This window comes from Geotrypetes seraphini, chromosome 14, assembly GCF_902459505.1.
Source record: "Geotrypetes seraphini chromosome 14, aGeoSer1.1, whole genome shotgun sequence".
Lineage (NCBI taxonomy): Eukaryota > Metazoa > Chordata > Amphibia > Gymnophiona > Dermophiidae > Geotrypetes > Geotrypetes seraphini.
The window spans coordinates 2,888,384-3,119,083 of record NC_047097.1 but is presented as its reverse complement, the minus strand read 5'-3'; the positions used below and the strand labels follow the sequence as shown (position 1 = coordinate 3,119,083).

At 43.8% G+C, this 230,700-nt stretch overlaps 3 protein-coding genes across 5 annotated transcripts; all 3 read right to left on the bottom strand.

Moving 5' to 3' along the window:
• Positions 1 to 9,423: 9,423 nt before the first annotated feature.
• On the bottom strand, positions 9,424 to 50,838 carry APH1B (aph-1 homolog B, gamma-secretase subunit). Of its 3 annotated transcripts, XR_004536979.1 has the most exons (7): positions 50,625 to 50,838; positions 49,825 to 49,989; positions 46,480 to 46,553; positions 41,271 to 41,393; positions 18,659 to 18,786; positions 14,753 to 15,386; positions 9,424 to 12,661 (listed from the first exon to the last, which is right to left on the bottom strand). XR_004536979.1 is itself a non-coding variant. In XM_033920545.1 (6 exons), exons 1-6 carry the CDS (start codon positions 50,735 to 50,737, stop codon positions 15,228 to 15,230), a joined length of 762 nt encoding a protein of 253 aa, XP_033776436.1. In that variant the 5' UTR covers positions 50,738 to 50,838; the 3' UTR covers positions 13,818 to 15,227. The 3 variants fall into 3 exon arrangements, 2 of the variants coding, with proteins under 2 accessions (XP_033776436.1, XP_033776437.1); XM_033920545.1 differs by lacking the exon at positions 9,424 to 12,661 and having other exon boundaries at positions 13,818 to 15,386; XM_033920546.1 differs by lacking the exons at positions 9,424 to 12,661; positions 50,625 to 50,838 and adding an exon at positions 50,478 to 50,614 and having other exon boundaries at positions 13,818 to 15,386.
• A 16,611-nt stretch (positions 50,839 to 67,449) lies between these two features.
• Positions 67,450 to 155,101, bottom strand: RAB8B (RAB8B, member RAS oncogene family). Its single transcript, XM_033920898.1, has 8 exons — positions 154,943 to 155,101; positions 117,831 to 117,891; positions 106,805 to 106,865; positions 92,206 to 92,283; positions 84,214 to 84,303; positions 79,899 to 79,964; positions 69,752 to 69,802; positions 67,450 to 69,054 (listed from the first exon to the last, which is right to left on the bottom strand). Exons 1-8 carry the CDS (start codon positions 155,064 to 155,066, stop codon positions 68,962 to 68,964), a joined length of 624 nt encoding a protein of 207 aa, XP_033776789.1. The 5' UTR covers positions 155,067 to 155,101; the 3' UTR covers positions 67,450 to 68,961.
• Positions 155,102 to 178,062: 22,961 nt separating this feature from the next.
• Positions 178,063 to 228,872, bottom strand: LACTB (lactamase beta). Its single transcript, XM_033920928.1, has 6 exons — positions 228,340 to 228,872; positions 216,076 to 216,142; positions 214,555 to 214,745; positions 207,744 to 208,098; positions 205,799 to 205,964; positions 178,063 to 180,232 (listed from the first exon to the last, which is right to left on the bottom strand). Exons 1-6 carry the CDS (start codon positions 228,592 to 228,594, stop codon positions 179,701 to 179,703), a joined length of 1,566 nt encoding a protein of 521 aa, XP_033776819.1. The 5' UTR covers positions 228,595 to 228,872; the 3' UTR covers positions 178,063 to 179,700.
• Between the last annotated feature and the right edge of the window lie 1,828 nt (positions 228,873 to 230,700).

The window sequence follows — 230,700 nt, the reverse complement described above, 5'->3', positions numbered from 1 at the left end:
AGGATAGGTAAAATTGACAACTGCTCAGTTAGGTTACAATACAGCCTATGAAGTAGGTGGACATCTTGCATGGTGAAATGTGAACAATTCTGTTCTGAATAAAAGCACAGTTCATGGTGCTGTGTCTTGTTTGAAAACTATGTTCGATTCTTCCAAATTAGAGAATGACATGGTAACAAAATTCCTATCACCATAACCACGGGAAACAATCCCTTGTCAATCTCAATCTCAGGCTTTCTACACCAGCATTCTTCAATGCAAGGCTTAAGGGTCAGTGGCTGTGCCCATTCATACTCTGGTTCTTATCTTAGCCAAGTATAAGATAATGAAGCCATTGTGACATCACAGATAAGTCTGGCTCTTATTGGTGAAATGAGGCATTATGACATCACAATATCTGCTCTGGCTACCAGAGGCTGTCATTCTTTAGTCTCTCTCTCAACCTCAGTCCTTCTACAACAGTATTCTTTAATACAAGGCTTGAGGGTCAGTGGTTGTGCCCATTCATTCTCTGATTCTTCCCTCTCTCCTTAAAGAATGACATGGAGATAATTTCCCATAGGGATGAGAATGGTGATGAGTTTTGTTAATTAAACATTATTTCCTACTGCTGGACTAGTCTTATGATACGAGATGTGAGATTTTGCAGCTCTTGTCTCAAGACTTGTTTCACTGCAGCAGGATATGTCTTATTAATGCATTTACTACTGCCTTGGATAAGGTTGCCAACTTGACAGTGAGAAACCCTTCCTTATTTATTACATTTAATTTTACATCAAATATTGCACTTTGAACTAAGGAAATACAGGATTCTGTTAAATAAGAAAGAAAAAAAAAAATTGGTTTACACAATATAGTCCACGTAATAAGAGAAGAGGGAGACCAATCACAGCCAAGGGAAGTTGGAATTACATAAAAAAATGTACATCTATAAAGAAATGCAGAGATCAAACTGTTAATCTACAAATGACTAGACTTGTAAGCATTATTATCAGGGGTCCTTGAAACAGCTTTGCCTTCCAAAAAGAATTGTAATTGATCTGGCTCATAGAACACACATCTTATTTTGATAAAGAATACAACATTTATATGGAAAATGCAGTTGAAAGGTAGCTTCCAAATGCAAAACAGACTGATGTAAAGTCAAAAATTTCTTACATCTGGATTGCATCCATTTAGAAACATCAGGAAATATTGCAATTTTGAGTCAATTTTCAGATCTATAAAATAATCATAGCATCACCTCTTTGTCCTGTATAAACACAAATGTTACTAGTAAAGTGGTTCTAACTATAATCTCCAAGTGAGATGATTCTAGAATCCCAGTAAGATCCAACCCACCAGGTTCTTCCGCCAGTACTTCTTCACTTTTGAATAAGCTAACATAATACAGTTTCTGAATATTTCAAAACAGAGGTCAAGAACAACTAAAATAAATCCTTAGATTTATGTAGTTGCGCGGGGACAGAAATCAAACCTGTCCCCGCCCATCCTCAGTAGAATCAAACCTGTCCTCATCCGTTCCCGCTAGGAGTCAAACCTGTTCCTGCTGGAATCAAATCCGTCCCTGCCCATCGCCCCTGGAATCAAATCCGTCCCTATAAACTTAAGAAGTAGTTATTTCATTTAATTATGCTACTGAATTAAAGGCTCTGATAGAGACCCATTTACAAATAAGCAAAGACACTTTATTAATTTGGAAATATTAATTGGGAAGAATACATACTTTGTAAACGGGTTTCTATCAGAGCTTCTAATGTAAATATAAAATATAAATAGCTGATGAGGACCTCCAAGCAGTCAGCTGAGGACTTCCTCTGCAGTTGGCCGGGGGTCCCTTTTGCCAAGCTTGGCAGGCAGCAGTAGCGTCCAAGTCACAGATGCTTGCACCTCAGTGACTCATGGATGCTGCTAGCGACTGCTGCATTTGGTGGAGGGGAGTTCTGGCCGTCTCCAGAGGAGGTCCTCTGCTGGCAGTGCTTGGGGATCCTACCAGCCACAGCAAGGGTCAGCAAGAACTTCAACACTGTAGAAATAAAACCAGAAATGCATGCCTTTTCTTTTGAACACAATACAAAGACATCTGCTATATACATTTCCCAAAGCTAATATATTTTAGTCAATAAATTCCATTTTTTACCTTTGTTCTCTGGCAACTTATTTTTCCATCAAGTTGGTCCCAGTTTCTTTTTCCGCTTTCCCGTCTTCTGTAAATTCTTCTGTTGCTGTCCATTGGTTCCTCCTACCATGGTCTAGCATTTATCCCTCTCTCATCCCTGGACCATGTGCAGCATTTTTCACCCCTGCCCACCAGCCCCATGCCCAACATTTCTCCTTCTATCACCCCTCTCCAGCACCATGCTAAATCTCTCCCTCCATTCCCTTCACTACTATGTCCAACATTCCTCCCTCTTGCATCCCTTTCAATCTGTCCTACTGTTCTCTTTCCACATTTCTCCTTCTCATCTTTTTCTTCCCTATCATCTGTACCTCACTCTCTCCCTATGACCAAAAATTATCCTTTCTTCCATTCCCCGTGCACACCATCTCTCTTTCCCTCTCACTGACACACTCATGCCCAATTCTTCCTTTCACATTGTCTATGACTTCAGACCCATCAGTTGACTCAATTCCATTCTGCACTTGTATAGTCCTGCACCTTGATACGCACACTAACAAAAAGAATTCTTAAATGCTGATTTCCCCTTAAAAAACTAGATAACAGTACACTATGATATGCATATGGTCAGAAGTCAATAAAACACACACAGAAAATACCTTTGTCCCTGCTAGTTTTCACGTTTTTGTTACACGCAGCATGTGATTTTACAAAAATAAATAAATAAAAATCACTGGCTATGTACCTATTGTATACCAAATGGAATGAAAAGGAAAATAAATGGAAACTCAAATAAAAACTATGCCAGTATGTATTACCATAAAATTGCATAAAAATAAAATTAGAGTTGGCAAAACGCCACTTTGGGTTCAATAGAAACTAAGGCCAGCCTGGAACAAAGACCTAAATATGAGCAGGAAGAGCTAAGTAATGAGGTTTGTCTCTCTGAGGGACAATGGCCAGGCTGCCAAGACTAGGAGGGCACTACAGAGGGAGCTGTGGAAGACATTGCAAACCGTAAGAAAACGCTGCAAAAATGTTAGATTGAACTGTAAAGCTAAAAACCAAAAGGTAACAATAAATATTAAAAATCATTTAAAAAAGCGTTTAGAACAGGAGCAGCTAGGCTAAAAACAAAAATAGGAGCAGAGACCGCCTGATCTCCTATGGAGATTTGTACTAGAGAATGACACGGTGGTTGTTACCGGTAACGGGGACAAGGCCATTCAACGCCCCGTGGAGCGATGAATGGTCTTGTCTCCGCAGTGAAGCCAGCACAGATCGCGCAGTCCAGCATCCCCACCCGATCACTGCATCCCACGTTCTGCCATCTCCCTCCCTCCACCTCACCTTAGGTGCTGAGTCCGACTTTAATTCTTCTTCTCCCAGCCGCACGTTTTCAATAAGCCGTGCGTGTGCGGCTGCTTGAATTGTTGAATCTTCTCTGATGCAACTGGAAACAGGAAGTTGGGTCAGAGAAGATTCAACAGCTCAAGCAGTTGTGCGCATGGCTTATCGAAATCGTGTGGTTGGGAGAAGAAGAATTAAAGTCGGACTCAGCACCTAATGTGAGGTGGAGAGAGGGGAGATGGCAGGATGCGGCGATCGGGCGGGAGGGGGCTTCTGGACCGCACGATCCATGATCCTTCCTTCACACTAGGAAGGAGGAAATGGACAGTAGTCATGGGCACAGTGGTCGTGGGGACGGGGTGAGGACAGTAGTTACAGGGATGGGGCGGGGACATAAGAACATAAGAAATGCCTTCACCAGATCAGACCCTAGGTCCATCTAGTCCGGCGACCCGAACTCGCGGAGGCCAATCTAGGCCAATCTAGAGCAGTGTTTCTCAACTCAGTCTTGAAGTACCCCCTTGCCAGTCAGGTTTTCGGTGTCAGGTCAAAAGCGCGCCGGGACAAAGGCACGCCCAGACAATTGAGCGCAGCGCGGAGGTGCGCGCCGCACTAAATTACTGTCGCGCCGCGTTGTGGGGGTGTTGTGGGGGGTGTGGGGGGTTGTAACCCCCCACATTTTACTGAAAACTTCACTTTTTCCCTGTTTTTAGGGAAAAAGTTAAGTTTACAGTAAAATGTTGAGGGTTACAACCCCCCAAACCCCCCATAACGCCGGCGCGATGTCTATTAAGTAAACTGGGGGGCTCCCCAACTAAACCCTGCTGAAGACCTTGTTTACCCGTATCCCTCAATGTGATTTGCAAGAAGGTGTGCATCCAACTTGCCCTTGAATCCCGGAATGGTGGTTTCCGTTACAACTTCCTCTGGGAGGGCATTCCAAGCGTCCACCACTCGTTGTGTGAAACAGAATTTCCTGATATTTGTCCTGGACCTATTGCCCCTCAGTTTCAGTACATGACCTCTTATTCGAGTCACATTTGACAATGTGAATAATGATGTTTCTTGCTCTATTTTGTCAAATCCTTTTAGTATTTTGAAAGTCTCTATCATATCCCCTCGCAGACTTCTCTTCTCGAGGGTGAACAAGCCCAGTTTTCCAAGGCGCTCTTTGTAGCTCAAATTCTTGATACCTTTTACTAGCTTCGTGGCTCGCCTCTGCACCCTCTCCAGCAGGGTTATATCCTTCTTTAGGTAGGGAGACCAGTGTTGGATACAGTATTCCAAGTGTTGTCTGACCATTGCTCTGTAAAGCGGCATTATGACGTCCGCCGATCTACTCGTGATTCCCTTCTTTATCATGCCCAACATCCTGTTTGCTTTCTTTGCCGCCGCTGCGCATTGAGCCAACGGCTTCAGGGTCTTGTCTATCAGTACCCCCAGATCCCTTTCTTGTTCGCTCTTGCCCAATGTTACACCTAACATTTTATATTCATGTTCCTTGTTTTTCTTACCCAGGTGAATCACTTTGCATTTTTCTATATTAAACTTCATCTGCCACTTTTCCGTTCATTTCTCTAGCTGGTTCAAATCTCTCTGGAGTTCTTCTCTGTCCTTTTGTGACCCAACTGCCCTACATAGTTTTGTGTTGTCTGCAAACTTGATTAAATTACTTGTTGTTTCTTCTTCTACGTTATTTATGAAGATATTGAACAAGATTGGCCCAAGAACCGACCCCTGGGGCACACTGCTTGTCACCTTCTCCCAGTCCGAGAACTTCCCATTTATGCCCACCCTCTGCAATCTGTTTTCCAGCCATTCGCCTATCCATCTTAGTATATCCCCTTCTATTCCATGGCTTTGTAGTTTCTTCAGAAGCCTTGCGTGTGGAACCTTGTCGAACGCTTTCTGGAAGTCCAAGTATATTATATCCACCGGTTCACTGTTATCGATTTGTTTGTTCACCTCCTCAAAAAACTGAAGTAAATTCGTCAAACATGACTTCCCCTTCCTGAAGCCGTGTTGACTAGCTCTCATTAGGTCGTGATTTTCCAGGTGTTGCACTATGCTATCCTTTATTAGTGGTCGTGGGGACGGGGCGGTGACAGGGATGGTGGTCGCGGGGATGGGGGACAAATTTTTTCCCCATGTCATTCTCTAATTTGTCCATAAAAAAGAGAAAGAAAGTTTGAAAGACAAATCCAGGCTAAGAAACAGAACGGGCCATCTAAAGAAAGCTAAAAAACCCCGCCTCCAATGCTGAAAAGCAAAAATCCAGAGAAAGTACAATAAACTTGAAAGGACAAAGTCTAAAGGAAAGCCCAATAAAAATGCATTTAAATGATTGTGTACTAGATATGGGAGTCTGAATATTTAACGCACTTCTGTATGGGGCAGCGGGCCCTGCACGTGGCTGACGCAAAGTCTTCCCTCCAACATAAGCTCTGATGTCAGGGAAGACTTTCGGGTCGGCTGGGAGCGCTGCAAGCTGCAGGATGGCAGAAAAAGAAGATGAGCCACTCAGCTCAAGCTGCCTCCAACCCCATAGGATCCCCAAGATTACGAGGGGGTCCCCACGGGATCCCCGTGACCCAAAGGGGGAACCTGCGAGATCCCTGTCGTCCCCATGCAACTCTCTAGTCTGGAGGCTGGGAAATTAAGAAACCTCAAATTGAGGCATTTTCCAGATTTTCTATCTTCCTTATTAACACATTTTTGTCCTCTAAATGTTGATTAGATAGAACTTTCACATCAGAAACCATTTTTTCAATACATTCCTTTCTAACATAATGTCAAACTTTTTCCTCCAAATTTCTAATCTGTTTAGAAGAATTTGTAGTAGAGAAAACAAACAGGGAGCATACCTGATGTAAACTCTCAATGGCATCCCATATGCTTCCATGTTCACAAAGGCTGGCTTCACTAGCAGTTTAAGAGGTGCCAAAGATGAGAAATTTGCTGTAAATAAACCTGCACCAAGCTCTTCCGTTCCCCTGCCACCACCAACAATGCTTGTGAACTGGCTCCTCCACCAAAGGAGGTCCCATACAAGGTGCTCAGATTGAATCTCTTCCGGGGTTGAAGGTGAAGCCAGCAGAACCATCAGCAAAACATCACCCGATGCCTCCTCCTGTAGTGTCGGCGATCCCTGGACCATTCTGGGAGGTGGAGGGGTAACTGGTCCCACTGGGCTGAATGAAACTTTGTTGTCCAAGTCGAGTGTCTTCCCACCCCAGACAGCAGATCTGCCCAGATTAACAGGTACAGCATAGGTGGTAATTGCTGTTTGTTGCGGCAAGGAGGCTACAGGGGGAGCAGGAGGAATTTTCCTCTTTGCTTAGGCATTCTTTCCAAAGATATTTAATAAAGAAACTTATTTTATGTTAGGAATCCGGGAGCCTCCTCCAACGCATCTTACTCTGCCATCTTGGTCCCCTCCTTTGTCCTGCCCCAAGTACTTGCCACATCTACTGTTGCACCCTTCACCCATCCCACCCCTCTATAATTGTCCACCACATTTTCTAAGATTTTTTCCACAAACACATTTTGAACTTTAAACAAACTAAAATTCAAATTAAAAGTTTTCATATCCCCTCAGTAAGGCCAACACATAATACCTGAACTTGAATACTTGAACATTGGAACAAGCTTCCGATACAGGTGATCGAGGCCAAAAGCGTTCCAGATTTTAAGGGTAAATGGGATGCCCATATGGGATCCCTGAGAGGGTGAAGTTACGGATGGGTCAGTTAGAGCGGGGGCTCTAGAGCAGACTTAGGGGGTGGGTCTGTGGAGTGGGTAGACTTGATAGGCTATGGCCCTTATCTGCCGTCATTTTCTATGTTTCTACCTCCACTGAAAAACACTATGCATAAACATGTGCATGAACACGCTCAGAACCTTACTGTAGCACCTGGGGAGTTCAAGATGGAGGTGGAGCGTTCTTGAGGTCATGATTGCTTGGCATCTGAAACCCTAAGCTATGGGGAAGCTATGGGGAAGAGGAGAAGGGCACTGCCCAAATGCGCCCACTGGCTTTAGGCTCTGCCTCAAATCTGATACAGACAACATTGTTTGCTGTTAGTATTCCTCTTCCAAAGATGGTGGTAACTACTTCAGGGGTCCCCTGAATTCTTCGGGAGATCTTAGTGCATAAGAGCCGCAGGCTTCCCCAAGACCTGAAAGCAGAGCACTGATCATAAAGGATCTGGATTCTTCTCTCCAACAAACTGCAGGTACTTTCTGAAAATTCTGGCCAGATAAGGGCAAAAGTTGAAGTCCAGGTTGGGGGGACTATCTAAGCAAAATGAACAACTGGTTAAAATGGAATCTTAAACTGATGAAATTAATAGAGTGGAACTGGCTGCAGTTAAGTCATGCTACATACAACTGAACATTTGGAAAGTCAATCGCACCGGAATAACTTAAGATTTATAAACTTCCCTAAATCAACATAGATATCCCAAAAATATTTGTGAAACGTTTTGTAGTTTTCCCAACAAGAATACACTAATTATTAAGGCACAATATTTATCTGTTGGAACTAGAGCTCAAAATTCAACTCCAGGGCAGGGTATGGAAGAACTGAATATAAGCGTTTCTGGAAAGCTCCATTGAAATTATTACTGCTAGAACCACCATGATAGTAACCTTTGCTCTGGAACTGGTTTTGAGATTTTTTTTTAGGCATTTTCAGGAGCAATTTTATGAATTATATGAATAATATGAATTATATGAATAATTCCTGATCTATCTCAAATGACCCCAAAACACCATAATAATTTTTCTGGGGTTACAACCAGAGGGTCTAGGTTGCTGTTTTTCACATACTCACTGAAGATTCACAGTTTTAGAGCTACATTTGCAGCATGGACTCTACAGAGCAGGAGACTACTAGCTTGATCATAGTAGAATTGAATTTAGGAGACTAGCCAATTAGCTAGGAATGCTTTGCCACCAAAGTACCAACTTTGCTGTAGTCAAAGCAGATTAACAGCTGCATAGATTTCCTGATGGGAATCTGTCCTTTAAGACCTCATTTACAGTTCAGTCCAGGATATGCAGTGCTCAAGTATGTCATGCAATCTCTTCAAGTATATGGAAAGGCATTATTGCTTCCAGTAGGAATTTAAGGTGTTGTAATGGAAATTGCATGTATGGCTCACACACAGGCTTGGTATTCACTAATGCTTTGATTTTAAGTCTGGGGACACTGGAGCTTGAACTGATAAGACACTAGAAGAGGGGGGAACCAGTTTTGTGATGCCAGCGATGATCTATAACAATCACTGTACTCTCCAAAACTTCAAGAGTTTTTACTATTAGAGGTATTGGTGAATGGGTGCATTCTATGTCCTTGAGAGCCACCCAGTTGGGTTTTCAAGATTTCCACAATGAATATGCATGAGATTGATTTGCATACAATGGAAGCAGTCCATGCAAATTAATCTCCCGCATAATCATTGGGTTGTGGCCCTCGAGGACCGCGATTGCCCACCCCCTAATGCATCCTATGTGATGCAAGTTGGAGATAGGAATCGCTAGCAGTACAGAGTCAGCTTGTATTTGTGAAGCTCCCCATAAAACATTGCAGCTCAATATGCAATTCCAATAATAGAAGGCATGATTGCAAGCAACATCTTCAATGGACGAGAATTAGATAAAAACAACTCCTTCATCAGGGTCAGAAGAATCAGTTCCAGCCAAAAGTCATCTGCTGCAGAGTAATCCCTTTGCCGGATGTTTATCTCAGGAAGGCACAGAACATGAACTGCATCTGTGGCAAAGCACAGATTAATGTCTCCACTGTTTGCTAGAACAGCTAGCGGGTTCAGCATAGTTACCACGCAAGGGCCAGTGACCACACGTGGGCATGATGAGCATAAAAATGATTAAATAATCTCATCTAGACAGAAAAGATTTGCAGGGTACAAAAAAAAGTATTACAAGGCCTGTTCATTTTAATAAATACTGCTTTGCTTTTAATAGTAATAACGTTCATACAGCATTACATTTTAAATCACAATCTGCTTCAGGTAAGTATTAATATAATCACTTTTAACAAAAAGTTTACAAAGTTTACAGTTGATATTAAGACTGAAAATCAGTCTTACTATCCATTTAGCTACCTGCCATTTTGGTCTTTATCCCCAAACAATAACAGTCAGATTACAATGCCAGTCCAAGAAATAACAATAGGCATCTATAACACACAAAACAATTGCAAATTAACAAATGACTGAAAAATGTTATTCTTTCAGGGTAATATCTCCAGTTGGGTTAATTTTGCACAGAGTATGGCAGAATGAACCTCACACCTGTGCCAGGGCATGTTCAGTCTGTGTGGTGCAATGTTCACAGTTCATTCTGCAAATCTACTGCTCTTTTACAAGGTAGACTTTTCTTCATTGTCCACCAGAGAAATTTACATCAGTAGAAAGAATGATCAAGGTGCAGTCAAAAAACTCTGTGTCAGTCTCTGATTGCTACTTTTCATACAGCTTCAGGGGGTTCGATATGCACCAGGACTGAGTTTAAATAAGAGCAGGTGGAATACACTACTTTACAAGCAAGAAGACATTAAACCATGCCTGACTCCCAACCACAGCGAGACTGGAAATTGTCAGAATCTGACTAGGATAGCAACACCCAATGCGCACAATGTTTAGCAGGTGCTGCTTGGTGAGAACACTATACATTAACGGCTACTTTTTCTACAACTGAAGTACTAGCAACGGTTACTTCATTGAAAGCATGTTAGCGAATCATGACATGTCACCTGAATTAAACTTATGGTACATAAAACATTTGACATGACAGCATAAAATGGAAAGTAACATGTTCACTTACAAGGATCTTATTACTTTATTTTCTAAACCTTCTCTTGAACACAACTGCTTAGGCAATTCTGATCCCTCTGCACCCAAGGGTAGAAGAGGATCCTGCAAGGTTGAACTCTGTAGTGTTGTTCAAGGTCACCATGAGTCGTCTCTGTGTCAACAGTCATTCTCTTTTCCCTTCCACTAAGCCAGGGTTTCCTAATGCTTTCTAGAGAACCCCACAGCCATTTGGGTTTTCAGGGTTTCCATATTGAATATGGCAGTATATGCTACTTTATCCCATGCACATTCATTGTGCATAGCCTGAAACCCAACTGGCTGTAGTGTCCTCAAGATAGGTTTGAGAATATCTGCCCAAGTGCTCATCAGGTAAGACATGAGATCTTAGCCTCCACAGAGAAGATAGCAAAGTGACAAAGAGTTAACAATCAACATGGCTTTTTGTATTTCTTGTTTTGCAGAAATCATGGTTAAATTGAAGCTGTGGATATTTATGCCTACAAGCAAATGTAAATGTTTTACACTTAGGTTACACACATTTTATAAACGTACAACTATATATATATATATTTTAAATTTCATTGCTTTTGGGACCGAGCATGGGGCAACACTCCACCTTCATTAACTCCTGGCGCCTCAATGTAAAAATTTGGGCAGCCTTGGTCAAACTGTTTATTTCAATGACTCTCTTAGAGCAGGGGTAAGCAATTCCGGTCCTCGAGAGCCACAGGCAGGTCAGGTTTTCAGGATATCCACAATGAATATGTACGAGATGGATCTGCATGCACTGCCTTCTTCAGATGCAAATCTATCTCATGCATATTTATTGTAAATATTCTGAAAACCTGACCTGCCTTTGGCTCTTGAGGACCGGAATTGCCTACCCCTGTCTTAGAGGAACAGAAACTGACATATAGTACAAATAGTACATATAGTACAAAGTTAAACACGTCATTTTTCTGCTGATTTTAACAGACTGAAAATAAATGTGAACTTGGCAGATACAAAACTGAAGACAATTCCAACAGTGGAGCACCAGGAAAACAAATGGGATAATATTGAAATTTCAATAAGAACTCAACACAGATTGAGGATGTTTGTCACAATTATCTGATTTTATAAGTGTAACTTTTAGTACAGTATATTGTGTGACTAAGTACATTTCCTTAAAATGCCAGTCTTACCAGAGCTTTCTATGGGATAGGGCAGGGAGATGCTGTGGTTTTTTTCTTTAGATAGGTTAAGAATGGGGTTTTAGAGACATGCATTTTGCCATAGGATACCCTAAACAGCTTATAACAAAGGAGACGCAGCGTCCTCAATAACTATGTTGCAATACAGCAGTGCTGCCCAAGTCCAGTCCTCGAGATCTACTGGCAGGCCAGGTTTTCAGGATATCCACAATCAACATGCATGAGAGATTTGCATACCAAGAAGGCAGTGCAGGCAAATCTTTCTCGTGCATATTCATTGTGGATATCCTGAAAACCTGGCCTGCCAGTAGATCTCGAGGACCGGACTTGGGCACCCCTGCAATATATTATAGCTCTTTTTATTCATGGAAGTTTTTATCATTAGCATACATTGAAAACCTTGGATTCCTGATGAAGGGGTTTTGCCGAAACACAGCCTGTGTTGAGTCTTTATTGAAATTTCCATAATAATGAGTTTTATTATCATTATTCCACTTGTCTGCCTGATCCTTCCCAAGGAATAGAGGCAAACACACCTTGGTTATCTGTAGTTTAGATTATCTTATGGCAAAATGCTTTTCTTTAAAACCCCATTCTTAACTGAACTTAACTGAGGGGGATCCCCCCCCCACAGCATCAACTTGCTCTATCAATTATATAGAAAGCTCTGGTAAGACTGGCATTTTAAACAAATGTACTTAGTCACACAATATACTGTACACATGTAAAATCAGATAGATAATTGTGGCAAACACCCTCAACCTGTCAGTCGCTGTCGGGATAATAAATAGGTGTTCTATGAGGTAATATATCAGACCTTATATTTAAAACTAGTATTGTACATGCATCAACAACTTTTAGATAGAGCACATTGTAATCCACAATTGTAGAGCAGAACAAGGAAACTCCCTTTCTGTACCTCACCTTGCACATCTCCTTTGAATGAATACAAGCATTTCAAATGAATCTGCAAGCTGTTGTGATGGAATTGAGCGTATGGCTCAAATGAGGGCATGGAATTCACCAATGCCTTGATTTTCAGTCTAAGTGGGGCTTGAACTGATAAGACACTTGAGGAGGAGGAACCAGTTTTGTCGAGGTCAGTGGCATTATCTTTCCAACTTCCTAAGTGCCGTATTTTTCGCTCCATAAGATGCACCCTAGATTTAGAGGAGGACAAGAAAAAAAATATTCTGAACCAAATTCTCTGAAGGATCTGCACCTAACCCCACACTCCATGAAGGCTCTGCACCCTGTCTCCCCTCCGTGCCAGGCTCTGCACCCTGTCTCCCCTCCCTGCCTGTCCCCTCTCTGATGGTCTAGTGGTAGGCCAGGACAGGGCGGGAAGGGACAGAGCAGGCAGGCCCCCCCCTTTATTCCCCCTGTACCTTATTTTAGTTCCTCCGGTGGTCCTGTCCTTCCCTCTGGCTGACTCCCGAACTAGCTGCAGCAGCATCAGAGCAGCACAAAAGGCAGACGCGAGTTTTTCATGCACCTGCCTTGTTCTGCGCCGCTCCATGAATGGCTGCCATCAGTTCTTGCGAGTCCCGCAAGAACTGACGGCAGCCATTCGTGGAGCAGTACGGGACAAGGCAGGCGCGGTAAAAACTCAAGTCTGCCTTTTGCGCCGCTCTGACGCTGCTGCAGCCAGTTCGGGAGTCAGTCGGAGGGAAGGGCAGGACCGCCGGAGGAACCGGGGGGGGGGGGAGTGAGTCTTACGGAGCGGAAAATATGATAATTTTATTCCAGATGAATGTTTATAAATACATTGCTTAGTTCATTTATCCCTGTTTTTGTGCTGGGTGAAACAACAAGACTTAACACTAACAGTGGCGATCATACAGGGTCAGAGTCATCTTAGTACTTCTGGGAGATGAGAACGACTGCTCACAGCAAGACATAAGGGCCTTCATTTTCAGATATGTATAGAAAGTTCAGTCTGTATGCTAAAAAAAATAATACTATGTCTCTGCTCCCCTCCCCTCAAGTATACAGCAGATTGCACATTTACATTTCCAACAATAAAGTATAATGATGGATAAGTAACAAAAGATAAGTGATGGGTAACAGACAGAAAGGAGGTAGATATCCGCACTATTTTTCAGCAAAATAGAAGATTTTAATTTAGAGATGCTATGCTACATGGTCCAATATTGTCTCTCTCAAATATTATCTTTTTAAAACATCTACTGACACCAAAGAAATGTATAACAGCTGGCTTGCTAGTTAGTATGCACGCATGCTGAGTTCTGCAGCTCTTTAGCTAGTAAGTAAGCAAATTCTGTAGAACCTAACAATGTAAAAAGTCCATTTATCTACATCAGATTTACTGGGCTTATAGCTTTTCTATTACACAGTAAACACTTTGGGGGCCTCCAGTCTTAAGCTCAGGCACAAATACAGTAGTTATAAGAGGTTTCATTCCAGTTATGTACATCATTAACCTCATGTAAAAAGTAGGGAAATCCTATACTGAACAGTACTGAATACACTGGGTCTGAACAGAGACTTCACTAGGAAGCTGACCTATCCTGCCACATTCACATGCTAGTATAAACATCTCTCCTAACTGGCATATTCAAGCCATGAAACACAAAATGACTTTGAGGCACATTCATGCACAATATGGCAGAAATCCCTCTAGTCATACACTTTGTTTTATTCAGGCACAGGCAAGCTGAAAAATAAAACTGGCAAGAACTTCTAAACCAGGTTGACCTACTGCCCTGTAGTTCTGTCCCGCAGAGGAAATGTAATTGTTCTTCAAAATCTCTTTAAAATGTTTCCTTAGTATGAAGATAGTCCAGGCTGTTCCCAGAACTGTGGTTCGGTCATTCATTCAGGGAAGACCTATACAAACAACCAGGAGATGCTCACTTCGCATACATTGCAATCGCTGAAAGGCCACTACTGGAGGTCAGATTGGTGAGCTACAGAAAGAAAGTTTTCTCACAAATAGATCAGGCTGAGCTAGGTCCACGCCAAAAATCTCTCAGGAACTACTGAGCAGCAGCAGCATCCAGCTCCAGGTTAAAGGGTCATTCCCAAAGTGTTTCTCATTAAAACATAAGATCCGTAGTATATCTAGGAATGTATGTATATCTACAATGCTGCTGCAATCCTGAGTGGTTAGTTCTATAGGATACAAATATATTTTATTGCCCAAAGTTCTTAAATCCTCTCTCATAAAGCTACAATTTCACAGACCAGAAGCTGAAAAGTAACATTTTGTTCAACGAAAAGAATCTTACTTGGGGCTGAAAGCTTCACAGCAGGATTGGTGGTACTTCATTATTGCATCCGGAAGTAAAGCTCACGCTTTGAGCAAGACATTTTACTTAGCATCAAATGGGTATGTTAATAGCCAAGCAAGCTTCGAGTGCAGCCCTTAAACTTCAGGTTTAATCCTACAGTGAAATGGGATACAAACATCTGTACAGTTCTTCTGAAGTGGAGTGCTTATAGTTCTTCTGAAATACAGCCATAGGTCAAAAAAAAAAATAATCTTTAAAAAGTAGTTTATACACAAGAACAATTCAGAGCTCTGAAGTATTCCAAAGAGTTTCATAACCGCATACTTCAAACTGCTGGCTCAGTGAAAGTTAACCCATGCAAGAAACAAAGTGTATATGTTATATACACGTTAATTAAAAAAAATAAGCAAATAAGCTAATGAAAGTACAAAAAGGCACATTGTGCTCTCTCAAGAGTACTGGGTTATATTGGCTACTGGCTGGTGAGGAGGAAGTCCTGATCTAGGCATGTCAGGCACAACTTAAGATTCCGAAAAGAGCCACCTGCCGTGAAGAAAGCCCAGACAGCCATGAGCAGGAGAATGGCGTAACATGGCAACAGACTTCTTTCATATTGGGGATTCAAAAACGTCTGGCAAAAAAAAAAAAAAAAGGTCAGGATTTCAGATGAGTATTTACAAAGCTGATAACACTCACAACAAATTGTGCAACTGGTGAAAAAGAAATGCTGTCGGACCCAAGGTCATAGAGCAGGGGTGAGACAAGCCTACGACTTCACTTTTACCATACAGCCATTGTTATGTCCTTTTGATCAATGAAACACTTCCCTTCTTGTGCTTTAAACTGATGCCTCTGCTACATATAGCAATAATCTACAGTATAGACAGAGTAAATTTATTTTTATTTATTTATTCAATTTTCTATACCCTCCCAAGGGAGCTCAGAACGGTTTACATCAATTTATTCAGGTACTGAAGCATTTTTCCTGTCTGTCCCGGTGGGCTCACAATCTACCTAATGTACCTGGGGCAATGGGGGGATTAAGTGATTTGCCCAGGTCACAAGGGGCAGTGTGGATTTGAACCCACAACCCCAGGGTGCTGAGGCTGTAGCTTTAACCACTGCGCCACACACTCCCCTGGGCATTATACATGCTGTGAGGGTAATTGTACAACAGGCACCTGTGTGTCAAGGCCAAGGAAGAGCCTATTCCAAGTCTATGCCATATACACATTCATTTCTTTAAAGCAGCAGAAATCTTGGCTAAACTGAAGTTGCAGATGCTTAGGGGGAAATTCTGTATAGGACGCCGGTCTCAACAGCCACCTAAGAAGTGACTGAGAATTGCAGACTGGCATTCTGTACAGAATCACATCTGCCTTAATGGGCAGACACCTAACCACCCCGATTCTCTATCTGGTGCCCATGTCACAGGTGCCAGTTAGAGAATCGTACCTGACCTCTTGCCATCAGCTGATCATGGCAATCAAATATCCTTGCTGTGATCAGCTGAGCAACCGCGACAGGGAAACCCCGAATCTCCCTTCGGCTGGCAGGAGGGATGCCCACTCCCTCCCGCCACCACCTCTGAACCCCCCGCAAATGTCCGCGGAGGGAGGGATGCCCACTCCTTCCCAATGCCATCCACGAACATCTCTCCCCCGCAAAAGGAGGGTTGCCCACTCCTTCCTGCTGCCCTCCGAATCCTCCCGACAAATCACCTGACAGGAGGGATGCCCACTCCCTCTCCCTCCTGCTACCACCCCTCTGGAACTTCTCCCCCACACCCAGAGAAACCCCCCCTCCAAAGCTCCCACTACCTATAGACCCACCCTGGTGCCTCCCCTCCCTTAGGTATCTGGTCAATCAGTATTAGGCCACTCTCAGTGCATCTCAGGATACACTGATAAGGAGGCCTAAGACTCTGGTTGGCCTAAATGCCTAAGGACCCTCCTACAGGAGAGACCTTAGGCATCTGGGCCAATCGGAGCCTTAGGCCCCTCCTTGGTGCATCCCAGAATACACCAGGAAGGCCCATGTTGGAGTGGTAAGCCTACTGGCCGAAGGGTGTATACATCCCTCTGGCTGGACTTTCACCTTAAAAGGAATGGGGTGGGGGGGTCTACTGGCTAGGGGGGTGCCGAGAGAGTGGGCATTTCTCCTGCTTTGGGATTTTTTGAGGGGTTCGGGGGTGGCAAAAGGAAGGAGTGGGCATTCCTGCTGCTGCAGATATTTGTGGGGAATTCGGGAGTGGCAGCAGGAGGGAGTGGGCATCCCTCCTGCTAAGTTTGCAGGAGGAGGGGGGTGTTCCTGCCATGGCTGCTCAGCTGATTGAGGCAGGGAGATTTCCTTGCCGCGACCAGCTCAGTGGCCGCATCTATTTCAAATACAGGCCAGCATTTTGCAGGCCTACAATTCAGGTGTCTATCATGGTCCTAGGGAGATGCCTAGGGCTGCTTAAGCTTTTCCAAGGCTGCTTAAGCCTTCCCAAGCTTTTCCAGGTGAAACCACACCCACTCCCAGCCTTGGGTGAGCTTAAGCATCCCGATGGGTCTCACTGCACCTGCGACACCTACAGTATAGGCGGCCTGCCTTGGAGGGTTATTTTTTTAGAAAATGTGTGTCCCGATTGTGACAGCGTTAGTCACTACAATTCTTTGGCGTTTTTAAATGAACACCCTGTTTTTTGATACCTTTGTGAAGGATCCCTGATGAAGGCAATTTATTTGCCAAAACATGGACAGTGTCGGATCCCTTTGGACTGTACCACATTCGATTGGCTTCAACCAAATCATCAGTTCCACTGTGTGTTTGTTTGTTGCTGGAGAATGTGGTGAAATGAGTTAGCTTGGCAGGGTTTATAAAAGGCTTGGATAATTTCCTAAAAGAGAAGTCCATAGCCCATTATTGAGATGGCTTGAGGAAATCCACTGCTTATTCCTAGGATAAGCAGCATAGAATCTGTTTTGCTACTTGGGATCTAGCTAGGTACTTGGAACCTGGGTTGGCCACTGTTGGAAACAGGATACTGGGCTTGATGAATGATGGATCTGTACCAGTATGGCAATTCTTATGTTATGTCCTTTGTTTTTTTTATGGAACCCCTTGGTTTTCATTCTTGACTGTTCCTATTACACAGAAGTATGCACCTTCTTAGCCTTCTTTGGCATGGGCTGGCAGAGTAGATGCTACAGTGCTCATAGGAATTCTGTGAGCGGTGGAGCATTTGCCATGCTGGCCTACGCTGGAGACCTCTAGCGCAACTTGATAAAAGGAGCCGATAGTGATGACTGGATGTTTACTTCTAGAGATGGCAACTATGTATAGTTTGGTGGTGTTACTGCACATTCCCTTCCTTCCAATGTGTACTTTTACATATGTAACACCTGAAGTCATTTTATAAGAGGCCTTTGTGTGTGAAAAATCCTTTATAAATGGCAATTTAGAGTCAAAGGGGGCAAGTCTATAAAGTGGCACACCTAATATGTTATGGAACAGCAATGTAGAGCCACTTTGGCACACAGAAACTTAGGCATGACTGCTTATGCCAGGCCACTGGCAGGCATAAGCTGGCATGACTAAGTGCACTCTGCAATGCACACATATGACACTATTCTATAAGGGTGCATGCATTTCTAGGCGGAATGTTTATGACATGCCAATGCTCTGTCCACTAGTGCAGCCTCTTGCATTTGTGTGTCATGTGACTAGCACGTCAACTGTACAGAATAGCTTGTGATGTCATTCACATGCGTATTTTATAAATTAGTGCCTATATTTAGGCACCTTTTATAAAATGCCATGTCTAAGGCTGGCAAAGGCTATATTTTTAAAGTTCTGTTCCATCAAACAGAAGCATGACCAACAAAGTCTGGCTAACCCTTGTGTTCTAAATAAACTTACCAGGCCTGATACCAGCAGATGGCTTATGATGACCAAAACCAGTGCCCACCATTTCTTCTTCTCACAAGCATCGAAGAACACAACGCCCCAGAAGATGTGCAGCAGAATCATAGCCAAAGTCATGAATGCTGAAAAAGTGAAAAATTAATTAACACTGATTACATCGGAGGACCTTATCCGATTAACAAGTTTTACTTATGAAAAAGATTTTTTTTTAATCTGAAAAAGAGAAAAAAAGAGTATGTTGGCTATATCTTCTTAATATGCTCTGGGGTCTAGCGCCTTCCTATCTGCTACCACACTTCATATTTCACAACCCCATATGACCAACCAGAAACCGAAACATATTTATCTACCTAAAAATCACAGGCTGCAAATACAAATCCTTGGACAGGACTTTCAAGTTCCAAGCAGGCAGACAGCAGTCCTGGCTGGACAACTACATAAACAGAGCCAGTCTGACTTACGGCGCATTCCAAAAATCAATCAAAACCATTCTGTTTGACAAATTCATCTCCTAAACAGAAGCCTCTAAATGATATATTCTCCCTCTCTCTACCTCGATGTAATTTCACTCTTTTTGCTGTTCCTTTACCTATTTCTTATGTAACCCTCTCTTCTTACATCCTGTATTTCACCGATTGTCCAGCCTTCTTCGAACGTGAACTGCCTAGAAGTCTTTCGACTATGGCAGTTATTATTAATATTATTATAAAATTGCAAGACATGTTGAGAGAGCTCAGTCTAGCCATATTCAGAAGCAAAAGACTAATACAGAACAAAAGCCTCAAGTCTCAGAAAGAATGATCAAGCTTAACCATTGGACCAGGCGAGTCTATAGCCCAGGGTGCAGACACTTAAGGGTGCCAAAATACCCAGCCTCTGACCTCACTTGGTCTACAGGTTAAGCCTTTTCTCCCCTTCTTTATTGACCCCTACTCCCCACAGGTCCAGCACTGCTCCCTCACTTGCAGTCCTGTAAAGTTTATGTCAATCGCCAGTAGCAGCAGTAACATGACAGCTTTAGACTCTGGGTCTTCCTCTCTGCCATGTCCCACAAACAGGAAATTGCATCAGAAGAGGTAGGACATGGCAGAGGGAAAGACCCAGGGGCTGGATGAAGGCAGTTTGACATGCTGCTGCTGCCTCCGGTAGCCAACATAAACTTTATATGACTGTGAGGAAGAGAGAGAGGTGAGGAAATAGTGCTGGACAGAGAATGAGAGATTAGACTTAGGGGAGGGGGAGCTTGCCAGTTTTGCAAGTTGGTTCAAGGTGCCACTGTCCCTTGAGCCATGCCTGACAGTGATCCTCGCGCCTCAGAATCCCAACGAGGCAGTCTTATCTTCTAGTGATCAGAATTTGCACATGAACAGTGTTGTGTAAAGTATTGCAAAAAAAAAATAAAGAAAGAAAATCTTATTTCAAAGCCCTCACTGAATACTTGCTCATGTGTATATTTCTAGTAGGTCAGCAAATAGTGAAAAAAGAAAGTTTTGACCGCAACTTCACAAACCAGAGTCAAGCAATGATATACTTCTGGAATCAAATCTAGAATTAGCAAAAATAGAGCGCCTGTGGCTGGAACCACTACACTTTACACACATGGCAATTAAAAGAAATACTTTAACCAAGAGAGATTATTGTGCTGTATGTATATGAAACTTGGGTAAAACAATGATCAAATACTCCAAGAATGTTTCATTTTATGTTTAAGAGCCCGGTATTTTATTAACAGTCCCGAAGAAAACTGGATTCTATATAGCTTGTAGGATTTTACTAGACAAAAGATTGTGTTTCTCCAGAATAGTAACGACTAAGGCTATTCCACATAATGGACTGTTCTATATAATGGAACTTGTAGATAAAAGGCACTTTCTGATTAAAGAAAGCAACTTGAATAATGGGAATTTTCCTGGACAGAAGATCATGACATTAACCAACTTTTAGATTAAGTTTTCAAGATTGTGATTTTTTTTCTTCTGGAGAATGAATTAACTGCTCTTCACATAAAAAGGAGGGACTTTTGTGCTCTAGTTTAAGAACATAAGAATTGCTGTACTGGGACAGACCGAAGGTCCATCAGGCCTAGTATCCTATTTTCAACAGTGGCTAACCCAGATCTCAAGTACCTAGCTAGATCTGAAGTAGTAAAACAGATTTTATGCTGCTTATCTTAGGAATAAGCAATGGATTTCTCCTAGCCATATCAATAATGGCCTATGGACTCTTTTAGGAAATTATCCAAACCTTTTTTAAACCCTGCTAAACTGATTTCACCACATTCTCTGTCAATGAATGAATTCCAGAGTTTAATTTCTTATTTTATAAAAATTATTAAAAAAATTAATATCCTGCTACATTCACAATTCTGTGTGAAGAAATATTTTCTCTGGTTTGTTTTAAATCTACCACTTAGTATCTTCATTGCATGCCCCCTAATCCTAGTGTTTTTTGAAAGAGTAACCAAGCATGTATAAGGTTGCAGTTTATTAACAAGTACCTGGGTTTTGGCCAGGCACTAGTGACCTGGATTGGCCACCCTGAGAACGGGCTACTGGGCTTGATGGACCATTGGTCTGACCCAGTAAGGCTATTCTTATGTTCTTATGAATATGCATAAACCCAGGCCTTTGTACCGTTGCCCAGACTCTGAAGGCTCTCAACCGGCTGGCCGGAGAATCTATAAAGAAGTCTGGAAGGGAGGCACAAAACTTGATTTTGTAACCTTCTCAAACTTCTAGGACCCACTGGAGCCTTCTGTATGCCGCATTACTGATGATGTCATCAGTACACAGAAGGCCCCAGTGAAAAAGCCATGAAGCAGCCTGTGAGTGCTGCTGGCCTGATGCTCCTCTGCCGGAAGGTATTCGGCGGGGATCGGTTGGGAGGGAAGGATGGAAGGTCAGAGGGGGTTCGGCGGTTCTGCTGCACAGCAGGGCCGGGCTGGTGCTCAAGGGTTCTGCTGCACGAGGGATGGGATGTGAGGGAGGGAAGGCTAGAAGCTGGGCAAAGGGTTCTGCTGCACGAGGGATGGGATATGAGGGAGGGAAGAATGGAAGCTGGGCAAGGGTTCTGCTGCACAGGGGGATAGGAGGGATGGAGGGATACAAAGATGCTACAGAGGGAAGGCACAAGGGGATGGGTGAGAGGGGAGGAAAGATGTTGCACATGTGGGGGAAAGGAAAGAGGAAGAATTGGGGTAAAAGAGAGGAAGGGAGAGATGATCATATACATGAAAAAAATAAGCCCTACCCGAAAATAAGACCTAGTGCCTTTTTTGGGCCCCAAATGAATATAAGACACTGTCTTATTTTCGGGGAAACACGGTACTTATTGATTGAATAATTCCAGTCATGTTAACCTTCTTTCGGGACATTTCCAAGTGCACAGGCAAACAGTGAAAATTAATGTGCATTGCTGCAAAATGAACTTAAACCTGCAATTCTCAAGCAAAATAAGAATGCTGTCCAAAACAGGTCTTGCTGCACCATGACAATGCACGTCCTCATTCAACAGCAGCGACACAAGAGACTGTGCAACAGCACGGGTTTGAACATCTTCTGCATCCTCCTTTCAGCCCAGATCTGGCACCTAGCGATTATCACATCTTCAGTCCACTGAAGGAGACGCTGCGAGGTTGCAGATTCATATCTGACGATGATGTAAAGGAAGTGGAGCTCACCAGGCTTTGGGAACAGCCAAAAAATTTCTCTGCAGGAATGCAGAAGCTAGTTGAATGATACAACAAATGCGTCACCTTGCAAGGGGACTATATGGAAAAGTAATATATTCAATTGCTCAGTTACTTCTATTAAAGCTGTTAAATGTATTTTGACTTTATTTTTTGGATTTACTCTCGTATATTCCTACCAGCACAAGCTGAGGCAGGGGGTCAGAGTCCTTCAGGCTCTGGCTTCTTAGTCTAGAATAAGAGGCGCATGCCATGATGGAAGCCGCAGTTGCAGCGTTAACCCTTAACGCCAAAACCTCAAACTGCCTCCAGAGGAACCATATCCGCTCTGTGGGCTGCAGATCTTTTAAAACCACCACTCCCTCGCTGGGTAGGGAAGTGTGTTTGGTCACCTGGACTACCAGGGAGTCCATCTTTGGCAGAGCAATCATTTGCTGAAATTCTTGATCCATAGGATACAGTTTAGCCATGGTTTTAGCCACTCTTAGGTATCCTTAAGAGGTCTCCCAGGGTTCTGAAATTATGGCCCTCATGTCCTGATGTCATGGAAAAGATGTGGGCTGAACCTGGACCCTGCTCAAAAGAGAACACTGGGAAGACGGGGTTTGTGGAGGGTCTTGGTAATGATCTCCATTATGGTATGCAGAGCTGCTGTCCTGAGGTTCTAAAAAAATATTTTGTTCCCTAGTGGCCTGCAGAGGGGCCTGAAGCTCCTGCCCCTCCTTTCCCATGCCGCACAACATGTGGTACAATGGTGTGTTTCAGCCACTCATCCAGCGCATATAAGGCATGATATAGGGGTATTAGGGTCTTAGGACTCCATCCCTACCAATTCTGAGGCAAAACGAGGTGTTTTAAGAGAGTTTTAGAACTTAGAAAAAAAATCTGAAAATCCAATATGGCCACTATGGCTGCGTTTTGGTGCCAATAAACAGTTTTAAAACGCTTCAGGGCTGACCAAAAATAACTAAAAGTAGGATTTTAGAAGGGGGAACAAAAGCTCTAGCTGCAGGAACAGTAAACACACAGTATTGAAGACCCTCTCCGATTTTCCCCATAGGCTGTCAGAGCTTGTACTCATAGCCCATGTGAGGGAAAAGGTGCTACAACCTGCTTCAACTCCCTGAAAGAGTAGCTTGATTTGGAATGATTATCTGCCGCTATCTACTAGTCAGCTATCATGCTGAGATCTTCAGGCTGCCAGTCAGACCTCAGTTGGAATGAACTTCACTCCCCACCCCCTCACTGGTTTGTGACGAAAGCCAAAAAAAAAAAGGGGGGAGGCGAAACTGCAGTCAACACCATGAACATCTCAAAGGACGCTATTGATGCCTAACAGCCTGCACTCAAGCTCCTGACCAAGTCAAGGAAGTGAGAAAATGCTGAGGGCTCAGATCCCCAAGCTTCACAAATATTTAGCAGGCTGGATGAACAGGTCCTCGAAGGATGACCTGCCAGCTGCAGACAGTCTGCTCCTCTCCAAGCAGGCACAACTATGCAAAAAAACACAAACCTCCAAAAAAGATCACAAAAAATAAAATAACAAAGGGAACAGAGCAGTTCAGATTAACATCTTCATTATTGTCTGCAAAAGGAAGAACTGAAGGGGGCAGCAGAAACTGGGGAGAATGAAGAGGAGCTGAAAAGCTGTGATTGACATTCTCTGTAGTATACTTACGAGCATGCATGGATAACCCTATGGTTCAGCATACCATTCCTATTGCGCTGGAATAGTATTTATCGTAAGCTGAAATTATTCTATGGCATACTGCCTTTCCTGATATCTCTTGGAAATGTGTGTATATTTTGTACACTCAGTTTTTTTCTTTTTGACATACTGCCCTATATAAATTTAGAATAAAACTAACTAAAGCTAAAAAATAAGCTTATTGACCAAGACAAACAGTTATACTCTTCTCTGGACCCTTCTGCAGCATTCGACTTACAAGACCACAATTGTCATCTTGCCACAGACACACAAAACCCTACAGGGTACACTCGTAAGACACTCATTCAGATCCCTTTGTTTTAACCACAGGCGTTCACCAAGGAACTGTATTTGCTCCAACTCTCTTCAACCTATTTATATCCTCCTTACTTACCCTAAATTCAGCCACTAGGTCTTACTCCTTTTGTCTATGCTTGCTAGTTTCAGACAAAACTACCCCAAGAGATTTCAAATAGAGAATGACATGGGAAAATATCTGTCCTGTCTACACCCCGTCCCCGCGGGCTCTGTTTTTTAAAGTATAAAAACGAACAATATGCTGTACAACTGTCATTTTATAAATCACAAATACAGAAAAAGGATCAATAAAACCCATCTCCCCTCACACTGTCCCCTCCACTATCAGGAAACTTGAATATCACATAGAAAATTAATCCTAACAGAATACCTCAGTCACACACACAGAACAGAAATGCCAAATACATAACTGACCAAAAATGATAAATATAAATTAAACCAAAATCCCAAGAAGCCACACCTTTCGTATAGTACAACATCTAAGAATTAAAAAGATTCATTTCCTCCTATACTGTGCAAAATATAAAGAACACACATGCCAGGGATGGTGTTAGGCTAAAGAGTGCAACTATGGCAACTGCCTCCTGGCTAGAGAAAGCCATAAGCCTCCTGGAAGCTGAAGATGGAATAGGCTAGTAAATAGGTGCCCTCCCAAATTTCTGACCTGGGCCCTACCTATATCTAACACCAGCACCGTCAGGATAAAAATATTTCAGTTCTTATATATTGTAATCACAAAATAGAAAATAAAATTATTTTTCTACCTTTTGTTGTCTGTTCATTATTCAAATCATGTTGGACTTAGGCTCTGGTTTCTGTTTGTTTTCTGTTAACTCGCTTGCCAGGGTCTCCTGCCCATTTGACATTTTCTTCTTTCTCCATGCTCACCTTCCATCTTCTATCTCTGTTCTTCCCTTCCCTTTCCTTTCCCCGAAGGTCTGGCATCATTCCTTTTTTGTCTCCATCCCTGCAGTCCAGCATTTCTCTAATGACCACTCCCCCTCCTGTGATCCTCCGCAAACCCCCCCCCCCACGTAATTCTCCTCCATGGGATCTGATAAGGCAGTACTCTTGTGCTCTGCCCTAAGAGCACTTGTGCTCTTGCCCTGCCCTAAGCAGGGCAATGAAGCAGTAGCAGAGGGAAAGCTTCCAGCTGCAGAAGGCAGCGTACTTACTTCACACACGCTGCTGGCGGACCAAAGAATGAAAGAGTGGCTGCAGTGATGGATCCCACCATCCCCAGATCCACCATCTCTCCATTTCTCAACTACCCTTTCATCCAGCATCTCTCCCTCCTTCCCCCACCACCCCAGGGTATAGTTTTACAGTTACAGTTATTTTATTTGATATACAGTACTGCCATTATTAACAAAAAAAAAAAAATCAAATCAGAGCGGTTAACAATAGATAGAAATCAAAGGGAAATAATTTAAAAAACAATAAAATAAACACAACAGGGAAATGTACGCTGTACAATTAACAATATTAGACACAAAATGACAAATCATGGGCAGGAAAGGTTTACAATATCAAGAGGTAAGAACAGATAAGGTAAGAACAGGAGGGTAGGGAAAATTGTGAAAAGAAAGCAAAGGAAGAACTAAACTGAAGTGTTAAGAACTAGGGTTGAATGTCAGTTTGAAACAGTAGGCTTTCAAGTGTGATTTAAATGATTAAGAGATTTTTCTGTGCGCAGATATAGCGGAAGGGAGTTCCAAAGCTTTGGAGCCATTACAGAGAAACTAGAATCTCTGTAAATATCTAGAAAAAGCTGCCTAACTGATGGAATGGTCTATCATCTCTCCCTTTCTCTTTCCAACATGCCCTCCTATCCAGTATCTCTTTCCCCCTTCCTGCACACCACCCCTTGAGTCCAACTTTTCTCCCTTTCTTTTCCTTTCCCCCCTCCATTCTATTGTCCACCATCTTTCTCCCTCTCCTGTTTTCAGACCCATTATTTCTTCCCCTTCACCTCCCCCCTTCAATCCGACATATGCCCCTCCCTTTGGACCCCCCTTATTTCCTGTGTTCTTCTAATAGCTACTACATCAGGGAGCTTCCCAAAGACCAGCATGCTTCCCCCTTCTCTCCACCATCATCTGGCATCCCCCAGTCTCACTTTATAAACTAATTGCTGCCTGTGGAGGATCGCTGGTATACTTTCCCTCTGCCGTGGTCTGCCCCAGACCAAAACAGGACGTTAGGTCAGAGGAGGGGTGGGACCGCAGCAGAGGGAAAGTGCACCAGCAATCCTCCACAGGCCGCAATTAGTTTTTAAAGTGAGACCGGGAGGCGAATCGGGCAGCACCAGCTCACTGGTCCGGCTTCCTCCCTGCCACAAACCTTGCAGAATGAGCCAAACCCAGGCTCGCTCATTGATGCTCGTGGCCTTCCCTCTGCCGGGCTCCTCCTTATGACGCAACTTCCTTTCTATGCGAAAAAAGGAAGTTGCGTCATAAAGAGGAGCCTTGCAGAGGGAAGGCCACGAGCACCAGCAGCTCTGAGTAAAGATTGGCTCGCTCTGCAAGGTGTGTGCCAGCGGAAGGGAGGGAAGCCAGCTAGAGATGCTGGACATATGAGCAAGGGGGGGCTTGGTTTTAGTCATTGGACCCATGAGTGGAGGGCCTGGAGCCGCCGGACTCGCGATGGTGGGATATCGAGGAACTGTGGTGGGTGGGGTTCCCCATGGGAAGAAAGCTTTTTACCGCTCGGCGGAACAGTGAAAAGGATTGTCCACATGCCAGCAGTGAACAGATATAGATGTTACTCGTTCTTGCGGTTTTACTACAGTCACCATGTCATTCTCTAATTTCAAACACAAAACACAGAATTTTTTTCTTCCTGGCTACAAGAGCATCATTTGAAATGTAACCCACAGAAAAACAGGTCTCCTATTAGGCCATCCTAATTTGTTCCTCCTCTGCCCCTATACTTATAGTGGGCATTCCAGTTGTTTTCACATCATGTATAAAAATCCTAGGAGTGATAATAGGACACTATGCCTTACCAAAAGTTTCATTTTTCCAACTCAAAATGATCTACTACATTCATCGTCTTCTTATGAAACTTGTCCTCTGAATTCTCACCCACTCTCTTAAAATTGCATAACATAATGCCCTCCTACATGACACTCACATCAATAATATTCAAATGGTTCAAAATGCCACTGTAAAACTAATTATTAAATCATGGAAATATTACCATGTTACCTCCCCCCTCTGGTTCCTATATCCTATCAAAATCTCCTATAGAATCTTTAACCTTCAGTATACCAACTTGGCACGCTACTCTACCTATCCAAACTACCGATTCCTTATATGCTGTTCACAACATATAATATTCCATCATTCCCCATATCTGCTTTGATTCCATCTGACATAGGATCTTTAGTTGTGACATTAATAAACTTATATAGACAAAAAAAGGACAGGAAATTTCCAAAGCAGCATCACAGTTAAAAGTCTATAACTGACTAAAATCTAAATTTGTACAGTTTGTAAAGGGTTTAAAAAATATTGTCTAAGCACAAAATAACATTTCAAATAAAACTGGTTTTTAATAAATATGAAGTAATGTAAACTAGTATGAAATACATGAACATTCTGCTACAGAATCTACACATAGATACTGTACAGAACAGAATTTAATAAAGTGAGCACCACCTACTGAAGGAATCAGAAAGTGCAAGATAAAAATATGGCAAAATTATTAAATAACTGTTGTCACTTTGAATAAGATGCTTAAAGATAAGTCTATCCAGAGTTTAGTTGAAAATCAGCAGGAAATCAGCACAGAAAGGATAATTCTCTAAGGAATTGCGTATATTTATGAGACCTATATACACACATAAAAACCCGTACTCCAGTCATTCATGTAGATAAATTGATTTATTTATTTAATTCGTTTTCTATCCCGTCCTCCCTAAAGAACTCAGAACGGATTACATAATATACAGTTAACAGGTTACAATTTACCAGTTATAATACATGCCCGTATTCTAGTCATTCACGCAAGTATGTGAACATAAACATGCATAAATGACAATAAATTGGTTATGCACCATGCTCCTGATAGAGTGTATATTGGTAGAGTTTGAGACAGGGCACACACTTACTTATGTGAATTATAGAATACTATACTCTGATATACGTATATCCCCCAGTCTAGACACAAACATTTACACCAGCTCTATGGTGGGCATTAAGGGGAAAATTCTGAAGATGGCTGTAAGGATGAGCCCCCACCCAAAAAGCACAGTTACTTACCGTAACAGTTGTTATCCAGGGATAGCTGGCAGATATTCTCAACATGTGGGTGACGTCATCCACGGAGCCCCGTAGCGGACAGCCTCGCAAGCAGACTTGCTTGAAGAACTTTGAAAAAGTTTGTGAGTGCTGCACCGCGCATACGCGAGTGCCTTCCCGCCGAATGTAGGTCATGCATCTCCTCTGAGGTACCTCAGTTCAGATAGCTAGCTAAGAAGCCAACCAGGGGAGGTAGGTGAGTTGTGAGAAATCTGCCTGCTGTCCCTGGATAACAAATGTTACGGTAAGTAACTATACTTTATTCCTGGACAAGCAGAAAGCACATTCTCAACATGTGGGTCACTTCCAAGCTAAACAAAATGGGATGGTGGGAGAGTTGGCAAATTAGGAGAATAAATGTTACAAAATTGCCTGGCCAGAGAAGTATCCAGACAATAATGAGAGGTGAATGTATGAACTGAGGACCAAGTGGCAGCCTTGCAGATTTCCTCAATAAGAGTTGATCTGAGGAAAGCTACAGACACCGCCATAGCTCTAACTTTATGGCCCGTGACTCAACCCTATAGAGGGAGACCAGTCTGAGCATAGCAGAAAGAGATGCAAGCAGCCATCCAGTTGGAGATGGTTCGCTTGGAAACAGAATGCCCCAACCTATTTGGATCGAAGGAAATAAAAAGTTGAGGAGCAGTTCTGTGAGGTTGAGTGCGTTGCAAGTAGAAAGCCAAAGCACGTTTACAGTCCAGAGTATGAAGAGCTGTTTCTCCAGGATAAGAATGAGGCTTTGGAAAAACACTGGAAGAACAATGGATTGATTGAGATGAAAATCTGAAACCACTTTAGGTAAGAATTTAGGATGAATACAGAGGACCACTTTGTCATGATGGAATAATGTGAAAGGTGGACCTGCGACTAGAGCTTGTAGCTCACTGACTCGTCTAGCAGAGGTGAGCGCAATGAGAAAAACCACTTTCCAAGTGAGATATTTAAGGTGAGCCAAATCTATTGGTTAGAAAGGAGGCTTCATTAATTGAGCAAGAACAACATTGAGAAACCAAACTACTGGAGGCGGCTTGAGAGGTGGTTTGACATTGAAAAGTCCTTTCATAAACCACAAGATGAGTAGACAGTGGTTTCTCTTCAATAGGCTGATGAAAAGCAGCAATAGTACTGAGGAGGACTCTAATGGATGTGGATTTGAGGCCATATTGAGATAAGTAATATAGTAACATAGTAGATGACGGCAGACAAAGACCCAAAAGGTCCATCCAGTCTGCCCAACCTGATTCAATTTAAATTTTTTCTTCTTAGCTATTTCTGGGCAAGAATCCAAAGCTCTACTCGGTACTGTGCTTAGGTTCCAACTGCCGAAATCTCCGTTAAAACCTACTCCAGCCCATCTAAAACCTACTCCAGCCATTGAAGCCCTCTCAAGCCCATCCTCCCCCAAACGGCCATATGCAGACACAGACCGTGGCCTTAGTTGAATATTTAATATTATTTTCTGATTCTAGATCCTCTGTGTTCATCCCACGCTTCTTTGAACTCAGTCAGTGTTTTCCTCTCCACCACCTCTCTCGGGAGCGCATTCCAGGCATCCACCACCCTCTACATAAAGTAGAATTTCCTAACATTGCTCTTGAATCTACCACCCCTCAACCTCAAATTATGTCCTCCGGTTTTACTATTTTCCTTTCTCTGAAAAAGATTTTGTTCTACATTAATACCCTTCAAGTATTTGAACATCTGAATATATCTCCCCTGTCCCTCCTTTCCTCTAGGGCATACATATTCAGGGCTTCCAGTCTCTCCTCATATGTCTTCTGGCGCAAGCTTCCTATCATTTTTGTCACCCTCCTCTGGACCGCTTCAAGTCTTCTTACGTCCTTCCCCAGATACGATCTCCAAAACTGAACACAATACTCCAAGTGGGGCCTCACCAATGACCTGTACAGAGGCATCAATACCTTCTTCCTTTTACTGGCTATGCCTCTCTTTATACAGCCCAGCATCCTACTGGCAGCAGCCACTGCCTTGTTACACTGTTTTTTCGCCTTTACATCTTTGGACACTATCACCCCAAGGTCCCTCTCCCCGTCCGTGTATATCAGCTTCTCACCTCCCAGCATATACGGTTCATTACTCTGCATTTCTTTGCATTGAATTTTAGTTGCCAGGCATTAGACCATTCCTCTAACTTTTGCAAACCCTTTTTCATATTTTTCACTCCCTCTTCAGTGTCTACTCTGTTACAAATCTTGGTTACATCTACAAAAAGGCACACTTTTCCTTCTAACCCTTCAGCAATGTCACTCACAAACATATTGAACAGGATCAGCCCCAGCACCGAACCCCGAGGGACTCCACTACTCACCCTTCTCTTCCTCCGAGCGACTTCCATTAACCACCACCCTCTGGCGTCTGTCCAACAGCCAGTTTCTAACCCAGTTCACCACTTTGGGTCCTAACTTCAACCCTTCAAGTTTGTTCAACAGCCTCCTAAGGCTCTGCTGAAATCTAAGTAAATTACATCTAGCATATGTCCTCGATCCAGCTCTCTGGTCACTGAATCAAAAAATTAAATCAGGTTCGTTTGGCACGATTTACCTTTTGTAAAGCCATGTTGCCTCAGATCCTGTAACTCATTAGATTCAAGGAAGTACACTATTCTTTCTTTCAGCAACTCTTCCATTATTTTTCCAACAACCGAAGTGAAGCTCACCGGCCTGTAGTTTCCTGCTTCATCCCTGTGCCCGTTTTGTGAATAGGGACCACATCCACTCTCCTCCTATCCCCAGGAACCACTCCCGTCTCCAGAGATTTATTGAACAAGTCTTTAATAGGACTCGCCAGAACCTCTCTGAGCTCCCTTAGTATCCTGGGATGGATCCTGTATGGTCCCATCGCTTTGCCCACCTTCAGTTTTCAAGATGCTCATAAACACTCTCCTCCGTGAATGGCGCAGATTCTACTCCATTTTCTTGTGCAACTTTGCCAGACAATCTCGGTCCTTCTCCAGGATTTTCTACTGTGAACACAGAACAGAAGTGTTTGTTTAGCACATTTGCTTTTTCCTCATCACTCTCCACATATCGGTTCCCAGCATCTTTTAGTTTAGCAGGTAATCCAGTGCAGCAGGTAATCCAAAACCAAAGACAAGGAGGTAGATTGCGGCTCCTTGTGATGAATAGTACACCGAGCAAAGAATCTAGTCCATTTATGGGTGTAACACTGCCTAGTGGACGGCTTCCTGGAAGCCTCTAGAATGTCTGTACAGATTGAGAGAACTGTATAGTGGCAATTGGGCAATCCTTAGATTGAGAGGTACCAAGCTGTTATGTGTAGAGACTGCAGGTTGGGATCAAGCAGAGACCCTTAACTCTGTGTAAGCAGAGGGAAATACTGGTAGAAGTATAGGATCCCTGGTGCTGTTGAAGTTTAAGGGAGTACCATGGTTGTCTGGGCCACCGAGGAGCTATCAGAATCATGGTGGCATGCTTTGACAAGAGTCTTGAGAGTCAGAGGGAATGGAGGGAACGCATAGAGAAACTGATTCATCCAGTCCAGAAGAAAAGCATCTTAGAAACATAGAAAGATGACGGCAGAAAAGGGCTACAGCCCATCAAGTCTGCCCACTCTTCTGACCCACCCCATCAAGTCTGAGTGCTAATGACCCAGTTCCTTAGCTCGACCCCCGTAGGGATCCCACTGGATGTCCCATTTATTTTTAAAGTCGAGCACGCTGGTGGCCTTGACCACCTGCACCGGAAGTTTGTTCCAGTGATCCACCACCCTTTCTGTGAAGAAATACTTCCTGGTGTCACCATTAAATTTCCCTCCTCTGAGTTTGAGCGGGTGCCCCCTTGTGACCGAGGGTCCCCTGGGGAAGAATATATCGCTTTCCGCCTCGACGCGACCTGTGATGTACTTAAATGTCTCAATCATATCTCCCCTTTCTCTACGCTCCTCAAGAGTGTAGAGCTGCAGTTTGTCCAGTCTTTCCTCGTATGGGAGACTCTTGAGTCCGGAGACCATTCTAGTGGCCATTCGCTGGACCGATTCAGCTCGAAGCACATCTTTTTGGTAGTGCGGTCTCCAAAATTGCACACAGTATTCCAGGTGAGGTCTCACCATGGTTCTGTAGAGCAGCATTATGACTTCAGGTTTGCGGCTGATGAAGCCTCTATTGATACATCCCAACATTTGCCTTGCCTTGGATGAGGCCTGCTCCACTTGTTTGGCAGCCTTCATGTCTGCACTGACGATTACTCCCAAGTCCCGTTCTTCTGAAGTCCTAGCTAGTGTTTCTCCATTCAAGGAGTATGTTCTGCATGGATTTCCGCAGCCGAGATGCATGACCTTACATTTCTTAGCGTTGAAGCCCAGCTGCCATGTCGAGGACCAGTTTTCCAACGTGATCAGATCCTGCGTCATACTATCCTTAAGATAGCTTTCACTTACTATATTACACAGTTTGGCGTCGTCAGCGAACAGTGTTACTTTACACTGAAGCCCTTGGGTCAAGTCCCTTATGAATATGTTGAAAAGGGATGGTCCCAGGATTGAGCCCTGCGGTACTCCGCTAGTCACCTCCGATGTCTCAGAGAGGGTGCCGTTGACCACCACCCTCTGAAGTCTTCCACTCAGCCAATCACTGATCCATGCAGTTAGCTTCTCGCCTAAACCCATAAATTTAATCTTGTTTAATAGTCTGCGGTGTGGGACACTGTCAAACGCCTTGCTGAAATCCAAGTATACTATGTCCAGAGACTCTCCCAGGTCTAGCTTTCCCGTCACCCAATCAAAGACGCTGATAAGATTGGATTGGCATGACCTACCCCTAGTGAATCCATGTTGACGGGGATCCCTTAGGTCTCCCTCATTCAAAATCGTGTCTAATTTACCTTTAAGTAGAGTTTCCATGAGTTTACACACAATTGATGTGAGACTCACTGGTCGGTAATTCGCAGTCTCTGCTCTGCATCCCTTTTTGTGCAGAGGAATGACGTTAGCTGTTTTCCAGTCCAGGGGGACTTTCCCCGTACTTAGGGAGAGATTGAAGAGCATGGCTAACGGTTTCGCTAGAACATCGCATAGCTCTCTGAGCACTCGTGGGTGCAAATTGTCCGGTCCCATGGCTTTGTTCACCTTGAGTCTTGACAGTTCTCTGTAAACATCAGCAGTTGTGAATTCAAAATTCTGAAATGGATCTTCCATGTTTTGCTTTGTTTCCAGCCGTGGCCCGTGCCCTGGTGCCTCGCAGGTAAAGACAGAGCAGAAGTAATCATTCAGCAGTTTAGCTTTATCGGAATCTGTTTCCACAAAATTCCCCTCTGGCGTTCTAAGGCGTATTATCCCATTTGTGTTCTTCTTCCTGTCGCTAATGTACCTGAAGAAGGATTTGTCCCCTTTCTTAATGTTCTTCGCTAGAGTTTCTTCCATTCGAAGTTTGGCCTCCCTGACTGCTGTTTTGACCGCTGCGGACTTTGTCTTGTATTCAATGTTCGCTTCTTTCTCCCCGGTGCGTTTGTATGAGAGAAATGCTCTTTTCTTCTCCTTGACGCGGTACGAGAACCATTTGGGTCTCTTGTTTCTTTGTTGTTTATTTACCGATTTAATGTAGCGGATAGTTGCCTCCTGAAGGGTCGATTTCAAGGTTGACCACATAGCTTCCACATTATCGGTTACTTCTTGAACCTGTAGTGTCTGATGAATGAAATCTCCCATGCGTGTGAAGTCAGTGCCCCGGAAATTGAGTACCCTTGTTCTTGTTTGAGATCTGGGGAAGCCTTTCCTAAGGTTAAACCATACCATGTTATGGTCACTGGTGGCTAACGTTTCTCCCATCGAGACCTCCGAGACGCTTTCTCCGTTCGTAAGTACCAGGTCCAGGATGGCCTGGGCCCTAGTAGGCTCTAGCACCATTTGTTTGAGCTGTACTCCCTTCATGGACGCTAATATCCTCCTGCTATCACAATTTGTCGCTGAGAGTGTGTTCCTTGAGGTGGTGAGAAGAGTATATCCTGGAGCAGAACTGAGGCAGTTTGTTGTTGTGGGGAGATGCAAAGAGGTCTATCTGAGGAGTTCCCCATTGAGCAAAAATGTAATGTAGAGGTGAGCAATTGAGTGTCCATTCGTGAGGTTGTAGAAGATGACTCAATTTGTCCGCCAGACAGTTTTGCTGCCCTTGGATGTAGACAGCTCTCAGGAAGGTGTTGTGAAGGATTGCCCAATTCCAAAGCTTTAGAGCTTCTTAGCAAAGAGTGAGAGATCCTGTTCCTCCCTGCTTGTTCACATAATACATAGCGACCTGATTATCCTTTCAAATGAGGACTACCGTGTCATGGAGAAGATGCTGAAAAGCTTTGAGAGCATAGAAGATCGCTCTGAGTTCCAACAGATTTATATTACATCGACGATCTATGCTGGACCAGTGATCTTGAGTACTGAGACCTAGGTCCACCCCCTAAGCATATGTCAAGGAATCTGTCGTGAGAATCTTCTGATGAGGGGGGCGTGTGAAATAGCAAACCTCTGGAAAGATTGGAAGAGAGCATCCACAAGTGGAGAGACTGTCTCAACGAAGGAGTCACTGTAATGTGTTGAGAGAGTGGGTTGCAAGCTTGCTGCCATTGAGATGCCAGGGTCCACTGAGGAATTCTGAGGTCAAGTCTGGCAAAAGGAGTCACGTGAATTGTAGAGGCTATGTGATCGAGAAGAACCATCATGTGTCTTGCCAAGATTGACGTGAGGGAAGACACTCATTGACAAAGGTGAATGAGAGCATAAGAACATAAGAACATAAGAAGCGCCATCTCCGGATCAGACCTTCGGTCCATCAAGTCCGGCGATCCGCACACGCGGAGGCCCTGCTAGGTATACACCTGGCTTATTTTATAGCCAACCATATCTTTATATGCCTCTCTCAAGGAGATATGCATCTAGTTTGCTTTTGAAGCCTAGGACTGTCGATTCAATGACTCAATGACGGGGTTGAGGCAGGAATGCTCTGAGTTAAACAGTGTCCAGGATGGCTCCAATAAACTGCAGTTTGTGAGGGATGTAACTGGGACTTTGGAAAATTGATTTTGAACCCAAGACTTTGGAGAAATGCTATAGTCCGTTGGATCACTACAATAACCTCCTGTTGCGACGAGGCTTTGATGAGCCAGTCGTTCAGATATGGAAAGACTTGAAGACCCTGCATCCGCAGGGCTGCAGCCACACCACCAGGCATTTTGTGAAGACTGGGAGATGATGCGAGGCTGAAAGGGAGGACTCGGTACTGAAGATGAAGATTCCCCACCCAAAACCTGAAGAATATGTGAGAGGCTGGATGAATTGGAGCATGACCAATCTCCTTGATCCATCAGGGGATACAGTGTTGGAAGAGAGAGCAGCCGAAACTTTTCTTTGACAAGAAATTTGTCAAGAGCTCTGAGGTCCAGGATAGGTCGTAAGTCCCCCGTCTTCTTTGGGACCAGAAAATAATGGGAATAAAATCCCGAGTCCCGTTGGGTCAAGGGAACCTCCTTGATGGCATGGAGGCGAAGAAGAGCTTGAGCCTCCTGAAGAAGGGAAGTTATGACATGTTGGAAGGAAACTCTTGGGGAGGGAGATCTGGTGGAATTTGAAGAAATTGGAGCGAGTAACCCTCTCTGATGATGGTGAGAACCCAGAGGTCTGATGTAATCTGCTCCCACTGTTTGTAAAAGCGATGGAGATGACCTTCTATGGGAAGGACAGAAGACTGATGGATAAAGATGGACATTATGCTCAAATTTAGATTGTCAAAAAGACTGTGCAGGCTTAGCTATAGCAGGAGGCTGGGGTTTTTGTTGACGCTGCTGCTATAGCTGTTTCCTGGGTGGAGGCCTAGAGTAAGCCGGAGTAGATTTCTGTGGATGACGACTTGGAGGTGGCCTATAAGACTTAGAAGCTGGAGGCTTAGGTTGAATCAAAGAGGCAAAGGATGGCTCATGCTCTGACAGACGCTTGGTGGCAGCCCCAATGGAGTCGAACAGCTCATTACCTTGACATGGTATATTGGCTAGACAATCTTGAAGGTTAGGATCCATGTCCACAATGCATAGCCAAGCCAGAAGTCGCATTGCCACAAAAAAAGCAGTAACTCAAGATGACATTTCAAATGCATCATAAGTCGCTTGAAGCATAAAAAGATGTATTTGTGATAGAGTATGGTGGAGCTGTTGAAACTCAGGCAACCGCTGCTCAGGTAAGTCGGAGAAGTAGGGCATGGTCTTTATGCAGTACTTCAGGTAAGATGTGAACATGAAGTTGTAATTCAAAATCCTGTTTGCCATCATGGAATTCTGATACAGACGGCGTCCAAATTTATCCATTGTTCGTCCTACTCTGCCCGGAGAGACTGCAGCATAGACTTTGGTGGGATTGAATTTTTTGAGAGATGACTCTACCACCAAAGATTGATGAGATAATTGCGGCTTCTCAAACCCTTTACAAGGAACCGTACGTAACGATATTCCATTTTTGAAGGTATAGCTGGAATGGAATAAGGAGTCTCAAGATTTTTTAGGAAAGTTTGCTTCAAAACAGGATTCATGGGAAGTCTCATGGTGTCCTTCGGCGGATGGGGCAATTCCATCTCAGCCAAATATTCAGGAGTATACTTAGACTCAGATTGAAGATCAATTTGAAGAGCCTTACTCATGTCAAATATGAATTCTGAAAAAGATGTGGATTTCGAAGATGAAGAGCCCTCAAGAGGAGAAATGGAACGAGACCGAGGCGTTGCTGAATAAGGAGAAGCCTCCCTAGAGAACTGGGAAGGGACGTCTGTATCCAACGTAAGAGTCACAGAAGAAGCTCTGTGGTGATATAGGTGGAGTCAGAGAGTGCTTACATTTGAGATGTTTCGATGGAGAGGTCCCAGGAGTATGAGGAACTGAATGTCTCGACTCGTGCCTCGTAGAAACAGGCGAACGAGGATCCCTCGTAGCATGCCTCGATGAAGGAGTCCGGGACCTGGAAGAGCCTTGAGATGGAGAAGCACGAGGACTTGAAAGCTTCGGAGTTGAGACCTATGCCTGGTTTTTGAAGGGGTCTCGATGGGCCTCAAAGAACGAGGCAGAGAAGACTCCTTATCCTTCCTCGAAGATAAGTGCCTCGATGACGAGGAATGCTTCGAATGAGACTTGATCGAGGCTTCTCTACCACCTCTCAAGCAGGTTGAGTAGCCTGAGACCCAGACCTGGAAGGACGAGGCGAGGAGTTGTATTAAGAACATAAGAAACGCCCTCACCGGATCAGACCGAGGTCCATCTAGTCCGGCGATCCGCACACGCGGCGGCCCATTTAGGTACTCCTTTTTGGAGACCCGGATTTACCGTATCCCTCAATATGATATGCAAGAAGGTGTGCATCCAACTTGCGTTTGAATCCCAGAACAGTAGTCTCCTCCACAACCTCCTCCGGGAGTGCATTCCAAGCACCCACCACGCGCTGTGTGAAACAGAATTTCCTGACATTTGTCTTAAACCTACTGCCACTCAGTTTCAGTCTATGTCCTCTTGTCCGTGTCACATCAGAATATTTCAGTAATGCTTCTTTTTGGTCTATTTTATCAAATCCTTTTAATATTTTAAAAGTCTCTATCAAATCCCCTCTCAGTCTTCTCTTCTCAAGAGTAAACAGCCCCAGCTTCCTGAGTCGATCTTTGTAGGTCAAATTTTCCATTCCTTTGATAGGTTTCGTGGCTCGCCTCTGCACTTTTTCCAGCAGAGTTATATCCTTTTTAAGGTATGGAGACCAGTGTTGGACACAGTATTCTAAGTGCGGTCGGACCATTGTTCTATAAAGTGGCATTATGACCTCTTCCGTTACAATTTACATGTTACAATTCACATGTTACATGTTACAATTCCAAAAGCGCACCCTCATCAGTGTTAAATTAAGGCATAACTCAGCCAAGAAAGGGCTCTGATTTTGTTTTCTGTCTAATGAGGAGACTCTTTATCTCTCTGCCCTTGAGCCAGCATATGCAATGAGAAAAGGGCATCCTTTCAAAAATCTCACTATTTCCAATAGAGGGAAAAGCTAAACAAGAACAGTATCTGCCTTTGGGCTGAATTCTCAATAAAAAATAGATCTCATGCATATTCATTGGGGAAATCCTGAAAACCTGACTGGAATACGGCTCTCGAGGACCAGAGTTCCCTACCCCTGCGCTAAGCTAACTTTGATCTGAAAGATTGTGAACCCTTTCCCCTCAAAATTAAATGGATAACGAAATCGAGGTATATGTGAGATGGAGAACTTAAGGGCAAAAAGTAAAGGAAATGATATGGACATGTTTTATGGCTAACAGTTAAGTTATTGAAGTTACTAGATCTAATTCAATGGTCTCAAACCCTTTGCAGGGCCACATTTTGGATTTGTAGGTGCTTGGAAGGCCACAAAAAGAAAAAAATAGTTAATGTCTTTTCTGCGGCCCTCAGTTAAAGTTTAACATTTTTCCTTTCTCAAAACTGACACATTTCAATCACTATATTGAAAATAAATTTATTTTCTCTAACTTTGTTGTCTGGTGACTATTTTTCTGTGCTTTTAACTATGTTTCCAGGGCCTTCTTGTCTATTGACTGGTTTTCTCTCCGTTTTCACTTTTTGCCTTGCATTCATCTTTGGCATTAACCTAACATTCAATTTTTCCATTTTCTGCTTTCTTTTCAAAATCTACTTTTCCATATCTTACCTTCCCTCCTTATTTCCATGGTCTGACATTTCTCTCCTTCCCTCCCAATGTAACATTTCTCTTACTCCTTTCTGCCCCCTGCAGTCCATCTCCCTTCCCTTCCTCCTTTCTGGCACCCCTCCCAGTCCCAATATAAACGACTGGGTTAGGTCAAAAAAGCCTAGTTCCAAAAAACAGAATCACAAATAAACAGATAGAGGAACCAGTTCAAAAAATACTTTCCACTTTCAACGGTGCTCAGAATCCAAGATGGAATGTAAGAACTCAGAGTGGGGGATTAACCCCTACCAGAACTCTTGTGGTATCTATCATTGCACCATGACTGCTGTGAAAAGTTGTTTTGAAACATTGAAAAATAAGTGATACTTTGTAACTTGCACACTTTCAAATTGCTTATAATGTATGAATGATTCAAAGGTTAAGTAACTTAGCTGAAGATTGCTGCTAGCGTTAGTTTGGCTGGGTCCTGACGCGTTTCGCCTTACTGGCTTCCTCAGAGAACCCGCATACAATCTTGCATATTGTTATTTATCCTGGTTTGAAATCAGTGAAATTTTCTTTTCACAGCAGTCATGGTGCAATGATAGATACCACAAGAGTTCTGGTAGGGGTAAATCCCCCACTCTGAGTTCTTACATTCCATCTTGGATTCTGAGCACCGTTGAAAGTGGAAAGAATTTTTTGAACTGACCCCTCCCAGTCCAACATTTCTCCCTCCTTTCCACCAGTCCAACATTTTTTTCTCTCTTCCTCCTGCATGCTTCTCCTCTGGTCCTCCTTCCTTCCCTCAACCAACATCTCTCTCCCCCTCCCTCCATGAGCCAACTTTTCACTCTCTGCCCTCTCCCCCTTCTCCATTGTAACATTTCTCCTTCCCTCCTTTCTGTACTCATCCATCTCATCCTCTCCATGAGTTCAACACTTTCTGCCTCCTGCAAGCTTTCTCTCTCTGCCTGCCTAGCATCATCGAAGTGGGCCGGCATAGCAAAGGCCCCGTGGCTGCCTGATGAAACCGCGGGTAAAGCTAAACTAAAGATAGCGGCAGCTGTGTGACTAAGTTAAAATCACACTGAGCTGCCGCTGCTGTTCCGGGGGTGAGAATAAGAGTCCTGGCAGCATATCGCCGGCAGAAGGCAGGAAGTCAGCTGATGACGGTGCCGGCGATCGGTGGCAGAAGGCAGCTGACGCTGGCACAGATCAGCGGCAGAAGGTGCTTCTGAGATTGTGTAGACTACGGGATGCAAAATAGTACCTGGAGGGCTGCAAGCGACCCGTGGGCTGCGAGTTTGAGACCGCTGATCTAATTGGTCTTTTCATTATCTTTTAAGTTAATGGACAAGTTTAATAATACATTTAGTGTGTGTTGGGAGGGGGGAACTTTATAGTTTAAGGGAGAGGGAGGGGTATATTATTATTGAATTCAAACAAAAAGCGGTTCCCATTAAGGGCTTTTTTTTTGTTTTTTTGGGGGGAGGGCATAGTTTAACAGACTATGGGCCCCTTTTACAAAGCCATGGAAGCGATTCCCACTGCTTTATAAATGGGGCCATATGTCTTTTGCTTGTCTTATAGTCTGTTTAGGATAGAAGGCAACGTCATTCATATATAATCAATCTAGTTATGGTTATTTGCTTATGTAACATTCTGCACTTTACTTCTGAAATTGTTTGATGTGACTTATTCATTAGAGAAACCTCCAAACTTTTTTTTTAAGGTAAAATAGATAAACACAATACTTTTGTAATTTCCAAGCAGCTTAGGAGATTCATCAACCTATTAAATGCCAGCAGCTGAAGATCACATTGGCCCAAACCAGTCTGCTTAGCTGAGATCAGCCTGATTTCAACCTTTGATACATTCCAGCTTTTCAACAGATTGCAGATTTAGGGCACATACCAGATGCCAGGAAAAACTGAGGAGAATCACCATGTATCCCTATGGTCCCTGGTCCCAGGGAATCCGATAAAATATTAACCAGAGAGAACACTCCACTCATGATCCCAAACCCCAGACCAGACACTGCAAATAAAAATAAAAGACAACTCAGCATGATTATGTTAGCAAGCATTGCATCAGCCAAAGAGTGTATCTTGATATAGAGAACATGCAGAAGAGTAAGAAAGAACTTTTAATAAGGTTTTACTCATTTATAATCCTCACTTCTTCTACATAGTGGTCTCTAGCATGCAGCATGAAGACCTCCATTGTGGCCCTCAAACGGTTAGCTTAAATGTTCCTCGAGTCTTGCAAATTTGTTAAGTTCAATTTTGCCCACTCAGATAGTGCATTTTCAGAAAAAAGGATTGCTGTAGACTGAGCATGGATGAAGGTCAACATAGGCCAGATGTAGGACCTATTATACCTGCATTATATGTAGGTGGAGGAATGATCTAGGGGAAACAGCAGCTGCAGCTGTGTAAACCACACAGAAAAGGTGGTATACACTTATCTCTCCGTATTCGCTGTGATAGGGAATTAACAGAACCACAAATACAGAAAAACCACGAATAACTTTTTCATATGCTATTCGCTGTTTTCTATTAAAAACCATCGTGAATATGGTGAAACCGCAAATAACATGGTGGGGGACCTGGCCTGTTCCTGAAGGAGAGACAAAACATGGTGAAGAAAGTACTGGGAATCAGTTATTTTCTCTGTAAACGCTTGGAATTAGCAATTTCTCTATGAAAGCTTATGTAATTTGGGGGGAGGAGTCAGCAAGCTAAAAACCATGAATAATCTAAACCGCGAATATGGAGGGAGAAGTGTGGCAAATCCCATCCCCTTTACATATGGCTGTAGAAAAAGTCAAAGGTCAAGTCAGATTCATAGGTTTGACAGCGTTTACCATATCAAAGTTTTGCTAAAATGCAGAAGAATGCATGATGAAAGCAGAACTTTCAATAATGTATTTATCTAGTACAGGCTTATCACTAGACAGAATGTCAGCAGCAGTTTCCTCCATGAATTCCTCTTTACAATTGGGCCAAGAACATTTGCTACAGCAGGAAGCAAAAGCTCAGGCTCAATTGGGGGAGATGTGGTGTAAGAAGTTGGTGTGTGATAGTTGCAAAGGCCGACAATTGTGACAATGGAGTTACTTTTGGACATCATTTAGATACTAAGGGGAGAAGGGATAGTGCTAAGTCAAGTGGGTTATTTTACAAGTTATGTTATTTTAGCATAAGGTTTCATTACATAACTTCCCCTCTAGTTGACCCTTTATTGAATATATGAGGGGGTGCTGAAAAGTTCTCAGCCCAACCAACTTCCTAAATTCTGAGCGTTATTTTGCCACTGTAGCTGAAAAGTGTGTTATTTTATTTTGGAAAGTGCCAGTTTGCAGAATCGTAATGCTATGTTTTCAAATATTTCAAATCATTGATTGAACTATGTCAACGAAAAGTGTGGAATTTTCAAGTATGGAACTCCAAGTCTTCATGAAGTTCCTATTCCTGCAGAAGAAAATTCCAAAGGAAATCCATGAATGTATGATGCAAACATTGAGTGACAATTACCCTTCACAGTGAAGAAGTGGTGTGCAAACTTTCAGTGTGTAGATTTGGAGACCGAAGATGCAGTAAGGTCTAGTAGGTCTCAAACAGTGTCAACTCCTGAAATTGTTGACCATGTCCATGACCTGATTTTGGAAGATTGGTGAATATTGGCTAAAACAATTGCCGAGACAATATCCAGGGAGCTTGTTGGGTGTATAATTCATGAGCAGCTGTGTATGCAGAAGCTGTCAGCCAAGTGGGTGCCCAAATATTTCAAATGGACACTTCCCAAGTTCATTTTGCAGCATTTTCAGTGAGATGGTGCCAATTTTTTTGGAATGACACCACTATGATCCTGAGACAAAACAATAGTCCATGCAATGGTGGCACTCAGGTTCTCCAAGGCCAAGGAAATTCAAGACCCAAAAGTCAGCAGGAAAGGTCATGGCCACAATGTTTTGAGATCAGGAAGGTGTTGTAATGACTATCTTCCAAGGGGCCAAACAGTTCATGTAACTCGCTGTGCCGATTAAAGGAGGGAAAAAAGGAAAGGGAAGTGGTGGAAAGGAGTTTTCTTTTTGCAAGAAAATGCACCTGCTCACAAGGCTGGCAAACGATGGATGTTTTGATGCAGCTAAGGTTTCAGTGCATAGAACATCCTAGAGAATGACATGGGGAAAACATTTATCCCCGCAAACTTAGTCCTTGTCCCATCCCCATGAGCTCGGTCCCCGTCTCCGCAAATCATGTGAGTCCATCCGCACAAACCTCGAATCGTTTTATACTGAACTTACTTTATTAAAGTATAAAAAAAAACAATATTCTGTACAATTGTCATTTTATAAATCACAGTTCTGTCTGTCGAACTAAAGGAAGAGATCTTCAGCTGGCAGGGCTTTGCTTATAAACGTTTATCAACACAGCTACAATACTACTTTATTTTAAAGCAAAAAAAGAAATAGAAATTTTTTTCTACCTTTGTTGTCTGGTTTCTGCTTTTCTCATCTTCTATTCATTCTCTTCCTTCCATCCACTGTCTGCCTCTTCAATATGGCATGTGCTCTATTTCTATGCCTCTACCAGAAACAGTCTGCCTCTCCCTCCCCCTCATTGGTCTGGTACCTATCTTCTTCCTTCCGCTCCCCCCATGATCTGGCATCACTGCCTTCTTCCCTTTCATCTCTCACTCCCTCCCCAGGTGGTTTTTAGCATCTCTCTTGCTTTCCTCCCTTCAGATCTGGTATCTGTCTACTCCCCCTCCTCCAATGATCTAGTATCACTCTCCTCTCCCTTTTCCTTTCATTTCTTTTCTGCTCTTCCTTCTCAATTTGTTTTCTACCTCTTGTCTACTTTATTACTTTCCAGTTCTCAATTTCTCTTTTATTGTGTCCACCTACAGCTTATCACCTCTTTCCCTCACCCCTTCCAGTATCTCACTAACTCTATCCTCTTCCTCCAATCCAGCATGTGCCCTTTTTTCTTTATCCTATCCTTCCATCTAGTATGTGCACTCTCTCTCTCCTCTTCCTTCCAAAGTCTGCTCCCCTCTCCCATCCAGTGTCTGTTCCCCTCTCTCTCTCTCCCCTCCCCATCCAGTGTTTGCTCCTCTTTCTCTCTTCCCCACTTCTTTCTAGTGTCTGACCAACTCTCCACTTTCACCGTCTGCTCTACTTTCTTTTCTCCCCACTTCCCTTCAGCATCTGCTCTCCTCTCTCTCCCCTCACTTCATCATCTGTCCCCATCTCTCCTCCCCCCTCTCTCTCTCCACTTTCCTTCAGTGCCACTCAAATTCTTCCCCTCATCGGGTCATCTCCCTCCCTTCCCGGACACTTTTCAGAGTTTTCTCTTTCTATGGTGTTCGGACATGGCAATTGTTCTCACAAGTCCCACGCGACTGCCCTGAAACTTCTCCTTTGACGCACCTTCCTGTTTCCTTCTGGGTGACTCATGTCAGAGGAGAAGCTATAGGGCAATCGCACAGGACCTGTTAGAACAGTTGCCGCATCCGTATATCTCAGAAGAGAAAACTCTGAAAAGCGCCTGCGAAGGTGACAGGAAGGTGGCCGACAAAGGGAAGAGATGCCCAGACCACAGGGCCCCCTGGAGCTGTGTATCCCAGGGCAGCTGTCCAGTATGCACTCCCCTAACATCGGCTCTGCCAGTCAGCCCCTTCGTGGCTCCCAGGGCGGGCCTACCAGCCTCTTCAAAACTTCCTGCAGACATGGCTGCTCTGACCAGAACCTTCTTGCCAACGAGCCCCTCCTTCCGATGTAACTACATGGGAAGGAGGAACTCGGTGGCAAGAAGGTTCTTGTTGGAGCAGCCCTGCCTGCAGGAAGTTTCGAAGAGGCTAGTAGGCCCGCCCCGGGAGCTGCGACACAGCACAGGAGAGTAGCAGGAGAGTAGCAAATTGTTTTGGGGTTTTTTTGCCACCAGCGATCGGGAGGGAGCGAGTGTTGCGATCGTGAGAGGGAACTGCTGGACATGCAATCACAAGAAGGGCTGGGAAAGGTGGGTGGGAAGGGAGGCAACGTGGTAAATACTTTACTGCAGGGACAAGGCCATTCACCGCTACACAGGGCAGTGAACGATCTTTTCCCAGATGGGAACTAGTCTTTTTCCTCCCTGTTCCTGAAGGCTAGCTGCGGGTAACACTCACCGTGTCATGCTCTAGACTATCTTCCTTACACACCAGATCTTGCTCCATTTGATTATTTTCTGTTTTCAAACCTTAAAAAGAGTTTGAAAGGGTGACCATTTTTGAGTGATTCCGTTGATTGCAGTAGCAGAGCAGTATTTCAGTGATCAGACATCAGAGTATTTTTGCAAGTATTATAAAAACTTCAGATACGATGTGCCAAGTGTGTTGAACTTAGGGGTGAATATGTGGAATAACTTGTCATTTTAATGTCTCCATGCCATTCCCTTCTTGGTTGGGCTGAGAGCTTTTCAGCACCCCCTCATAGATATTTAAATGTCTCTATCATATCTTCCACTTTTCCTCCAAAGTATACATATTGAGATCTTTAAGTCTGTCCCCATTTACCTTATGATGAAGACCACCAACCATTTTAGGAGAAACATTTCAGAACTAAAATTCTTAAAGTATATACAGTATCTACACACAGTGGCCATTTAATTATTTATTCAATTTTCTATACCATTCTGAGCTTCCTTGGGAGAATGGTTTATATGAATTTATTCAGGTACTCAAGCATTTTTCCTTGTCTGTCCCGGTGGGCTCACAATCTATCTAATATACCTGGGTCAATGGGGGGATTAAGTGACTTGCCCAGGGTCACCTAAGGGTGAGGTTGTAGTTTTAACCACTGCGTCACACTCTCCCCTTAGAAGTAATACACTGTGGTTTCTGTGTCAGTGCTCTTATCTTTGATCTAAAATGTAGCGTGATGTGCAAGACTAGTCCTTCCAAGAATCACAAAGATGAAGCTATCAAGAAAGTGATCACATTGTGGTGGACTACCATGGTGAAAAGTTTTAGACAGCCCTAATAAAAACGTAGACTTCCTATTTCTGGCATAGCATACTGAAGCACCGATGCTCAGTGATGTGGTCTAGTGCAGAAGTAACCTGACTGCATGACTCACCATAGGACAGTTGTCCAATAGAGATGGGCATAGTCTCCTCCTGGCTTATAGTCATTAAGCCTTTATTAGCTTTCCTGAAATACAATCAAATAAATCATGGTGATTATTTTTTTACTGATATACAAAAACTATTCAATTACTAATCTACAAAATTGATCATTCAGAAAGATTTTGAAAGTGTCACAATGCCTTATAGCATTAGTATTAATGGGAATGGAAGGTTACCTCATTTAAAATTTGCTATTTTGATTTACCTAGACAGAAAATTAATATGCTACCTTACTTACAGTGGAAAATATTCAAACATTAGTTAACTTATAATAACAGAAGTGAGTGCAAGATCTTTAAAAATCTGTGTGTAGCACATTTAGCAAAGGCATTTGGTCTGAAAAGCAGAGTGGTCATGCAATTTGTAGAAGACAGAAACTAGCGGAACTAGAGAGAGACTGAAATAAGAATAGTGCAGGACTTCAGAGAGGAAAGAGGACAAAAATAGAAAAGACTGCTCAACCTGTAAGCCCAGAGCCTGGAACCACAGGAAGCGAAAGAGGCAAAAAAGGGGAAGATTGCTTAGACTAGGGGAACTGGAGACAGGCATCACTTAGAGAAATAAAGATGATTATCTGGAGAATTTTCAACAAGCGTCAGCTAGTGTTTTACTCAATTGTTATTCTTTTAAAATAACATTAAGGAAAGGTACAAAGAGTGATAGAAACATGATGGCAGATAAAGGCCAAATGGCCCATCCAGTCTGCTTATCCACAGCATCCATTATCTCTTCCACTCTCTAAGAGATCCAATGTTTATATACAATGCTTTCTTAAATTCAGACACAGACACCTCCACACATCTACCACCCTTTCTGTACAAAAGTATTCACTTAGATTACTCCTGAGCTTATCATCTCTTAACTTCACCCTATGCCCTCATTCCATAGCTTCCTTTCAAATGAAAGAGACTGGACTCATGCGCATTTATACTACGTAAGTATTTAACCATCTCTATCATATCTCCCCTCTCATGCCTTTCCTCCAAAGTATACATATTGAGATCTTTAAGTCTGTCCCCATATGCCTTATGATGAAGACCATACACCATTAGCCTTCCTCTGGACCGACTCCACCAAAGTAAACAGCTTCCTGATTGCTGAGTTCTCACTAGCCCCAAGGACATAAGCTGCCATTAGCATTGTTGAAACAATTTTTCTAGACTTCATTGGCTCCCGTGCAACTCTTTTGAGAGTAGACTGCTTGCATAGTAAGTAGCAGCCAATGTGGCGGAGGTGGCAGAGAATGGAAGAATGATAGAACAGCCAGAGTCAGAAGGAGCTGGTATAGCAGACTATGGAGAAGAGAGAGCCTTGACAAGTTGAGTGGATTTAAAATTATGGATGGATGGCCTTCAATCTTCTCACGAGAGTTTAAGGGTGAGCTCTGAATGGATATGTTTGCCCTCCATAAAAAGATTGATGATATGAAGCAGCGCCTTAATGACTTTGAAGAATGAGTCATTAATGAGGATCAAAAACTGATAGATTTGGGTTGGTTCATGTCAACTATACAAGTGGTCCCCACCTTACCATCTTCAATTTTAATGAAACTTGGCAAGTAGTTACCCTAACTTATGGCACTAAGCCATGCAAAGTTTCATCCCCTAAAACCAGAAATTCATGTACCGTGTTTCCCCGAAAATAAGACACTGTCTCGTATTAATTTTGGGTCCATAAAATGCACTAGGGCTTATTTTCGAGGGATGTCTTATTTTTATCATGTATAATGATCCATCTCTCCCTTCCTCTACACCACCCCAATTCTTCCTCTTTCCTTTCTCTCCCCCGCATGTGCAGCATCTTTCTATCCCTCCCTCTCATCCCCCCATTCAGCAAAACCCTTGCACAGCATCTTTCTATCTCTCCCTCCCATCCTCCGTGCAGAACCTTTGCACAGCTTCTATCCCTCCCTCCCATCCCCATGCAGCAGAACCTTTGCACAGCTTCTATCCCTCCCTCCTATCCCCCCTGCGCAGAAGAACTCTGCTGACCCTCCCATCGCGAGACCGACATACCTCCCTCCAAACAGCAGCGTCGGCAGCACTCTAAACAGGCTGCTTTGTGGCCTTCTCTGTGCTGCGTCACTGATGACATCATCCTCTGATTCAACTTCCTGTTTCTGGTTGCATCAGAGGAGAAGTTTCAGGCAGTCACATGCGACTTGTTTAAAGACTAGTGCTGCTTGGAGACAAAAAAATTAAAATCGCCAGCGAAGGTAAGGGGAAGGGAGGGAGATGTCTGGATCGCGGCGATCCTAATGAGGGAAGGAGCTGCTGGACTGCGCAATCGCAAGGGGTGGTAAATATTTTGCATGCGTTCCCTCACTTAACTATGGGGACAAGGCCATTCACCACTCCACGGGGCGGTGAATAGCCTTGTCCTTGTACCTACGGCGACCAGGTTTTTTTCCTCCCCATTTTGGCGGGCTAGCTGCGGGTAACAGTCACCGTATCATTCTCCAAGTCCAACTCTAACAGTGGTAACAATTACTCTTTTACATATTCTCTTAGACTTCCGTTGCTAGCATCAGGATTGGTGCAGTTGTCCAGGTTTTTCTGCATCTGAGTAAGTGGAAACAATGTTTCAGCCACTGGGCCAAGGCCACAGCACAATGGCTGAAGTGTTAGTTACACTTAGATGCAGGAAGACCCAAATAGCCACAACAATCATACTCTTTTACAGGCTGTGCTTATACACAGGCTGTGTGAGATGGCAGAAAAATAAACTCCACTATCTACACAACAAAAACAGCTCAAGCACAATTAATATGACCCTGCAGATCAAATGAAAATGGTCACTACTCTGCTACATGCACTGAACTAGCCTGAGCTGTGGCTCACAACTATTCAGCAATACCTCAAAGTCTTCTGGCTGCCTGGACATCTCCACTCACTACTGCTGAAAACAGAAGGTGATGGAGAAAAATAGAGCTATGAATGAGGGGGTGCTGAATGTTCTCAGTCAAAACAACCAACTTCCTAAATTCTGCATGTTATTTTGTCACAGTAGCTGAAAAGAGTGTTATTTCATTAAGTGCCAATTTGCAGAAATTCTATGTTTTGACATTGTTCCAGATTATTGATTGAACCATAATCTCATTCTCTTCTTCATTGGGTGAGAACTTTTCAGCACCCCTCATAAAAGAGATAAGATCTACCAAAAGTTTTTGGTTCTCTCTCCACTTAGAAGTGGAATGACTAAATCTCAGTTATTAGATATGGAAGTTCAAACTGTAAGTTGTGTAAATAAATAAACCTTTTTATGGTAAGTTTAACAACCAAAATATTCCAACTTACTTTAGAAGTCTGTAATAAGCAAATCGAAAAGTTTCTTGAAGCAAGACAGAAAACATCACTCCAAAAATGAGAAACCTCTTCTGTGTGTTGACATCAGTCCAGATGTGTACTGCGATAAACCAGACCAAGGAAGACAGCAACAGAGACACTAGCCAGAAGAAAGCTCTGAAAAGCACAATGCAGACCACATACAAAGGAATAATATGAGTTAATCTGAGAGAGAAAAAGGTGTCCAGCACCTAAGAGGAAAAATACATTGTATCACAGGATAACCTACAGCCCACCATTGAATTTTACATGGTCCATGACACCATGGCAAGTACACAAAGAAAACATCATTAACCAGATTTTTTTTTTGCACATTTTAAATATTGTATTTAACGAATATTTCGTCACATTTTCTAGCGGTTTGTTTCCAGCAATTTTAGCTACATTTTTATATTTATTCCTGAAGGTCTTTTGAATTCTTTGTAGCTCTGGTTCCAACACTACCTAACGTTGTGACATTTTTTTGTGGCCCTCTCTGTAAAAAAAGAAAAAAAGTCGCCAATCCCTGGTCTACATTACGACTTATAACTGTTGACTTATAACTCTACTTTAAAGTCAAATGGGAGAAAGCACAGAAAATAGCTGACATCACGGGGGCAGGGCACCTGGAAGTCCATTGACAGATAGGGGAGCCAAGTCCCAGAGATGTTGCTAGGAGGGGAGCGAGGGAGCAGCAAAGATAACGGAGCCTCATCCCACGGAAACTACCAGGGCTGACAAAGACACCTGCAGACAGGGGCGTCTTCGCTCACCCAACTATGAGGAAAATGATCTTAAGCGCATCTGTAGCGATGGTGAAGATATAGAGGGACAGCGCCGGACCGAAGGCGATGAAGGTGCAGCCAAAAAACACCACGGCCGTCATGGCGGCCACCTCGAGAGACTGGGCAGTAGGGCCTGAGCCACCTCAGCATCCGCAACCAAAATCAGAACAAGTTCCACTGCCCTCCGCGCCCACCCCCCCCCCCAGCGACAAACCGGAAGGAATAACGCTCCTGCACCTTTCCCTTCCTGTGTCGCGTAAATTGGACGGGGGCTGTGCAAAGAGTAGACGATCCTGCTACTGGGCTACCTGTCCGAGCTCTCACTGCCCTCTGCTGGACCGTGGGATCGCCGCAGCAGTGTTGCCCGTCAATGGGGCTAGGTTTGAAGGCTAAGGGCAGGGAAAATTTTGGCGTTGGTGGATTTTTGACGGTATTCATTATTCAACCACTGGGTGCGTTCCAAGCCTCATTCTGGGGCTTTTCACCGCCTACTATTTTTCTACCCTGTGGTTCAGAATGCTGTGGTTGGTGATCGCTCTTCCTTTAACAATGTAATGATTATAGCTAGCCACCCGGAAACGGAAGTTGGAAACAAGAGAACAAGGTGTAAGAATAAACTGATTCTCTTGTCCCATTCCCTCAGTCTTCCTGTTATCTTTCCTTTCCTCTGCTACATCCATTTCTTCTGGCTTTCTTCTTCTAGTCGCCATAAGGATAGCAGGTAACTTACCACCTTGGCAACTCTCCCCTTAATTTCCTTAGTCCCCTTCTCATTAGTCTATGGCAAGGGTGCCCACACTTTTTTGGCTTGCGAGCTACTTTTAAAATGACCAAGTCAAAATGATCTATCAACAATAAAATTTAGAAAACACAAAGCATCACAGTATGCAGAGAAAATGTTAATTATCGTTTATATTCTGGGTTTTGTTCAGAGGTCAAGACAGATGACTTAAAAATAAGCAATTTCACTTCTGTAACAACTCTACAAAAATAGACAAATATACCCCCTTCCCTTTTACTAAACTGCGATAGCGGTTTTTAGCGCAGGGAGTGGTACTGAATGCCCCTTGCAGCTCCCAATGCGCATAGGTTTCCTGCACTAAAAACCACTATCACGGTTTAGTAAAAGGGGGCCATAGTGCAAATATAGACAGCAGATATAAATGCTCATAACGGACACATTTTGATCACTAAATTGAAAAATAAAATCATTTTTCCTATCTTTTTGTCTGGTGATTTCACGAGTCTCTGGTTGCACTTCCTTCTGTAAAGCCAATATTTCTTTCTTTCTCTCTCCCCTGCCCCCTTTCTTTCTCTCTCCTCCTGCCCCCCCCCCCCAAACCATCGTGCCAATTTCTCCACTTCCCTGATTCTTTCCCTACACCCCTCCCCCAAGCCACCACGCCAATTTCTCTTTACTGCTTCGCAGGGCCCACATGACTTCACCTCCAATGTCAATTCTAACACTGGGGAGGAAGTGCCAGGCAAGCAAGGCAGCATTTGGCTGTCCCAGAATTGACGTCGGAGGTGAAGTCTTGTGAGTCCAGCGCTTGTACACGCCAGGCCTGGCTCAGGGAAGCAGGAGGGAGAAAAAGATCACAAAGGCAACATTTTCAACTTGCGTTGGCTTTGCGATCTACTGGTCGATTGCAATCTATGGGCCCAAGTGCCGACCACTTAGTGACCCGATTTCCCTCCGACCCGATTCACTAACCTCTGTCCCCATCATCCTTCAATCTGCGCATGCAAATGAGGGGGAATGGCATTTAAATGTAGGTAGGCAGCGATTCACTTAAAAAAAAAAAAGCAACACCAATTGGGCTCGGCAAACAAGCGATTGCTGGGGACCAGTCATTCAGTGGTTTCCGACTGCATAGCCTGCTCTCTGCTCCAACTCAAGCAGCAATTCTCCTGCACCCTGCTGTGCCCCGAATCTCCTCTGTTCTGCCCCCCTGCTGTGCCCTGAATCTCCTGCTCTCTGCCCTGAAACCGCTATTCTCCTGCACCCTGCTTCAAATCTCTTGTTCTCTGCCCCGAATCTCCTGCCCTTCCTTGCTGTGCAAGCCCATGGTTTTAGCCCACGGGTTAAAACCACAGGCTCACAAAAAAAGTTTAAAAAAATAAAAATTTAGTGCTGCCAGGCACGGAGGGTCTGCACATGCATTGGGATCGCTATAGAGCGAGCCAGGCAGGCGGTTGGGGGCGTGATTCCGATCACCCTCATTTGCATGAGGGCGATTCATGACTCAGCCCCCCGGACACGGATCCAATCCATGCCCTTAGTGAATCTAGCCCTATATCCTTTTAACCCTCATTTACGCTCCACTGCCTCTCACCTCACCCTTTTAGTCCCAGCTCCATCCCTCTCTCCTTCCTTACCTTTCCACCAAGACTATTTTTCTATCCCTTCCCCATATTCTACCCACATCCAGCTCTTCTTTCTTTACTCTTTCTCCAGTAACACACATCCCAGGCTCAATACTTTAAAAAAATGAAATAAGGAGACTAGTGGAGAGCAATCTGAAACAGTGAGCACAAACCAGCTTTTAATTCTTTATTTTCTTGCCTTGACTAGTGACATTGTAGTTCTACCTTCTCATATATTATTTAATTATTAGTTTTATATGTAAACTGCATAGATGTTATGCCATTTAAGTATATCAAATAAACTTGGTCTCTTTTCACCCCTGTCCCCTGCCCAGAGCCACGTTTCTCAATCTGTTCCCAGCTCATCATCTGCCTCTCTCTCTCCCTCTATTCCCCATGGTAGCATCTCTCTCTCTACCCCCTAGCAATGAGTGCTTCTCTTTCTCTCCTTCAACCCCCCATATTGTCCGTCCCCCCCCCACCAAGGTGCTTTTCTCTAGCTGTGTCCCTCTCTCTTTCCACCTCCAACACCTACCTATGCCCAGGCTGCTACATTGAATATTAGGGTAGCAGCAATGAGGTGAGGCTGCTGCTATGACCTGCCCACAAAGCCATTTCCCAGCAAGTCCCACCTAAGGGAAAACAGCACATTGCTGCAGAGAAGTGGCTTCCAGGGCAAGCACATAGCAGCAAGCTCTTCTCATTGCTGCTGCCAACATCTACCCAAAGATTCAATGCAGGTGGAGGAATCGGGAGAGCTGGCTAAACCCGGATAGGCTCCCCCATTTTTAAAAAACCAGCAGGGCAGCCAGACAGTCCTTTATATATCTATAAAAAAAAAAAAAAAAAGGAGGACATGTCTAGGTTTTCCCAGACATCTGGTAGCCCTGGCCCCTCTGCATCTACTCTGATCGGTTCTCGAGCATTAGGGCACTATAACTGCAACAAAAATCTCTCATCCCCCCCCCCCCCCAACAAAAATAAAAATGTATTTAAAGGAGGAAAAACCCTCACTGTTCTTGTCATTAAATAAAACACAGATTAATGTGGTGGGAGTGTGTGGTACAGTGGTTAAAACTACAGCCTCAGCAGCCTGGGGTTGTAGGTTCAAACCCACGCTGCTCCTTGTAACCTTGGGCAAGTCACTTAATCCCACCCATTGGCCCAGGTACATTAGATGGAACCCTGCATAATATAGCTATAGTTCGGGTTCCTCTGTCCCACCTGCATTACTTTACACTTGCTCACATTAAACATCATCTGCCATTTTGATGCCTAATCTCCTAAGGTCCTCTTGCAATTTTCACAATCCTCTTGCGATTTTAACTGAGCCATCAGCAAATTTAATTATCTCTCTATTTATTCCCATCTCTAGATCACTGAAAAGTTAAAAAGCATTACTGCCATAGGATCGCAAACAGACTAGGATGCAAAGTTATACAAGGCCAGTGGGCCAGAGAACAAAGCTAAGGTGGGAGGAAAAGGTATATATTGCTTAGGTCAGGGGTGTCCAATGTCGGTCCTCGAGGGCCGCAATCCAGTCGGGTTTTCAGGATTTCCCCAATGAATATGCATTGAAAGCAGTGCATGCAAATAGATCTCATGCATATTCATTGGGGAAATCCTGAAAACCCGACTGGACTGCGGCCCTCGAGGACCGACATTGGACACCCCTGGCTTAGGTAGATCCTGTGTGTATACTTATGGATACTATCAATTATTTTTGCAGATGTGCTAATGCAAAAACTTAGGATACATTTGGTACCGAGATGGCACTGTTTTGCATGCATAGCACACATACCAGGGCATAATAAAGACCCTTTCACAGACACTGTGTGTATATTTATGTAAGCAAACATGACTAAAATCTTATAAGGATAATTAACAAAAGATCAGGAAATTATATAAAGAGAGGAAAAAAGGGAATAGTAAGAAAATCATAGGAATAATAATAATATATAATTGTGTTAAGGAGAACTTAGGGAAATATTTAAAAGTATCACAGTGCTCTCTCTTTTCGTTTGTTTAGCTTAAAGCAAATTTCAAGTTCCCGCACTTTCTTCTGTATTTTTTGTTTAAACTGCTATGCCCAGGAGACTGACATTAGCTTCTAGGCTTCTCATAATGAATATATACCTTGTTTTCCCGAAAATAATACCTACCGAAAATAAGCCCTAGCATGATTTTCAGGGTAAATCTTAATGTAAGCCCTACCTCAAAAAAATAAGCTCTAGTTGCCGGCGGCAGCAGCAGTGCTTCTTTCCCCCTCCCCCCGATGGTGGTGCTGCTGGTTGCGCTGTTTCCTTTGCTCCCGGCACTGTGTGTGAGCGAGCAACAACTGGACCGAACTTCCGGAGGCACTGGAGCTGCATGACCAGGACCCCACCTGTTGGCAGCGGCTCGAAGAGGTGGCGAACAGCAGCGCAGCGCTGAGCCACTGGTGCGCTTCGCTCGGCCGCTCCGTCTCTGCCAGGACGCTGTTCCAGGAGCTGAACCACCCGCTCAACAACATCTTGGCACCACAGGTGAGGGAGACAGGCTGGGTGGCGCTGGCTCCCCTAGCTCCCTCTGCCCCCCCCCCCCCATATAGCAGTACTCCCTCCCTCTCCCACTCTTTATCCGATAGCATTGCTCCCCCTCGGCTCCCACACTCTTCAAAGTGCTGCTTCCCTTCCTCTCACCTCCCCCACCCGTCATCTGGCAACATTGCTCCCCACCCCATCTCCCTGCTCCTTTTCCTCCCAGCACCCCCATCCCTCTTCTGGCAACACTGCTTCCAACCTTCCCCCCTTGATCCCATCACCCCTCATCTGGCAATGATGTCTTTCTGCCCTCCCGTCTCCCACACTCTTCAAAGTGCTGCTCCCTTTTCTCCCAGCTCTCCAACCCTCATCCTGCAACACTCCTCCCCCATCTCTCATCTGGTAGGAGGGGAGTGTGTGGAAGGGATAAAAAGATACTGCACAATGGATGGGGAAAAAAGGAGGGATAGAAGCTGCAAGGGTTCTGCTGTACAGGGGGGAAGGAGGGATAGAAAGATACTACACAAGGGGATGGGTGAGAGGGGAGGAAAGATGCTGCAGTTGTGGGGGGGGGGAGAAAGAAAATAGGAAGAATTGGGGTGGAGGAGAGGAAGGGAGAGATGATCATTGTATATGGAAAAAAATAAGCCTCACCGAAAATAAGACCTAGTGCCTTTTTTGGGCCCAAAATTAATATAAAAGTGTTATTTTGGGGGAAACACTGTATGATCTTGCATTCCATTACTGGCAGAGTGGAGAGGAAGTCTGTATGTTAAAAATCTGTTTTATGTGCGTTAATTTTATTGAATATGTGAAATATGAATGTATCAATGGTTTGGGATCCCAAAGAAGAATGAATGATTAAATGTATGATTATGTGTGTGATATTCTACTAAAAACTTATAGATATTTTATGAGGTTTAAACCTTTAGCAAGTCTAGGGGAGGTTGCTGTGGAAATTATCCGGTCCTTGACTGGACAGGAGGCTCAAGATGGGAGGCAGGTCAACTATTTGACCCCCGCCTGGCTTTTGGAGAAGAGAAGTTAGTTTGTGTCTGTAATAAACTGACAGCTTTCCAGAGAAAATCTTCATAGAGAGAGAGAGAGAGAGCTCTTTTGATTCATTCTTCCAAGATTGTAGAAGGACAAGATAAAATATATCCTTTCTTTTTAAAACAAGTTTTGCATTTCTTTGATAAATTGTCAGCTTAAGTGGTGCTAAAATAATTTTTAAGCCAGAATAGTTTCAGGATTGTTGCACAGGCTGTCCTACTCCCCTATCTGGACTATTGCAATTCTCTATATTCCGGTATCAAAGAGAAGGAATTCAAACGATTATAACTGCTTCAGAACACTGTAGCCAGACTAATCTTTCAAGTAAACCAATGCTGTTGTAAGAACTATGCTGGTTAACAATGAAATAAAGAGCACCATTTAAGACTTCTTGTATGGTCTACAAGGCCATATATGGAGAAAACTCTCAGGGACTAATATTTGATATTAAGACAACATATTCCTTCAACAATTCAAGAACACCACAGCAGCATAAACTGACCTTTCCATCTCCTCTACAAATTCGTTGGAAGAAACTATTCACCTTTGAATTCCAAAAACCCAAGGCCTGGAATAGCATGCCACAATGTGGTGGTAGGATCCCTTCACACTACCAGTTCAGGAAAGCACTAAAAATGTCTCTTTTTACCCAGTGACACCCAAAACATTTTTATTACCTATTCATTCTTAACCGAAAATGCAAAGTAACTTCTGATATCTTATAAGCCTCATAGAATCCCAGTTGAAATTTGCAGGGCCTTAGGCATCTGAGCCAATCAGGGCCTTAGGCTCCTCCCTGTGCATCCCAGAAGGCACCAGGAAGGGGAAGCCCCACCATTTTGGAGCAGGCAGGAGAGACTGGGCATCCCTCCTGCTGTCATCTTCATTCAGAGGTATGGGGATGGATCGGGTGGTGTATGGGAGCTGGAGGCTGAGGTAGGAGAGAGTAGGCATCCTTCAGGGAGGGGGATCAGTTCAGTGTGTGTGTGTGTGTGTGTGAGGTTCACCGGTAGCAGGAGGGAGTGGGCTTTCCTCATGATTTTTTTATTTTTAAGGATTGGGGGGGGGGCAGTTTGGTGGTAGGGTTCATGGGCGGCAGGAGTGAGTGGGCATCCATCCTGCCTCTATTTTTCTTCTGAGAGTCGTCGGGCGGGGGTGGGGGAGAAGGGAGACAACTTACCTTTTTTTATGGGGCAGATATTGTGCTTGTGTAACACATGCACAACATTTATGCCATTAAACACAAAATAAAACGAAAACCCAACCCTGAACAGCTGAGTAGCAGGAGACTGCTTTGGGGCTTCCCTGCCGCTCAGTTGTTTGGGCATCCTCCAGTCAGACTCTATGCATGTGTGAGAGCCAGTTTTTAAATGAGCGATACAGCTGTCCTCCGCAAACTCATTTGCATGGGAAGCTGTTTGATCGATCGCCGTTTAGAAATTGGCTCCCCCCCAACAAAAACAAAAACGGCCTATAACGACTTTTTAGTGCATTTAGCTCTGTTTTTGCATTAGCACATCTGCAAAGCTGCTATTTGATATCATCTATAAGTACACACACAGCATCAACCTTATTTACATGCCATCAGCTGTTTGTATACACAGCTACAATGATGTTAGTATAGTTTAGTACAGTGGTCCGCAACCCTGTCCTGGAGGACCACCAGGCCAGTCGGGTTTTCAGGATAGCCCTAATGAATATGCATGGAGCAAATTTGCATGCCTGTTACTTCCATTATATTTCTCATATATATTCATTAGGGCTTGCCTGAAAACCCGATTGGCCTGGTGGTCCTCCAGGACAGGGTTGGGGACCACTGGTTTAGTACACTTCCCTTCTATTTTGAAAATACTTATTTTTCATTTTGACTAGAATTAACACAATTTATAGTGCAACTGGAAACTCAAATTGTACCTTTTAGAAAACACACTTTCACTATGGCTCAAATTCTGAATATATTTTGTCAGAATATATCAGACTGGATGATCCTAACAGAAAAGATCCAGCTTATAAAGATGTTCATCACAGCAGCATCTTCTAGCAGTCCCCTCAGTTCAGCAATTATTTCGATACTACACGCAAGACTATTTATTCAGTGGTTGCACCTACTTTGTGGAATGCTCTTCCTTTGGGTCTGAGACAGGAGAATCCCTAGTAAGTTTAAATCAAGTCTCAAAACTTTTCTTTTTAAAGATGTTTATGAGATTTATAACTAGGACTAAACATATGAGACTTAAGACAATGGGCATATTTCGGATAATTCCCCTCTCCCTTTTGTTTTTCCCATCCTCCCTCCTTTTATTTTTATGAAATGTATCTCATTCATTTCCCTTTTGTAGGTATTACTTATTTGATGTATTTTTTGTTGTCTTTTCCCGTTAGTAATATTTTAATTTTTTTTATTAAATTGTGTACAATGTTCACCGCTTTGGTATTTAAAGTGGTATATCAAGCTTAAATAAATTTGAAACAGTAGATAAGTCATCTTGCAAGCAGCTTCATAAAGCAAAAGGTCCCTGCATTTCTCATCACTCCACACTACTAGTTGACAATAAAACATAAAATACAGGACTAAAAACTGTAGGAATGATGCTGCACACACAAGGCTCAGAGTGGGATGAGGCGACCTAAATGGATGGTCTCTCTCCCTTTTATTGAGAATCATAGTTCCATTAATGACTTAGCTAATGCTCTACAAGGTTATAATGCATTTACAGTGAGGATTAGACCAAGGCAATACATTGTTTATATATTTCATACAGGCCTAGATCCACACACAAGGCCTAGGTCAGTGTGCCGACCTGGCCTGTGTTCAGAACCGCCTGTGTGCTGACCCTGCCTTTGTTCTGATGCCCTGGATCAGACCTTATCAGATCTCCATCCCTACAAAAAACAAACTTAGAATACTTTTATTATGTAATGTTTATTTCAGACGCATACTGTAAAAAAAGTTTACATGGAATTATTATTTTATTTTTACACAAAGTACACAATGAATATGTTACACATTAACCACATGACTAGTAAACTTTATCCAAAGAAGCTTCTTTTGTTAAGCTTCTGGAGACAAAATAAAATGTGCTTAACACACATACACAGTAGAATTACTGTGAAAAAGCTTAAGCATTTAGCATTATATATTGCATGAAAATAAATTGTGGTCCCCAGTAAAAATGTAATTTGCAGAAAAACCACAGTAAGGCCATAGGAAAGCACTGCAATCATTTAACAGATGTATTCAGTGAAAACCAAGGATAAGAAAAAATGGTAAGTTCTGCCAGTAGGGGTCCTATATAAGAAGTGCAAAATATGAGCAAATCCAGAGAAAGTACAACCTCTGTTAAGTACAGTGAAGTGGAATTCAACTGAGCAGATAGCATATTCAGGGTTGGAAGACAACACACAAGTCAAAAAGCAACAGTCTGGTTAAATGTGACTACCCAAAAATGGAAGAACATTGAAAGATAAAACTTTTCATAGTTCTAAATAGTCTTAGCACTTTCATTCTCTAAAAATGCTTTTTGTAAGCTCAAGGTATTTGTTTGTAGAACGGACCAGAGAAAAGAAAAACATTCTGGGTTATACTAAAAACAATAAAGACTGAGCACACTGATCAACTTTAATTTGTATATTGACAACCCCCCCCAAAAAACAAACAAACAAACCCAAGAACATACAAAAAGTGTTTTTGTAATATCTTTCAAATCAGTCGCAGCCAAGCTAGCTAAGATTTCCCTGGTTAGGTTTTGTGGCAGTGAGGAGCTTTCGGTTAATGAAAGTCCCAAAATGTCAGCAAAGCAGGTAAACTATTCTCACGTTTCATCTGCTGATTACAGGATAATGGAGGAGATGATATACTATTGTCTCAAATTAGAAAATATTTGGAAAGCATGTTAAGGGCATAAATTCTACTACTGTAAGGAAAAACAGTGAAACATAGCACTAACTTTGTGTCAATAACATACTTTAATTCTTTTTCTGAGAGTTAGGGAACTACAGCAGAGATTACACCATACAAATCTTTCAATAGGCATTAAAAAGTCTACTTCCTCTGCAGAATATAGACTAGACAGATTCTGTCCCAGCACTGTAAAACTGATATCCTGTTTTTCTGATTATTGTATAATTGAAAGGAAAACAAAACAAATTAATCACTTACAAGAAAAACCTGTAGCCCTTCATCAAAAATCTTTATATAGGCAGAACATACCATTTATTCTAATCATCCAGCCTACAGAAAGATGCATATTATCAAGTTTCAAGAAAAACAAACATAAATTAAGTGATTTAAATGCTGCCAAGATATATCACATTTAAATCTCCAGTAACCAGACTGCAAGATAAAATCTATGCTTAGCATTTGGAAAAGTTAACAAGCGAATGACAAAATGGAGCTACCAAACCACATAATACTGCTGCAAATTTTGAACTTAAGCTATGTGTAAGACCACAAATTATACATAAAACTAGAATTTCTTAGAAAGAAATATTCGGTCACTAAATCCTTTTATAAAATCCTTTTTTATATAAATATAGCAAAGACTGCTACTAAGCAAAGTGATATACTTGGTGCATAATTTCATCATGCATCAAGTTTCCTATGGTCTTACCTGAAGTTGTATATATATTTACACAATTTAGCATAGCTAAAATGTAAGAAAATATCAAATACATTTGTTTCTATAATACAAGTACACCAGTTTGCTGCTGCTTCAAGAAGCACTTGGAATCATTTACTTACAGGCCCTTTCCAACAGAAGTTTGTGAAGACTGATTGACTAAACACATAAAGTGGAAACAAAAGCATTTTTTTCTAAAATGCTTTGCTAACACAGGTCACATTTTGGTTTGCAAACAACCCCTGAGATCAAATCAAAGCACTGTGATCAAGTATTAGAGGTAAAATTACTGCAAAAACAACATTCATAACACTCACCTTAAAAAAAAGCATTTTGTTACTACAGAAAGCACTAATGCTTTGCTTTTGCCCAGAACACATTAGGGAGAGGTAATCGTGCTGATTAGGTGAGGGGTGAAGGAAAGCTCAAATCTTACATGGCTAGGCTTTACTTTTCTCAAGTTTTAACGCTTAGCAAAATCTGAAGTGCTCTCTCAAGTAATTTTCCAAAATAGTGACCAAGATACTGTAGGTAATGTCATTCCACTTATATATTTATCCAGTATATTACTCAGAATCAACTTTTTCTGTGCTTTAACAATTATCTGCATTTAAGTGTTACATTGCTCTGTTTAATGCAAAAATTGGTTAATCTTGTTCCATTAAACAAAATTTTTTTTAAATCTATCACAATTATATAGTTTTTTTTAAAGGGCTTAGAACAGCAGAATCTGAGCTGTCCCCCACCTCAATTAAGGTTGGACAACTTTATATATGCAGAGTGTAAAGGGCCCCAAAGTCACACTACATGCTTGCACTTTTACAAAAAATTAGAAAGATTATGTTCTTACCGCAATAATCTTCATTTTTGTGGATGTCGTAGTCCTGAACCATCGAGTTATACATCTGAACCCGCAAGTTGCTTGCAGAATGCTGTCAATTATTTTTGAACTCCACCTCCTTTCCAGGCAGCTGCTCCTGCCCCTTCAGTTTATACAAAAGCAATCAAGGAGCTCTCTAATGATAGATAACTGGAAGGACAGAAACAGGGAAAAATCTCTAACACTATAATTCTGCTCTGCTCTGTAACAAAACATATCTATTATAACATTCAAGTAACTGATCAAACCGATACCAAAACCATGTGCAACCAGCACTATTTTACAGAACTCATATACAGAACTGAGGCCTTAGATCCTGACCTCCCTTTCTTAGCATAACTGGTCAGAACAAAAAGATGATCTAATACACGAAACTCATTGGAAAATTTCAAGGTACTGGAGAAGCACTCAAAATCCAGCAAATGCAATGCTTTATCCTTTTTCTTATACCCTGTAGGGTGAAAAGTGGGCAAACAGACTTCCTGACTGACAGAAGGGTAAGGACAGAACCGTGCGTAAGGAAAGTCATGCTTCCTTAATCTTAAGGAACGACTCCCTACAGGACAGAACTTGTAACTCGGAGACTCGTCTTGCTGACATAATCGCCACCAGAAACACTGTCTTGACTGTAAGACCCAGAAGGGAAACCTCCTATAATGGCTCATATAGAGCTCTACTGGGACCATGCAATAAGAGCCCAGGAAGGGAATGGGAGACACCCCAAAGGGCGCAACCGAAGAACCCCTTTAACCAGGCTAAAATCTGGATGAGAGGCCAGAGAGCTTCGTTCCCCCAAAGCTTGGAAAGAGGAAAGGCCTGCTATCTGAACTTTCAGGGATCTAACCAACAGACCCTTTTGAAGTCCCTCTTGCAAAAAGTCCAGGTCTACCAAAAATTGGAGCTCGTAAGGGCTGAATATCATCTACAGCATACCAGTACATAGGCTGCCACCGTTGATGCCTTCTTAGAAGTAGAGTGGCGATGACTACGTCCAAGTAACCTTTGCTCATCAGGCAGCCTGCTCAAGAGCCTTTTGTAAGCCTAAAGTGTTCCAGATTCTCTATAGGGTGAGAAGATCCACTTAGACCGGCAGTATTGAGGCCTTCATTCCTCTGGAAGCGAACTAGGTCAGTATACTACAGTCTGCGGGGCCAAATCAGGCACCACTAGGACTACCAGCCTCAGATGACTCATAATCCTGCGAATGACTTGACCTAGCATGGGTCATGGGAGAAACACGTACAAGAGCCCATTCTCCGGCCATGGTTCCCCACGCTTGTGTGCTCGTATCTTCAGCTGTAAAAGTGAACCGCCTTTGTGTTTTCTGCCGAGGCCATCAGTTCCATCTGTGGATGTCCCCACCACCGAACAATGGAGTTGAACACCTGGGGGGACAGTGACCATTCCCCCAGATTGAGCGTCTGTCGACTAAGAAAGTTAGTCTGCACATTTTCCACTCCCACTATTTTCTTTACTCTCAGCTTATTCTTTGAGGCTGGAGAGGGGCGAGAGCCAGAGGCTTGCTGTCTCCCGCACCTGCTAAACCTCTGCCATGACCCCTGAAAGGACCTCTGCATCACTTGGCCTCTTACGCATAAGGATGGAATCTTTGAGAGCCTCAAGAATTCTCATGTTCCAGATCCCAAGCCGTACGGGGTCTGCTGTCTGGCTGGCAAGGCCTTAGGGCGACAGTCCATAACACTGGCCATCAGGTCATCCAGACCCTTGCCAAATAGCATCTGCCTCTGAAAGAGAAGTATGCTCCATGTAGCTTTAAAAGTTGAATCTCCTGACCACCGTCTGATCCAGAGCATCCATCAGGTGGAAATACCATAGGCTGATACTTTGCTCATGACTGATGTCATACAGAGCATCTGCTATATAGTTCACCCCAGATAGGACAATTTGGTGGTTTTAATCTGTCTCGAGTCCTAGCCTTGGAAGAAGTCAGGTGTTGCAAGTACGTGCCACAAAGGAAGCTGTGGCTGCCGCCTTAATCCCTAGGGCCAAAGCTTCAAATTCTCAAAGACCACGTCCACTTTACGGTCCTGAGTATCCTTTATATCTTAATATCACATCTCCTTCACTAGGCAAGGAGGTTTGTTTGGTGATCTGCGCCACATGACCTGCGCCACCAGTGAATCCACCTTCAGCTGAACAAACAGTTGTTTGAAATCTGGAGCCATAGGGTAAGCCTTGGACATAGTCTTAACCACTTGCAGGGACCCTTCTGGAGACTCACAGTGGTCTGTGACCAGCTTTCTGATTGCCAGATGGGAGGAAAAAAACATGGACAGAGTAATTGAGCCACTCATAATTGAATACTGCGATGAGGGGGCTGGAGGAACTTCTAATTTCAATTCTCGCAGCTAGGTAGAAATAAAGCCAGAATGCACAAAGGCTTTAAACAGCTGCTTCTTGACTGCTATTCTCATACAGAGAACCAGAGTCTGCCAGAGCTGGGATAATGGAATGGAATTTAACTCTCTATTCTCCCAGCCTAAGTCAGACTGAACATCCTGGTCCAACTGTGTCCTCGTCTGGTCATGGCACATGACAAAGGGCAATCTCCTGCACCACAACCTGTGTCATGCTTAACACAGATACCTTGGACCCTCAGCAGTTCAAATGGGCATTCCGCATAAGGCTCACAAAATGCAGGATGAAACCTGGTACTGGGGGTCTCAAGAACCCCAGAGGAAATTTCTTCAGGTCATCCTGTGCTCTGCGGCAACCACATGTCTGTGCTTAGCCAATGCACCTTCAGAGGGCTCCGGATAGGGTCTCTTCCCTTGGGATCACACCCCTGTGAATCCCCAGCCCTGGAGGACTCAGAGGAGGCCGAGCTCAAGGCCCACCCCTCTCTAAACATAGACATAAGACACTCCTTGGCTGGCCATTCAGCACACACCTGGTATGATATAGGGGTCGGAAAGCCTGAGAGGGCTCCATCCCTATCGAGTTTAAGTAAAATAGAGAGGTTTTGAGGCAGATAGAGACTTTAGAAAAGATCATTTAAATCAAAGATGGCTGCTGCCAGCAAAATAGCACCAAAAAGGGCCTGTGGGGACTCCCCTGAAGTATAAAAAATGCAAGGCAAGGGGTTTTAGTGGTGGGGAATTTTAGCTTTAGCTGCAGAAACCTTCAAATTTCATTTTTGAGACACCCAACCTGATTTTCCCCATTGGCTATAATAGCCTTACTTACTGTGCCATGTGCCAGCCCGCTTCAGCTTAAGAGTATAGCTGGAACAAATGGAGAAGAACTTTGCCTCACAAATTCACAGGACAAACTTGGTTTTCAGGCTGTCAATTGGAGCGATGTTGGACTGAACCTCAACTCCTGGAAATCCTAACACCTCGAAGGGGAGAAGACCATGCAGCCAGCCCACTATTAATCCTGGCCAAAGCCAGGAAGGAGCCAAACAACCTGCGCTCAAGCTCCTGAGAAATTAGGGATGCGAGCAGCTATGCAGAGGACAACCCCCTGAGCTCAAAACAATACAAAAGCAGGCTAGCTAGTTAGGTATCCCCAAGGGCTGATCCTGTTAGCATTAGACTTCTGCAGCGCAAGTCTGCATTCTTCTCCCAGGAAGAGGTCCCAAAAAATGAAAACTTTGGACATCAAGCCTCCAGCTAGTCACTGAAAAAAAACCCCTGAAAATAATTTAAAAAAGCAGAGCAGAGCAGAACACCACTTCTGAGCAACTTCTAGCAGAAAAGAAAACTGAGGGGGCAGGTGAAGTTCAAAGATGATTGACAGCATTCTGCAAGCAACCTGCAGATTCAGGGGCATAACCCTATTGTTCAGGATTACTAGACACATTGAACTAGAACTGTTTTTGTCAGAGTGGCAGTGCTATGTGCTGTCATGTGGAAGCTTAATATTTGATTCTCTAATCTAGTTTCTGCATAAGGACTGTCAGCGAGGACAAAATGGGCAATCTTCACAGTTACACTGCAGTGACACATATCAGTCAGACCCAGGGTGACATGGTGAACACAAACCAGTTTTAGGAAGGAGCCAAGGCTTGTGGTCCATGGACAAAAAGTTTGTCACTGCATCGTTTGGGCTAGACAGAGTGGGTTAAAATTTGGGGAGAACACACGACAGTATGAAGGCTCCTGGTAGCAGCTCAGTAGGGTATGGCTGTGATTGCGCTGGAAGCCTAAAGCAGCACGAAGTTCCAGGCAGATAAAAAAAAGTTTCCTATTTTGAAGCAGTTTCAGCCATTCCAGCTTCTACTCAGTGGGTAACCACCTCTTAGCTATAGTTTTGCAGGTTTTGCCTACCTAAGGGGCTCATTATCAAAGCACTTGATACACAAAGTATCAAGCGTTGAAAATGAGTCTCTATAAGTAAAAACAGATGAAAAACACTATATGATGCAAGTCTTAAAATATTCTTTTCAAAAACAAATACTGTGTTTCCCCGAAAATGTCTTTATCTTAATTTTGGGTCCAAAAAATTCACTAGGGCTTATTTTCAGTCTAGGTCTTATTTTTTCATGTACAATGATCAGCTCTCCCTTCCTCTCCTTCACCCCAATTCTTCCTCTTTCCTTTTCCCCACATGTGCAGCATCTTTCCTCCCCCTCTCACCCATCCTCTTGTTACTTCCCTCTGCAGCATCTTTCTATCCCTCCCATCTTCCTGTGCAGCAGAACCCTTGCACAGCATCTTTCTATCCCTCCCTCCCATCCCCCCCTGCACAGTCAAACCCCCGCTGACCTTCTTATGTTTCAATCTCTCCCTCTCATCCATACCCTGCCGACCCTCCTCCCTCCTAACAGCAGCGTCGGCAGCATTCTAAACAGGCTGCAGGCTGCTTCATGGCCTTCTCCCGCCGGGGCCTTCCCTGTGCCGCGTTGCTGATGACATCAGTGATGCGGCAGAGGGAATCACCGGCGGGAGAAGACCATGACACAGCCTGTTTAGAATGCTGCGATGCTGCTGTTAGGAAGGAGGTATGTTAGTCTCTGCAGTGGGAGGGAGAGATGGAAAGATGGGAGGGTCAACGGGGGTTTGGCTGTGCGGCGGTGAGGGGGGAAGCACTGCTGCTGGCGAATCCAGGTATATTCGGGTTAGGCTTCTGGGGTAGATATAACTAGGGCTTATTTTCGGGGTAGGTCTTATTTTCAAGGAAATATAGTAGCAAAAGAAAAAATTGGCCATAAGAATGGCCAACCCAAGATGTCAGAAAGATAGACTTTGTTGCTGGCTTTTTTACACATTCAATTATGTGACAGAAGATAGATGAACTTGTTTGATGTTAAACAATTTGCATAAATAATTTTATCAGCAGTAATAGGATTATTGCAAACATAATCAAGCCATTTCTAGTGGAACCAGTTAAGGAGAGGACTCTTAGAATAAGATATACTAATTTAATGTCAGTTTAATACCACTGTCCTGTTCACAGCCAAAATACTTGACAACTTTGTAGTCAGGATTCCACTAAGTCTGGTACATCAAACTAACATCTACACTGAATTTATTGCTTTTCTATGATGTACCTATTTTAACTATGTACAGGACAAAAAAAAGTATAGTAATGGTAATGCTTAGCTAAAGTAATTTCAACCAAGTAGGCTAGTAAAAGCAGAGTACCAGTTTTAAGTAAAACTATTCAACAACCAGAATTACAGAATTCTAAATCATTTCATTAATATTGCTATAGAAGCGAAGTTGATGATCAAGTCCTTGTGCATTGCTTTGCTTTTGGAAAAAGATACTTTGTTAAGAACCATTATCCCCAGAAAGACTTGAAATAATAGTGACAACAGAACATGTTTAATTCTTAGCACATGAGAAAAAGGTGTTTAAGGAAAGATCATCATGTGATCATCTGAAGTTAAGGGGCCAACTTTACTGCGAAAAGGAAAAGCTCTTAGAAATGAGCAACAAAAGTGGAAAGGATAAGTTTAAACATAATTTTGTGGTCTTAGGACACCACTGAAGTGACAGCACCCCTAGGACCATTTAAAAAAAATAGTTGGGGCTGAAAATTCTATTAATAAGTAAAATTCAAAACAATTCAACCAAACTCTTTAAAAACAAGAATAAATTAACTAGAAATGTACAAATCTACCATGGTAGCTCATGTGGTACAATGAGATTAGGTATCAAAATAGAGATTGGAGACAGAAAAGGTAGCAGAAAGATGGAGAACAAATAGAAGAGGTCAGGGAGCAATAGAGAAGAGTGGAGAGGGGTATGGGAGGGAGAGAGGAACTGCAGGGGATACAGAGCTGGTCATACAATCTACTTTTTGATTCACCAGCCACAACTATCACTACACGTAAATAAACATGTTTGGTTGTTTAAATACAAAGACACACCCGCACCCACCCACCACCATCCTTAATACTGAAACAAATAGCACCACGCCTGTTATTCCCTATATGAGCAGACAAATATACTGGAAGGTGCACAAGGGCTGCTTTTCCTTTATATCACTATTTTACTTATTAATCTTTGTAAATATGTAAAATGAAATGCACAGATTTGTAAACGAGACACTACTTCATGTTTAAAAGGCAAAATTAAAAAATGTGCAAATGCAAAAAGTAAGGTTGTGCCGTAATAATAAAAGGCTAAAACTGATGTGCAAAGTTTAAAGAAATTAGCAGCTTCTGCAGCAGGTAAAACAAAATAATCAAGGAAAAAAAGTTAACTTCTGCATTATTCTCCACTTCATTGCTTCTATGCTTTGTGAAAAGGAGCCAATCTACTGTGGATTTATTCGATTTAAGTCCAGACCCAGGGAGCTCTCAGCAGCAGCTGGATGATCTCGATTCTCTGAAGCTTTGCAAATGGTGTGCTTTCAGAGAAGCCAAAAAGTTTTTTTCCCAAGGTTTGCTGCAGTCTATTACTAGGAGTTCATCAAAGCAGCGTGCAGCGAAAAAAGCTACTCTTCTTTGAGCGATTTTCAGTAATTTTCACTGGCCCTCCTGCTCCTGATGAACTGCTGTCATTCTTAAAAGAGAAAAAAAAAATTTAGGAGAAAGACAAGCTAAAAAACTGTTTACTGAGACACAAGCAAAACACTCATCAGATTTTTCAGAATGTAAACTAAATTCTTCACCAAGCTTGACTTGTCACACACTGGAGAGAATATCTTCAAACTGAACTGTGCATCTGTAGATTCTCTTACCTCAAGTTCTGTGCTCAGATGCACTGTATATTGGCAGGAGTGTGAGCGTGTGGTGCAATGGTTAGAGCAACAGCCTTGGCACCCTGATGTTGTGGGTTCCAATTCCGCACTGACCCTGGGCAAGTCACTTAATCCCCATTACCCCAGGTCAGGGGTAGGCAATTCCGGTCCTCGAGAGCCGGAGCCAGGTCAGGTTTTCAGGATATCCACAATAAATATTCATGAGATAGATTTGTATCTCAAGGAGGCAGTGCATGCAAATCCATCTCATACATATTCATTGTGGATATCCTGAAAACCTGACCTGGCTCCGGCTCTCGGGGACCGGAATTGCCTACCCCTGCCCTAGGTACATTAGTTAGAGTAGAAGCCCACTGGGACAGTTAGGGGAAAATGTTTGAATATCTGAATTTGTAATCTACATAGAATTTGTAGGACATGCGGAATATAAAAATTATTATTAAAAAAAAAAAAAAAAATTTTTAAAAAAATATATATATATATAATGAAGAGACAAACCATTTTTCTGTTGAGTTTTGCCATTATATCTCGTCCAAGAGTAAAAAATGCCTACAATAAAAAAAGAAAATGTTCAAATTTAGAAACATAGAAAGTGATGGAATATATAGACCATATGGCCTATCCTGTTTACCTATCACCTACTATTCCCTTAAGACAGTGTTTCTCAACATGGTATGAGTACTCTTAGGGGTACACGAGCAGCTTGTTGGGGGTATGTGACACTGGCCGCCGCCGAGGATATTGCCTGCCTGCCGAAGCTGCTACCGGAGATCCCTCCTTCCTGCCTTCTACCCTCTGTCGAAGCTGCTGCCGGGCATCCCTCTCTCCCCCCCCGCCCCTCTCCACCGAAGCTAACCCAGAGGGCTTCCCTCTGATGTCAAAGCTCAGAGAAAAGCCTTCTGGGGAGGGGGGTTCCCAGTTACCTCCTTCTGCCTTCAGCAGCACTCAATGCAGGGACATGCAGGCAGCGGTTCACACACTGCAGGTAGCTGACCTGGAAACCTTCTCTCCAATGTCAGAGTGAAGGCTTGTGGGCCATTCACTTGCGGCATGTGAATTGCTGCCTGAGCATCCCTGCAACGAATGCTGCTGAAGGCAGAAGGAGTGAGTGCAGCTCAAGCAAGAGAGAGAGGGGATATGATCTGGGACAAAGGAAGAAAGGGGGGAGAAGGGAAGGAGGGTGTTGGGACATAGGAGGAGCATGATTTTGGGAGAAAGGCTGGAAGGCAGGGGGGTCACGAACTTGGAACACAGAAGGAAGGGAGGGGTCACTAACTTGGGACATAGGAGGGAGGGAATAGAAAGGGAGAATTGTTGGGCACGAGTGTGTGAGTGAGAGGGAAAGAGATGGTACACATGGGGAAAGAAAGAAAGGAAAATCGGCATAGAGGAGTAAGATAGAGCTGCATGGGGAATAGAAGGATGAGAGGGGAAAATGTTGGCTATGCAGGTGGAGAGGGAACAGAGGGACAGTTTGAAGGGGATGCAAGGGAGAGGAATGTTGGACATAGTGATGGCGGGAGAGATGTGACATTGTGCTGGATGGGGGTGATAGGAGAAATGGGCATGGGACTGGTGGGCAGAGGTAAAAAAATGCTGCACACGATCCAGGGGATGAGGGGGGAGAAATGTTGGATGTGGCAGTAGAGGGAGTGGGAGAGATGCCTGGATCTCTCAAGATAGATGAACAGTGAAAGAGAGAGAGGGAGACATGTTGCCAATAGGGGTGGAGGTGACAAACGTGAATAGGGATGGAGATGTAGGAGTAATAGACCCTGATCGATTTTCAGAGTGTTGTGTTCGTGAGGAGCTAGCTAAAATAAAGGTAGACACAGCGATGGGGCCCAATGGTGTACATCCAAGAATGCTGAAGGAACTTAGGGAAGTTCTAGTAGCTCCGCTGACTGACCTTTTCAATGAGCCTCTAGAGTCTGGAGGACTGGAGAAGGGTGGATGTGGTCCCTCTCCACAAAGGTGGAAGGAAGAAGTAGGGAATCACAGGCCAGTAAGTCTGACTTCTGTGGTAAGCAAATTAATGGAACACTTTTAAAACAGAATGGTCAAGTTTCTGGAATCCTGTGGATTACAGGACTGGAGGCAACATGGATTCACTAAAGCAGCGATGGCGAACCTGTGGCACGCGAAGGCCTTGCAGCTGGCACGCGGGAAGGTCCGCAATAGAGAGCTGCACGGGTCGCGGGGATCCCGTAGGGACACCTCCGAGGGTCGCGGGGTTTCTGCAGGGCTGGATGCACTAAGTCGCGCGGCTTTTCTCCCTACCTGCTCTGCTTGCAGCACAGAGCCGAACTGAAGTCTTCCCGACGTCAGCGCTGACGTCGGTAAACAAAGCCCTCCCTCCCTCCGACGTCTGCGCTGACGTTGGGAAGACTTCCGTTCGGCTCTGTGCTGCAGGCAGGGTAGGTAAGGAGGAGTAGCCTCGCGGCTCGAGTAGCTACCAAGGGAGGGGGGCGGTCCGCCCCGTCCCGTGTGCAGCACAGCCGGCCAGGTCCCCTTACTTTTGTGGAGCTAACCCGACCGACCGACAACAGCCCTGGTCCGACAAACCTCCCTGCCCTTAACCGCGAATCTAAATTACCTTCTTACAGCAGCTGTAAGAAGGAAATTTAGATTTGCGGTTAAGGGCAGGGAGGTTTGTCAGACCGGGGCTGTTGTCGGTCGCGGAAGCGCCACAAAAGTAAGGGGACCTGGCCGGCTGTGCTGCACCCGGGGCGGGAGAGAAGGAGGGGGGAGAAGGACGCTGAAAGCACTGGGGAAGACAAAGGGGTGAAGAAGGACGCTGAAAGGCCATGGGGAAGACGGGGTGGGGGGGAAGGACACTGAAAGCATTTGTGGAAGACAGAAGGGGGAGAAGGACGCTGAAAGCACATGGGGAAGACAAAGGGGTGGAGAAGGACGCTGAAAGGACATGGGGAAGATGGGGGTGGGGGGGTGGAGGATGCTGAAAGGCCATGGGGAAGACAGAGGGGGGAGAAGGATGCTGACAGGACATGGGGAAGATGGGGGGGGAGAAGGACGCTGAAAGGAAATGGGGAAGAGAGAGTGGGGAGAAGACGCTGGCAGGGAAGAAGACAGAGATGCCAGACTATGGGGGGAGCGGAGGGAAGAAGATGGGTGCCAGACCAATTTGGAAGGGGGGAGAAAGGGAGAGGCACAGTAACAGAGCAAATGGAAGACGCAGAAGGAAGAGAGACAGTGGATGGAAGGAACTGAATGAGAACATGAGAAAAGCAGAAACCAGGCAACAAAGGTAGGAAAAGAATTCTATTTCTTTTTTTCTTTTTTTTTTTGCTTCAGGATAAAGTAGTATATTAGTTGTGTTGATAAAAATTTATAAACAAAAGAGGCTCTGGTAGAAACCCGTTTACAAAGTGTGTATTCTTCCCAATTAATATTTCCAAATTAATAAAGTCTTTTTGCTTATTTGTAAATGGGTTTCTACCAGAGCCTTTAATTCAGTAGCATAATTAAATGAAATAACTATTTCTGAAGTTTATAGGGACGGGCGGGGACGGAGAGGATTCCTCACGGGGACGGAGGACATTCCTCGCGGGGACGGGTGGGGACGGAGGGATTCCTCACAGGGACGGGTGAGACTTTGGCAGGGACGGGTGGGATTTCTATCCCCGCGCAACTCTCTAGTCCGCAATTAAGATATGCGGCGTGGCGGGAGGCGAGTGTGCTGGTGTCTGCTTTGCAGCTCACCTGGCAACAGGGCCGGACTGGCCATTGGGAGGACCGGGCATTGTCCCGGTGGGCCGCGGCCCATCCTCCTGTGCTGGCTGCAGTCCTGTGAGTGGATGTTTAGCCTGCCTGTCTTCCCCTTAGTATCCTATGAGCCAGGCAGTGTGTGAGGGGGAAGTGGAGGGAGGAAGAGAAGCTTCACACTGAGTCTGTCACAGGAACTCAGTGAGGCTGTAGTGTGACTCCACATGTGACATCTGTAATCAGGAACAGTTCCTAGTGCTCCCATGCTAGAGAGGTGAGGATATGGGGGGAAGTTAATGTGTCTAATAATGTGCTCCTCTGTAAAAACCTCTGTATCTTCCATGGGGGACATGCTAAATTCGAGGAAATAAAAAAGCTGCTTATGATGATTGCATAGAGAAGTTCAGTAAGCTGAGAGGAGGGCTGGGCTCTCTGTGAACAACCAACACACTAATCCTCTGCGCTGTACCTTATGGAAAACTCAATATAGCAAAAAACAGTAAAGTGTATATGTGGCCCTTCACAGTGCTTTTGTAAACATCATAATAAAATAACAAAGGCTCCAATAATGAAAAATAAAAGTCCTTTTCCCATACACTCAGGTTGCACAAGTCCGGTTTTCACCCGGACAGTATATTTTTTGACCAAAACGGATGTCTACAATTAGTAAAATTCCCCAATCACATATTTTTTTATGGGGACGGATTTGTATACAGCACTTCATTAGATTTTTTTTATTATACAAATTTTATCTTTTTATAGACTTGAAGTCTTGAACAAAGAAAATGAATACAGCAAAAAAAGCAAAAACAGATAGTGGAAGACCATTCCAAGAGGCCTGGACAGAGTACATATGGAGTGATTGAACGCAGTGGGAAAGCATTGTGTATTATGTGTAATGAAAGTGTTGTGTCTTGCACATCAAGTGTCAAACGTCACTTTGAGACCAACCATAACAGTGTTGCTGTACTTGGTTTAGCTCAAAGAAAAGAGTTCCTTGTAGGAAAATTAAAGAAATATCACTCCCAGTCTCTTAGTTTTAGCAACTATCTTTCAAAAACTTATCATCTTACAGTTGCCAGCTTTCAAATTTCACTGTGCATAGCAAAACATGGTAAGCCCCTCTCTGATGGAGATTTTATCAAAAAGGCAATTTTGGCTGGGAGTAATTCACTCTTCCATGATTTCCAAAACAAGGATAAAATTGTGCAGCGCATCTCTGAGATGCCGCTAAGCAGAAATACTGCAAAAGACAGGGTTCTGCGAATGGCTGCTGATGTTAGTCTGTAAAGAACAATCTCAACTCAATGTACGTTGTAAATAGTTAAAGCAGGGGTTCATTCACTCAAAACATCACAAAAACAGGACAGTTGACAAAATCATAAATAAACGGAGAAAAATAAACCTCAATTGATGTTAGTCAACAGCTTACTTGCGACTTACAAAAAGCACCCTTCTACTCCATGTGCTTGGATGAAAGTACAGATATTACTAACCATGCAAGACTAGCGCTCATTTTGCGTTATGCTACTGGTGACATCATGAGAGAAGAGCTGGTAAAACTGCTGTCTTTGCCTGGAAGAACACAAGGGATAGATATCCACAATGCTGTGATGGAGGCTTTTTCATCACTAGACATAAGTCCAGAAAAAGTAGTTTCAGTTACTAGCGATGGAGCACCTAGCATGGTGGGGACAACATCAGGATTCATTCATTTCTTTGCTAAGGAAGCAAAACATCCACTGATTCAATTTCACTGTATAATACATCAAGAGGCTCTCTGCGCCAAAGAAAGCAGCAAAAAACTTGATGATGTCCTCAAAGATGTAACAAAAATGGTGAACTTCATCATGGCGCGTGCTCTTAATTTTCGACAATTTCAAGCCCTTCTTGATGAGGTTCAGGCACAATATAACACTTTACTGATGTACAATAATGTCCGGTGGCTGAGCAGAGGACGAGTGTTAGAGAGATTTGTGGCCTGCTTGGAAGAAGTTAGGCTATTTATGAACGAAAAGGGGGAAGACTATCCTCAACTCACCAACATGGCCTGGCTTACCAACCTCATGTTCTTTACAGATTTTACTAACCACTTTAATGTACTAAACAAAAAATTACAAGGCATGGGAAAAACAGCAGAAAGCATATTTAGTGACATCAAAGCTTTTGAGAGAAAATTGCATGTTTTTGAAAAAGACCTTGAGAGTGGACAGCTAAAATATTTTCCCAACCTAAAAATACATTTGAATAATTCTACATTTGTGGACAGTCATAAAAAACACCAGGAAATCCACAAAGCATATTCCACCATTGTAGCCGAAGCAAAGGAGAATTTTAGTAAAAGATTTTCTCAGTTCCGTAAGATGGAGACAACCCTTTCATTTATAACTTCTCCAGAAAAGTCCACATTTGAAGATCTTGATCTTTCCTGCTTACAGTGGTTGGATATTCAAAATTTGGAAATGGAGCTACTGGAATTTCAAGAAAGCTCTATCTGGAAAAGTAAATTCAATGACCTGCGTGCGGCTCTTGAACGTATTGAGTGTGAAAGGGTGACAAATGAAATCACTGCTAGCAGTTCTGAAAATGAAATCCTAAAAGCGTGGAATTCTCTGCCAGACAATTTTAAGTCCATGAAAGCACTTGGGATTGCTCTTCTTACTTTGTTTGGGTTATCCTATGCTTGTGAGCAGCTGTTTTCGGCTTTGAATCATATAAAATCTGATGCTAGAAACAGATTAACGGATGACATGAGTGCTGCATGTGTTGCTCTGAAATTAACGCACTATGAGCCAAGGATTGACAAGTTATCAGCATGCATGCAACAACAAAAATCACATTAATTTTTTTCAGAGCATGCCCAATGCATATGTTTACATGAAGCAGTGTTTTCAGTTTGCAGTTAAGACACTTTCTAAGTTATTTAAATATTATTTAAAGATGTTATTTAAAAAAGGGACTTTACATGGCCCTGTTGTATTCCAATCTGGAATTTCCAATAAAAACGGTTGGTTTAATTGAAAGCTCTTTTGTTTTCTTTACATCATATTATTAGAAATGTAATGATTTAATTATTTTCTAATTTGATTGTAAATTTTACAAAAAAACATGTATAGACTCTTTGGGAATGCACACCGAGTCTTGACACAGTTAACAGTTTTAAGAAGTTTATCTTTTTTTTTACTCAGGATACATTTGACATGTTATGTGAATAATACATTTAAAATATTTTGTGTAACTGAATCAAATTCTTCCTAAATTCATTAAATTGAATGAAATCATTAAAACATTATAAATTGCCAATAAACTGAAATGAAAACCAAAGGATTGTGAATCAAATTGATTCTCTGACAATACAAAGATTCCAACCTTTAAAAATGATGTTACATAGTTCAGGCAACTTTATAAAGAGTTTTTAGATACTAAAATCTTGTTATTAAGGTTTAATTGACATGCTGGCACTTTGAGGAAATTCTTTGGTTTTGTGCGGCAGTTTGGGCACTCGGGCTCAAAAAGGTTAGCCATCACTGCACTAGAGGTAGGTCTTGTCAGACAAATCTGATTAATTTCTTTGACTGGGTGACCAGAGAATTGAATAGAGGATGTGCGCTAGATGTGATGTATTTAGATTTTAGCAAAGCTTTTGACAGTGTTCCACACAGACGTCTAATAAATAAACTGAGTGTCCTTGGGATAGGCCCCAAAGTAACGAGCTGGGTCAAGAACTGGTTGAGTGAAAGGCGACAGAGGGTAGTGATCAGTGGAGATCGCTCTGAGGAAAGGAATGTTACTAGTGGTATGCCTCAAGGTTCTGTTCTTAGGCCTGTTCTTTTTAACATTTTTATAAATGATATTGCTGAAAGGTTGACATAGAAACATGATGGCAGATAAAGGCTTTGACACGCAGCTCCTGATTGGATAAGGCCTGACTTAGTGCAGGAAGAGGCAGTCAGAGCATACCACGAGTGATTTCCTGTACTCGCGGCGCTTCGGCTGCTCTCCTGCTGCCCTCTTCAGGCTCCCCCCAAAAAAACCCGTATTTGCGGTTTTTTGAGATTCGCGGGGGTTCCTAGAACGGAACCCCCGTGAATATTGGGGGAGTACTGTAATGTAAATACTCATGAGTCAAGTCTCTTTCATTTGAAAGGAAGCTCTGCAATGAGAGAGCATAGGATGAAGTTAAGAAGTGTGCTGTGTTTTTATAAATTTGTGGTTATCATTATGTATTAATAAGATTATATTGTGTGCATATGAAAACATTGCTGAAAACAAAGGCTAATCCTAAATATGTGGAAACGAATGCTATGAATTTTATATGTGCTGGAGTAAAGTTGTGCAATAGCCTTGTTGGACAAATTAAAAAAAATGTTGACAGGAACTCATTCAGGAAAATGTTAAAAAACACAACTATTTGTAGATGCATTTTTGTGAATAATTGATCTTATGTAAGGATTGAATCTGTTTGGTTTTGTTCTTACTTTGTTCTGATTTGTTTTAATATTTTATGAATGTAACTTTCTGTAAACCGTCTTGGAAAAAAACGTTATAGAAATTTTAAAAATAAATAAATAAATGGATGGATGGAAGGAAGAAATTGCATTACAATTAGTACTATTATTGTGGGGGTGGGGTCAGGGGTGGAGCTTGGGCAGGGGTACTCAGTTGATATTTGTTAGACTTAGGGGGTACTTAGCTTGAAGAAGTTGAGAAACATTGCCTTAAGAGATCCCACATGCCTGTCCCACACTGAGTTCAGATAGAGAAACATAATAAAAGCACAAAAATCAGAAAAAATGACCTAAATTCCTGTCTTCAAATACATATTATTAAGTAATCATTGTGTGCTCTTGGCAAAATCAATTACTGTCCTTCTGTCTAACCTTGTTATAAGCAACTTTGTTCATGTGATCTGCCATGTTAGACTACCACCATTTATAATGAAGAAAATTTAATAAAATTACTACTACTACCGTGTATCCCAGAAAATAAGACCTACTCTGAAAATAAGCCCTAGCATGATTTTCGGGGCAGGTCTTAATATAAGCCCTATCCCCGAAAATTAGCACTAGTCACCGGCAGCAGCGCTTCCCCCCGCCCCCACCTCCCCTCCCCTGTGCACCCCTTCACCCCGCTGACCCTTCCATCTCTCCCCAGCCAACCGCGAGACCAAAATACCTTGTAACAAATGGCAACGTCAGCAGCAATCTAGACAGGCTGCTTCGGGGCCTTCTCTTGTTGGGGCGTTCCGTGTGCCGCATTGCTGATGACATCATCAGTGATGCAGCAGAGGAACGCCCGGGCAGGAGAAAGTCATGAAGCAGCCTGTCTAGATAGATGCCAACATTGCCATTTGTTACAAGGTATTTTGGTCTCGGGGGAGAGATTGAAGGTTCGGATGGGGTGATGGGAAGGCGGGATAGAAACTGCAAGGGTTCTGCTGCACAAGGGATGGGAGGGAGGGATAGAAAGATACTTCACAAGGGGATGGATGAGGGGAGGAAAGATGCTGCACATGTGGGGGAGAGAAAGGAAATAGGAAAAATTGGGGTGGAGGAGAGGAAGGGAGAAAATGATCATTGTACATGAAAAAAAGACCTACCTGAAAAGAAAATCTAGTTCCTTTTCTGGGCCCCAAATTAATATAAGACAGTATCTTATTTTTGAGGAAACACAGTACTTACAATATAAAAATAGATAGCCATCACCATTTATATTACTGTAACATTATGGTAGTTGTAATTGCAATCTTTCTTCACAAAATTTCATATACTGCAGCTTTTTTTTTTCCAGTTGATGTTGTAAACCTCATAAAATGGGTTGTATACAGAATATATAAAAGACTGAGGCCTCATACAGTATATCTGTTCTCTATGCTTAAGAGCACAGTCTAGTGAACATGCTCAAAAACCCCAAAAACTCCCAATGCAATAAACTAAAGGCAAACAAATTACAGAAGCAACAACAACAACAAAAAAAGTAGGGGTCTGAAATGTTTTTCAACCAACAGAAGAAATGTGTTCAAACTGAAGCTTGAGAAAACAAATGTATTACAGCGGCATTCAAAGCATATGATGACAGAAAACAGCAGACGCTACTATGGTAACAGCGGTTTGCTGCATCACAAGTAACTTTCTATCAGTGTGTGAGCAAAGACTGACACAGAAAGGTGATATATCAAATCTCACCCAGTACATTGAAAGTCATTTTAAAAAAGACTAGTATGCTGGACTCCGCAACCATCACCTGCAAACCAGGGCACTTCAGGCTGAGGCACCTGGCAAAGTTACACACTAAGGGGTATGCACTGCCATTCATGAAGGGACAAGGACATTGCTGGATGCTTACTGGACCAGGTACATAAGTACATACGAATAGCCTTACTGGGTCAGACCAATGGTCCATTAAGCCCAGTATCCCGTTCTTATGGTGGCCAATCCAGGTAAATATAATGGATCTCATCAGGAGAGTGGTGTATTATAGCTGAATTAAAGGCTCTCTGTTCTAGGATCTGCCTGTACCAGGGGCAACCTGGATGAAATAGTGGCAATTGAGCTCACTTGGGCTCAAGGCCTCCAAGTTGAAACATTGCACGTCACCTCAGTGACCCCAAACTGAAGTAAAGATCATCTACTAAAGGGAAGTAAAACACCCAAAATTCAATGCATGTTTTCCATACGTGGCAATTGACCTTTTAGCAAAATGGTTTTAATGTGGATTTTGCCATACTAAAATCCTTACACATTGGGAATAAGGTTAGTACAGGAAAATAAAAAGTAAACCACTATGCTAAAGGATAGCGCTGCTTATTCCATCAAGGCTATATGCAAAGAGGCCAAAAGTGATTTGATGACCTATTTTAGAGAACATCAAGACTGTAGAGCCCTATTAAACAAGGTACCAAAATAAAAAGTTAACTTACTTCTTCCACATTTATGCTTGATTTTGCGCTGGTTTCCAAGAATTTAATGCCATAATCAATTGCTAGCTAGAAAAGAAAGAACACTTAAAGGATTTTCATTAGAATGATGCTTTAGATTACTGACAAGTCACACAGTGCAAGATACTACTACTTTAGGCAGCAATTATAGAAAAATTATTCTGGTGAGTCTATGACTGCCAATGTTTCTTCATCCATGGCAAAACACTGGCAAAGAGCTCTTCCCATTATGTGCACTTACTGCTATTGTTTATGATATACACCATATCACTAATTCTCACTGAGACCCAAGATGGCAAATCTAAAATTCTTCTTAAAATTTTTTTTTTATATATGACTGAAACTATTAAAAAGTACTTGTTAGGATTAAATTTTGTGTGTATATTATATAAATTTTGGGATAACAGGGGAATAGTAAGATAGATGTCAATTATATAAAATGGAAGACAGGGTAAGTTTGTATTCCTAAGATGGCTGCAAAAGGAGGGGAGTCTTGGGCAACTGGGCCAATTAGGGCTTTAGGCTCTTTCCTGGAGCCATTTTGAAGAGGCCTGCTGGCTGGAAAGAATAAGAAGCTTCCCTCCTGCTGCTGTTCTAAACAAACAAAAAAAAAAGTACGAGGGGAGAGACAGCCCATTATACCACCAGGCTTGAGGTTGTTGGGGTGGGGGAGCTTGTGGTCAGGGGAGGGTCCCCAACCCTGCGGCAACAGGAAGTACACATCCCTCCTGCTGATCTTCCGCATGGGGTGGGGGATGGCAATGACGATAGGGGGCACTAAGCGACCAGACATTTTTGGGCTACTTTTATGAGTAATCGGGATAGTAGAGATCTGAGAGCTGCTTTATTTTCCTGTCAGTGCCTGAGCCAATCAGCACTCAGGCACTGACAGGAAAGAAAGACTACAACAGCTCAGTCCCTGCCGATAAATATCGGCCCCGATTCCTCATAAATGGAGGGGTGTTCCTTTTTGATAATCACCCAGTAGAGGTGATTTTTATATTAATGACTGTTATACTACAGTTTTAATATTAAATTACCTCATTGTGCTACAATTGCATAATATAATTGGAGGCTGCTAGAAAGCATGGAAAAGACCGCGATAGGCCATTTTAATACCCAGGAGGTAAAATATGTGCATTTAACGATGGTTTAATACCATTGTTAAATGCACGATGACTTCAGAGAATCGAATCTTGAGCCCCAATACAAACACCGTCAATGCCTATATCAAATCCAAGTGGGGTCCGACTACTCAGAAAGAAGACTAAATGCTGCTGTGAAGGAGCATTCCATGAACACATCAGCCTGGAACAAAGGGATTGTCCCAACTACTTTCCTAAGGGAGGAATAGAACTGCTTGAATATTAAACACTAGCCTCTGAAATAACCCATGCCAGGAGGGGAGATAAAGAGCAAAGGCTTACAATAACTATTCCTTGGGTAATTTCTTAATAGAAAAAAAAACAAACCCCCACCACCTTTGGACTCTGTACTTCTAGGATTTTTCTAGACGGCAAATTCTCTCTTAGAAAAGTAAAACTGCACAATGTGGTAGAGATTGTAAAGAATGTTGATCTATAGGGAGTAGCAGTTTCCAAACCTGTCCTGGGGAAACCCCCAGCCAGTCAGGTTTTCAAGATATCCATGATGAATAGTCATGAAAGATTTGCATGCAGTGGAGGAGACAACCTGAAAACCTGACAAGCTAGGGGCTCCCCCAGGACAGGTATGGAAACCCTGAGCAGCATAGCCAAGCGCACTGTGCCCTGTTTTGAATTAGCTTGAACCAGGACATATGGGAACTCCTAGCATCACTTTCTCCAGAGTCACCAACTGTAGATCCACCTGGGACCTGCAAGTCTCCAAGTAGGGAGGTTTAAGACCTCCCTCCTCTGCATACTGTTCCCTGTGGGGAAAGCTCAACATGGCCTCATCAAGAAGACCCTGGATCCAGTGGACTGAAGTCACAAAACCATTGCATATTATATGCCCAAGGAGAGAGACTAAGGTTACCTAAGTAGAAGCTTAAAACTTTCTATTATATTTAGTCTGGGGAGGGGAGTAATTTCTGAAAGCGATGCCTCTCTGCGAAGCATGGTGCTAATCACCATAAGATCTCCCTTCCCCGAGGTGATTCAACATTTTCTCTCTTTTCCCTGTTTTGGCCACCTTAAGGCTGGAATAAGAATCTTACAACTGCTCATCAAAGAACTGCCAGGAAAATAAAGGCTAATCTGATCCTCTCTCCTGAACAGCCTCCCTGCCGAGGTACAATTCTCTTTTGGAAGTGGCAGTCTCCTCCTATTGACCAGCTGACTCTCTAAAATTGGCACCCCCCACATGTTGACAGGCAGCAACATGAATTAGTTTGAAGTTCTGCCCAAATATACAGTGTATATATATATAATTCCTTCTCAGGCTGTATCATGCATCACAAGATGAATCTGGCACTAAAGACACCCTGAGAAGCTTCACTTGTGTAGAGGGAAATCTTATTCTACAAGCTGTTTCTGTCATTTCTTTCCTGGCTGGAGAGGGGGAAGAGAGGAGCTGACATGTATGCAAGGTTGCTGGTATAACAACTTGAAACGAGCTGTGCAGGCTTTGTTGCCCCTAAAGATAGATGTGTAGCTCCCAAAGAACTTTGTGTATTGGAGGGGAACAGGGATGTAGAAACATCCTGTATGATTGTCTAGTTTTGGTACAAAGCAGCAAGGGAAATGGTTGCTTGATCCCATCAAGAATGGAAGCACTAAGAAGGTCCTGTTCCATGTTAACTAGTGCTATCTTCCACTATAAAAAGCAGGGCTTGATCTGGGGAATACATTCAAATCATCTTTTGGCAAACTACCAATAGTATGTGGCTTACACATACTCCCCCCTTCCCCTAGTGCTCATCTCCTCACAAGCCAAGGTAAGCAACTCTTTCTATGAAGACAAAGGTAAATGTTTTACACAAATGGGACTTCATAGGTAAGCAGAATCTTACTTTCTGATTCCAATTCCCCCTTACAACAGTATAAATAATTTGCTTTACACAATTGTCAGTCAAAATACTGAATTTGGGTGACCTACTGGCTTGCATGAATTATTTTGTTTTACTTATTTTGGCATGAGAAGAATGGATAATTTAGACACAATTTGGATAATCTGCAATTTGTTTGAGGAAGTATAGATATCCACAACAAAAATACCATTTTTTTGGACCATAAGACGCACTGGCCCATAAGACACACCCACCTGTAGAGGAGGAAAAACCAAGAAAAAAAATTTGGTTCAGAATTTTTTTCTTCTTGATTTTTCCTCCTCTACACATAGGTGCGTCTGGTGGTCTGGTGCTGGGAAGCCCAAAGCCGCCCGCAGCCCCCCAAAGCCCGAAGCCACTCACAGCCCCCCCCCCCCCGATACCTTTTTTAGTGGTGGTGGTCCAGTGCGGTCTCCTGGACGACTGCCTTGGACTTCAGAAGAGCGACGCACAATGCAGGAGCGCAACCTTTGTGCTTCCTGCCTGGTCCCATGCCGCTCTGTGATTGGCTGCAGTCAGTAACTGGCTGCAGCCAATCACAGAGCGGCGCGACCAGGCAGGAAGCGCAAAGGTCACTACCACGACCACTAAAAAGGTACCGAGTTGGGGTGGGTGGGAAAAATGCATCTTATGGTCCGAAATATACATTAAGTACTTTTTTGTATTTCAGTATTTTTATGCTGACAGTTGTGAAAGAGATAAGCTGTAATGTGATAGTGTAATGTATTAATGAGATGCTATAATAGTGTTTGACATTTTAAAAAGTATTTGAAAGAAGAAATACAAGCAAAATACAATATAAAGATGAGAGATAGTTAGCAACTTAACACTGAAACTGCTGAAGTTTCAAGTCAGAAGCTCAAGACAAAATATATATAATGAAATAAGCACCACATTAGATGAATTACTATCAAATTGTATTGGACTGTGTATATTGTTATCTGTTTAAGATTTAGGCAGAATATAAAAGTTTTTAAAATAAAAATAAATTGTAGATGATCTGGTTATGAAGAGATTGCACACAGCACTGTTACAACTAGCATAACCAAGCTCTATTTGCAATCCTCATTATGAATGCTAAACATGTGGATAAAGCAGCTCTAATTTAAAATTCAGCTAGAACAAAAGGCATTAGTTAACCTATAAACTGAACTTGCTTACAGCTTTCATGGATCAGAAGAAATATCCCACATCTAATTTTCCTAAATAAGGCTGAAACAAAAGTTAAATAATTGACTTATTCCTTTTTAGTGATTATGCCAAGGTTACCTTCTCGCCTTTTTCTTTTGATACTTGTCGTTTTTCATTCATATCACATTTGTTTCCTAAGATCATTCTTTCTACATCAGAGGAGGCATGCTGAAACAAACAAACAAAACATTCAGGTTAACAAAAAGAGATTAGATTCTTACTTTGCCAATCTCTTTTCTAGCACATAGGCGTGTCATTCTGGACGGATGGGTAATCTCTCCATGCTCGTGAGCCATGCAGAAGGAATCTATTCCAGTTTTTAAACACTTCCTCCATCACCAGAGGGCTCTTCTGCCTCCTTCAGTTTGTACCAAAGCAGGTGATATCCCTATACAGAAACACCTGCAAAGGAGGGGTATGGGGAAACTTCCTGAATTACAACTCTGTTCTGTTCTGAAAATATAAACAGACATGTTAAACATTGCAATTGAATAACTGAATCATCAAAATAATCAACCAATCAAACATTTATGGAGCTCAAACATTCCTCCAATGTGTTATAGTAATAGATTATTTTTCATATCCTCAAGGTCTGACTGATATCTAAAATTTCATTTTGGACTTGAACTTTCTTGAGACAGTAGGCAGGCGCAGGGGATAACTGACAGGGCAGAGTTCCAGAATGACACACCTATCTACTAGAAAAGATATTAGCAAGGTAAGAACCTAATCACTTTTTCTAGTGCAATAGGTGTGTCATTATAGGTGGATGGGACATACAAAAGCAGTCCCAGAAATCTAGGGTGGAACCCTTGCACCAGATCGTAACACTGAGGACCCAAAGAGGAGTCATCCCTTGCCGCCAACATCCACTCTGTAAAACTTGGAAAATGTATGTAGAGTGGACCAGATCACTGCCCTGCAAATCTCAAGGGAAACCGCCCAAGCTTTGGCCCATGAAACAACTATGCTCCTAGTTGCTGCTGGTCCGGGGATAGGGAGAGAAGACGAGGAAGGCAGGAGTCTTGAGAGATACACAACGACAGCAGGAAGTCGCTAGACATGCAACACTGGCGCCGTACTGCGTATTGAGAACCTCTGGCCCTACAGGACATGCCTCTCGCTGCGAGAGGCATGTCTTGTAGGCAAGTCAGCTGGCTGGTGCCTCTCTTCCTCCTTAGTGTGCTGGGGAACACTTAGAATCTCAGTTTGCGATATACTGAGTTAGAGGCTGCAAGAGGTGGGGTTTCAGGCAGCAAGAGAGAGGAGGGAACTGCAGAGGTTGGTTTGTAGTCACTCCTGAATACTTGACTAAGAGGCATTACAAGCACCAGTCAGAGGCTGCAAGAGGTGGGGTTACAGGCAACAAGAGATTGGAGGGGGCTGCAGAGGTTGGTTTGTTGTCACTTTGGCTATAGGAGGATCATTCAGAACAGAGGCCAAGTTTTGTTCCCGGTACTAATTAATCTGAAAATGTATAAAAGTCATGTGCTAAAACAACTTACTTTGAAATGAAACAAACAATGAAGACAATTTCTATCCAGTCTATCACATGCACCTCCTCCCCCCCAGCCCCATACAAAATAAAACTTAAAATCTCTCATCACAAAATCTCAATTAGTCAGGGGGGGGAGGTGCTTTGCTAATTTTCCTGCCAAATTTATGAGCTCTTTGCAGATCTAGATAGATGGGAGGGTGGGATAGATAGAGACATTAAAGAAGGTTCTTAAAAAAAACAAACAACAAAACTTTTGCATCTTTATGACTCTGTTATTACCCATCCCAAAGGAAATTCTTTATAACCTCAAAAAGAAAGGAAGTATAGCAGGTCCCAATTTTGATCTCTACTAATCAGGTTACCCAGCTTCATATCTTAGCTGATTGGCTTGTTGCTTCACCAAAGATCTGGTTATATATTGAGCAAGAGTGGCTGAATTCTACCCCATTCTGGGCAATCCCTTAGCTTTCCAAGCACCATCTTCATAGTCTAGCAAGGAAGGCCCCCCCTTGAGATATGTTGTGTTCTTTTAACCTGGTCCTGAATATGTAAGCAGCTTTTCTCAGATTTTTTTTTTTTTTTACACAACAGCCATCCAGTATTCTCCTGGCTTTATTCCAGGTATGACTGATACTATATATAATTATTGGACAGCCCAGGGGCTTTGTATATTAGGTCAAGTCTGGGAGGAGAGTGAATTGTTTTCCTATGATGATTTACAGGATGAATATGGTCTTCTCCCCTCTCATACTTTTCAATATGGACAAATACAGGATTACCATAGGGGAGCTTAGTTTAGGTGAAACACTACTGGGGGAGCTTAGTTTAGGTGAAACACTACTGTAACGAGCACTATGGGGAGAGAGAAGTAGGGGATGTATCTCCAGGTTGTACATATCTTTGATAACGACTATAAACCCTATTTTGTATCACACTAAAACCAACAATCCAGCAATGTCCTTTGAACTGAAGCAACAAGGAAAGACTTCTTCAGCACTTGCTTAGGGACTCCGTAGCCAATAATATGATAAAAAATTGATATAAAATTATTTATCGATTGAATAATCTCCAAGCATTTCATGTAGATAATGGCCAATGTTGGAAGCAATATGGAGCTCTTGGTGGTATGTACCACATTTGTGGCTATACCATAAGGCACAATCTTTCTGGACATCAGTGTTAACTTAGCTATAATAAATCACGCAAATGCAATACTCTGAAACAAGAAATGTGTTTGTTTCATTTTAAACCTTTTGGTGTGAAGCCTGAGATGCATAAACTAACTATACATTTTTTGTAGCTGCAAAACTGGCACTGGCATCCCAGATCACAAAAAAGGTTAAGTCTGTGCGGTCCTTCCTGTACACAGGCACCCCTGCATGTAGCTTCTAGTCAGAAGTGAGCTAAATTGTGTTCAGCTGATTTAACTTGCTGTCTACTGAGAATCCCCCTTACAAAAACTCTCTGTCGAGTGAAAACTATACTGTTGAGTATATAAGTAAGTTACTTTATGTACTGAAGGCAGTTTATTTCCCTTACTGCATTTTTGGCTAAAATATCTGGATTTAACAGGTGAAAGTAAATTGTATAAGGATTTTCCTTTTCACTTATTGTTTGGTTGTCATTATTTTATTATGTATGTTTTTATGTAACCCGCTTAGAACTGTAGATATAGTAGGGGATATATGTATGAATGTATGTAAATAAATAAAATTATAGATGAGTGCTCCAGATCACTTAATCCTTCATTGCCTCAGGTACAAAAACAGATTTCTGTCCCTAGAGGGCTTCCAACCATACCTGAATGTACACCACTTTGATAGCTTTCAGGCGGTATATCCGATTACTGGTTTCATATAGGGTACTGTTCAGAATGTTAACATAAAGCATTATATTCTAAGTCACCTGATTATTTGCATGCCAAGAAAATTTCTTACACACACCTTCTAGATCTCTTTACAGGATACCAGACTGATCGTCCCTTTGGTCAAAAGGGCCAAATGGGAATTGACTAGGGCTAAAGCTTTTTACTATACTGCTCCCTCTTTTGGCATCAACTCCCTAAGTATCTATGTTTAGAAGAAAATGAAGTCTGAAGTCCCTCTTAAAGACTTATTTCTTCAAGCAGGCATTCGGAGAGGCATCTCTCCATAATACACACATATGCGTAAACTGAAGTAGAGAGTGGGTAACCAGAGACATGGACACAGTGGATGCCTGGAATGCGCTCCCGAGAGAGGTGGTGGAGAGGAAAACGGTGACTGAGTTCAAAGAAGCGTGGGATGAACACAGAGGATCTGGAATCAGAAAATAATATTAAATATTGAACTAAGGCCAGTACTGGGCAGACTTGCACGGTCTGTGTCTGTATATGGCCGTTTGGGTGAGGATGGGCTGGAGAGGGCTTCAATGGCTGGGAGGGTTTAGATGGGCTGGAGTAGGTTTTAACTGAGATTCTGGCAGTTGGAACCCAAGCACAGTACCGGTAAAGCTTTGGATTCTTGCCCAGAAATAGCTAAGAAGAAAAAATTTAAAAAATTTAAATTGAATCAAGTTGGGCAGACTGGATGGACCATTCGGGTCTTTATCTGCCGTCATCTACTATATTACTATCCTTGGATCACAATGCAATATCTCAGTATGTTTGAACTGTATAAATAGGGCTGCCCTATCTTTTTGGAGCTCTTTTCATTTTGTTTTTATGTATTGTAACTGTTTGGATCTATCGCTAGCTTGAGTAGACTATTAATTTTTAACAATCATAAATAAAAACACAGTGCTACAAAAATGCAAGAAAATCAAACTAAATTATTTAACAGTAAAACAGAAAGGAAGCCAAGAAAATAGATTATTGCTAAAGTATTGCAATCATTGAAAGTAAAATAAAGCATAAATAAGCATTTGTGATTTAAAACTTTTGGAGGATGACTGAGCTGTATCTTTTTCTGCAGTTGGCTCATAATATAAGAACAAACTTTCACAGCTGTTCAGCACCATGTCTGGACAGCTCATGTGATGTCAGGCAGGCACATCAAAGTTTTGTAGCATCTTTCCAAAATGTGTTAACACACGGACAGTAAATTTTATAATAGGGCACCTAAGAGGCCAAGTAGGCACCTACTATGGTTTCATTTTATAAAGGCATACACTGTGGAAACTGCACCTTGAATGTAGGTGGGCATTTAAAGGGTCATAAATGTAAGGTTTTTTTGGTCTGTACCTAAAGTTTGCAAGCACACAAATTGATTAAAGCATTTTATAATCAACATATGCACTTGCAAATTCTATCTATGCTCTACACAGACTGAGCTCTCAACTATACACCTTCTAGACAAGGCATGTACATTTAAGCCGGTTGGTATACAGTTAAAAGACCTTTTATAAAAATATGTGGCCACGTGTGAAAAGACTTTACTGTATATAAATTACCCATTAAAGACAATGCAAAAAAAAAAAAAAAGAAATTTCTCTTAAGAAAAGCAGTTGTGTACAAATATCCTTGTTAAGGAAACAAAATAAAGAGCCTCAAGGAAAGTGAATAAAAGTAAAATACATGAATATAGTACAAAAACAAAATACCATAAAACTAAGGCCACCTTTTATGACATTGCGATAGCAGTTTCTAGCAAGGGGGGCCACGCTGAATGGCCTGTGCTGCTCCTGACACACATTGAGTTCCTATGAGCTTCGGGAGCAGTGTGGGCCATTCAGCGCGGCTCCCTGCGCTAGAAACTGCTATTGCAGTTTCGTAAAAGAGGGGGGTAAGTGTCAGATACAGTCACTATACTGCTAATCACTGATTAGTGGGTTTGCCAGTTACTGAAGTAATGGGCCAGTTGAACTATGTACTAATGCCAATAAACAAACTTCCATATTAGTGTTATAACTAAAGCTAGACAGTTCTTCCAAATATTTATAAAAAAAGAAAGAAAAATAGGAGAATTTAGATGCCAATCGAAACTGGTAGTTTTGGTTCCAGCCAAAACCAAAAATTTGCATCTGCAATTCTGATTTTGGATAGTATTGAAAGTTGTGCTTGTTCCCTCACGCCCTACTTGACTGAGAAAAGATTACTGTGGGCTGCCTACCCCCAGCAGGCATTTTCCAGGCCTTTCTTAACAAGCCATGGGGGTCTAGTGGCCCTTATGAGGGGCAGGAAAGAACTTCATCCTTTCCTATTTGTTGTTCTGCCCGTTGCTGCCACTGCCACTTTGGTCTTGGCAGCCATATTGAAATTAGCACCAGCAGACCACTTAATATGACTGCCAAGACCAAAGTGACAATAGCAGCAGCAGTGGCAGTGGCAATGCGCAGAGCAGCAGACACAGGAAAGGGTAGGGTTCTTTCCTGCCCCAAAAAGCCCACTAAACCCCCAGGGCTCATTATGAAAGGCCTGGAGAGGCCCACTGAAACTGGGATTGGGGGGGGGAAGTGTTAGTTTCAGCTGAAAATGCCCTATCATTTTCAGCCAAAATCCAAACCCAGATTTGGATTGGTTTTAGTGCCAAAACCAAAACTGAAACTCAGTCAGCCTACATAAGAATAGCCTTACTGGGTCAGACCAATGGTCCATCAAGCCTAGTAGCCCGTTCTCACAGTGGCCAATCTAGGTCACTAGCACCTGGCCAAAACCCAAGGAGCAGCAATATTCCATACTACCAATCCAGGGCAAGCAGTGGCTTTCTCCCTGCCTTTGTCAATAACAGACTATGGACTTTTCCTCCAGGAACTTGTCCAAACCTTTCTTAAAACCAGCTATGCTATCCTCTCTTACAACAGCCTCTGGCAATGCATTCCAGAGCTTAACTTTCCTATTGATTGTAAAATAATTTCCCTGTAACTTCATCGAGTATCCCCTAGTCTTTGTAATTCTTGACGGAGTGAAAATCGATTGACTTGTACCCATTCTACTTCACTCAGGATTTTGTAGACTTCAATCATATCTCCCCCTCAGCCGCCTCTTTTCCAAGCTGAACAGCCCTAGCCGTCTTAGTCTTTCCTCATCTCCTTTATCATCTTGGTCGCTCTTCTTTGAACCTTTTCTAGCACCACTATATCTTTCTTAAGATAAGGAGACCAGAATTGAACGTAATACTCCAGATGAGGTCGCACCATGGAGCGATACAGGGGTATTATAATATTCTTAGTCATGTTAACCATCCCTTTTTTAATAATTCCTAGCATCCTGTTTGCTTTTTTGGCCGCTGCCACACATTGGGCAGAAGGTTTCATTGTATTGTCTATGATGATACCCAGATCCTTTTCTTGGGCGTTAACCCCCAAGGTGGACTCTAGCATCCAGTAACTGTGATTCAGGTTATTCTTCCCAATGTGCATCACTTTGCATTTGTCCACATTAAATTTCATCTGCCATTTGTACGCCCAGTCTTCCAATTTCCTAAGGTCCGCCTGCAATTTTTCACAATCCACATGCGTTTTAACAACTTTGAACAGTTTAGTGTCATCTGCAAATTTAATCACCTCACTCGTCGTTCCAATTTCCAGATCATTTATAAATAAGTTAAATAGCACCAGTCTCCAGTATAGACCCCTGTAGCACTCTATTGTTTACTCTCCTCCATTGAGAAAAATGACCATTTAACCCTACCCTCTGTTTTCTGTCTGATAACCAATTTCTAATCCAGAACTGAATTTTGTCACCTATTCTCTCATGAAGAACTTTATCAAGTTTTCTGAAAATCTAGATACACTATATCAACCGACTTACCATTATCCACATGTTTATTCACACCTTCAAAGAAGTCAAGCAAATTGGTGAGGCAAGATCTCCCTCGGCTGAACCCATGCTGACTCCGTCTCATTAAATCATGTCTGTCTAGATGTTCCACAATTTTAGTTTTTATAATTGTTTCTATCATTTTGCCCAGTACTGAAGTGAGCCTTACCGGTCTGTAATTTCCCAGATCACCCCTGGAGCCCTTTTTAAAAATCAGCGTAACATTGGCCACCCTCTAATCTTCGGGTACTACAGACGATTTTAGCGACAAGTTACAGATCACCAACAGCAGGTCAGCAATTTCATGTTTGAGTTTTTAGTATCTTGGGATGTATACCATCCGGTCCAGGCGATTTATCACTTTTTTTAAACTTGTCAATTTGGCTTAGAACATCTTCCAGATTCACTGAGATTTTTCAGTTCCTCCGCATCATCACCCTTGAAAACCATTTCCGATTCAGGTAGATCTTTTACATCTTCTTCCATAAAGACCGAAGCAAAGAATTCATTCAGTTTTTTGGCTATGGCCTTATCCTCCCTGAGCACCCCTTTTGCTCCTTGATCATCCAACAGTCTCACAGATTCCCTCACAGGTTTTCTGCTTCTGATGTACCTAAAAAATGATGAGTTTTTGCCTCTTTTGCAAGTTTCTCTTCATATTCTTTCTTAGCTTTCTTTATCAATGCCTTAGCTAAATTGCCAGTAAAAATCTATAAATATATAGATTAAAAATAATGCTATGAGGGACAAATGGTCATGAAAGTTAGGATGAATCAATACTGTTCTTATTTTTATCTAAAGCTATTTGAAATATGAATTACATTAAGTTACTCACTTCTTCAATGTTTCTTATCCAGTTTTTGATGTTGTCAAATGACTTTTCATTTGTGATGTCATACACCAACATGATTCCCTAGAAATGTGAAAAGCCAAAATTGTTTATTGAATTTCTAAGTTTGCGATACTTACAGTGTTCCATTATTTGACTTTAAAAGAATTTAAGAAAGCATCTCTTTATGTCTATATTGCAATATCATATCATTACCCCTCATTTCCACTTTACTTCCAACCATTTGAACCAAGTATAGAACTACTGATGAAGTACAGAACTAGAGACTTAAGACCAAGTTCAAATTGCTCCCAAAAGTTACTATAGGTACATGCTAGTGGAATAGCTATCTACTGGTTAGGGTTCTCCATGAACATTAGGATACAAGTCTTCATGGCAATGGGTCATTGTCAGATACAGAACACTAGGTTTCTAAACTTCTGAGCAGGTTCAACATGCATGCATGTCACTACCTGCAGCTGTAGTGTCAACTGTTTCAATCTCACATAGCTTACGACAGAATACAATTCCATTGGGTGGTAGGAGGGTATGAGAGGATTTGTACCCTGGTGTCTATGGATAACACCTGCTATGGTTAAGTAGCTTTATATTCTACTTGTCTTTGGAGAAAACCAAAATCTTCACAACATAGGGTTCCCTAGCTACATGGGGAGGGGGGGATTTTTTTTTTTTTAAATCACTGGTAACAAACATGATCTATAGCTTATTTAAAGGCAGGCTGGAACTGAAAAAGTCTAGCAAAATGGAGTTAGCTTCAACACAAAAATATTTTTACCCTTTTCTTATGAAACTCTTATTCTGCGTTCCTCTAATCCTAATATTATCATTCCTAATAATCAAAAGAAACTTTAACATTCTCCTCGCTACTGCCACTCATCTTATAATCTGTAATTGGAAGGATAATACTAAGCTTAATTTTAGTGCATGGTGGAGTTGTGTGCTCTATATGAAAATATTATCACTTTAAAATCTTGTAAAATAATACACTTTCATAAAACTTGGGATCCCTTTGATAATTTTAGTAACCACTTTTGAGATTTTTGCCCTTTTCTACAGTTTGCAGCTTGACCGCATATTTAAGTAACTATCTATATAACATATATTGCTTGTAAACATGTTTATGTGTTTCTATTGTTAACTTTAAAAATGTAATAAATCTTTTTTTTTAATGCACACTGAAAAATCCTCCAGGATTTTGGGAGTCAACTTAGCTTGAGTTTTAAAGCCTTGTTATCTAACAATTTAGCCTGGAATGCCTCTTTTAGACTACAGAAGCTAAGCAGGATCAGACCCTACTTCTTCCAGCATTACTACAGGATACTAGTACAATCAACTATTCTATCCTTACTGGACTACTGTTAATGCAACTGGGAATCTCAGTGAAACTAATGAAAATATTTCAGCTGGTACAGAACACTGCAGTAAGACTGATATTACATCACATCATTGCTCATAGTGTTACACTGGCTCCTGATAGAAAAAATTGGCTTGTATTCAAGCTATGCTGTTTAGCATTTAAGACCCTATATGGAGATGACTCCGACACTTTCCCCAGATTTATCAAACTATTAGGTAGATTTGCTGAACACTGCAATCCTGACCACTTGACCCTATCATTTCTATCTCTAAAAGGTATAAGACATAAAAGGTCCCATTGCAAATCCTTTTAACTATCAAATTGCAAAAGCTTGAACTCACTTCCTTAGGTTACCTCTGTATATACTAACATGGCTTTTCAGAAGTCTCTGAGCACAATTAGGATTTCACTTTGAAGATCTACTTTGTATGATAATGTCACTTGTAACTCTGTAAAATATGCCATTTGTAACTTATCTATGATAATTATTTCTAATCCACTACAGTATGTTCAAAAGTATGTTTGTTAAGTTCTATGAAGCATAAATGCTATTTGTAACCTACCTAGAATTCCATTTTGCAAGGATTTGGCAAGATATAAGACTGCATATAACAAATAAATTCTGGAGGAATATCTGGTTAAACTTAATATCATGTTGGAGTCCTGCTTTAAGTAATAATGAAATGTGAATGTATAGACAGAAGTCTGTAATTTCTTCCTTAGAGGCTGACCACAACTAGACTACCAATGCTGCATAGCTCTAATATAATGAGCAATCTGCCATTTAGTTAGGCGTGTGCACTTGCCAATAGCAGCTCCCATCTTTTGGTCAGCAGAAACAACAACAACAACCTCCCCCCCAGGATACACTTTCTATAGTCTTTAGTGCACTCCAGACATGTCAATTCAATGTTTACAGTATGCTTTCACCTTTGTGGGCATGATACCCCCCCAAAATCTGGTAAGACACTAGACTGATTAAAATGGAATGCCAATACTGTGGTTAAGTGCACAAAATCACTCTGTTGTAAAATCTTATATAAGGGCCTGGTGCTTCTTCACCTTTCCAGGTGTGGTATTTCAGCTCATTGTTAAAAAGACTCAAAAGGAGCTTTCTTCAGCTGGGTTCAACAATGTTGAGGTCCCATAACATGGCAGGCAACTTGAAGCAACCCACACAAAATTGAACAACTAAAATGCTGTAAAGAGAATGCTTTATCGTCTACAATATGATGTGTGTCAATTGCACTAAGGTGTACTCTGGTGGAGCTGGTCTTTAAAACCTGACTCAAAAATTCAGAAGTTATTCAAACATTTTTTATATGGAACAGAAAACAAGGTCTCAGGTCTTTTCTATACATTGAACTGCAAACCTCTTCCAATTAAAAATTATCTTCCAGTGGAAACTGTCCTGGGAGACAAAAGGACCTCAGATGCTGGTAAGTTCAGGTATGCTAAAAAAGTCACCCTTTGTTGAGAAAGCTAGGTATTCAGTGGTGGGATGTAACAGCATTTCCTGATGCTGCATGATCAGTGTTTGAAAATTTTCAGTCTCATGGGTCTTCTTATGGAAAGTTCTAGAAGAGGGAATGAAATCTGGGTCAATAAGGGGCTATAAGATTCATGGTTCCTCAGTCTTGTCAGAGTTTCAAGAAAGTTATTAGTATTATAGGAAGATAGGCATATAGAAGAACTCCTCAATCTAGGAGAAAAGCAATTGAAGCTAATTTGCCATGTGTGTATTTTAGAGGGAAACTGTTAGTACCTTCCTGTTATAAGGTGTGGCAGAAAGGTTTAAATCAAGAATGCTCATCTGAAAAATCTTCAGGGCTACTCATGTAGCTGCAGAATCCGATTCAGTCTGCCAGGCAGTTGTCCTTACCTAGCAGACACATGGCTCTAAAGAGTCAACCCATGAGAAATGGCCCAGTTCTACATTCCAACAGCCTTCTAACACAAGCACAACTGAATTGATCTTACAGCAGTGGTTCCCAACCCTGCCTTGGAGGACCACCAGACCAGTCAGGCTTTCAGGATAGCCCTAATAAATATGCATGGAGCAGATTTGCATGCCTGGCACCTCCATTATATGCAGATCTCTCTCATGCATATTCATTAGGGCTATCCTGAAAACCCAATTGGCCCAGTAGTCCTGGTAGTCCTCCAGGACAGGGTTGGGAACCACTGCTCTAAAGGCTCTCAGTTTCCTAGAGCTATTGGGTAAAGATTATGGACCTCCCAGGAGAAAGTGTGTAACCTATCTGCATAAGCTACTCAGCTGAGTCTAAATGCATGTTATTAATGCAAGTTGAACTGGAGAAATTTGGAAGGAACTCTTTTTCCAGTTTGGATTGAACTGTCCATTAGGAACCCGAGAGGGCTGGTGACAAACATCTCAGAGATCCTCTGGCGTTTTTCCACTGAGTTTGTCTCAAACTGAGAGGTGCCAAGGAGGTACATGCCATATGGCCTAACAGTTTCTTTACTTCATACCTACTGGCTTTGTTGTGGAATGAGGGTAGTTGCTTCAGTTGTGTCTATCAGGGCTCCAATGAATTCCAATTGTTGCGATATGTTTAGGTGAAACTTAATGTAGTTTTATAATGAATTCTAGCACCTGATGGTTGTGTGCATCGATTTCTGCACTCCTTCCTGTGTTCTGCTCTTTATCAGCCAACTGAACAGACAGGGAAACGCAGAGTCCCAGTCTATGTAGATATGCTGGTAAGACCATGTGGCATTTTGTTAATATGCAAGATGAGTGAAGTCAAAAAGACAGCACCAAAGTAGTGTTTCCCTATGACAAATCAAAATTTCTCCTGTGACTGGGTGTATGCATCTTCTAATTCCAGAGAACATAGCCAGTCTTTGAATTTTTGGTATTTTTTTTTCAGGACCTTTAGGGTCTATGATAGGACAAAATCTCTTCATTTCTTGTGATCAGGAAATACCTGGAATAAAAGCTCTGCCCTCTCCTCCTCTGGCGAGATGGATTCTCTTGCATTGGCTTCTAAGAAGGAAGAGTTCCTTCATAAGTATTTCTGGGTGCTTAGCATTTGACCTCAATATTCTCTGTGGGCAAGTTAGAGACTAATCGAATAATGAATGATTTTTAAATAAATGGATGATTTTTAAAACACAATGATCTGAGGTTATAAGAAGTCAGCATTTTATAATGAAGTTGACCTTCCATCCTACCAGTAGGTTGCCTGGGATGGACATAGGAAATCTGTCTATGCAATTTTGGAAGCAGTCAAACCTTATCCTTGATTTTGGCTGCAGAGATGACTGGGTCTTTTGAGTTCTCTACTGTATATGGAGCGTGTGAGAATCTTGTCATCTGAGATAAGGAGGAACGAGGATACCTACCCTTTAAAGTAGCAGGATCTCTTTTGGCATCCACCAATACCTCCAAGGAGTAGGCTGGGTTAGAGGTAGGCTCAGAAAGGGACCTAATTTGCTTAAAATTAGTATAGTAACTTACACCTTCTCTCCATGGCACCGTATGCCAGCAAGCTTTTTCTGCAATTTATATTTCAAGCCTAAAGCCTAGAGCCAGAGGAGTCTCCAGGCACCAATATCAATTGCAGAAGCTCTCAATTCTGTATTAAAAATATATGTCACATAGACTATGTACTTACTAACCATGCTCCTTTCCTTTGATTGCTAGCAAGGGGAGTTCAGCCCTCTTCCTATAAAACTGTCATCAAACTCTGCCACAATGTAATAGAAGTGATGCCCATAAACAGCTGGTAAAATGCAATGTGGGATATTAACATAGCATTCTAAGTAAGTTCCTCCTAAGTTTGCACTTCCCTCTTTTAGAGCACCAAGGAGGGAATTTTGGAACTTTTGGCTCTTTTGGAGAGTAGATTTAACCATGGGATGGTGAGGAATCTGCTGCTTCTGAAATCTGGGAGCCTTCTGGGCTCTGTACATGAAGACAGCCTTCTTAGAAGGAATAGAGAGGGAGGTTTTCCATGTTCTCATCTGCACACCATTCAGGATTCTGTGAATGAGCACAGTGTCTTTAAATTAAATGGGATAGATGCCTTAACTTAAATACAGCACAGCACAGCCCACCCTCTCCGACACCCAGCATTCTCTCCCCCTTACCTTGATTTAGATGGCTGACCAGAGAGATGCCTACTCTCTCTGGCCAGCTGGCCCGCCTCTTCAAAATGGGCCTTCTCTTCCCCGGTGCATCCTGGGATGCAACAGGGAGGGGCCTGAGGCTCCGATTGGCCCATAGAAGGGGCCTTAAACAACCTGGGCCTTAGGCTCCTCACTGATACATCTGGGGAGAGGCCTGAGGCTCCGATTGGCCCAGGTTGTTTAAGGCCCTCCCATGGGCATCCGGGCCTCAGGTCCCTCTTCGTTGTATCCCAGGATGCACCGGGGAGGGGAAGGCCCATTTTGAAGAAGGCCAGCTTCTTCGGTCACCCGTCTAAATCAAAGTAAGGGGGAAGAGTGTGCTTGGCATTGTAGGCAGGTGGGATGTTGTGTGGCAGTGGAAGAGAATGGGCATCTCTCCCCCTGTTGGGAGGGGGGAGGGTTTTGCTTGGCAGCAAGAGAGAGTGGGCATCTGTCTTGCTGCGGTGGGGTGGGGGTGTTGCTTGGTAGCGGGAGAGTAGGCATCTGTGCTGCTGTGGTGGTGGTGATGGGGGGGGGGTTCACTTGGCAGCAGGAGAGTAGGCATCTCTCCCGCTGCAGGGAGGAGTGTGCTGGTTGGCAGTGGGAGAGACTGAACCTCTGTCCTGCTGTTGTTGCGTTTTTATTTTTGTTTGTTTTTCTTTTTGCGTTTATTCTGCACATGTGCCCATCGCTATTACCAGTGAGTCTTCACTACTCTCTACCAACCTCATTTGCATGAGCACTTTTTGGAGAATGACTTGCTTTTTTTTGAATCGCTACCAGAATGGCTGTGATAGCAGCCTGTTACTTTTTTTTTTTAATAGATTTTATTAATATTATGATATAAATTAACAAACTTACCAATTAACTGTACAAATCATGGTAATATATACATATGATTATGTAATAACATACATGAAGTAATACATAGTAGAGTCAGTACACACATTATCAGTGGGAGAAATATTTGTGAACATGAAGGAGTACACTCAACGAGCATCATGTTAACCCAACAAAAAGTAATCATATGTATTAAGCAATATGTTCTAAATTACTGTATGTCAATGGTCCACAACACAGTAATTTTGGACAAGGCTCCAGATTTTAAGAAATGCGCCAGTGGATTGATGTTTTCCTGCACCTTCAAATTTGGTACTAATACATATAGTGTTTCACCAGATCGTGAATTTTAATTTGGATAAATTCTTCCAGGAATGCAATATGTTCTTAATAGCCAAAAATAATAATATATTGAGGAGGTTGCGCAAGGCGTTGTTGACCAAAGACAATAATTTTAAGATGTAACGGTTTGTGGATCTTCAATATAGATGTGATGATATGCCAAACCTTATCCCAGTAAACTGTGAAATGAATGCATTGAAATATCTTGTGGGGTAGTGTTCCCACTGATAACCCACAGGACCAACATAAATTAGAAAATTTGTATGAGAATTTGCTAAGCTTATATGGGGTCCAGTGAGCTTGATGTAGGAAGAAGTATATTGACTTAAGAACTGAAGCTGATCTAATTGACTTAAAAGCTCTTGACCACACATCTTGCCATAGATATTACTGCAGGTGGTGAGCTAAGTCAGTATACCAAGCACCCATCTCATACTGCCCTCCCAAAAGCAATGTTACTTACCGTAACAGTTGTTATCCAGGGACAGCAGGCAGCTATTCTCACTAGTGGGTGATGTCATCCGACAGAGCCCCGATACGGACGTCTCACAAGCATGTCTTGCTTGAAGAAACTCAGAAGTTTCGAGATGCCCGCACCGCGCATGCGCCAGTGCCTTCCCGCCCGATGCTCCGGGCGTGTCTCCTCAGTTCAGGTAGCTAGCAGAGAAGCCAACCCAGGGGAGGTGGGTGGGACGTGAGAATAGCTGCCTGCTGTCCCTGGATAACAACTGTTACGGTAAGTAACATTGCTTTATCCCAGGACAAGCAGGCAGGTATTCTCACTAGTGGGTGACCTCCAAGCTAACCTCAATGGGATGGAGGGAGAGTTGGCAACTTAGGAGAACAAATTTTGCAACACAGTTTGGCCAAACTGTCCATCCCGTCTGGAGAAAGTATCCAGACAATAATGAGAGGTGAATGTATGAACCGAGGCAGCCTTACAAATCTCCTCAATCGGTGTCGATCTGAGGAAGGCTACAGAGGCTGCCTTTGCTCTGACCCTATGGGCTGTGACCTTACTGGGAAGGGGTAATCCAGCCTGGGCATAGCAGAAAGAGATACAAGCCGCCATCCAATTGGAGATGGTGCGCTTCGATACAGGTCGTCCCAACTTGTTTGGATCAAAGGAGACGAAAAGTTGAGGAGCAGTTCTGTGTGGTTTGGTGCGATCCAAGTAGAAAGCCAAAGCACGTTTACAGTCCAGAGTGTGCAGAGCTGATTCTCCAGGATGAGAATGAGGCTTTGGAAAAAACACTGGAAGCACGATGGAGTGGTTGAGATGAAATTCAGAGACCACCTTAGGTAGGAATTTCGGATGAGTGCGGAGGACCACCTTGTCATGATGGAAAACTGTGAAAGGTGGGTCCGCCACCAAGGCCTGAAGCTCACTGACCCTGCGAGCAGATGTGAGGGCCACCAGAAAAAACACTTTCCAAGTGAGAAACTTTCGGGAAGCCTTGCTCAGAGGCTCAAAAGGAGGTTTCATAAGCTGAGAAAGGACAACATTTAGATCCCAAACCACTGGAGGCGGTTTGAGAGGAGGATTAACATGAAAAAGTCCTTTCATAAATCTGGAAACCACAGGATGAGAAGAGAGAGGTTTCCCTTGTAGAGGCTGATGAAAAGCCGCAATAGCACTCAGGTGGACTCGTATAGATGTTGACTTGAGACCAGACTGAGACAGGTGTAGAAGATAGTCCAATACAGCGGAAAGAGAGGCTCGTTGAGGCTCCTTAGAATTGGAAACACACCAAGAAGAAAATCTAGACCACTTCTGGGAGTAGCATTGACGAGTAGCAGGCTTCCTAGAAGTTTCCAAGACCTCCCTCACCGCCTGGGAAAACTGGTGAGGGGTTACGTTGAGAGGAACCAAGCTGTCAGGTGGAGAGACTGCAGGTTGGGATGAAGCAGTGAACCTTGATGTTGAGTAAGCAACGAAGGAAACACTGGAAGAAGGACTGGCTCCCTGCTGCTGAGTTGAAGTAGAAGGGAGAACCAAGGTTGTCTGGGCCACCGAGGAGCAATCAGAATCATGGTGGCATGGTCCGATCTCAACTTGACCAGAGTCTTTTGAATGAGAGGGAATGGGGGGAACGCATACAGGAAGCAATTCCCCCAATCCAGTAGAAAGGCATCTGCCTCGAGACGATGAGGAGTGTAGATCCTGGAGCAAAAAAGAGGCAGCTTGAAGTTGTGGGGAGCCGCAAAGAGGTCTATCTGAGGCGTCCCCCACTGAGCAAAGATCTGATGAAGGGGCCTGGAATGGAAGGTCCACTCGTGAGGCTGGAGAAGCCGACTCAGCTTGTCCACCAAGACATTGTCCTTCCCCTGAATGTAGACAGCTTTGAGGAAGGTGTTGTGGTGAATCACCCAATCCCAGACTCTGAGAGCCTCCTGGCAGAGGGAGGCTGAGCCCGTGCCCCCTTGCTTGTTTACATAATACATGGCGACCTGATTGTCGGTGCGAATGAGGACCACCATGTCGTGCAGTAGATGTTGAAAAGTTTGAAGAGCATTGAAGATGGCTCTGAGCTCCAGAAGATTGATTTGATGGAGTCGGTCCGCACAGGTCCAGAATCCCTGAGTGCGGAGCCCATCCAGATGCGCTCCCCAGGCATAGGTCGAGGAATCGGTTGTGAGAACCTTCTGGTGGGGAGGAGACTGAAACAGCAAACCTCTGGATAGATTCGAAGAGGTCATCCACCAGAGCAGAGACTGCCGAAGAGCAGGAGTGACTGTGATGTGTCGAGACAACGGATCCGACACCTGAGCCCACTGAGAAGCCAGGGTCCACTGAGGAATCCTGAGGTGGAGTCTGGCAAATGGTGTCACATGAACTGTAGAGGCCATGTGGCCCAGGAGGACCATCATGTGTCTCGCCGAGATGGTCTGGCGAGAAGACACAGACTGGCAGAGATGAAGAAGAGCATCCATGCGCTGAGAAGGAAGGAATGCTCTGAGACGAATGGTATCCAGGACGGCCCCGATGAAGGGCAGAGACTGGGTCGGCTGTAGATGAGACTTGGGGAAGTTGATCTCGAATCCCAAACTCTGTAGAAACAGAACCGTGGACAGGGTCGCCGAGAGGACCCCCGAGGCCGAGGGAGCCTTGATCAGCCAGTCGTCGAGGTAGGGGAATACCTGAAGACCCTGGTTCCTGAGTGCTGCGGCCACCACCACCAGACATTTCGTGAAGACTCTGGGAGACGAAGACAGGCCGAATGGAAGCACTCGGTACTGCAGATGGAGATGTCCCACCCGAAATCTGAGGAACTTGCGAGAGGCCGGATGAATTGGGATATGAGTGTAGGCCTCCTTGAGATCCAGAGAGCATAACCAGTCGTTCTGCTCGAGGAGGGGGTAGAGAGAAGCAAGTGTCAGCATGCGAAACCTCTCTTTGACAAGGAATTTGTTGAGGACCCTGAGGTCCAGAATGGGTCGCAGGTCGCCAGTCTTCTTCGGGACAAGGAAGTACCGGGAGTAAAATCCCTGGTTCAGTTGGTCCGTTGGAACCGGCTCCACGGCACGAAGCCGCAGCAAAGCCTGAGCCTCCTGAAGAAGAAGGGCGGTCTGAGTCAAGTTGGAAGGATACTCTCTTGGAGGGTGGTCCGGAGGGACCCGACGGAAATGAAGAGAGTATCCCTCCCTGATGATAGTAAGGACCCAGAGGTCGGTTGTTATGGCCTCCCAGCGATGATAAAAATGGTGGAGGCGCCCTCTGATGGGAAAAACAGGGAGAGGCAGAACGAGGTTGGTTATGCCCTCGACGAGACAGTCAAAAAGGCTGTGTGGTCTTAGGGACAGCAGGCGACTGAGACTTAGGCTGACCCTTCTGGGGAGGCTGACGCTTCGCCGGTTGTCTCGCAGGAGGAGTTTGCCTCGGCTGATAACGCCTCTGATAAATCAACGGTGGACGAGAAGGTCGAGACTGCTGAGGCTTGGGCTTCGGCCGAAGGATAGATTGGAAGGACTTTTCGTGGTCAGACAACTTCTTCGTGACAGTCTCGATGGATTCGTCAAAAAGATCCGCCCCAGCACACGGGACGTTTGCCAGGCGGTCCTGAAGATTCGGGTCCATATCAATGGTCCGCAACCAGGCCAACCGGCGCATTGCCACCGAGCAAGCCGCCGCTCGGGCAGAGAGCTCGAACGCATCATAGGCAGATTGCATCAACTGAAGTAGGAGTTGGGACAACGAAGCAACCACTTCCTCAAACTCAAACCTGGTCTGGGACTCGATGTATGGAGTGAACTTTCGAAGCACAGGTAGAAAAAATTCCAAGTAGGTTGCAAAGTGGAAGTTGTAATTCAGGACTCTAGACGCCATCATCGAATTCTGATAGATGCGTCGCCCAAACTTATCCATGGTTCTGCCTTCGCGGCCCGGAGGTACGGAAGCGTAGACCTGGCCAGGGTGAGACCGCTTGAGCGAGGATTCGACCAGGAGGGATTGGTGCGAAAGCTGAGGACCCTCGAAGCCTTTATGATGTACCGTGCGGTACCGCGAATCCAATTTGCCAGGGACCGCAGGGATAGAGTAAGGAGACTCGAAGCAGCACATGAAGGTCTGGTCGAGGAGCTTATGCAGGGGAAGCCGCAAGGACTCCGCCGGAGGCCGAGGCAAGTGCATGGTATCGAGATACTCTTTGGAATATCGAGACCCCGCATCTAGAGTAATGTCCAAGTCATCCGCCATCTGTCTGAGGAACGATGAAAAGGACAGTTGGTCCGCCGTCGCCAGTCCGCGAGACGGACTAGAAGAAGACGAAGCCTCAGGCTCCAAAGAGGCCTATGAGCAACAGGACAAGTAGAAAACTTCGGGGTCCTCGAACTCCGGGCCCGGAGGAGGAGACCCAGTCGAAGCAGCATACCCCAATCGAGGCAATTTCTTCTGAGGCGAGACGGTTGAGTGTCGAGAGGAATGCTTCGAAGAATGCCTGGACCGATGCCCCTCTCGATGCCTGGAAGGGGATCGAGTCCTTCTGTGCGAGACTGGATCAGACGCTTCCAAGGAGCAGATCGGACTCGATGCCGTCGATCGCAAAGGTGGAAGAGTCGGTGCTTCCCTGGACGTCGCCCAGGCTTGATAGGGAGTTCGGAAGAACTCGTCCTGCTTCTTGCTATGCCCCGGACTGGATGGCCCCGAAGGTGGACGCCACACTGAATCATGGGGCGGAGTAATCGGTTCCAAGGGAGGCAGGTCACTAAACGAGGGTTTCCTCGAGGGAATGGGCTCCAAAGGAGGCATATCACTAAGAGAAGCCCTCCTCGAGGGAATCGTTTCCAAAGGAGGCATAGCACTCTCGGAGGACCTCCTCGAGGACCCAGACACCACTCGCCGCTCCTCCTCGCCGAGCAACGAGGTCGTGCGGCGGGGAGGAGGAGGAGGGGCGGTCCGCCCCTCGAAGCCGAAGCTGGGAGGTCACCCTGGATGGTGGCAATCAGACGAGGCCCCATGGTTTGCATGAGCTCAACGAACAATATGATAGTTTCCATCCTAAGCATTTGAGGAATAACATACCTACAGGACAATTCCTGCGTCTTAGGAGATTATGTTCTACGGTAGAAGAGTATGTGTACAAGGCAGAGGAAGTGAGGCATAGATTTTTATCTAAAGGATACCCGCCATCCGTCCTTAAGAAGGCCTACAAGAGAGGTTTATATGCCAATCGGACTCTGTTGCTGGAATCACAAATCAAACCTGAACCTCGGTCTCTTGTATGTGTCATACCATATTCTATTCACGCTTTTCAAATCAAGAAAATCATAAAACATCATTGGCCCATCATGCAATACCATGACGCTTTCTCCGATGTCCCCAGGTTTGCGTTTTCTAAACCTATGAATCTCAAACAAAAACTCACGCATTCCCAGTTTGTCAGTCATCGTCCTCCACAAACTTCACAGGGTCACCACTCCCCATGCGGCTGTTGCAAGGTATGTCAATACAGCGTCACCATTCAACAGATGTCTCTTGCACCCCATTTTAAGTACACACAACAGAACACGAACTGTAACTCTTGTGGTGTAGTATATGCTATTTCATGTCCTTGCCACCTCATTTATGTAGGATGCACCACTCGCAAGTTGAAACTTCGTATTGGGGAGCATATGAGCCGCATTCGGACTGGGGTTCAGGAAGCCCCTTTGGTCCAGCATTGGCAGCAAGTCAACCATTCTTTGAATGATCTCACATTCACAGTGCTAGATTACATATCTAGCCCCAGAGGTGGTGACACTGCTCGTTTGTTATGGAGGAGAGAACAAAAATGGATATTTAATTTGCATTCCCTTCATCCTGATGGCCTCAATAATGAGATTGAATGGGCAGCTTTTCTCTGACTCTTTTTGGTAGCCCTCTATGATACATTTTTTGTTTTTCTGCAGTATCCACCTTGAAGTTCCGTTCTGTACTCTGCAAATGAATGGATGACGTCATCACGTTCACGCACGGGTGTTCCCCTCCCCCCTCTGTTTTATAAGTCAGAGCGGGTGCGGGCGTTCTCCGTTGCAAGGAACTTTTCAATTTTTGAACCGGTCTGTATCCATATTGTGTCTCCTGTCTAAATTGCCAGCTTCTAACACTTTAGTTTTTTGCACAGTTACAGTTGCTTTTTGAGTTTCAGTGCCTGTATCTTGTGTTTCTTACATTTGTTCTCCTTTGTTGTTGCATTGCAGCTTACAGTTGAAGTTTTCACAATTAGTGATTTTTGATAAAAACTATCTACTTTCGGTTGGCGGGGTCTCCTGAAGCAGTCGCCGAAACGGGGCCACGTCGGGACCCTGGAAAGTTGCTTTTTGCATACAAGCTAAGTACATTCTTTAGCTATGTTTGAATGCAACCACTATCATTGTGCAATTTAAAAATTCTTGCGAATCACCTTATCCAAGTATTGACAATTTTTTTAAATTTTGCACATCCTCAAGAGTTGGACTCGTTTGCTAAAACTATGCTATGATTTGAAAATATAACTCTTGTTTCAAGAGAGGGTCATTTCCTTCTCTTTAGAGTTACAAGCCTCTGAGCAGAGTTATAATGTTTATGAGCCCTTCTCTTGTAGGTTTAATTGACTTGAGTCAGTCTCTTAATTACACTTCAGCCATTTTCTGACTCTTAATTGCTACATTGTCCCTGTGTATTGGAAACAGTGTTGTACAATTGGCTTTCTCAAATTCATCAAGGTCCGTGCAAATTATCTTAGCTCTAAAATATTGGCTGATGGGGAGACTATACTTGAGGCGGTAGGGATGGAAGCTCACAAAATGTAATAGTGTATTCCGAGCCACCGGCTTTCTAAACAGGACCATCTTAATTTGAATATAAGACACAAAGGACTCGAGATACAATTGGGAAAAATATTTAGTACATATGACTTCTTGGCTAAAAGCAGGCAAGATGGTGCTTGAGTAGCCACAAGAGAACTTGCTACTTGCATTATGTATAAATTAAATTCAAAAGTTAATAGCTTACAAAATACTAAGAAAAAAAGACAAAATTGCTGTTGCTGACACATAAAAAATGGATATAGTATACTAGCTATAAGCGAGAAAAAAATTCACTGGAGGAGCATCTCACCACCTCACCCCTTCTCAGCCTAACATTAGCACCCTTCTCCACTCCAGGCACACCTTTGTTTCCTAATCCTTTTACTTCCCTCTGAAAACACTTGTACAGTATTTTCTTTGTCATGCACAGTTTTTAAGAGTGTGTATGTGTATTAACAACCCATACTGTTCTCTAGTGGACATAAGCAAAACTGCACAGACAGAATTGAAAGCTAAGAGTATTCTTCATATGGTCTGTATATACACAGAAATAGCTTCCATTAAACTTCAGCTAATATGATTGCTTTTCGGAACAAACTCAAAGCTATACCTTACCACATATTAAAAATGTGGGCAAACACCTACCATAGCTCCTCGATAATAAGCAGTTGTGATTGTTCGAAACCGTTCCTGGCCTGCTGTGTCCCTAAAAATTGAATTAAAATTGTAAGAGTTCATAACTTTAATTTAAGATACAAGGAATATTAAATAAGTGCAAACATTCTTACAGCACTTGGACATGCTAATAATAGTTTTCCAGTATATTTAGAAGACAGCCATAGGTGCCATTAGAAATACCAAACTATATTTAAAAAAAAAAAATTACTCCTCCCTGATCACAAAGAACATGCTCAATACTGGAGATATTCTAGCACCCACAGAGCTGGATCCTAGTAATATACCAAAGACATTCATTCAAGATCAATACTCAGCGAAATATTTAAAAACCTTCTAGTGTACTACTAGATATCCTTAAATATGGGTAGTATGCCAGTTTACAAATGTTTATTTCTCTGTGGAAAAAAAGGTAGTTGTAGACGTTAAAAAGAAAAATTAAAGGGGCATCCAGCTACTAAAACATAAAAGTTATGCTTTGGAGGGAGGGGAGAAAAGCAGCTGTGGAGTGGTGCTTGCTGGCTGGTAGGGGGCTATATAAAGCGGCAATGGTATGGATAGTGTGCAAGACGTGTTTATGGAGTATAATGTGTTTTTTTCCCTACAAAAATGCCGGCTTTTCATATGGTTCTGGGTAAACTAGTTAGAAGTACATTGGTACCTAGTTAGAAGTACATTGCACCAGTTTGCGAGTGTTTTGCAAGATGAGCAAAACATTCGCAAACTTGGTGTCTCGTAAACCGAGCTTGCCTCGCTGTACGAGCACCCCCCCTGTGATCCGGCATCCCCCCCGCTCGCATTGCCCCCCTCCACTGAGAGCGAGACCAGAAGGCTTTGAGCATGCGCAAATGCTCAAAGCCAGTCCAGCCCAACCCAGACCAGAAGAAGGATGATCTCCGACGCACCGCCCAGCCGCGCCAGAAGAGGGAGGATCTTTGGGCGCCAGCACTGGTGCCAAGTCGGGTAACGGGTGTCATTGACTGCTCGGGAGGGGGGAAAGTAGGATCACGGTGGAGGGGGGGGGGCAATGCGAGCGGTGGGGGGGGGGAGAAGCTGGATCGCGGGGAGGGGTTTGGAACAGCGTCGGATTCCTCAAGGGGGGGGGAGAATGGAGCAGTGCAGGTAGCCTCGTGGGGGGGGAGGAGGTGGAACCAATCAAAGCAGTTTCCCTTACTTCCTATGGGGAAACTTGCTTTGATATACGAGCAATTTGGTTTACGAGCATGCTTCTGGAACGAATTATGCTTGTAAACCAAGGTTCCACTGTACATATGAAAGTTAAGGCCACGCCCACTAGAAGTGTACAAAAAAGTTGGTGAATAAAAATCTGAATACGGATGTAGCCAAGGCCAGAAAAACACACTACAGATTAATATTAAGGAAAAGCATAATAATATTATTCTCTGTATGTACTTTGCTATTAAGCCAGACCATAGAGGAAATCAGGTAATGCGTAACATACTTCTAGAGGTATTAAGAACTCCATCTTGAGTTAGTGACTCCATTTTGTGTCAGTGACTTTCTGTCTCTGTCTGTTCTTTGTTCTATCTGAGTCTTCCCGCCTTGAGCCTCGTGGCTCTAATTAATACCAGATCTCTCAGTCTGGCTTGTGGAACATATAGGGTTTCATATTTTTGAATACAGATAGTTATATGTATTAAATATGAATGAAATATGTTATGTGGATTTATGGATGGATGGGGCCCTGAATGTGTGTGATATGTGGCATGAATGATATGTGATGGAATGATTTGTACTTAATTTTATATATTTTAAATCTGAAGAAACTTTAAGGAGAAATCCTAAGAGGCAACATCTGGAAAGAGTTAGAGCCAGAAACACTATACCAGTCTTTGAGAGACTCAGAGCAGGAAGGGTCAGCAGGTTTGACCTCCAGCATAGGAGGGAGGGGGAGTAGGCCTCCTCCTTCTTCTGGTGCTGACAGGGACATGAATTTATCAGCAGATGCTGAAGAGAAATGCAGGCTGACTAACACTGACGAACTGTCTGATTTAAGTTTTGAGAATGACAAAAAGGGTATTTGGTATGTTATAATGGTTTTAGGCATATTTAGAAAGTTAAGGTAAACAAAAATATGATTTGTGAAACTTTATTTCGATGTCAAAAGGAAGTTCTTTGTTTAAACCTACGGACACTCTCTATTAGCCAATTGGCTGACAAATGTGATGTCAGACTAGACAGAAAATATATATTGGTGAACAGCTATTATAGGTTGGGAATTCTTTGTCAGAAATGCCAGTGTTTGGCGCCTGTAAAGACTCCTACCGATAACGCAAATAATCTTTTGATGAATGTTATGGAAATAAATAAAAATACATTTTATTTGTGAAACCTTTTGCGTCATGTGCCATCATTCATATACACTTTACCCACCTATGAGCAAACCTGGCTGCTCAGCAGCACATGGAGGTAGAGAATCTAGTTTTCCAGCAACATCACTGGTTTGTAAGCTAGGTCCCCCTGAACTTTCCAGTATTCTACTGCCAAAGTAGTGTAAGATCCTTGGTACCACCCAAGCTCCCATCTACCTATGCAGCATAAAGAACTGAAGAAAATAAGTGATACACTAGTTGAATCCCAAATAGCCAAAGTCTTTCCAAGCAGGTCTCAGACTAGTATGGCAGGACTTAAGGAATTAACAGGAAGTAATAAAATATCTCCTTCCTTACAGTCTTTGCCACACCAGTAAGAACAACTAGATTTATTCAAGCAGAATCTCACAGGGAGGGTGAATACAAAGCCCCATGAATCACTGCTCTGTCAAAGGCTGCCTGCTCTCTGGCTAGTACATCAACTCTGTAGTACTTTGCAAAAAGGAGTGAAGCAAGGACCAAGTCGCTACCATGCAAATATCCTCAGCCAATCCTACAGGCAGGCCTCTGCCCAAATGGAATGAAGTTCAGGCTCCTCAGCACCCATTTGTTTTAGAAAATATAAGCAGCCTCCGATAGTTGCTTTGATCTGCTAAGAAATGAAAGCTTTAGAACTGCTACACTCCTGCTTGGCCCATGGAAGAGTATAAAACAAGTGGTCCAACAGCCAAAAGGAATTAATTCCTGTAAATGGTGGAGCAAGGCTCTCTGCACATTCATTGTGTGTAGTTTGCTGGAGTGCCCATTAGAGTCACATTAAAAGATGAAGAGGAAAATCTCCTTGTTAACACGAAATGAAGAAATTACCTTGGGCAAACAAACAAAAAAAGAAATGGCACTATACAGATGGAGACTAAATCCTCCAAAAAGGAAGGAAATGAGTTGCATCAGGATAAAGCCTGTAGCTCAGAGACCCTGCACATAGGGTTTCTAGTTGCTATTGTGTCTAAGTATGGTCCTTTATGAAGACCACCTGAAATGATTCAAAGGATGGCCCTGACAAAACATTAAGGATAAGATTCAGGTTCCACAAAGGCAACAGGAGTCTGACAGGAGAATGTAAAGACATGTCGCTTCATCACAGCGATATCGTCCTGTGTTGCTATAGAGGTCAACAACTCTAAAGCAGGCAAGTGCTGCCAGCTGGATTATCAAAGGAGCTTAGAGCTAAAAGCTTTACTCAAAGCCCCTCTGGAAGAACTCAAACATCTGGGACCTGTGCTTTTCAGGGTAAAATGTGCACACCAATGTTCAAAAGGTTCTCCAGACACACACAGGCTAGTAAAGTTGAGGATTTCCAGGCCCCGAGTAGGGTGTAGATGAGAGGGTAAGAGACCTCACCCTCATGAGTCACTTCCTCAAAAAAGCCAAGCTCTAAGCCAGAAGAGATTTAGATTTGTCATCTCCCTCACCCCCCTCACCCCCACCTCAGGAGGCTCTGGACCCTTGGGAGAGGAACCTAACAGAGTGGTCTTACTAGGTCAGATCAAGGATCCATCTAGTCCAGTATCTTATTTCCAACAGTAGCCAGTCTAGATCTTAAGTACTTGATAAAGTCCCAAAACATTGTAAGATTTACATGCTTCTTAATTCCAGGAATAAGCAGTAAAACAACCAAGATGAGATCTGCATAACAAGGCCTCAGAGGCCAATCCTAAGCAATGAGAACTAGAAAATGTCTGTATGTAATATGTAAAACAGCAGAAAGGTAGTATATCAAGAACCGCATAAACATACATAAATTACAAACAAAAGGGTGGCAAGACACCCTGCACAGAACTCTCCCAATAGGTGGCTAGGGAAGAAAATGTATAGCAGTGCTGGCTGGTGTACTCCTACACCAGACAGTGCCAATGCCAGCCAAGCCAACCTCTCCCACAACTGAAAGACTGGTCCATTTTATTGTTGTGCCTAGAAACCAACAGGGTGAACACCAAGCGGGCCTCCAGTAATTAGAAAGCTGAAAACAACTTGGCTCCCAATCGCCCACATCCAGAGTAAGCCAGCTGAGAAAATTCACCTAAACATTGACATAACACAATGTGGACTATTGGGAGTGTCGACAGATGTCTCTCTGCTCAAAATCAGATGGCTATCACAGCCTCTAGCACCTCTGTAGCATTGTCAATGTCACACAAGCTACCCTTTCTTGGGCAAGTGAGAGGAACTTCAGAAACACCAAGTGAATGTTCCTTGTTTTCAGAAAATTGATAGACCAGGCAGCTTCCTGGGTAGTCTAGAGCCCCTGTGCCACCTGAGACCCACAATGTGCCCCCACAACTTAAGAGACTGGTATTGGTGGTTACCACAATCCAGTCTAGAGGGTTTAGGAGATTTCTTTAAGATGGGATGAGTGGCCTGACTAGGATAGGTAGCAGGTCTTTGAAGTCCTGTGATCTCAGCAACCATTATGACAACATCACCATTTGCAGAAGGTCTCATGTGCACTTGTGTCCATGGGACCACCTCCAGCATTGCTGCCATTAAATCCAGCAGCTAGATGTAATCCCAGGTCTATGGTGCCTGCATCACACACCTGCGCATCTGAGCCTGCACCTTGAGCAAAATGTTCCTGTCGAAGAGGGCTCCCAGATACTACAGGTGCTGGAAAAGGATCAGGTGGTTCTTTGGCAAATTCACCACCCAACCCTGGGATTCCATCAGCTGAACTACTTGCTATGTGGCTGCTTGGGATTCCACTTTAAAGACCACTCTGATCAGTCAGGTGCAGCTTAGCCACCACTAATCATCTTGGAGATTGTGCATGGTATTGGTCTCTAAGCTGAAAAGCAGAGCTCGAAACTGAAGTGCTGCCCTAGAACACCCTGATAGTGTTATAGTAACATAGTAGATGATGGCAGATAAAGACCTGAATGGTCCATCCAGTCTGCCCAACCTGATTCAATTAAAAAAAATTTTTTTTTTTTTTCTTCTTCTTAGCTATTTCTGGGCAAGAATCCAAAGCTTTACCCGGTACTATGCTTGGGTTCCAACTGCTGAAATCTCTGTTAAGACTTATTCCAGCCCATCTACACCCTCCCAGCCATTGAAGCCCTCCCCTGCCCATCCTCCACCAAACGGCCATACACAGACACAGACCGTGCAAGTCTGCCCAGTAACTGGCCTAGTTCAATATTTAATATTATTTTCTGATTCTAAATCTTCTGTGTTCATCCCACGCTACTTTGAACTCAGTCACAGTTTTACTCTCCACCACCTCTCTCGGGAGCGCATTCCAGGCATCCACCACCCTCTCCGTAAAAGTAGAATTTCCTAACATTGCCCCTGAATCTACCACCCCTCAACCTCAAATTATGTCCTCTGGTTTTACCATTTTTCTTTCTCTGGAAAAGATTTTGTTCTACGTTAATACCCTTTAAGTATTTGAACGTCTGAATCATATCTCCCCTGTCTCTCCTTTCCTCTAGGGTATACATATTCAGGGCTTCCAGTCTCTCCTCATACGTCTTCTGGCGCAAGCCTCCTATCATTTTCGTTGCCCTCCTCTGGACCGCCTCAAGTCTTCTTACGTCTTTCGCCAGATACGGTCTCCAAAACTGAACACAATACTCCAAGTGGGGCCTCACCAATGACCTGTACAGGGGCATCAACACCTTCTTCCTTCTACTGACTACGCCTCTCTTTATACAGCCCAGAATCCTTCTGGCAGCAGCCACTGCCTTGTCACACTGTTTTTTCGCCTTTAGATCTTCGGACACTATCACCCCAAGGTCCCTCTCCCCGTCCGTGCATATCAGCTTCTCTCCTCCCAGCATATACGGTTCCTTCCTATTATTAATCCCCAAATGCATTACTCTGCATTTCTTTGCATTGAATTTTAGTTGCCAGGCATTAGACCATTCCTCTAACTTTTGCAGATCCTTTTTCATATTCTCCACTCCCTCTTCGGTGTCTACTCTGTTACAAATCTTGGTATCATCTGCAAAAAGGCACACTTTTCCTTCTAACCCTTCAGCAATGTCACTTACATACATATTGAACAGGATTGGCCCCAGCACTGAACCCTGAGGGACACCACTAGTCACCTTTCCTTCCTCCGAGCGACTTCCATTAACCACCACCCTCTGGCGTCTGTCCGACAGCCAGTTTCTGACCCAGTTCACCACTTTGGGTCCTAATTTCAGCCCTTCAAGTTTGTTCAACAGCCTCCTATGAGGAACTGTATCAAAGTCTTTGCTGAAATCCAAGTAAATTACATCTAGCATATGTCCTCGATCCAGCTCTCTGGTCACCCAATCAAAAAATTCAATCAGGTTCGTTTGGCACGATTTACCTTTTGTAAAGCCATGTTGCCTCGGATCCTGTAACCCATTAGATTCAAGGAAATACACTATCCTTTCTTTCAGCAACACTTCCATTATTTTTCCAACAACTGAAGTGAGGCTCACCAGCCTGTAGTTTCCTGCTTCATCCCTGTGACCACTTTTATGAATAGGGACCACATCCGCTCTCCTCCAATCCCCAGGAATCACTCCCGTCTCCAGAGATTTGTTGAACAAGTCTTTAATAGGACTCGCCAGAACCTCTCTGAGCTCCCTTAGTATCCTGGGATGGATCCCGTCTGGTCCCATCGCTTTGTCCACCTTCAGTTTTTCAAGTTGCTCATAAACACCCTCCTCCGTGAACGGCGCAGAATCTATTCCATTTTCTCGTGTAACTTTGCCAGACAATCTCGGTCCTTCTCCAGGATTTTCTTCTGTGAACACAGAACAGAAGTATTTGTTTAGCACATTTGCTTTCTCCTCATCACTCTCCACATTCCTTCCACAAAATCTAATGGACATGAGAAACTTGCCTGGGCAATCAGAGGTGCTGATGGAGTTTAGAGTCTCCATTCTTAATCTGGGAACATTGACCTCTTTGAGGTCAAGAAAGGGCTTGAAGGCCCCATCTTTCTTTGATACCATGAAATGGATAAAATAATGACCACTTCCCTGTTCTACAGGCAGGACTGGTTCCATCACTTTCAAGAGGAGCAGATGCTGAAGTGTGTCCACCACGTCTTGGTGCCTTATGGTCAACCCATAAAAGGAAATCATGAAGACATTGGGAGCCATTAACATCTAGCATTTATTCTTAACTGATCACTTCCAAAACCCACCATCTATGGTGATGCGGGCCCACTCATGGTGAAAAAGAAAAAGGCTGCCTTCCACCTAAAACAATGAGGAGCCTGACCATTCTTGTACCAACTGCCACATCAGAGGAACCTGACCTACCCAACTTTCTAGGCCCACAAAAAGGGCCTACCAGACTCAGATGCATCTTGTGTGTGCCTAGACAAGCAAAATCACCCAAGATCTTTAGCATGAGCCTTGCCTGCCCCTGAATGGGCTTCTGGTGCTCTTCAGAGGAGCCTGAAAGATATGCTGCCCCCCCCGGGGTCCCTGACTACCTTTCCTCAAGGTCCTCAAACCCTGCCCCCCAAAAAAAACAAACAAAAAAAACCAACCCAACACCGCTCTCTAAAGAGAAGCCTATTCAAATACAGCTTTGAAGCCGTATCTGCCACCCAGTGTTTTTATCACAACCACTTCCTGCTTACCACCACTGAAGCAACCAAGCAGAAGCAGATCCAGACCAAGTCATAAAGATCCAGACCAAGCCAAAAAAGTAGTTCATTACTATCCATGCAACCTCAGGGGACTCCGAACTGCTGCAACCAGTTTAAATCCTTGGCCATGTAACAACCACCTTCCCACAAACACATTAAGACACCTGCACCCCAATAGATGCTGAGGCAGCCTGCTTTAGCAGCTGCTCCACCTTTTCATATAATATCTTCCTTGAAAGCTGACTTCCTTCCACAGGGACAGTGGTCACCAAGACATTTATCTTGGGAACTCTCCAAGCTGCTGAGAGGCAGGGGATATAGCCTCTCCAGGGCTCTTGCAATCTTCAAGGTTCCTTCAGGGTAATCCTACTCTGCCAACATCATGCAGGGGAGAGTCCTGTAGAACAGGAAGACCTTGGAGATCTGCCTTGAGCTACCCAACCCTCCAGATTCCTGCAGACCTATGAACAACTGGACTCCTGCAAGTTCTTCGAGCTCCACTGGGTACAGGCTTTCAGTTTCTCTTTTCTTTTTTTAAAGCTTTATTTCTCTGTCAGATAAGGAAATAATACCACACTAAGCCAGATTTTAAAACCCCCCAAATATGAACCAGTACTGTAGGAAGTCCCGGGGAACACTAATGGAGTGACAGGGAGGACAAGGGAGGATGGAGACTTAGTCCTTCACTAGCACAGACCCCTTGGTGATGGCTTGTGGCTCTGGAGAACAGGCTCTGTGCTTGACTGGATCAATGGACCAAGGACATGAGCAAGGCCATTTAGGCTCAACCACAAACCACTGGTCTCAGCTAGTGAACCAGGGAGCTAGGCTTAGACCTGCTGTACTAGCCAGAATGATCTTACCATCTGCTACAGGTAACAAAATATTCAAAAGTTCCAGGGATCACCAGCCTACATATCAGAGACGTCACTGAACATCTCAGGGATTGATGTTCAAAGTCACATGCAGATAGGCCCACAATGCAATAGTAATGCAAAAAAATTGTGCAGTGAAGCTTGAAGCCATCACATTAAAAATTTTATACACCATTAAATTGCACTATTAAAAGCAGAAAGTAGGGTAGGAATGTGCCAGACACATATGCATAAAATGTTTTGCACTAAGCATAGCTTTGGGGCAAATGTCCAGACAAAAATAGAAGTCTTGGCTCACAAATATTACTAGCACATGGAATTTTTGAAAGGCACAGAAGAGGATGTGTGCTTTTACTTTTGGTTTTGCTCAAACACACACATTTGTTCCTTCCTATCTTTTCTCTAAGACTTGTTGGAAACCTTCCATTTGTAAAAGACAAAAGCGGCAGTTCAGTGTGTGGAAAAATTGACAAGAAAACCAAGGCCCTGATGTACCCAACTACTGGGAGCACATACATGTGGTTAGCACCAGGTGTACGAACATGTTGTGCACCAATTGCTCGGAAGGCTCAAGTGAAGGTGCTAACATGCATATTACAGATTGTCACAAATTGTATTGAAATGTATTTAAATGGGATGTTAAGGAGGCCAGTTAGCACTCCTTTGTAATGCACAGATGGAAGTGATATAATGCAAAGAAGAAAATGATGGGCCTTGAACACCAAAATGTTTTTGCTAGGTAAGGTGCAGCATTGAAAGTTCTGAGCTGCTCTCAAAACATCTGTACTTAAGCCCTCTGAGCAATTGGCACACGAAAACAGTGTGTGCGCTCATCTGATGTTAACCACATGTTTGTTCCCAGCTACTGCAAACACATCAGGGCCTCGGTTCTCTATCTCCATTTGCTAGTACGAAGGAAAACACAACCCAATTGCACTGACTGGTGTGACAATAAGAATTTACCACGATTTTAACTCAAGAAGCACACACTATTTATAAAATAACAAGCATTAGAAACATAGAAACATAGAAAGTGACGGCAGAAAAAGGCCGAGGCCCATCGAGTCTGCCCACACCGCTGACCCACCCCCCCTATTTAATCACTCTCTGATGACCTTTCCCTCCTAGAGATCCGACATGAGTATCCCATCTGTTCTTAAAATCCGGCACGCTGCTGGCCTCGATCACCTGCACTGGGAGCTTGTTCCAGCTGTCAACCACTCTTTCGGTGAAGAAGTATTTCCTGGTGTCGCCATGAAACTTCCCGCCCTTTATTTTCAGCGGGTGTCCTCTTGTGGCGGAGGGTCCTTTAAGAAGGAAAATATCATCTTCTCCCTCGATACGACCAGTGACATACTTAAACGTCTCAATCATGTCTCCTCTCTCCCTGCGTTCTTCGAGAGAGTATAGCTGCAATTCGTTCAGTCTTTCTTCGTATGATAGATCTTTAAGCCCCGAGACCATCCTGGTGGCCATCCGCTGTACCGACTCGACTCTCAGTACATCTTTACGGTAATGTGGCCTCCAGAATTGTACGCAGTACTCCAGATGAGGCCTCACCTCATTGAAGGTCAAAAACACACTTTGGGACCTCCTGTCCTGGAAAACTTATGTTGCAATAAAACTTTTATCTATTCTTCTGGAAAAGACACTACAGTTATTTCTTAGAGCACAGACTTGTAAATAAGAAAGGAAGAGTAAAATTATTTCAGGGTTTTTTTTGTTGTTTTTTTAAAAAAATTTTGCTAAGACTGCTGGCATACTGTTTATGGAAAAAAAAATAACAGTCCCTGGAAATTAGAAAATTTTTGCCCCAATACAAACTTCAGTTTGAAAATGTTATCTTTGATTTTGTATGTTTGCATATCCACAATAACTACATCAGCGAATAAAAGGCTCAGGGCCTCTTTTATGAAGCCGTACTAGCCAAGTGCCGCGTGGCAAAAGCTCCAAAGCCCTTTAAATCCCTATGGACTTTGGGGCATTTACTATAGCAGCCTGCGCTATTGGGGCTTGATAAGAGGCTTTCAAAGTATCTTGGTGATATGTGCAGTAATGTTTATTGCAAAACAAAATATAACTTTGGCCTACAGATCTTTCATGCCACAGAAGAGTTTGGTTTCATCTTTTATTTAGACAAAAACAAACCTTACCATATCTGAAGTTTGATTTTCTTTCCATCAAGTTCTATAGTTCTAATTTTGAAGTCAATGCCTGACCAAAAAGAAAAAAAAAAGTGCATTAAATAAGCATGCCTGTTACAATTAATCTAAGACACAGTTAATGTAATAATGTACAGTAACAAAATCAGAAACATTGCTTGACATAATGTGTTCTCATTACAAAAAAAATAGTAAACTTCTAGATCCATTACATCTGGCAATAAATTTCTCTTTTGGAAACCAGAAAAATCCTCACTGCTTCAAATACACACATAGGTCCACATTCGGTATAGAAAATGGACTTCATGTTCTTCCTGAAACGAGAGCCATCTTGTCAAATGGGTGCACAGCTAAAATTCTAAAGCGTCAGCTTCTGGCATTCAGATTTTATTAGAATAACCAACATTCTAAGTCCAGGCTATTGGGGGTTTCCATCATTGTCTCCTAAACTGTCTTGTAATTAATGGATATATTTCTTTATTAATATACCAATACTTGGATCCATATTTTTAAGTTTGTGGCCTAAATAATCTAAACTATTTCTTTTCCCTACATTACTGTATTAAGTGATGTTAGGTTTATTAATTTCCTTTGATTAATGGTGTAAATCAAGTACTCAAGTATTGAAGTGTACTCAAGTATTGAAGTGCTTGTTTAATAATTTGAAAATTGAATAAATAAATAAGTACAAAAAAAAGAATAACCAACATTCTTACTGTTTGCCATAGTGATATTATATGCTTATAAGAATAATTCTCCATCAATAATAATAATAACAACTATTTTTATATACCACAAACAGTTCAGAGTGGTTTACAGAGGAAGAGACTGTATACTAGTACTGCCCGATTCGAATCGGTTCACCGATTCTAATCAGGTGAATCGATTCGAATCGGTTCGTTTCTGTTAAAAAAAAAAAAAAAATGCACTCACCGATTCAGCCCCGATTGAAGTTCATTCTTTTTTTCATCGCCGGCCACCAGACTCGTTCCCATCTAATGTAACTTCCGGTTTTGTGAAAGGACATGGGAGCGTTGAGGGGGGAGCGAGCAGACCTCGTGCAGCAGACCTCAAAAGCTAACGGTATTTTTTGCTGGCTCTCTCTCCGCATTTCTCCTCTCTTCCCCGCGATTCCACATCGAGTAAGTAAATGAACCGGCAGGGGTGGCTGAGAATCGGCAGGGGGGCTGGTGAGTCTTGGCTGGGGATGGAAGCTGGGAATCGGCAGGGAGGGCTGGTGAGTATTGGGGACTGGGGATGGAAGCTGGGAATCGGCAAGGAGGCTGGTGAGTCTGGGGGGCTGGGGATGGAAGCTGGGAATTTTTGATATGATATTGCCTTGGTTAAATAAAATGTTTTAAACTTAAAAAGCTGTGTCATAACAGTGAATCAAATCGAAAAATCGATTCAACAGGGTGAATCGAATCGAAATATTTTTCTCTGAATTGGGCAGCACTACTGTATACAGACAATGATATCACAAAAAAAAAAAACTTTCAAAATTAAATTAGCATAAGATTAATCAAATTTTTCCTGGAAGTGTTTTAGAAGTTCATCAAGGCAGAAATGAAGTCAGAGGAATTTATCAAAGAGATAAGTTTTGATTGACTTCCTAAAAGTTTGTTAAGAAAGTGGGTTTGAGATAAAGTTGATTAAACATTTATTCCATTTGGCCTGCTTGGAATGATAATGTTCTATCGAGGAATCTCTTATAGATACAGCCCTTCAAGGATGGAAAAGCGAACAAGTAGGCACTACATATACAAGTTGTGCCTGCAAATTCGAAATGATGAAGATATAGTCCACTCTTTAAAAATGATATATTTTATAAAGAGATATTAATTTAGGGAAAGCCTTGCCAGTTTCAAAGCTTAACTCTGTATAATATATATAATAAAGAACAGAAACTTAGGGAATTTTATTTTTACCACAGAGCAGATTTATTTATAAGATCAGGCAGGTAAAACTGTAGATGCAGTTACAAATTTAGGGTTCTTACATAAGGAACAATGTGCCACAAGACAAAACATTGCTAAAGAAGCAGAATGAGTAATTTAGCTGGATTAGAAAGTTACTCACTATGATACAGGCCTTTGCTGATAGATTCAGTTGCAGATGAGAGCTCCTGGCAGAGCTGGGCACATGGCCTGTTGATTATCCGGTAGAGAGAGCACGTGTTTCCAATGATGGTCCAAAAAAGAGAGAATATGGGTGAATCTTCATGCTTTATGGATTCTGAGGAATTGAAGTATGGTAGGCAGGAATCTAAAAGCAGTGTCCAATCCTTGAGGCTGACATAGTATTGTCCAATCCCAGAGCAGAATTTCAATTCAAAACTTTTTTTTCCTGTTTCCGATTGTATGAGGTTATCTGATTGATTATTAATTGTGACTTGGATTGGCCTCCATGAAGACGGGATACTGAGTTGGATCCAGTGGTCTGATCCAGTAAGGCTATTCTTATGTTATCTGGCTTTGTCCAGGGCAGTGGATAATTGAATTATGATGGTGTCTTCGCTAAGTTAAAGACAAGCATTGTTTTAAAACTGCAAGCGAATAGCTATCCCTCCAGTCTTGAGTGGCTTAGGATCTGCTATGTATAGGGCCCAATTAGATTTTAATAGTGTCCCAATACTTACCCTCTGTTTTACTAAGGTGCGCTAATCGAATTAGCGCACGATAAACACTAACATGTCCATAGACTAACATTAGCATTAGCTTGCACTAATCAGTTAGTGCACTTTAGTAAAACAGGGACTAAGTATTGTTCTTGCAGACTGGGGTAGTTCACACTGTTGCTTGATTGAATATAGTGTGAGGAAATAACGGGGCACATACCCTGCCATTCTTTGTTCTCCACTTACAGCAGATGGCAGTTTCTTATTCAAATCAGAAATACACTTATTTCAAGCAATAATTTCTATAATTGCTACATCTTGCCAAAATTAATCATATTTTGGCTGAGGCAATAATTTGTACTTTAAAACCAGCATAATTAATCATATCATGCTACAGTGAAGGGGGAAGGGGATTTCCCCCAAAAGGCCTCAGGCCAGGACCATTTTTCCTTCTCTTTGAAGAACGGATAGCAAGCATTACCTAGTCCATTAGCATCAGAATTGGACACTGACCAGACATTCTTCTAGAAAAAGTAAAATAAGCTACTCTCAGTTAAGTGGAATTCACTGAACCCTTGAGGGCCACAAACAGGTTATATCTTCAGGGTACACCTAATATGCATGAGAGATCTGTATACAATAGAAGTAATATGAATGCATTTCTCCCCACATATTTACTATATGAGGGGTACCCAGAAAATACAATCTGTGTGTGCTTCAGGGACTGGAAGTAAATACTACAGCTCTAAGATACAGTTAGCAATAGGACTCGGATGACCGACTCCTTGTTTTGGACAATGACTAGCTTTCTAGTGTGTCAGGAATTGGCTTATGGTGGCTTTTCTGGTTGAATGAAGGGTGGAGGTGGAGAGGTTATTGCTGTCTGGCTTACTGGTAAGCAGCAGCTGCAGTTTACTGGATACTTTGCAGGGAAGGCCAGATGGTGCTTTTGTAGTTTGAAATCTCAGCAGCCTTTGAAATGGTTGATCATGATATTTTGATGTGTAAACTAGCTAGATTAGGAATCACTAAATGTATTTCAATGGTTTAATAATTTCTAAGAAGCATTAGAATAATTAAGAATGATGAATCATCTTTAAAAATTTCTTATACACAGCAAATCTACCGTATTTTTCGCTCCATAAAACGCACCCACCTCTAGAAGAGGAAAAACCAAGAACAAAAATTCTGAACCAAATGGTGTGCCCTATACCCTGTCCCCCCTCTGGTGGTCTAGTGATAGGCCGGGACAGGGTCCAGAGCACATCTAGTGGTAGGCACGTCTAATGGTAGGCAGCCTGAACCCAGCCCCAAACCAGCCAGCCAGCCCCAAGCCAGCCCCCCCAAGTACCTTTTTAAATTCTGCCCAGCAACTTCAGCCGGCTTCTCTCCCTCCCTGCCTTCTCTCTTTCGGGCTTCTCAATTCCCAGCCTTGACGGGTAATTTCTTCCAGGCATAGTGGGCAGCTGGATGAAAGGAAGGAAGCCTGGAATTGGCCATGGAGAAGGATAAAGCTAAGAGCAGCTAATGTGAGGAAGAGGGTTCAACGGGAGGTAGTGAAGCAAATGGTTGCCAATTTGAGGGTGATTCTACATAGAGGAGCAGCCGCTTATCGTGTACTAGAGCCAGTGCAAATGGCACGGCCTAGACGGGCTCCAGGCGAACGCGTGCAGCCTTTCTGAATGCGAGATCAGCACGTGTCTCAAGCCTCCTGGTCCTGGCGGTGTGGGGCGAAAGTGTGTCAGCGGAAGGGTGTGCAGCAATGGATGTTGAGCAGCAGCGGTGGCATCGCTTCCTGCTCTGCCGCTTGTTTTCCTGGGCTGTGAGGGAAGGAGCGGAAGTGGATCAGAGAGATGGCCTTCGCACGTAAGCAGAACCGAGGGCCCATGGGATGACGGCTGTCTCCCGCCTTTGTGTACCGGACTCCTCCTCCTGGGGCTTGGCTCTTCAGCCCCGTGCGAAGACTTCCTCTCCCTAGTCAAAGGTGGGGATCCGTGCTGCTGATCTCTGCGAAAAGGGAGGACGACGTCGAGGGGGGACGACTATGGACGGGCGGGTTTAAAAAGGTGGTGTGGCGGGGTAACAAAAATTGCACCTTCGCTTCATAAGACACACCGAGATTTCCACCCACTTTTGGGTGGGAAAAAAGTGTGTCTTATGGAGCAAAAAATATCTAAAGTTTTAATTCAGAAAAATGCCTGAGAAAACAGATGTGCTTTAAAAAGTTTTCCAAATAAACTCAAAGACCTCAATCTTTCTCAATTCCTTTGGGAGTTCCATAACTAATGTAATTTAATCTAAGATTTCTGAGTTGCACTACTAGGTTCAAGGCTAGCTACACACACAATTTTAGCCTCAAAAAAATCTTCTGAATAACCTACCGTTATTTGAGATGCAGTTTCATTGACAGTGAATAATCAAGAAGTACTCCCAAATATTTCAGTTCTCCTAAAATGGGAATTTCAGTATTCGCATAAGAGTGAAAAAGTCACAAGAAAGGGCAATAATGCCCAGAGCCAAAGTTGAACGGTGCAACCAGGAGAAGAAGAAATAGGTGCTCCCGCCAGAACGACCTCTCCTTGCCCCAGCACCACCCAACATGGCGAATTTTGCTAAGTAAGGTGGCCAATGGGAGCCAACAGAGGTGCTGCCATACTGTGGAGGCGGGGGGACGGGACCATGAACTAAGCAGCCTTACCATGTATGCAGCGGAGTGTGTTAATTGTTTTCTCTGTAAAACGCCAGTCTCCTGCCAGATGGTGCTTGCCAAAAACAATTGCCATCAAGCAAACTGCACTGCCTGATCATGAACACACAAGACCGGTGTCAGGTCAAAAGCGCGCCGGGACAAAGGCGCGCGCAGACAATTGAGCACAGCGCGGAGGCGCACGCCACACAAAATTACTGTTTTTACGGCTCCGACGGGGGGGGGGGGGGCGTGGGGGGAACCCCCCCACTTTACTTAATAGAGATCGCGCTGCGTTGTGGGGGGTGTGGGGGGGTTGTAACCCCCCACATTTTACTGAAAACTTCACTTTTTCCCTGTTTTTAGGGAAAAAATGAAGTTTACAGTAAAATGTGGAGGGTTACAACCCCCCACAACGCAGGCGCGATCTCTATTAAGTAAACTGGGGGGGCTCCCCCCAAAAAAATCCACGTCGGAGCCCCTAAAAACTGTAATTTTCTTCGGCGCGCGCCTCCGTCTTGCGCTCAGTTGTCGGCACGCGCCTTTGTCTTTTGCCAACTACACCCACCAGCTATACTCTGCAAGCCACCCAGAAAGCCTATCCCCATGTTCACTGAATCAGCAAAGCCAAAACAGGAGCTGGACCGAGCCATGCTAGCAGGCCATGCTGAGCAGCAGATGAAACCAGGAGCAGGACAGAAGCCATTCATTTACCTGCAGAGATAGAGAATATTGTCATGCCAGTGTTTGCATATATGCCAGAGTTCAACTTTGTGCTCTCTAATTCCAAAAAGTTAATAGACAAAGAGGCCTCCAAGCAGGGATCAACATCCCTGCGACACTCAAATTTTGACTTAAAAGTTATCTTAATAACAACATTCTGAATCAACTGAAGTCTGATTAGATTTCTTAAGTAATCCTAAATATCAAAAGACACAATAATCCAAACAAGATTATACACTAGAATGTGCAATCCTTTGCAAAATTTTCCTTAGATAATAGGAAATATTTACTACCCATGTTACTTGAGAATTTGTTTCCAGGTTAGAATCATTAGTAGCCCCAAAACTACATATTGATGTTTTTAAATGAAAAGAAAAAAAAACAAAAAAAAAAAACCTCTCTCTGGAACTTTTAGATAGTGTGAGCCCACCAGGATAGATAGGGAAAAATACTTGAGTACCTCACATCAATGTAAACCACTTAGGCTAAAAGTGGTATATAAATACTAAAATAAACAAAAATACAAATCTTTTGTTCCCAACCCATAGCAACAGTCTTTTCAATATTTAAGTTTCAAGCATAAAATCACTCATCCACTGCAAATCCTTAAAGGACATATATTCATACAATCATAGGCCTATTTATTTTAAAAATATATATCTCACACCATCTATAATTCTAGGTGACTTAGAAAATATTCACAATAAAATTGATAAACCAATACAAAAAAATAGCAAATAAACAAACATACATAAAGTAAAATCAAGCGACTTGAAATCATTCAAAAGTTTGCTAGGAAAAAAAAGGTCTTTTAACCGTTTCCTGAAGGACAGTACCAGTTGAGTTTATCACAGTTGCTATGGTAAGGAATTCCACAATTCTGGAGTTGCAACCATAAATACTGACACTATGGGCTCCTTTTACGAAGCCGCATTAGCGGTTTAATGCGTGTAATAGAGCATGCTAATTTGCCGGCCGCACTAGCTGCTACCGCCTCCTCTTGAACAGGCGGTAGTTTTTTGGCTACCGCAGGGTTTAGCGCGCGCTAAAAATGTGCATGCGATAAAGCCACTAATGTGGCTTCGTAAAAGGAGCCCTATATTCCTTTAGTCTTATCAGTCTAAATGATCTGATCTGTTAACTATTAATACTCTTCTACATTAGTTAGAAGTCAGAATGAATTATTGCAATTTGCTGTATAATGGAATTTTTAAATCCACACTGAGGAAATTACATCCAGAATACTGCTATTCAGCTCCTGCATGGTGCCCAGCTATCATCATATGTTAGAGCACTTTCTCTAAAATAGCACTGGCTGCTATGGACCCATGCTTAAAAGATTTGCAGTAGAGGAAACTCTACCTCAAATTTGGCACTGAAAAATCAGTGTGGCATGCTCAGAATAATGAGCATGCAAATCCATGCTGCATTAAAATTGTGGCAGCAATTTACTACTTATTATTCTGCTCTGTTTTCCTGTCAGTGTCCGAGTATTGATTGGTCTAGGAAAGTTGGCATTTTAAAAAAACAAAACAAAAAGCCATCACACCACTTTGTACTCCCACCCTCAAATAATGACCCCGATTCCCAAATCCCTAGCATTGGCCAAGTGGGACTCCCCCAGGCAGGCACAGACCCCACCCCCCAAGACCACACCAAGAGGTAGGTCTAACCTCAACACTTCCAACCCCCAAGGCAGGCCCAGGGACAGACACCTCTTATTTGGTAGATCCCAGAATGCACCATGTGCCATTGTTGATGACTATGCCCTGAGTTTATTAAGGTATGTCAGGGCCACAGGACCAGCAGAGTTAGGGATTTCGGGGAAGCTGGTGTGTGTGGTTGGGTTGGTTGGAGAGAAGGGGTTTCAGTCACCCCTTCTCTCACCAACCCTTTTGCTGCTACCCATGACCTGGCATTATTTTTGCCTGTGCTAAAAATGCACCCGACAGCAAATTATTTTTTTTTAGCATGTCACAGGATATTTAATTACATTTAATACACCCACACTGAAACCATAAACATTGGGAAGCATACTAAAACAGGTGCTAATTGCTTTCAGCACCAGCATTAGGGTACCAGTGAGTTAAAGAAATAAATGTAAGATTGTTTACAAAACTTTAAAATTAAGAAAAAACAGGCTCATCTGTACCACTGGTTGACTCCTTAATCCTATCACTGTACTTTATCTAAATTCAGCTAAAGATAAACTGCTGAGGATTACTCTACCAGCCAAGGCAAGTAGGAAGAGACTGCTTATGCCCTTAAGTTGTTCCAAATATCTGTATTCAATTCAGTCCTTATTATTCAGATAGTAAATTAAATACAAATAACTTGGGGCTCTACTGTGCTAAATCTTATTGAAATAAACACTTTCTCTCTGATTTCACGTTGCTCCTTTTATTACTGGTTATGTTAAAGCTCAATGACCATTATTCATATTTGGCCAAATAGTACAAATATCCTATTTGGTACAGTTCTACTTACTATATTTTAGTTCTGTTAGTACTATTCACCTTGAATCATCCTTTAAGGGCTCTCAAAGTGTATTCTTTGAAGAAGCATTCAAGCAGGCTGATTGTGGTCCTAAAGTCCATGAAATACCTGGTGTGCAGTCTATCTTATTTTCTTGTTTACTATAGTATTGTCAACAAATTTGATATTAAACAAAATGTGGTATATTAAGTAACCAAATTAGATTTGTAGGGTCCACTCTACATACATTTTCCAAGTTTTACAGAGTGGATATAACGGCAAGAAAGGATTCCACTTTTGGGTCCTGTTATGGTCCGGCACAGTGGGTCCCGCCCCAGAGTCTGGGACTGCTTTTGTACTTCCCCCTTGTCCAGAATGACACACCTATTGCACTAGAAAAAAGAGAAATTAGTTTTTTACCTTGCAAATATCTTTTTTTAGTAGTGTGTCATTCCGGAGCCCTACTCTGCCATTTGTGTCCTGTGCCTGATTACTGTATCAATCAAAAAATTTGTATCCAACCTGACATTTGGATGCCAGTCAGACCTTAAAGGTATGCAGAATAGACTTTTCTATATTATTCTGGGGTATTATTTGAGCTCCATAAAGGTTTGCCATGTTTGTTTTCATGTTTTAATTGTTCAGTTGTAGCGTTTAACATGTCCATTATGTTTTCAGAGCAGAATTGTTCTTCGGGGAGTTCCCCACAGCCCCCTCTAGAAACACCTGTGAAGGAGGGAAACTGGAACAAACTGAATGGAGCAGCAGAGCCCTCTGGTGAAGCAGGAGCGATTTAAAAGCTGGAGTAGATTTCTTCTGAATGACTCGCGAGCACTGGGATATTACAAGCTCATCCAGAAAGACACATCTATCTACGAGAAGATATTAGCACGATAAGAACCTAATCTCTTTTTATTACAAGTACCAGGTAAGGATACCATTTCATTCACAGATGGAAGAGAGAAAGTGAAAGTTCCTTAGATGTAACAAGGTTCTACAATGTCCTGCTCCTGCAAAGCCGTTGCAGAACAATATGTTACTGTCAGCATAAATACACTATTTGTCTCTGGCCTAGTTCTCCAGGTTACCAATATAGCCTCTAGCAGTTGTGTCAAAATCCAAAGTTGCAAGGCTCCAAGCTGAACCTTGCCTACCTAACAATGCAGTTGGATGTCACTACTTTCCTCCAGGCCTCCTTAACTTAGCTGTGCCCTAGGCTTTTATACTTCCTGGACCACAACCTCACGGCTCCTCCCCTTCTGTGGGACTATGGGTATACTTTAAGGGGAAGTGGCAGCATCTTATAAACTCCCTCACACTGACATTCTAATTATTAAACTTAAAGGGAGAAATTCTGTAAATGGCATCTAAATAAAAGGCTGACACACACTAGGCGCTTGTATCATAGGTTCCTATCACACTTAGGCACCTATTACAGAATCACACATTATAGGCACCTAACTTAAAACTTAGGCACCTGTAATGTAGGCCAGGATTTTAAAGGCCTACATTATAGACACCTAAGTCCTTTACAAAATTGCACCTAAGTTATTCTCCACCTCTAAACATGCCTACTTTGGAGTTAGGCATTGCTAAGCACCATGCTATAGGTGTCTTATCTTTTCTAGAATTGTGCCCAAGATAGGAGCCTAAATGCCCCTTTTTTTCAGTTATGAGCTTGTTAAAGCTCATAATTGAAGCCAATTTACTAATTAAATTAAGCACCTAACTTTATGCGCCTCATAGAATTTGGTCCAAAATGCTCAGATAAAAGGGTAGAAAACATTGTAAATCTTCCTTATCCTATAGTAACTTTTTGTCTTCAATATTCTTCAACTTTCTCCAAACTTGCTCTTTTTATCATTTTAAATTCTTTCCAATCCGATGGAAGTTGGAAAAAACTGTACAAAAGGGGTCAAGAATGCCTGTCAAACAACTCTGAAAATTTAACAGCATGGGATGAAATTTGGCATTCAAGAAAAGAACAGTAAAGATAGCTCTGCTTGAAATGGGCCAAATCAGACTAGGGCAGTGGTACCTAAACCTGATCCTGGAGGTACCCCAGCCAGTCAGATTTTCAGCATATCCACAATGAATATTCATGAGAGAGATTTGCATGCAGTGGAAATACATGCAAATATCTTTCATGAATATTCATTGTGGATATCCTGAAAACCTGGCCAGTGGGGTTAAAAAAAAAAAATTATGGTAATGATATTTGATATACTGCCTTTCTATGGTACAGTCAAAGCAGTTTACAATTATCATATGCAGGCACTCTGTCCCTAGTAGGTTCACAATCTGGGCCAATGGAGTGTTAAATGACTTGCCTAGCGTCACAAGAAGCTACAGCAGGAATCAAACCCAGTTCTCCGAGTTCTTAGCCCCCTGCACTAACTTCCTTCTCAGCAGAGAGATGGCCAATGTATTTCTATACAAGATCCAGACTCTTCAGCAAAAAAATTTTTCAAACAGTGAAACAGCAGGCAATTTGCTCCTTTTTCTCTGCTCTTCCAATCCCCCCAACTGCCCTTACCTTTACATATCTGTTCCAACAACCTGCCCCCACCTTCCTCACACAAAAAAAAGTCCCTCTTAACCCCATGAACTGCACCACACACTACCCACACCCCTAGCTACCCTACAAATACATGCAGAGAATACAGGACACACAGAACAGAGATACACACTCTCATACCACACTCAGAGGTATTACAGATAGGGAATTATTTGTTTTAACATACTACATCTTAAGTTATTCAGACATATTTTCTATGTTTCTACTGTGAAAGTTTGATTGAATTATCTTGCTCTCTTACTGGTTATGTATATGGACAGCTAAATATAAGTTGCTGTGGGCAGGACTAGTTAAGACATGGAAAAATTATGCACGTAAGTTACTTCCAGTCCAAATGTTTAGCAGGGCCTTGTCAGATGTACAAGAGGTCAGAATTGGTAATCTGACTTTCAGAATTCTACTGATGTTTACTTTCATGGCCAGAAGCTAGAACGATAACCAACATATACAGACATTTTTCATATTTTAAAACCTCTTTCTGCATTTTTTCAATCCTCTCTAGGGTGAGTGAACCTGCTTGCCTACTTCCAGGTAAGTAGCATCAGATATTATGGGTAGGATTCAGCCAATGGGAAAACTAGTGGCAGAGCACTAGAGGGCAGTTCTAGTCATGGAAAGGGTAGTGGTAAGCACTTTGCTGTAGAAATGACATTTCTATTTCTAGTGGGAGATAGAGAAATGAAACTGCTTCCCTAAAGAGAAAAGCAGTTCCAACAGCTGCAGTAGACTGGAATAAGAACTGGGATGACATTAAAGTAGTATTCACCTGAGTACAAGGTGTGATAAAAAAATACGGTGAATGCTGCCGCCAAGTGTCATCCAATAGAAAGGCAGGGATCTTTAGTATGGGAAGCAGTGCATCAAATCTTAGTGTGACAACTTGAAACTTGTTCGGTACAGTCAATTTGTTCAGAGCTACGGTTGAGAGAAAGTGTGTTTTAAAGTGTGTCGTAAATCATGGATCACAAACATGAAATTTTGTTTCAAAACTACAAAAAGTGCTACAGAAACACACAAATGTTAAAATTAGTTTATGATGATGCTGCAGTGACCACGAAGATGGCTTACAAGTAGTCTGAGCAATTTTATAATGATTATGAATCGGTTGAAGACGAGGAGAGATCGGGACATCCTTCAACATCAAAAACCCAAGAGACTATTGAAAGAGTCATACAGGCAATTAACTATTTAGGAAAATTTCTGAGGATCTGAACATTTCTTATGATTCTGTTGAATCTGAGGCGAGTGAGTGCGACTTCAGAAATGGGCAAATGGTTTCATCCTCCATCATGACAATGCTCCATGCCACACATCACTTCTGGGACAGCAATTTATGTCAAATAAAAACCTTACTGTGTATCCTCATCCACCGTATTCACTGGATCTGGCATCGTGCAACTTCTGGCTCTTTCCCAAAGTCATGACCATTAGAGAATGACACGGTGGCGGATTACCCGCGGCCACCGCATTTTAGCCGCGGGTCACCCGCCGAAAACGGGGAAGAAAACTAGCAGTCGCTGCGGCGACGGGGACAAGGCCATTCACCGCCCGCGGGGCGGTGAATGGTCTTGTCCCCGCAGTGAGGCATGAAGGATCGCGCGGTCCCCGCAGCTCACACCCGCCTGCCCAATCGATTCTAGTGCTTAGCCAGCTCTCTCCCTTCTCCTCACCTTAGTTTGTAGATTTTCTTTTTCGGCGACCCGCACGCTATCAGAGAGCCGCGCACCCGCTGCTCAGTTTCGATCTTCTGCTCTGACGCAACCGGAAACAGGAAGTTGCAGCAGAGCAGAAGATTGAACACTGAGCAGCCGCGCGTGCGCGGCTCTTTGGGAAAGCGTGCAGGTCGCCGAAAAAGAAAACCTATAAACTAAGGTGAGGAGAAGGGAGAGAGCTGGCTAAACACTAGGATCAATTGGGCAGGCAGGTAGTGGCTGCGGGGACCGTGCGATCGCTAGTGTTCCCGGCTCAAATTGGAAGGAGGGAGTGAAAGGAAAAAGGATTCTGGGCCAAGGGGATGAAGTCGGAAAGAAAAACCCACAGCAGGAAAGAAAGGGAAGGACTGGCAGGTGAGCCAGATGCTAGAAGCAGGGGGGGGGGGGGAAGAAAGAGGGAAAAAAGCTAGATGGGGTTGAAAAGAAGAGACACACTGGTATGGAAGAGGAAGATAGGGGAAATCTGGACACAGGAAGGTATCAGAAAGAAGGGAAATTATGTGCATGGGGCATAGGGACAGAGACATAAAGGGGACATGCCATGGGGATGGTATATGGACACAGGGGGGGCAATGACAGATACATAGGGGAGATATTAGAAATGGAGAAAATAGGAGCACAGAAGCGAGATGGTTTGTGGGGATGGGACAGGGACCGAGCTTGCAGGCTCCAGTGGCTTGCACAAATTACATTGTAACGTGCCATGAAAATAAGAGGAAGGAAGGTAGATAGGCCACGCGAGAGGAGCTGAAGGGTAGTAGAAAGGAACAGATGGTAAAGGAGGGAGGGAAGGGTGGTGGTGGAAAGGAATAGAACAGACATTGAAGGAGGGTGGAGAGGAACAGACCCCCAAGGGAAATGTGTAAGACAGAGTGGGAAGAAGACAGATGCCAGACTATGCGGGAGCGGAGGGAAGAAGATGGGTGCTAGACCAATTGGGGGGAGGGGGGGTTAAGGGAGAGGCACAGTAACAGCAAATGGAAGACGCAGAGAGAAGACACACAGTGGATGGAAGGAATTGAATGAGAAGATGTGGAAAGCAGAAACCAGACAACAAAGGTAGAAAAAAAAATTATATTTATTTATTTATTTTTTGCTTTAGGATAAAATAGTATATTAGTTGTGTTGATAAAAATTTATAAACAAAGCCCTGCCAGCTGAACATCTCTTTCTCTAGTTCAGCAGCAGGAACTTTGATTTATAAGAAAGGAATAAGCTAAATATTACAGTACTAAGGCTTATATGGATGCAGCGGGGACGGTGACGGGGCGGTGAATGGGATGGCAGTGGCGGTGACGGAGCGGTGAAAGGGATGGCGGTGACGGTGACGGGGCGGTGAAGGGAACGGCGGTGACGGGGCGGTGCAGAGGATGGTGGGCCGGTGACGGGGACAGATTTTTTCCCCGTGTCATTCTCTAATGACCATGAAAGAAATGTTTTGAATTGATTCAGGACATTGAGGCAGCCACGACAGCGCTACTAAAGACACTCACAAAAGAGGACTTCCAAAACTGCTTCAGAAAGTAGCAAGAATGATGGGATTAGTGTGTTTGAAGCGAGGGGAGTATAATAATTTTTTAAAATTTAAACATTCACCATATTTTTGATCACACCTCGTACATAACGATAAAATAAATGTACTCCCATCATACTAGAATCTAAGTTTTGCATGTCTCTCTCAGAAGGCAGTCATTTGTTTTCAATATTTAAAAACCTGTTGCTCCAAACTCTTTAAATGTTTACTTTGTAATCTATCCATGTGTCCTACCCTAGTGGCATGCCATGCAAAGTATAACCACAGATAATTAGATTAATGTGTTGACAGTTGGATTCAGAATGGACTTTCCCTAGAACTATTATACTATACAAGCGGTGAAAGGTCTTGTCCCCATTCCTGTGGTAAAACCTGTTGCAAATGTCTCCATTCTTGTGGATTTACTGCGGTGACCACAGTTTACTGCGGTAAATGGTCCCTGTGCCAATCTCTACCATGGAGTCAGTAAATGTCACTAACATTAGTAAATCTGATCAACTTTTGTATAACTTCTTAAATTCCTCAAGAACACAAATCTTATCAGAAATTTAAATCAAGTTTCCAAGTTAACTTTCCCTTTGTTATATTGCCCATTGGTACAATCACCCGAGTAGTTCACAATCCAAATATTTTCCCTACCTGTCCAAGCACTCAACAACCCCCCCCAAAAAAAAAATTAATAATAATAAATCCTGTATGCATATTACTGCAGTTATGAACAGATAAACCTCACTGAAGGGTGGGTACACAGAATGATGACAATTGCCAACCCACTGCTCACAATTTTTCAGCCCATCTTAAGTCTCATTTTCACAAGCAGTCCGAATGGTGGTGTTTGAGAATTTTAAGGAGGTTTCTTGTTTGCAGAGGCTACAGCAGGCATATCATCATCATCACAAAATGAATTGCACTAGTCATGTCCTTTGTTACTAAAGTTCATTAGCAGGAAGTGGTTTGCAGCAGCCTAGTTAGACTATTCTCGCTTACCCTGCCATTTCCTGCTCTTTAGCTAAATACATAAAAAACATTTGCATCATGAACAGGACTTACTGTTTCACAGACCGATTTACTTGAACTACCTCAATCACCATTCATATGCAAAGCACTTTGAACAACCCATCTTAAATTTAAAATTCTAAAGGATTTGGGCTGGCCTAATAGCTCAAGTGTAAGAGCTGCGAGAGGTGGCACAAGAGACTCAAATTAAAAATCTCCTTTCTAAGAGGACCAACCAGAACAGGATAGGATGTGAGGTACACAATATGCTGGCTCCTGAGAGAAGAAAGATGCTGTGTGCTATGAAGGTGCTGTGTGCTATGTGTGTTCGTGCCTAACAAACTTTCTGTACTTCTTTGAGGGAATAAGCAGTCGGGTGGACAATGGGGAACCCATAGACATCATTTACCTCGATTTTCAAAAGGCTTTCGACAAGGTGCCACATGAAAGGCTGCTTAAGAAGCTGTGGAACCACGGGGTGGGAGGGGATGTGCACAGATGGATCAAGCACTGGTTGTCGGGTAGACTGCAGAGGGTCGGAGTAAAGGGTCAATATTCTGACTGGCGGGGAGTCACAAGCGGTGTGCCACAGGGGTCGGTGCTGGGGCCATTACTCTTTAACATATTTATCAATGACCTGGAAAAGGAGGCAAAGTGCGAGGTTATAAAATTTGCAGACGATACCAAACTGTGCGGCAGAGTTAAGACCAGGGAGGAGTGTGAGGACCTACAAAGGGACCTGGACAAGCTGGAAGACTGGGCAAACAAATGGCAAATGCGCTTTAACGTGGACAAATGCAAGGTCATGCATATAGGGAAAAAGAACCCGTTGTTCAACTACAAATTGGGGGGGGGGTATTGTTGGGAGACAGCAGACTTGAAAGAGACTTGGGTGTGCTGGTGGATGCATCACTGAAGCCATCTGCACAGTGCGCAGCAGCCTCGAAAAAAGCCAACAGGATGCTGGGCATCATAAAGAAGGGCATAACAACCAGAACACGGGAAGTCATCATGCCATTGTATCGAGCGATGGTGCGTCCACATCTGGAATACTGCGTTCAGTATTGGTCGCCGCACCTCAAGAAGGACATGGCGGTACTTGAGAGAGTCCAAAGGAGAGCAACGAAAATGGTAAAAGGGCTGGAACATTGCCCATACGCCGAGAGGTTGGATAGGCTGGGGCTCTTCTCTCTGGAGAAGAGGAGGCTCAGGGGAGATATGATAGAGACCTTCAAGATCATGAGGGGCATAGAGAGGGTGGATAGGGACAGATTCTTCAGACTGAAAGGGACAGCGAATACGAGGGGGCATTCGGAGAAACTGAAGGGAGATAGGTTCAAAACAAATGCAAGGAAGTTTTTTTTCACCCAAAGGGTCGTGGACACTTGGAATGCGCTACCGGAGGAAGTGATCAGGCAGAGTACAGTACAGGGATTCAAACAGGGATTGGACGGATTCCTGAGGGATAAAGGGATCGTGGGATACTGAGGGAGGAGCTGGGATGTAACACAAGTATAGAAAGCTAACCAAGTAATGAGTATAGAAACCAAACCAGGTCGTGCATGTGCAAGACCGGAAGGTTAGGACTTCGATAGGAAGACAGGACTTAAATGAGAAACCAAGGTGGCAAGGGAGCCTCTTCTGGTGATACAGACAGGTCGTGACCAGTTTGGGCCGCCGCGGGAGCGGACTGCTGGGCAGGATGGACCTATGGTCTGACCCGGCAGAGGCACTGCTTATGTTCTTATGTTCTTAAGGGGTGATACTAAGGAGACATCCCCTCCAGTTTCAAAGGTCTATGTGACATCCTAAGGGAAGCACAGGTGAGACAAATCCCTCCCCCCACACACACAATCTTAGGCACTGAAAACAATGAGGATTTACATAAGTTGCATAACTGTGTAAAATATTATTGTTATCGTTTTCATCAATTGTTAGAATTCATTTCATTTTTGCTGCAGTTTGAAGGAATAATTTTTCATTTTTTTATTGCAACATGTATTAGTTGAAGCCTAATGTTACCATTCATATTACACCTGACTTGTGGCAGAATTCTCAGAACCTACCGTGCCCTTAACGATGGTCACTAAACCAGGTCCAGTTGCTTTAGCATGCCAATATTTTACTGGCCAGTTATCAGAACAGCTCACCATGATCTTATCCGAAAATTAAAAATAAAAAAAAAGACCCCTGATTCCTCTCCCTCTCCAATACCTCTTGCACTTTAAGCAGAAGGATGGCAGGAGGGATGCCCACTCCCTCCTGCTGTCAGGGTCCTCCGCTCTCCCAGTGACCCCCGTACTGCCCATACCTGAAGACAAAGGCTGGCAGGAAGGATGCCTACTCCCTCCGGCCAGAAGGACCACCTTTTCAAATTGGCAGGCTTTCCCCTTCCTGGTGCATCCTGGGATGCACCAGGGAGGGGCCTAAGGCTCTGATTAGCCCAGGTGCCTATGGCCCCTCCTATGGGACAGACTACAACTAATTAAAATAAATGTCCAACAGCATCAACCTCCCTGGACTGATGCACTCCTGCCTGTGGCCAGCACTCCTCAGACCCCTGTGGGTACCACTGGGCTAAGGTGGCTGTTCTTTCTTTTTTTTTTTCTTTCAAAAAGTCCTAAATTAGGTTTGTTCTCTTGCCTGCACCCCCCCTCCCCCCCAAACACTGAAATAAAGCTGGGAAATGCAGATCTTTCTGAGGAGAGGGAGGAAGAACCCAACAACCCAGAGCCACAGGTCACCTCTGGGAAGGGAGAAGGAGACCCATAGCCCCACAGGCAAGGATTCCATGGGGACCAAGCCTGACTGCCATCTAGAAGGCACCCATAAATTCTAGCTACAGAAATCTAGTTCTGCACTTGACTGGACCCGACCAAAGCCGATAGACTAACCATAGCGATAGACTAATGGACCTATGCAACTGGAGCTAGGTCTAGGACTAGCAACACCCTTACCATCTGCTGGTGATAGAAATACTGAAAAATTCCAGCAGAGCACCAGCCTATATCCTAATGATGTCACTGGAAGTTTCAGCTACCTCCATCTGCTGGTAAAAAAGGGAGCATAATATCACTTGTTCAGACAGCATAGGTGGGCCACTAAGGAGTCCTTTTACTAATCTACAGTAAGCATTAGTGTTGCTTACCATACATTAAAGAGGCTTACCACAGAAAATTTGCCTTCTTGAACATGTACCCCATGAGCTAATAAAATTCTTCCTATTTTTCTTGAAGGGGGTCTGTTTGAGGGTGGAGAGTGGGCGTGAGTGATAATCAGTGCATGAGGCATTGCTGCACACTAATTGATTAGCGCAGCTCTTACCACCTACAAATAGGTGATGATAGGGGCTCACCTAGATGCTTTTTTTAAATGGCCATACGACAATGGCAAAATTAGCACATGGCCATTAATTCGGAAAATGGGAAATATGCAATTTTCCAGCCACTGCACAAGTAGCCTCACCCGTGCAGGAAAGGCATGTTTAAGCAGCATGCTAAGGCCACTTTTGCCACGGCTTTAATAAAAGGATCCCTAAAGCAGCAAAGTTTAGCTATACCTCTAGATGCAGAGCTCTTGCATTACCAGTGGATGAGCAGCATCTGAGAACCAGGGAAGTCTGGTTCAAATCCCACTGTATATATGACCTTGAGCATAGTCACTTAACCCTACACTGCCTCAGGTACAAACTGAAATTACGAGCCCTCCAGGGATAGAAACATACATACTTTACCTGAATATAATGCACCTTAAACTATAACTGGAAAAAACATATGCGAGCTAAATCCAAATCAATAATGATCTAATGCAGGGGTGTCCAAAAGGTCAATTGCAAAGTCAATGCGAGTAAATTGCAGAGCCTTTGCGTTCTGTTCTTCCTGCTTCCCTGACGCCAGACCAGGCATGTACAAGCGCCAGGCCCACAGCCTCCCCCCCCCCCTCCCACGTCAATTCTGATGTTGGAGAGGAAGTTCCGGGCCAGCCAATCGCTGCCTGGCTGGCCTGGAACTTCCTCTTCAATGTCAGAATTGATGTTAGGGGGGGGGGGGAGGAAGGCTATAGGCCTGGTGCTTGTACACGCCCGGTCTCCGGGAAGCAGAGAGAAATTGGCGGTGGTGGCTTCGGGGGGGGGGGGGGGGGGACACAGACAGACAGACAGAAAGAAAGGGGGGCAAGGAGAGAGAAAAAGAAAGGAAGGAGGGAAATTTGGGGTTGGATAGTATTGCCTTATACTGAAGAGTACCAGTATGACTATATGTTTTGGGGGTAGAGATTTAGCTATTTGGTGTATTGGTTATATTGTTTTGTGCTGTATTTGCCATTGTGAAAATTCAATAAAACTTGTTAAAATTAAAAAAAAAGAAAGGGGAGGGGAGCAAGAAAAAGTTGGACTCATGGAGGGACAGAGAAAGATGTTGGATGGGGAATAGAATGAGGTCTGGAGGAGAGGAAACATGCAGGAGGCAGAAAGAAATAAAAATAAATACAGTCAACCCCGGTTTACGAGTACCGCGGTTTACGAGTGTTTTGCAAGACGAGCAAAACATTTTGTAAAATCTGCGACTCGTAAACTGAGCTTGACTCGCTATACGAGCATGTCCCAAAGTAAGGGTGTCCAACCTGCTGCCCCGTGCGGCCCGCTCGAGGGCAATGCTTTGCTCCCTCTGTCGCCCCTGGATGATTACCTTCTTACCGGCTCCCTCCTCCTTTCTGTGGTGTTCACTCGGGGCTGCGGGTGGCAGCTCCTGCATGCCTCCTGTGGCTGGCCCGGAGACGTTCCCTCTGACGTTGCGATGTCAGAGGGAGGGCTTCCGGGTCAGCCGTGGGGGGCATGCAGGAGCTGCCGCCCGCAGCCCCGAGCGAACACCACAGCAAGGAGGAAGGAGCCGGCAAGAAGGCAATCATCCAGGGGTGACAGAAGGAGGGCTTCCGGGTTGGCCGCAGGGGGCACGTGGGAACTGCTACCCGCGGCTTTAAACGAGCACTGTAGCAAGAAGGAGGAGAAAGCCGGCACGAAGGTAAGCACCCACGGCACAAAATGAACGAAAAAGAAGGTTGGTTGGTTCGGCTGTAGAAAGAGCCCCAGTTCTATCATGTTTATGTCGGTCACTGGCAGCCGTAGCAACAAATCATCTGAGTCTCCATTATATCCTATGAGGAACTTTGCTTTCATAAATGAGCGTTTTGGATTACGAGCTTGCTCCTGGAACGGATTATGCTCGTAAACCAAGGTACCACTGTATTGGATTTACAGTCAGAAGGAAGTGCAACCAGAGACTCATGAAATCACCAAACAGTAAAGGCAGGAAAAATTTAAATTTAGTGATCAACATGTGTCCAAATTTATATCTGTTATCTATATTTTGCACTATGGCCCCCTTTTACTAAACCGCGATAGCGTTTTTTAGCGCAGGGAGCCTATGAGTGTCAGGAGCAGCATGGGGCATTCAGCGCAGCTCCCTGTGCTAAACCGCGATAGTGTTTTTTTGCGCAGCTCCATGTGCTAAAAAACACTATCGCAGTTTAGTAAAAGGGGAGGGGGTATATTTGTCTATTTTTGTATAGTTGTTACCGAGGTGACATTGCATATTTTAAAGTCATCTGCCTTGACCTCTTTGAAACCCCCCCCCTCCCGAATAGAAATGATAATTAACATTTTCTCTGCATACAGTGTGCTTTGTGTTTTATAAAATTTTATTGCTGGTAGATCATTTTGACTTAGTCATTTTAAAAGTAGCTCGCAAGCCAAGAAAGTGTGAGCACCCCTGGTCTAATTCAATTTGTTGACCCATTTTAAATTATCTGCGTCTCTACCCACAATGTAGCTTGCTAGCGTTTTATCACATTCATCTGTGTTGTTACTACAGATTAACAAAGTGCATTAAAGCAATTGCAACATTAATATTTGTTTCATAAGCAATTTCCTTTTAATACACTGGCCTTTAGATTACCTTTTAACAATCCTTCCTCTAAAAGGGTACAATTTAACCAGTACACATCTCAAAATTAACTATCTGTATCAGAGGAAAGCAGAGTTTCTCACGAGTATAAATGTAAAAAACACACATGAAAACAAAATGAACTGTTGGATTTCAGAAAATGACTAAGGGCTCCTTTTACAAAGCCGCACTAGCAGTTTTAACGCATGCACCGGACTAGCGCACCCTATACAGTGCGCTAGCCGGAAATCTACCGCCTGCTCCAAAGGAGGCGGTAGGGGCTAGTGCATACGGCAATTTAGCGCGTGCTATTCCGCGCGTTAAGGCCCTAGCGCGGCTTTGTAAAAGGAGCCCCAAGTCTCAGCCCATCCTGCAAAGAAACAAGTTAATATTTCTGATCTATATTTCAAAACAGAATATCCCAAGCTTTTTTTAATCTTTCAGTATTACAGCAAGATTTTAGCATTTTTATCCCTAAGGAAAGGGAAACTGATTTAAGGCAAGGAGGTTCTCACTGAAGAACCTTGGGCAGCACAATTATAAATTTTCATGGATGAAAATAGGATGTGTTTCTGCATACTTAGTCAAAGCGATTATTTCTTATCACCATGGAAATGGAATCCCACAATTCCCAGTACTTCAGCCAGTCAACCATTTATTTTCTTTCAACTAGACAGAAGACAAAATAGAGCACAAGTGAAGATTTATGAAGTATAGGAAACTCTCTCAGTGCCAGGACTTGAATTAATGTCATGCCAGATATTTTCTGGAAACTATTTGAAAGGAAATATTGCCGTCTCTTAAAATATCATATGCAAAACTTGCAGCTCTCCTTTCCTGGACTCATTTGCTCTAATCATACCAGAATCTGCTGAATCCGACACTCTCAATATGAATAATTAGCAAATCTAAATTGATGCTATAACAATTTGACAGGCTGGGTACAGAAATCTGGTTTGAATACTTCTAAGGGAACTTTAGCTGATTATATAGTATGGTTATGATCTAAAAAAAAAAAAAAAAAAAAGTTCTGTTTAGGAAGAATTAGTACTATCAGATTGTCTGTACTTCTATGCATTCATTCAACTTAAAAAAATGTACCATCATTTGATTTCTGAAAACCATTACATTCATATGCAAAAGAAAAATAAAAGATATAGTAGAATCAGTTTATAAACCTTAAAGGTACCTAAAGGGGAAGGATGTTTAGGCTTCCCAAATTTCAAATATGTGCTATATTGAGATCTTTATTTTAAATCAAAGAAATACAAAGTCTAAAGTTCACTGGGTTAGACTAGAAGCATACCATGTCTTCCCAATTCCTGTAGATGCATTCATTTTCTCTGAAACATGAGAGGCATAGGCCTAGATTCACTAAACTCACCGATCTTGATCATTGTTGGGTGACTGATTCACAACTGATTCTGCATGCAAATGATCCGATCGCTGTAGAGTGATCGAGACACATGCACAGATCATCCTTGTTGGTTGTAGATGCAATTTGCACATGCACTTGCTCTTCGCAAAAGCAAACTCAAAATAAAGGGGGAGGGGTTGCTGCAGTTTACATGCTGGTCCTATAAGTAGACATTGTATAAGGAATGATTTCAATTTTTGTGCAGCCATATTATGGAATAGAACATGCTTTAAATCCGCGGGTTAAAACCATGGACTTGCACTGCGCTTTTTGCAGAATATATAAAAAGGGAATTCGTATGCATATGTATAGATATTTTACAGTTTTATTTTTTATTTTGATGGTTGTTTTATATGGGGTTGTAACATTGATACTAAGGCTTCAGGGCGGAAGAGAGCAGGAGAGTCAGCAAGGACAGTAAGTGACTGGTCCTCAGCAGTCGCTTCATTTCGGATCAGCAAATCCAATCGGTGTTTCTTCTTCTGCTTAGTGAATCGATAGCATCCTACTTATGCATGCCATTTCCCTTCATTTGCATGGGTGGATCGGATCGGGTAGGAGATTTGATCGAGCAGCAGTTTAGTGAATTGGGTAGGGAAACAACTGCAAAACAGGTTTTGCGATCGTAGGGACAGTATCGGAAGCTTTAGTGAATCTAGCTCATAGTATATTGAAACCGCACCTTTGTCTTAATTTGGAATCTAGTTTGCAAAACAGCAGGGTATCTCCACACTTTAAATACAGAAACACGACAGTAGATAAAGGCCAAATGTCCCATCCAGTCTGCCCATCCACAGCATCCATTATCTCTTCCTCTCCCTAAGAGATCCCATGTTCATTACCACACTTTCTTAAATTCAGACACAGACTATCTACCACCCTTTCTATAAAAATGTATTTCTTAGTTTACTCCTGAGCCTATTACCTTTTTACCTCATTCTAAGCCCTCTCACTCTGGAGTTTCCTTTCAATTCAAAGACTCACCTCATTCATATTTATACCACATAGGTAAACATCTCTTATCATATCTCCCCTCTCCTGCCTTACCTCCAAGTATACATATTGAGATCTTTAAGTCTGTCCCTGTATGCCTTATGACGTAGACCTACCATCTATTTTAGTTGCCTTCCTATGGACCGATTCCATCCTGTTTATATCTTTTTGAAAGTGTTGTTTCCAGAACTGCACTCAATATTCTAAATGAGGTCTCGCTAGAGTATTATACAAACAAAAAATACCTTCTTTTTCATTAATACCTCCTTTTTCCTACTGGTCATTCCTCTCCCTATGCACCCAAGCATCCTTCTAGCCTTTGCCATTTCAACCTGTTTGGCTACCTTAAGATCATCACATACTATCACACCCAAGCCCCGCTCATCTTTCATGCACAAAAGTTCTTCACCCCCTAAACTGTTCTGTTCCCTTGGGTTTTGCAGCCCAAATGCATGACCTTGCATTTCTTAGCATTAGAGAATGACACGGGGACAAATTGTTCCCCATCCTCACAGGAACTCAATTTTCTCATCCAATCCATGCAAGTTTTGTCACTGTCCCTGTCCCATTCCTGTAAGCTCTGCCTTCCACACAAGCCTCGAACACTTGTGATTTTAAAGGGACAGGAAAAGAACTCACAGGGATGGGACAGGAAGAAAAAGGGATTGAGGGGTATAGATAGGTATAGACCATTGCTCAGGCAATGGGCCTGATGGGCCGCCGCGGGAGCGGACTGCTGAGCAGGATGGACCTAGGGTCTGCCTCAGCGGAGGCAACTTCTTATGTTCTTATAAGTTCCCACTGGGACAGAGAAAAATTTGTCCCCATGTCATTCTCTATATTAAATCTTAGCCATCACATTTCAGACCATTCCTCAGGCTTCAGTAGGTCCTTTCTCATGCTTTCCACACCATCAGAGGTGTCTACTTTATTGCAGATTTTGGTATCACATACAAAGTGACAATGCAGCAGGAACTTGCAGCAGCCATTTTTTATCGTGGCTCTGTACAGAACAGGAGCGTAGGAAGATTACTTTTAAAGCCTGGTGGTCTAGTAGTGAAGCAGGGCAGGAGCAAGGTGTGGAGAGATCTGGGAGGTGACAGGGAGGTGGGATGGTTTACAGACTCGCAAATAATCAAACTTGCGAATCCCAAACCCACAAATATGGACAAGGGAGTGTACACCACATCTAGCGCACTCCCTCTGTCCAATTCTCTGGTTACTCAAACAAAGAAATTGACTAGATTTATATGACAAGACCTGCTGCTAGTGAATTCATGTTGCCTTGGGTCCTGTAATCCACTGGATTCCAGAAACTGCACTATTCTCTGTTTTAAAAGCATTTTCATTAATTTACTTACCACAGAAGTCAGACTTACTGGCTTGTAGTTCCCTACTTCTTTACTTTCACTTTTTTGGAGAGGGACCACATCCACCCTTCTCCAATCTTCCAGTACCATTCCTGACTCTAGAGAAGCATTAAAAAGTTAGCCAGGAGAGTCACCAAAATATCCCTAAGTTCCCTTGGAAGTACACCATCATTTTATCCACCTTTAATTTAGTAAGCTCTTCACAAATACATTCCTCTGAAAATCGATCAGGGTCTACCATACCTCCAGCTCTATTCACATTTGTCTTCTGCAGTCCCACTCCCGGATCTTCAGCCGTGAACACAGAACAGAAATATTTGATAAGCAATTCAGCCTTTTCTTTATCAGTTTCTAGTTAGAACCTAACGGATGTAGCGGTATATAAGAAATAAATTACATTACATTTCTACATATTCCTTCCCTTCACTTTTGAGTCTCACAATGCCACTTTTGTACTTCTTCCTATCATTGATATATCTAAAAAATGTTTTGTCTCCCCGTTTTATCATGTCAGCTATTTTTTCTTCCATTTGTATCTTTGCTTTCCTGACTTCGACCAGATATTTTTTCCTGTCTTCCTCTTTCTGTGATCTTTTGTATTTTATGAAAGCTAACCTCTTATTCCTTACCTTCTCAGCTACTACTTTTGAGAACCAAAGAGGCCTTCTTTTCCTCTTGCTTGTCTCACTAAAAGATTTGTCGCTCTTACAATAACTCCTTTCAGTTTTGCCCACTGCATTTCTACTCCTTCCAGACATTCCCATCCAGACAACAATTCCTTCGTAATCCCCTATCCGAACAAAGTTAGTTTAAAAAAAAATCTAGAACCTTTACTTTTGAATGAGTCCTCTCTATACCCATCTTAATATTAAACCGTAGCATACAGTGATCACCGGATGCCAGATGATCACCCACTGTAACATCAGAACACTTTCCCTGTTTATAATTTAATAGGCACCGATATTCAAAAATTAAAATTTCCATCCTATATAGGACATAAGTGGACTATAGTTAGCTGTTAGACCTGTTATAGCCAGGGCACAGAGACATTCTTCCCTACCATTATTATGGAAAGGCTCAATAAGGCCTGGATAATTTATAGATAGAAAAATTAACATTTCATTTGAACTAAATAAAGCAAAATCTGATGAGGGTTGGAATCTCTTTCTACTTTAGATAATATCTAACAATTGCTTTAGATTTGATATGTGCCTTCTTTCCTCTTAGATATGATCTCATTTTCTGTTCTATTTACTTTAATGACCACATAATGTTTTTGACTTGGAGAGATGTACTTGTTAAAACTGAATAAAAAAAGGGATTTGAAAACAAACAAAAAATATTGACCAGAATCAGTTCCAGGACAAAAAATATGGGAATAAGTAAAGAATCCAGAACACAAGTGAGTAAGCAAAGACAACAAGAATGTGTGTGTGGGGAGGGAAGCATTTACAGGAGTTTAACTAGTCGGCAAGAGTCATCTGTGGATTGTTACAGATGAGATGGATGTTGGATAAGACAGCCTGGACAGTATAATGGGTTGGCAGAAGAGGCAGATCCAAAATAACTGCATAACAGTCACAAGGTGCTGGAAAATAACTTAGTGTACTCATTACGCTGGAAAGCCCTTAGGATGGATGTTCAAGAGTTGCTTGACCTAAATATATTGAAGTCGGATTAGCTATCATTCAGATTCCAAGATCATATGACACCATCAAATATTTATAGCCCACATACATGTGCAGCATTTAAATTGCACTTTTCTAACCAACCTTACAACACAGCCAGGCAACCATATATAAAATTGGTAATAGTGCCAAAAAAGGAAATGTTGATGGACAATTGAATTTCTTTCCTATAGTGAAAGAGATACCTGTTCATCAGAAATTTCAAAGAGCTTCAATTTATGTCATTAAACACTTCTAGTTATAAAAGTTTTATCAGTATTTTTTGTTGAGTTGTTCTGAAGGAATTTTGCAGAACTATGCAATACAGGATATTCAATTCACCTACAAAATCTGTGGGGCCAATATAGCTCAACAGAAAAGAAAGCAGTGAAATCTTGCACACATCCTGCTTCCCAATCAGTACTGCCCCACCAACAGCTGTTGCTTTCTGGTACCACATAGCTTTCAGTGAAACAGCCACATGATGCCCCGACTCCTATGCTGGTCTCATGAGACAAACTGAAAACAGTGCACCAAAGTGGAACAAGACTTTTTTTTTAAGGGGAAGAGGGAGGTAAGGGGAATTGATGAAATGGTGAGAAGTAGCTTGGGAGGAGGGGTCTTGGTTTCTACCTTAAGGATTGTAAATTTGGTAATCTGAATCTGAGATAAACTTCAGGCAGTACCATTTTATCAACCCAGGCATTTGCAGCAGCAGAAGCAGCAGCAGCACCACCAAATGCCACAATTTCATATACTGCTTGGTTGTTAGTAGATCACTTGTTAAGTTTTGGAAATTGCATGCGGTTGAGAATTTCCCTCAAACTCTGTAGATTACCAACAGTAAAATCCCTGAAAGTCAGAAGCCATAGTTATGATGTGCCATATACATAGTCCTGCTGCCTCAGGTCTTGGAAAACCTGCCATTATTGAAGCCATAATTCTGCACTGTATCAGAAAATTCTTAAGAGAATGTCCAGCAATCTGCCTGTGAGCAGACGCTGAAGCATAAAATGGGTCATATAACAAGACAATGATAAAAAAAACCCCGACAATGATAAAAAAAACCCAACAACACCTCCCCCCCCAAAAAAACAAAAAAAAAACACTTGTCTACATCTGAATAGCTGAAGAGAAACAGAATTAAGTTTTGGAATGGCCTAGCCAAAGTCCTGATCTGAACCCAATAGAGATGCTGTGGCAGAAGACACACAGTTTGTGCACAAACCGCCTACAAATTGTTTCAATTGGCAAAAATCAAATCAATTTTTTTTCCTGAATCAGACAGATCTATCAGCTACTGCCTTCCTTTTTTCTACTTCTTCCTAGGTATTCTTTCCTTGGGTGCCCTGCTCTAGTATTGAAACAAGGCAATAAATTATACAATTTTCTTTTCAGATGTCTATAAGCTCTCTAATGACCTTTGATTTTGAGAACTTGGATATTACAAACTAATGTATTTTATGCAGCTGCTGTAATCAGTGGCTATATATGAATGAAATGCCATCCTATCAGCAGACCAAAAGCACTTCCAGAGACTCCAGTGGATTTGTAAGCAGCCAAAAAGATCAAGGATCATTGTAGGTCTTGAGAAACTATTATCAAGTTTCATTAAAAAATTTATTATCACGCTTCTAAGTGGTGTACAGTTCTAAATTTTTATAAAATGGGGGATATGCATTTACATTCAAAGACAATAAATGATGACATTGCTACATCATACTTATAAGGTGAAACATAAGGTTACCGGGGAGAAATACAATAGTGTATAGGAAACAGAGATGAAGAGGGAGTCCTGGTTGTGCTGGTCCAATTTGCAAAGGGAAAAGAAGTTATCCCTAAACAAAAAAGGTTTTAAGTTGGATTTGAAACGATCAATTGAGGATTCTTCCCTTAAATAGCTTAGCATTGAATTCCATAGTTCTGGGGCGGTTACTGAAAAGATAGAGGAATGGGTAGAGTTGTATATAATTTGTCGCATTGAAGGAATAGAAAGGAGATTTTGATTGGTTGATCGGAGAGAATGCGAGGGAGCATATGGAATGAGAACTTTATCTAGAAATTCGGGGGTATTATGAGATTGTATTTTAAATGTTAATAATAAACTTTTATATGTTATCCTGTGAGAAATGGGTAGCCAATATGCCTTGATCAAAAGTGGTGTCACATGGTCATATTTATTAGCTTTTATCAATTTGATTGCTGTGTTCTATATTATTTGTAAGCGTCTTAGTTCTTTTTGAGTTATTCCCTTATAGAGCGAGTTACAGTAGTCCAGTTTTGAAATTACCAATGAGCGTGTATTAAGGTGTTTAGTGAGGTTGGTTCTAGTGAGGTTTGTAAAAGATCGGATCATTCATAAACTGTAAAAGCATTTTTGTACTATTGAACTGATTTGTTGGTGATAGGTTAGTTTATTGTCAAATATGATGCCGGGTAGTTTCATGGAAGTTACATTTTGAAATGGAATGGATTGGAGGCAGATGGGGGTTGTCAGTGTGATGCCTTCTTTGCAAGGGATGAGCATTAATTTTTGTTTTTTCCACAATATAGGAAAACCATCCACCATTTCTCCAATCCCAGCAAGGATCAGCTTTGAGGACAAACACAACCTACAGAATAGATAAGTTAAAAATTCACATACAAAAAGCTCATAGTGGTCATAGATAAAGATCCACACAATTTAGTCCGAGTCAACATGGACACTGAAATCCCCCAGAACCATAAGAGGGAAGATTCAAAGGTAAGCCTAGCAATACTCAGCACAAACATATCTGAAGGTAGACAAACTCAAGACGCAACAGTTGCCAGTTCTCTTATTTTATTGACAAAATTTAAAATCCCTCTAGTTGTACACAGGAACCTCTAGTCAGAAAAGACAAAATGTTATAGCTATTTCTCCCCTTGGCTGATGACTACACAGGAGAAAATAGGGAGAAGAGAACTATTAAAACTAGGAATACAGACTTCATTAGAATTAATGAGTCACATTTCCATTATGTGAAATTTGTCAAGAACCCTAAAGTAAAATCCATACTAGGATTTATTTATATTTCTTACTGATTTGACATTGTCTAATGCACCCTAATCTTAGACTTAAAATATCACAAATTTATTATTATAAATGCAAGGAATTGATTATGCAATGATCACACTACATAGAGTTCTAGTAAATATGGAATTCTATTCTCTATAACTGTATTATATTGTATCGTATAACCACCTATATTACTAACCCTACTTACCTTCACCACTTCCTCCCAAATATAGTCGGCTATATCGAACACAGGAAATTCAAGGCCTGATGCCAAAAACTCAAATGGTCAAAATGATAGTAGCTAAACTACAAAACCAGCATAAACAAGATGTCAGCCATTTAAAACCCCAATGATTAAAAACTCATGCAAACTAGCGGGCAATTGCACCCAAAGAAAAACGCCTAGTCAATAGTGGTTGGCTAAATCAAGATACCCATGCAAGAGAACAGTCCCCAAGAGTCTTCTCTTCAAAGGGAAACGTGGAGGGTAGGCTTTTAAGCTCAACTTTTTGGTGTTAACCTGTCACTGTATCTTGAGTTTTCTGGCCCTCTTGTTGATTCCCACTGACGATAGCAGGAGGGAAGGCTTCACCACAGCAGGAAATGATGGATGGTGCTGTCTGAACGCGTGGGCTGCAGGAAAAAGTTTCTTGATGCTCTTGTCTGCTCTGCAACCTGAGCACTTACAGTATATAAAATTTGAACCATGAGGATGTGCAAGACTCAAAAACAAAAAATACTGTACAATCTTCTGAGGACAGTGGTTCTCAAACCTGTCAGGTTTTCAAGATATCCACAATGAATATTCATAACAGAGATTTGCATGCACTGCCTCCAATATTTATTAAGGAGTGTGGGAGAGTGTGGCGCAGTGGTTAAAACTACAGCCTCAGGTTCAAACCCACGCTGCTCCTTGTGACCCTGAGTAAGTCACTTAATGCCCCTAAAGCTATACTGTGTGTTGTCCAGTATCTTAAAAATATACAGACACATATTTACACAGTGTGTATAAATAGAAATTATTACAGATTCAAGGCTTTGTTTATATAAGAAATAAGTATACTGATTTAAGACTGAAGATTAGTAATTCAATCTTACACACATTTTCAATTTAAGGAAATTTATGATCCATTTAATCATGTCAGAAGTCAAGTCCTTTTTTAATGAAATTTTTCAGTTACAAAGAGCACTTAGTACAACCTTGTCCAAATAAATAGCAATTTTTAAATTTTTAAAATGATGTGCACACCTTCCACTTTCCAACCTGTCTCCCTACCACTTTCTATCAATTTCATACAGTTCTTGGCTCTCAAACACCTAACTCGAAAATATCCATTCTTTTAAAAGCCATTTGCATGTGTAAAAATGGGCAATCTGAACCTTGTTCACTTTTCCCACAGGTTAAGAGCATGTATTTTAACCACACTTAGGCCCTGATACTCAAAGCTCCAACAACATGGTATTATACTGTGTTGGGAGCGATTTTCTCTTTTATTGGGTGATGCTCAGCACAATAGCATGCAAATTATGTAAATGCTATTTGTGTGGAGCAGTCCTGGTAAAAGGGGGAGGAACTGTGCCTGGCCTGGAGCAATCACTATGAACAGCTTCTCCTCCTGCATACAGTCATTGTTATCCTCCTCTGCCCAGCTGATGTCAGCTCCAGAGCCAAGTTCAGCATGCAAGCCAGCAGAGGGGAGAGCAGTGGCTGCCGGCTCAGCTGATTCAGCTTCCCCTGATGGCTCTGGAGCCACGACCAGCTGATCAGGGTTTCCCCTGTCAGCTCCAAAGCAGAAGCTGGCAGGGGATGCCCCGAACAGCTGTTTGTGGTTCTAGAGCCACAATCAGATGGGCATGTCCCAGGAAATTCCCCAACCCCCCCAGCCTCCATGGTATGCCCCTCAGCCCCACCAATGATCTCCCCATAGCCCTCCAAAAATAGTCCCCCACAAAAAAAAAGCCAACAAAACAAAAAACACCAACCCTGGTGGTGTAGTGGGCTGTGCTGAGCCAGACCAGGCTCCCCTCATAAAACTGCTCCCCGGATCAAGGACACAACCCTCCCTCCTACCTGGCTATATAGTTTCCTGACAACCCCATCCCCCTTTCAACTCCTCTGCACCTTATTTTGAAAGCTGGAAAGAGGGATGCCCACTCCCTCCTGCTGAAAGGGCCTACCTCTTCAAAAATGGCATCCCTGCCCAGTGCATCCTGGGCAGGGATACCACTGGGCAGGGAGAAAAACATGCTTGCTTTCTTGATGCTATTTTTGATCTACACTTCTCCCTCTGTATCCGCGTTTTCCGTATCTGCAGATTCGCTTATTTGCAATTTTTCGGCTGCTGACTCTGCCCCCTAATTTTCCGTCATTGAACCCAGCGTTTCACACTGGAAAACGCTGCTCCCGGCATTGTACGGAGCAAATTGCAGGTCGGGCTATTCATGGTTTATTATCTTTTTCAGGTCTATTTTACTGAAAAACCGTGAATAACATGCAAAAAGTTATTCGCCATTTTTCGGTATTCACGGCTATGTTTTGCCCACATCCCCTATGAATGCAGAGGGAGAAGTGACAGATGGTATATATGACATGTTTTAGGGCAAATGAATGAGATCCAAGAGTCAGACATGGCTTTTATTTTTTTAATATACTTCTCCCTCTGTATTCGTGGTTTCAGCAATCGTGGTTTCGATTATTCACGGTTTTTAGTTTGCTGGCTCCTCCCCCAAAATTACATCAGCTTGCGTAGAGAAATCGCTGATTCCAAGCATTTACAGAGACTATCACTGATTCCTAGCACTTTCTTCACCGTGTTTTGCCTCTCTTTCAGGAACAGGCCAGGTCTCCCACCATATTATTTGCGATTTTACCATATTCATGATGGTTTTTAATAGAAAACAGCGAATAACATATGAAAGTTATTTGCAGTCTTTCTGTATTCACAGATCTGTTAATCCCCTATCACAGTGTTTTCCAACCTTTTTTGGGCAAAGGCACACTTGTTTCATGAAAAAAATCACGAGGCACACCACCATTAGAAAATGTTAAAAAATTTAACTCTGTGCCTATATTGACTATATATAAAGTAATTCTCTTGAATAGGAATCAAATAAACACAAAGAAAGTATTTTATAATTACTTTATTATGAAATATTAAGTAAACAGAATAGTGAAAAATTATAAAATACTTTATTCAGTGCGAAACCTGGGCCTGTTTGGCTGAACACAAAGCTGATATTCTGACTGGAATCGAAGAAAGACACACACGTAGCTCTTCGTCAACAGCCGTTCCCTTCACTGCCCCGTCACCGCCATCCCTTTCACCGCCCCGTCACCGCCACTGCCATCCCATTCACCGCCCCGTCACCGTCCCCGCTGCATCCATATAAGCCTTAGTACTGTAATATTTAGCTTATTCCTTTCTTATAAATCAAAGTTCCTGCTGCTGAACTAGAGAAAGAGATGTTCAGCTGGCAGGGCTTTGTTTATAAATTTTTATCAACACAACTAATATACTATTTTATCCTAAAGCAAAAAATAAATAAATAAATATAATTTTTTTTTCTACCTTTGTTGTCTGGTTTCTGCTTTCCACATCTTCTCATTCAATTCCTTCCATCCACTGTGTGTCTTCTCTCTACGTCTTCCATTTGCTGTTACTGTGCCTCTCCCTTTACCCTCCCCCCAATTGGTCTAGCACCCATCTTCTTCCCTCCGCTCCCGCATAGTCTGGCATCTGTCTTCTTCCCACTCTGTCTTCCACATTTCCCTTGGGGGTCTGTTCCTCTCCACCCTCCTTCAATGTCTGTTCTATTCCTTTCCACCACCACCCTTCCCTCCCTCCTTTACCATCTGTTCCTTTCTACTACCCTTCAGCTCCTCTCGCGTGGCCTATCTACCTTCCTTCCTCTTATTTTCATGGCACGTTACAATGTAATTTGTGCAAGCCACTGGAGCCTGCGAGCTTGGTCCCTGTCCCATCCCCACAAACCATCTCGCTTCTGTGCTCCTATTTTCTCCATTTCTAATATCTCCCCTATGTATCTGTCATTGCCCCCCCCCCCCCACCCGTGTCCATATACCATCCCCATGGCATGTCCCCTTTATGTCTCTGTCCCTATGCCCCATGCACATAATTTCCCCTCTTTCTGTTACCTTCCTGTGTCCAGATTTCCCCTATCTTCCTCTTCCATACCAGTGTGTCTCTTCTTTTCAACCCCATCTAGCTTTTTTCCCTCTTTCTTCCCCCCCCCTGCTTCTAGCATCTGGCTCACCTGCCTGTCCTTCCCTTTCTTTCCTGCTGTGGGTTTTTCTTTCCATCTTCATCCCCTTGGCCCAGAATCCTTTTCCCTTTCACTCCCTCCTTCCAATTTGAGCCGGGAACACGAGCGATCGCACGGTCCCCGCAGCCACCACTCGCCTGCCCAATCGATCCTACTGTTTAGCCAGCTCTCTCCCTTCGCCTCACCTTAGTTTGTAGGTTTTGTTTTTCGGCGACATGCACGCTTTCCCAAAGAGCCACGCACGCGCGGCTGCTCAGTGTTCAATCTTCTGCTCTGCTGCAACTTCCTGTTTCCGGTTGCGTCAGAGCAGAAGATCGAAACTGATCAGCAGCAGGGACCGGGGGAGTCTCATGGGAGCGCGTGCGGGACCCGGCCTGAGGCCTAATCAGTGTCTGCACCGTACGGCACACCAGGCAACATCTCGCGGCACACTAGTGTGCCGCGGAACAGCGGTTGAAAAACACTGCCCTATCACAGCGAATATGGAGGGATAAGTGTATGGATGGCACATATTTCATGAAGATGTGGGCACAAACTGTTGCCCACATTATTTTCTGTTTGTGGGTCAGATGCAAATGCAAGCAGTGTCTCACTTCCAGCTCACCACACAATTGTTTCCCACGGACTCACCTTTATAGGACCCCCAGGGACCCCTGAAGAAGACTTTTTGTCGAAACGCGGACCGTGTTGAGTCCTGTATCCCTAGCGGACTAGGTCCTTTAAGGCTTTTACGTGGATGATTTATTTTTATGTGGATGAAATTATTTTATGTGGATGATTTCATGTACCTTTGGAACTTTGACACTTTCAAATAAAGTCCATTTAGGAACATCGTCATTCCACAGAGTTTTTTTTTTTTGTTTGTTTTCTTTGGGTCAGATGCAAAATGAATACTAGGGGTCCATCTAACTGGTTTTCAGCAATTGGGTCAGCTACCATTTATTTTTCCAGTTGACCCACACACAAAATTTTCAGAACATTTATTTATTTATTTTATATCCCGTCCTCCCCAACGAGCTCAGAACAGGTTACAGGTTAGGAGTTCAAGAGGATTATGACAAGGATACATTTTGGGGAATCCACATATTCCACAATTATTTGCTAACAAATCACTTGTGTTGCATTTGGCCTACACCAAATTTCAAGATATATAGAGATCTAAGATGATTTTTCAGGAAGAGTAAAAGAGGGAGAATCCATAACAACATTTAAACCTCAACACTAGTTAATTACGTAGTTTGGCATCCAATCCATACCAGATTTTAAGTGGGTAAGGGGCACTCAAGAGTTGTACAAGGTATTTTTGTGGAACCATAGAGATGCACAAACACCTCTGTTTTCTGGAAAATAAGTTTAATTAGCTATTTGTGGAACTTTTTTAGTCTGTCATTTCATTTTTTTTCTCCCTCAGGATAAACATCTTGCTCTTTTCTGGGATGTTTCTTGCTTCTTTCAAAAAAGTATTTCTTTCTTCAAGAAACAAAAATAACTGATCCCCTTCCCCAACCTTGTCACACAAATCAAATCACCCAGTTTCCAGAAGTTAGGCAAGACATTATTAATACAACAGAACAATATCACTTTATATTTCTTGTTTTGCTAGTGCACAAATACAGCAGCCATTTAGTTCTCTGCAGCCAAGCTTATCAGTCCTTTCATATTTCAGTTTCTACAGTTACCTTTCTGACACAGCCTATTCAAAATGTACCATTCATCTCATTTTCAGGTACAAGCCTTCTGAACACATTGCCCCCATAATTCTCAAACACAACTACCCAGTAACCTATTCTCTGCTAGTTCATGTTCAGAATCTTTAACTCACCACCTGTGTCAAACACTAGCATCCCACCTGTCTATACATTCATTTATCCTCTCTCATTTTATGGAATATTCTCTCATCTCTTTCATAGTTCTACACTAGGGCATTAGCTCTCTACCAAAACCTTGTCATATTTAACACACATCTCCTGAAGGTCCATTTACTCATCTGTAATGGGGAAATGATGGAAAGATTACTATTTCCACTTTTTGGATTTTTCTACCATAGTTCTCAACATATTGCCTTCCATTGTGGGTGATTTTTGCAGAGGTATCTGTCTCCTTTGTGGTTGCTGTTTTTCTTCACCTGACATGAAGACAGTTGACTTAAGTAACTTCCATTTTCAGCATCATTAAGGCAGTATGAATGGATGAGGGAGACACCCCCAGTTCTAGCTGAATTTTTCTGGAACTGAAAGTCTCCCTCTTCACTGTAGAGACCCAACTACAGATGGGTTTGTTTCTAAGCCTCCAGATCTGTCTCAGAAGCCCTATAGGCAGTTAATACATTAAATAATTTTCATAGGCGACTAGATTAATGGTTATGCATTTTATACTTAACAGTAGCCAGTGTTGCCATTTAAAGGTACCAGGCAGATCAAAACAGAAAGTCCACCCCATATTACTCTAGCAAGCTACTACAATAGAACATTGTCCACTACAAGAACGGATTGCTGTCTCTGATCTGCACTGAGAGCTTATAGAATCTAAACACAAATAGAATTATGGTACAGAACTACTGAAATATGCCAACACCTTCCCAGCAAAAAAACCTTTAAACAAGTTAACCTGGAGAATCTTTTTCTTCTCAGTGTGTTTAATCACGTTTAACTCAAATAACAGAGAAAAAAAAGTGACTTTTCAGATAACAGTAAAGAAACATATGCCTGAAAACTATAGATGCCACCGCTTCTTCAAAATATATAAATCCCATTTTCCCCTCCACGTGTCTTTCTTCCCTTGCTATCAAGGATTTATCGTCCTTTCAGCAGCTTTTTTTTTTTTTTGCTTGCACGGAAAAAAGAATTAGAAGGAGCTAAAAAGAGGGAGGGAGGGAGCCAGTACTGCTCTCTGACTTTTGTCATCGCCAGGCAACACCGAGAAACCCAACTTTCGCTCCCTCACTGTGCGCTCTCCACTAGTTTGCACTACAGTAGGCCTCTTCCCATATCACCCGCCTCCCCAGCTCGGGCTAATAAAAGTTGCCTCCCAGCAGCCACTGTCAGCCTCCACACACACTTAGGGCGGCGCACTCACCGATAGTGGAAATGAAAGTGGTGTTAAAAGCATCCTCGCTGAACCTGAACAGCAGACAGGTCTTCCCCACGCCGCTGTCTCCTATCAGCAAGAGTTTGAAGAGATAGTCGTACGTCTTCGCCATGTTTTTTTTTTCCCCCCTCCTCCAGTCAGTATTAACGAGAGCCGGCTCGGCGCTGCGAGCGTTAAAGGACTCGCGACCTGCCGGGGAGCCAATGGGGAGGGAGTACTGCCGACGTCAGGCTGTGACGACACAGCGGAAACGTGGTTTGGGAGATGTAGTTCCGGCGGCTTCGGAACTGGAGCAGTTGTTTGCTGCGCTCGAGTCTCGCGCCTTTTGTGGGTTCTAGTAAGACAAACAAAGCCGGCTGCAGCTGTTGGGTTGTCTTCAACCTGGAGCTCCCGTCCAAGACAAAGAGGCATGGCCAGAGCACAGGTATTGGACGATCTTGGCGAATCTTCAGCTTTACATCCCCCTAAATTAATTTTCAGCTCCTTCGTTCACCAACTCTCCTCTAAGACTGAACGTTACAATCCCGATCACATATTAATGGACATCATGCTTTAAAATATCAGACTTTATTTTACACTTTTTAAAGTAGGTACTGATGGTTCTTTGAATTTGTGTAGCTATCAGGACTTACTGTTTTGCTCTCTTAATAGCTGCTCTAGGTCAATGTTCTTCAACCTTTTTACACCTATGGACTGGCGGAAATAAATGAATTATTTTGTGGAGAGCAAACTACTAAGACTGAAATAAACAAAAACAAAACTCAGTCCCCGCAAACCATCTGATCCCATCCGCACAAGCCTCAGTTATGATTTTATATTGAACGTATTTTATTAAAGTATAAAAAGAAACAATATTCTGTATAACCCCTCCCCTTCACATATATCCCCTCTACTATCAAGAAAACTGAATAAGCCAAATTATTACAGAATGCTACACAGAAATATCATGCTAACAGAATACCGCAGTCACACATGATAGGAATAGTGTTAGGGGAGTGCAACTAGGGCAACTGCCCCCTGGACAGATAGAGTCCTAAGCCAGCTGGAAGCTAAAGAAGCACTGCCTGGGCTTTGCAGTCTCCAGTTATGTCTAACACCAGCTCTAGCAGGATATATATTTCAAATTTGATATATTCTAATCACAAAATAGAAATAAAATTATTTTTTTCTACTTTTTGTTGTCTCTGGTTTCTGCTTTCAGCTTCTTTTCACTCTCTTCCTTCCAGCATCTGCCCTCTCTGTCTCTTCAATCTAGCATCTCCCCCTTCCATATTGTATCTGCCTTCTTTCTATGTCCCTCTCACCTTTCCATCCAGCCTGTGCCCCCTCTCTCCTTTTTACATGATTCATTCCAGCTTCACTGCTCTCTTCATTTTTATCTCTCCTACACCAGATCTTGCATATTTGTCCCTCTTTCCTTATTTCTCTGCTGACTCCCTTTCCACCATCAATCTCTCTCTACTTTCTCATTCCTCTGTCTCTCCCCTTTCCCTCAACTGATCTCTTCATTGCACACTGACCCCTTCCTTCCTCTAATCTCCCTACCAGCTGTTTCCTTCCTTTTTTCCTTCTTCCTTCCTTCCTCCCCCTATCCAACAGTAACTCTCTTCCCTTCTCTTTCCCTCCTCCACTCCTAGCAGCATCTCTCCTTCTCCCTCCCTCCAGGTCCAATAGCAGTTCTCCCTTTATACAGCAGCTTCCCAGCCTCCAACAGTGGCTTCCTCCCCTTCCCTCTGCTCCCCTACCAGTAGCTCTCAGTACTTGCCTGCAGCAGTAATTCACTTAGGCAGTCTTGGGTCCTTTGATGGGTCACACCGCCTCTGAGGAAAGAGGAAGTTTCATCATCAGAGGAGAGCCGCGACTCAGCAAAAGCCCCAAGGCTGCCAAAGTGAATCTCTGCTGCAGGCAAGTACTAAGAGTTGCTGGGAGCGGAGGGGAGGAAGCTACTGTTGGAGGCTCGCGCCGGCTCTGCACAACCTGGCAGGAATTTTCAGCGGACCGACACCAGTCCGTGGAACAGCAGATGAAGAACCCTGCTCTAGGTGACCATCTTTTTGTCTAATGGTTTTGCCAGCCTTGCCAAGAGGATAAAAACCACGCGGGAAGGAGATCTGAGCACCCTGTAGTAGTTTACTTCCAACCTACTGTACTTTCCTGGCTAATTGGATCATTCAGTTCCTTGAGAACCAAATGAGATAAAACCAGGATCTTCAGGATTCTCATTTAACAGTATTGAGTAGAGAATGACACGGGGACATTCTGTCCCCACAGGAACTCAATTTTCCCCTCCCATCCCCACAAGTTTTGTCGCTGTCCCTGTCCCCATTCCTGTAAGCTCAGCCTTAACCACACAAATCTTGAACACTTATGATTTTAAAGTGTTTGAGGCTTGTGTAGATAAGGATGGAACTTGTAGGAATGGGGCAGGGACAGGAAAATATCTCACGGGGACGGGAAAATGAGTTCCCATGGGAACTGTGAAAATTTTGTCCCCATGTCATTCTCTAGTATTGAGATCCTGCTAAAAAAAAGAGGGTAGGATTTCCAGTATCCCACGGATCCTAGACCACCTTTACAGTGGACCTCTTTTGTTTTTTGGGTTTTTAAAATTGCCACAGCTTCTATCCGTTTACAGGGAGTCCCCTGCTGATGTCTGTTTGACAAAGGAAAATGTGGGAGGAAGGTTCTAGAAGCCAAATGTTGGCTGTTAAATAGAGAGTTTTATTCGGATTTTTTATATACCGCCTATCAAGGTTATCTAAGCAGTTTTAAAATCAGGTACTCAAGCATTTTCCCTATCTGTCCCGGTGGGCTCACAATCTATCTAACGTACCTGGGGCTATGAAGGATTAAGTGACTTGCCCAGGGTCACAAGGAGCAGCGCGGGATTTGAACCCACAACCCCAGGGTGGTGAGGCTGTAGCTTCAATCACTACGCCACACACTCCTCCACACAGAGGACCCAAGAGTCAGGCTGAGCTCTGAAGACTTAATGCATAGTTGAGACAATGATGCAGGAATGAGGGATTTAGATTTGTTAGGAATTTGGCAATATTCTGGGAAAGGGAGGTCCTATTCCAAAAGGATGAACTGCAGCTTAACCAGGATGGAAGCAACTGGTGCAAACATTTAAAAATGAGTTAGAGCAACTTGTAAACTAAAACAAGGGTTGGGGGGCACAAGGGAGCTGACAGTGGCTCCAGTTCAAGTCGAAACTGAAGACCTTTCTATTCAAAGATGCCTTTGAAATATGAAACTTTTTCTCTAACGGATTATTTCAGACAGGATTCCCACTCCCTACTGTTCTATCCCTAACCATCTTGCTGTCCTGTTGATTTAATGGAGTTCTCCCCCTAACCTGTTTCCTGTAGGTCAGTTAGTCTCTTGTATGTCCAACTAATTACAGTTGTATGTATGACCCTATTCTTTTATGAAATCTGTACACCGCTTAGAATTATGATAATTGGTATAACAAATGTTAAATAAACTTGGATGTTTCAGTGTTTTGTATCCTTGAAGGATGCTACTGAAAGGATATTTAGGGAATTTCAACAGAGAGGTTTCAACAATAGTGAAAGGAAAGGGGTGCTTAAGGGAGGGAACCGAGTAAAGGATACAAATTATCCCTGTCAGAATCATAGTCAATCAAATGGTGGGGGGAGGGGGTTTGCACTATATGTTAAAGAGGGAATTGGGTCAAACAGAATAAACAATCTACAAGAAACAGATAGCATGGAATCCTTATAGAAATCCCATGTGTGAAGGGAAGGGCTGTACTACCATCCACTGAGACAGAACAAACAGACAGATGAAGAAATGTTTAGAGACATTAGGAAAGCTGGAAAATTGGGCAATTAGTGAACTCTGTGCCAAAGATTACTAACACAATGCTCACTTCTCAGTTTAGTCCATTAGCCTCAGCTTTTTAAAGAATGAATGTGGATTTCTAGTTCAATACCAGAATCATTCTGGCAATTATAAAATGCTCATTTTATAAATTTCCCTGTATTTTGAATGTATTTCCTCAGGTATAATTTGCATTACACGCTTCGTCTGTTACAATCTGCTTATTTTCTTCCTGTGCTTGTCCATTCTATATTTTCATACCATCTGCAGAAACTGCCTTTCTGAAACCTACATCTTTGACATTGTATGGATATTAAATATAACATTTGTATAAAAGTGATACAGATATTATTAAATATTAGGTGCTGCATAATTGATGTTTAAACTTTGCACGTTGCTCTTTCATTTAGTATTTGACATGTTCTTGGTCCCCTTATCTTTAAGCTTCTCAATTATGGTATTTATCAGTATTTCCTGATTCTTTGTGACAACCAGTGTTGTGCTAGAGTGTTTTTGTGCAAAGGGTTTTTGGTTTTTTGTAGTATCTTTGAGTCCTATATTTATTTGAAAAAGTAATGAACATACCTTCTCTTCCTTATATCAGCTACCGTTTATTCATATGATTAAAAATTCCCATTGGTATATAGTTTTGCTTATTCTCCTTTCCTCGGTTCTGTCCCACCGATGTACACTGTTCTCTTATCAAGAGGTTGCTGCTATGTTTACAGCAGCACTAACATACTAAAAATGTGCCAGTAACATGCCATAATGCTCATTTTTAGAGCACCTTTTGCAGGCACTTTTGTTCCTATCAACTTTGCTGATAAATGATGTAAATCAAATAATTTCCTATATTCACAAAGCTAAAATACATGTGGTAAAGCACACTAACTGAGCAGCTCATTCCTTCTTCAATCCTTCCTTCTTTGGCCTGATGCTTTCTGCTCCTGTCCTTCCTGCTTCTCTGACCTGACTCTGGATACAGCAGAGTTAGGGAGGTCACTGCAGTCTGCCATTGTGATGGGGTACCAGCAGTGGCATTAAAACTGCACCAGCAGCAACGTGGCTCACAGCGTCTGGAATGGATCTGCTGAACTATTGTGGAGGGGCGTAGAAGGGCTGTAGTGGTAGTGCTTGTCTCAAGCACAAGGACAGCAAACAGTACTCGAAACAATGGAAGTTCTATACCATCTAACTCAGGGGTGTCAAAGTCCCTGCTCGAGGGCTGCAGTCCAGTCAGGTTTTCAGGATTTCCCCAATGAATATGCATATCTATTTGCATGCACTCTTTCAGTGTATGCTAATAGATCTCATGCATATTCATTGGGGAAATCCTGAAAACCCGAATGGATTGCGGCCCTCGAGGAGGGACTTTGACACCAGTGACCTAACTTAAACTGGAAAAGGGACAATGGCTTCCTCTTCTCTAGATATCCTACATGCTTGTTCCATGCTTTCTTGAATTCCGACATAGGCATCAGAACGAGGGGCTTCATAGGTGCCATGTCACCACTAAAAATTTCATAATACAGCCTCCCTTTCTGCCAGGTCCAGCAGGAATCAGAACGGTGCTTCACACTGGAGGGGAAGGTGAGATGGTGCATGGGGAGAAAGCATGTTGGGATGGGAGGGATGCCACTGAGGGAAGAAGCAAGGACAGAGAGAGAAAGTATGCAGAAGGCAGAAAGTGTTGGATTCATGGAGAGGGCAAGATGGGGGAGGACAGAAAGGAGGGAAGGAGAAATGTTACACTGGGGAAGGAGGAAGAGAGCAGAGAGTGAAAAGTTGGACTCATGGAGAGAGAGAGAGATGTTGTTTGGTTGAGGGAAGGAGGACCAGAGGAGAAGCATGCAGGAGGAAGAAAAAAAAATGTTGAAATGATGGAAAGGAGGGAGAAATGTTGGACTGGGAGGGGGGCCAGAAAGGAGGAAGGGATGGGAGATAGATTGCAGGGGGCAAAAAGGAGGAAAGGAAAGAGAAATGTTACGCTGGGTAGGGGGGAAGGAGAGAGATGTCAGACCATGGAAATTGGGGGGGGGGGGGGGAGGCGGAAGGAGAGAGAGATAGGAAGGGAAGGGAAGACATGGAAAAGTAGATTTTGAAAAGAAAACAGAAAAATGGACAATTGAATGTTAAGTTAATGCCAAAAATGGATGCAAGGTAGAAAGTGAAGACAGAGAGAAAACCAGTCAATGGACAAGAAGGCTCTGAAAACATAGTTAAAAGCACAGAAAAAAATAAAGTCACCAGACAAAGGTAGGGAAAATGATTTTATTTTCAATATAGTGATTGAAATGTGTCAGTTCTGAGAAAGGAAAAGATGTTAAACTTTAACTGTGAGGGCCGCAGAAATAATAGTTAATGTCTTATTAAAGAAATAACAATTTTAAATGAGGTAAAACTCTTTATAAATCTTAGTTTGAATTCAAGAAGGCGTGGGATAGGCACATGGGATATCTCAGAGAAAGAAAGAGATAATGGTTACTGCGGATGGGCAGAACGGTTGGGCCATTTGGCCTTTATCTGCCATCAGGTTTCTATGATTGGTAGGAATTAAAATTAGACAATTTACAGCTTGTACAGAATATAGCCGAGAAAACAGCATTAGTCCTTATTGGCTATATTGGTTAGTGGAAGCTGGATTGCCCTCAAGAGTCCATTTGTAGTGTTTAAAGGCCTTTTCTTAATTAAATAATCCCCTCTTTTACGGAGCCATGTTAGGCTTTTTTATTGCCGGCCGTGGCGGTATTCCTCCAATGCTCATAGGAATTCTATGAGTGTCGGAGCTAATACCACCACAGCTGGCAACAAAAAAACCTAATGTGGCTTTGTAAAAGGGGGTATAAGAGGGGAAGGGGTAAAACACAGACCTCGCGGATCTAAACCCGCATGGCCTTAAAAATCTGAGGTCTCTGCCGTTTGTAGTTTCTGGCTCTGACAGACCTCGGTGACAATTTAGTGATGATGGACCCGTCTCAGCATAGGGAGGGAAAAGTATTAGGATCTGTCAGCGCTACAATGTCACCGAGGTCTGTCGGAGCCAGAGACTAGTGCTAGTGCTGCAGCGGCTGTGGCTCTAAAATGAATCCTTTAAACTGGTTTCCTGCAGCCCCAGTAAATTGGCTCCGACAGACCTCGGTGACATTGTAGCGCTGACGGATCCTAATACTTTTCCCTCCCTATGCTGAGACGGATCCGTCAGCGCTAAATTGTCACCGAGGTCTGTCAGAGCCAGAAACTAACTACAAATGGCACGGACCTCAGATTTTTAAGGCCGTGCGGGTTTAGATCCGCGAGGTCCGCATTTTACCCCTTCCCGTATATGAGTATTAGTTGTCAGTATTTATTCATTATCCATGGCTAACCTCTCTGATCTGAGATAAACATGTTTATCACGTTAGTCCTATTATGATGTTTCAGTTTGCCATTTCCAGGTTTACTTCATTGGCGGTATTTGGCTATTTTACTATTGTTATGTTGTTAACAAAATTGTAAGTTTTATGTTAAATTATATCTACTGTACACCACCTTGGGTGAATCTCTTCATGAAGACAGTTAATACAAGCCCAATAAATAAAATAGTAGTTGCCCCACACCCAATCAGGTTTAAGTTAAGGTTAAGGTAGATTCAGGGGCAATGTTAGGAAATTCTACTTTACGGAGAGGGTGGTGGATGCCTGGAATGCGCTCCCGAGAGAGGTGGTGGAGAGTAAAACTGTGACTGAGTTCAAAGTAGCGTGGGATGAACACAGAAGATTTAGAATCAGAAAATAATATTAAATATTGAACTAGGCCAGTTACTGGGCAGACTTGCACGGTCTGTGTCTGTGTATGGCCGTTTGGTGGAGGATGGGCAGGGGAGGGCTTCAATGGCTGGGAGGGTGTAGATGGGCTGGAGTAAGTCTTAACAGAGATTTCGGCAGTTGGAACCCAAGCATAGTACCAGGTAAAGCTTTGGATTCTTGCCCAGAAATAGCTAAGAAGAAGAAAAAAAAAAAAAAAAATTTAAATTGAATCAGGTTGGGCAGACTGGATGGACCATTCGGGTCTTTATCTGCCGTCATCTACTATGTTACTATGTAAGTTAGAAAAAAACTATAACTGGGTTTAGCTGGGTGGAGCCACATAAGCAGAATGAACCCCCAAGAAATAAAGCAAAAACTCTGGTGCTGTCTCGATACGTAGAGCTATTAACAGTGTCCCTCCCTGAAGAAGACTTGAAACTCGAGTCGGGGGGACAGGGATAACAGAATGGTGCAATAAAGAAAATGTTCGACTGATATTCAAAGGCACTTGTCACTTTAACACCTCTGAGGTTTAGCAGCAGTCATCAATCCATCCTTTCCAGATAAGTTATATGTTTTTTTAGTTTTTACTTTCATATATTGACTTTTTGTTCGTTTTGAAATTGGATGGGCAAAGGGGACAGTGAAGGCGATGATGGTCCCCCAGCTAACCTCAGTTTGGTGTCATCACTGAATCACGGGTTATAGGGTCTGAGCTATTCACAGTTAAAATATAATATTTGTAATATTTATATATTTTAACTAATTTTTCAGAGCTGTGATTGCTGATATTATTTATCGGAGTCACAGAGGATTATTTGATATCTCCCTATTACAGTGATTGTAAAATTCTAAAAATACATCACATCCTGATTATTTGCATAAAGCTTGCATGTGGGACAGAGAGAAGGAACTAAAAGAAAGGCAGAAAAGTTAGGAACTGAGAAAGTGGAGAGGACTTTACACTGAAATGGTTTACAATAAAACATAGTAAAATCCATCTATTGTATGGAGGGCATGATATGCAAAGTAGGCCATTTTAAAGCAAGACCCCGCCACTTCCTATTCAAGTATCTGAGAATAAACAGTAAGTGAAACACCGGCTTCCTGTTAGGAATGTAAAATTAGAAAGAAAAAAGAAGCAGGGGAGAAGTCATAAATACAGTTTATCTCTTTAGCACAGTTCTTGAGAATTCCAGTTTCACATTCACCAGGCAATGGAACGGCCTTTGTTCTTTTTATTTTAAGCTTACAGAGACATAAAAGTTAAATAAAGGAAGTAAACAAAATAAATGTGTGTATATACTGAATGCTGGTGTATATTTAACAAGTCTCTCAAACAAAGCACTTGAAATTACACTGTTACTGGCAGTACTTGAGAAAGTGCTAAAAACATTCATAAAATGGAAGACGTTGATGTGTGAATCATCTGAGTCTGATTTTCTAGTTTTTTTGTACAGCGTAGGCAGCTAGCGATCTGGTTCCTTTTAACCAGGATTGCAACACTGCTGCCCTACTCTAGCAATGTGCAAAGCTTTTTATTTTTAATCTTTTCAGCAAACAGAAAGGAATAGTTAAGGCCGCGTGGTTTGCCAAATTCCACTTGAGACCACAATGTATCTATTTTGTGGCTCTCAAAAAAACATGAGTTTTAATTCTTGTACCAGCATGGTCGGTTTCTTCTTCATTGTTTCCAGCCTGGAACTTCCCCTCTGGCTCTATTAAACTATTTCATTTTATTACACTTATTAGTTTTTGTAATCTAGCAATTCAAAGCAACAAATACAGGCCCTATTATGCTAAGCCACGGTAGAGGTTTGTACTGTGGCCTGGAACGCTAAATGCTCCAACGCTGCTCTGACGCTCTTAGGAATTCTAGGAACGTCAGAGCAGCATCAGAGCATTTAGCACTCCAGGCTGCGGTAGTGAAAGGTCACTTTGGGCAGCCAAAAAACCTAGAGACTTGAAGAAGGCACAGATAGTTTATTAGCATACGTATGCGACTCCCGAGCTCCAAGCTGGCTGCAGAAGTGCCGAAAACAGGACGTTACAGAGATATTTATACATTCTTCTGGTTTCTAGTGTGGGCTGGCGAGGTGAATGCTCTGAAGCTCAGGAATTCTGTAAGCATTGGAACATTTATCATACCAGCCGCACTAAAATCCTCTAGCACAGCTTGATAAAAGGGGCCAAAAATGTATTCCTCTAAAATAAGCCTCGTATCCCTAATTATCCTACCTAGTCCTATTCCTAAAATTCTACTTGCTCCCCTCAGCTATAGTGAGGATAATGAACTGGTCTTAGCTTCTTTGATGTTAAATTGCTTTGGAAAAGAGTCAGGTTTTTAGGGCATGCCAAAATGACGCTATAGACAACAGGTTCCATAGTTGCAGAGCCATAACCAAAAAGGTTTTGGCTGTGTGTCAAGGACAATCTTGCTGGGTAATAAAGGAATTGATAATAAGCTTTTCTATGCAAACTGAAGGGCTTGTCTGAACATAAGAGACTGGTCAAAGATAATCAAAGCACAAAGCATTCTTTGATGTCAGCATTAATAAAAGTAGTTAGGCTTTGAAGTAAGTGGATCTGTTACTCTGCCACCTTCCGAATACCTGTAGTCTAGGGAGCATTTTCTGTGATAGCCCAACAGTAAAGAAATTAACCTACATAGGTGGCTAGATTACAGACCTATGGACAGATTCACCAGATCCATGGGATGAAAAGTGCATCAGTTGATGTAACCCTCAAGTTCACTGTACAGTATTAAAATCTGATTATCCTTAAAGAAGAGAAAATCAAGTAACATTCCAGGATCACTAAACTAAACTAAGCCTTAGGTTTATATACCGCATCTTCTCCACGGAAGTGGAGCTCGACACGGTTTACAAAGTTTAAAAAATGTGGGAAGAGAGAAGAGAAAGAGTTTACAAAGCATAAAAAGAGGGGATGTAATCAGGAGAAGAGATGTTATATGCTAGAGAAAAGCCAGGTTTTCAGTTGTTTTCGGAATAGTTGGAGGGAGCACAGGTTCCGCAGCGGGACAGTGAGATCATTCCAGAGGCCCGTGATTTTGGAGAGGAGGGATCTACCCAGTTTAGGCGTGGAGGATGCCGTGTAGAGAGGAAGGATAGTTTATGTCTGTGGGCTGATCTGGTGGTAGTTGGTGTCGGGGCGAGGAAGGATAGAGGGATTAGGGGCGGAAGGATGCCGTGAATGATCTTGAAAGCCAGGCAGGAGCATTTGAAATGAATTCTGGAAAGTACTGGGAGCCAGTGAAGATTGGTAAGTAGAGGGGAGACGTGGTCATATTTGCGTTTAGCAAAAATCAGCTTGGCCGCAGTGTTCTGGATAAGCTGGAGTCTGCAAAGACTTTTTTTCGTTAGGCCTAAGTAGATGGCATTACAATAATCGAGTTTGGATAGGATGATGGATTGTACAAGGACGGTGAAATGCTTTTGGTGAAAATAGGATCTAACTTTCCTCAGCATGTGGAGGCTGAAAAAACAAGATTTTGCCAGGGAATTCAGGTGATCGTTGAGGGAAAGGGAGGAGTCGATAGTGATGCCGAGGACCTTGGCTTGAGAACTCAAGGTGTAGAGCAGGGCCTGTGGGTAGGGTGAAGAGGTGAGCTAATTTTGGGCCGAGCCAGAGTAATTTTGTTTTTGATTCATTTAATTTCATCTGTACTGAGAGGGACCAGGCGTGAAGTCTCATTATGCATGATGTGATGTTCTCTTGGAGGTTTGAAAGGTTTGGATCTGTTTTGAGGAGGATGAGGATATCGTCTGCATATGTGTAAATTGTTTCAAGGGGGGATAGTTTAAGGAGCTTCAGAGAGGTCATATACATGTTGAAGAGAATAGGGGATAGGGGAGAGCCCTGTGGAACACCACAGGATGGTGTCCACGAAGCGGATTTGGAGCCGTTTGTGTTGACAATGTAGAAACAATTGCGAAGGAAGTTTGAGAACCACTTTAGGACAGAGGAGTCTATTCCAATCTCGGAAAGTTGGTAGATTAGTATGTCGTGATGCACGACGTCGAAAACCGCGGAGAGATCAAACTGTAGGAGAACAGCAAATTTGTTTTGAGTGTGTAGTTGTTGCACCTTTGAGATTAGGGAAACTAGGAGGGACTCGGTGCTGAAATTGGGCCTAAATCCGTATTGGTAGTGTTGGAGAATGGAGAATCTCTCTAGGTAAGAGGAGAGCTGAGTGGCGACTATGGTCTCTAGAAGTTTTGTTAAAAGAGGGATGTTTGCTATGGGGCGATAGTTCGATGGTGAGGAAGGGTCAAGATCGGTTTTTTTCAGAAGAGGGGATAAGGCAATGTGTCCCATTTCGGTGGAGAACAGGCCCGATAGTAAGACTTTGTTTATGAGGTTAGTAAGGGAAGAGATGGCCTGTGCAGGGATTTTTTCGTAAAGGTAGGATGGGAAGGGATCTAGGATGCACTTGCAGGATTTAAGTTTGAGGCAAAGTTTAGAGATCTGGGTCTCGGATACAAGTTCGAATGTAGTCCATGATCTGTCGGCAGGGATAGCGTCAGAGTCTTTCGGGGGGAGAGAGTTGTAGGAGATAGCTGAGGGAAACGAGCTCTTTATGGTAGTGATCTTCTCGTTGAAAAATTTGGCTAGGTCATTTGGAGATGGGAGGGGGCGGAGTCGTTTTTAGAAGTTAGGTTCCGCCAGATGTGGAACAGTGTACTGTTTTGTTTTTTTGACCTGGAGATTTTGTCTCCATAGTAATTCTTCCTAGCTTATTTTAGTACGGAGTTGTAGGATTTGATGTTTTCTCTCCAGGATTGCTTATCTAGGGGGGATTTTGATTTTTTCCATCTCCGTTCCAGGGCCCGACATTTCTGTTTTAATTCTCTGTGGTATGGGAGATACCAGGGAGCCTTGTGAGAGTAGGAGATGGGTTTAGTGGTTAGAGGGGCAAGGGCACGATATGTGGATTCGGAAAGAGTCACCCAGTTGTGCCAGATTGAGTCAGGGTCCGTGTGAGTGGGAAGAGGAGGGAGTTTGTTGAGAAACTGGGACCAGAATAGTTCACTTGAGATCTTTTTGCGGTAGGTGATGGAGTTTGTGGCACGGGTTGGGGTATCAAGGGCTGACATGAAGACAGGGAGGCAGAAAGAGCCTAGGAGGTGATCAGACCAGGGGACATGTTCCCAACGGAACATGTTGGGTGGATTGCATGTTGGGTGGATTGCATAGCCTCATCCACAAGCTATACAGCCAGTTGTCACAGGCCAGTCTCTATAAGTCCCAGGAACCCAGCAATATCTTTCCTGCCTCACAGGAAAAAGGCACTGGTATACTACTGCATTTATACACTTTGTCACATTTATATTCTAGAATTATCCTTGTTAGTGCACATGAAACCTTGCCTGGACCCTAAATACTCTATGAGGCTAGGGATAAGTCACCATGGACTCTGTAACTTTCACAACATGCATATAGCCCTTTGGCACAACTTAATCCAAAGTATATGTCAGTTGGGCAATAATATTTCCTCTCTCAGCAATACAGACGACATTTTCTTGGGCTTTAATGTGACAAGCAGCTGTCAGCTTCCCAGCTGCTGACTACAGCTATTAGCTGTTGTGACTTCATAGTAAAGACTCCAGTCTTTTAACATTTTCAGAGAATATTTCATTAAGGGCTCTTATTCAGTAACTTTCCAAGCCAACATGCAGTCCTCTTGCATAACTTCAACAAGGGCTTACTTTCTAGCAGAACAGTCTGAACACAGTTCTACCTTTTTTTTTTTTTTACAATAGGGTGTTTTGCTCTCACCCCTATCTTCCAGGCGGCCTGCAGGGAAGAATGGATGAGCCTGGAGTAGAGCAGAGTTCCGTAATCCAGCCCTTCTTGCCCCACAGTTCAACTTTTTTTTTGTCTGCAAATAAAGCCCAAACTTAAACTGGTATAATTTTACTGCCTGTTGGAAAATTTACACCTCAGTTTGTCTGACTTTCCCTCATATAGACTACGAACCTGTATATTTTGCTGTACCATGGTGATCAGGATTTTTCACAGCCTCCCAACTCCCCACACAGAAATATTTGAGGTAGGATCAGGGGCAAGCCAAAATGACATTTGTGTACATCATAACCTCTACATCACAGCCACCTCCCCTCTGCACCCCCATTTTTAAAATAGCAAAATAGGACATCATGGACATCTATGCATAAAGAATCCCTTTCCCTTCAGCTAATTTCAGCTACCAGGTAAAACCACCATTATAACTGATAGCATCATTCTTGTGTGGCAGGAAGTCTAGATCTCTACAGGATTGGACAGAATCTCAATATAAACTCTGCATCTCCATTTCTATATCACAAACTCCTTGTTCCCCAACAATAGTGCTATGCCTCTTGTAAGAATTTGTAACAATCCAGCTTGTTCTGTTTTCCTAGTAGTAGGTATATTGGTGCACTAAGACCCAGTGTAATATGTATAGCACTCCATTCTTCACTTAGATGGTCCCAAACTTTTAATGAATTATAACTTGAAGGCATCCAATAAATATTAAAAATTCAAAAATGTGAGCCCCCTCTAAACCGCAGCCCTCTCTCTCCCCCCGAAGAGAAAAGCAGGAGGGATGCCCACTTCCTCCTGCCATTGCCAGCTTCCCAACAAAAAAAACCCCACACCCCAAAATGGCAGGAGGGATGCCGACTCCCTCCTGCCGGCAAATACCTCCCCCACCCCCAAAAACCCAGCAAGATGCCCACTTCCCTCCCTGTACCACAAAAAGTTGGGAGCAGGAGGGATGCTCAGTCCCTCCTGCTCTGCAATACGGGCCTTAGGTGTATCATGTGATGCACAGGGAGGGGCCTAAGGCCCTGATTGGCTTTGCCACCTTGGGCTCTGCCGCCTGTGGTGCCTGAGCCAATCAGGGACTTCCTTAGGCTTTGGCCAATCAGGGACTTTGCCCCGCAGGCCTATGGAGCAGGAGGGACTGAGCACCCCTCATGCTCCCTTTTTGAGGTATGGAGAGGGGGGTCAAGAAGCCGGGGTCAGTGGCAGGGAGTGGGCATCCCTTGTGCTGGTTTTTTTTGGGGTGGGGACATATTTGCCAGCAGGAGGGAGTTGGCATCCCTCCTGCCATTTTTGGGTGGTTTTTTTTTTGTCGGAAAGCCGGGCAATGGCAGGAGGGAGTGGGCATCCCTCCTGCCTTTTTCTTTGTTGGGGGAGGGCTTGGGGCCATGTTTGTCAGGTCAGGGGGGGCTCTGCTTATTTTTTTCATTGGCCAGATATTCTGCTATTAAAAAAGGAACCCCCCCCCCAGAAGCTCTGACAGCAGTGACAGGAGGCTGCTTCTCCTGTCACTACTGTCAGGGCTGCCTCCACTCAATCGTTCACTGAGCGACTGAGTCGGGGAGTTTGTATGCAAATCATTTGCACCTCTGTGCAAATCATTTGCATGCAATACAGATAGTGAATCAATCACTGTTTCAAAATCAGCTAGGAATCGGCCAACAGTGATTGAATCACTATCTTTAGTGAATCTGGGCCTCTGTTCTTAATGTGGCCATGCATCATTCCTGAATCTGCTACAGGAGAAGTGTAGGAGTCTATGCCACTAGAAATACTGCTCAGTGAAATCACATTAAGCCACAACCACATTCTTAAGTACGAGTCATAGTCGGGCGTCTGTAACTCAGAGATGACCTGTAGCTTTCATCACCTCACTCATTAACAATGCCGGCTGCCATTTGGTCTTTCTTCATCCTTTTTAAATCCCCCAATAATGTTTGAAGATTGGCTGGTGGGAATGGATTCCATTGAAACATACTAGCAGCAGTGTCTTGGCCCAACATGAGAAGATATTTGGTGACTCTTTTTCAGCTCATTAAAATCGAAAGTGGCCCAGATAAAAAATTAATGCTGTGTCAGGCACTCAGTATAGGAAATTCACTACATTTCCTCTCTGCATATTCTTTTGCTTTCTTTGAAACTCATGCTGGACTCAAAATGACAAAGGCTGTGTCTTGAGAAGAAAACATTAGAAAAGTTAAAAGATGCCATTCATACAGTCAAATCAGTGCATTGGTAACATGAATGTGAGTGTTTACTTTAGTGTAAAAGGGATCAGGATTTTGTGCTATAAAACTTTATTCCAGAACAGTATAACATTGTATGGCCATACTTAAAAAAAAGAAAGTTCCTTGGCTAGTGTAAAACCAATTCTGATAAAAAAAAAGAGAAAATTGAGGTTACCAGGCTATCAAAACCAAAATATCCTACCACTAATCTTTGTCCTACACAAAGAAAACCTCCAGACAGCTTTATTCTTGTGTTTGCAAGCTCAGTTTCTAAAATACATTTTAAAAAGAAGTTATCTATTTCTGTCTTGCAGAATATTGTTTCAATAAATCTGTTGCACAGCACTTTGATGGACATTATTGCTCAGGAACTGAGTATAAAAAAGTAATATCTTTTGTTGGGGAGGAGATTTGGTGAAGCAAAGTACATACCGTAGTATTGGAAGATTAGGTTCTTATTTTTGGTAATCTTCTTTCTGTTAATCCACTATGGATTCTGTACGAATGGTGTTCAATCCCAACCCGTGAACTGGGTCTTGCAGATGTCACACTCACAGCTTTTAGCACCTCCCACATAGCAGTGGAGTATAGTGCCCCTTCAGTTTAGTCTCAAAGCAATCGAACATCACTGGAATAAAGCACACAAAGCAGGGGTACAGGGAACCTCCCCATCAACACAGCACAGTTCTGTTCTGCTCTGCAACTTATAAGAGAACAAACAATTAGTAATAAACATGAAAAACATGCAAGGACAAAGCAGTAATAATAACCAACCAGTTGTGTGCAACAAGTATGAACTTCAAGAATCAGAGGTTCAAGAACGTACTTACATATGCAGGAAAGTCTCATACTTGGTCATCCTGCTGGCAAAAGAGATCTAAGCCTGGAAGGAGAAACATCCAAGGCATATAAAAAGCAGGCGATACAGAACAGATAAGAAGAGGGTGAGGCGTACTGAAGCCATAGTGGATTAACAGAAAGAGGATTACCAAAGGTAAGAACCTAATCTAACATTCTGTTATAGCCACTCCGGATTCTGTATGAATGGTGACATACCATAACAATGGCATCGTCTAGGGTGGGACAGCAGAGATTGCCAGCAAAACTGAGGCCTCAAAGGTGGAGCTGCGTATGTCTAATAGCACTATAGAAATAATTAATAGTAGAAATAGTTCTCTTGATTCGCCACAGCTACTCTGCGAAACCTTGTAAAGGTATGAAGAGAAGACTAAGTAGATGCCCTACAAAAGTCAGCTGGAGGGACTGCCTGAGACTCAGCCCATGATGCTGCCAACACTCCCAGTTGAGTGCGCTGTGAGAGAAACTAATGGTTGCTTACCACCGGCAATGTGTGTTGACAAAATGGCCATGCAAATCCTTCTGGCAGTGGATGCCTTCGATACTGTTACATGGTAGGACTGACTGGTCACCACAACCAGATGTTCAGAAAGATGAAAATCATTGGTCTTCTCCAAGTAGTGGAGTAAGACCCTTCGGACATCCAGCTTTCATAATATCTTGTCTTGCTTATCCGAACAACCTGGTTGATGTGAAAATTGGAAACAAAGTCTGGAATGAACAAAGGAGCAGCACGGAGGGACACGCTTACTTTCGTGATCCTAAGAAAAGGTTCTCTACAAGAGAGCACCTGCAGCTCTGAAATGTGTCTTGACAAGACAATCATCACTACGAACATTACCTTGACCGTAAGGTCCAAAAGAGATACGTCCTTGAACATCTCAAAGGGGCTTCAGTAAGACCCTTCAAAATAATGTTAAGGTTCCACGTTGAAAAATAATAATAATAATAATTTTATTCTTATATACCGCCATACCGAAAAAGTTCTATGCGGTTCACAACAAGGTGAGCCAATACATGGGATACAGATAAAATACAAATTAGAATAATGGACTTAAAAACAGATAAAGACAGAAAGCATTTACAATATAATGCAGAAAATACCGGCATGGCAGGGAAAGAAGTAATACATAGAACAGATTAAAAAAAGGCCTCAAACAGAGCGTACCCCTGAGAAAACTAGTCATGTCCAGGTGTGCTGTAAGTAAAAACAGAACTACTTTACATCCTGAAGCAAGAAAGACCTACCATTTGTACCTTGAGGGAAGCCATTGCTAGGCCTTTTCCTTGTCCAGCTGGCAGAAAAGCCAGGACTACAGGAATGAGAACATAGGAGCTCCAGCTGGTCCTTGTCACACCACTGTGAAAAAGCCTTCCATGCCTTGGCATAAGTCACCATAGTAGAAGGCTTCTTTGCCCGCAAGAGAGTAGCAATGACTACGTCTGAGTAGCCTCTTCAAACTCATGCCTGGCGCTCATGAGCCATACCGTAAGACCAAAGCGCAAGGGATTCTCCAAGGTAACTGGCTCATGACTGAGAAGACCGCAATGAAGAGGGAGCTTGATGAACAAGATCTGCATACCATGGACGGCGAGGCCAGTCTGGGGCCACTAAAAACACGAGACCTGGATGAGTTACAATCCCTTCAATGACTCAGTCCACCATGGACCCCAGTGGTAAGATGTAAAGAAGCTCCTGGTTGGCCATGGCTGAGCCAACATGTGCAGCCCATGTGCTGTTCTGTGATTGAAGAAGCACTTGGCTTTCGAGTTTTTGGCAGAAGCCATCCAGCCCACTGCTGGTCTGCCCAGATAATGGACAATTGGCTGGAATGCCTTTTGTGAGAGGGATTATTCCCCCCCAAGCCAGGACTTATCAACCGAGAAAGTCTTCTTGAACACGTTCTACTCTGGGTACATGTGCTACAGAGAGAGCCTGTAGGTGCACCTCTGCCCACCAGAACAGCATTCGTGCCTTTAGACACAATGGAGCACTTCTGGTGCCTCCCTGCCGGTACACATACACTACCACCACTGCATTGTCGGAAAATACTCATATCATCTTCCCTCCAGAGCCTGTTCCAAGTTTGCAATGCTAGCCGGATGGCTCAAAGCTCTACATGAGTTATGGACCATCCCTTTTTACAGTAAGTCACCTGGCCCTGGATGGAGCAGTCTTTGCAATGGGCTCCCCAGCCAAAAAGGATGGCATCAGTCGCGAGATTCAACCACTTTGAAACCACCAGTGTAGGCAGTTCCTCAGTGTTCCCCTCCATGGGAGCTGTATCTGAAGAGGATAACATTGAGGGGCCCACCAAGACAGGAGAGACTCCTGAAGAGGACGCATGTACATCCTGGCCCAGGGAAAAACCTCCACAGAGGCTGCCCTGGAACCCAACACCTGTAGGCAGTGCCAGGTCATAGGAGTTAGAAGCACTAAGAGATCCAAGATTTGTTTCTTGAACTTCTGTTAGTGTGGCTCTGGAATAAAAATGCAGCCTTGGGCCGTGTTGAACTGAATGCCCAGATATTCCAAACTCTGAGTTGGAGAGCCACAACCTTCCACACTGCTTGCTCATGCTATAGCTTGGACAGAGTCCTGATGAGACAATCATCCAGATATGGGTGTATTTGGACTTTCATTTTGTGTAAAAGAGCAGCCACTACCACCATCACTTTGGCAAAGGTGTGCGCAGCCATCACCAATCCAAAGGGAAGGGCAGCAAAAACGAAATGCTGCTGGAAAACATGAAATCTCAGATATTTCCTGTTTCCCGGAAAAATGAGAATATGAAGATAGGCCTCTGTGAAATTCAGAGATGCCAGGAATTTCCTAGGAACCACCACCACAATTACTCATCTGGCCATCTCCATGTGGAAGCGAGGAATCTTCTGAAAGGCATTGGCCACCTTGAGATCCAGGATGGGCCTCCAGCCTTCTGTGCCTATCTTTGGCAAGAGGAAGTATCTTCCTGAGCCCAATTCAACGTCAGGGACCAGTTCTATGGTGTGAATATCTAAGAGTCCTGAAGCGCTGCTTGAACCCTGATCTCCTTTTCCAACCTCCCAGCTGGAGAATCCAAAGCCAGATCTAGAGGAGACCAAAATAATTCTATCTTATGTCCCTCTCGTATGCTGCCCTGCAACCATTGGTCTGAGGAGATCCATTCCCATTCCCTCCAAAATGCAGACAACTGTCCCCCAATGTATGGAGGTACAGTTCCAAGTCAGGCATCATTGGGATTTTTAGGAGGGATGGACATAAGACCCAGAGGTCTGCTGGCACCTGGAATTGCTATAGCACTGCCTGTATCCTTGGAAGAATCTTTGGGTGGACGAGCTAGAGATATTTTGGTGGGACCAGCAGTAGGGATGAAAGCAACCTCAACTCCCTCCAGGGGGGGCGGCAAGGTAGTCAGCCATGCTGACCATGAATTCATCAGAGCCCTTGCCAAAAGCAGCTGCCTTTTGAAGGGCAGGTTGCTTAAAGTCACTTTAAAAACAGTCAACTGCCTACTGCCTCATCCAAAGCATCCTGTGAGCAGAGACCGCATACTTTGCCCAGTACCCTGATGAGGTTATACAAAGCATCCACCACATAATTCACTCTGCCGAGCACCAGCTGGGTCCAGGTGTCCTTCACCAATGGCACCCATCACAGTTTCATGTGGCAAGCCCATGCAACAAACAAGGCTACTGCTGCCCCATTGATATCCAAAGATACTACCTCAAAACTGCTCCATTAAAACCATGTCCACCCTGTGGTCTTAAAAATCCTTCAGCACCACTTCTCTAGGGAGGGTTGTGCACTTGGGGACTTGAGTCATTGCAGAGTCCACCTGTGGCTGATCAAACAACTGCTAGAATTCTGGGGCCCTGGGATAAAGCTTGGACATAGGTTTTGCCACCTTCAAAGAGCCTCCAGGAAGGCACTGAGGGATCTCCCGCCCACCTCCTAGCAGGTACCGTGGCTCACAGTATATGGACACTCCTCTGTCAATAAGTCCGCACAACTGATGCATGGATTCAGGCCAACACATGTTGAGGGGTCCATCCCTATTTTTTTGTAAAAATAGAGGGGTTTTGAGGTATAAAAAAGTTTTAGGAAAAAAAAAGATAATTTAAAATCTAAGATGGCCGCTACCAGAAAATTGCACCAAAAAAGGCTTAATTAAAAAAACATGAAAATAGGGGTTTTAGAGGTGGGAGACCTGAAACATACCCCTGAAAATCCTCCAAAATGACTGTTTTAGACCCCACTCAATTTCCCATAGGAAATAATGAGGCTGTACTCACAGTTTTGTGCAGTGTCTGTCAGTCAGCATTTTCTTCCAGCTGAAGTGAAGAGAATGGAGAAGTTTCTGAGGCAGGAAATCCTAACAGTCCAATCCACAAGATCTTTGGGCTGCCAGTTAGATGGACCCCAACTGAGACCTCCACTCCCATGAAACCTCGAAGCGTGATGGGATGTGAAATACACAACCATCACCCTGATACCCCGAGGGTTCTTAGGGCGCCCTCAGCCTGCGCTTAAGCCTCTGAGAATATCAGAAGGCGAGCTTGCTGCCCGGGGAATGGGCCCTGAGCTCTGAAGTGATACACAGCAGGCTGGCCCCACATGTCCACCCAAAGGCTTGACATGTGAAGCTGCAGTCTGGCTCTATGGAACCTGCATCCTTTCCCAGCAGAAAGCCCCTAAATAAGGGGACCCAAAGCATCTAAGTCACTGAAAACATCAAATGTTTTTCAAAAATAAATGGAAAAATAAGACAAATAAAGCACAGCAGACTAGAAATACCTCTGCACTGTTCGCTTGAAGTAAAAAAAAACTGAAGGGGGCACTATACTCCACTGCTATGTGGGAGGTGCTAAAAGCTGTGAGTGTGACTTCTGCAAGACCTGGGTCGCAGGTTGGGATTGAATACCATTCATACAGAATCTAGAATGGATGTAACAGAAATACTGTTTGCTGTTGAAAATTTGATGAAAACCAAATATACAAAAGGATAATATAGTTTGTTGATGTGTAGTTTGCTCATGTTGCTAAAAACCAATTTTTAAAAACCCAAACATCTGCTCTTATATATACAGTACAATAATTCTTAGACCATTCTCTCCTTTTGCTCAGTCATCAAGAGAAATGAGTTCTCTAAGGCATTTTAGTACAGATTGACAAGGTAAATACTCAGACGCTCATTCAATTCCTATGAGCGTCAGAGAGCATTTACATTACATTTCATTAGGGATTTCTATTCCGCCATTACTTTGCAGTTCAAGGCGGATTACAAAAGAATTATCAAGGAAGTTTTACAAAAGTTTTCAAAGAGAGTAAGAAATGAGTATGGTTATTTGTTTAGGGTAGTTGGCTTTAGTGAGAGGTGGTGTTTGATACTTGCGGTGTTATTTCTTGAATAGTATTATCTTTAAATTAAGTCTCTCTTACTAGTGATTTAAATCGATTTGATTTAAATCAAATCCTCTCTGTTGTCTAACATGTAAATATTACCTCGTGAGCCCGTCCTAAAATGCTCTTACCCAGTTTGATAAAAGGGGTCTAAATAAATATTAGACTAAGGGGCCCTTTACAAAGTTGCAGTAAGCATTAATACATGCTTATTGCAGCAATAAATGGCTTAATACTACTACTTATCACTATATAGTGCTGAAAGGCATACGCAGCACTGTACATTTTGACATTATGATGGTCCCTGCTCAGAAGAGCTTACAATCTAACTTGAACAGACATGATATATAGGGTTGGGGATGCAGAGCCCAAAGTGAGAGGAGTTAGGAGTAGAAAGCACTCTCAAAGAGGTGGGCTTTTAACTGGGCCTTTAACACTGCCAGAGATGGAGCCCACCGTAGAGATTCAGGCAGCTTGTTGTAAGCATACAGAGTAGCAAGGCAGAAGGGACTGAGTCTTGAGTTGTCAGCCAAAGAGAAGGGCACAGAAAGGAGGGACTCACCAGCTGAGGGGGGGGATCAATGGGAAAAGTAAGTGAAGAGAACTAGTGAGGGGCAGTTGAGTGAGTGCATTTGTAAGTCAGTAAGAGGAGTTTGAATTACTGCAGAGTGTGCTGAGGTGTCCCACAGTAATTTGGGGATATTTACATGCTATCTAGGCACTACAAATACATTTATATTTTAGTGCTAGGGGAGGGTCTGGGGACAGAGAGTGGGCATGTTCTGCACTGATCGATTAGCATACACACTAACAGATTAGTGTAAGTTTAGTGCATAACTCTTTACCACCTACAAAGTAGATAGTAGTAAGGGCGTATGCACCAATTGGAAAATTAGTATGTGGCCATTAATACAGATAATAGAAAAAAATTGTATATTTTACCCCCGTGGTAAAAATTACCTTTGTGCATAGGAATGATGCACATAAGGCCACTTTTACCACAGTTTGGTAAAGGGCCCCTTAATCTGTAAAGTTTTTATATGAATAACTGCTGTGTATTCCAAGTGTTGCTATGGAAGAGAAAATTAGTAGTATCAGCACTATAAAAGCATTTGATAAAAAGATCTACTTAGATGAATCTTGTTTATAAATACAATAAAATCTATTCAATGTTTCATGTTTATTCAAATTTCATGCTTTGGAGTCCTAAACTTTAAAAATGGCTCAGGTTTAGTGCTCATAGGTTTATGAGTTAAGAGGTGGTGGTTTGGGAGCTCAATTCCTGAGATCTGGGGACTAAAGGTTACATGTTATTACAAATTAATTATTACAATTCAATTTATGCAGGTCTACCCATGAGTCAGATTAAACATTTCCAAACACTACAGAATTGTGCAGCTCATTTGCTTAGCAGGTCTTCTAAATATGATCATGTAACCCCCTCTTTTCTCACCTGTACATCTCAAAATTAAATTCAAAAATACCCATTCGTGCATTTCAGGCTTTTCACACAGGTATGTCATCATCTTTCATCTTCCCTGTACACCCTCTCGTATGCTATGATCATTAGATTCCAACAGAATGGTTATTCCAAATCCCTGTCAAGCACATTTAGAATCCACCAGACATTCTGCATTCTACTTTTTTCCTCCAACTCTTTGGAATGCTCTATTTCTGATTTTATTAGAGCAAAACAATCATTTCCCCACTCTGAAGGCAACATTTCTTTTCCTATACGATAAACCCTATTTGAGGCCAGAGAGCGGGTGCCTATGAGGGACAGATAAGCTACTTTAAACTTTATTTTAAGATTGAATGAGTATGTGGATGCTCTCCTTTGCTTTCCTAAATGACACTGGCATTCCTTTCTTTTTAAGGTTTGTTTTTATTGACTATGTTTTCCGTTTAGGACTTTAATTGGTAAAAGCTGTATATCAGGGGTAGGGAACTCCGGTCCTCGAGAGCCATATTCCAGTCGGGTTTTCAGGATTTCCCCAATGAATATGCATTGAAAGCAGTGCACGCAAATAGATGTCATGCATATTCATTGGGGAAATCCTGAAAACCCGAATGGAATACGGCTCTTGAGGACCGGAGTTCCCTACCCCTGCTGTATATCAAATCAATAAATAAAAATATGCTGATCCAGTGTCAACTTTGATGCCACTACATGCTTTGACCAGAATTTGCCTCTTGAAGGGGTGGCCCCTATTTACACTTATCCCCCCCTCCTTTTACAAAACCGTGCTAGTGCTTTTAGCATTGGCCACGTCGCAGTTACCTCCGTGGCCAGCGATAAAAATGCTAGTGCGGTTTTATAAAGGGGGGTTGGGTTAATGCAGTTTTCCCAAATGACAGCCCCAGCAATAAACACAACACTGAACATAAAGAAAAATTCTCTCACACACTATTTTTGAGATGTGTACCAGGTCTGACACAAATACTTGCCACGTTAATTTAGTTCCATGTTTCATTACCTGGATGCAGATAAAATTCACCTCCAGCTGAGGGGGAAAAATATTACTTGCAGACTAATGGAACTCTTCCTAATATTAGTTCTATGTTCCAGGTAAAATAATCCCTCTAAAAAGGTATGTGCATTACACTTTTATAAACAATGAGTCTGCTTTCCCTGAGTCTAAAAGCTTCAGATACATCAAAATATTGCACTGCTGGCAAAATGCAAATGATAAATGCTGGAATAAAGACCTTTGCATTCTTCTTCCAGGACTGTCTTCCTAAAAAAAACAACATTACACGTAGCTGCTGTTGTCACTCACATCCATGCATGGACAACAGTCATGCCGCTTTGTCCTTCTCAAACTCCAGGGCAATGTTCAGGGCGGTCCTGTTGAGGTTAGTAGACTCCATATTGCAAATGAGAGAAACCACCACGCCTCTTGGTGGAAGCACAACGCCGCTACTTGTATCCACAGATTCCAAGTCCTCAGGAAGAATAAGCAAGGCACAGCTTGCACCCACTGCAGCCCCAGTATGGGACACGTAATGTTGCTGCTGTCTGCACTGACCATATTCCTGCTTCTTCTCCACAGTGCCCCATCCCATCCCATACTTGCCATCTTTGTCCCATGACATTTCAGTATTTGGCACTGGAAGCCACATCATCGTCGTCGTTTCGGGCTTGAGGTAACCTGGTAAAAGCTTGCTGCATAAATTATGAAACTGCTGGAGTTGGTAACTGTAAAGTAAGGCGTTTCCAAAGATAAGCAGATCGCTGACTGTAGACAGGAAGCCTCCCCCAGCCCATTTGTAGGAGTTGTCCACATACGGTGTGTTTACCAGGTGGCCTTTTTTATTGTAAACATAAAACCTGAAATCATAGAAGGCAGAATGCACTTAAAAGACCAACTTATTCCATGTTTGATTTTTTTGGGTGCACAAATTAAAACTGCAAGCAAAGTACTGGTAGAGAGTACTAGCACCTACAGAATAGGTACTTTTAGTGCCACATTAACATACAGCACACATTATATTTCCCTAGCCTTACCAAATTCTTAGCTCCCCAGGGTACAATGACTACAGCATATGGCTCAATTGTGACTGTTGGATCCATCTGCATTATTTGTCATTTTTGGCTAAGAAAAATGTTAGTGTTTTATTGTTAAATTTTAAATGTAGTAGTTGGATTGTTCAATTTTTGGAACTGAACCATTGCAAATAATTTTGATTTTTCTGCTAGACTAGAAGAATGGTATATATAAAAAAAAAAACTGTAAGTAAATAAATAAAATCAATTATATATTTCAGTCATTGTACTGCAGTGTTTCCCGAGTTGGTTCTGGAGTATCCCTTTGCCAGTCAGGTTTTTCAGGATATCTGCAGTGAATATGCATGAAAGAGATTTGCGTATAATGGAGGCAGTGTATGCAAACCAATTTCATGCATATTCATTGCACATATCCTGAAAATCTGACAGGCAAGGGGATACTCCAGGACTGACTTGGGAAACACTGGTAAAATCGACTGGACCTAGTCAGTATATCCCAGGGAGCCTACAAAATCATGATACAGCCACATACATATCATACACAGAGCTTGCTAGAGTAGAGTGGCCTAAAAGTTATAGCAGGGAGCTGCAAAATGGATCTTTGGAAGGAAGGACAGATGAGGTGATCAGGAATGGGAGAAATCAGCAGAGAGGAACAAGGGACAGGGGAGAAGGGGGGATTCACTTATACCTTCCCTATCAATGCCAATATCTCTTCACTTACAAAGATCCCTTTGATTCCTACACACTCCCCTCTGTCCCAGGAGGATAATTACTTAAGTAGATAAAGAAAAATCTAGGGTTGCACATTTAACATATTAATAATGCGATTAATGCATTAAACAATTTTAACGCAGGTCCCCTTTACCTCTGCCCTGACGCCGCCAGCTGTGGTCCATTGTATTCCTTCCCTCTATCCCTTCAATCTTTCATAACCTGCCAGTAGTGCTAGCAATTAAAATAGAGCACTGCTGGCAGGGTAGCCAGCTCCAGTCTCTCATGATCTCTTCAGTCCCTGCTACACCAAAACAGCTATGTAACTTCCTGTTCCGGTGTAGCAGGGACTGAAGAGATCACGAGTTGGCTAGCCTGCCGGCAGCGCTCTGCTTTAATTGCAAGCACTGCCAGCAGGCTCTGAAAGGTTAGAGGGAGGGAAAGAGGAAGGAGATAGACCTGCCTATGGGGGTAGTTCACTGCAGGGCTGGCTGTACAGTCAGGGACTCACAGTAACAGCAGCAGTCAGTGTCAGAGCACAAGCATGGAGACTCCTGGTCAGTGGCATAGCAAGGAGGTGGACTGCCCCAGGTGTCATCTTCACAGGGCCACTGGCACCTTTAATCCTTTCTGCCCCCTGCATACCTCTTTAAAGAAGCATCTTCCACCTGCTGTTCGCGCCGGCCTCATCTCCCTTCTGGACATCACAGGACGTGACGTCAAAAGGGATCTGAGACCAGTGTGAGCAGCAGGTGGAAGGTACAGCACAGTTACTTACCGTAACAGGTGTTATCCAGGGACAGCAGGCATATATTCTCACATGTGGGTGACGTCATCTACGGAGCCCCGATGCGGACAGCTTTTTCAAGCAAACTTGATTGAAGATTTAAAGTTTGCTCTGCTGCTCCACGCATGCGTGCCTTCCTGCTCCACTAGAGGGTGCATCTCCCCCTCGTGGTCTCCAGTTCACTTAACCAGCAAAGAAGCCAACCTCGGGGAGGTGGGCGGGTTGTGAGAATATATGCCTGCTGTCCCTGGATAACACCTGTTACGGTAAGTAACTGTGCTTTATCCCAGGACAAGCAGGCATGATATTCTCACATGGGTGACCTCCAAGCTAATTGAAAGGGGATGGAGGGAAGTTGGCAATTTAGGCGAATAGATTACGCAATACCGATTGGCCAAAACGGCCATCGCTCCTGGACAATGTATCCAGGCAGTAGTGGGAGGTGAAAGTATGAACCGAAGACCACGTGGCAGCCTTGCAGATTTCCTCAATGGGTGTGGATCGGAGGAAAGCTACGGAGGCTGCCATCGCTCGGACTTTATGTCCCGTTATTCAACCATGCAGCGCGAGACCAGCCTGAGCGTAGCAAAAAGAAATACAAGCAGCCAACCAGTTGGACAAGGTGCGCTTGGAAACTGGGCGACCCAGCCGGTTAGGGTCGAAGGACAAAAACAATTGTGGGGTTGTCCGATGAGACTGAGTGCGTTGGAGGTAAAAGGCCAACGCTCTCTTACAGTCAAGCGTGTGTAGCGCCGTCTCTCCGGGATGAGAGTGGGGCTTGGGGAAAAATACTGGCAAGACGATGGACTAGTTGAGATGAAAATCAGACACCACTTTAGGCAAGAACTTAGGGTTAGTGCGGAGGACCACCTTGTCATGATGGAATACAGTGAAAGGGGGGTCCGCCACCAGCGCCTGTAGCTCGCTAACTCGTCGGGCGGAAGTGAGTGCGAACAGGAAGATCACCTTCCAAGTGAGGAATTTCAGATGGCATTTGTCTAATGGCTCGAAAGGGGGTTTCATGAGTTGAGCCAGGACCACATTAAGATCCCAAACCACCGGGGGAGGTTTGAGAGGAGGGTGGACATTCAGAAGACCTTTCATGAAACGAGAAACTAGGGGGTGGAGTGAAAGGGCTTTTCCTTCCAGGGTTTGATGGAAGGCAGCAATTGCACTAAGATGTACCCAAATGGAGTTGGTCTTCAGGCCGGAGTGCGAAAGATGGAGCAAATACTCCAGGACCAAGGGGACCGGGACCGACACCGGGTCCTGGTCGTGCGAGGAGCACCAGGACGAGAATCTGGTCCACTTTTGGGAATAGCAGGTTCTAGTCGAGGCCTTCCTCGAGGCTTCCAGTATTTCCTTGACTGATTGCGACACAGGGAGAGAAGTCAGGGGGAGAGAAACCAAGCATTCAGATGAAGAGACTGAAGATTTGGATGCAACAGCGAACCCTGGCTCTGTGATAGCAGAGAGGGAAACAGAGGCAGAGACAGTGGATCTCTGGTACTGAGTTGAAGTAGAAGGGAAAACCAAGGTTGGCGTGGCCACCGAGGAGCAATCAAGATCATAGTGGCTCGCACCGGTTTGATATGGACCAGCGTCCGCAGAATCAGAGGAAAAGGCGGAAACGCGTATAGAAATCTTCCCTCCCAATCTAGGAGGAAGGCGTCGGCCTCGAGGCGTTCCGGGGAGTACACCCGGGAGCAGAATTGAGGGAGTTTGTGGTTGAGGGGGGAGGCGAACAGATCTATCTGAGGAGTCCCCCACTTCTCAAACACCTGTCGTAAGGTTTGAGCGTGCAGCGACCACTCGTGTGGCTGGAGGAGGCGGCTGAGTCTGTCTGCCAGGCAGTTTCGCTCTCCTTGTATGTACACCGCTCAAAGGAAGATGTTGTTGGAGATTGCCCACTTCCAGAGACGCAGGGCTTCCTGACAGAGGGCCCAAGACCCCGTCCCCTCTTGTTTGTTTACGTAGTACATTGCTACCTGGTTGTCGGTTTGGACGAGAACCACCCGGTCGTGGAGCAGATGTTGAAAAGCCACAGCGGCGAGATAGATGGCCCGAAGCTCCAGCACGTTGATGTGGCAGCGGCGGTCCTCTGTTGACCACATCCCCTGAGTGCGTAGGCCATCCAGGTGAGCTCCCCAAGCGTACTCCGACGAATCCGTGGTGAGTACCTTGCTATGTGGAGGGGCGAGAAAAAGTAAACCTTTGGATAGATTTGAAGAGTCGGCCCACCAGAGGAGCGATCGTTGCAAGGAAGGAGTCACTGTCACGGGACGGTCGATTGGGTCCCGTCCTGACGCCATTGGGATGCCAGGGTCCATTGAGGAATCCTCAGGTGGAGACGGGCGAAGGGTATGACGTGGACGGTGGAGGCCATGTGGCCCAGAAGAGTCATCATCTGCCGAGCTGATACCGAAGACAGCCGCGAAATCCTTCGACTCAGACTTACTAATGCCTCTTGACGTGGAGGGGGAAGGAAGGAGCGGAGTCGGACCGTATCCAGCACGGCCCCGATGAACTGTAAGGACTGAGAGGGGCGCAGCTGGGATTTTAGGAAGTTTACCTCGAACCCCAGACCTTGAAGGTAAATAATAGTCTGTTGGGTCGCTGAGATAACCCCCTCCCTGGACGGGGCTTTGATCAGCCAGTCGTCCAGGTAGGGGAACACCTGGAGGCCCTGCGCGCGTAAGGCAGCTGCGACCACCACGAGGCACTTCGTGAAGACTCGGGGTGACGACGCCAGGCCGAAGGGGAGGACTCGGTATTGTAGGTGTAGATCCCCCACCTGAAAGCGCAGGTACTTGCGGTGAGCGGGGTGCACTGGAACATGTGTATAGGCTTCCTTTAGATCGAGGGAGCAGAGCCAATCGCCCTCGTCGATGAGAGGGTAGAGAATCGGTAGGGAAAGCATGCGGAACTTTTCCTGCACCAGAAATTTGTTGAGTCGCCTCAAGTCTAGGATTGGGCGCAGGTCTCCCGTCTTCTTCGGTACCAGGAAGTAACGGGAGTAGAACCCCATCCCCCGCTGGTCGGGGGGGACCACCTCCACTGCCCATAGGTGAAGCAGTCCTCGAGCTTCTGAGAGAAGGAGGAGTAACTGAGTTCGGTTGGGAGGGCACGCCCTTGGAGGATTGTCTGGAGGGTTTTCCCGAAAGTTGAGAGAGTATCCTGATGAGATCACGCCAAGGACCCATGCGTCCGACGTGACTTGTTCCCAGCGCGGGTAGAAGGCTCTGAGGCGTCCCCCAATGGGAAGGAGGCCTGGGGCTGTGGCGGAGGGGGCCAGCCCCATCCGCTTATCCCGTCAAAAGGACGGGGATGGTTTGGCGGTCGCAGGCGGTTGGAACTTGGGTGGGGCCCGATGGTGAGCTTGCGGGCATCTGGGTGGAGGCCGTGAGAAGGCGGGGGTAGACTTTTGAGGGTAGTGGCGAGGAGGGGCCCTGAACGGCCTGGATGCTGGTGGTTTTGGTTTTTGCCGAACTAGGGAGGCAAACGAGCGTTCGTGCTCCGAAAGGCGTTTCGTAGCTGCCTCGATGGTGTCATCAAAAAGTTCTTTGCCCACGCAGGGGAGGTTAGCCAACCGATCCTGTAAGTTGGGGTCCATGTCGACGAGGCGTAACCAGGCTAGGCGGCGCATGGCGATAGCGAAGGCTGCCTCTCTGGAGGAAAGTTCGAAGCCATCATAAGCCGCGTGAAATAAATGGAGGCGCAGGTTGGAGAAGACCTCCAGGAGCAGGTTAAAGGCTCCTTGGCGTGGGGCCGGTAGGTTGGTCGCAAAGGCTCCCAATAGTCCAATGAGATGTTTCAAGTAGGACATGAAGGTGAAAGTGTAATTTTGTACCCTAGAGCAGTGGTTGTCAACCCTGTTCTGGAGGACCACCAGGCCAATCGGGTTTTCAGGATAACTCTAATGAATATGCATGGAGCAGATTTGCATGCCTGTCATTTCCATTATATGCAAATCTCTCTCATGCATATTCATTAGGGCTAGCCTGAAAACCCGATTGGCCTGGTGGTCCTCCAGGTCAGGGTTGGGAACCACTGCCCTAGAGGCCATCATAGCGTTCTGGTACAGTCTTCTGCCGAACTTGTCCAGGGTCCAACCCTCTCGACCTGGGGGGACCGCCGCTGAGAACCGGGAGGGGTGAGCCTTTTTCAGGGAAGATTCTACCAACAGCGACTGGTGGGAGAGCTGTGGTTGCTCGAAACCTGGGTATGGTACTGTACGGTACTTGGACTCCATTTTGGAGGGGACAGCTATTACCATGTAGGGGGTCTCCAGATTCCTGAAGAAAGCCTGTTGGAGTACCGGATTGGGCGGTAAGCGAAGGGACTCTCTAGGTGGTGACGGTAAGTCAAGTTCCGCCAGGTACTCTTTAGAGTATCTTGAGTCGGACTGGAGGTCTAAGTCCAGAGCGTGGCCCATGTCCTGGACGAAGCGAGTGAAGGAGGGGTGAGACGTTCCCGGGGCCCCGTGTGGGGACGGTAAACGAGACCTCCGTCGGGCAGAGAAGGACGGGGAGGCTTCCCTCGAGTATCGAGGTTCATGCTCTGACCCGCGCTCCGAGACCGGGGAAACACTGTAGCAGTGTTCCGGGGTCTAGGACCTACGTCGTCTCGAGGAGCCCCTATGAGACGATGCCGGGGTACGGGGTACCGATCGATGTCGAATCGGTGACCTCGACCTGGACTCCCTCGGCGAAAGCCTGGGGCCTCGGCTCGGAGCCCCGGTCCGAGGGGGAGTTAGGATGATGCGAGGGTTGGAGAGTGATAACTCCGTCACCTTCAGCGGTCCTGTACGGGGCGTCGGTGAACGGCCTCGTAACATAGAAACATAGAAACATAGAAATTGACGGCAGAAAAGGGCTATAGCCCATCGAGTCTGCCCATACCAATGACCCACTCCCTGATTCTTACTCTCCTAGAGATCCCACATGAATATCCCATTTCCTCTTGAAATCTAACACGCTGCTGGCCTCAATCACCCGCTGAGGCAGCTCGTTCCAATGATCGACCACCCTTTCGGTGAAGAAGTACTTTCTAGCATCACCCTGAAATTTCCCTCCCCTGATTTTCAGCGAGTGTCCTCTGGTTACCGAGGGCCCCGTAAGATTGAAGATATCATCTTTCACCACTGTACGCCCCGTAATATACTTAAAGGTTTCAATCATGTCTCCTCTCTGTCTTCGCTCCTCCAATGAGTACATCCGCAGTTTTTTTAACCTTTCTTCATACGTGAGATCCCTGAGCCCCAAAACCATCCTGGTAGCCATTCGCTGAACCGACTCAATTCTCAACACATCTTTTCGGTAGTGTGGTCTCCAGAATTGAACACAATACTCGAGATGAGGTCTCACCATGGATCTGTACAGTGGCATTATTACTTCAGGTTTTCTGCTGACAAAACCCCTACGGATACAGCCCATCATTTGTCTTGCCTTGGATGAAGCCTTCTCTACCTGATTGGCAGCCTTCATATCGTCGCTAATGATCACTCCTAAATCACGTTCCATCGTAGTCCTGGACAAGGTTTCACCATTTAGTGTGTAAGTTCTGTGTGGATTTTTTTTGCCTAGATGCATTATTTTACATTTTTTAGCATTGAAGCCTAGCTGCCAAGTTGCTGACCACTGCTCGAGCTGTCTTAGGTCCTGCGTCATAAAGTCAGGCACACTGCTTTTGCCAACTATGTTGCATAGTTTGGCATCGTCGGCAAACAGTGATACTTTTCCTCTAAGTCCTTGGGTCAAATCTCCTATGAATAAATTGAATAGAATCGGCCCTAAGACGGAGCCCTGAGGTACTCCACTCATCACTGCTGACATTTTGGAAGGGGTACCGTTTACCATCACCCTTTGAAGCCTACCATCTAGCCAATCCCTTACCCATGTTGTGAATGTATCCCCTAATCCCATCGATTTTAGTTTGTTCAACAGCCTGCGGTGTGGAACGCTATCAAAAGCTTTGCTGAAGTCCAAATATATCACGTAGTGTGGGAGAACTCCGGGCCTTCTTAGAGGTACGGCGGTTTGAGGTCTCGGTCGTTTTAGCTCGACGCTTTGCTCCGCGGCGGTCTGAGGAGGGATAGCGTCTCGGGCGCCTCGGGGAGGAATCCGAGGAGGATGAAATGCGGCGAAGCTGGTGCACTTTGCCCTGAGGGGGCTCGACGCGAGGCTCAGGCTGGTCCGGCGCACGCGAGGTCGAGGTCTGGGCTGGTTGTAGATGGGCAAGTGCAGCGGACAGCTCCGACGAGATCATCGCCCGGAGTAGGTCCTGGAAGACGGGCACGGACAGCATCGAGGGCATGTCCGATGCCTCGGTGCACTCCACCGGGGGTGACCTCGTGTCAGAGTATTCCCGTGTGGTGGAGGCACGGCCCGAAGGCTTGGGAGGCTTCGCCGGGGCTGAAAGCATGGGGGTTCCACCATGCGTCGCCGGTGTCCCCGAGGCTGGCTTCTTCGCTGGTGCGGAACCTGAAGAAGAAAGAGGAGACTTACCCGGGGCCGAGGCTTTTTGCTGTCCCGAGGTCTTCGGGGTCGGGTCTCGAGGTGGTGCCGAGGTATTTGGGGCCGAGGTCAAGGCCGGGGCCGACCTCAAGGCCTAGGTAGAGGGTTGGTCGGCGGTGAAAAGGTCCGCCATTCGGGCTTTTCTTCGACGAAGGGCCCGGTTATGAAAAGTAGCGCACTGGGGGCAGGAGTCGGTTGGATGAGCGGCCCCCAGGCAGAGGATGCACCGGCGATGCGGGTCTGTGATGGAAAGAAGCCGCTCGCACCGGGTGCACTTTTTAAAGCCGGTCAAAGGCCGGGACATAGAAAAACGAAACTGGCCGAGGCCCAAGTAGCCACGCGGCGACGGCGACCCGGAAGCCTCCGGGTCGGTCAAAATGAAGCAGGAACAGATAAAAATCTAGAGAAAAAAGCGCACAGCGACTAATTCAATAAAACGAGAAAAAAATCGCGGTGCTAGAAGGCAGTTGGGGCAGAGCCTAAAAATACACGACTTCTAGGCTCAGCGGAAAAATTTGAACTGGAGACCACGAGGGGGAGATGCGCCCTCTAGTGGAGCAGGAAGGCACGCATGCGTGAGCAGCAGAGCAAACTTTAAATCTTCAATCAAGTTTGCTTGAAAAAGCTGTCCGCATCGGGGCTCCATAGATGACGTCACCCACATGTGAGAATATCATGCCTGCTTGTCCTGGGATAATGCTCGCACCGGCAAACATTTCAGGAGGTATGTGGGGCACGGAAGTAGAGACACCCAAGAGGTGGGGAAAAGTGGGGGGCACCCAAGCAACAGGGAAGAGTCGGGGGTGCACAGCGCAGCAGTGCCAGACGCCAACTTCACTTGTTATGCCACTGCTTCTGATCACGAAGCAGTGCTGGAGCACATTACCATGCTGAGGCTACAGACTGGCAACCTACTAAAATGAGAACACCTTTCCAAGAAGTGTCTGGCCACCCCTAGTGAGGAGGTGAGGGAGCAGCACAAGAGCACCTTTACCAGGCATTCTCTCTCCTGGTTCTCCTTTTGGCTGTGAGCACAAAAGCCACCTGCCAGGCAGCATGTACTCTCCTGGGCTAGATCCAGCCAGTTCTGATATAGAAATGGACGGTCGAGCTGACAGCAAAGCTCACACTGAGATCTGGCTTGGTCGCAGGAGAAGGTGGTACCAGAGCTGCCCCTGCATAAGCGGTGCTGGGCAATTGGCAAGAAGGGCTAGTCTCAGTTAGGGCGCTGGTCTTTGACCAAAGGGCCGCCATGTGAGCGGACTGCTGGGCATGATGGACCACTGGTCTGACCCAGCAGCGGCAATTCTTATGTTCTTATCTCCAGGCTCTCCTTGCTTTAGAAGCTTTTGACTCTCTCATTTCTTTCCTTGCGGTAATATGAAGGTAAACGCTGCCAATTAATGTTCCGCTTCCTGTTAGGCAGTAAGCCTAGTGCAAGCTAGTGGAATGTTAACTTGTTTATATGTTCATGCCATTGTTCTTGCAGGATATGCAACTATTCATCTTAAAGGGCAGCAGTGTGTCTGTCTTGAACAGACTGTAAGCTTTGGCAGCACTACGTGTTTCTGGTAGCACTATAGAAATAAGTGGTAGTAATAGGTCGAGATGGTGACAGAGGAGGGAAGGATAAAAATGGTGAGCATGGAGCGGTGGAGAGAAGGAGGGGAGGGAAGAGAGAGTACCCATGCAAGGAAAAGGGGAGGGATATGATTGTGCCCATGAATGGCATGGAAGGGGAGACAGAAACTAGACAGATTTGAAAAGGAAGAAGAAAAGTTGGTCACGAAGGATGGATATAGGGCAGGAAGTAAAGAGAAGGAAAATAAAAGTGAACAGACAGAGCACAGGGAAGCAGAACCGGAGATGTGGAAAGAGATGATTAGAAAGATAAAATCACCAAACAACAAAAGTAAGACAAAATTTTATTTTTGGTTTCATAAGGGGATTAATAGGATTTGATATACCACCTTTCTATGGGACAATTGAATTGAAATGTGTCAGTTTTGAGAATTTACATTTGCTATGTATATATATAGGAAATGTGAGGAGGTGCCTTATGCAATTAATCATGTGATTAAAAATTTTAATTGTACAGTACAAAGTAGCCCTCAATGGCCAGCTTTACTGACCTATGCCTGCAGAACACCAAAAGATAGCCAGAAGAGGGCAGCAGTGTTACAACATTGGTTAAACCAAAGGCTGAGCTCTCTATACATCTAATAGCTGTCAAGCCCCTGCTAAATCAGAATTAACAACTAGGTGCTTTGCCACCAAAACTGATTGCCAATTATACACATCATCAACAGCTTTTGGGGAAACACTTCACACTTTTCCAGCTAGAGAGCTCAAAGTGTGATATAGCAGGTGAACATCCGCATTCTTAAAATCTTAAATAAAATACACTAGTCACCAAAACTAAATATATCGGAGAAGTAAATCACAGAAGTATTGCTCTACCTCACATTACCTTACTCTGAAATAAAGACAGCATATAGTATTGCCTATCCAGCAAACTCTACAGCACAATCTCCTGTACTATTTTAATCACTGATAAGGGGTGGGGAGAAGCACATCTTATAGGCCGGCTTAGTTACAGTATATTAAAATTAAAATGAATAGTTCTTGATGACTAGTTAAAGTGCTTAAATGCAAAAAAGATCAACACTTAAAATTTGTCTTAACCTATTGCCTGGTACATTTTTTTGACTCGCTGTTTTCTCCTGCTCTTTTGGGCTTTCAGCTCAATCAGAATCAGGTTTGGGATCTAGTGCCATGAGTTTAATTTGCAACTTTCCTTTCTGAGGGGCTGATACAGAAAACTACTGTAATGCATGTACTTACAGGGCAGACCGGATGAACTGTTCAGGTAATTTGAGCAGAAGCGTGTGATTACTGCTAAGTGCAACAGGTGCAGAATGGGAAAAAGGGATTCATCATGATACACACTGAGTGCACAGTAGATGAGGTATTCCTCTGCAATGTGTACACTACATGAGAAATTATCTGCCAGGTCTAAGGCAGTTAGCTGAGAGGATTTACTGTCAGTTTTATTTTCTTCTTTTCTGCACACAGCAAATATCTGAACTTTAAAAAGAAAGAATGGAAGTAACAGCAGTTTTATGTGCGTGTGTCAGAAGTACACAAAAAGTATCAGCATACTCGTACATCTGCAAGTTATTCTACATGCCTCATAAAAATTTATGTGTTAGAAATTTTTGCAAGGCTGGTATCTGCACACAGTACATGCACAATAAGGTGCTCTTTGTGTGCATATGTCTACTGTCTTCCTCTGATTAGTAAACATGTTGTACGAACTTTAGATTTGTAACATTTGTTCACAGCAAAACATATTCTTGTTGGTCTTGCAGCAGAAGTGCATTCTCAGCTATCAGCATTCAGCTCTGTGTGGCTTTCTCTGTTGACCCCTATATGATTACCACCCCCCCCCCCCTTACCCAAGTTGACTTAGGGCTATATTCATCAACCTGCCCAATCCGGGCAGGTCTGACAAATTCTGGAAGCTAAAATATGCAGATGGGGCGATTGGAGGGACGCCTCCATCGCGAGCACAGATTGCTTTTCTGCGATCCCCAAGCATGCGCAGACTATCTGTAGATGGTCTGCGCATGCCTGTCGGAGCTGCAATTTTTTTTATTTTTAATTTTAAACTTTTAAATTAATTTTTACCCTGCAAGCCCGTGGTTTTAACCCGCTTTAAACCCATGGGTTAAAACCACAGGCTTGCAGGGAAGTCAGGGCAGGAGAACCAGGGCGGCGATGCGGCAAGCAGGCAGGAGAGGGCAGCGAGCAAGGCAGAGAGCAGGGCTTCGAGTCGTAAAGATGTTTTCGACAGTTCCCCAGCAGTTGCTTCTTCAGTTGATTGGCCAGCCCTGTCGGATCAAGAATTTTGTGTTGTGAATCGCCTCCCTGCCTACTTTGCATGCGTTTCTCCTCATTTGCATGCATGGATTCAAAGCGGATCACAGGAGAAGTTAGTGAATGAGGCCCAAGGGAAATCTGGTCACAAAGGGGTCGTAAACCGATCGGTACACAATCGGTTTGCTTAGTGAATCTAGCCCTTAGCTACTACAATCACATTTCTCAGCCAAAGGAAGGCAGCAGGTGCCAACCAGGGCTTCCTCCAGAACCCTGTTGTAATGAGCTCTGCCTAATTAGGTCTCACACTTCTGCAATGGCAAGCCATCTTCCTTCCTCCCCAGGGCTGCAATACTACCTCCTCTGCAGACCACTAGAAGAGTAGTGCTCTGGTTGGACTACAACCAGGTTGTCCAAGGACCTTGATTTTCATGACTTTCTGGATGGTCCATCAATTTTTTTTTCTTGTTGTTGTTTCCAGTAAGTCTTCAATCAACTTCACTTTACATTTTTTCCCCTGGACTGTTATCACTCACAGCAAAACCCAAGAAAACTATAAAAAAAAAAACACTATCCTAACAAAAATCACATGCCTAACATGCTTCTAAGTAGTAAGCAAAGAAAATAGTACTTACCTAAAGGAAAACCAAAAATCATTACTACCATCTGATCACATTACCAGCCCAAACTTTTCCCCCTTTTACTAAACCACAATAGCGGTTATTAGCGCAGGGAGCCATGCTGAATGCTCTGCGTTGCTCCCTACACTCAAGGGGAGTGAGGGGTTTGCTTGGTACAAGTAAGTATTGCATGACTGGTTCCACAGAGAAAAGATGAAGGCATTCAAAATCAGCACAGTGAACTATCAGACCCCCACAACCTCTAATGAACTTTAAGTCCAGGCAGCAGATTGACTTTCTTGCTAGGGTTAATCATTCACTATTTCTGCTTTTATTTTAGCTGAGCTCCGAAGTTCAACCTCTCCTCTGATTGTCTGACTTCTCCATGCACAGTATAGAGACTTTTTAATTGTAATTTTTTATTTTTATTTTTTAAAAGCAACATTGCACAGATATAGAGCCAAATTATAGTAAAGAAAATTTCTTAAGAGTTAAATAAATATCAATTACATTTATGATTAGAAAGAGAAATGAAAGCTTTGTAACATCAGCTAGAATATTGGAGTATATCATATACATGTATCTCTTTTCTTAAGCTCAGCAGTGTCAATCTTTTAACAAAGTAAGAAATTATACTGTTGCAGTCATTTACTTTAGAGTTAGATTGTATTTAGTTTTACTTTCAGTAGTTTTCATTGTAAAGTGATGCATGTCGGTAACAAAAATCTCATGCACGAATACAGGATGTCTGGGGTGGTACTTGGAGAGACCTCCCAGGAAAGAGACTTGAGAGTTCTGATCGACAAGTTGATGAAGCCGTCTGCGCAATGTGCGGCAGCGGCGAAAAGGGCGAACAGAATGCTAGGAATGATAAAGAAGGGGATCACAAACAGATTGGAGAAGGTTATCATGCCGCTGTACCGGGCCATGATGTGCCCTCACCTGGAGTACTGCGTCCAGCACTGGTCAACAAATATGAAGAAGGACACGGTACTACTCAAAAGGGTCCAGAGAAGAGTGACTAAAATGATTAAGGGACTGGAGGAGTTGCCATACAGTGAGAGATTAGAGAAACTAGGCCTCTTCTCCCTTGAAAAGAGGAGACTGAGAGGGGACATGAGCGAGGGCAATTCTTATGTTCACTGGAAACATGTCAACACTGGCTACAACATTTACCCAAGAAATCCCTTGCTCATGTACTGAAAATGTGTTAAATAGTGAATTTTCATATGATAGATTTTATCATCCCCCTTACAGTTTACCATATATACTCGAATATAAGTTGAGACCCCCATTTACCTCCCCCCCTAAAAGGAGGAAAAATGGTTGACTCTAATATAAGTCAGACAGTTTAATATTCAAGTGCCCTGCCAGGATCTGCACTCAGCCCTCCCCTGCCGGATCTGCACCCAGCCCCCTCCCTGTCTATGGTACCTCCTCTGCTGCTGGGATCCCTGCTGGTCCAGAGGTATAGTGGGCAGGAGCGAGCTTTCTGCGCTCCTGCCCTGCTGCTAACTAAAGGTCGGTTGCTGCCGAGTTCTTTCTTCAGCCGCTGACCAGTCCTAGCAGGAGTGCGCTTTGGCGTTGTTTCTTGGCGCTAAGTGGCTTCCTGAATGGCTCCCGTGAATTCTGGCCCAAAAATCCTGGTTTATATTCGAGTATATACGGTAAATGCTCTACCAACACCTTATTTAATATATGCCAGCTTCTCATTAAAGTCACAGGATCCAATTAAATCATGCTGGCTAGCCAACTGCTAATATTCAGCAGTACTTAACCAGATATTGCTGCTCAATATTAGGGCTGACCGCTGCAGGACTTTTTTGCGGTGGTCTGAGGACCAAGATGGGGTGTACCTAGAAATTATCTGGCCACTACTGATATTCAATACTGATGTTTGTATAAACCGTATGTATAAAGTATCTATTAGGATATTTCTGTTAACAGATACCAAAGGATGGATTTTACAGTTTTGACTACAGGGTGCCTCTGTCTCATGGCAACAAATACTGCACTCCCCCAAAATTCACGGGGGTTCCGTTCCAGGAACCCCTGCAAATTTCAAAGGCAGGGGAGGCAGGAGAGGGCAGCTGGAGCGCTGGTGGGTGAAGAAAATCACTCGCGGTCTGCTCCGACCGCCTCTGCCTGTAGTAAAGTTGGGCTACACCAATCAGGAGTTGCTTTGACACGCAGCTCCTGATTGGTGTAGCCCGACTTTACTACAGGAAGAGGTGGTTGGAGCAGATCGCAAATGAGCAAGTCCGCGATTTGCAAACCACAAATTTGCAGAGGAACACTGTATTGTGCTTCTCTATTACTAGCAAGCTGCACACACAGCAACCACTAGTTAACTGCATGGTTCAGTTAACAAGCACTACTATAAATCATTCTTGATGGTTGTCATATATAGTTCAATCAATGGATTTCTCAGCAACATTTACAGCAAAGAAAATGAAATGCATATCTAAATCATTAATAGATGGCCCAAGAAAGATAGCTGAGGGAGATGGGACGTTTTTGTAATACCGCATGTTAAACCGCCTGCCACGCTAGCTGCTAATGCCTGCATTGAGCAGGTGTTAGTTTTTTAGTCAGATGCGGGGGTTAGCGCATGATGAAATGTCTGACGCGCTAGCGCGGCTTGATGAAAGGACTCCTTAGTAAAAGGACACCGTCACCATTTTTGTGTATAGGTACGGGAAAGACTGCTGGTTAGGTGACTTTTGTAACTCCTATAGTTGAACTTTATTTCTAAGAACAAAAAATCAAAAACCAAAATAGGTGACTATAAGGTAGTTTTTATTTTCTGTTTAGACGACCATTCAAAGAAAAACCCTGAAGCAGCGGTGGAAAATTCTGTGAACTGCGAAAAGTTGGTAAATAGTGAAGCAGCTTTCTGCACCGTGATTGAATACCTGGAGCTAGAAGAGGCGAAAAATGACCGTGATTAGGACCAGATAAGTGCTGCTGTTATTAAATAATGATAGTGCTAAAAATCTAGTAGCACATTTATCCTCAGCAAGTGTTTCTCGTACATCATCATAAGTCCTAATGCTTAAGAAAGATTGTTGTGAATGAAGATTATTTACACCAGCCCCTTTGAAGAAGAAGAAGAAAGGAAGTTAATAGTTTGACATATTATACTTAAAAAGAAAGTATTTATTGTTTTAGAATTTGCTGATAAAAGAAAAAAAAGAAAAAGTAAAATAAGTTAATAAAATATTTAAAAAAGAATTGATATAGAAAGATTAAAGTGGGTGGTTGGTGGTTGGAAGCCAATGATTGACAATAAGAGCGACCAGAAAACTGGACAATAACATCTGTATGATATAAACATTCTCGGCCTGTTTTACAAAGCCGCATTAGTGGCTGTGCTAACGGCCCCGTAGCCCATTCGGGGCTGTTGCTGTGCAGCTTAGTAAAAGAGGCTGTCTAAGTCTGAGGCTGTTCTTCCACTTAGTGAATAGAATAGAGCAGTAAATAGTTATATGGGCTATGGGGACTTAAGATAATTTTTCAATGGGATAGTAAATGGTTTGTAGTATATCTATCAAACCATCAGATGCCACAGATTTCAAAGTAAGCACAGTTACTTACCGTAACAGGTGTTATCCAGGGACAGCAGGCAGATATTCTTAACGCATGGGTGACGTCATCGACGGAGCCCCGGTACGGACACTTTTAACTAGAAAGTTCTAGTTGGCCGCACCGCGCATGCGCGAGTGCCTTCCCGCCCGACGGAGGAGTGCGTGGTCCCCAGTTAAGATAAGCCAGCTAAGAAGCCAACCCGGGGAGGTGGGTGGGACGTAAGAATATCTGCCTGCTGTCCCTGGATAACACCTGTTACGGTAAGTAACTGTGCTTTATCCCAGGACAAGCAGGCAGCATATTCTTAATGCATGGGTGACCTCCAAGCTAACAGAGAGGGAGGAGGGATGGTTGGCCATTAGGAAAATAAATTATGTAACACAGATTGGCCGAAGTGTCCATCCCGTCTGGAGAAGGTATCCAGACAGTAGTGAGTGAACGTGTGAACTGAGGACCAAGTGGCAGCCTTGCAGATTTCCTCGATGGGTGTGGAACGGAGGAAAGCCACAGAAGCAGCCATAGCTCTGACCCTGTGGGCCGTGACAGCATCTTCCAGTGAGAGACCGGCCCGAGCATAACAGAACGCAATGCAGGCAGCAAGTCAGTTAGAAAGCGTCCGTTTAGAGACAGGGCGACCTAGACGGTTAGGGTCGAAGGACAAAAAGAGCTGAGAGGACGAGCGGTGAGCCCTGGTATGGTCAAGGTAGTATGCAAGGGCACGCTTACAGTCCAGCGTGTGTAGCGCCTGTTCCCCAGGATGAGAATGGGGCTTAGGGAAAAAGACAGGCAACACAATGGATTGGTTGAGGTGGAAGTCCGAGACCACCTTGGGAAGGAATTTAGGATGGGTACGCAGAACCACCTTGTCATGGTGAAAAACAGTGAAAGGTGGGTCGGCAACCAGTGCATGCAGCTCACTAACCCTCCTGGCAGAGGTGATGGCAATGAGGAAAAGCACCTTCCATGTCAGAAATTTGAGTGAAGTAGTGGCAAGAGGCTCAAACGGAGGTTTCATGAGGGCAGATAAAACCACATTCAGGTCCCAGACGACTGGAGGAGGCTTCAGAGGTGGTTTGACATTGAAGAGGCCTCTCATGAACCGGGAAACCAGGGGATGAGCCGTGAGCGGTTTTCCGAGGATAGGCTCATGAAACGCAGTGATGGCACTGAGGTGGACTCTGATTGAGGTAGACTTGAGGCCAGCGTCTGACAGAGAGAGCAAATATCTAGTACAGTTTCCACCGCCAGCGAGGTGGGATCGTGGTGATGCAGTAGACACCAAGAGGAGAACCTGGTCCACTTCTGATGGTAACATTGGAGGGTGGCCGGTTTCCTGGAGGCATCCAAAATGCGACGGACAGGCTGAGACAGATTCTCTGGAGAGGTCAGCCCGAGAGAAACCAAGCTGTCAGGTGGAGCGAAGACAGATTGGGATGTAGTAGAGACTGATGCTGCTGTGTAAGTAGAGTAGGAAACACAGGAAGAGGAATGGGTTCTCTGGAGCTGAGCTGGAGCAGGAGGGAGAACCAGTGTTGGCGAGGCCACCGAGGGGCGATGAGAATCATGGTGGCTTTGTCCCTGCGGAGTTTGAATAACGTCCGCAACATCAGAGGCAGTGGAGGGAAGGCATAGAGGAACCGATCCGTCCAGTCGAGCAGGAATGCATCCGGGGCCAGACGATGGAGAGAGAAGAGTCTGGAGCAGAACTGGGGCAGTTGATGGTTGTGAGGAGCTGCAAAGAGGTCCACCTGAGGAGTGCCCCACCGAGCAAAGATGGAGCGGAGTGTGGGAGGATCCAGAGTCCGCTCGTGAGGTTGAAGGATGCGGCTGAGATTGTCGGCCAGGGAGTTCTGTTCGCCCTGGATATAGACAGCCTTGAGGAAGAGACTGTGGGCCGTGGCCCAGGTCCAGATGCGGATGGCCTCCTGACAGAGGAGGGGAGATCCGGTGCCGCCTTGCTTGTTTATGTAGTACATGGCGACTTGGTTGTCTGTGCACAGGAGAAGAACCTGAGGGTAGAGAAGATGCTGGAAGGCCTTGAGAGCATAGAACATGGCTCTGAGTTCCAGGAAATTGATGTGATGTTGACGCTCCTGAGGGGTCCAGAGTCCCTGGGTGCGAAGATCTCCCATGTGAGCTCCCCATGCATAGGGGGAGGCATCTGTGGTCATGATCATGGAGTGAGGGGGTAGATGAAAGAGTAGACCCCTGGAAAGATTGGAGGAGTTCAACCACCATTGAAGAGATTGCTGAAGAGACGATGTCACAGAGATGGAATGAGAAAGAGGATCCGTGGTCTGTGACCATTAGTTAGCCAGAGTCCATTGAGGTGTCCTGAGGTGGAGTCGCGCCAGAGGAAGCACATGGACCGTCGAGGCCATGTGGCACAGAAGGACCATCATTTGCCGAGCTGGAATGGAGCGACGAAGGAGCACCTGACGGCAGAGGTGGAGCAGGGTCCGTTGTCGGTCTGAGGGGAGAAACGCCCTCATCAGAGTGGTGTCGAGGACGGCTCCAATAAACTGAAGTCGCTGTGTGGGAAGCAGATGCGACTTGGGGTAGTTGATCTTGAACCCCAGGAGGTGGAGGAAGGAGATGGTGTGCTGAGTGGCTTGTAGCACAAGAGGAGACGTAGGTGCTTTCACTAACCAATCGTCCAAGTAGGGGAACACCTGGAGGTTGTGGGACCTGAGAAAGGCCGCCACCACAATGAGGCACTTGGTGAACACCCTGGGCGATGATGCGAGGACAAAGGGTAGCACTTTGTACTGATAGTGACGGTGCTGTACCTGAAATCGAAGGTAGCGACGTGAAGTCAGATGGATTGGAATGTGAGTGTAGGGAACATAGCCAGTCGTGTTGAGAGAGAAGAGGGTAAAGCATGGCAAGGGAGAGCATTCTGAACTTTTCCTTGACCAGACACTTGTTGAGGTCCCGGAGATCGAGGATGGGACGGAGGTCTCCTGTCTTCTTGGGAACCAGGAAGTAGCGGGAGTAGAATCCCTGACCCCTTTGGTCTGGGGGTACCTCTTCGATGGCATTGAGAAGAAGGAGGGATTGGACCTCCCTCAGGAGGAGAAGGGATTGGGAGGAGTGAGAAACAGACTCTATGGGAGGATTGTCTGGTGGAAGAGTCTGGAAGTTGAGAGAGTAGCTGTGGCGAATGATGTTGAGGACCCCCAGGTCTGATGTGATGACTTCCCAATGGCTGAGAAAGAGTTGAAGGCGTCCTCCGATCGGCTGAGGAAGAGGCAATGATGGTGGGAGACTGGCTATGCCCTGGAGAAAAGAGTCAAAAGGGCTGAGATGGTTTTGACGGAGGGAGAGGCTTGGCAGGTTGGTGAGACTGTGAGCGAGCCTGAGTTTGATGCTGTTGACGAGGTCGGCGAGGCTGTTGTTGAGGGGGGTTGAGAGGTCTGGCCGAGAACCTGCGTTGGTAGGAAGACTGCTGTCTGTAGGGGCGAGCAGGTGGAGTCTTCTTCTTAGGTTTTATCAGAGTATCCCACCTGGTCTCGTGTGCCGAGAGTTTCTGGGTGGTTGAGTCCAGAGACTCCCCGAAGAGTTCATCACCAAGACAAGGTGCGTTAGCCAGGCGGTCTTGGTGATTAATGTCGAGGTCAGAAACTCTCAGCCAGGCCAGGCGCCTCATGGCAACAGCCATGGCAGATACTCGAGAGGTCAGCTCAAAAGAGTCATAAATGGAGCGTACCATGAATTTCCGGAGTTGGAGTAAACTGGAAATTTGTTGTTGAAAAACAGGGACCTTACGCTCAGGGATGTACTTTTGTAAGGAGGAGAGTTGTTGCATCAAATGCTTCATATAGAAGGAGAAGTGGAAGGTATAATTATTAGCCCTGTTGGCAAGCATGGAATTCTGATAAAGGCGCTTGCCAAATTTATCCATCGTTCTGCCCCCTCTGCCAGGAGGGGTGGAGGCATAAACACTGGAGCCCTGGGTTTTCTTTAAGGTGGACTCCATTAGAAGGGATTCATGGGGCAGTTAAGGTTTGTCGAACTCCGGGATAGGGATGACCCTGTATAAACTATCCAGTTTTCGAGGGGCTCCCGGTACCGTGAGAGGGTTTTCCCAATTTTTGTAAAAAGTTTCCCTTAAGATGTCGTGGACGGGTAACTTCAAAAATTCTTTGGGGGGTTGTTCAAAGTCTAAGGCATCAAGAAAAGCCTGGGACTTCTTAGAGTCGGATTCCAACAGGATAGAAAGAGCCGCCGACATTTCCCTTAGAAATTTAGTGAATGAGGACTGTTCAGGTTTGGAACTGGTATCGACCATCGAGGGTTCCTCGTCCGTTGATGAAGCCTCATCATCGGTACCGGGTGGGGATTCTTACCATAAGTCCGGGTCCCTGATGTCGGTGTGTGCAGGACGGGACGGCTGTGTGGATGGCTCAGTGTGGCGAGTCTTAGAGAGAGATTTGCCAGAGCGCATCGAGACGGTACCGGGGGAGGAAGACCGGTGCCAGTCCTGGTCTCGGAGGGACCGGTGTCGGTCTTGACGTCTGGGAGGGTCGGGGTCAGAGCGTGGTTGCACAGGGAGATTGAGTGGTTCAGCCGCAAGCACCGGCATGGACGTGTTCAACGGTACCGATGGTGTCGACACCGGTGGTATGGTGCGAGGCTCGGGCCGGTCCGGTACCGGAAGGAGTGGGGCCAATATTGCTGGCAACAAGTGTTGGAGTTGTTGCTGTAGTTGCTCTTGCAATTGGCTTTGGAGTATGGCCGCAATGCGGTCGTCCAGAGGAGGCACCGGTACTGCTTTTTCTTTTTCGGTACCATAGGTGCCGCTCCATGCCCCGGCGATGAGGAGGCCGATGACGAGGCACTCACCGAAATCGGGGCAGAGCGTTTTCGGGGTCGGCGTGATGCCGGGAGGACCGGCGTCGCCGCTGTGGCAGGAGGGCGCTCAAGGGAAGTGGAAGGCTTCTTAGCTGGTTTACCTGGTGCCAGCGACCCCGAGGAAGGATCAGGCGTCGTCGAAGTAGTCGGTGCCGACTTTTGCGGTGCCGTCGACGGCGCGGCCGATTCCATGGCAGATCCGGTACCGAAAAGGATATTCTGTTGGATCTGTCTATTCTTTAATGTACGTTTTTTAAGAGTAGCACAGCGGGTGCAGGTGTCAGCCCGATGCTCTGGACCCAGGCACTGTAGGCACCAATTGTGCGGGTCAGTGAGAGAGATCGGGCGTGCACACCGCTGGCACTTCTTAAAGCCCGGCTGAGGGGGCATGAAGGGAAACACGGCCTCCGCAAAATCAAAACCGGAGGCCTGTATGGTGGCAACAGGCCCCGCCGGGGCCGGCCTGAAAAATAAGGAAAAAAGAAAAAGCAAAGTTTTTTTTTTTTTTTTTAGAACGGAAAAGAAACCCGAAGGGAAAAGAACAAAAAAGAAGAAAATTTTGCGAGCGGGAAGGCAAAAATCAGATTTTTCAACAGCCGTTGAAAACACATGCGTCTTCTTCGCTCCGCGGAAACGAAGAAACTGGGGACCACGCACTCCTCCGTCAGGCGGGAAGGCACTCGCGCATGCGCGGTGCGGCCAACTAGAACTTTCTAGTTAAAAGTGTCCGTACCGGGGCTCCGTCGGTGACATCACCCATGCGTTAAGAATATGCTGCCTGCTTATCCTGGGATAATGGCATCTACAGTTTAACCACAGGGTGCCACTGTCCCACAGCATATACACACTGCAACCATTTAAGAAAGCTATAAATCTCAGTCACTAGGTTTCACAGTAGAATTTACAACAAAGAAAAATGAAATGCACATCTTAAATCAGTAAAAGGCAGTCCATCAGGGATAGGGGCATGGCAGCACAGAAAAAGAGGTGGTGGGTGCATGTTTCATGGAATTATTTCTAATATGTGTGTGTCTGACTATAAGGGTCATGAACATGGGAGAGGCAGTTTTGTGATGAGCAATTCCCTAACTTCTATGTTTATAGTGTATCACATTTTCTATTGCTCCTCTCACAGAACTGCATTGGAACATTTTTCCTTTTTTTTTTTTGGGGGGGAGGGGCTGGAACGCTCTTCTGGAGTCTGCCATAGGGGATTCAAGACAAAGTTAGACAAGTTCCTGCTGAACCGGAGCGTACGCAGTTAGGGCTGGCCTCTATTAGGGCACTGGTCTTTGACCAGAGGGCCACTGCGTGAGCGGACTGCTGGGCACGATGGACCACTGGTCTGACCCAGCAGCGGCATTTCTTATGTTCTCTGGAACTCCAATCTGACTCAATTTCAAACTCAATATATTATTCAATTGTCTCCCTCCCATCAACATCACATTTGGTCCTATTATGTTACATTTTTGGAGAACTATTTTTCCCCCAGGCAGACATCCTTGACCCCTTATGTCTAAATTTCTGTCCAACAGCCAAAGGACTGAACAGAATAAAATTTGCTCTGACTGCAAATACAGTATTTTAATTTCAATGAAGGGTGACATTAAGAACAAATTATATTGTTCTGTTAACTTTTTGTTATCTTTACCAATATTGTATCAGTATACTTGGTACACTGTGAAGGGTAGTATAGAAAAGTTTCAAATAAACAGAAATTAAAGTAGCAAAGCATTATTTCCAACTATGCCAAACTGTCAGCAGAGCTGGATGCTCTCAACTCATATCAAACAGAAGATGCAAAAATCAAGACTGCACCCAAAACATGCAACAAACAGGGACACACCAACCACTAAGTAGGCTAGGCATCTGCCTAGGGCAGCATGAGTTTGGGTAGGTTGGGTAGGTTGGCACAGATGCAGGAGTCTTTCCCTCCAGCATGTGCAGTGAGTTTCTGTACTTCTATTATTTATTTCTTGAGTGACTTTGAATTTCCATTTTCTTTAAAAATTATGATCGTGAGTCACAAAGGCTCCTGAAGCAGGCCGTATTGGCTGAAACATGTGCGTGTCGAGCCACCGCAGAAGACTATGATTTGTTGAATAAAATTGCACACCTTCGTTCTCGAACCTCCACTGTTGTCTTTTGGTTCTGATTGTGTGTGTGGAGGTTTATCTCCTGGTTTTTGCCTGCACTTTGTTGGGGACACAAACTCTCCATTTTCTAGCTCCAGCTGAAATGTCTGGCTCAAGAAATGTTTCATATGGGCTGCAATCCCCCTAGAGCAGTGGTCTCAAACTCAAACCCTTTGCAGGGCCACATTTGGTTTTGTAGGTACTTGGAAGGCCTCAGAAAAAATAGTTAATGTCTTATTAAAGAAATGACAATTTTGCATGAGGTTAAACTCTTTATAGTTTATAAATCTTTCTTTTTGGCTAAGTCTTAATAATAATATTGTAATTTATAGCTAAAGAGACATATGATCAAGAAACTTTTATTTTACTTTTGTGATTATGATAAATATACCGAGGGCCTCAAAATAGTACCTGGCGGGCCGCATGTGTCCCCGGGCCGCGTGTTTGAGACCACTGCCCTAGAGGCATGAAAAGGGGTGAGCCCAAAGCTCCTGCCCCTCCTCCCCAATCACATGCCACACCGCACATGGAACAATGACCTCCCTTAGACAGGCACCCGCTGCACATCCAGCATGAATCCAAAGGATCTCCACCTGAGGAGTACCTCTATACCCTTTTACATCAAAAACAAGGGGGTTTGAGGCAGATAGAGGTTTTTTTAAGTCAAATTGGGAAATCCAAGATGGCCGCCATGATAGTGATTTTAGCACCTAAAATGGCATGTGGAGGCAGAGAACCTCTATTCAGAGGTATGAGAAGATTTCTGCTTCAGGCAAACCTGACAAAGGAAAACCAGCTTGTTTCTTCAGACTGCTGTCCGGTCTCCCCAAGGGACCAGACCCTCAGATCCCCACCAGAGCCTGCATGACGTTGTGAGGGGAGGAATGCAGTTTGCCCCAATTATGGTACAAAACTGCTACAAAATCTGTATAGCCTGTGCTCAAGCCCACTGCGGACGAAACCTGAGGCGAGCCTGCTCCCAAGGGAATGGTCCCTGAGCCTCCAGACTGTTAATGCAGGCTGGCCATACAGGAATCATCCCAAGAGTATGCCTGTGAGCTACAGATCTCTGCTCTGACAGTCTGTATCTTCTCGCAGCCAGAGATATCTTAGGAGAACAAACAGCCTCTGCAGCACTAAAAGCCTTGATTAAGGGAGAAAACCCTGAAAAATAAAAAAAATAAATGCAAGCAGAACAGAGAAGCTCCAATAACTTTGCTGTTGAGAATAAGACTGAGGAAATCTAGCACAACTGGGTAGAGCTTTGTCATAGATTTGGCAATTGGGTGGAGCTTTGTCATAGATTTGGCTATCCTCAGAGACCTCCCAGTGGTCAATTAGCATCCTGGTAATGTCTAGATTTGAGGGAAAGCATGTTGCCTGCGCCTCTTTGCTGCTCAGGAGCGAGTACTGCATGGCAGAGGCCTGGGGTGGCTCCAGCTTTAATTCTTAGAGGGATCCTGTAATGATTCCCTGCAAAGCGGATGGCTTGAACAGCCTGCACACTGGAGTGAGGAGGAGGAGTTGAACAATATTAGGTTCTCTACAGAATTCGCATTAAGGAGGGTAAATACCTGTTGGTTAAGACTGATATTCCTGTTGCAGTGCGTTATCTACAATGAAGCTCTTCAAATGACTGACCCTGTAGTATCATTGTATGTATATAGTCTGAATATATAAAACAAGACAGGCAAGAAAGATGTCTAAACCACCAGAACAATTACATTTATTTAAATCAAGTCCATAAATTACAGTATGTTCAGTGAAATCGAGGTAAGGTTACTTGATTGGGAAACCTATTTGATTTCCCAATCATGTAACCGCACTGGACTTACATTTATTTAGATCAAGTCCAAAAATTAGAGTAACTGTTCCGGTGGTTTAGACATCTCACTCGCCTCTTTTGTTGTATATTTTCACTTTGTTGCGAGGCGAGTATCCGTCTTGTTTTTTGTTTTTCTTGTAAGTTTATTGTCTGGCCATTTTTCCTTCTGGGACCTATGCTAATTCTATGGCACCTTATTCCAAAGCAATAGGAACCTGAGCAAAGAATTCAACCAAAGTCTAAAGATGCGTAGAGTTCTTTGCTCAGGTTCTTATTGCTTTGGAATACAATGCTATAGAATTTGCATAAGTCCCAGGGTAAGTCATTTGAAGAGCTTCATTGTAGATAGAAACTGTATCCTGTTGCTTTCTAATGCAACAGGAATATCCGTCTTGACCAATTTACCCTCCTTTACAGTGAGATCTGTCCAGAGGCAACAGATATGAAATCTAGTGCTTGTATTCCCACTTACCTTGCTCTATTGTAAATTATGGGCTCATGTTCTTCTTGAATAGTGGTGTGCATACCCAGGTCATGGAACATTTCCTTCATATAATCCACAAATTTCTGCTCAGATGCTCGCTCTACAACAGCACTCACCAGGGTCCAGGCATGAGTCGAGTATAAAAACTGACTTCCTTGAAAATATATGAGGGTTAATTTGTTAGGACAGAAATAAGAGAAAAATAAAGGAAAAATTGTGCAGATATGCTCAATGGCTAGCAGTTGGAATATATCATTAGTAACATGGACAAAATACTGGAACAGATGGTCTGTTACTTTCATTATCTACTATCTATCCATGAAAGGTTTACAAATTTAAAGCATCTAACATGCAGAAAGTCTTATGCAATCACAAAATCTCCTATTCAAGAAAAGAAATCCCCAAATATTTTAATCTATTTATTTATGAATTTCAAGGAACACAAGGTAAACGATGCCAAGTCAGAACAAGATCCATCGAGCCGAACATCCTGTCTCAGATAATTGCCAGCTTGGCTTATAAATACTGGGCAGATCCCAAAATGTAGATCAAATTTTTTTTATAGCTTTTTGCAAAGGATTAAGCAATAGCTATTTGGCTAATGATTTTTCACAGCCTTTTCCTCCAGGAACTTGTCCAAACTTCTCCTGAACTCTGCTGTTAGTGATCTTGAATTCATCCTCTAGCAACAGATTCCACACCTTAATTATGTATTATGGGCTAGATTCAGCAATTGGCATTCAATGTTAAGCACCGTTAAGATCTGCACTAAAATAATATTCTGTGCTTCCTATACCTAACTTTGGGCATGGCAGCTGATGCCTGCCAAAATCAGCTGCCTGATTGATGCTAGTTGTGGGCATGCAAATCCAAGTATTCTATAATATCACGCCTGATTTCTGAGAACGCCCCTGTCCCACCCAAACTCGTCTCATGTCCACGCCCCCTTTGAGTTGCATACTATGAAATTTAGGTGCCCATGTTGTGGATAGGGCATAGGCCAGATGTACACAACCCGAAATTAGTGCCAATTAGAACATAAGAACTGCCATCTCCGGATCAGACCTTAGGTCCATCAAGTCCGGCGATCCGCTCACGTGGAGGCCCAGCCAGGTGTAACCTGGCGAAAACTTAGTCACCCGTATCCTTCTATGCATCTTTCGAGGAGATGTGCATCTAACTCGCCCTCAAAACTTAGCAACCTCCACCGGGAGAGCGTTCCAGGAGTCCACCACTCGCTGCGAGAAGCAGAACTTCCTGGAATTTGTCCTTGATTGTTAGCACCTAATTGATTAGTTAGTTTTCACAACATATTCACACTAAATTTACTCAATCACACTATAGCAGCAATTTATATAGCAACAGCTATCATTTGTGTTTTATCCAATAAATGGTTTCACTTCAAAAGAGGGGTGTTGTTCAAAAAGTTTCAAGACAGTAAACCGGCACCAATTGTCATTCTACAGATCTCCTCAGTCACCGTTCACTGTTCCCCTCTTTCTTCTCACTTCTCCACAGCTTTATATATCAGTAATCATAGAGCCCGACACAGGACTGTAAATTTAGTATGAATGGGTTTGTGAATGTGTTGGAAGTGTGATAATAGTTCACGAGTTGAAAATATTTAAAATGTTTATAATATTTATGATATAGTGATGATATGAATACTTTGAATAACTAAGGGTTGTGGTAGAATGATGATTTATTAAAAGAATTAATTTCTGGTAACAGTAAATAGCTCATGTTTGGCTTAATTAATGAATATGAATGAGAGATCCAGCAGATCTCCCTAATTCAAATTTATTAGGGTTCCCTGAAAATTTGACCAGTTTGTGGCCAAGATTGCAGTTTGATATTCCTGCATTAAAATGTCCACTGTAAAGAAATCATTTTTACATAATCATTTTGGTTGCTCAGAGAACCTAGAACTTACCTGGTTTAAAGACCAACGGATCATTCTTAAATAACTCCAGAGAATCAATTACAGTTTTAAATTTTTCTTTCAAGTAATATTCTTCTCGGTCAAACTCCCTTTTTTTCCTAGCCAATTTGAAATTGGACTCTTTGTTGTCATTGTCTTCTTTTGGCTTAATTTCCACAGCATCAGTTTTAGCAATGCCTTTTACTTCTTTCTTAGAGTCTTTCTCCACGTTAGCTCTCACATTAGGCGCACTGCTGATTCGTTTTGAAGCCTTGCTGGCCTTTTCATCTCGTACCGCCTGGACATCTTTCTCATAATGACGTATTCCACTTAAATGCGAAACTAACATCCTTGTTGTAATGGTAACCTATTAATAAATCAATAGTACAATTACACTTTGTAAAACAGAGAAATCCTAAAGCAGGTTTTGGCCTGTCCAATAAATAGGTCTTGAACAATATTGCTCAAAGGAATTTAAGGTTGGGAATGTTAAAATTCTAAAGCATACTTTCGCCATCTGTGAAATACTAAAAATAATTGAATGCAAAATGTTCAAGTAGGATGGTACATCTGTTTCCAGTTCCCTCCAGTGCTCAGCCTTCCAGTACTAAGAGGTGGGCAATACAGAACTATGCAGCTGGACAAGAACCACTTTCACAGAAGCATGTTTCAACACAAAGGGCTGGATTCTCTAAATGGCACTGATCATTTGTCAATCACACGACAGCGCCATTTAGAGAATCACGGCCACCTTCAAGTAGATGCCAGAAATGCAGGTCAGTGTTTTACAGGCCTACATTTCTAGCGCCTATTTTTTTTTTTACGAGAATCACATCCATATAAGCACCTACCGGTGCCTGCGTCCTTTTCCAGCGTAAACCATGACCTACTGTAGGTGGTAGTAGGTGCCTCTATGGACAGGATTTGGATGCCATCGTTTGTAGGCACTTGCAAGCACCTACATTTTTTAAAGATTTAAACAACGCAGTCCATTACTGTGCCGTTTATCACCAATTAAAACAATTAAGTAGTACACCTACTGCCACCTAAGTTATGGCACACTATAGAAAATTTGGGCCAAAGTGCCCAAGTATATCCATGAACTGGCACTAAAGAAATGATACAAAACAAGGGGAGAGATCTCATTGGCCAGCAAAGTCAAAAACAGTAGCAGAAGATGTGTTTCATAGACATCACTGCTAGTATCATTCATCACTCACAAGGACTGGGAAATACAAAAGCAGAATCACTCATTTCAAGAGCACCAAAAAAGAAGTCTGTTTCTGAAGGCTGACAGTTTTTGTTATACTGTATTCAGACTGAGAATAGAGAGGGTCAAAATTCACAGTATGCCTGATCTTTTTTTGGGTGTTCTCCTCATAAGGGATTTTGTAGTAATTATGGGGCCAATATTCATCCTATGATGGTCAGTAGTTTTTAAGCCGCTGACAACTACGAGAATTAAGCCTAGATATTTAATACTACGATATGTTTGAGTACCAGCACTAATATCTAGGGTCAACCTTTCTTATGGTGCTATTTTTGTTTTTTTGTGGATGGATTGTTAAATTTTGCATTTTTTGACCCTATGATTCTAAAGCTGGAATTCACGCCGGCATCTGCATTGCTAAGCAGGCAAAGGAACGCATAAATGGTAGTCCTGACAACAGCACTGAATATCACCTATACCTGGATAACTGGCAATTCCTCCTGGACATTAATCCAACAATGCAGCAGTCAGGGTTGATATTTACCAGCACTGCCTGGTTAAAGTGCTACTGAATATCGGTGGCCAGTATGCTGAGCATGGTTTTAACATATAGGAGCCTCTCCTGCCCACTTAAACTATGCTGTATATCAAAGCCTATGCTTTTAGATTTTTCAAATAAGAAATACCAACATTTCTAGAATAGTATTTCTCATCATTTAAGACTGATAAAATTGTGAGATGCATTGTTCTCTTTTTTGAAACCTGTTAAGTACAAGACAATAAAAACCAACAAAAAAAAATTAGGTTCTTAGATTGCTAATATCTTTTCTAGTAGATAGGTGTGTCATTCTGGACAGATGGGTTATATCGCACTGATCGCGAGCCATGCAGAAGGAATCCACTCCAGCTATTGAATCCCTCCTCCTTCAATAGAGGGCTCTGATGCCCCCTTCAGTTTGTACCAAAGCAGGCAATAGGCCCATAGAGAAACACCTGTGAAGGAGGGGTACAGGGAAACTCACTGAACTACAACTCCGTTCTGCTCTGAAATCATAATAAACATGGTTAAACATTGCCATTAAACAATCAAATCAGAAAAATTTATGTGGCACAAGTATAAAGTGTTATATCAATAATTTGGCTTTATACCCTGAAGGACTGACTGACATGCAAATATCAATGTGGATCTGAACTTTCTGATAGAGATAGTAGGTAGACACAGGAGATAACGGACAGGGCGGGGCTCCAGAATGACACACCTATCTACTAGAAAAGATATTAGCAAGGTAAGAACCTAATCTCTTTTTCTAGTGCAATAGACATGTCATTCTGAATTGATGGTATGTACAAAAGCAGTCCCAGAAATCTAGGGTGGGACCACTGGCCAGCTCATAACACTGAGGACCCAAGGACAGTATTCCCTTGTCACTATATCCACTCCGTAAAACTTGGAAAATGTATGTAGAGTGGTCCAAGTCACTGCCCTACAAATTTCCTCAGAGAAGACCAACTAAGCTTCCGCTCATGAAGTCACACTTCTAGTGGAATGCACCTTTATAGAAACTGGTGATAGTTTTCCACAGGCACTATATGCTGACGAAATGGCCCTATGAATCTATCTAAAGATTGTGGCCTCAGAGGCTGGTGCATTGTATCTAGTCTGAATACTAAGCACAAAAAAATGGTCAGATAGCCTGAACTTATTGTCATCCTCAAGATATTGGAGGAGCACTCTTTTCACATCAAATGTTTTCAGAATCCAGTCCTTTTTCTTAGAACTCATGGACTGGAACACCGGCAACCTAACTTCATGATTGACATGGAAAGCCGAAACAACCTTCAGCAAAAGGAATGGAACGGTGCACAGAGAAACTCTGGCCTCTGAATTTGAGGAAAAACTCTGCAAATAAGAGTCAGCAACTCTTGAGACTCTTCCCACTGAGGTAATGATCATGAGAAATACCATCTTGAGCGTCAGATCCAACAAAGACGTTTCCCTCGGCAGCTCAAATGGAGCTTGGCTGAGGCATTGCAAACCACATTAAGGTTCTATGTAGGGAATAGGAGTTTATCGAGAGCCTAAGAGGCAATGTCCCCTTTAGGAATATGGCTGTGTTCAAATGAGACTCCAATGAAGCCTTTTGGCCTCATGACCTGAAACAAGAGTCCTATGAGGAACGGCTGGGTAAGTAGCAGCTATACTCACTCGAGGAACGCAGAGAGAGGGGAGACATGATTGAGACGTTCAAATATGTCACAGGCCGTATCGAGGTGGAAGAAGATCTCTCTTTTCTTAAAGGACCCACGGCAACAAGAGGGCATCCGTTGAAAATCAGGGGTGGGAAATTTCATGGCGACACCAGAAAATATTTCTTCACCGAAAGGGTGGTTGATCGCTGGAATAATCTTCCACTATAGGTAATTGTGGCCAGCAGTGTGCCAGATTTTAAGAAAAGATGGGATTGGCATGTGGGATCTCTTCATGAAAGAAGTTAGGGGGTGGGTCATTGGTGTGGGCAGACTAGATGGGCCGTGGCCCTTTTCTGCCGTCATTTTCTATGTTTCTATTTTACTACTTGGACTTTGAGGGACACCACTGTAAGCCCCTTGTCAAAGCCCACATGAAGGAAGGCTAACATCAGGGAGATCAGAACAGAGAAAGGCTCCTCCTTTTCCTTAATGCCCAGTGTGGAAAGTTTCTCATGCCTTAGCATAAGCAGATACCATCATAGACTTTTTGGATCTGAGCGGACCAGCAATAACTATCTCCAAGTATCCCTTGCGCACTCAAGAGCCATATTGGAAGAGCAAAGCGATCTGGACTTCTATGGACCAACTGGCCCCCGAGAAAGAAGGTCTGGCTGTACTTTTAGTCTGAGACTTGCACCTGTCTGAAGACACACTAGGTCTCCTCACCATGGTCTGTGAGGCTAATCTGGAGCTACCAGAATGACTGACTGCTCCTGGATGGCTTGCAATCTTATGGATAATCTGGCCTATCATGGGCCACGGAGGAAATACATACAAGAGCTCGCTCTTCAACCACTGATGGACCAGTGTCCCCAGACCCCAAGCTTCTGGGCTCAGATCTCCAACTGAAGAATCTGTCCACCTTCTTTTTTGTTGCTGTCACCATTGAGATCGAATGTTAGGCGACCCCAGCAACGAACGACAGCTTGGAAGGCTGCTGTAGACAGTGTCCTCTCACCCAGATCCAGTGTTTGTTTGCTGAGGAAATTGGCTTGGACGTTGTCCATCTCACTACATGCACTGCTGAGAGCCTGACAATGAATCTCCGCCCACTTGAACAGCAAGCAAACTTCCAGACCCAGCTAGACACTCTTTGTGCCTCCTTGGTGAATGATATATGCCACCGCTGTTGCATTGTCTGAGAAGACTTGGACCACGTGTTCCTGCAGACTATTCTGCACCTTCTGCAACTCTAGTCAAATGGCTCAAAGTTCTAGCCTGCTAATCAACCACCTACTTTGGGAGGCTGATCAATGCCCCTGACTTAGGTGTCAGTTGCAGTGAACCCCTCCAGCCAAACAGGCTGGGCTCCATTGTCACAATTACCCAGGTGGATATTTGGAGGAGTGTGCCCCTTGACAACACTTGTGGGTGAAGCTACCAGTAAATACTGGCCCGGGCTACTGGTGTCTATGGTAGAGGCATCTGTAGGGAATCCGATTGACATGACCACTGAGATAGTAATGCTTTCTGGAGAGGACATGTGAGCCTTCACACAAGGAGCCACAATTTTTGTGGCCACCATAGACCCTAGCACGTGGATGGAGGCAATGCCACATGGGTAGAGCTGGTTTGGCCAGCAAGCTCATTATCTGTGAGCAAAACTGTCTGCGTTCCTCTGTTATTCAGCCACGATCATCTGCCTTGTTGAAATAGACACCCCCCTCCCCCCCAGGCATTCCAGAGAATGTGACAGAATCAGTTGGCTCTTTTGGAAATTCACTATCCAACTCAGGTTCTGCAGGACCCGGACCACATGATCCACTGTTTGCTCTCCTTCTGGGAATGATGGAGCTCTGATCAGCCAGTCGTCCAATTATGGATGAATTGGCAAGCCCATCATGTGCAGATGGACAGTGCAGATGGAGAACGAGCGAGGTGCTGTTTCAAGTCCAAATGGAAGGGCTGAAAACTGACAATGGTTTTCCAGGACATGACACCACAGGAACTCTCTGTGGTCTGGAAATATGGGAATGTGCAGATAGGCCTCTGTCAAATCCAGAGAGGCCTGAAACTCCCCTGGAGCTACCACTGCTATGACTGACTGTACTGTCGCCATATAACATAGGATCCGAAAGAGGTCTTCAATCATCTGAGAATTTTGAGGGCACAACGAAGTATATGGAGCATATGTCTGAATCTGAATCTTCAGGTGGCACGGACTGTAAGGGGAACATTCTCAAATGCTGGCAGTAAAATCTGATGGGCAGCTGTTGCAACCGTTACTGTAACGATTTCAAAAAGATGAGCCATTCTTTAAAAAACACACATGAAAATGATGTTTGCAGAGCGTCGCTAAATTTGAATGATAGCGATCGGCACATGCACAGAATAAACCTACAAATGAAAAAATAAAGACCCCAAATTGAAGATCAGCAGGAGGGATACCCATTCCCTCCCACCACTGCCGTAAAGTAACCCTCCCTCGATTTTCCTCATAACTGAAACAGCCTTACTCACTGTGCCCTGTGCTGGAAATGTGCTGCAGCCGGCCTTAGCTTCAAAGGTAGCTGGATCTGAAAGAAGAAATCACTGCTTCAAACAGACCGCTCTTCCAGTGCTGAATCTTTGGGCTGCCAGTCTGCCAGTGTCTGACAGCCTCGAAACCCGCAGACCCGCGGACACAAAAATGGGGGAGGCAAAACGCAATTGGCACTCTATGAGACCCCATGGAGCCCCCTAAAGATGCCTGACAGCCTGCGCTCAAGCCCCTGTGATGCAGTAGGTGATCAATGCTATAAGAAGAACAGACCCTGAGCTCCAAAAGGTTTCTGGAGGCTGGCCAACAGAGGGATTGGCTTGTCAGCTGCAGACCTCAGTCTGCTTCTCCTCCATGCAGGCAGAGATGGACCCTTGAATAGGGGAGCTCTTAGCACTGAAATCAATCAAAATACTGTGAAAAAGACAAAAAAAAAAGAAAGAAAGAAGCAGAGCTATTAAAATGACTCCTTCCATCTCATCTCACATGCAGAAGGAAAAACTCAAGGGGGTAGCAGAGCCCTCTAGTGGAGGAGGGATTCAAAAGCTGGAGTGGATTCCTTCTGCACAGCTCATGAACAATGGATATTATCCATCTGTCCAGAATGACACACCTATTGCACTAGAACAGGGGTGTCAAAGTCCCTCCTCGAGGGCCGCAATCCAGTCCGGTTTTCAGGATTTCTCCAATGAATATACATGGGATCTATTAGCATACAATGAAAGCAGTGCATGCAAAAAGATCTCATGCATATTCTTTGGGGAAATCCTGAAAATCCAACTGGACTGTGGCCCTTGAAGAACATGTTGTTAATATAATCTTATCAAGGGTCATAGAGTACTACTATATTAATTTTACAGTGAAAACGAGTAGTGCAGATGCACCTTTTCCCCTTCAAACTCTTTTTCTGGAAATTCAGGAACATATTTCTGCACGGGTGCATCCAAGTCCAGCTTTCCTTCTTGCCACAGCCTGGCGACAGCCATCATAGTCAGAGATTTGCTGATGCTGGCAATTCGCATGACTGTTGCTGGATTGCATTGTACACGGTTCTCTATATCAGCAAAGCCCAAACCTTGAACAAAAAGAAAAAACATTCATGTTAAGGCCAGCATTATGTGGTCTGATGGTACTGCAGGAGACCAATGCTCGGGTTTTCTGTCCCCCAGATGTGGTCTGATGGTAGTGCAGAAGACCAATGCTTGGATTCTGTCCTCCAGAATACCAGTCAGGTAATTAGATTAAGATGTGAATAAGAAAACCGTTCATGAGGTGACTCATGGCATTAAAGACATCTATTCTTCAAAACCCTTGAACTGCATTAACAGATGCAAATCAGATACTAAATTAACCAAAGGCTGAGTTAATTGGAAGAGTATTCAGTTTTTTTCTTGCATAGATCTACTGTGTTGTGATACAGCGGGAGATGACCATTCTTTCCGCTGCATCACAACACCCCTTCCATAACATCCTGGCTGCGACCCCTGGCAGCAGAAGAGATGCCCACTCTCTCCTGCTGCACTAAAAATAATCCTGCCTGAACAGACCCAAACGCCCCCCCCCCCCCCCAGCAGCAGGACAGATGCTCACTCTCTCCTGCTACAAATAAAAAAATAATTTTTAAAAAAATCCTACCTGACCGGAATGCACCCTCCCTCCCGCAGGAAGATATGCCCACTCTCTCCTGCTAGTAGTGACACCCCTCCCCCTTACCTGACAGATGAGCCGGCAGGACGGAGACCGACCTCTTCGTTGCAGCTGCTGCTGCATTGTCTAAATTGGGTATTCCCCTTCCTGGTGCATCTTGGGATACACCGGAGAGGGGCCTGAGGCTCTGATTGACTCAAGATGTTTAAGGCTCCTCCTATGGGAGGGCCCTAAGGCTCTGATTGTCCCAGATGCCTAAGACCCAATGGCCCGGATGCCTAAGGCCCAATGTCCGGGCCAATCAGAGCCCTAGGACCCTTCCTGATGCATCTGGCGAAGGGCCTGAGGCTCTGATTGGCCCAAGATGTTTAAGACCCAGCCTATATTAATATTCATTATATGCAATTGAGTCACTACATGAATATGCATATGCAAATGAGATGAAAATGTATAACTATTCATGTTATGCAAATGAACTAAAATATATTAATCCAATCCAATCCAATCGGAGTCAGGCCACACCCAGTGCATCCCAGGATGCACTGGGAAGGAGGTCTAAGGTCCTGATTCGCCCAGGTGCCTAAGGCCCCTCCCTCTGAAGTGCAATAAAAAGATAGCTACAGAAAAATATCTAAGTTATTCATCTTAGGAAGGAAAAATTTATCTTTGCAAAAGTTAGAATTTAAAAATGAGTAAGCAATTTACGTCAGTAACTAACAACAGAAAAACAATTAGAAAATAAAAGTGCCAGTCCTCACCTTCTGACCACACTTCTTTTCCATCAACAGAGACTCCCACAACTATCCCAGGGACTCCCGATTCATCCTGTAAAGAAGAGTATAACTTCCTCTGTTATTAGAGCAACACATTCCTCCAGGGCTTCTTGCATACACAGTTTGTAGGTTGTCTCTCCATACCTTGAAAAACTGCATTTCTGCATTTTGATAAGAAGATAAAGTTTGTTATGACAAGTCAGGACTTGGATTTTGGTGCCCTGCGTCAGGGCCTTACCTTACCCATAAGTTGAGCCAGCCCTGATTATACTTATAGTAAAAATGCTCAGATATCTATGTGCAGTTGAATCGGGAGCTTTTCTGCATCTCTCCCACAGTACACTTGTACAGCGACCCTCTGATGGTCAACGCAAAATGAAGAGGACAGACAACTAAAGGCACGTAAGATTTATTTGATGAACAGAAAAAGCAAATTTGACCGATGCAGAAAAGTATGCTAGGCTTTTGCACATAATTTTGCATTTGCCCTATGTAGAAATAAGTTTTGTACACAAGCTTACTGAGCACAAAGCCTTAGGTAGACATCAGAATATGACTAATTAAACTCCCAAAGTAATGAAGGTATTAACTATTCAGCGCAGATGCAAAGAAGTACACAGAAGACAAGAAAACGAAATACATGTACAACTCTAGAGCCTTAATGCAAGGTCTAAAGAGGAACAAAAAATTAGCTTGTTCTTCTGCAGTAAAGTTGCTGAGGTTTTCATGCCTGTTTCTTCCCTTTACTGTGAGCTTAAGATGGCTTAACTTTTTACAACTTCAATGAAAAAATGTATTAACAAAACAAAAAGACAAGAGATGAGGGGAATCATGCTGGACAAAGAGTAAATGCTGGATTGTTGCAATCTGACAAGTGCCAGGACTACCGTATTTTTCGCTCCATAAGACACACCCTAGATTTACAGTAGCAAAACAAGAAAAACCATTCTGAACCAAATTGTGTACTAATATATACCAGGTTCTGCAACCACACCCCACACTCCTTGCCAGGCTCTGCACCCTGCCCCCCTTCCCTGCAACAAACAGTTACAAACAGTAAAAGGAAAATAAAGCGACATTTCTTCCAAGACATTCCAATAGCATCTTTTCTGCAAGATTAAAGTCCTATGTGAACTTCTCTACATTCTTTGAGTTTGTCAACAACCACTATTTCTGTCACTTTTTCTTTAGTTCTTTTTCTTCACTTAGCTCCATTCTCTTCAGTGATCACCATTTCCAGATTAGCCAGATTAAGAATAGGGGCTGTCTCCCTTCCTCTCAATACCCTTTCTTCAGCTCTGCAATATAGTGCATTATGGTCCTTGTGATCCTGCTGTAGCCAACAGCAAAAGAAAGAGAAAATCGATAGTGAGCAGGAAGTCAAATTGTCTCCGAGTTTATTTGGCATCAACAACCATCCTTCCAAGTTCATTCATGTTTACACAGCGTTTGAAATGGCAAAATTAATAACTGCTGAATTGTTGACTAATTTAAAAAGAAGCCAGCTTGTGAGGCACTAATATTTGACCAGCAAATTTAATGTGCATCAGTTTAAATGTATTACCTCCTTTAACCTTTTAGGACTTTCTCACCTGATAGTAAGGAGAACACAGTAAACATCTCAGAGTAAAGCATAATAATCTCAGTCTATTTAAAAGCCTCTCTCTAATGCACATTTTGCATAAGAGCTGCAGGCTATGGCCCGGGTGCTTGGGGCAGAAAGAGCCTTTCAGCCCGGGAGCCTTCGCCTCCCCATCCCACCCCCGCTGTCTTTGCTTGCCACTCCCAGCTTGATCAGTTTGACCACCTTGGCCAGCATGGGCAGGCTGAAGGCGTCCCCCGGCATGGCGCTAACTTTGTGGCAGAGGAGGCACGGCACCTGTGTCTCCACGGCCAGGGAATGAAGGGGCTACTGGCCACGGCCCAGGTCTATGCTAGTTGCTGGACTGCAGCCTCTTCATTATGTCAGGGCCACTGGTGCACAAGCGCGCTACTGCATGGTCATGCGCCACTTCTCGCGGGCCTCGCAAAAACTGACGGCATGCGGGCCCATGCAGGACTGCGCTTGTGTGCCGCTGGCCCCTATATCATGAGGAGGCTGCAGTCCATCGACTAGCACAAGCGGGAAGTGGCGCGCAATCAAGAAGTAGCTGGGACTGGCCCACAGCGCCCCACGATCCACTCATCAAAGACGACGTCTGACTCAGGACCAGTTTCGGAGGGAGGATCCAGAGCAGAGGAAACTCTGGCTCCAATCCAGCTTGCAGAAGTTGTGCGAGCAGAGTGGGATTATTACGGGCTCCTCCAAGAGGCAGAGGCACACGATGCAGGTGAGGCTTGCCTCCATGGCCCCCGGGCGAACTCATGGCAAACTGGCAAGGAAATAACTCCTCGTGCTTCAGTAACCCTGAAACCAAATCGGCCAGCACCGCAGCTCGCCGTTCTTTGGAGGAGTAGTTGGCGGATAAGCGCGAGAGAGAGCATTTTTAAAAAGGTACCGGGCGAGCAGAGGTGTTTAAAAAATTGTATTCGCTCCTTAAGACGTATCCACTTCTTGACCCACTTTTTTTTGGGGAAAAAATGCGTCTTATGGAGCGAAAATTACGATAATTATCTACACATATCGCACAATGCTATTCTAGGAATCAATACTGGCAATGCAAAAACTGTGTGCAAAGAATAACATTCTGTCATACGTATGCACAGGTGATTCTACCAGTACCAATACAACATTTTTGTGTGCATGACATAGTTGCACAGAATCACATGCTTGTAAATCCAGCATGCTCTCCCATGTTGCCTCACACTTTTTTTGTGCTCGGTCCATTTGTTTGCTGCCCTGGACAGCAAATCTTTTATACTATATTTGCATTTCTGTTGGGGAAGAAAACTATTTTGCATTGTTGGATTACACAGGAACCACCTACTCTCTCCCACTGGCATACTTTAATGATACAGCAGGCATCTATGGAATGTCTTTCTTTGTCATCATTGGACACAGTGCCGGGACGAATGTTTCGTTCTTGCTGGGAGCCTTTTTGGATAACTTTGACTCATAAAGCTCGCGGTCATTTGTTAAACCCCTGAATTCTTCTTAATATGGCACACTGGATTTGGGATTCTTATTATTGCTGGTTGCTATGGTAGGGAGGGTGGGTGGGGATTGGGGTAGGATGGGAGAGAATGGATAGATATTTGGATGATACATGTCCTTGTTCAGTTAAACACTGTTTCTTGAACTGTTATATTTGTATGTATTGGAAATTTTCAATAAACATAAATTTAAATACTATGTTTGCATTAGGCAACCCTGCTCTGAGCTTTAGCACAGGGCTCTAATGGAAGGGTAGTGTTATCAGCTGTCAGCGATGAACCAAACCCTTGGTTCTCAAACGATGTGGCTAATTTCTTTAAACAAAACACTTACAACCTAACCAAAATACAAGATTTGAAATGCCTGACAGGGATTTATAAATTCTCGCCAAGAGAACCATCTTACCTCTTCACTTTCTACAACAAATCTCTGATTTTGCATAACAGGGAGTGGAGACTTGGTCAGCAGGAAAAACCAGAAATCAACAGTATTTGAGTATGACTCATGATTTTGTAAATCTTGAATAAAAGGGATAGAAGAAATGGATATGGACCACTGGGCTAACTAAAAGAAGAAACTTGCTTTGCCCTTTGCACATCTTTCTTGTACATAGTAGTCCACACGAATGAATGGAAATAAAGTAAAGACAATATTGATTTATGCGTATTTTCTGACAATAAAAATGGGAAAGAATGGTTTCTTGAATTAGTATGAAGGTGATTTAAATGTGATAGCTGATAGCAATTTATAAAACCTGCTTTGCTAGCATGTTGTTTTTATGGTCAGGTGGAAAAGCAGAGTAGAAGCTAGGCCATTTATTAGATCTGTAATAAACTTGCAGGATTGGGTTGAAAGTGAAATAGATTCATTTTATTTTATGCTGAGCAAATTGTAAAGAGATATAACAAACATTGTTTGAAATGTCTGTATGCAAATGCCAGAAGCCTAAGAAACAAGATGGGGGAGTAAGAATATATAGCACTAAATGAAAATATAGATATAATAGGCATCTCTGAAACCTGGTGGAAGAAAGGTAACTGATTGGACACTGTCATATTGGGATATAAGTTATATCATAGAGATAGGGTGGATTGAATCGGTGGAGGTGTAGCGTTATATGTTAAGGAGGGCATTAAATCGAATGGACTAAAAATTCTACAGAAGCAGAAGCACACCTTGGAATCCCTATGGGTAGAAATTACATGTATAAGGGGGAAAAGGATAGTGATAGGAGTGTACTACCATCTGCCTGACTAGCAATGGACAGATGCTGAAATGTTATCAGAAATTAGGGAGGTTTACAAACTGGGTAACACAGTAATAACGGGTGATTTCAACTACCCCGATATTGACTGGGTAAATGTACCATCAGGGCATGATAGAGAGATAAAATTCCTTGATAAATCAAAGACTGCTTTTCGGAGCAGCTGGTTTAGGAACCTACAAGAGGTGAAGCAATTCTAGATCTAGTTCTTAGTGGAGCACATGAATTGGTGAAGGAGGTAATGGTGTTGATAAAGGGGATCATAACATGATCAGATTTGATATAATTCCTGGAATAAGTTTGCACAGGAAATCCAATACAACAGCACTTAACTTTAAAAAGGGAAACTATGATAACATGAGGAGAATGATAAAAAAGAAACTTAAAGGTGAAGTTGCAAAGGTCAAAAATATACTTCAGGCATGGATGTTATTTAAAAATTCCATCTTGGAAGCCCAGACTAGATATATTCCATGTATTAAAAAAGGAGGAAATGAAGACCAAACAGCAACCAGGGTGGTTAACAAGTAAGGTGAAGGAAGCTATTAAAGCTTAAAGAGAATCCTTCAGAAAGTGGAAGAAGGATCCAACTGAAAATAATTGTAAACACAAGGAATGTCAAGTCAAATGCAAGGCGCTAATAAGGAAGGTAAAGAGAGATCTTGAAAAAAAGATTGTGCTGGAAGCAAAAACACACAGTAAAAACTTTTTAGGTATATTAAAAGCAAGAAGCCAGGAAGAGAATCAGTTGGACCGCTAGATGACCGAGGGATAAAAGGGGCTCTCGGGGAAGACTATGTGGGGGAGATACTGGTGCCAGAAACTGTATTCAATTCTGATGAATCAGAGAAACTCATACAACTCTCTGTAACACTGGATGATGTAATGGGTCAATTTGACACACTGAACAGTAGCAAATCACCTGTACTGGATGGTATACATCCCAGAATGCTGACAGAATTGAAAAATGAACTTGCAGTGCTATTGTTAGTAATTTGTAATTTTTCTTTAAAAACCAGCATAGTACCGAAAGGCTAGAGGGTGGCCAACATGACACTGATTTTTTAAAAGGGTTCCAGAGGTGATCCAGGAAATTATAGACCGGTGAGTTTGACGTTCACTTTGGTCTATAAATCAAAAGCTCCTAACAGTCCCCTCTTTGAAAGTTATCGGGACACAACGACACGATATAGTCTTAGTGATGGGGCCACAGCTTTGGAATGCTATGCCACGACATTTAAGAGAGGAAAACAATTTGGCCCGTTTTAAAAGTAATTTAAAAAGCTTCCTTTTTAAAGATGCTTTAAACCTTTAAAATACGTTCGGTTTTTATATAAAATTCCTTTTCTAATTGCACTCTTTTTTTTTTTCTTTTCCTTTCTTTTTTTAGATTTCCCATCCTACTGTTTTTACCATATATGTCTCTCCTCTGAATTTTAAAAATACTTAATTGTAGTTCTATCCCCTCTCCCCGTTTGTATTAGTTGGTCTGTATGTCTAATTGTCTACCCCATTATTTTAAATTTTAAATAGTGTGTAAAAATATCCTCTATAATAAAACCCTAAGCGCACATGGGCACTTACAACAGCATGATCCCTGTCTCCGTGATTTGTGCCTCCATGACTGTGTTCGGTTTGCGGTACATGCGGCAGTTTACAGCGTGTGCGGTGCTTAACGCGATGGTTTATCTCCTGTGGTGTGACATAGAAACATAGAGTATGATGGTAGAAAAGGGCCGACGGCCCAACAAGTCTGCCCACTCGAACAAGTCTGCCCACCCCCCTAAGCACTTCCTTGAAGTGAACCCACATGTTTATCCCATTTATTCTTAAAATTGAGTACGTTGCTGGCCTCTACTACCTGGAGTGAAAGATTATTCCAATGATCAACCACCCTTTCGGTGAAGAAATACTTCCTAATGTCCCCATAAAATCTCCCATCCCTGATATTTAGCGGATGCCCTCTTGTCGCCGTAGGTCCTGTAAGGAAAAAGATGTCTTCTTCCATCTCCATATGGCCAGTAACATATTTAAACGTTTCTATCATGTCTCCCCTCTCTCTGCATTCCTCGAGAGAGTATAGCTGCAAACTACCTAGCCGTTCTTCATATGGGAGATCCTTGAGTCCCGAGACCATCCTAGTGGCCAATCTCTGAACCGACTCCATTCTCAACACATCCTTTAGATAATGTGGCCTCCAAAATTGAACACAGCATTCCAGATGTGGTCTCACCATTGACCTGTAAAGCGGCATCACCACTTCGGGCTTACGGCTGACAAAACTTCTCCGGATGCAACCCAGCATCTGTCTAGCCTTGGATGAAGCTTTCTCCACTTGATTGGCAGCCTTCATATCTTCACTAATGATTACTCCCAGGTCCTGTTCAGTAACAGTTCTAGTTAAGGTCTTACCGTTCAGAGTGTAGGTTCTGCAAGGGTTCCGCTACCAAGGTGCATAACTTTACACTTCTTGGCATTAAAGCTCAGCTGCCAAATAGTAGACCATTTCTCCAGTAAAAGTAAGTCCTGTGTCATACTGTCGGGTACAGTACCTCCGCCTACCACATTACATAATTTAGCATCATCGGCAAATAATGCAATTTTACCCTGAAGTCCCTGAGGTAGATCCCGTACGAAGATATTAAATAGGATTGGACCCAGGAATGAGCTCCCGACGTTTCGGAGGGAGTGCCATTTACCACCATCCTTTGAAGTCTGCCACTGATCCAGTCTTTAACCCATGCAGTTAATGTTTCTCCAAGTCCCAGCGAGCTCATCTTGTTCAATAATCTACAGTGTGGGACACTATCAAAAGCCTTACTGAAGTCCAGATACACTACATCCAGGGACTTTCCCTTATCCAGTTTTTTTGTTACCTAGTCAAAGAAGCTGATTAGATTGGATTGGCAAGATCTTCCCTTTGTAAATCCATGCTGATGGGGATCCCTCAGCCTCTCATCGTCCAGAACCATATCTAATTTGTGTTTAATCAACATTTCCATAAGTTTACACACTATTGATATAAGACTTACCAGCCTGTAATTTGCAGTTTCTGACCTGCATCCCTTTTTGTGAAGCGGAATGACGTTAGCTGTTTTCCAGTCTAATGGAACTTTTCCCGTGCTTAGGGAAAGATTGAAGAGCGCAGCTAACGGTTCTGCCAGGACATCTCTCAATTCCCTAAGCACTCTGGGGTGCAATTTATCTGGTCCCATGGCTTTGTTCATTTTTAGCCTTGATAATTCTTGGTAGATGCTGCTGGTAGTAAATTCAAAATTCCTGAATGGATCTTCTGAGCTCTCCCTTGTTTGCAGCTGTGGACCGGATCCCGGTGCCTCACAGGTAAAGACTGAGCAGATGTATTTGTTTAGCAGTTTGGCTTTATCGGAGTCCGATTCTGCATAGGTACCGTCGGGTTTCCTTAGGCGCACTATCCTGTCTGCATTCCTCTTTCTATCATTAACATACCTGAAAAAGGATTTATCCCTTTTTTAAATATTCATAGCTAACTTTTCTTCCATCCGAAGTTTGGCGTTTCTGACCGCTGTTTTGACAGCTCTAGATTTCTCTAGATAGGCTTCTTTGACTTTTAGTCGTTATGATTGTTTGTAGGATACAAATGCTCTTTTCTTCTGTTTTACGAGTTCCGAGATCTCCGCAGAGAACCACTGGGGTTTGTTATTTCTCTGTCGTTTACTCACAGCTTTTACATAGAGGTTGGTTGCTTCTTGTAGGGTAGATTTCAGAGCTGACCACATTACCTCCACATTATCTGTTGCCTCCTAGTTTTGCAGTGCCTCATAGACAAAATCTCCCATGCTCTTGAAGTTAGTGCCCTTAAAGTTAAGGACCTTTGTTGATGTGTTCGACCTAGTGGTTCCTTTCCTGAGGTGAAACCACACTATGTTGTGGTCGCTGGAGGCCAACACATCACCTACCGAAACCTCTGTGACACTATCTCCATTGGTGAGTATCAGGTCCAAAATTGTCTGATCCCGAGGGGGCTCCAGCACTATTTGTTTGAGTCATGCTCCCCGTATAGAGATAGGTGGTGATAGGTGGCGGCAAGAGCAACGGCAGGAGGGTGTCCTTCGGCCTGAACGAGACGGACAGGGTGCGGGTACTGCGAGGCGTCCGGCTGTCAGAAGAGGTGTTTAGTTGAATGAATGAGTCCTCCCATGCTGGGTAAGAATTACAGGATGTAAATACAGTGGTACCTTGCTTTACGAGCATAATTCGTTCCAGAAGCATGCTCGTAAACCAAAATACTCGTTTCCCCATAGGAAATAATGGAAACTTGCTTTGATATGTTCCCCCCCCCCGAGGCCAGCGGCACTGCTCCCCCCCCCCCAAGAACCGGCATTGCTCCCCCCACTCATGAAGGCTCCCCCCTGCATGATCCACCATCCCCCCCACTTGTTTCGCCCCCCCATGATCCAGCGACCCCCCCGCTCGCGTCGCACCCCCTCCCCGCCACGATCCGGCATTCCCCAGGCATCCACCCACCCATCCGATTACATTTCTTACCCCCGTTTGGCACCGGCACTGGTACCAACGCACAGGACATACCAGTGCCCGATGCCTTGAGCATCTGCGCTTGCTCAAGGCCTTCGGGTTCCCGTTCTCTCCGAGATTCTCGCGAGGGTGCCGGATCGCAGGGGGGGGGGGGGTGGTGCCGGATCGCAGGGGGCGCTCGTAAATCGAGGCTTGGTTTCCGAGGCACCGATTTTGCGAATGTTTTGCTCATCTTGCAAAACACTCGCAAACCGAGGTACTACTGTATAAGAAAGTGAAGAAGCAGGAAAATGCTGCTGCTGCTGCTGCACATGGAAGTGGAGGGGGAGGGATGGGAGACAGACAGACAGACAGACAGACAGATGGGGCCAGAGAGAGAGATAGACATAAATAAAAACAGACAGATAAAGGGGGCCATGGAGAGAGACAGACAGAAAGAAAGACAGACAGACACCAGAAGGGAGAGAGAGAGAAAGAAAGAAAGATAGCGTGAGGGAGAGAGAAAGAAAGAAAGGCAGAAAGTGGCCAAGGAGAGAGAGAGAGACAGAAAGAAAGACAGACAGAAAGCGGCCAAGGAGAGAGAGATAGAAAGAAAGAAAGACAGACAGACAGACAGAAAGCGGCCAAGGAGAGAGAGATAGAAAGAAAGAAAGACAGACAGAAAGTGGCCAAGGAGAGCGACAGAAAGAAAGAAAGACAGACAGACAGCGGCCAAGAAGAGAGAGAGACAGAAAGAAAGAAAGAAAAAATGACAGAGACAGCAGCCAAGGAGAGAGAGAGAGAGAGAGAGAGACAGAAAGAAACAAAGACAGACAGACAGCAGCCAAGGAGAGAAACAGAAAGAAAGCACTACTGCTGGACAGGGGGAGCAGGCAAGGAGGGGAGGTGGTGGACAGCTGAGGAGAGAGAGACAGAAAGACAGCGGCCAAGGAGAAAGAGAGACAGAAAGACAGACAGACAGAAAGCGGCCAAGGAGAGAGAGAGAGAGAGAGAAAGAAAGACAGACAGACAGACAGAAAGCGGCCATGGAGCGAGAGAGAGAAAGACAGACAGACACATCTATTCTAGCACCCGTTAATGTAACGAGCTTAAAGACTAGTATGTTTATATTTTATTAATTTTTGTATCTCGCTTAGTAAAACTAAATAAGCGATTCATCAAAGTCGAATAAATTTGAACTTAATGGGGAATGGAAGACATTTAATTCCTCTTAGGCCCCTTACCCATAATGTTAAAACAAACAGCACAAAACCTTAATAACTGTATATATTTTATAAACTGTTAAGAATCAAACAAATAAGAAGTGGAGTAAAAGCAGGCAAAAAAACCAGCCTCCAAGTGTTTACAAAATATGAGTTAATATGTGTTACTATATACAAATGCCTTTTAGTAAATCTAGCCCTACGGGCTCTATGGCAAATGCACCAAAGCCATAGCGGGAGGTTATTGTGTTTATTCCAGAGTTCAGCTATTACAGTTTAACAAATCCTGAAGCCTCAAAGTGTAGTGTACTAGGTTTTGTGCACCAGTTAGCTTGGTTTTAGTGCACAATTTTATAACACCTTACGCAAAAACGGGTTCTACACACAAGCTGTGTTGAACATTTAAATCCATGCTAACAAAACTATTAGTAACTGAGCGCAGATACAAAGGGCCTGATTCTCCAAAGTGCGTCCCGATTTTAGGCAGCTGTAGGCGTCCTACAGCTGTCTAATCAGCCAATCGGGATGCACGTTTTTTAAAAAAATGCTCCCCAGGCAGGCCGCCTATATTGAAGGCGCCTCTGGGAGCCTAGGGAGACCCGCAAGACGCCTAAGCTCGCCTAAGGGCCTTAGGCGGGCCCGACATTACCGATCTCCCTCCCACCCCGACACTACCGATCGCTGGTAGAAGGGTGCCAAAACCCTCCTGCCAGAAGATGCCACCCCCACAATATCGATCGCTGGCAGGAGGGTGCCCAATCCTTCCTGCCCGAAGACGCACCCTCCCCCCGACGCTAACAGCCCCCAAACCTCCACCCCACCATACTAACCTTTTCTTTTGGCCAGACGGTCTTGCCCGTCCAGCCAGCAGCCCGCCTAGTTGAAATGAGGCGGGCCCGCCCCTTCCTGGCCCATCCCACCGAAGCCTAAGGCCTGATTGGCCCAGGCTCTAGAAGCCTGGACCAATCAGGCCTTAGGCATAGTGGGTCCGCCCATCCCCTCTAAGTCTAAGGCCTGATTGGCCCAGGCTTCTAGAGCTTCTAGAGCCTGGGCCAATCAGGCCTTAGATTAAGTGGGGATGGGCAGACCCGCTATGCCTAAGGCATGATTGGTCCAGGCTTCTAGAGCCTGGGCCAATCAGGCCTTAGGCTTCGGCGGGATGGGCCGGGCCCACCTCATTTCGACAAGGCGGGCCTGCCGGCTGGACGGGCAAGACCGTCTGGCCAAAAGAAAAGGTTAGTTTGGTGGGGTGGAGGTTTGGGGGCTATTAGCTGAAACAAAGGTGTTGGTACCAGAGGTGCCAGCTCTGTAGGTGCCATAGAGCAAAAAAACAAACAAACAGAAGTTGCTGGCAGTTTGGTGCTTGAGCACCCCCAATAATTGAGAAAACTCCTTGACTATCCAGGGAAGGGTAATTTCCTTATGTGTAGCACCCCTAATCTTTTCAAAAAGTTGGGACTGCTGAGTTGCATGTGGGCACGGACTTGCACATTAAAAAAAAAAAACAACCACCCCAAACCCTGTGCTGGTGCTCAAAGGTTCACAGTACTTTCTTCACTCTATTTCTAAACTGCACAAAAAATTGCTTGGGCATGCTTTAAGTAATGAGCATACAAATTAATGCAGTAATCTGCTCAGTGTTAAATGTCAACTGTCCTGTCAGTGCCTGAGTGATGACTGGCTCAGGCACTGACAGGAAAGTTTACTTATCCCGATTTGATACCTCTTCCCCCCCTCTAAACATTTTCCTTGACCCCACACATTAAAAAAATGTCCCCATAGTCTAATAGGCCCCCTCCCACAGCTATGGAGTACACAACATGCAGTTAATGGAATCTGTGATTATGGTTTTTCAACAAAAGTTAATACCTGCGCTGAAACCATTTGGCACACAAAAGGGGAGTGACTTTTTTTTTTTTTTTTTTTTTGGGGGGGGGGGGGGGTTATTTTGCAGACCCACGTGCTCTCTCACATTTTTTATGCCCTACGTGCATACCATATTGCTTTTACTACACTGGGGAGCAAAATGTTTGATTAAAGCAGCACACAGTGTAACACTAATTTTCTCCCGAAGCTTTTCGTTCATTGATAACCACCAATAAGTGTTGAAAGAGGAAACGTGCGGGTTACAGCAACCGCCCAGCCCGGTCCCCGCCGTTAACATCTGCCCCCACCTTAATCTTCTGCAGCAGGTCCCGGCTCTGAGCGATGGCCCTGGCGAAGGTTTGGCGCCTCTTTCCCGCCTTCTCCTCGCTCTCACACTCGGCCGCCCTCACGCTAACAACCAGGCCCAGGCCCAGGCCTAGGCCGAGCAGCCGCCCGGAGGCCGCCGGGACAGAGCTGCGGGGCTGGAGCCGCTCGGCCCTCCTCGGCCACCCGCGAAGCGCGAGCAAAGCACGGCCCGGCCCAGGTCTCACCAGGCGGGACATGGCGCCGCCGGTTACAGAGAGACAGAGCCGGGATGGAAGGAGCCAACGGCAGAAATCTCGAGCTCGGGGAGCCGCAGCTCCGCCTCCTCCGACCCCGCCGCTCCTCCAGCAAGGAGCGGCCAAGAATCAGGTTGCTGTAAAGCACAGGCCCAGCTGCGAGACGATGCGTATCTGTATTCCCTGCCACAGGTACCCAGGGTGAGCGCCTTTACATCCTGCCATAGGCGCCCACTTAGAGCAGCCTTCCACTCTGCATAAGTACATAGGGAAGAGCACCTTTACATCCTGCCATAGGCACCCACTTGGAGCAGCCTTCCACTCTGCATAAGTACATAGGGAAGAGCACCTTTACATCCTGTCACAGAGCAGCCTTCCCCTCTGCCACAGGCACCCTAGGTGAGCACCATAGGCGCCCACTTGGAGCAGCCTTCCACTCTGCATAAGTACCTAGTGGGTGAGCACCTTTACATCCTGCCATAGGCGCCCACTTGGAGCAGCCTTCCACTCTGCATAAGTACATAGGGAAGAGCACCTTTACATCCTGCCATAGGCGCCCACTTGGAGCAGCCTTCCACTCTGCATAAGTACCTAGTGGGTGAGCACCTTTACATCCTGCCATAGGCGCCCACTTGGAGCAGCCTTCCACTCTGCATAAGTACCTAGTGGGTGAGCACCTTTACATCCTGCCATAGGCGCCCACTTGGAGCAGCCTTCCACTCTGCATAAGTACCTAGTGGGTGAGCACCTTTACATCCTGCCATAGGCGCCCACTTGGAGCAGCCTTCCACTCTGCATAAGTACCTAGTGGGTGAGCACCTTTACATCCTGCCATAGGCGCCCACTTGGAGCAGCCTTCCACTCTGCATAAGTACATAGGGAAGAGCACCTTTACATCCTGCCATAGGCGCCCACTTGGAGCAGCCTTCCACTCTGAATAAGTACCTAGTGGGTGAGCACCTTTACATCCTGCCATAGGCGCCCACTTGGAGCAGCCTTCCACTCTGCATAAGTACCTAGTGGGTGAGCACCTTTACATCCTGCCATAGGCGCCCACTTGGAGCAGCCTTCCACTCTGCATAAGTACCTAGTGGGTGAGCACCTTTACATCCTGCCATAGGCGCCCACTTGGAGCAGCCTTCCACTCTGCATAAGTACCTAGTGGGTGAGCACCTTTACATCCTGCCATAGGCGCCCACTTGGAGCAGCCTTCCACTCTGCATAAGTACCTAGTGGGTGAGCACCTTTACATCCTGCCATAGGCGCCCACTTGGAGCAGCCTTCCACTCTGCATAAGTACCTAGTGGGTGAGCACCTTTACATCCTGCCATAGGCGCCCACTTGGAGCAGCCTTCCACTCTGCATAAGTACCTAGTGGGTGAGCACCTTTACATCCTGCCATAGGCGCCCACTTGGAGCAGCCTTCCACTCTGCATAAGTACCTAGTGGGTGAGCACCTTTACATCCTGCCATAGGCGCCCACTTGGAGCAGCCTTCCACTCTGCATAAGTACCTAGTGGGTGAGCACCTTTACATCCTGCCATAGGCGCCCACTTGGAGCAGCCTTCCACTCTGCATAAGTACCTAGTGGGTGAGCACCTTTACATCCTGCCATAGGCGCCCACTTGGAGCAGCCTTCCACTCTGCATAAGTACCTAGTGGGTGAGCACCTTTACATCCTGCCATAGGCGCCCACTTGGAGCAGCCTTCCACTCTGCATAAGTACCTAGTGGGTGAGCACCTTTACATCCTGCCATAGGCGCCCACTTGGAGCAGCCTTCCACTCTGCATAAGTACCTAGTGGGTGAGCACCTTTACATCCTGCCATAGGCGCCCACTTGGAGCAGCCTTCCACTCTGCATAAGTACCTAGTGGGTGAGCACCTTTACATCCTGCCATAGGCGCCCACTTGGAGCAGCCTTCCACTCTGCATAAGTACCTAGTGGGTGAGCACCTTTACATCCTGCCATAGGCGCCCACTTGGAGCAGCCTTCCACTCTGCATAAGTACCTAGTGGGTGAGCACCTTTACATCCTGCCATAGGCGCCCACTTGGAGCAGCCTTCCACTCTGCATAAGTACCTAGTGGGTGAGCACCTTTACATCCTGC

Coding starts and splice junctions, on each gene's coding strand:
- APH1B (XM_033920545.1), bottom strand. CDS start 50,737: ATGACGGCCGTGGTGTTTTTTGGCTGCACCTTCATCGCCTTCGGTCCG. Junction 41,394..46,479: donor TATTGGACAACTGTCCTATG/GTGAGTCATGCA, acceptor TTTTATTTGCAG/TGTCTGGTCTGGGGTTTGGG. Junction 18,787..41,270: donor TCAGTTTTTCCTGGCATCTG/GTATGTGCCCTA, acceptor TCACTTTTTCAG/CATTCATGACTTTGGCTATG.
- LACTB (XM_033920928.1), bottom strand. CDS start 228,594: ATGTCCCGCCTGGTGAGACCTGGGCCGGGCCGTGCTTTGCTCGCGCTT. Junction 216,143..228,339: donor ACCTGCTGCAGAAGATTAAG/GTGGGGGCAGAT, acceptor TCTTCTTTACAG/GATGAATCGGGAGTCCCTGG. Junction 205,965..207,743: donor TCCGTTGGTCTTTAAACCAG/GTAAGTTCTAGG, acceptor TATATTTTCAAG/GAAGTCAGTTTTTATACTCG.
- RAB8B (XM_033920898.1), bottom strand. CDS start 155,066: ATGGCGAAGACGTACGACTATCTCTTCAAACTCTTGCTGATAGGAGAC. Junction 84,304..92,205: donor GGATAAGAAACATTGAAGAA/GTGAGTAACTTA, acceptor TGTTTGTTTCAG/CATGCCTCCTCTGATGTAGA. Junction 79,965..84,213: donor CAAAAGAAAAAGGCGAGAAG/GTAACCTTGGCA, acceptor TTTCTTTTCTAG/CTAGCAATTGATTATGGCAT.